A 256,574-nucleotide genomic window follows, 5' to 3' on the forward strand; every position below is an offset into this window, starting at 1 on the left:
ACTTGGATTTTTATTTCTTACTTGTATTTTTGTTTTTCTACTTCTACATCAAAAAACGTTATCTATTAAAAGACAAACAACAACAAAAAACGCGAAAGAAGCATTATAGCAGCATAACGACCATACGATTATAATTGGTTTAAACCGTAAAAACATTTATCTTTAATAAGAGGGTGCAATTGGTGGTGGTAGTTTGATAGTGGAGCAAACAAAACCAACCTTTCTATAATAGGAGCAATAAAATTGAGAATGGAAATGGGGAATATGTCAAAGAGATAACAACCCGACCAAAGAGCAGATAACAGCCGAAGGCCACCAATGGGTCTTCAACGCAGCGAGAAAATCCCGCACCCGGAGGTGGTCCTCAGCTGGCACCTTAATAAAATAGTGTACTGGTTCAGTGAAAATGGACGTCACACTAAACTCCAAAACATATAAAGGAACTAAAATTAAAAAAACATACAAGACTAACAAAGGCCAGAGGATCCTGACTTGGGACAGGCGCAAAAATGTGGCGGGGTTAAACATGTTTTGTGAGAATCTCAACCCTCCCCCTATACCGTTTTCCTTTTCAATGGTTCCCACTCCTATGCAACTTAAAATTTAGCCAAATCAATATTTCTTCAATTATATGTTGGGGTCTGTTAGATTATATTTGTATGTTTATTTGATTATTTTAGTCAGTTGTATTGTATGTCTGTGATGTATGTTTACACAATATTTGCAGTTGGATCCCAATGATTGTCTTATTTAACTACTACGTCTGCTTGGGTTGGTCACCCAATTTTGTCAATATAACGGAACTATAAACAACTGTCATACAGGTAAGATGTTGAGCTAGCTATAAAACCAGGTATAACCCACCATTTTCTTCTGAAAATTCCTGTTCCATGTTAGGAATATGACAGTTGTTTTTCAATCGTTTCGTTGATTGATAATTTTTGATTTTGTCAGTTATTATGGACTTCCCCCTTTTTGGATTGCCTTATCACAAGACAACACAATTTGAATCACTGAACAGCAAGCTATAAAGGGCCTCAAAATGACTAGTGTAAAACAATTCAAACAGGAAAACCAACGGTTTAATCTATATAAAAAACGAGAAACACCTATGAACCATACCGACAAACAACAACCACAGAACAACAGTCTCCTGACTAATGACAGGTGCATAAAAATGCAGCGGGTTTAAACGTTTTAACAGGCGCCAGCCTTCACCCTAACCTAAGACAATAGTGTAACATTACAACATAAAAAGACACATTATGCACTTTCTAAAAGTTATATCAAATATTAAAACTGGATTACTGTAAACCGACTTATTTTCGCTGATATTTTCTTTGGCGTTAAGTTCTTTCTGGCCGACTTCGTGGCGATTTATTTTTGCGATTTTCGAACTTTCTCGATGCATTGATATAAGGAAAGATACAAGATTTACATGAACGCGACGATTTATATTCGCGTTATTTTTCTACTCCCGAAAGTATCGAAATGAATTGCAAGTGAAAAATTACAGTTTATGTAATAAAAAGGTAATCATAAGACAACAGAAATTCTCTAAGTAAGATATACTCTTGTGGAGAGTTGTCTCATTGGCAATCATACCACATCTTCTATTTATATGAAGAATTATTTGCTCTTTTTTAGTCGTATGTTTTGATGAGGACGCACAATTTTATCCCTGTAGTTGGGTTGGTAAGACATTTAAAATCAGCGTAGATACTACTACAGTTGGGAGTTGGCCCTTTGATTTCACAGGAAAAGGAAGCATGCTGGAAATGTTAGACCAAGTTCTTCAGTTAGAATGTGTGAAAATCGACGGACAGTTTATTATTTGAAGGTAATTTATCTTTTTCGTTATTAATCAAACAGCCTTTTCTAATTCATCTTTCCCAATCTCCTCTTCGACATCATTTGAAAATCCCTATATCTACCATGCTATTGGAAATAGCTGCTTTCAGAAAATTTTGTGATATATTGGTACCTACCGTTCATGTCTGATTTTTCTTACATGCAACAGTTCACTACGTGTGTAATAATGTTGATTTTGAAAATTGTATTACAGGTCCAGTTTACGGCGGTCCAAAATTAGATGATTATTGAAATATTATAATTAGCTTAAAATTAATTATGCATATGCCATTCACCTTTACTAGGGAGGGAATTTGGATTGTTTTGTCGGCTTTATTCAAAGACAAACTGTTCTTTGTCTTTATAACAAGTATCCTTTTTTTATTGTCTCTGGAATGTTGCATTTATAATTGCCCAAATTTTCAATTGAAAAGAAAATTGTTTTTCATATATCGTCTGAAACAAATAAAATGATTTCTCAAGAAATTGTGCATTCAGCTATATTTTTTTTTAACATTCCCCCTCCCCCACACATAAAAGATGTATGGTCCGTACCATAATTAGCACTAATAATTTTTCGTAACCATCCACAAGTGTTACCACTAAATTATATAATGTCTATTTACAGAAAGATAGGGACAGATATGATGAGTTGTATGTCTATATACAATATTACGGCAGATGCCTTTAGAATGTTATACAGACACCGATATGGTAAGGTAACATGTGACAAAAAGCATGCTTTATATAATTAACATCGGAGTATATGAATAAAAGAAGAGGTGAGGTTTATTTCAATCTAAACATCTGAAAGTACGATCATAACCAAATATGTGGAAACATACACACAATATATTGGATGTGAAAACCCAGTATAATATATACTTTTTAGGAAGTTTTTAATCAAACCGTGTATGATTTTGTTCAGTGGAACAAGACGGATACGATCATCAACCGCCGTTGTCCTATCGCACAAGGATGGTACTTTTGCGTTTCTCTTCTCTTTGTGTATGATTTTGTTCAGTGGAACAAGACGGATACGATCATCAACCGCCGTTGTCCTATCGCACAAGGATGGTACTTTTGCGTTTCTCTTCTCTTTTATTTCTATCACTTCTTAAAAGTATATGCAGTTGTTTGTTTTGGTTTATTAAAATTACCGAAATAACATCGCCATGATTAATGAAGAAGGGCATCTCCCCTTGTATTATACTGTTTTATTTCGGGTTTATTTCCCCTTTTAAATCCTCAATGACCGTTTAATATAATTAAAATGATAATACTAAAGAAGATAATCTATAGATAGTATATAGTATATGCAATTTTAAACATATTAAAAATTTAAATAATTGTATAGTTTTTGGAATGGCATTTTACGAGGTACCCCTTTGATGACAACGAAACATTACGGACCGTCCGTGAATTCAACGGTTCAAGATGAAGTCAAGGTCTCCATGTGGAAATAAAACATGGTTGTGTTTCTTATTAATGGGTTTCGTGTCTATCGTATGAGTCAAGGTCTTTCCAATAATTATTTTACAGTTTGCGTTTATGTTCTGCTCTTACACCACCGTCTAAGGTTAGGGAAGGGTCGAGAGCTCAAAACATGTTCAACTTCTACGTCATTAGGTCTCTGGTGGAGAGTTGTCTCATTGGCTATCATACCACATCTTCTTACTTTTATACCAACCTTGCATCATTCTCTTTATGTCAATCCCAAGTCTGTAATTCAGTTAATGTCGTTGACTGTTGTCTGTCATATTTGCTTTCTGTTTATTTATTTGGCCTGAATCAGACCGTTGATTTTCACTGTTGGATAGATTCACATTTGTTATGCCGGGGCCTTTACGGCTTTATATACGGTATATGTTAATTAATTGTTGAAGGTCGTTCACTGACCTATATAGTTGTTTCCATCCTCGACCTCGTCCTTTGGTATCTGGTGGATGTATAGTCGTTTCGTTGACGATCTTACCACATATCCTTATTTTGCTTATTACGTGCGTCGCAAACAGCAAAAGCAGGCCTAGTAACCTCTCGAAATCGTCCATCTGTCCGTTCGTCTGTCTGTCAATCCGAAAGACATTGGGAAGAAAACTTTCGTTAAAGAGTAAAATAACAAAAATACCGAATTTCGAGGAAAATCTAAACGGAAAGTCCATAAGCAAATGGCAAAATCAAAAGCTCAATCACATCAAACGAATGGATAACAACTGTCATGTTCCTGACTTGGTACAGGTATTTTCTTATGTAGAAAATAGTGGATTAAACTTGGTTTTATAGCTAGCTAAATCTCTCACTTGTATGACAGTGGCATAAAATTCCATTATATTGAAAAAAATTTCTGGTTTTCTATGAAAGGGAACGATATAATATTGATAATATTGAGTGGTAGCGTGTAAGAAATGTTTACATCCGCAGTGCAGTCCCTTTCTGTTTGCCGATAGTTTAATATTTTACAAGCATGCATTGAACAAGGAAACTTTCTTTAAACTTTTCTACGGAAGGGAATAATTTAATGTTCAAATTTAGTCTGCAGCTTGATAAAATTGAGCTACAGCGTTTATGGAATTTTTACATCTGTCGTGTAGCCACTTCCTGTTTGATGGTAGTTTGAAATTTTACTCAATGACAAAAGAAAATGTTCGTCATACTTTTATTGGCTTCTATTGAAGGGGCGATTTTAAATTTGGCCTGTAGCTTGATGATGTGTTGGCAATTTCGACATATGCCGTGCAGCCACTACCTGTTTACAAATAGTTTGAATTGAAATTTTACAACACTCGATGTAAGTTAGAAAAATGTTCATCAAAATTTCTTGGCTTCCATGATTTTAGAGAATAATAAGTTATGCTTCAATCAGTTGCATGCAGCGATGCAGGTCAAAACACGATATTAGCCCGGCTTCGTCTTAACTTGTTGTTGCATATCATAACGATTGAAAAACATATCTTTGAAATCGCTATTAACAAAAGATCACGTTATGATCAGGAAAATATGATTAAGTCGCTAAATCTGTACATTTATTCTAATTTTAAACGAACTGTAAAACATGCAGAACTCAATTCGGTAATTTAATTGTTAGGAGAAATTAAAATGAAATATAATATTATATAATATATTGACTTTATGATACCAGAGACATAAAATACGTGTATTATATGTCTCTGATAATGCGGACTTCAAGTATACAGAGATGCACGATCGTATCCGTCGGGTTGAAGTTTGTCGGTTGAACGATGTGTTTATAAAAATACCAACAAATGATAAACTAAAACCAAACTAAAAGTGTCTAGATTTGGAATACATTCTCTTGATAACATGACAATTATGTATAGCGTTCATGATATTTAGCAATATATCAATTTCATGTTTATATCCAAAGATTTTTGGAATATCACATAGAAGGTAAAAATCATCTAGTTCGATGGAAAGCACTTCATTTGCTGGTTTTAACTTTTCCTTCTCATTTTGTTGTCTGACAACGAGATCCTGAAGTTAGATTAGGGATGCAATATAATCTAGAATAATAGGCAATGTGATCCGTGAAGTTAAGGGATGGACATTAAATAAAAACATCTCTATGCTTTACAAGAAATTTGTTGAGAAACTTCTCAGACCACTATTATTATGACAATAAGGATGTGTTTAATGATTACCAATTAGACAGTTAGGCTGGTTCATAACGAAACTTTGTTGTGCACACACACATATACACACACACACACCACGTCAGTGTATCAAGGAAGCCTTTCGGTACAAGCTTGAAAGCTAAATGCATATTCTTTCATGTGCTAAGTATACCACCCTCTCTACTTCTTTTACGGTGGACAATCCAAAGGGTGTTTGTGACGTGTGTCATGACTTTAAGCCATTCATAGCTAGAGGTAACAAGTTATTACATATATCATTTATCTTCTCGTCGATAAAAGAACATTTAACTCCAAAAATAATACGACAGTTAATCATAAAATATGTAATCACCAATCTTGTCTTTCACTTTATATTGCTCATAGAAGGCGAGAAATACCAAATGGGGGTAGGGGTTTAAAACCATCATTTTTTTATTGGTAGAGGAAACCGGAGAGAACCAGCCACCTTCTGTAGGAAAACTGACAATCCCAGTCAATTAAGATAATTAGAGTCGAGCGCATCTGTCCCGTGCTGGATTCGAACTAACAACTAAGTTTTGACTAGCTAGTGATTCAGTTGTTCGACTACTTTTTTCTCTTCTGACCACTTAATGTTATATCACTCGGCCAACGAGGACCAAACAATAAATATTCACACATTTCTCACACTATCAGAACGATTTAATATTTGGTAAGTAGCTCAATAGTGATGAGTTGTAACGTGTGTGCGATTTTCGGGTACGTAAGACATGCATCTACTTCTGATATTTTGAAATACGAGAGGTACCACGGTATGCTTAGCACAATTTCCACATTCTTGTTGCTGTGTCATTTCTATGTATGTACATGTATTGTTAGGTTTCAATTATTTGAATAATTTATTGCAGTTGACAGTAAAGTGGACGGTGAGTTATCATAATTACAACTCATTTATCATAAAATCATTTTGTTACCGAAAAACCTTATGAATGCTAGAAAACAAATTGAATAACAATTATACCAAAATCCAAGGTAAATTCAAAAATGGAAAGTTTATAAAAACTGACAAAACCAAACGCTTGACTATATCAACCAACATAACGACAGGAAAACAATTCTCAAAATACTGACTCGGTACAGTCATTTTCCTAGAGAGAAAATTTGTGGATTAAACCTAACTAGCTAAACCTCTCCTTGCATGACTGTTGTGTATTGTTCCATACAAACATATGGACAAAAAAAAGAACTCCAAATGCAGAATTAGCAAAACAATAAATAAAAACAGATACGTGTATACACGAGATAACGGGTTGAAAGAGCATGGTTTTGTTGCTCATTTCCTTTATTTAAAAATACATTTCGCTAATGCATTTTAATTTCAGTCACTCATTTTCAGTCTTCAATGAACAGTACGTCTAAAATATGCTAGATTGTTTTGAATACAGTCTCTACTTTGAGGTATTCCAACACGAAGAGGGCCAATAGGGTTTGCAAATCTGCCCAAAAAAAGGGATAGATAATATTGGGTGCTAAAATAAGACGACAGTAGTTAACCGATGTTCAATCTCAAATCGGTTAATAATAGACTAATCAAGGCAATAATTCAAAACTAAAGGAATCGCATGAACTCCAAAACTAACTAAAAGCAACAGTAGTATACCGGTGTTCAAAAGTCATAAATCGATTGAGAGAAAACACATCCGGGTTACAAACCAAAACCGAGGGAAACACATCAACTATAAGAGGAAAACACCGAAGTGCAACAAAAACAAACGCCAACACACATATAAACGAACTATTTGATAACAACTGCCATATTCCTGACTTGGTACAGGACATTTTAAGAAAAAATGGTAGGTTGAACCTGGTTTCATGGCATGCCAAACCTCCCGCTTTATGACAATGTCAAAAAAAAAAATATCGCTAAAACACTACGTGACAGAAATACAGCAAAAACACACGCAAGAACATTCATAACAGAGAAACGCACAAACAAATAATATAATAGTCGACACAACATGCAAACAACAACGAACATATTTCATCGACGAAAAACATCACAGGATATCAAAAACAGTGACCTATAGAATTATTTTGAAGAACACAAAAACAAATAATACTTAAAAACTATTTAAACATTATGTTTTGAAATGTAATAATTATTATAACAATGTACCAGATGTTTAAAATGGTTGTGTACACTACATAGTCATTTATACATCTCCTTTGTTTGATCTTAAATTCCGAATTCTGTCCAACCTCAAAATTATTGTATGGCTGGTGATGCATCGCAATTTTTTAAGGTTCCTGATTTTCTGTATCGTGGGTGATGCACATCTGGTTTTAAATGCTCCTGGCTCTTTGTATGACTGATGATGCATCATTGGTTTTAAATTTTCCTGGCTTTTTGTAGGACTGGTGATGAATCACTGGTTTTCAACGTTCCTAGCTCTTTGTATGACTGGCGATGCATCGCTGGTTTTAAACTTTTCTGGCAACTGTTTACTCGCGTAGTGGCATTAACACTATGTAGATTCGAAACAAGAGTGCACGTGCTGAAATGTCTCGTCTGCTTTACTGACAATTGATTTTATGTTAATAAACCAATGAACCATGAAAATGAGGTCAAGGTCAGATGATACCTGCCAGACAGACCATTCCATACACCAAATATAGTTGATCTATTGCTTAAAGTACTTGAAAAACAGACCAAAACACAAAACTTAACATTGACCAATGAACCATGAAAATGAGGTCAAGGTCAGATGATACCTGCCAGACAGACATATACACCTTACAACCATTCAATACACCAAATATAACATGAACCCTGTATGACGGACATGTAGACATTGCAAGGCACCCATATACCAAATACAGTTATCCTATTACTCATAATAAGTGAGAGATTCACATGACAAAAAACTCAATTTTTTTTCAAGTAGTCGTTGAACCATGAAAATGAGGTCAAGAACATTGGACATATGACAGACGAAAACTCGTAACATAAGGTATCTGCATACAAGATATGAAGCATCCAGGTCTTCTACCTTCTGAAATATAAAGCTTTAAACAAATAGTTTACGCCGCCGCCGGATAGTAATACCTATGTCGCGCATGCTGCGACTTTCATAGCAGGCGAGACAAAAACTCTAAAGAACTTCTGGATGATTTTAATTCTCGATCTTGATCTTAAATTAGTTCTATCAAAACTTTTGATGTTTCAACCTTGTATACAACTATTCCCTATGTGAAATTGAAAAATCGTCTAAAAGAAATAATCCACAATGCTTTTCAAAATAAAAAATGGTAGCATACGCTATAAATGTATTACTTTGGGATACCATACGGCATATTTTGTTAATAGTGAACAAAAAGGTAAAACATGTTACACCGAGGAACAAGTGAATATCAGTATGCTGGAGTTTCTTATTGACAACATATTTGTTGAATTTCGAGGTAGACTTTTTCAACAAATTGTCGACATTCCTATGGGAACGAACTAAGGGCTTCTCCTCTTACCTATTATTTCTGTTTGTTTTGTTCACGCATTGTTGTCAATATAATGGAATTTTATGCTCCTGTCATACAAGTGAGAGGTTTACTTAGCTATCAAACCAGGTTTAATCTACCATTTTCTACATAAGGAAATGTCTGTACCAAGTCAGGAATATTACAGTTGCTTTCCATTCGTTTGATGTGTTTGAGCTTTTAATATTGTCATTTGATAAGGGACTATCCGTTTTGAATTTTCCATGGAGTTCGGTATTTTTATTATTTTACTTTTTAAATGTTTCTGACTTTTTGTATGACTGTCGATGTACCAGGCTCTTTGTAAGGCTGGCGATGCATCACTGGTTTTAAATGTTCCTGGCTCTTTGTATGACTAGCGATGCATCACTACTTTTAAATGTTTCTGACTTTTTGTATTACTGGCGATGCATCACTGGTTTTAAATGTTCCTGATTTTTTGAATGACTGCTGATGCACCACTGGCTTTAAATGTTTATGGCTTTTTGTAAGACTGATGATGCATCACTGGTTTTAAATGTTCCTGACGTTTTGTATGACTGGCGATGCATCACTGGTTTTAAATGTTCCCCACTTTTTGAATTACTGCATGTTGATTCGTCACTGGTTTTGAATGTTTCCGACTTTTTGTATGACTGGCGATTCATCACTGGTTTTTCAATGTTCCTGACGTTTTGTATGACTGGCGATGTATCACTGGTTTTAAATGTTCGTAGCTCTTTGTAAGACTGGTGATTCATCACTACTGTTAAATGTTCTTGACTTTTTGTATGACTGGCGATGCATCACTGGTTTAAAATGTTCCTGATTTTTTGAATGACTGCTGATGCACCACTGGTTTTAAATGTTTATGGCTCTTTGTAGGACTGGTGATGCATCACTGGTTTTAAATGTTCCTGACTTTTTGTATGTCTGGCGATGCATCGCTGGTTTTAAATGTTCCTAGCTCTTTTGTATTACTGGTGATGCTTTACTAGTTTTAAATAATTCTGACTCTTTGAAGGACTTATGATGCACCACTGGTTTTAAATGATCCGGACTTTTTGTATGACTGGCGATACATCACTGGTTTTAAATAATTCTGGCTCTTTGTAGGACTGGCGATGCATCACCGGTTTAAATGTTCCTGACTTTTTGCATGACTTGTGATGCACCACTGGTTTTAAATGTTCCTGACTTTTTTGTATGACTGGCGATACATCACTGGTTTAAATTGCTCCTGGCTGTTTGTATGACTGGCGATTCTTCACAAGTTTTAAACGCTCCTTGCTGTTTCTATGGGGTGATGGAACACTATATTGGTCTTTTTCCACACTTTTTGTATGGGGGTGATGCATGCATTACATTAAGAGTCCCAATGCTTACCCGGTGTAACGATTTGCCAGGAATTCGCGAGACCAGTGTTTATTTTCGTTCTTTTTCGTTTGTTATACAACTTTTTTTTATTAGTCTTTACCCTTTTATTTTAGGGCTAATTACAGTTTCATTTCCGGACTGCATTTATCCAAGGAACTGTTCTGACCTGAAGCCTAGATTGGCAATATGTGATGAAAGGAAGGAAAAGAAGATAAGAGGAAGGAACATGTGATAGGACACCTCCGCCAATGCCAATGATGCCTAGTATGAACTTGGGAGAAACCAACAGTATGTCTTTAAGAGGAATGATCAGGATCACCCAATCAAAAATGGCGCATAACAAATCCATTTCAAGACTTATGAATGGCAGGACTATGTCAATGATGATGGGAGGAAGAAAGGACATGTAAAACAGGAAGTTTACACACTAAATATATTTACAAATGTGTCTCTTTTTATTTAAAAGTGTTTACACTACAATATAATATCAATGTATTAGTGGTCATCAACTATTACAAACCTTCTCCAAAAAAAACATCTCATCTTTCATAATCTGTTACTACATTAGAATTTAGAATAAACTTGAGCCTGTAATTCAGTGGTTATCATTGGTTGCTGTCTGTCATATCTGTTCTTTGTTTATTGTTTTGTTATAAATAATGCCATTGACAATAATATCCAATCTCCTCACTTTTTATATTAAACCTGAACCCCTTAGAGAAATTTGTTTTGCAATTGGGAATGTTATTCATTATTTTTACCTATTATGTCTGCTTGTTTTGTTCACACATCGTTGTCAAAATAATGGAATTTTATGTTACTGTCATACAAGTGAGAAGTTAAGCTACCTATAAAACCAGGTTTAATCCACCAATTTCTGCATGAGCAAATGCCTGTACCAAGTCAGGAATATGACAGTTGTTATCCATTCGTTTGATGTGTTAGAGCTTTTGATTTTGCCATTTGATTAGGGACTTTCACTTTTGAATTTTCCTCGGAGTTCAGTATTTTTGTTATTTTACTTTATATCTTAAACTTAATGTGTTCCATCTCTGGAAATTTAAGTCAGTCCAAAGGTCTGAAATCTTGTCAATAATTTGCCCTGTCATTATATAATATGTTCACTTGAAGACAAAATAAAGCCAAACCATTTCACATTGTAATCTTTTATTTACATACAATACAGACAAAACAAAATATACATTAATAAAACAATTAACATAATTCTATGCAATGAAGAATTTGTAGCACTTAAAAAACAAAATGAAAAAGTTGCTCAATCATACTACATAGACAAACATCACATGACCAATGCTGCTTGTCACAGACAAACATCACATGACCAATGCTGCTTGTCACAGACAAACATCACATGACCCCTGCTATTTTTCTTAGACAAACGTCATGTGACTCCTTCTGCTCGTCACAGACAAACAACTATATATCTTCTGTCTAATTTAATTCAAAATAATTTTATTCGGCAGCCACTGAAACCTCTTTTGCTCATCAGTTTGCAATAATCCTTTGAATGCTAATCTAATTCTGTGAACACCAATAGTTGTTACCATGGACACAATGATATCAAACTTGTCATGTGATACTTGTCTGACCAATAATTGAGCAGATAACTCTATGCATTACATGATGGGACTAGACTTGAATTGTGGGAGTTTATAGGCATTCCATCTATCACTAGGCAACCGTGAGAAATAGTATATGTATGTTCACAGCAAGTTGTCTAGCTCCATGCTTTCGTACTAAATTTACATAGAAAATGGTAAACACAAAATATAGCGAGATGAATACTCACTGTGTACTGTTGCCAAGTAAAAGTTGCAATGCCTAGATTGTGAAAATTGAAAATTAAAAAAAAATAGCCAATCACTATAAAAATACAAAATCTGATGAAAAAAAGAGGGAAGACATTTTATGGTGCTAGGAGGGCTGTGTGACACTGATTAAGTAGACAACAGATCTAATGATCACAGTTTTACAGGATGATATAATGTGAAATGTAAAGTTTGTTCAATCATATATATATATACTGATGTAGTTGAAAATATATGTGAAAATTGACCTAATAGTATATTCTATAGCTTTAATGCATTATAACAATTTTGGACTTTTGAATATTCAAATTGATTCATAATTGAAAAACGTAGATTTTTTTTAATTATAATTCTGGCAACTTGGACCAACGCAATGTTAACTCCTTGGGTCTTTTTTTCTGTCTAGTATTGTAAAACAATCATTTACATATTTTTTTTCCTCAGAAATTATTTTCACCAAAAAATTCTTATGATTAAAATTGATGGTATAATGTTATGACTTAAAATGATTTTTGTGTGTGTGTAAAAATGTCTACTGGTTTAGCATTAACTTACACACTGGTTAAAAATACAATGTAGTACTTGAATAACCATAGTGATTTAGACACATGAATGGTATGTAATTTTTGTGTACCAAAGTGATTTAGACACAAGAATTGTGTACCAAAGTGATTTACACACATGAATTGTGTACCAAAGTGATTTAAACACAAGAATGGGATGTAATTTTTGTGTACCAAAGTGATTTAGACACATGAATGTTATGTAATTTAAGTGTATTTTGAGATAAAAACTAGCACAAATATAAAATGTATTTACAAAACTGTGATTACATAACAGCACCAAAATTCTATAATATAAGCTATTTAAAAAATGTCAAAATAATATGGTGGCAATGGAACTTTATATAAAAATATAGATTATTCTCAACTACTATAACAAAACTACATTTTTGTCCAAGCAAAACTTTTATTGGAAATATCACATGTAGAAATATGTGTGCAGAATTATAAACTATTAGTTAATTAAGGAGACATTAGTTTACCAATGGTCAAATCTCCTCAATCTATTATGAAGAGAAAAATAAAAGTAAGAAACAATAAAATGCTTCGCTGGGGCGCAGCTTGATACGACCGCAGAGGTCGAACCCTGAACAGTTGGGGCAAGTATGGACACAACATTCAAGCTTGATACAGCTCTGAATTTGGATTGTTATTAAATATTTGACACAGCATAGGTTTCTGACACAGAAAGAATGTGGTCTAAGAACTTGAATTTTTTTAATTTACCTATTATGGTCCAATGTCCAAAATCAAAATACATGGTTAGATTCAGCATATCAAAGAACCCCATATATTCAATTTTTGTTAAAATCAAACAAAAGTTTAATTTTGGACCCCAACTTGGACAAACTTGAAAACTGGGCCCATAATCAAAAATCTAAACACATGTTTAGATTCAGCATATCAAAGAACCCCAAGAATTCAATTTTTGCTAAAATCAAACTAAGTTTAATTTTGGACCCTTTGGACCTTAATGTAGACCAATTTAAAAAACAGGACTTAAAATTAAAAATCTAAATACACGGTTAGATTTGGAATATCAAAGAACCCCAATAATTCAATTTTTGATGAAATCAAACAAAGTTTAATTTTGGACCCTTTTGACCTCAATATGAACAAATTTGATAGGGGGGCCCACAAATAAAAATTCTAAATGCATGGTTAGATTCAGCATATCAAAGAAACCCATATATTCAATTTTTGTTGAAATCAAACCAAGTTTAATTTTGGACCCCAATTTGGACCAACTTGAAAACTGGGCCAAAAATCAAAAATCTAAATACATGTTTAGATTCAGCATATCAAAGAACCTCATATATTCAATTTTTGCTAAAATCAAACAAAGTTTAATTTTGGACCCTTTGGACATTAATGTAGACCAATTTGAAAACTGGACGCAAAATTAAAAATCTAAATACACTGTTAGATTCGGCATAACAAATAAATAAATGTGATCAAAGATTTTACAAATCTAATGTGCCATACTGTGCAATTAAAGATTACTTCTTGAAATTTTTCAATATTTGAAATTTGAAAAAAAAATAATATTTGAAGAATAATTCTTTTTAATTTCTGAAATCTGAAATGAGAAAAAATTGGCCCCCCACAATTTCTTTTTATTCCCCCCCCCCCCCCCTTTTTCCCCAAAAAAAATTCTTTCCCTCAAGATATGGTCATAATCTCAATTCAAATTTCCAATGGAGTTGGCAACCATAATTACCCATTTAAATTTACCATAGTGCTAACTTAATCTATTTTATAATAGAATTAATAAAAATATAGTGTCAAATCTTTCATATGGATTTTTTTGTAAAAAAAAAAGATGAAAACATTTGCAGATATTTTTACTGGTCTTCCTTTATAAATATGCATTTCTTTAAACATAATTTAAAAGCAGTGTAAGGGAAGTAACCAAAACGTTGTATTTGGATTACCTCCCTTACACTGTTTTAGATTATCTTTATTGTTTATTAACCATTACTTTATACATAATTTAAAAGCAGTGTAAGGGAGATAATTTCAATGATGTATTTGATTTATCTCCCTTACACTGCTTTAAATTATGTTTTGTACTAAAGTATTTGTCCATTAACCAGGACAACCTTGTTTTTCCCCCTTTTTTGCCCCTAATTCCTAAACGGTTTGAGCCATAACCCCCCAAAGCAAATCCTAACCATCCCTTTGTGGTATGGAAACTTGTAGTATAATTTCAGAGAGATCCATACACCGTTCCACAGTTATTGTCTGGAAACTAGAAAATGCTCATTTTTGGCCCCTTTTTGGCCCCTAATTCCTTAACTGTTGGTACCATAACCCCCAAAATCAATCCCAACCTTCCTTTTGTGGTATTTAACCTTATGGTCAAATTTCAAAAAGATCCATTCACTTAAACTAAAGTTAGAGTGCGAAAACCAATATGTATTCGGACGACGACGACGACGACGCCAACGTCATACCAATATACGACCACAAAATTTTTTTGCGGTCGTATAAAAAATGAGGGAATCACATGAACCCAAAAGGGTCAAGACCAGGTGTTTAACACTATAATAAAAGTTTGTTCCAGAAGATTGTACACCATTGTCTTTAGTTAATGGTTATTAGAATTCAGAAAGGGTAAGAAAGGCATTCTTAGTATATTTTGTTTATCTATTAATTGATTCTATGAAATACACTTTTATAGAATTTGTTCAACTGAGTTGAATACCGAATCATTAGACATAAAAAAAATATAGGTTGAAAAATTACTAAGTTCAACCTTAAAACCAAGGAGATTGTTAAATATTGACACTAGGTTTGCCCCTGGTAGCATTTACATGCACAGAAAAAAATCAGAAAAAAAAATCAACAAAAGTAATATGGTGAAAATTTGTTTCTCCCTCATTGTTTTTATCCATAATTAAATAAATAAATGTGTTTTGCTTGGACACAAATGAATCTGAAGATTTTGTTTCACAACCTACTTATGACTGAGTGATCTCTCCTGATTTAATTTTCATAGTTAAGCAAATCTCTTGCTTAAAATATTACCATGGATACCGCTAAGATAAGCAACTCTCTTTCTCAATATGTTACCATGGATATCCCTAAGATAAGCAACTCTCTTTCTCAATATGTTACCATGAATTCCACTAAACAACTATTTTGCTTGTTATTATAGATCTACTTCATTAAGACCTTTATTTATTAAACAGTTTTCTCTACCTAACAACATGTTAAATATTTCTTTCAAATAATAGATTGGAAATATCCTCCCTAAAAAAATATTTCATTTCTTCAAGCATGTATATTTTTTCCAATAAGTGTGATTTGTGAATTTTGACAGCCATGGGTAATTTTATTTTCCTGTACTCTTAAATTTGCTTCAATACACAATTGCGATCAATTAAATAAACATTCTTTTATGTAGAAAAATTTCAAATGTTTTGAAAAGCCAATTTTTTTTTGTACCTTCATATCATGGTACCAATTAACTAATTAAAAAGTAATTAGAAAATGTAAACAACTATCACTAGTAAAAGTGAATGAATCTCTATTGCACAATCAATTTAACAATAATAAATACATCTTTAATTACAACAACATATACACAATCAATGGGAGATAACTCTGACTATATCTGAAGAATGGGAAATTTCTGATATAAAGGAAGAAAGCTCTCCCATGCTAATGATTTTGATGAGAACAGCCAGCATTAATGTGCTAGCACCGGTCAGTATTGCAATTACATTATCTGTCAAAATAAAAATAGTGCTATCTTTTTTTAATTAAAAGCAAATCAGTTGCAAAAATACTATATAAATATGGCACTGCTCTTTATTGAACAAAGTTCTTAGAAGAAAGCATGAAATGAGAAATGACAAAATTAAAGCTATTAGTTAATGTCTTTTTACAATAAATATGGATTTAATAACAGTAACTAATGATTGAAATATACTAATCATGATTGCTACTAATTGATTACTTATAAATCATACAAAAAATGAGGTACATTGACTTGGAAATACAAATAATTTCGTTGCCTTGGTTAAAACAAACTGTCATTTCAAACCATTCATTAATCATGTTAATTGTGAATCATAAAATATCTTTGCCAATATTTTTTATCTTATATCAGCCTTATCAGTTTTTAATCAAATTTTCTCCACAAAATATTTCATGATCAACATGGTTGGCAATATTATATTCTTGCAAAATGACAGGGATATGAAGTAATGCATATTTTTTTCGGCAGGATTTTAGCAGAGCTATTTTATAAATGATGAAATTTAAATCAATTTGTACATGAAATTATGAGGAGAAAGCTTCCTCAAAAGGTTTGAACTTTTTAACATAAATTAACCAAAACATGTAAAAAAATTACCAAAAAAAAAAGCAAAAATAGTGCTTTTAATTATCAACAAGGTATTTTCATTTAAAGAGCATTTTTACACTGAGAATGAACTACATCTTAATTCAACAATTTCAGAAAATACTTTTCCATACAACATTATCCCTCCACATGTTTTTCAACAACTGAGAATGATCTATCACTTTTCTGCTGTGTATACATGTCCACAACAAAGAATTCAAGAAAATACTGTTCTCATAAAAAACATCATATTGTCTTACAATTTTCTAATAATTTTATACAACCTCATACATTTTGTAATTTATTTCTACATGCTGGGTAGCACAAGCTCTCCTTGTGTTTATCTTCTCCTAAAAGGATGGGACACCACCATCTGAACATATTTTGTTGCACTTCAACTACATTACTGCTATACTTTTCTCCTATTTGGATGGAGCACCACTTGCTTCATCATCACAGATACAATATGGATTTTTCAGGAATACTTCTACAACTAGAAGCTGTGCTAAGCAATGAAATCAATGTCTTCACAAGATCTCACTAGCACTGTATAACTATGATTAAAGCTAGCCTGGCAGTCAATTATGGTAGCCATATTGGCTAAATGTCTTCTCACAAGAAGTCTTACGGGAAATCACAGCATGTTTAATTTAACTACTTGTTGACTAGTATTTAAATGTTTCCGAATATAACTCGGTTCTCTTAGTCAACATATTGGAACTTTTAACTGATTCATTTTCTCGTCTTTAGGATTATAACCCATGTTTTTGCGCTGAAGAAACATATGAATTTCTCTAAATGTCGGTCGAGCACTTTCGCTACGGTTCCAACATTCGCACATTAAGTCATAGATTTCTTTGGGACAATTTGGTGGATGAGGCAGGTAGACCTCTTGTTTATCATTTCTATAGTAATGCCCAGCATTTTCGATCACCATTTCATCTGTAAGAGCGTCATATGGCTGATCCTTGGCAAAAGTCAGAACTTCCCATAGAGTGACTGCAAAGGACCAAACGTCACTCTTGGTTGTAAATTTTCCCTGAAAAATATTCACAAGTTAAGTATAATTCAATGAAAAATAAATTGTAAGAGACATTGATATTCAAATATAATCTCATAAAATTTGTAAAGGATAGATAAGTAATCCTCTACTTTGTATTATCCTTGAAAATATATTATTATAAATTCAAATTCAAATTCTTTATTTTCCTTATCGCAGGTCCCTTGTGGGCATTATAAAATTTGACACCATTATTCACACTTTCATACCAACCTTTCTCACCCTGCTCTCTCTGATTATGTTAATTAGATACATTTCAGCAGAACATACATACAAGTCAACATATTATAAGGTTCCACTACTTAACATATACACACTGTGTAAATTGTAAATAAACTTGAAATTGTTATGCTGTGGCCAAACCGGTTCTTGGGGTGAACACTAAATTTTCAAAAAAATCTGAAGGCCTGTGAGACGACTTAATTTGCTTAAAATTGGTATGGACAAATACTGTTACATGTTCGATATTTGTTCACCTAGATACATGAAATTAACTGAAACTCGAAAATCAATACATTTTCTGAACAAGAGTGCACACGCTGAAATGTCTCGCCTTCTTTACTAATCATCGATATTATGTTGATAGTCCTAAATATAAAGCTTTACTACAACTATCACATACACTTAACATGATCCAAGAAAATGAGGTCAAGGTCATATAAACCAAACAAGAAATACATGTACACCTTACAATCATTCAATACACTAAATATAGTTGACCTATTGTTTATAGTTTCTAAGATACAGACTTAACCAAGAAAACTAAACATTGACCAATGAACCAAGAAAATGAGGTCAAGGTCAGATGAACAATGCCAGGCAGACATGTACTACAGCTTGCAATCCTTCCATACAACAAATATAGTTGACCTATTGCTTATAGTATAAGAAAAACAGACCAAAACACAAAAACTTAACACTGAGCAATGAACCGTGAAAATGAGGTCAAGGTCAAATAAAACCTGCAAGACTGACAGGTACATCATAAAATATTTCCATACACCAAATATAGATGACCTATTGCATATAGTATTAGAAAAAAAGACCAAAACTCAAAAACTTAACTTTGACCACTGAACCATGAAAATGAGGTCAAGGTCAGATGACACCTGCCCGCTAGACATGTACAGCTTACAATCATTCCATACACCAAATATAGTAGACCTATGGCATACAGTATAAGAAAAACAGACTAAAACACAAAAACTTAACTATAACCACTGAACCATGAAAATGAGGTCAAGGTCAGATGACACCTGCCAGTTGGACATGTACACCTTACAGTCCTTCCATACACCGAATATACTAGACCTATTGCTTATAGTATCTGAGATATGGACTTGACCACCAAAACTTAACCTTGTTCATTGATCCATGAAATGAGGTCGAAGTCAAGTGAAAACTGTGTGACGGGCATGAGGACCTTGCAAGGTACGCACAAACCAAATATAGTTGAACTATTGCATATAGTATTAGAAAAAAAGACCAAAACTCAAAAACTTAACTTTGACCACTGAACCATGAAAATGAGGTCAAGGTCAGATGACACCTGCCCGCTAGACATGTACACCTTACAATCATTCCATACACCAAATATAGTAGACCTATGGCATACAGTATAAGAAAAACAGACTAAAACACAAAAACTTAACTATAACCACTGAACCATGAAAATGAGGTCAAGGTCAGATGACACCTGCCAGTTGGACATGTACACCTTACAGTCCTTCCATACACCGAATATACTAGACCTATTGCTTATAGTATCTGAGATATGGACTTGACCACCAAAACTTAACCTTGTTCACTGATCCATGAAATGAGGTCGAGGTCAAGTGAAAACTGTCTGACGGGCATGAGGACCTTGCAAGGTACGCACATACCAAATATAGTTATCCTATTACTTATAATAAGAGAGAATCTAACATTACAAAAAATCTTAACTTTTTTTTCAAGTAGTCACTGAACCATGAAAATGAGGTCAAGGACATTGGACATGTGACTGACAGAAACTTCGTAACATGAGGCATCCATATACAAAGTATGAAGCATCCAGACCTTCCACCTTCTAAAATATAAAGCTTTTAAGAAGTTAGCTAACGCCGCCGCCGCCGCCGCCGGATCACTATCCCTATGTCGAGCTTTCTGCGACAAAAGTCGCAGGCTCGACAAAAATCAACATCAGCTTGCCCTGCATTAGATAAAACAGTATTCGTCTATACCAATTTTAAACAAATTAAGTCGTCTCACAGGCCTCCAGATGTTTTTGAAATTTTAGTGTTCACCCCAAGAACCGGTTTGGCCACAACATAACAATTTCAAGTTTATTTACAATATACACAGTGTGTATATGTTAAGTATGTTTAAATGAACATATGTTCTCATAGTTTAGGACTTTACTCATTATAGGTTGAAAAATACAGACAAAGTTTAGATGTTTATGAAGTGTCCTATATTTTGACTTTAGTGGAACCTTAAACACAGTCCAGTTCATGAATGAAGAGAGATAACTCTGATTGTTATAATTTACATTTTCTTTTTTAATCAAGTGTATAATCATTATAAATCAGTATAATTATGCTGTTTTCTCTCAGCAAAATTAATATATCCAACATAACAAAAAATGTGTAATGACAAAATAAAGAAGGAAGTTTAATTATCATAATGTTAATATCAAAGAAGTTTTAAAATTATCATAATGTTAATATAAAGGAAGTTTTTAAATTATTACAATGTTAATATCAAGAAGTTTTATTATTACAATGTAAATATCAAAGAATGTTTTTAATGATTACAATGTTAATATCAAAGAATATATGTAAAGTAAATTAATATTGTAAAATTTATCAGTTTAATAAACTTGTTACTTTTGTAATATTTCAAGATCAGATTTGACTTTTAGAGGACTTGAAAATTAGCAAGCAATTATATAATTGTTATTACAAAGAACAATGCCCATACAGAAAGAGTTGATTGTAATAATGAGTGTGACAAAAATGTTTTTAGCTAAATTTTGAAACATTCTCATAGACAATTCAAATTATGAAATGAATGCAACTACAGAGCTGGCTATTTAGGCCTGATCTAGTTCAATACTTACCAGTACAATACTTTCCCAGGCCATCCATCGAATAGGTAACCTACAGAGCTGACTATTTAGGCCTGATCTAGTTCAATACTTACCAGTACAATACTTTCCCAGGCCATCCATCGAATAGGTAACCTACAGAGCTGACTATTTAGGCCTGATCTAGTTCAATACTTACCAGTAGAATACTTTCCCAGGCCATCCATAGAATAGGTAACCTACAAAGCTGATTATTTAGGCCTGATCTAGTTCAATACTTACCAGTAGTATACTTTCCCAAGCCATCCATCGAATAGGTTACCTACAGAGCTGACTATTTAGGCCTTATCTAGTTCAATACTTACCAGTAGTATACTTTCCCAAGCCATCCATCGAATAGGTAACACAGCTCGTCCTTCTATCCTATAATAATCAGCACTATACAGACTCCTACTCATTCCAAAATCCGATATTTTTATGGTATAGTTTGTGCCCACTAAACAATTACGTGTAGCCAAGTCTCTATGTACCATATTTAATGATTCTAAATATTTCATTCCAGATGCAATCTGTGACGCCATGTATATCAAACAGCCGTAACTCAATGTCTTTGCGTTTGTTGCCAGGGCAACAGGACTTTCGGGTACATGATCCAGAAGGAACTGATTAAGATCTCCATATTTCATGTATTCCACGATCATACAAAGCGGTTCCTCCCGAGTACAAACTCCCAGAACACGGACAATATTTGGATCCTTTAGCTGAGACATTATCTTTATTTCTTTATGAAAATCGGCTCTGAAATGGAAAAAATGTTACATACAGCTACCAATTGATTGGGTAAAACTAGATAAAAAACTGTGGAGTAGTAATTTTTATGTAAATTATATTTTAAATCAATTAGAATAGTGGTTATAATTTCTTGCTTATCTCATCCTAAAACTTGTTTCCATATTTTTACCAAAAAGTTTTCAATATTTCAAAAATATTCTTCTATCAGAATATGAATATGTTTATTTCAAACAGTCATTGATTATTTCAAACTGTTTATGAGGAAGGTAGGCTATAGTGACCTCTAAATGTCTTCTAGTGCTACACTTGTATTGTTAGGTTGCAGTCTTGTTGATGATTTCTCCACTAATCGTTATACTTAATAGTTTTTATTGTTATTTGTTCGTAGCTGTTTCTCATTACACTATCTTCTAGTATCATCAATGAAGCACTTACCTCGCCCTGTCATCTGCATTTCTCCGTAACATTTTCACAGCCACTAAAACAGGTCTATTACTATTTCTGTTTATGAAGTAGTCGTCATTAATGAATTCACTAACATTTAAAGCCTCACATAAATGTACCTGAAAAAAGAATATAAAACAGTAAAATACAAACAAAATAAACATTATAGGTCTGTAGGGGTGATCCAATCAGATATACAACAGTGGATCATTAAATGTCATATGAAGAAAACAGAATAAAAACAAAATAAACATTATAGGCCTGTATGGGTCATCAAATCAGATATACAACTCAACAGTGGATCATTAAATGTCATATGAAGAAAAGAAAATAAAAACAAAATTTTCCACTGGTAGTGTCTTGAACTGAATATTCATAACTAAATGATCTTAAATGAAGTTAAAGCAATGTTTCAAAGGTTATCTGCTGAATAATGTTGTCTGTATAACTTATGTTTGTGAAACGACACTTTCTAGTAATCAAAAACAGATTTACTTTAAGTTCATCTTCGTTGTATTTTTTTTGTCTGCTAGCAAACACTTTTAACAAGTTTCCAGTGTCATTTAAAAATTCACGATGTACATTTAATTTTCTGAAAAGTATTTTGCTAGTATTAAACCTTTACCTCTCCGAATTGTCCTTCTCCCAAAACTTCGATAAACTGTAGATTGTCTCTAGGAAACTGAGTCACTGAGTGCTCCAATGTTAGGAGGATTTCTGCATTAGGAACAGCATAAACATTATTACCACTGACACCTTGCAAGCTGGGAATGTTGGGTACTTGAACATTAATAACATCAGCGGCAGCATACAGGGCATCGTAAGTCGGTGGTTTGTCAAGGGAGTTAATCAGTATTGGTTGTCCTTGTGTTGGGTTTGGTGTTCCTCTCAATGGTGGCTGTGGTGGCTGAGGAGGTAGTGCCACCACCAATGCTGACTTGGTAACATCAGGAATGGCATAATCTCTTGAAACTGTTATAAAAAAACATCCACTTGTTATTATGAAATACTAAAACAAAGAAACTATAACTGAGACGATTTTTTTTTTTTTAATTTCCATCTGTCCATCCTTAGAATGCACTTGACACTTAAAACTTTTGTGTGTAAATTTTATGCAGCAGACATGTTGTTTTTCTATCAAATAAATCAATCATTATATTTTAACAGAAATTGTAACATCACATTCTTATAGCTAAAAATCATAGTTGATTGGGATGCTAAATATGTGACATCATTTTATTTTCAAACTTTCCTTATAGTTTATTTTTGCAGCTCTAAATATTGAAATGTTTTTGTTTAAAAAGATTTTAACGATGGCTCACTGTGTAGTTTTAAGTGTTTAACAAAACTTGTTAGTGTTTTTTCATTATTATTGAAGAGTTAAATCTGCTGAAGCTCTTTTCTAATAATGCTAATTGAATTTTATAAATGTATACAAATTTGACCATAATATTCCATTAATTGTGACATTCAATTCTTGGTAGCTCAGTTTTTAAAATTAATTCATGCTTGGCTAACCTTCAGAGATGAACAACTGCTAAGCTCATAAAGTAATGGTTAGATCATATTTTAAATCTGAACCTTTCTTTGCCATCAAAAAGAAAAACTTTGCAGAACAGAAAAAAAATTATTTATTCAAAACTTGATGGTCAAGTGTAAGATCTAGCTCAAATTAGAGATAAAATTGGCCTGAGTGACCTCTAATGTCACAAGATTTGACTTACATGATTTATCACCATTACAAATGTGTGCATCACATTCCACATCGTCAGTCGCCACACTGTTATAAACGTTACCATTTAAAACCTTCCCATTCCTAGTGCCGTGTAAATCGTTCATGTTGATCGGTATGTTTCTATCGACAGCTGGTTTCAGACTGTGCCTATTGTTATTCTGTTTGCTCCGTCTTTGCCGCCAGAAAATAAAACAAACTATGGCGACTAACAGAGCAATCAGTGCTGCTAAGGTTCCAACTATTATAGCAATAATATTATCATCTGGGGCCGCTTCTTTCGATGGTGGGATATCCTCCATTGGTTGACCTAAAAAACAAAATCACTACTGTACGACACAACAATTCGGTTTATTTTCATGATACAATCTATCCTTTCTTCCATACCTTATTGCAAATTTGTCCAAAATTAAAAAAAAAAAAAACATAAAAAATTCCCATTCAGCTTTCACGTTAACACATAGATAGGAAATTTCTTAATTCAAAACCTTAAGTGATTTTTCCCAAATCTCATCAGCTCAATCTTGAGATCATTTTATGATACACCAACATGTGTTATTTGTATTTTGTGAACATATGTATTGTAAATATTGTGAACATGTGTTATTTGTATATTATGACCATACATGTGTTTATGTATATTGTGAACATGTTTTATTTTTATATTGTGAAAGTGTTTAGTTTGTATATTGTGAACATTTGTAAAACAAGTGTTATTTATAAATTGTGAATATATGTTATTTTTATATTGTGAAAGTGTATTGTTTGCATATTGTGAACATTTGTAATTTATATATTGTGAACATATGTAATTCATAATTTGAGAACATGTGTAAATCATAATTTGAGAACATGTGTTATTTGTATATTTCTGTTAAGACTGTATTTGAATTAGATTTATTCAAACTAGTATTTGTCATATTTTTAATTAAAATTGACTGCTTCAGTTCTCAAATATAAATTAAAGGAGATGTTTTTGTCAATGGTTGCTATAAAAATTTGAATCCTTGCACTTTTGTTTTCCTTTAATCTAAAATCCATATGGTTTCCCTTATACTGACAAGACAACATATGTACCAAAACATATTGTACATTCTTCAACTTCTATTAAGCAGATATCCAGTTCTGTCATACAATCAAAGAAAACATATAGAATTTTAAGTCTTTTAAGAAAATAATCTCAATTCTCATCAGGCTTTATCTCGATTTTCAATTTGAATAATAATTTTTAAATATAGTTATACATACTTGGCTTATCGTAACTTATAGGAACATCAAAGAAATCTTGTTTTGGTATCGCAGGTGGTAGAGTTGAGGGCCCTTTGGTTGTAGGTGGCGCCACTTCTACAGTATAATTATCAGCTGGCTCTGTAATAAAGATAAGGTACTGTAGTCACATGGTCACAAATAAAGTGACTTTTTAGGTCATTACACTGATTTGAGGCCAGAGCCAAGTTGTGTAGTGGGTTTTCTTCCTAATAACTGTAGGGTCAATATGCTGGGATTTTTAATTCAGACACAATACAGAAAATACGTTGTTTTTGCCAAGTCAATGATCAAGATCTTATACATAACTTCATAACATCAGGGTTGGAGTTCAAAATTACGGTTAGACAAGGAAAGCCCTAACTACACACACCTTATTTGGCAATATCAACATGATTAATGTTGTCTAACACTGCAATAAATGGACAGTTTACTTTTTTTAATGGTTACAGACAGGAATTTTGAAATTAGAGATTAAAAGTGAATGTGTTACAAACCTCATTATGTCAAACTATGTAAAAAACATATCAGTTGTTGACCAAGTTATTGAACATGAAAATGGTGCTCACCTCAATATACATGTATTAAATAAGGGGATTAAATGTGAGTATAGCTGTACAAATATGAATTCTAATCAACATGGAACTCAACACTTTTGTCTCTTTTAAATATAATTAACATTGTTTCAAGCATATTATAATTGTTTTTCCTTAATCATAGCTTAATTAGACTTACTTGAGCTGAAGTCAACTTCGCTGATCATAATCCACTTATCATCGAAGTATAGATAAACTTTAACGTAACGTCCAATATTATTTGACAGGGAGACATTAACATCTCTGGCATACTCCACCCATTTGTCCTGGTATTCAGTATGAATCAGAGGTTTTTTCTGGTAAAACTTCCCGCCAACACTAAAATAAATCACAGCTTTGCTAAACACTCGCACATCTTTACTGAAGTGGTTGTTTGTGTGTATCGTCATGAAAGAAAAGTTCCGAACTTGCTCAAATTTGAAGATGATTTCCACAGGTTTATTTCTGACCATTGAGTCATTCTTCCATCCGACCCAGTCATACCCTTTTATACCAAAGTTGTGTTTGTCTGATCGGAAATTATCTCCCCCTGTTTCTCCATCTATTAACTGTCCCATGCCATTCGATAAATGGTTCTCATAGAATATACCATCATATGTAAAGTCAAAAAGATCCACTTCAGCACCACGTCTATCTCCTTGTGGCATTGAATATGCAACTACACCAGCTGAAATAGCAATATTAAAATCCTATAGAATATCATCGTTAGTAATGTTTAACTTTCTTTACATTCATTAAATTTCATGCTTGCAGTTTAATACGAGATAGTGTGTTTTCTCTGTATTTCAGTGTTTGTATTGTACCATAAAACTGCTTAGAGCACTTAGTCATTTTGTAAATGACAGAAAAGAGTTTCATATCCTTTTGTCGTGTGTAATGAACTGAAGTGAAAAAATGAAATTAAAATGTAGATATTGAACTAGAGCTTTCTCCAATTTTTGACATTTTTACCTATTATGTCGGCTAGTTTCGCTCAAACACTGTTGTCAATATAATGGAATCATATGTGACTGCCATACAAGTGAGAGGTTTAGCAAGTTTTAAAACCAGGTGTAATCCACATCCACCATTTTCCACATAAGGAAATGCCTGTACCAAGTCAGGAATATGACAGTTATTTTCAATCTTTTTTCATATGCTTGAGCTTTTGATTTTACAATTTTATAAGGGACTTTCTGTTTTAAAATTTTCCTTGGAGTTTGGTATTTTTGTCATTTAAAAGAAGTCCTAAAACTGTATGAAACATCTAGCTTTTGACAGTTGTCCAAGTGAATATAAACAAAATTAAAATCAGATAAAAACATTTTAATCTCATACTAAAATTAAATGGTGTATTTATTCAACCACTAGCTAAAACAAATAACTTCACAGAATTTATAACTTTTGAATTTGTATACAATATTGTAAAACTTACAGAGCCATTTACAGCCATACAATTCTACCCTCATACAAACAGTCCGTCTCTTCTGACTGAATGGAATAAACCGAATACGTTTACAGACTATGGGAGGATCTACCTCGCACATTTCTGTTAAATATGTGTTGGTATTTCCTTTAAAATGCTGCAAAAGAAAATGATGATCATTATTTTCATTGTCTTTTAAATATACAAATAATTTGCATAAAGATTGTGAGTTAGAATTTTACCACTTGTTGAGTGGTAAATTGGAGTTACCTCCCCTAGAACACAACTGAGAAAACTCACCTCTATATTTAAAATCAATGTATACAATGCAATAACTGTGATCAAAATAATTTAAATTCTAGAACCACTGAGATTTCATTGTCATGGACTGCCATTTTGATGTTAATCTCCTTACAACAATGGAGATTTTTCATTAAATGAAATAGCAATGACAAGTCAAGGACGTAATACAAAACATTTCCCTGGTAACAGGAGAAATCATTATTTAATATATCATAATTAGATTTGGAGTTTTTTCATTAGTTTTTTCATTTAAGCAAATTTACACATGAAAGTATTTTTTTACAATTTTATGGGATAAAGATGAAATCAATAAATGAGATATTACATTTTATTCATATAATAAATCTTGACGTCTTTATTAAAAAAAAAAACATACTATTAATGTCTTTTTGATTTCTGTGTTGTTGGGTTGCTGTTTCTGTGGAGTATATACCCCACATCTTTTTTGATGTGTAGCTTTGTTCTTCGGTACCAAATGTATAAAATGACAATGATAAACACTACATTCTCATTCATCTTTTGTTTATATAATAAATGGTCTATTGTTATCTTATTGATGAAATGGTAATTTGATCTTTCTGTTTGATAATTTTCAATCTCATACTTTTCAGTTGAGACTGGTTTTTCCAGCAGTAAGAATTCAATGAGGTCATAAGCCAAGGTCATTGACATTGCCTAGAAAATAGCAATACACATCATTGACGTTGCCTAGAAAAATAGCAATGTCTTTCAGCTCGAGGAAATTTCATGGCAACATCTCATCTCAGGCCTATCTGAGAGAAACTCTCTCTTGTTCTCAGTTCCATAGATAATCTTGTATTAACTTTACAATATAAACTTGTACCTCAATCCCTTTCCTGTTTTTAAATCTAACCCATTCACCATCATCTTCACGCTGATATTCCAGTAAAAAATATTCTGTAAATTCCTGACCCTGTAAAAAAAAAAATATTCGCTATCATGGTTAAATGTACTTGTGACCTTAACCTTGGCAATGACCCACCCCTAAGATGTTTTTTTTTTATTTTTTGTGGTTTTGTGCTTGATGTCTTATTGATGTATGAAACACATTTCCTTTTATTTATATTGATATCAGTGTTTGACATCAACATGGTAACGTTTTAAATTTGAATTATTACAAACATCTTAATTCCTTTTTTTAAATTCTTTTAATCATTCTTATTAACTTTTTTCTTCTTTTATAAAATCGAATTCTTAAAGAGTAATTTGACATGCTATTTCCTCATAAACCTCCCATTGTTTGCTAATAAAATGTTTTGTTTTTTTATTAATAACTTCTAGTTATATGATTAATATTTATATTTAGTGTTATCTTATTTGTTTCCCTTTTTTCTGTCACAAACCTAAATGAAGTATTACATGACAGTTATATATTGAATGGAATAAACTCTCAAAATTTTCATCTTTTACTTTATTAAGTTTTATACCTGTCCATTGCCAAAGCGTCCTTGAACTTCGACCTTTGTAATGACTGTTAACTCGCCAAGATCAACCTGTAAATACTCATAAGATTCCTTAGTGATCATCTGTTTAGGACACCAGGCTCCTCCATACAGCTCCTGTCTTATTCTGTAAATAAACAAGACTGTTACTCTAAAGTTACTCAATACTACTCTACCTTACTATGCATTATTCAGGTAACCAGTAATACAATGTCTCAAATTCATAGATTTTCTACATCAAAATGATCAATTTTAGTGGACTTCACCTCCACATCACAATTTTTTTCCATCTATATTAAAGTTGGATATTTCATAGATTTAATTTCCTAATGATTTAACTGTGCATTTATTTGAATAAAGTATAAAAGAAATCTCAGCAGACACACTTATTTAACCTAGATGCACTGTGAACAAATCTCAGCAGACACACTTATTAAACCTAGATGCACTGTGAACAAATCTCAGCAGACACACTTATTTAACCTAGATGCACTGTGAACAAATCACAGCAGACACTTATTTAACCTAGATGCATGGTGAACAAATCTCACAAATTTTATATCCCCAACCCTTGTACATAAAGTATTGACCTTGACCTTGCAGACACATTCCAACCTTATTTGGAACATAGTTACAGAGAAGGGCAACAAATATATACTTCAAAGCAATCTAGGGATGGGTTGACTTTGAGGATGGAAGTGGTATACAAATTCTTTGACCATGGAATCGAAATTTATGTTGAAAAATCGTGTTAATGAATTCTTTGCATCATAGTTAAATGTAGTAGAAATAGTTACACTGATTTAAAATAAATCCAACCAGAACCATAATAGTCTGGTATCAGATTCTGGTTCCCATATCTATAGACAACATGTAGTAATTACAATGTGTTCTGTCTAGTCATAAAGACTACAAACCATTATGGCCCATGTCATGTAGAGCATGTATTTTTTTATCAGGAAATTCTATTTTTTTAATACTGTAGATGGGTTGTTATTCTTGGATTATTTCATTAATTTAGCATAAAGAGGAAAACAAGAATCTTAACTATTTTACATGTTGCTTTCTTCATGGTGTCTTTTTTTGTTGTTGGTTTTTTTTACATAAGCGTTTAAGAAATTATTTAAAACATTGCTTAAATATTGATGCCATTGAATACAAAACACTATTATATTTTACTTGTGAATGTCTAAATTTAATCCAACAAAATAAAACAAATTTTCCATGTGGTAATAAACCAAATATCAAATTCAAATGGATTTGATGTACGTAAAAAATTTAATTTATTGAAAAACAAGAAATGAATGTAACAGGATGCTGTTACGAAGTCTCCCAAACGAAGCTCCCATAATTCGTAATTCCCAGGGTCGCCTGACATTGGGCAACATCCATTGAAAATTGGTTTGGTCCAGTAAAGTTATATGCATTAGTGATGCCTGGGGACTAACCTTGTATATCATTCAAATCATCTTGGCATGACAAACCAGAATATATATGGTTTAGGGGTGGGGATCTCGACCATTTACAAGATACTAGAATATTGGGGGTGGGGAGGAACCCCTGGGGACTGGCCCTATACGTCATTCAAATGTTCATTTACAAGATATTAGAACTTTCTCAAATGACAGGGGGTCGGGATGACCCCTGGGGACTAACCCTGTCTATCATTCAAACCATCTTCGCATGACAAACCAGAATATATATGGTTTAGGGGTGGGGATCTTGACCACTTAGAAGATATTAGAACTTTCTTAAATGGCAGGGGGTGGGGTGACCCCTGGAGACTAACCCTGTATTTCATTTGATGTGCTTTATCATGACAAACCAGAATATATATGGTTTAGGGGTGGGGATCTCGACCATTTACAAGATATTAGAACTTTCTCAAATGGCAGGGGGTCGGGATGACCCCTGGGGACTTACCCTGTATATCATTCAAACCATCTCAGCATGACAAACCAGAATATATATGGTTTAGGGGTGGGGATCTTGACCACTTAGAAGATATTAGAACTTTCTTAAATGGCAAGGGGTGGGGGTGACCCCTGGGGACTACCCCTGTATTTCATTTGATGTGCTTTATCATGACAAACCAGAATATATATGGTTTAGGGGTGGGGATCTCGACCATTTACAAGATATTAGAACTTTCTCAAATGGTAAGGGGTGGGGGTGACCGCTGGGGACTAACCCTGTATAACATTTGATGTGCTTTATCATGACAAACCAGAATATATATGGTTTAGGGGTGGGGATCTCGACCTTTTACAAGATATTAGAACTTTCTCAAATGGCAGGGGGTCGGGATGACCCCTGGGGACTTACCCTGTATATCATTCAAACCATCTCAGCATGACAAACCAGAATATATATGGTTTAGGGGTGGGGATCTTGACCACTTAGAAGATATTAGAACTTTCTTAAATGGCAAGGGGTGGGGGTGACCCCTGGGGACTACCCCTGTATTTCATTTGATATGCTTTATCATGACAAACCAGAATATATATGGTTTAGGGGTGGGGATCTCGACCATTTACAAGATATTAGAACTTTCTCAAATGGCAAGGGGTGGGGGTGACCGCTGGGGACTAACCCTGTATAACATTTGATGTGCTTTATCATGACAAACCAGAATATATATGGTTTAGGGGTGGGGATCTCGACCATTTACAAGATATTAGAACTTTCTAAAATGGCAGGGGGTCGGGATGACCCCTGGGGACTAACCCTGTATATCATTCAAACCATCTTAGCATGACAAACCAGAATATATATGGTTTAGGGGTGGGGATCTTGACAACTTAGAAGATATTAGAACTTTCTTAAATGGCAGGGGGTGGGGGTGACCCCTGGGGACTAACCCTGTATAACATTTGATGTGCTTTATCATGACAAACCAGAATATATATGGTTTAGGGGTGGGGATCTCGACCATTTACAAGATATTAGAACTTTCTAAAATGGCAGGGGGTCGGGATGACCCCTGGGGACTAACCCTGTATATCATTCAAACCATCTTAGCATGACAAACCAGAATATATATGGTTTAGGGGTGGGGATCTTGACAACTTAGAAGATATTAGAACTTTCTTAAATGGCAGGGGGTGGGGTGACCCCTGGGGACTAACCCTGTATAACATTTGATGTGCTTTATCATGACAAACCAGAATATATATGGTTTAGGGGTGGGGATCTCGACCATTTACAAGATATTAGAACTTTCTCAAATGACAGGGGGTGGGGATGACCCCTGGGGACTAACCCTGTATATCATTCAAACCATCTTAGCATGACAAACCAGAATATATATGGTTTAGGGGTGGGGATCTTGACCACTTACAAGGTATTAGAACTTTCTTAAATGGCAGGGGTGGGGGTGACCCCTGGGGACTAACCCTGTATTTCATTTAATGGGCTTTATCATTTAGAACATTTTCAATTAAAAAGTTTGTGTCTATCACGAACGGTTTTCAATTTATAATCATTTGAAAATTTTAAAAAATAAAATCCCATAGGGTTCTATAGTAAAACCCTCTTTTCTTTTTGCCCCTCAAAGTACCCCTTTATAAACCCCATTGCAAAAACAAAACCCTGATTGCACCACTAGACATGTTAGTCTAACATATTGTGAAACCCTAAGTTAATCCGACAAGCGGTTTTGGAGAACGGGTGCGGACAAGTTCAAATTTAAAAGCGGCGGAAGAAGAAGAAGAAGAAGAAGAAGAAGAAGAAGAAGAAGAATAATAATAATAATAAGAACTGAGCAAAAACAATAAGTCTTCCCAAACTTCGTTTGGGAGACTTAATTATCAAATAAAAATACAAATTAAGATATCGTCTGAATAATGACTACTGTTCTTGTTTCATAGATTAGAAGCTTAGCCCACTTTTTATGTCTTCATCTTTTTAATTTACTTTAAAACTCTGCACTATTTTTACTGCAAACTTCAAGAGTTTGAATAAAACAAATTCAACTATTCAACTTTCCTACAAAGAAAAATCTGTTTTCTTGTTAAAACATCAGTTTTACAAACATTCCACATAAAACATTCAACTTCACCTTTTTTTAAGGTACCAGAACATAGCATTATACTGACAAACAGCTATTTCCTGAAGTTTATTTTTAGAATTATGGCTTTCTTGATACAAATTGTCAGAACCTAATTACTTTATCTTGCTAAAGTTTTTGTCTGTTAAGTATTCTGGTAAAAGATGTGCAGAGAATTGCAAAAAATCTTGTTTTTTGGTGTTGCAATCGTTCAGTATCTAAGAACTCAATGACAGTTCCCTAAACAAACGAGAAGTTAACTTTGGCTGAGATGTTTTTCTTTCGATCATGTTTTTCTTCTAAAATCATGGGTGTATATTTTCTTTGTAACTTTTTCATCGATGCTGTGTGTTGAACTTAGAAGGTTTCTATGAAAATGAAACAAAACACATTTTTACTGACTGTAAAGTGTTCATTCTAAGTTACCCATGATCAAAACTAATTTTATTTTGTTGAGAATTAAACAAACTCCAATAGGATAGATACAGTATATATGACATTATGTTCTATATAGCCTAATAAAATAGTAAACAGCTATTAAATTGGACAATTACCTCCATCATTTGACAATCAAAACAGAGCCATGTGTTACATGTGGTGTAATCATGGCATCAACATGTGTAGTATAAATCTTTCCAGTTTTTTATTCACTGATCAAGTTTTTGATTTTTTATATGGGACAATGTAGTTGTTAATAGAACCGTGCAGTAATGGAGTCTTGCTATAGTTTACATTCGAATATTGAGCAGGTGGTAAATAAATTATCATGGAACAGATTTCCTGGTTGTTTTTTTTCTTTCTATAGCTGAACATATGTATAGAAATACAGAACACTTGATTCATTCATTCATATTTCATAAATCGGGGCTCACATGTTATTATATTCTGATAGAAAACAAACCCATCCTCCATCATTATAAGATTGTCAGATTTTGAAGAACTTTCTTATTTCATTTATTTGTTTTAAAGTCTTGAATCTGCATGACATATTTGCCACTGAACAGTAAACAATAATCAATTTATCGATCAAACAAATGGCTTTCTTACTTTTCTGTATATTTTCCTTCTTTTTAATGTTATTCTTGAAATGATAAATTTTATATTTTGTACTGCCTTTATAAACACCATTCTATAGTTAAGTAATGGAATTCAAACTTTGATATTATTGTTTATGTTTGCCATAGAAACGATTTCCTGAATGAGTTGTTTTTATCTCATAACCACTTCTATCTTGGAATGTTTCCTAGACAGTAGGCATAATAATGATTAAGTAATACATATGAATAAACAAGCAGCCATTTTCATTTTCGTCCCATATTTTGTGTAAAACGTTAAGTCTTGCCTCAAGACAACAATATACTGACTCCAGGAATACATCATCCCACATTTCCTATACAAATTTATTCGTTGCCTCAAAAAAACAATGTACTAACTCTTAGAATATAATCTACTTCTCAAACCCCAACCCAAAGATTAAAATGCAATTTACTGCAATCATTCTTGCATTGGTATTAACACTTTTACTCTCAGGGAATAAAATATAATTCTATATCCGCAATTTTATCTCCAACCTGGAGCTTCAGATGCAGTTTTCAGTAATTAAACTCTGAAAACCAGGAACTGTTCTGAGTGAATTTAAAGTACATTATGGAAATTACTTGGAAAATTCTCTGCAAGATGATAATGTCTAAATGTCAACATTTCTAATAGAGATTACAATATTTATCTACACACAAGCACTTGTTGCCCTTTAATTCCCTCACTGAAATTTTAAGGTTTTAATCTGTGGCACCAAATATTACCCAGAATGCATTAGACTCTGCGAATGGCCAATTGGTGTGCAGTATAAATGAATAACTTTATGTAATGGTTCAGGAGTTATAATACAAGACTATTAATCCCTCACTAGTTGGTATGTCATATGATCCTATGTCAGAAGTCAGAAAGTCAATACAGAGTTCGCTGCCCCTTGACATTTCCTAGGAACTTGTATTTATTGTGATGACTTGTATATCAATTAATTGATGACAAATTTTTGTTTAGCCATAGAATTTTATCAGGTACATCTCTTAGATCTCCAATCGAATGTCACATGATTTTCAATATTAACCGATTCCAAGTGAGGAAACAGTGCTGAAAATCGATGATAATTCTCTAACACAGACAAGTATGGAATAGAATTAGAATTGATTTACTATCAAATTAAAATCAATTAATACACTTTGTTACAAAAAAAAAAAGATTGAAAGATTTTTTAAATTTTTTTATGTATAAAGTTTGACCATTTATATTTAGAGGCCTAAACAAATTTTCTCCCTAATATAATTTTTCAGTATTTTTATAATAAACAAGAATTCCCTTAAAAATAAGTGATAAGATGTACAAATAAATGTACTTTGAGTACGAGAGAAACTTGACGTCTTGGAATTTCCAAGGAACAAATTCATACGAGTTTGCATGAATGGAGTAGGTACATGTATAAGGCAACTTTTTGTCTAGTTAAATTCTGAAATCAAATGTATAATACATGTATAATCAATCAAAATAATGTCCACTTGAATAGTGAGTTGTATTTATATTTTATCAAATTTTTTTTCTACATTTCAGCATATTGGGGCTTCAAACTTTTTGCTTTTATGTAAAACTGCCAAAAAAGCCTTATTTTCTTGGCCAAGTCCTCAATATTTAGATATGAACTATAGATAAATATATATTGAAGAAAATGTGTAATGTGGGTATGATATCGTTTTTGCAAGGCTTTGGCTTATACTAATATTTTAGCATGTTTATGATGTCACAGTGACATCACAACTAAAATTTCTGTTCTTCAGTGCAAAGGTTATATCATTCTTATCATTATTTGTTAAAAAAAAAAATGATTTTAAGAAAGGACTGAAGAAATATTCTATTTTTGAAAGTTCAGGGGCTATTATATATTGGTTTTTATTGTGCCTCCTCCCAAGACAAGTATATTTTGATACAATGTTGCATTAGAATGGCCAAACTAATGCATAAAACAAGTATCTTTACACTAAAATAGCCATAACACTGTATAAACTAAGTACCCCTCTTACAAAAACAGCTCAAACTTGTAATACTATTCATACGTGCAGACATAAAACTCTTTTTACTAATAGCTATTACCTCTAAAACAGAAACATCAAAGCTAGTCATTTCCCAAAAGTTCTCTATGTTATATTTAAAAACATACAGAATAATTACATAACTAAACTGTATAAATTACTGATCTTATTCCCACAAAGAAAATAAATCATTTTTCATCTTAAAAAATTTCTAATGATTTACTAGAAACTGACAAAAGATAATAAAGTAATGGATTTTGAAAAAAATCATCTCCTGAAAAAAGCATCTTGATATATCATGGATAGACACTTTGCTTAAGGGAAGTTAGGAAACTGACAAGTCGTGCTTTTTTTTGTTTTTATCAAAAATGAATAATTTCAAGTGCATTACAAGTTGAGCTAATCTGGAGAAAATTTATATTTGTAAAAAGTAAAAAATGTCTCAATAAAAAAATGATCATTCAAAGTAAGACAGCGGAAACCATGTTAAAAGAAAAGGACAAACAAGTGTGGGAGGTCGCGAACCCCAGTCTGGTCAAACCAAAGACTTTAAAATTGGTATTTGCTACTTCATCGCTAAGTACGTGGCATTAAGTAGTAAGAGCAAAGACTGGTCAACTCGGGAGTCAGGATAATGTGTCCGGGTAAGGTGATACGTTTTCCTGCCGACTGTTACCTTGTGAACTAGCTTGATAAAATCAGGCTCAGCATGTCGGTCTAGTACAAAGCAGGGTTAATATTCATATTACATTAACATGTTCTCAACCTGAATATGTATATTAAATTGGAGCTGGATGTTAAGCAGCCATCCATCATCACCTTCATCACAAAACATTAAACATGAGCCCACTGAAAGTCAACAACACATTACACATGAGTCCACAAAACATTACACATGAGTCCACAAAACTTACACAATAGTCCATGAAATCCATAAAACATTACACAACTGTCAATAAAGTCCACAAAACATCACACAGCTGTCAATAAAGTCCACAAAACATCACACAACTGTCAATAAAGTCCACAAAACATCACACACCTGTCAATAAAGTCCACAAAACATTACACAACTGTCAATAAAGTCCACAAAACATCACACAGCTGTCAATAAAGTCCACAAAACATTACACAACTGTCAATAAAGTACACAAAACATCACACAACTGTCAATAAATCCACAACACATCACACAACTGTCAATAAAGTCCACAAAACATTACACAACTTTCAATAAAGTCCACAAAACATCACACAACTGTCAATTAAGTCCACAATACATTACACAACGTGTCAATAAAGTCCACAAAACATCACACATTAATTAAAATATTGAGCAACACTTAACACCACCAAAATAATGGAGCTCAATTTTTAATTGTTCTAATATTCTTTTCGAGCTTTTTTATCTGTTTGTTTTTATAGACCCACATACATGTCTAGATAGGTAAAGCATGGGGTTTGTGCACATATTAAACTGGTTAAAAAACAAACACATCAAGATAGGCTACTTCAGAGAAGACCAGTGTTGGTGGCCGGTGTCTTCTCTTGAACAGTCTGACTTTTTATTAATGATTTATAATTGACTTACCTAGCACTTTTTGGACCAACTGACTGATCTTCATAGGAAGAACTGGCCGTTATGGCAGAATCTGGTAGCTTGAAATTCTCCATACCCAGGGATTTTTCACATAAAGCTGAAATAAAGGAAATATAAATCATTAAACAAGCCATATAGAATAAAATCATATTTAGTTTTAGGGTTCATATACAAAAGACAATGTTCTTCATCCTGTGAATTCATACTGGTCTGAAAAAGTGAGTGAAACATTATTAGTGAGGAGCAAGAGCAGAGGAATATTATATCAATTTGGTTCTGGTCCATCTAATTTTTCTATATGATTTTAATGGCATTGACATAAGATAATCATACTACTATTGTCTTTATGTATTGTTGAGTTACTGTATAATTGATGTTTAACCAAAATGTTTTTTTCTTGATGTTATTACATAACTATCAAACAAAATGAATGTCTTTGTGTGTTAAACTTTTAAACAAGGATTTTTAAGGCTACCAAAATAGAATAGGAGACAAGCAAAATGTCTGTATAATAAATATACTTGTACAAAATAAACAAGTGGACATTTATCAACCAGTCTATGGAATTATGTATAAAACTAGTGGAGTTTTTCAAGCAATTTTATGTTATAACAAATAGCATGCCTAGCTGAGTGATGAAAATCTTTCATCATAGTGATGGAAAGCCTGTCTTCACAAATTGTGTGTTCTCTCACTAAATGGCCATTTCTGGCACACTTCTGAAGAAGTCAATAATTAATAAGCTACATTATCTGTTGATAATGTCACCATTTATATTTTGCCCCTTGGCTCACAAATACCTTGTCACAACTTTGACCACCCAATCATATACATTGACAGCTCAAAATGCTCAAATACCTTTCAAAGTGACCAATCACCTGTGACCATACAGATGCCACTACTGATTAGCCAATTAAAAGGATGATAACATCTTAAGTAGTCACTAATCTTTAGATTTATGAATAAATAAACATTTGAAAAACATGGTCCCTGATATGTTTTATACAATTATATTTCTGTTGATTTTTAAAGGGATTTGTTTAATATATTCAATTAAATATAAAAATATTTAAAGTACATTTATCAAAATAATGTACATTCATCCTTATATATCTACATTGATGAGTGATTATTAAACCTCTTATGGCGCCTAATAGCCTCGCAAGGCTATAAAACAGTTAGCGAATACAAAAAAAACCTGGCAGTCTGCACAGTAAACAGAATTTTCACAGCTTCCCTTTTGTAAGCTTACACTGCTTTTTATGCATTCAACCGAACAATTTTGTTTTCATTTCATTTTTTTTTATTAGAACATCTTTCTGGTATTTATAATTTACAGTCAATGGAATGAGGTTGTCAGTTTTATCCACTTGGAAGAATTTGAAATATTTGAATGCAGTTAAGATTTGTAAAAACATTTTAATATATAAAACATCAATGGTTTTATGAATAAAACACGAAACTAGTAGAAGATTTATACTTGAATGATCTTTGTGTCCCATTGGTCACATTGGGCTCTTTTCTTATAGATAACTAAGACAGTCTTCTTCCAAACTAATTTATATAGCCCTTCCACCTCCATTTCTTCCATCTTTGCACTAAGCATACTTGATTCGACTTATAATGATACCTTTTAATTTTAAGCATCAATTAACCCTTTTTATATTAGCATCATCTAAACATGTATACATATTTAAAAGCATTATGACTCAAAGAGAAAGAAATTTTTCTTCCAATTTTTTGTTGTTGAAAATTATCATATCATCTTGTCTTTCAATGCAAAAACTGGATTATCTGTCCCTTATTCAGCTCTTTGTAATGTCTTTCATGATGAAGTAAGATAACAGAGAAGAGCTATCTGTGTAATATGTGAAGTTTATTACACATCTAGTCAGATTGTCTCAGTAAACAACCACTAATTATAACAAACCATCATTGTTTCATTGTTTTATTGTAAGAAGAATCAACAAAAAATGCCATTTGTTTCAGAAATGGAGGTCAAACTGCCAAATCGTATCTCTATAACATGGAACAGCTAGTCTTTGTGTTTCCTGTTATAATTTGGACAATAATATACAACAGCTGTTTGTAATTGTAGATGGTGGCAGAACAAGTCATAACCTCATGTCTTCTGTATGGCTTTTACATTCATCAGAAATCAGAAAATCACCAGTCTGATGAATTCAGTATCCTTTGCCACTTTCATTCATAATGGCAAGGAATAATGGCAAGGAATGAAACAGAATGTAGAGTTTACACTTTTCACAGTAACAACTTCTGGTCACATTTTAACTCTGCCAATTCTGTTCCACCACCTAATGACTGGAAGGGGAGACAAGAGTTTGACTATAATGCTGACTGAGTAACAACAATTGGCTCAGTCAATTCTGTCCTTAATCTAATGACTCGAAGCGGCCAGCATGACCATGCTTTGCTGACTGAGTTAAAGCAACATTGGATAAGAACATAGCTATTGGTTTACTGAAAGAATGTAAAATTCCTAAATATCAAGTGGAGACATTGAGATCTTACAGATCCCAATACAAAATATAAATATGTGGTATCATTGCCAATAAGACAACTATCCACCAGAGACCAGACCAAATCCATTTCCTTTAACATTTTAGCTCAAAAACATGGACAAAAACCATTAACATTCCAGATAAGCAATTTGTTTTGACCATAGAACCACTGGAGTGATCTCCCTTGGCCTCTGTATACAAATCATAAATCAAACGCTGTGTCATATCCTGTACAGGTCTATAATAGATTGTAAATTATTGATAACTTATCCCAGGTTGTTAATCACCTGATTATTAACTGACCACTGGTCATGCTTCTAATGACATTTTCACCATGGGAGCTTAGCAGATGGTCAGAGCTTAGCACTTAAATAGTGATATATTGATTGTGTATTCTGTAATTGCTATAGCCAATACACAAAGCTGAGGTGTATATTTACTGCTTACAATTCAACGGTCAGATTGTTTTGACAATAAATATGGTCACTAACATAGTTCATATATCTAAAAATTTTATCAACCAAAATTTACATTTGCTCTTCCGATTTTTTTTCAACATAATAAAACTTATAGGTAACCATGTGTATTCACCACACATGACATATGCATGTGTCAGGTGCAATAAGAAGCAATAAAAGCATGTAGTGCTTTAAAGCTAAGAATGCATGTTCTGTTTTCTAGTTAAGAATGGTACTAGTATTTTTCAGGAAATACTATGTGTAGTTTTTTCAAACCAAGTATTCCTTAAAATGTGTTGCAATATAATTCACCATTGGTTCCATTGTGAATGTTTATTTGTTATTTAACCTTAGTAAACATTATAAAATTATGATTTTTTTTTCTTCCTTAACAAATATTTATCTATTCTATTTAGAGGAATACCGATCTTTTCAATTTCAAGCTATGCTTTGAAATATTGGTTCCAATAAGAACAGATGTTATGGAGGAACTTTGATCACATTAGACATTTAAACCTAATGGTATCACACCTAACCTAATACACTAGACAACATTATATCATTATAGCTCATCAGGACCCTCAGGATATTTACCACCTTTAGGGTTTACAAAAAACATGTCTGTGTTAAAAATACAAATGTCCAGTGATTAAAGGGTGATACCATTACACTGGTCATTATATAATGTTAGGTCACTGTCCACACTTACATGTGTTATATCAGGTGTGGTCAATGATGACCAATAACCAATACATCACATTTAGACTGGTCATCTTGACCACTGGACAGTTTTACCATGATAGATCGAGTATTGACCTAGAACTACTTGTACATATATGTCACAGTAACACAGCTGGTTCTATCAGTAATATGTAAAAGGATTATATATTGAGTGTTAACAAACATATTTTTCATGGTTTCCTTTTATAGCATTTAGCCATTTCTAGCTCACTCAGTGATTTTGCAGCCATTTATTTTCACAAAATTTAAACTTTGTTGAGGTATTTAAATTAAAGACGATCCAATTTTGACATATAATCAGGTATTTTTTCTTCTTGCCCAAGTCATCTTAATAAATCACTTGTGAAAGAATTTACTATTAGCAGTATTTAATGTAAAAAATCAGAAATTTTTGTTGAAATTTTAATATTCCTTTATTTCAGTGATATATATGGCTGCATAAATATAACACATTAAATATTAATTTCTTCTTAGCTAACAATAGACAATATTTAATGTGTTAAAACTATGCAGCCATTCTTCAATTTACATTTTTAAATTATGCATAAATATATATATATATATATATATAATCCAAGTTAAAAGCGTAAATGAAAATATCATCTATTTGAAACCTTACTTTTTTCGACTGAAAACAACAAAATTTTTTTATTCTTTTTTCATTTTCTGTCATTATTATTTTTGTTATTCTAACTCCCCCTATTCAATATAAACCACAATTTTGCAGACACACATTTTTAAGGTCTTGAAATGAGCTAAAAAAATCCTTTAAAAAAAGCACAATGAAACAATGAAATATTAAAAATCCAACACATCAACAGAATAAAAAATACTGATACAAAACAAATTTGACAACTAATTATTTCTTGGAGCAGTCTGGTTTATGACCAATGAGTTTTGCCAAAAGGTTGGACAGATTGCATCAAGAAACTGTAATCGCCTAATGTATTTAATATAAAATAATACTATCTATTTCGACGAGCCTTTGCTAGAGGGTTAGATATTTCCATTTGTCGTCCCTCGATGTAAATTGATGAATCGTTATTTTGAATGATGATGAATTTTTCCACTCACAATTTCAATAATGACAAGTCTTGTGAGCAAGACAGCAATTTTTCACAGTGGGTGTTCAATTGTTACATCTCAAATACTCTTAACGTGATATGCATCTTAAATTGACATTACAAAACCTAAAGCGACCATGAAGCTACATAGTAATTATTTCTGGATTAAATCCGATACTTGTCTAGAAGACTAAACGTATTTGTTCAAACTATTTCCGCTACATTTTCTCTCTCTTTTGAAATACCGGTAGTCTATACACAAAAGCGACTGTTTCTAAAATGTAACATCATATTACCACACAAAAGTCTAGAACAAAACATGTGACATTGTAAAAATCATTTAATCTCAGTTCTTGTCATTTTATTTTTACAACTGATTAATGGGGAACAACTAAGAGGTGTATGCAATTTCTTCATTAGTGAAGGCCCTAAGATCAAAGGACTTAACAATATCTTCTCAAAATTAATAGGAGTGCATGTCTGGTTTCTATCCTTTTTTAATTGTTTTTTGGTAACTGTCTTATATTTCACTCTTGCATTTATTGCATATCAAATTATTTGTCATTTTGAGCTTTCCTAATGAAAGTTACTTAAAATCCAGAGGGTGTTTCAGACACATGGAATTTATAAAGCATTGTTTTCATTTTTTTTTTTACTTAATTAAACCTAAAATTTGTCCATTGTAAAAGCTGATAAGATATTTATAAGTATAAAATCTTAATAATTTTATTGGTACTAAATCACACAAATAAACACAAAACAATACTGAGGTATGTATCATTTTATGTTTTTGTTTTCTTTTTAAATTCTAGACAAAAATTATGCCTCTCATCAAATTACCAAAACATTTATTAGATCTAGAACAGTAATATATATAAAAAAACAACAACAAAAAAGAAGAAGAAGAAGAAATAATATATTATATGAAAACTCCTTTGAATAATAAGAATAAATGCGGTGCTTGTTATTATTTTTCTTTATAATTTTTATTTTCTTCTTTTTTTTTTGTAACATATAACTTTTTTGTGGGTGTTAAAACAATAATATTCATACTGCCAGAATTTATTTTGTTTTTGAAAGTTCCAACAATTTGAAAAGACTGCAAAGTTCATGACATTTTAATAATTGAATTTCAAATTTTCAACGATCCCCTGTGAAAAGTAACATTTACTTATCGCTACGATATACTTATCTAATATACTCCTTCGTCAATATTTACTAATTCTTAATTGCAACTAGTGTTGCTTGGAGTAGCCAAATACCATAAGAAAATTATGTAGATAAGACTCTTCTTAATAATGGGAAGGCCCAAAAGTTCCTAATAAGGAAAACCTTGGCATAATTACTGATGAATATCAATGTTATATCGTCCAAAGTTTACAAATTCTTTCACTTTGAGTGAAGTTAGAATATTTAAAGAATCATAGGAAATGTAAACAATATTATTATCAATTACAAACTGTGTATGTCAAAACATGGAGGACTGTTAAATTCATCAATATACAATCCCATGGCACTGTAGAAGTACCAATGGCATTCAGTGCAATATCACATGTAAAACAAGCACCTGTCAAAGATTTGGCAATACAAATTAATGTTTGTCTGTATTCACAGTAAGACTGACAAATTTTGTCTCCAAACTCCTGCCTGCTTTACTGAACATTGACAGAAAGTCTGACTTTGGTATGCCGTCTTTATTGACTCTAACTTCTTCTGTTTGTTCTTCCCCCCATTCTCACCAGGGATGTCAAGAATATCAGTAATTAAACACAAAATAACAGCGAACTGTCTCCTTTTCTCTCTCAATGTCTTTAATAAGATATATACATAGTGGTTGCATTAAAAAACATGTCTCCTTCTCTGTCAAATGTCTTTAATAAATTATATACTTAGTGCTTGGATATGAAATTAAGGGGATTGATAGTTTATTATGAGTTAATACTGGGTTAAGTAGATAACACCTTACAAACTTAGTAAGAATATTATGTAATGCAATTGATTTCCTCCCCTATTCTACATTTCAAAAATTCTATATGCAAGAAAATTTTCCACAGTACTAAACTTTTCCAAAAGATTAACTTCAAGTGTTAAGTAATATTAATTTCTAATTTGTGTGCAAGTTTATTACAATAGGGAACTTTTGATATGGGAGACTTAAGTTTGAGTTTTGCAACTGGGTCATAATTTAAGGTCTGCCATAGTCACGTCCATGAACATGAAAGAGTAAAATGGTGAAAAAAAAACAACCCAAGCCACCAAGAATCTGTACCAAACAAAATATTTGGGTCAAGTTGCATTCAGGATGGCTGATGGAAAGTGTATTCTTACACTCTAATGACAACCTCTAGCTACTTATACATGTCTCAACAAAGATTTCATTTCTTAAAATGTCTTAGTTTTGATATATTGTAACCAAAAGCAAACTGCTTTCTCCTTGGCATTTTACTTTTAAACGAAGTTTTAGGAGATCAATTACTTATAATCCTTTAACATATTCTGGGTCAATTTCCCAATATTTGTTAATTATTGATTTCAAAGGATTTTTCACTTTACTCTTAACCTTAAATCAAACATTAATTACCTGCACTGAGAGTTAATAAGGCAAACATGTTTATGTCTTCAAATTATGCAAATTTGGAAGTTTGTAATTTAAGATTAATCTCGCCAAAGTCAAGTATGGAATTTGAGATGTCTGATGTATCAGAACACCTTCAAAGAGTTTTCATCAAGGTGTTAGAAAACTGATTAAATTTGTAAAATAGATTGAAGGAATTTATTTATCTATACTCTGTTAAATGGGAGGTGATAAGACATGGAAATTAATCAATGCAACGGCATGAACATGTTACACAGACTGACCTCATTGGTCATTAAATATTTCCGCTGATTCACCCCATAAATTTTTCCTCAAATTTAATCATATTCAATGTAGATCCGTATTTGCATATTAAAGTAACAACTTCAAATAAGAAGAAAACCACAGATTATCAAAAATGTGATACATTATTTTGTAAAATTGGATAAGAGGCCTTTATGATTGGATAATTTGCTCGGTTTTGCAACAGGTGGCCGTTATGACAAGAAAGGCCTTATGACAAGAAAGGCGTGAAAACCACACATCTAGTCAATAAGCTTTAATCCCTACCTACATTATATTCCTTGTCACGGAATGACAAAAAAAATTCCTCCATATCATTTTCATCATGTATAATGACTAGAATCGTAGATATGTCAAAATTCATCAAACATGCCTGAACACTGGAATTCTCAAGTCATTTCCGATGATGGAAAAATTATAAACTATTTCCCCTTTAATGTAGTTAAAAGTCACAATAATTTGGTTTGCACTGTTGTATCACAAAGAGTTTAGATTTAAATAATCTTTCCTAAATAAAATATATCTTTTTATTCTCATCCACATAGGGAGGAAAAAATCCTAGTAATTGAGTGAATGAAAACCTAAAAATAACTTCATATGGCCTATTCACATCTTAACTCCTTGTCCTAAAGTGAATATAACATACTTATAGAACCATTCAAGTTTGACAATTTCAAAGTATTTCCCAAATTGAGCCTTTTTGAAATGTTAAATTATTTATAAAAAGAAACCTTTTCTTACTAATGTAAAGTTAAAAAGACCCAAATATATATTTTTTGTATACTATTCCCTATTCTCCATCAAACACATTACCGATTCGTCTATCCTGATTTTTATTTCACACAGCTTACAGACTTACAATATATCGCATGTATTGCATATTAAATAATGAAAATTGAAAATGTCATAACATTGGCAGTCCTATCAATCAAGATTATCTTCATTTAATAATTCATAAAACTGTCAATTTCATAAAAAAAATACCAATTAAAATGTCATGTTGCCTGTGTTTTGATATGTGTATACAAATAAGGAAATAATATGGAGGTATGTAGTCACAAGGCCTAGACAAACAGGAAGATAATGTAACAGATATAATTGTGTTGTTGGCTTGCTGTATAAAAAAAATCCAATAAACATATTATCTAAGGTACAAGTACAACTTCCAGCTCGGTGTTGGAACTGAAGTGTTGACTATAATGAATAAAATCCACATACTTCGTTAGAACTCCTTTCAGAAAGATTTTTTTTCTTCTCATAAGTAAAGTTTAAAGACAGTACTTAACTGTGCACTAGTTTAACACATGCTCAGTTTTAAGTACCGGTACTTTATTTATCATTTAGGATAGGATTTTGTTGCAGCGATGTAACTAAAGACCAACATTACTAAACCCTGGAGTCGGTTTCACAAAAAAACTTACGACCAAGATTGATCATAAGTGTACTGAATTGTTCATGACTTACGATCTATCTTAGTCGTAAGTTTTTTTGTGAAACCGACTCCTGAACTTGCATTATCTTACTAGTAATACCAAATACAAATGGAGTTTACGCAATCAGTAGGTAGGGTTCCTAGGACTCCCCCACCCCCTCTGACTTAAAATATGTTAATCAATGATTCATAAGATAATTTGATCAGAATCAATATTCACCTTCTGTAAGATTGACTGATCAAAGACATACTTGGTACTGGACATCTGATTGGAGGAGGAGATTAACTGGTTCTTACTTTGATCTCAAAGATTACACCAGATTATAACTGATAGTGAGTAATCCAGGGATACAGTTGTGCAACATGGTCAAGTAAACTTATAACAAATGGTCTGCCCTTGAGGAAAAAATGTTAATTTATACCAGTGGTCAAAATTTGTTTACATTTATGTTAAAAGGTGAAGATATTTTAAATAAATTTTTCTAATGTATCTGAGGTTTCCTGACCTATGGCAAACTGACCATCAGTTAAGACTTCACACTGTTAACATGGAAACAAGAACTCTGTATGATATAAACAAGTTTTAAGTTACTACAAAGTATTTGAAGTTTGTTTAGAAATAAGCAATATATCTTATGATATCTCAATCCCAGGTTTTTCTTGACTAAAACACAGCTTTCAGTAACACATTTTTCACAATTTGGTTTTAAATTAATTTAATGCATATAAGTTTCCTTCAAAATTTGATTGTGTGAATCTAAATTTTTGTTTGTAATGTCAGTGGTAACACACAACCTTTGAAGTTCCAATGAAAGAAGGTGGTACAAAAGATTTTCTGAACATTTTTTGCACAATGCACTTACGAAACTGTTCCTAAGTCTTACTGTATGATGTACAATTTAATGGTCAAAGGAAGATACAATGATGTGACAGACACAATACTCTGCATCTGTGTATGACAATAAAGAGGTGTCAGGACAAAGAAATCAGCAATTCTTGTTCCACTTGTCAATAACGCCCTCTCATCATCCAGTAAACTGTCAAAGGCAGGTCTTTGTTAGTGAGCACAGACAGACAGTAATTAGCACACAATGCCTTCGCAGACAAACTCAACAATGGGCAAAAGACTGCCGCAAGGAGGATTCTAACAAACACTTGTACCGACATGTAGTAATCATCTCTGATTAAGAGAAAAGGGGGTTGACATATTGGAGACAGAATGAACATTTACAAATTCAATTTGTCTGAATCTTTACATTGTTCCATCCAATGACCAATGCATTAACAGATTTTTATCCCATCCATCAAAATTTTCTTGTTTTCAACGCTTTTAACTTTGATAAATGAGCATAGAATATTTCATGATTTTTACCATTCTTTGTGGTGTCAATCAAGTTTTCTCTTTTGTAGATCAAAATAACACCATAGCCATCAGACTGGAAGTTAATAACTCAAATAATACAAGAAATTATGATAAAATACAATAATGTGTTGAAACAACTTCAATTAGCTCCCTCTACTTGAAGTGAGTGTTACACAGACAGAGAAATGGAACATTTAGTGAGGTGTAATCAATGTTTTAGTGAGAGAATTAATACATTCAAACTTTTATATATATATATATATATAATATAAAGTTCCTAGAAAATCGATCTGACAATGTTGAAGGCGTACTTTCACCTATTATTGATTACTTTTACAAATTGTGACTTGGATGGAGAGTTATCTCATTGGCACTCATACCTCATCTTCTTATATCTATATATCATTGAAACAACCATGCATACATAGGGCCTTTCATAGCTAATTAAGCATATAGGTTTTTCTCAATGTTGGAGGCTATATGGAGACCTGACCTTTGGTCTTTTGGTTGATAGTTTTCTCACATCTCCTGATTTCCTATTTTCATCATTAATACAGTGCATCAAAATGTTGTTAACATGGTTTTTTTTTATTCTATTTTGTTTTATTTTCGGTTGGTCCACCACTAGATGTCTACTTTTTGGGCCATTGGGTTGCTCTCAGCTTGACATTATACCCAACATCTCAATTCATTCATATACAACATGTACAATGTTAATTTTCATCAACCTGACTGCTCATGCATGTTACCATATGTATGGAAAACAATGCACCAACAATAATGATGGCATAAAGATGTGGGTCAGAGGAATTCCTGTGATTATATTTATCTGATTGGAATGTAATTTGGAATTCATCAGTATTGGGACGTTATTATAAAGTCATTACCAATGTCAAGCAGTGATTTAGTCAGAATATATTGGGAAAACCATTTATTTTCTTAGTACTCATGAGAAAATAATACATATTAATGTGAGAATATTCTGGAGTCATGTTGAGAAAGTGCTGCCTGAATACACTATAGTGACCTGACTTAGAGCTGACATTGATAGGCTGCAAAGAAAGTCACTACAGGGAGAGATATCAGAGGGGACTGAAACCCTAGGGAAAGAGGCCACTCCTGCATGTCTGAGACTGAAGCCCTAGGGAAAGAGGTCCCTCCTACATGTGCGAGACTGAAACCTAAAGGAAAGAGTCCTCTCCTGTATGTGTGAGACTGAAACCATGAGGAAAGAGGCCTCTTCTGTATGTATAAGACTGAAGTCCTAGGGAAAGAGGCCTCTCCTGTATGTGCGAGACTGAAACCCTAGGGAAAGAGGCCTCTCCTGTATGTGTGAGACTGAAGCCCTAGGGAAAGTCAGGCCCCTCCTGTATGAATGAGACTGAAGCCCTAGGGAAAGTCAGGCCCCTCCCATATGACTGTTGATCAGTCATGATGAAGACTGGTCATTATCTATTTTACTGATACACCACACACTTCACACATTACTGCACCGATAACTGCATCTTTGTCAGATAATTATAAATTTACTTTATCTTATCATTTTAATTCATTTACGATAAAAGTCTGCAACTGCAATCCTTTACTGCACCATGTGCAAGACACATGAAAGAATTGTAGGTGTATTGGGAATGGCACTCACAGTAGAGAACTATGGGAATATCAACTAATGTCCCTTCCTACTGCTACGTATCAAATATTCTTAGCTTCAAAAAATAGCTATTATATACCCGAAATATAATGTCTGGTGAAGAAAAAAAACACTTTCCCTGAATATCTCTCTGGACAATCTCTACAAAACTGAACTTGAGTTGGTCAAAATAACATCAAATTTACCAACATAAACATAATATAAACTGAGCAGAATTTAGATTTAAAAGTAAGGAGATAAAAAAAAGTTTAGAAAATAAATCACAAATCGCTTTTCTTTTTTTCTTGTTGAAATTTGTAAGATTCAGCACTTTAAGACATGTCATGTAGAAAAACAACCCAATCAAACATGGCAACACACCAGACAGTAACCTCATACATCAAACTCAGTGTATACCAAAACATTTGTCAAATTGGCATGTTCTTCACTCATTTATCTTTGCCCTTTCCACCACAACAGCCCCCATTAACACTTTTAGTTTCATTTTATAAATGATTTGTTTTTGACTTTCTTACAATACATCTATATTAACTTTTTGTATTATATCACATGGTAATTACATTTAAAGCCCAGAACAGTAAATTTGATATTGATATTAATCATATTTGTAGCCATTTAAATGTCATAAATTAATTTCTCATGAGACTTATATATTTATTGTCTATTAATTAAAACTTAAAATGTAAAACTAGACCTAAACCCATATGGTTACACTCTTTATGTGTTAATTAATAATTGTTTATATTTATGCAAATGTCAGATTTTCTGTTTTATTTTCCTTTTGCAAAAAATATCCATCCTCGCAACTTCTGCTTAATCAACTCTCTCCATGCACATGATGCAGGCAAACATTGCCTTATGCACCATACAACTACATGTCAAGTGGCTAACACCTGGGACCAATAGATAAGTGTATTAGACCCAATTTACAGATAATAAATAAGTGAAAATGGTCATGTTGAGAAGTATATGTGCCTCCTTGTCTAACTATTACATAAGAAAGGGGATAATTATTCTTATAACTGTAGTATTCATACTTGTTTATTGTAACTTACTTAGCACTTGGACCATTATTGTAACTTACTTAGCACTTGGACCATTATTGTAACTTACTTAGCACTTGGACCATAAAAAAAAAAAAAAAAAAAAAAAAAAACAGACAGACATACATACAAACATTAATTCCAGAATTCCAGAAATTATCTACACTGGAAGAACTTTATATTTTATGATAAATATAAAGAACAACCTGCTGCTTACATTTTACTCTCCACTAATTCCACTGAATAAATATTTACAAAGATTACATAATGTACCTACACCTTCTCCATCCATACTTGAAATCAGTCTTTTCTGTTAATTTCTTAAAACTTTTTATTCATATTCCATGGCTGTAATACATTATATGTTTTCAATAAAAAAATCTTTCTCATTTCGCTAAAGTTCATATTTATTTGTTTAATGATGATTTTGAATGATATCTGTTTTAACTATGTGAAAAATCAATTAAATCCTCAAACCCATGACAAATTGTATTAGCAACCATTAATGAGAATGTTCCCCATCACAGAGCATCATCAACAAAGAAGATCAATTTATTATTAATCTTCAAATATAGATTAAACATCAATAATTCCTTTGAAGAGATTACATAATATGCTGATGGTCAGTGTAACAGATTGGTCATTTTAATTGCTTCTGTCCATTTTATTAGATAAAATCTTCCTTTTATCCATCTGCAAAGCAGCATTAATGACTACACATAATCCTTCTTTTATTCTCAAACAAATATAGTGGATATTTAATCAAGTAAATGTGGATGTTAACAGATTACATTGTTATTTTCAAAAGAAACTAATGAAATAAATTACACTTTACTTATATACATTTCTGTTTCTACAGAAGCCAGGAAAATCATTTACATTATCTTTCTAGGTATAAATCAAGTGTTATATTACCAAGTGTTCAACAGAACCATTAAGGGTACAGTTTATACAAATGGAGCAAAACATTATGACATTTGAAGACTAATTGAGATGAAATATTATGGTCTGTTTGAACATAAATCAGGACATCTCAGTCTTATAAGTTGGCAGGTCAGAATTTGGTTTTCCAGACTCTCTCACTTGATGCTATTTTCCTGTATATTAAGAAGACTTCTTTGTTTATCACAAGGATAATAATTCTGCTACCCCCCTTTGATGTTCCACTTTGAGATTAAGTATTGATGATCATTGATCAATAAATTTCTTCAGAGCTTAAACTTTCTTTATAAACTCTGGGGTAATTCTGGATTATTTATGTAATCTTAATAATCATGTAATCAAAGGTTCAAAGACCACCTGCCGAGGGTGGCCTAATGGCTCCCATTAACTGCTTATCAATGCTCATAAATAAAATGAATTCCCTTCAGTCAATAAACATGGATCAACTTAGCCTTGGTCAAACTGTTGGATTAGATCATGTATGTATAAACACATAAACATGCTGTAATTCTCCAATATAAATAAACAATGCAATTAACAACACATTTATACTTTCACTTTTATCTCTTCAACTTCAAAGAGAGGTTATAGTAGAACAATGACTTTATATTAAATTTGGTAGATTGGTACAAATCTTTATTAATATAGCAATTTCCTGGACAAATTACAAAATTATGATTCTATCATCATATCTGTTGTAAGTAATGGGTATAATTTGTATCATAAATTAGATCATTATTCCGCTAATCAAACTCAGTGCCATTTTTGTATCAAAACAAGAATAATTGGCTGGTCATCAAAAAGGGGAATATAATTCAACGCTAGAAAATTATATTATAGGTATCCAACTATTTATCTGAAATGAAATATTATACAACAAGAAAAAAATACTAAACTATAAAAAAGAATAATTACGCCAACAAAACCTAAAATAAAACAAAAGTATCTATGTGTCCATTTAATTATAATACATCATCATCAACGCCATTTTCAAAAATATTTGCATTACATTTGTATTTCCTTATGAAAGTGTTATTCAGCATGTTCAGCAATACCACAGAAAAAATTAACAAAGTAATACACTTGTAACTATTCATTGACTTTAAAAAATCAATTAACATATTAGAAATTAAATTTATTTACACAATATTTACATTTACACTGTCTTTAGGGAATTTTATCACAATAATTCACAGAAGCTGAACTTATCTGTAACTTATCTCTGTTTGTCGCCCAGCGGACAATTGATGTTGTCTACTCAACTGGAAATTTATGACAAGACTCATGAGATTGCAATGCAAGCACATTACTTTAATGACAAAATATTGTATAATTTACTACGGGTTTTAATTAGCCATGCTTGACAGTCATGCATTAAATAAACAACTTGCTGCTCTCCAGGCTTCATAAAAATTTTGTAAAAAACTGAAAACTGACACCTTATAAACGAGTATGGGGCAGCATGGACACAAACTCTGAAACTCTTCCTTTGATGCTGAGGACTAATTATAGTTACTCATCTTTGAATAATTAATGATTAGCGAACAAAAGAAACGATTAGGCTGCCGCTAGCATTATCTGACTCATCCTGCCTAGAACGAAGAGTTGTCAATTTTTGTCTTGATTTTGATTTGAGAAGCGTCTTTTGTTTTGAGTTGCGTTTTAATGATCGTTATGTGATTGTAAACCTTCATTAAGAAACAGATGTAAATGGATTTTCATCATCTTGCTTTCACATAATAAGAGCAAAGAACATTTTTCAAGATCATGTTTCATGAAAAAAAGATGAATTTTGGAAAACGAATGTGAAGCATGCCATTTTTAATGGATTCGGTCTTAATTTAACGAAAACTAATGCCACAAGGAAGACAAATTAACAATATTCAGCTCTGTATAGTCAGCACAGGCTTTCTATTATAAAAATTAAACACATTAATTTTCTAGTACACAATGACCTCAGAATCAACGCAAAACATGCACACAATTTCTTCAGTTGTACAATTAATTTGAAACTTCTATTGTGTAACGTGCAAGAGACAGATGTGGCACGGCTAAATCTTAAGAAAAATTTCATTGACTAGTGAAATAGATACAGGGTGTTTCGTATTACCAAAAAGTAATGTAAGATTCTAGTTATAGAATTTTGGTGTAACAATAATTAGAGTATAATACATTAATCTATAGAGTATGAAAATATTCCCATAAATTCTCACCTGTCAAAAAACTCTTTTGAATATATTAAACCAAGACCTTTGTCATAATTGATTTAATTTATCAAAATGGCTTGTTGAACTTGACGATCGAATAAAGATACACTTATAACTACTCTACAAAATGGTAGCTATATTTTAGCCGTGTGGTCGCCTCTTTTTATACCTCTTATGTTCAAATTTCTGATCCGGATGACGTTATTAAAAACAGAAATTATGACCGCATGTCAAAGTGCTCCTATAGATTACCGACAGATAACACGCTAAAACAATTTACTTTTGACACAAAGATTTTAAACTCTGCATTTACCAAAACTAAATTCTATAGTCTTTCTACAATAATTGATCAATAAACTGATGATTCAATTTTCCGAGTGTTTTAATTGTATTATGAATGAATAAAATGGTATATTCAACAGTTCTGTCAATAAACAATATCAAATTTAATTGACTTAAATATTTACAATTTGATTAAGTAAAAATGTATTTTTATACAAATGTACTGTTGGTTATTGCATCCAATACACAGTACAGTTGTATAATGCAGTACACTTCTGATATTTTTTTTTAATCTAATAAACTTTTTCTTCCAATTAAACCATGAAGCAAGATATTTGTAAATTCTAATCAATATACAAATAAGGAGATGTGGTATGATTGCCAACTAGACACCCAAGTTCAAATGAAGTGGATGTAAGCAATAATAGGTAACAGTATGGCCTTCAACAATGAACAGTCCATTAATGAGCATCATATGAGGAGGAGGACGTGCTTACCCTTCTTGAGCACCTGAGATCACTTGTGTTAAATGATTGGTTATGTGTTGCTAGGTATTTCAGTTTGCTATATATATGTAGTGTTTTGTGAACATAAGTATTTTTTTTTAAATTTGGCCACAAAATTGAGGGTATTTTATTGACTTTTGATATTAGATTGTCCTTTTGGTGTCCTCTTGCTTATTTTTTCAAATGGAAGTTTTCTCTTATATAAGCAAGATGAGTTGCACATCAAAACATTCTGTATGATCCAAGAATGAAAAGCTATCATTCAATCAAACTAAAGTACCAGTAATTTTATTTTTTTCCTATGGACAGCAAATGCATTAAATGCAAAACAAATGAAATATATCTAGATTTCAGACAGATATACATTGTTATATACAAACTTCCAACATATTGCAGTCTGTAATCAGACATGCTTGTTTGTTTATTCAAATATGTAAACAAACCTTATAAACACACATTAATGAATATGCTTTAAATAGGTTGTGTATTCAACATTCTATCATGACATATTGTAGTCGATCAATTTTTCATTTTAATACCATTCAAATGTAGGAATTAATTTCTGATTGTATCTCCCAGTAGCTTTTTGTACCACTCCTGAAAGTTTTTACTAGTCATGCAATAAAACTATAATTTTGTCTTTCATATTGTAAGTCATTTTCAAACAATTATTTGACAGTTTAAAACAACTTTTATTCTTCCAAATACAATAATGAAAACTTGTGTGGAAAACATGAACAATTTACTCTAGGTAGTAATACAACATACTATACAGTGTTATATACAAGCAAAATCAATAACAGTATGGATTTCAGATGAACCAAAGAACAAGAAAAAGATTATAAACTGTCAAAATTATGATTCATAACTTTTTCTCTTTATCATGTTTATCACTGAACAAACTGGAAGTGTTTAAAGCCTGATTTGATTCCTAACACGCGTTATGTAGATTTCATTTGACTGCTGATCCTCTATTCACAACTAAATTTACATAAATTTGCATACTTTAGATTATATATCACTTGCATATATATATAATACTACAAATGTATCACTTTGTACATCAAGAAAAGAAATTTGAACACCTTCTTCTGCAAAATACATCACATAAATTTAAAATTAAAATTGATAACAAAGACACTGTTTGTCAAGAGACGCCAGTCTTTGCTTTGTCTTGTATGAATTGGACAATTTGTCAAAACATTTTTTTCAAACGGAAGCTTTTTTAAATTTTCAAAAAGGAGACGCCTTTTGCATTTATTCATTTTAAACTCCTAAAGTCTTAAAATAAAAAATTTTATGCATGCAATAAACCCACAAACCAACTTGAGTTCATTGGACAAGTTATACATGTAATAACAGTTAGACTGAAAATACACCTCTTTTTGTAGACATAAAGTCGGTACTTATTCGTTTGAAAAACATACCTCTACTTAAAAGTCAAATTTGACAAATTAGGACTTTTATGTACTTACATAGCAAGTCGTTGGATATAAAACAAAAACTGTAGTACTTTTAATTTTTTTTTCTTTTTTTAAGTGTAAAACTTCACACATAAATATCATCCTTTCTATGTTGAGATAAAATCTTTTCACACATTTTTGATAATAAATACAAGCATGTTTATAATATTCACAATAGCTTGAAGAGAACACATCTGAATATTTTTTCAATCTTTTTTAGTTGAACAATTATTTCATTACTAATGATTTAACCCCCTTTTCTACATCATAGTAACATAAACATCTTCCAAAAAAACTATTGTTTTACGCTTTTCCCTTTTTGATAATTCCTAAGAAGTTGAATTTGAAAGAAAACTTTGAAAAGAAGAAGATGTATAAAACAGTGAAAGGGAGGAAACATAAGTAGGAAATTGGAAAAAGAGACACAATATTGCCAATTAATATATCAGTAAACGCACAGAAATTTTAATGCTAGACTTTCAATGACCTTAATAAATGTTACCTATTGCAAGGAGGGAGGTCTACCTGCAACAGCAAGAGATGTAGTTACTGAATGTGTACACCCTGTACAACAGTATCATGCCATGAACTGTATCAATGGCTGATAAAACTACTTGTTAAAGCAAACAGAACCCACTTAGTGATATTTACTTGCAATGAAACCTCAGAGGTCAACATTTGAAGGAAACAATAATATTTTCAAACATACTTGACCCAGAACAACTAAACAACTCAAGAAAAGTCAATACATGATAATAACTGGTTAAGATGATGGTCAGCTTGACCACTGTCTAATGGTCAGTGTGGACAGTGACCAGTGGTCATCAGGTGTAAAGGAGATTAGATAACTATTGTTTGTCAAGATATATTGCTGGCACCAGTAGTTGTGAACTATAAGGTTAAAACTCATCAGTTTTTGTCTCAGCCAGATGATAAACTTGTAATTTAGCTTCCTTCCATTCAGACTTGTGTCTGGTTTCCCAGGTTCTGTGTGTGTTTTATCAAATTTTCAGGTTAAAAGTGAATTTGTTTGTCACTTAAACACTTGTTAATCTTAAACCTGTAAAGTGTCCGGCTGTGTATTGTAAATATCATTTATTAATGGTTTTCAAATTGTAATATTGGGCCTTATATAAATGTAATTGTTTTGTTACAACAGAGTTTACTTAATTACTAATAACCTTAAGATTTCTTTAAGATGTATTAATTCATAAAATGTCTCCAATAAGTCAGTTTGAAGTTTTTCAGATTTACAGGGGTTTTTTAACCAGGAAAGGAAAATTTTTGCCTCAAATTCACTGATAAGTTTTTTTTTCAGATTTTCAGGGGGTTCTAGACAATCAAGGATTTGTATAAATCCTTGAGAAAATGAAAGAAATTTTGAAAAAATTGGTAAAATTTGCAACTTTCAATACACAGATTAAATTTTTACAGATAATAATTGAAAACAATAATATATTTAATCGAAAGTGACAAGTACGTAGATAATACTAGCTTATTTGACATTGAATACAAGACCAAGGTCAGTGCTCCAGAATAACAATAGATAGAGGGCTGTGTGGTGGACTGTTCACTTCAAAAAAAAAAACTAACCAAGTAAACTGCCTCATGTATGGACATTGAAATATGAAGCTGGTGTTTATCAGGAAATCTATTATTTAGTTATAATTATAGCTTTGTCACAAAATAACTGTCACCTAACACCAAATATCATCACAAATTGATTTTTGTTGGACAATCCAGGGGTTGGTCAAACACTATTGCTGACTGCCATGTGTCAATATTCATTTCCATGGCAACAAATAAACTGCCAACATTGATAACCTTTTGACATTCAATAACTGTTAATAAAAAAAATCTCTATTTCTCATTTGAGTTACCAGGAGAAATAATAACTTTATTACAGAAAGATTGGATTTTATGTCCGTCAGACATGGTGGACATTGTGTGAGAAAATTGAAGTAGATAAAAATCATTATCAATATAATTGTGGAAACTTCAGGACGAGACATCTATCAAAACAAACTTCTTAAAAAAGTGGACAGAAAATGTCCTTTATTGTCTTGGAGGGGAGAACACCTAGTCTCCATTCTGCCGACATTATATAAATATTAATTTTTGGTACATGTAATGTCAAAGAAATAATCATTAAATAACTATATTTAACAAAAATCCAGAAGTTACAAGTAAATTAATTTATATAAACAGCAACCCAACAACACAAAAACCAAGTTATTTATAGGGTCAATATATAAACAAGTGTGACTGTGTCTTTAAACCATGTAGTAAAATATGTAAATCTTTTAAAATCACAGTGTGCCAATGACTTATCAGCAAGTTTTAAAAAGAGCCACTTGGCCTGTAGAGTGACTCACAGACAGAGGCTTATTTCATGCTAAAATGTGACGTTGAGCCCTCTTCCACATCCCTCCCTCAAATTATATTAGAAGTAACACTTAAGCTATTATCAAGTGCTGTTGCAAAAATTATGTACAAATTAATAAAATAAATCTTTCTTGCAACTGATGGGTTAAAATGCAAACATAATACATGTATATACAAGAAACATATATACAATACATGAAAAAAGTGCTAAACAAGGCAAGTTAATATTAATAATATAAATATAAATATTAATAACATACTGTAATTAAATTCACAAATTTATGACTTTTTGTTGACCTTGAACTATTTCAACATTATTATACAAATGGTGTGGCATAGATTGATTTAGATCCTATCCATCATAACATTGTGTCATTCAAGCATTAAATAAATCTCAATGACTTGTCACTCTAAGCCACAGGATATTATTTTCTTTAATTCTTAAGAGAAAACATCCAGTAAATAGATTTCAATATCAGTGTCCCCAACATAAACAATGATAGCCATCAAAATGTAAATATGGGTGACTTAAACTTAGGTCACCGTGGAGACAAGCTGTCAGCTGACCATTTATAAGATGTTGATGGTAGAAATGTGATATCAAAACAAGAGGTGAATATTAAATTGGAGTTTATTTGAAGTGGTGGATCTTGTTCATGTAAAATGTAATTCCTTTTGAATTTCACACTTGAAAAAAATTTTAATATTTAATAAAATTCAATGAAATTATTGTTTTGAAAATTTTCTAAGATTCTGAATAAATACTCAAAAATAAAACTGGAAATTGTCAAATTGAAGCTTTATTTTTTTTATTAAGATTCTACAATTTATACACATCAAGCCCAAAATGTCTACCATTATCAATTGTCTAAATTGAAATAATGTATTCCTCAGAACATAAACTATTCTGTAGTCTGCCTCTGTAAATCTTCATAATACAAATATAAAGAGATTAGTAATTTGTATCAGGCTCAGATAAACAAAGTTTATAAATATGCATGGCTATCAGGCAGATAAATGTACCAACTCATCATCTAGATCCATTTAGACTGATTAAGTGCAGCAATTATTATCATTTTCATTGTTTATTCATTTTTATTGCATCTTATGCTCAACTGAACCTGTCGTCTGCTATTGAATAATGACCTCCAGTGAGAAACTCTGGTTCTACCTGTCGTCTGCTATTGAATAATGGCCTCCAGTGAGAAACTCTGGTACTACCTGTCGTCTGCTATTGAATAATGGCCTCCAGTGAGAAGCTCTGGTACTACCTGTCGTCTGCTATTGAATAATGGCCTCCAGTGAGAAACTCTGGTACTAAATGTAGTCTGCTATTGAACAATGGCTTCCAGTGAGGAACTCTGGTACTAAATGTAGTCTGCTATTGAATAATGGCTTCCAGTGAGAAACTCTGGTACTACCTGTCGTCTGCTATTGAACAATGGCTTCCAGTGAGGAACTCTGGTACTAAATGTAGTCTGCTATTGAACAATGGCTTCCAGTGAGGAACGCTGGTACTAAATGTAGTCTACTATTGAACAATGGCTTCCAGTGAGAAACTCTGGTACTACCTGTCGTCTGCTATTGAACAATGGCTTCCAGTGAGAAACTCTGGTACTAAATGTTGTCTGCTATTGAACAATGGCTTCCAGTGAGGAATTTTGGTACTAACAATAGTGGTTTCCAATGAGAGACTATTATCTGCTATTGAATAATGGCCTCCAGTGAGAATTTCTATGGTACTAAAATCTTTACCAATATAACTTGATTTCCACTTCTACTACTAAACAAAGGCTTCCTGTGAGAAGATCTCTGCTGAGTAGTAATGCCATTATGCACTAGTATGGCTCAGCTGCTATGGCTTTTACAAACATGGACACATGGTCAATCAAATCTGTTGTGTGACTTTCTGTCATGTTCAATTAAGATCCATTTTGACAAGATATAAAATTTCCATAAACCCAATCTTTGATCTTATTGATGTATAATTTATACTATTCCATTGTACTTCATTAAAATTAGTGAAATATTTACTTAATAAATATCCAAGTGAAGAGTCATGGTGACATTAGAAATTATTAATGTGTGCTCAGAGTATAAAGAAGACCCATAAGTTTTATTTGTATTATAATTTATTTCAAATATCATGGATTGTATTGAACCTTGAAGGATGTACATCAAGTGTCCTACGAAGATCTCAGTAAAAATAACCATGCAGTTTTTAACCCTTGCTTGTAGTATTTAAATTTTCTCAGTGGTTATTATATAAACTATCTATTATAGAGCCATAACTACTATTATGATGTACTCCAAGAACAATTTTTCTTTGTAATCTTGAAAATATTTGTCTGTCCTCCTTCAACTTAACTTTTTTGATTGAACCCCTCATACTTTTTTTTTTAATCAAACAAAACATTTTTAAGAAATAAACATCTGCATTAAACTTCTGTTAAGAGGTAAACAAAATTGACCGACGCCAGGTCCACCTGAATAAACTTCAATCAATTGACCACTGGCGGTGGACTAACAATGCCCCTTCCGCTTGTCAATAGTGAGTCTTTCAACACATGTTTGTCAAGTCATCTTAAATTTTACAATATTACAATAGTCGCAAACTGTAAAGGTTTCAAGAGATTAAAAACCAATTTTGCTTCATTTCATAGTAATTAACGACCAAAAACTGTGGCTCCTTTTCAAAAAAATTCTTACAACTAAAACTGATTTGTAAGTTTAAGACTGCATTTTTTTTTTTTTTTTACAATTTTTTTTGTGAAAAGAGTCAAAGACCACATCAACCTAACAATGTTTGCAGTATTTTAAAAACAACATCATGTTTATCATGTTTAATTTCATAAACTGAACTACACAAATTTTATTACTGTATGAAGACATTATTTAATCATATAATTCTGAAATTCCCTTAAACAGAGTCAGTGTCTCGGACGTAAATCTGCTATTAAATTTTAAATGCAAGCAATATGCATGTAATTGAATTGGTACATGTTTTTCCTTAAAGTAATACCTTCTTTGTAAATGACAACTAAAAATTGTAAACACCACGCCATAGGTGTTTGAAAAACATCAAAAACCCGTCTGTTTTTTGTCAGGTGGCGTCTAAAACTCTCACAGTTAATCTTTTACAACCTCTACCTAGATATCCATCAAGACTTTTACAAGACCAAAAGATTAATTTATGAATGGCATATTGATAATGCAAATACCTGTTATTATTTACATAACAGGTAAAAACAATATACAGGTGAGAAATCTACATGGTTCTAACAGTACAATCCTATTATCGGACCAGCTGACCAAGAAAACAAACCATGGATTTTAATATCTTGTCTCTAATCCCCAGCCATAATAGAGGGATTAACTTGTCAATATCGGCTTTCTGTTACAAAGTCAGTTTCGGTGATCTACCTGCCAAATTTACCAATAGATCCAACCCTTTTTAATGATTCGGTGACAACTACCATGTCTATTGGGGATCAATTCAATGTACAGATTTTCTGATTATCTTGCTTCAATATTAGATAGGACTTTGAGGAGTCAACAGTATTTTACAGAAGATTTATTAAACCCATCTTTATCAATGATTCAAGTCATTTAGAACTACTCGTCTCCGATAGCTTTTGATGTTGGGCTCTCTTTAGACCACATTTCTATCCACTCGACTTCTTTGTTCAGATTTTCTTATTAATATCGGTAACATGTAACGTCAAAGTAATAGACCGCTGTGTGATAGATATATTCTCCATTTCTGATAACTGTAAGTGATAGAATGAAGTAAACTTTAATTCGGAGCCACTCACAACAAAAGACAAATTTTATATAGGGACAATTATGTCATCACAGTGAGACAGATATGGGTTTATAAATGACATTTAATATTTTTTCCCTTTTGTCCAATACTGAGTAGGGGACCGTCAAGTTTTCTAGTAAGCTATAATCAAAAATACATTTGTTATTTAATGAGAAAAGTAACATTTTTTACATTTTTGCTCAAACAAATAAATACTGACTTAAATTTCAATGTAAAAGAAAACTTTGCTTAATGTATTCTGTAAACTTCTCAATTATATAAATATGGTTTGGTTCATAGATGTGAGTAATAGCCAACTATGTAGATTGTATACCCCTAAAGCAAAATCACATGTTTATATTTGCATTGTTTTTGAAAATGCAAATATGTGCAGGATTTATTATCTCCTGCAGCAAACTATTTTTATTTAACATAATGAGTGTTTGTATAAACAAGCTATTGGCTGTATTGAAACTCTAAGTATCACAAGTTATATAGCCTTCACATTTGCCTAATAGACTTATGTCAAACTGATCTCTTTATTTAGCCCAACTATTCTGCAGTTGTGCATACAAGCCTGAACATATATTGTAGTTCAAATCAAAAGGTCTCAAACTACACCGTTTTGTAATGCCATGATTACACACAAAATTGTCTAACAAACATCTATATGTATACACAGTTTATACATTCATTTTATATGTACAGTATACACAGTTTGTTCAAGTTATCTATACAATTCCATTTTTTTGTAATCTAAATATTACATTAATGAATGCACATCTTCTGGATTACAACAGAGCAGAGAGAAAAATTACGTAATTTCTTTATCAGCACAATAAAGCACCACAACAATTTCAATAAAACAGAGTTCTTACAGTTTTGCACTATAAAAGAAAGTTTTAAGCCGATATTAAATCATATAAAAGCAAAGGTCTTTAACCATATCATAAGAAATCAAAACCCAATCAACTTTTCTACTATTATACTTTATTCCAAGCGATGATTCCCTACTTTCTGTAATGAGTATAGCAGATCTTCGCTACTGAGCGGATGAAAGGGGGACAATTGAAGCATGACCTGGACTGTACCTTAGTGATGACAGTTTCTCAAGTATAGGCAAAGTATTATTAGTGCATAATGATCATTCTAACAGCTTGAAAAAGTTGACTATGGGTGTTATTAAAACCTTTGTTACAGATGATTTACGAGCGCTATATTTATATATCCTTTAATGGGATTGCCAGAACTACTTCCATCATTACAAAAATTACTCCAAATCAATGACTCAACAAAAATTTGTATTTAACCACTGTAAAGAAAATGTGATGTTTCCCTTGGAATAGAAAACACATTAAAATACTTTACTTGGTAGATTTTATAATCTGTATAAAGCACAGTCATACTCAACCTCGGTTTGGGGTCAGTTGGTGTGTTCAAACAAAGGGAGATAAACCTTTCAAAGAGATGGTGTACATTTGACCCCATTATATGCAAAGATTATATTATGGTGGTTTGATAGTTTAAGGATCTCCTCAAAAATACTTCTGGATCATCTTTAAGTTGGAACCAGGAATGATGTCAAGAGACAGTTGAATTATTTCTGAACTTTTGTGGATTTACTTCAATATTTAACTTCTGTACATCATAGTGATAGCTGCAAAGAAGACTCACAGTCAAGAATCAGACATTCAAAGTACAAATCACATGACCACAATCACTCACTGTCAAAGACATTCAAAGTACAAGTCACATGACCAGAATCACTCACTGTCAAAGACATTCAAGGTACAAATCACATGACCACAAGCACTTACTCTCAAGGACATTCAAAGTACAAATCACACGACCACAAGAACTCACTGTCAAAGACATTCAAAATACAAATCACATGACCACAAGAACTCACTGTCAAAGACATTCAAAATACAAATCACATGACCACAAGAACTCACTGTCAAAGACATTCAAAATACAAATCACATGACCACAAGCACTGCACATAACTCATTGTAATAAAAATATTTACTCTGTATATGAAAGTTTCATGGAGATATGACATAGTTATATCAAAATACAAAATGTAACTCTAATTAAACACATGGCACTGTATACATAGTCTCAGTAGAAAATCTGGTTTACATTCAGGCTTAAATATAAACAAAGAGATTGAACTCATTCACTTTGGGTTTTATGTATGTGAATTTTCTGAGGAAGTAACATAAAAAAAATATAATTTGTGTTTATGAGCCTGTCCAAACGTCAGGAATCGGTAATCAGTGGTTGTTAATGTTGAATTACTTAAGGCAGATACATGTATCTAAAATGATTTTTTTTTTTTTTGTCATTGTGTTGCTGTTCCATTTACCATCCTTTATTAATATTTATTCAATTCATTCATCATGTTCATAACCTTGCTATTAAGAGTTTGCCCTCTATTATAATGGATATATATATATATATATGTACATTGAATGTGAGGGAACATGTCAAACATTAGACTACATGTAACCTCTAGATGTCTTCAGTCAAAGTATCGTTGGTTTGCTGTCACGTTCAAGCTTAACAAAATATTTCAACTGATTAAAGTAATAACATCTCTAAGCAGAAAATGGCTATACTCTAAAGAGAAAAAAGAGAAAATAAGTAAATCGAAATGCATAATTAGGACCACTGGAAGACATCAATACCCATGATATACCAATACACCATCGATTGAACTGAAAAAGTCAAGTTGAATCATGAAGAACTGTCAGACAGCGGTTGATCATTTCACTGAGCCTCAAAATGATCATATATTTACTCATTGATAAAGGATATCTAAAACAGCTTTCACTTTTCAATCTTCTGGCTCTGCATGTTTCCTTGGGCTTCATTTCCAGAAAAAAAAATTAGTAAATATATATATATGGCAAGTTCAATTATAATTAGTAATATTGAAGGATTCAGCGTTTTAAATTTTTGACCATGTTTTGTTATTTATAAAGCTAATCATCGTATTTCTAAAAATATATCTTGAACTTCATTTCAACTTGTACAGTTGTTCTGTATTTCAGCACTCAAAACAAAAGTGCTGACATATTTCATTGCAATTAAACTGGTTATGAGAAATTACAACAAACCAAGACAAAACAACTTGAAGATTCTCTTTTCTCTAAAAGAATTCCATGATTTTTCTGATTCCCATGTATCTTGTGGACAAACCAGTACTATCCTGATACAATCATTACAGTGAAATAGACAGAAAACTTCCAGAAATTTGATCCTCCGGCCATCAGATGAATATAGCTCTCACTGTTGGAATTATGTTGCATGTATCCTTCAATCAATAAACTATATGTTACCCCCTGTCTATGTAGAAAATTACTTTCTCTAAAGGAAGCTGAACCCTCAAGCAGATTTGTAAGATAAATAAACGTGACATGGGTTAGATCAACTACACTCCTCAAGAAGTAAAATAAACATCTCAGACATTCACTAAGCTACATGTACATAATGTTTAGTTATTTAATCTTTTGTCATGGTTGTTCGGTGGGATCAGAGCAGTACACAATGTTCAGATATCTACTCTTCTGTCATGGTAGTTTAGTGGGATCAGGGCAGTATTTTACTCTTCTGTCATGGTAGTTTAGTGGGATCAGGGCAGTATTTTACTCTTTTGTCATGGTTGTTTGGTGGGATCAGGGCACTCTCAATGAAGTAAATCATCTATTTGTTTTCAACCTTTTCGCTCTGATTGATGGTTGAATTTCGTAAAAAATTTTGGAGACAATTCAGCATTACCCTATTATTTTTAGATCATAATGGACAAAACTATAAATTCTACAAACTGGATCATTCCCCCATAAGTTCTCTATTGGAATCTGCATGTACATGTATCTTACACTAGATTTACAAATACAGAAAAAAACTCAAACCTCTGACTATTAAATAGTAAATGACATATGCAATCACCAAAGGGATTGGATTAGTATAGTACACTCCTCAAATAGCAAACCAAACAATAATATCATAGTAATTATTATCCCTTGTGAAAAATTGGATAAAAGGGCAATACAGTTAAAATATATACACTGTATATGGAAACTCTTGTCTGAATTAAATATGTACCGATAGAAAGTATGCAACCTTATAGATAAAATCAACCACCATCCTTCATAAAAAGTGAATTTAAATCCCTTTCATATTATAAACAATATTTATTTCTCTCTCTTTTCCAATTTTTGCATCATAACATGTACATATGATATTTAAGGGTAGGCATAGCAAGAAAAAAAAAGTAATATATATTTACATTATTCTAATAGAAATTCTAATATAAATGTGATCCGTTTGGTAAATGTCATTTTCTACATAGTCAGAGGTCAGTGTTGTACTTTGAATTTCATTATATGTTGAGTATAAAATTTTTGTGGATTTCATGACTAAAGCAAACAATGAATTTGAGTGTTCAACAAAATACAATTTTTTTCATAGGCGTTGATGCAGATGAAACCACAAAATTATTAGACTATATCCACCTATTTAATGAAAATGGGTACCTCCAAATAATTTAGTGAATCCAAAGAAAAAGAATTTGTTTATTTAGTATCAAACTCAGAATATATGTGTGGTTTGGAATACATTCATGTAATTAATTTCCTGGATCTGTACATTTGGACCAATGAAACAAGACCTACAAATTTATTTATTTATGTTTAAATCACATTTAATGTCAAAAGTGGCAATTTACCGACTTAAATGTGTCAGTCATACAGTTCAGAATGATAGGATGATATATTTGCCTGTCAAATTTTATTTCAACTACTCATATTTTTAAAATAAGATTGAAATTTTAATTCAATATTTTTTATGTATACAGGAATAAGCATGTACATTATCTAAAACAATTATTACACTTATGTGCCATAATAAATACAAAATAAAATCTTTATAGCAAATTAAATTGTTGATTAGGTATATTAGTGAATGCCTTGTCTGGGTACATACATTGTATAACAACAGTAATGTCAAATATAGATAGGTTATTGCTCTGAAGTATCTATCTACATGTCTGTACAGTTATATTGATGATTAGACAGTAAATATTGACTTAGATTGTTATTCAATACCACAATACTATCATTGCCAGACAAAATACAAATTATTTTCATGATGAAAGCTCTATAGAGACTTCTTATAGGCACATATCATTTATCATGTGGGTATTTTTTCTCAGGACATACAATTTTTCCCCACTTTATTCAAAGGCAAACCTTTTTTTTAATACAATAGACATGATAGAGGAACATGAGTTTTTGGGGGGAAATTTCAAAGTTGTTTTTATTGTTTTTTTTTTTTTTATAATTTTCAATAGTAAAAAAGGAATTTTTTTCACTTCCCTGTTAGAGCAATTCTTTGTTTTTGCTAGAACTTTAGAATCAAACAATTTATCTTAAAAATGTTGATGCTTTATAAGAGTGCAATCACTCTATCAATTATAGACACAAAGTTCAATCTAACTTTTTACATCATTACTCTCATTCTCAACTCCACCGATAACTGGACCAGACAATCCATCATCTGGAGTATGGTCACAATTTCTTTTATCTTCCAGCCTGACGTCTTAATCATGGAGAAGATAAAAATAAGTGATTATCCCCCTCTATCAAGCTTAAGTAAGACAGGCAGATGATTTTTCATCAATAATATTTCATTGGCTTGACCATTCATTTCTTGTTACAATTCTCAGCTACATTTGTTCCAAATAACATATACAAACAGCTTTCACTTCTTCTATGTACAGAGAAAATAAGAGCTTCTTTTCTCTTAATAACAATCAATTTAGATATATTGGAAGTCCTATCGATTTCCTTACATCTTTACAGATGAAGTTATTCTAAGAATGTAGAAATGTTTTGAATGGAAACAAAAACAAGAAATCCGATTTATTTCTTGATGAAATGAACCTATCAAATGGCTGCTTTAATCAATACCTAAAAAATTTAAATTAAATGAGTACTGAGAAATTTACTATGCATTGTGGGGATGGTGCACTTTTATATATGCATATTTCCTTTCTATGAAATTAGGTATTCCACATAAAATAGTTTGAAGATTAGTAAAGGCAGTCACATTTTATTGCGTGTTTCTAAATGAAGTATTTTGCATACAATTTTATGAAATTCAATAAAATTGCTGTAAAAGCATGACAGAATTTTAATTTCACTTCTCTTCGAATTGCAAATGAAGACACATAAATTGTTTAAGTTTATGTTTTTTGCATATTAGAATTGCACAGGGATGAAAGTATAACATACTCATTTGCAAGAACTTCACATTAAAATTTAAATTATCAACCAATAAAATTTTAAATTTCACAATTTTTATGGTATAAAAGTTGTATTGGTCATATTTCATTTTTATTTTATCGGACTCGATGACATTTAACGCACAAATATGGACATTAATTCTCAATGTGACCTGTACCTTGAGTGTTTAACTGTCAATTGGTCTCCCTGGTCTTTTTATAAACAACATTAAACTGTTTTTCTAATCCCCTCAACTGTCAGACAAAAATCTTGTTATTGGTAAATTTTAAAATTGTTGACCACAACTAAATAATGAAAGTAGAAACTTTTGTCTTGGGTGAATAGTTGAAAACTTTATAAATGCACTTTGAGTAGCATTATTCAAACTTTAGATAAAATAATGTACACAGCAAATTTCCTATTTTCTTTTTCGATGAATGATTTTCAAGGGTTTTCATAAGTAATTTGGAAATCAAAATTTGGCGAATTAAAATGTTTTTAAACTGTAATACTTACAAAAGATATCAGGAGGTCTAAACATGCTAATTGTATTAATTTATGATATTTGAATAAAATGTCCTTTCCCATGTTTAACAGGCAAACATTTCAAGACCTAAAATTACGCTGTCCACCTGTGTTTTTCTTTTTAAACATGTCAAACGAAGGATAATTTACACAGTGTTATAAAACCAATAAAGACCTTGATCTTTCAATTTACTCTACAAAGTAGCCTCTAATTTACCGATTTAAAATTCGTAATGATTTATTCAAACTGTATACTTAATAAATTCGTTAAATGAAGTTCAATTCCGCTGATTATAATCATGTAAACATCAGACAATATCTTATATACATATAAACATCGTAACAGTCATTATAGCTGGACAATGGTCAATTTATGGTCAGATGGCCAGGTAGAAAGAATTGTCAACAAAGGTTGAAAATCTTATTATGAAGTGTCCCTAGCATGCCTAAGGGTTTGACGACACACATTGTCCGTTTTTGATAACTGTATCATCTATAAACTCCCTAAGATAATGTTCGAATAAGTACAAATTTTATCATAATAATCTCACGATAGTGTCATTTTCCTTACCTCTGATCATATACCGGACAATAAAATCAATTGGGAAGATTTTGAAAATTTTATTATGAGACTGAATCTCAAACCATTTCTAATAATTTTTTCTAGATCTATTTTTTAAGAGTAAAACTAATTTTTAATTTTGTAAATCCTTTTGGAAAATCAATAGGACACTCTCGAGTTGAGGACCTCATGTAATTTATAAAATCTCCTTTTCTTTTTTATTTGCCTTGTTAAATAAGAACCATGAAATGTAGTGTTATTCAAAGGAATCTTTTTTTTTTCTCTTTTTTTTTCTCCAATGAAAATCATGGCCATTATAATTTGCAGTGTTAATTCTTTCATAATTTGCAAATTTTAAAGATTGTACATGTATCTAATGCTTTGATAAATAAGTGCTTCCAACCTTAAATCACACCTTGTACAAAACTTATTATTAATAACAAAAATATCTTTTAAGGACAAAATTAATTCTTTTGATGAACACTTATAGCTTTTAAATTGCACAAAAAATTATAACGATTTTCCAAGTCATTTATTTTCTTTCTTAATTTCTTTGTATGATAATGCAGATATATTATGTAATTTTTCTTGACAAATTTTTACAGCAATAAATCAAAATTTTTTGAAAGTAAATCTATCTTCCTGTACAAATATTTTGGTGTCAGATTAGTATGAAACATGTGTTATTTTTCTTAAAATTAAGAAAAAAAAATATATCCTCAAGCCCTCCGACAAATTTTGTTTCATTAATCATATACATGTATATACTTTGAGACTCATTAAAATTATTTCAGACACGTTTAGTTACATGATGAAAAGTTTCATGAATTTAAAATTTTTCGAGAAATTTGAAATTACTGTGCACAGCCTACAGTTGAACAATCATGCATTATCTTTCTACTGCTTTTTAAATTTTTTTATTTCATAAAAAAATGGTATTCATTCTTTCACGAGAACCTGTCCAATATAATTTTTTTTTCAGTCTTTTTTTCAATTTAATTAATGTTCTATTTTCATTGTTCACAAAATAAATAAACTGCTAATAAAAAAGACTTTAAAACCTATAATATTTTTTGACAGAATCTTACAAAAATAAACAACATGATTTATATGATAGAAACAAAGAAATTTGTTTTATATTTACATAATGAACAGTAAATTATGATAAAAGGTTGAGTAATAATTATGATAAAAGGTTGAGTAATAATTATGAATTATGAGTAAACAGATCTCATGAGAAAAAATATCAAATTCATATAAAATTATATCAATTTATTACTGTCATAAAATTAAAAGGTCAGTCTATTTCCTGTGAAATATTACTCACAGTTATTACAATCCAGAGAAAAACTTAAGCTTTATGTATCTTTATTTCATGGGTTATTTGAGACAAGATCTTAATCCCCTTTTACAGGCTTTTTTAAACAACTTCCATTGTGTAGAAGTTACAAATTCTATGTAAATTGAACTGAAAATAGTAGATAATTTACACTTGAATTACATTGGTAAATCGCTTGATAAAATACACACAAACCATTGGTAAACAATGAAATTTACATCCATGTGTAAAAGACATTGCTACATCCCTTGAGAAATGGATGAAGTCTATGAATAAATCACTTACAGAGATCCACTGAATTTACTCTTCCCAATCCACAGCAAAGTATAATTCCAATCATATATATCCACTTCATTTTGCCAGGGTGGAATAAAAACTCCATGTTATATATTCAATTTAAATCCATTAAAATATTCAGCACTGTTGGTAAAAATCCTCACATCTTTCATTACAGTATCAACACACTGGCTACCACTGAAATAGCAACAATAGAATAGCTGTACACTAATCATTATGTGAAGTAGTGGATCAGTCCACTATACCTTTAGGGTAAGACAGGAATGAAATGGATTAGTAGCAATGTAGTGTATTCAAAATCAGATGTAATCAAAAGTAATTTTGTGATTTATGAGATAACCTTTACAAACCAGTAAAATCATTTTTTCTTTTTACTTTCTGAAGTATTTGACATATTCAATTTATCAGAAACAAAAACTAATGTGAATTTTTTGTTGAAAAGTTAATTGCGGATTACACTGTTCAAATGTTTGGCCTTTACAAGTCAAATTGACCATAACCAAAAACTGGTCATAAATTTTCTCAAACATGTAATTTTTGTATGGCCAGATGATAAAGCTCTTCATTTCCATTGAGTTATTATAGTGGAGTGCAATCTTGCGTAATTAGGAGGAAATATGAGCTATTTTTCTGACCCAATTTAAAAAGAGATAAGAAATTGATTTGTGAATTTCTTTCACCTATAAACAAATGATAAGATAAAAAGGCTACAATTGATAAAAGACTAGCTGTTAAAAAAAATCATAAAATAAAATTTTAATTGGTGGCATAAAAAATAAATAATCTGATTTAAAAATGTGTGTAGGATCGTTTAGAGTTTGAATTTCGGTGCCTTCTTCTTTAAATACCAGAATCTGAATTTTTAGGTTTTATTTTCTCAAGCCAGACTTCCTCTTTTACTTTTACTACTGATGTGGCAGGATATAGGTTTGTTGTTAGGCTATTAAATTTGTGAGAAGGTGTATGTTTTTGAGCTATTTGTGAATTTAAATGCATATTCATACTTCAATAAATTCAGTTTCAATTAGAGTTAGCATTTTAGGGAGAATCCAGGAACATTTACATATAGTATCATAACTTGAAGATGAGCAATGCCAAAGAAAGAATTTCGAATATATGTTATTGTCCAGATAAAGAGAAAAAAGGAAAGAAAACAAGGATTTTAAATATAATATCTGACCTTATAACACCTATCAAATATTTATCAATAAATCAATGACCTTGGAAGATAGCCCTAACATCTTAACATCTTTTTTATGACATTTTACACATAACTTGGCACCAACATGTATCTAACCATCTCATTATCAAGGGAACAATAATCACATTGGGGATACCTGTAACACTATACTGTAGATAAGATACCTATTAATGAGGAATTAAGACATTTTAATGGTTGAGGATAAATTTAATTACTGGGGAGGGGAGATAACTCACTAATCCTAATGGGAAACACTACACAGGCAAATTTTGTTCACGTGAATTTCACGTGAGTCTCATTTCACGTGAAAGTCACGTAAAATTCACGTGAGTTTCACATGAATTTCACGTGAATTTTTGCTCACGTGAATATCACGTGAATTTTTCATGTGAATTTCACGTGAACAGTTTTCACGTGAAATTCACATGAAATTCACGTGAAACTCACATGATCTGACTTACGTGAATTTAACGTGAACTTGTTAACGTGAAACTCATGTGAAATTCATGTGAATTTCACATAAACTTTTTTTCACGTGAAATTCACGTGATCTCACTCACATGAAATTCACATGATTTGACTCACGTGAATTTCACATGATTTGACTCAGGTGAATTTCACATGATCTGACTAACGTGAAATTCACGTGAAATTCATTTGATCTGACCAAGGCTAATTTTTTATATAATGTGCTTACGTGGTTGGTTTTGCACAAGATAAAATCACTGTTTAAAATAATTAAGTGTGTGCACTAATTATTGCCATTTTGACATAATCGCCAAAATGTAAAAATAATTATTGAAGAAGAATTAGAATAAGAATATAGATATTTTATTTGTTTGAAATACAAAAATTTAACAAATTCTAACAAAATTTCACAATAAACATTTTAAAAACATACTCAGGAGAACATTTTTACTAGCACTTTAATATAATTTACATAAAAGGGGGACATATAACCATCAAATGATTAATATTTATCTTTTTATTTCGCATGAATTATCTCCCTTGATAGTGGATAAGATGCAACTACAAAAAGATCAGTGTTGGTTTTGAGTTGTATTTTCTATCACTGTTTATATTTATCTCTAGTAGAGCAATAATGGTAGAATTTGTATCTTTGATTTCAAATTCCTAAGATACTTAGAATATATTGATGGGCTAATATTGATTTATCAGTAATATTTCTATTTTCATTTATCAGTAAACTCAATTTCTTTCACACATTTAAAGTTTCCTTTATTTGTGTACTCTTATAAAATATGGGAGGTAACTCCAGCTTTTGAAATAGATTCCTGTTACTGTAATTAAGATCCTTTACTTTCCATAATTGCAAAGAAAAAAATTGATAATGAATATCACTTCAAAACCTGAGTTATCTCCCTTTTTTGCTGTGTATTAAACTTTTCCTCAACCTTATAAGTCAAGTGCAATTTTGAGCTTTGAACCACACATAAGATTAACAATAGGACATATGAATAAAAATAAGTAAGTGTGCTGAAAAGAATTTTATTGGGCTAAATGTTGTCAATAAATGTTAAATTGAATGTTTATCAAACATGTCAAAGTATACATATTGGAAGTGCAGTATATTTTTAAAACTGCTTTGCCTAGAAATATGAAAATTGTTTGATTTAATATGATTATACAAAAGCGGTAAATGCTAACTACTCCCTCATCTAAAAAAAAAAAAAGAAAAAAGAAAATATCTTCTTTCAGGGATTGTATGTGTATCAACTGGATTGCAATTTATGTGTTGGTACACTTCAAAATATTTTATAAACCTTTTTATAATGATCAAGATTTCTCAATTTTTCCTTTTGAGTTAATGAGTTGTCAGGGTTTGTCAATCAATGGGAAAAATTTTAAACTAAATATTAATTTTATAATTTCAGTAGTAACTAGGTAGGGATTTATTTAAATTTTATGTTGTGTTTTTTTTTTACATTCAATGAGTCTATGGGAGTAACATTCTGACTTAATAGTGCTTAATGAAAAATGACAAAAAAATCTTTCGGGTAGGCTATTATTTAGACTAAAAAGTAGGGTAGTTAGGGTAACTACATATATCATCTGCCCCCCCCCCCCCCCCCTTTTGTGGGAAAATTTTTGGTTGATTATATAGGGAATCACTGAAGCATGACTGGAGCCCCCCCCCCCCCCCCCCCCCCCCATGTTTTAGGTCAGTTAGTGATCCCACCCTATGAAAAGTTCTAAATCCGCCAATGTATATTTTTATTTGGCTTATTAATAAGTATGTTTTAAGGAGAAAATTAAGGATTGTCTGAAATAATTTGTTAATTTATAGCGAATGGTTGGTTAAATTTACAACTTTGATAGATCTGATATTTATTAAAAAAAAAACTACAGTCTTGAAACATGAAAAACCAGGAATTTTACACCTAAAAATGCTGTATAATTTTCAAATATTTTTAATTATCTTTTAAAATTTATAGACAATAAATATATTTTAAGTCCTATATAGTGTCCCAGGCAAATGCATTAATGTGCTATGTATGTTATCGAAAATTATTGATTGACATTAAATTATTACCAGAGGCATATATACTAATTTAAATAATGTCTCTAATATTATTTAGCTGTAATATATGTGAGGATATGATTGCCAATTAGACAGGCTGTTAATTGGATTAAACATATATATTCTTCAACTAAATGAAATAACTTCATTGAAATTCTATCTAACTATATAGTTTATATTATATTAAAATATATCAAATAGTTTTAAGGGTTAAACTTTATGCTCTACTAAAGGGGTGCTCCTATGTAGCTTGTAAACAAACGAATTTGTTATTTGTTCATTTATATGTCTTACTTAGTCAGGACTTTAAGCAGTAAATATCATTTTAAAAATGAATTGAGTCAGTTAAGTCGGGATGCTGATTATGCTAAGAAACACTGGATATTGGTCTATAATAGACTATTGAATGGGGAAACCAGCATGTACTATTTACACATGGATAACTATTCTTCGTGACGATATCCGGGACCGGAGGTCGGTTTTTAAAACGCTTGAATGATTCAGATGAATGATGCAAATTGAAGACGCCGGTAGCCAACTGACAACAACTTGAACTTGTTTCTGTTTATTTAACGAGACAAACACAATCAAGGAGTTATGAACGCATAGAAACTCGAGGAAATAAAACAGGTAACTCAAATAAATGATTTAATAGTGCAGAAATAAACAGAAATAGTGAGAATATTTTTCAACTTTTGACCTGATCAGTTCACAGTTGTAAAACTCCGTTTAAAATAAACACTCATTAGACACACACACATGTATACTCAAAAGTTGATACAAAACAAGAAAACTCGAAGAAAAAATTCCATCTTCGTCATCCAACTCATGGTTTGAAAAAATAATGTATGATTCTATGAAATGACCTCAGCTCCGGGCTCCTGTAGCCCTAGCTCTGGTTGATTATGTCTTTGTTCAGAGTCATTTAACCATATTGTAAGGGATCATAGATTTATTCTTACGAGGAAGCTCCGAGCATGCTCGGAGGATGCTCGGAGCTTTTTCAGGAGGCTCTTCTCTGCAGTTTATGTGAAAATAATTATCATGATCCATTAAGATGTCAATCAAATCTACACCACTTCTATAATAAGGAAAGTTGAGCATTATAGAGGAAGCTCAATTAACACCTGTGTAAACAACTGATCTATTCAAATACATTTTGCATGACATTTTACAAATTATAGAAAAGATAAGAAATTCTTCAACAGTACTGTGTAATGCTTGGAAAGAAATCTCAAGTCTCCACAAAAAAGTGAAAGTCATTTAACAAAAAATATTCAATTATTATATTTATTAATCATTTCTTTTTTTATAATAAAAAAAATTCTCAAATCTTATAATTAGATGATATGATTTAAATATAGTTTATATTATATAATATGCTACATAAAAGTTATCAAGACACAAACAACAGTCAGGGGGCAATAGTAAACGAGTTATTTTTTTTAGTTACTTAATATATATTAATAGGTATTTTTGTTTTTTTAAATTATTTGATATAAACTCAATAGTTATTTTAAATGTCAAAAGTGGACTAAATGTAGTTTTTAAGAATTTTTTCATCATTTCATTAAGTAAAATTAAGTATTTATCCAACTTGAGATGAGTATAGAGAGAGATTACTTTAAAAATAATGACAAAAATATTACTTTTATAAATTATTTTATACATCTTCGAAAAACGAAGCATACTTACAATTATTTAAGGAATATATGTAATTGTTTTTGATAAAGATTTCAAATTATAAATAACTTCAAGTCTTAATTAAATCACAAAGTTCCATCCATTTATATTTGTTCATCTCTAAGATTTTAAAGGAAAATGTTATTTTAATAGCCCCAAGAGACCAATCTATGACCAAGAAGTGTGGCATCAGAAAGGCAATTAGTGTTTCAGGAGGATTTAAATAGTTTTATACTGCATGGGGAAAATAACCAGATGTGAAAATTTGGTAAAGCATGTAAAACCTGTATGAATGGACACCTATAGAAATAATATTAACAGAAGTTACTTATTCATGATATATAAGTAATATTTGAAACAACCTTGTTTTCAATATAACTTGTATAAGTAATTTTGAAAATTACTTGTTTAAGTAATGCCCCTAACTATTAAAACAATGATAATTTTTTTTTTTTTATAAAATAGCAAAGTTAGTTTTTTATAAAAAAAATTATGGCTACTCTAAGAAAAGTTGAGGAGGTAATACCACCATTGTTTTCCCTCTAGTACGTCTCACTTTAATTGTCATTTTTTTTTTATAATTGTGCAGATTTGGTTTTATTTTAAATAAAGAAATACTTGGCATAATTATATAAGTGAAGTTTTATCCTGACCTGTACTTGAATGAAAATCTAATATAAAATTGTTTCCCCCTATCAGTCTTTGTTTAATTGGTATTTTTCCAAAAATATGTGCAGAATTTATCTATGTTTTAAATAAAGAAATACTTGACATGAGTAAAGTTTTTTCTTGTCCTGTACTATAGTAATAAAACAACATAATTTTCAGTGCATATAAGAAAGAAGACATCACCAGAATTAACCAACTAAATTCTATCCCCCTTTTTTTTTCTCTGTTTACAAGCTTTAGTAGCCATGTCCTCTAAAATTGCAAAAATATTTTATATAAAAAACTAACTTTGCTATTTTATAAAAAAAAAATACCATTGTTTAGTTAAGGGCATTACTTAAACTAGTAATTTTCAAAATAACCTATACAAGTTATATTGAAAACAAGGTTGTTTCAAATATTACTTATATATCATGAATAAGTAACTTCTGTTAATATTATTTCTATAGGTGTCCATTCATACAGGTTTTACAAGCTTAAACAAATTTTCACATCTGGTTATTTTCCCCATGCAGTATAAAACTATTTAAATCCTCCTGAAACACTAATTGCCTTTCTGATGCCACACTTCTTGGTCATAGATTGGTCTCTTGGGGCTATTAAAATAACATTTTCTTTTAAAATCTTAGAGATGAACAAATGTAAATGGATGGAATCTTGTGATTTAATTAAGACTTGAAGTTATTTATAATTTGAAATATTTATCAAAAACAATTACATATGTTCCTTAAATAATTGTAAGTAGGCTTAGTTTTTCGAAGATGTATAAAATAATTTATAAAAGTAATATTTTTGTCATTATTTTTAAAGTAATCTCTCTCTATACTCATCTCAAGTTGGATAAATACTTAATTTTACTTAATGAAATGATATAAAAATTCTTAAAAACTACATTTAGTCCACTTTTGACATTTAAAATAACAATTGAGATTATATCAAATAATTTAAAAAAACAAAAAATACCTATTAATATAAGTAACTAAAAAAATAACTCGTTTAGTATTGCCCCCTGACTGTTGTTTGTGTCTTGATAACTTTTATGTAGCATATTATATAATATAAACTATATTTAAATCATATCATCTAATTATAAGATTTGAGAATTTTTTTTATTATAAAAAAAGAAATGATTATTTTAAAAATATAATAATTGTATATTTTTTGTTAAATAACTTTCACTTTTTGTGGAGACATGAGATTTCTTTCCAAGCATTACACAGTACTGTTGAAGAATTTCTAATCTATTCTATACTTTTGTAAAATTTCAGGCAAAATGTATTTGAATAGATTAGATGTTTACACAGGTGTTAATTGAGCTTCCTCTATAATGCTCTACTTTCCTTATTATTGAAGTGGTGTAGATTTGATTGACATCTTAATGGATCATGATAATTATTTTCACATAAACTGCAGAGAAGAGCCTACTGAAAAAGCTCTGAGCATCCTCCGAGCATGCTCGGAGCTTCCTCGTAAGAATAAATCTATGATCCCTAATCAGGTTACTAGGGCAAATAGAGGTATAAAAAAGAGAAATACCTGTAGAGAAGGAGTTACGATTTTGTGTACGAGAGAAATGTACTTCAGAGATTTAAGATTATGCCACTGTTTTGTTGAGCCTGCAGTTTTAATAGATGTTGTAAACTTAATATATTACTGTTACTTTGGATTTTGAATAATTCAGTAATGAGAATTGAACTTTTAATCAACTTTGTGTTTATGTTCACTGGCAAGACTTCGTTCAGACTACACCAGGATTCCATCAATCACGCTACCAGTTCTTTTCTAGGGTAATCCTGTAACACTGTAATCAGTGACACTGTGTACGAGTGAAAGGCACGACCTGAAACTAATACACTCAACAACACAGCACAAACACAAGGATATAGTTGAAGTTGTATAACCAACTTTTCGTCACAGGTTATACTTTGAGAATTTACATGCAACTTTAAAAAAAACAATTATTTCTGAAAATTGAAAAACATACATGTACATGCATGATTGAAATAGATAAAACCATGATAACAAATATTAAAATGTTTATTAGTCCCTTACCAGCAAAGCCAAAGGGACTTTAAGTAATGCTTGAAAATATTGATTTGATATTTATACATTGTATATAGTTTTACCATGACAAATTTACAGATCAAGTTCAATATTTATTCTGTTAAGATGTTTTTCTTTGCATAGCTATGGTCCTTGGACTTAGAAAATTCAGGCAAATAATCTGTTTTTCACTTTCTTTGTTTGTTATACTTGGAGATATTGATTTGGTAATTGTCATGAATCATGATTGTTGTATAGTTTTACCATGACAAGTTGCATATACAATAATGAATTTAGGGCCCAAAAACAAGGATTTTCTGGTTTCCATACATTAATTTGAATATAATATAAAAATAAGAAGATGTGGTATAATTGCCAATTAGACAACTCTCCATCCGAGATCAAATGACATAGAAGTAAATAACTACAGGTCACGGTACGGCCTTCAATAATGAGCAAATCCCATACATTTCTAAGGATCTCTATGAAATTGAACCTCAAGGTTCATACCAAAAAAAGGAAGGTTGGGATTGATTTTGGAGGGTTATGGCCTTAACCATTCAGGAGTTAGCATGGTAAGGCCAGGGTTTTTTTACACATGAAAAAGTCGAGTCGGTCGGTCGAGAATAAAAAGAAAAAAAATATCTTTCAAGACAGAAAAAATATATTTCACCTTACTAACAAAATGTTTGGTTTGCTATCTTGTCATCGCTTAAATTCTAGTTCCATGAATTATTATTGCTCAGCTGTTATAAACATAAATATACAATATATGTACATTATCGGAAAATATATAATTTATTTGTATAAGCTTTAGAAACAGGACGAAAAGCAGAGCCCTCATGAAATATGAATATTCTTGGGTGAACAAATCTTCATATCTCCCTCTGTCACTGGAAATAAATGTATATTGTGTTAAATATATTAAGTTTAAGTTCCCTATATACTAAACTAAAGATGCTAAAGAGTGTCTCAACATCATGAACTTTGAAATAAACCATAAAAATTTTTGCCAAAAGTATTGAATTATATTACTCCATTTTAACTGAAACTTGATTTTACCATAGTGCCTAAGTTATATGCTAATTAATTATGAGGCTTAATCAATTGCCCTTCTTTCAATGAAAATTACACGTTAAATTGCCCTTTTTTCAATGACATTTACGTGTAAAATTGCCATTTTCCTGACTAGCACCCTGCCCTTTTCAAATCCTGGCTAGAACACTGAGTTATGCCCCTTTATAAATGGAAAAATTGCATAATTTTTAGTTTCAGTTCTCTTACTTTAAGTTTGCCTCAACCAAATGTTATGAAACTTATACACAATGCTTATTACCACAAAACACAGATCAAGTTTGAAATTTGGGGGCGTCACTTTACCCGTTCTAGAGTTATGCCCCTTTATAAATGGAAAAATTGCAAAATTTTAAGTTTCTGTTCTCTTACTTAAGTTTGTCTCAACCAAATGTTATGAAACTTATACACAATGCTTATTACCACAAAACACAGATCAAGTTTGAATTTTGGTGGCGTCACTTTAACCGTTCTAGAGTTATGCCCTTTTATAAATGGAAAAATTGCAAAGGGTCAGCGGGAATAAAAAAGCATGAATGGTCAATTTTATTTTTATTCTGCAAATCAGAAAAATAGGGTCAGCGGATCCGTAAACCAACAAATAAAAAAACCCTGGCCTAAGGGGCCTTAACAGTACTTTTCTAATACACTGTACAAGTTACCTTATTCTTGACCAATTTCAATGAAGTTTAATGCAAAGTCTTGGATTTTTCGGGTACTTCAATATGCTGAATTAAACTTATCTTGTATTTTTGGATCTGTTTTTAATCTTTCAGGGGACTTACTTAAATGAGTGATTATCTAAATCACTGATTCAAATGACATTGTGTCCACAAATGTTGGAAGTAAGAGTTGTCATTCTTCAATAATCACCAATTTAAGTAGTACATGTACAAATAAATCACTAGACTGAGTGATTTAATTTTATTGTAGCTTTAAATGTATAATACATGGACTAATTATGTTGCTAAAATTACCAGAACCGACATCTGTGTTTATAGCATGTCCAGTCATGTCAAATGATAACCTTGTACTGAATCTGGGATATTGACATGAAAATCACTTGTTTAAGTATCATACCGCCATGACCTCTATTTATTTTTAAAAATCACTTCTTTAAGTATTATTATTTTAATCCCCCCCCCCCTAATTTCAACACCCACGAACAGTAAAATTTTGATGGTGAACAGTAAAATTTTATTATCTGTTAAGAAAGGAAAGTTCATTATTTAGAGCCTTTATTTTAGCATTTTTTCAACAAAAATCAAATTGATAGCTGAATTATTGCATCAAAGGCAAAAACCATGCTATTTAAATAAAACAAAAGGTTCATTTATTTCGATTTTACTAATAATTAGATATAAACTAAAACTGTATGTTTAAAATGTTGGTAAAACTACAAATTGACAAAATTTCTTATTTGCAACATTTTTATACGACCGCAAACAATTTTTGCAGTCGTATATTGGTATGACGTTGGCGTTGTTGTTGTCTGAAGACACGTTGGTTTTTGCACAATAACTTTAGTTTAAGTGAATGGATCTCTATGAAATTTTACCATAACGTTCAATACCACAAAAGAAAGGTTGGGATTGATTTTGGGGGTTATGGTACCAAAAGTTAAGGAATTAGGGGCCAAAAATGGGCCAAAAATAAGCCTTTTTTTTGACATTGTACCACAAGGTTCCATATCACAAAGGGAATGCTGGGATTGAATTTGGGAGTAATTGCCTCAAAATTTTAGGAATTAGGGGCCAAAAAAGGGGCAAAAACAAGCATTTTTCTAATTTCATGACAATAACTTGTGTGTAAGTGTATGGATCTTTCTGAAATTGTATTACAAGGTTCCATATCACTATGGGAAAGCTGGAATTGAGTTTGGGGGTAACTGCCCTAAACGTTTAGGAATAAGGGCCAAAAATAAGCATTTTCTAGTTTCCAGATAATAACTTGTGTTCAAGTGTATGGATCTCTCTGAAATTGTACTGCAAGGTACCATACCAGAAAGGGAAGGCTGGGATTGAGTTTGGGGGTGATGAATCATAAGGGGGTTCAAAAAATTTGGGGGGGGGGGGGATATTTTTTCGGTCCAAAATTAAACTTAGTTTGATTTTAACAAAAATTGAATTCTTGGGGTTCATTGATATGCTGAATCTAAACATGTATTTAGAGTTTTGATTTTGGGCCCAGTTTTCAAGTTGGTCCAAGTTGGGGTCCAAAATTAAACTTAGTTTGATTTAAAAAAAAAATTGAATGTATGGGTGTTCTTTGATATGCTGAATCTAACCATGTATTTAGATTTTTGATTTTTGGGCCCCGTTATCAAATTGGTCCACATTGAGGTCAAAAGGGTCCAAAATTAAACTTTGATTGATTTCATCAAAAACTGAATTCTTTGGATTCTTTGATATGCTGAATCTAACCATGTATTTAGATTTTTGATATTCGACCATAATAAAGGTCCAAAGGGTAAAAAATTTAACTTTAATTTTTCTTTGTTGTTCTTAATCATGTTAATAGCAACTTCAATCCATTGCTTTTTGGTGTTTGATAATACGTGTTTAATATTAGTAAACAATAAATATATAAGCTAATTGTTTGCAAAACTCTTTGAATACTTTTTATAGTCTTGCATCTACATGCTGTTAATAAAGTACTGTTTTCTCCCTTTCAGCAGTACATTGTATTACAACAAATGGTCAGAGGAGTTGACTGATAATGGACTGGAGTAACCTAGGGTCCAATGACTCTGAAAATGCATGACAGTACTGGCATGTGTACATGTATGTCGACAGCCAATTCTAAGTAACCTTAAACGTATACATTGTATATACAAAAGACCTGCAATAATGGTATGTGCATCTATGGGTGACTTATATTTCACTGTTGTCACACAGTGTTGTGTGGCTTTATTACTGGTCAGACTATCTATCCTTTACTATTATAAAGTTCAAATATCATGTACATGATTATGACTTGCATTGTATAAATTATGATGCAGCATGATATCTTTTTGACCTACATTTTATGTCTCACTGATTTATTAAGTACATTGTATATGTACATGTATGTGGGTATATCATGTACATGTGCAGTACTTTTGGGTCTTGCACAAATACATTGCCATTGGAGTTAAAATAAATTTGATCGCTGACAATGACAGAGTGTTTTGAACATTGCCTCATAGTGTTGATCAGAATACCTTTATATTAAATCAATAAAATTTTATTGTCACAGATAGAAAATATTAAGTATTTTAAAAATAAGGAGATGGGTAGGATTGCCAATGAGAAAACTTTCTGCCAGTCGAAATGAAGGGGATGTAAGAAATTTTCGGTCACTGTATGACCTACAACAATGAACAAAACCATACTGTAGTGTCAGCTGTACAAGATCCTGAAAAAATGAATAACAATAAATGTCAATTCAAATCAGAAAACTAGTGACATTCTAATTACCAGTATTGGTAATATAAAATTTTAAAAAACTGACACTTATTTTCTCTCTCGTTAAATTTTTTTTTTGAAATATTCTCCAACATGACCAAGAGAGAACTGTATTGCCAATTTATTTTTTATCAGAAAGCAGTGCATCAATTTCAGGTGTTTTACGTGATAATCACAGGAATTTAAATTTTCAGAATTAACTCCTCAGATGTCAGTGGAATGGAAGTAATACACATCATATGTTTCAATGAAATTAATATGATTAATGATGGGATAAGACGTAGAGGAGATCCTATATCTACAATACATGTATATGTAACTGGTATGTATATTTGTTACAGTATTAATAGTCCAAATGGTATAACAATAACAAAAATACTGAAGGCAATTTCAAAAAAGGGAAGTTCATGCATATGGTAGTGGCTGCTGGGTTTTACTATTTGTATTATTAAGCTTTACAATGTATATTTCATAGGGTAGTAGACTTGGATGTTTCATAAATTGTATACAGATGCCTTTTTTTACAATGTTTCTGTCCATCATATGTTGGTTGGCCATGTTGGATCACATTTTAATGGTTCAGCGACTGCTTGAAAAAAAGTTTAGGCTTTTTTGCTTTGTGAATTTCTTTTTTTTTTACATTATGAGTAAATTAGGATATCTGTATTTGGAATATTGGTTCCTTGCAATGTTTATATGTACACGTACATGTCTGTGAGACAGGATCACCTGACCTAACTTCATGGAGCTGTCAAAGTAAAAGTTACGTGATTAACACATGTCGGTCCTTTTCTCAGATATAGTAAGCAGAACTTGAGTAGATCAACTGTATTTGGTGTTTAGAATGAACAATGACCTCATTTCCATGGTTCATTGGTCAATGTTAACTTTTATTTCTTGTAGGCAATATGTCAAGTATATATGATGTATGGAATGATTGTAAGTTGTACATGTCCATGATGTCTGTCTGGACAGAGTTCATCTGACCATGCATGATCTGATTTGGATGGTTCATTGGTCAATATTAAGATTTAATAATTTAGTCTGTTTAGTGTATACTATACATGCTACATGTATAATCAATTAAAAGATCAGCTTTTTATACATCCATCAAAGTTTTGACGGGATGTACATTTTTTGTATTATGGTATACAAATGTCGTCTGTCTGTCTGGCGTAAACATGTCGCACCGTAACTTGAGAACGACTTATCCAAATTTCATGAAAAATAACATAGTTGTTTCTTATGATGGTCAAACAATCTGTATACTTTTTGGTGAAAATAAGATTAAAACTTTTTGAGTTACAGGACTTAGTAACTAAAACAGGTGTGTGGTTTTTTTTCACATGTCGCGCCGTATCTCAAAAACAATTGATGATTATTGCTTAAAACTTTACACACTTCTTCGTTATACTAATCTTAAGATCTGTATACTTTTTGGTTTTGATTCAAAATTTTATTTTAGAGATATTGATTTTTTTTTAAAAAGGGGGGTTTTCACATGTCGCTCCGTACCTCAAAAACGATTTATGATTATTGCTTGAAATTTTACACACTTCTTAGTTATATAAATCTAAAGATCTGTATACCTTTTGGTTTTGATTCAAAATTTTATTTTAGAGATATTGAGTTTTTTGTAAAAAAAAAAGGGGGGGGCTTTTCTCATCACTTGGCGTCGTCGTCTGTTAACTTTTTCAAAAATCTTCTCCTCTGGAACTACTTGGCCAAATTTAACCAAACTTTGCCACAATCATCATTAGGGTATCTTGTGTAAAAAGTGTGTCTGATGACCCCGCCTACCAGACATTGCTTAAAATGGAACATAGTGGTAAAATGCAGTTTTTGGATTATATCTCTGAAAGTAAAGCATTTAGAGACAATTTGACATTGGGTAAAATATGTTCATCAGATTATGATATATAATATATCTGTCTGTTGTTGGGTTGCTGCCTTTGAATTAGTAATTTTAAGGAAATTTTGTAGTTTTTGGTTATTATCTTGAATATTATTATAGATAGAGATAAACTGTAAATGGCAATAATGTTCAGCAAAGCAAGATGTACAAATAAGTCATCATGACCAAAATAGTCAATTGACCTGATAAGGAGTTATTGTCCTTTAAAGTAAAATTTAACAATTTTTCGTAATTTTTTTTAATTCACAACAGTCTTCTCCTGAAACAACAGAGACAAATAAACTAAACTTGGCCACAATCATCATTAGGGGATCTAGTTTTTAAAGACATGGCTAAAAATAGAACATAAAGGGAAAATGCAGTTTTTGACTTGTATCTCTGAAACTAAAGCAAAAGTATAACAGTTACATTATTTCATGCATCAATTGTAAATAAAATATCAGGTGAGCGACACAGGGTCCTTGGAGCCTCTAGTTTGGTGTATGCAATAATTGTACATGTTGTAAGGTGCACATGTCTGTCTGGCTTGGTTTATCTGAACTTGACCTTAATATGAATTGCTTGATAGTATATTTTCATGAATCATTGGTAATGTTAAGTATATTTGGTCCTTATCGTAAACTTATAATTATTCTTGTATCTTTAGGACAAGCACCATAAAACAGAGGGGACATAAAAATACATGGAGTCTGTCTATCCCTTTGGCCTTAAAAGCGCTCTCACTTGCATGTCTTGTACAATTCTTGTCAAATTTTTAGGAAACTTATTTTGATAGGTTATATCAACAATGTCTGACAAGATTTAAAATCAGTGCCAATCATTCATTTTTAAAAGAGTTATGCCCCTTGGAAACATTAATTATTTGGAAAATTGCATTGTTATGGCTCTTGTGTACAATTCTTGCTAGAATTTTATGAAATTAGTATTAAATAGGTTTATATCATCAGAATGATCAGAGCATTTTGATTTCCATCTGTAATGTTTACAAATTCCAGATTTCATGGCAAATTTCAACCATTACAAACCTCCACAAGCTCCATAGCAGAGGTAATCAAAAAGTAGTGCAGCAACAAACAACAACTATTAATATTCCACTTCAGTTAATCCGACACACAATATACATGTATGATTATATACATAGATATAAGAAGATGTTGTATGAGTGCCAATGAGACAACTCTCCATCCAAGTCTCAATTTATAAAAGTATATACATATATGTACCCGGTAAGTTTAAATATTAAATTGATGTTATCATTTTTGCTTGAATAGTAAGGCAATATTTAATTTGATGTATATTTTACAAAATAATATATGCTGTTTTTTTTTTTTATTACAGCAAATGTATTCCAAGAGTTTATGGCTGATTATGCAACTACAGGATTTTATCATGGAAGCAACATCTTAGAAGGATAAGTGCAAATGTATGAAGGAAGCCTTGTGTATAAATACATGTAGCAATTACATATGCAGGAGAGAACACTTAAACATTACTAACATGTAGTCATGATATTGGCGTGGTGCATTCTAGAAATCTAAACACCAGGAATTAAATATTGTATATATTTTTTTTCAACTACAAGTACTTTCAGTATATCATACAATTCTAATTCAAATTATTGTGTCAACATGACAGTTACTGTCTAAAAATGGAAAATGCTTGTTTTAAAATGAATTTTTTATAAATATATAAATAACAAGAATTTTTAGCTTATTGTGAAGCCAAACTTTGAGATCTATCTTTTAATGGTATATGCCTGTTGTTTGTAACCATTTTTTTTTTTTGACTTAACCTTAAGATCAGTGGTAAAATGAAAAACTGAAAACCATATATGAAATAAGAAAGAAATGGTTGTAAATAACAGCAAGACTTTCAATATGGTATATCAAATATATTTCACAGAACTTTCTATTTCAGTTTATTAATACAATGAGGTTTGAGGTATAAATCAATCAGACAGTAACACAACAACAAAAACACCTGAAAAGTCCTCAACAATAGACAGGTGTCTAAACAATATGTCATGATCTGTTTTAATTGACCAGAGTACATGAGTATGTGGCAGGGTGAACTACCTTTTTTCTTCAAAACTCTCATAAGAAGAATTGGCATCTTTTGCAAGTAATACTTGTCCATAATGTGATTGGAATGTCTCAAAACTGATGAACACAAAAAGACTTATACATACATATTAAAAATGAAATATACATCAGTGCATACATCTTCTATAAATAAATCACCTTCCATACATCAAATTAACAAAAATATTGAGACTTGAACACAACCAAAAATGTTCTAGGAGTGAACTATGGTGCCCTGGATATTTGCTTGCCTTCTTGGTTTTATTGAATCTATCTGCTGCATTGAAGATATTGTGAGTTGGAGTTGATGAATAAATATTATTTGTATTGTTTAGGACCAAGAAATTTAAGATACAAAGAGAAAGTAAAATAGAATGGAAGTATGAATTCATCCTCAAGACCAAGAAGAATATTTATATATATCAAAATAGAATGTGTACTAGATTAGCATTTACTTATCTAAAATATGCTCAAATACTGTGAAATTTGTGTGATTGAGACTCAATTCACCTTAATTTCATTTAAAAATTATAATGTGAAAGCTCGATTCACATTAATTTCACGTGAAAAATTTAACGTGAATTTCACGTGAAAGCTCGATTCACGTTAATTTCATGTGAAAAATTTCACGTGAATATCACGTGAAAGCTTGATTCACGTGAAATTCATGTAAATTTAACGTGAGTTTCACGTGAAAAATTTCACGTGAGTTTCATGTATAAGCTCGTTTGAGGTGAATCTCACGTGAAAAATTTCATGTGAAATTCACGTGATTTTCACGTGAAATTTACGTGAAAAAAATTTGCCTGTGTAGGTGGCCATTTTGAATAATTGACAAAATAATTAGATTTTAGAGAAAGCAAGCAGGGGTCTAAATAGAACAAATTAAAATATGGGATTAATAGAAATGTGATTTAGATTGTTCTGAAATGAGGGTTAGTTTACATCTGGTATTGATTTAGATAGTGATTTGGGAGTCTGTGATGTGGAGTAAATACAAGTGACAACAATGGTCAAAATGCCAAATGTTACAAAGTCTTTTTGGAATCACTTGGTGTGTGAAATAAAGCATGAAACTTTTGTTAATCTCAAATACCCTGTTGTTAGATCTCTTTCCATCTTTGAGAGTTTAAAAGTTCATTTAAATGTAACAGCAGGTCAAAACTGCATAGAAGTCTCAAGCTTTGAAAACATTCATTTAAATTTCATTAGCCTTACGACTTTACATATTTTTTTCATATAAATATGGCCAAGTGTAATCATAATTTCAACTGAAGACCCTTTGCATGAATAAAACCAAGCAGATTTATTTCCAAGTATTTCTATGAAATGTGATGGAGGTATCATTCTTTGTGTGTGTAGTAAAATCTAAATCACTACACTGAATAACTGTAACATTAGAAAGGATCACACTGACAATGCAAGGTCAAACTAATTGCTTCATAACTTTATATAAAGTACATTAGGAAAATCAGAATAAGAAAACAATTTTCATATATTTGAATATCAATTCAAAGACCAGAGTAAACATGAAATTATTTAATTAAAGTGAAAATCTACACAAATATATTTTCATAAAATAAGAATCAATTATTATCCCAAAATCAACGTTATTGGTTGTTTAACATCAGTCCATGCAAGTTTCAAATAAAATTCAGAGTGAATACCAATTTCAATTGTATCTACTGTAACGAAGACAGAGGTCAAAGGAGGAGGTATGATATAGCAAATTTTTGGACCCTTGAATTAAAAAATCAATAATTTTGATATATCTTTCTAATAACATCTTTAGATGTTTGCAAGACATTAAGTTTGTCAGATATCAGTATTTAAAGTTTTGAATTTTGCCTTACTTATTTGCATTAGGACTTCAAACTTGTTGCTTTTAATCCAAAACTGCTAAAAATGTGAGCCTCACTTTTAGAGTTTGTCATTAATATACAAGTTAAGGCCTTACCTTAAAAGATATTTTGTTACAAAGATGTCTTTAATACAAAGAATTGTTAAAGTGGTTAAAATATCTTTTTGTGCAATGATTTGGCTCATATTCAATTTTGCCCAAAAACTATTTTGGGTCAACTGTGTTAAATAATGTCATAGTGACATCAGAACTGGAATTTCTGTACAAAAACAGATTATATATAAAAAAAAGATGTGGTATGATTGCAAATGAGACAACTCTCTACAAGAGACCAAATAACACAGAAATTAACAACTATAGGTCACCGTACAGCTTTCAACAATGAGCACAGCCCATACCGCATAGTCAGCTATAAAAGGCCCCGAAATGACAAATGTAAAACAATTCAAACAAGAAAACTAAAGGCCTAATTTATGTACAAAATAATGAACGAAAAAAACAAATATGTTACACAGAAAAAAACGACAACCACTGAATTACAGGCTCCCTACGCAGGACAGGCACATAGAGAATTTGGCGGGGTTAAACTCGTTTGAAGGCGCCAACCCTCCCCTAACCTGGGACAGTGGTGTAACAGCACAACATAAGAACAAACTATAAAAATCAGTTGAAAAAGGCTAACATACTTTTCCTTTATCATTAAAACTAACTTTATTTTGAAATGATTGAAGAAATTTTACTTGTATTGCAGTTTTAGGAAGCAAATAATGGGTCTTTTCATACCTCTTCTCATTGTCAGACAATCTGTTATCAGTTTTCATGACACCTTTAATCCTTACTCTAAAAAGATTCATAAAAGTTACTGAGGTAGATGTTTTAATCTTAAAGAATGGTTCCAGAGTCATCATCAGGGAACCATTGATGTAGGTCTTTAAGTGTCTGTGACCTTTTCTTTGGACAAGTTGATCTTATAAAATATAGGGATTTTACTATTATTACATATGTAACCATATGTGCAAGTTTGATTTTATTACATATGTAACCATATGTGCAAGTTTGATTTTATTACATATGTAATCATATGTGCAAGTTTGATTTAATTACATATGTAACCATATGTGCAAGTTTGATTTTATTACATATGTAACCAAATGTGCAAGTTTGATTTTATTGCATATGTAGCCATATGTGCAAGTTTGATTTTATTACATATGTAACCAAATGTGCAAGTTTGATTTTATTGCATATGTAACCATATGTGCAAGTTTGATTTTATTACATATGTAACCAAATGTGCAAGTTTGATTTTATTGCACATTTACATTTAGCGGGGCTTAAAATTTTTGTTTACCACTCAACCCCCCCCCCCTTTTTATTATTTAGATCAGTGGAATACGTAGAAATACATTAAGATATTTACAATAATAATCAGTTGAGAAAAAGCACTTAACGAGTATTTAGTTCAGTATGTTTAAGGGTTAAATTATTCTTGCCTAGTTCTTATGTATGGTCAATTGACTCTGCATTATATTTGGTTAACATCTATATGTTAGATCTGGTGGCGACATCTGGTGACACATATATTTCACAACGCAACATACAGCTGTTACATAAAGATATAAAATGAAACTTGTCAAAAAGGTCAAACTCATAAAAAAACAAACTCCATTTATATCTATTAAAAATAAAAAAATATGGATTTACTACAAAAGAAAAAAGAAAAGAAACAAAAAATGAAAACTTAAGTGTTGGTTTCTCAATAGCTAAGCCAAGATTGATATTACTTAGGATTTCTAAAGACTATTAAAACTAAGTGATATGTTCTTTGTTATGCAACAAAAACTATAAAAAAGGAGGCCCCAAGGAGGCTGTTTTGCTCAACTTATAAGTTATCAATTGCTTAATAGGTGTGTTAGTATGTTATCTATCTGCTATCATCAATATTCTGTAAAAACAAAGAGGCGGGGATATTAAGGGGACATACAAAATACATAATTCAAAAGAATAAACGAAAGACATCAGAAAGACAAACAAGTCAACATAACAATTCATTCAAAAGTAAAAAATGAACATAACAACAAAAAAAAAAACCTTGGGAGATCTCTGTTGCTCCAGAAGGTAAACAGATCCTGCTCCACTAGAGGCACCTGTGATGTTGCTCATGGTATGTACAATTTCAGTGATAAGTCTCATTTGGTGATGTCAGAATCAAGGAAAAGACCTTCCTTTATTGAGGTTATAACAATTGGAACATATCAGTGGTCATGTGACACATTATGCCATAAGGGTCTACCAACTTGCAATAGAGTTCACAAAACTTTTGAAGGGATGACTCCGACTTAAACCCTTAGAATCTTTGGTTCAATAGCTCCCCTTTAAACAGCAATCCTCTATCAAGGAAAAGCAAGCTCTGGAATATAGCATCAACTGGGAGATGTATACTCCATATGCAGGCGCTGATGAAATGTTGCTACATAGAAAGTTCACAATTAGGAAACTGAAACCATCGCTTTTGTTGTACAGATTTGTCCTCAACTGACCCTTGTCAATTTCTAGATGTAAGCCAAGATATGAGGCAGACATAACTGTAATTCATGCAGTGTGGTGACCATCTTGAATATTTGATTACTATATTAACTTAAGCAATACATAACAAGAGTATTAACTCACAGAAGAGTCAGAGTTGAGTTGGAGAACTAAATTGTTGTTGTGTGTCAATATCATACACCCCCCTTTTTTCTCCTGGTGCACCTACATTGCAGATACCTATAGACATATTGCTGACAACTTCTCTTGTGGGTGTGAATAAAATATTTTCAACTGAATATCTAGCAACTTACAATCAAGTTTGTCTGAAATTGCTGTTCAAGATGGCTGCCAGACATCAGAGCTATCTAAGATAATAGTCGTGTATGATTTACCTTAAAAATACCATTCAATCACTCAAAAGGCATAGACTATTTAAGTTTGTAAACCAAATTTTAGGTCAGTATCTGTCTTTTTACTTTCATCTAAAAATGAAAAAAATAAACTCACTTCAAAAAGTGTTTGAAATTAATATAAATATAAACAGTTAGTCAATCTGATCAAACTACTAGTCCTGTGTCCACATTTTGCTAACAAGGATCTGACAACACTCTGCTCTACTTTGGTAATTTCTTTTTTGCGGTTATTATTATATGGGCTAATGAAATATCTGTCTTCAAATTTTTGAAGGTTTGTTACCATGAAAGACAGCGAGGTAGCATGGTGTTTGAAGATTTTGATTATTTTCATGCTGGGGCCTTTTATAGCTGACTATAAGGTATTGACCAACAATCATACCACATAGTCATATCTTTTATATATAATCATTTATAAAAACCAACAATCATACCACACAGTCATATCTTTTATATATAATCATTTATAAAAACCAACAATCATACCACATAGTCATATCTTTTATATATAATCATTTATAAAAACCAACAATCATACCACATAGTCATATCTTTTATATATAATCATTTATAAAAACCAACAATCATACCACACAGTCATATCTTTTATATATAATCATTTACAAAAAAAAAAAGGAAACGCATCAAGCAAAGGTATCAACATTTGAATAAAAGGAGATATAGTGTATATCTTGTACATCAACAAGACGACAACCCAACAACATTAAAAAACCCAAAAGACATCTGGTGGTGGAGTCTTCAACAATAGATGAGTGTTTGTACAATATGTCTAGCTTTTTATATATATCCCTGTTCACTATCCAGCAAAATGAGAGCATATTTTGTGATTTGTATATAGTGGGCGCTGATTTCTCCTAAAGAATATAAAATTCCCTTTAAACAGAGAGGAACAAGACAATGAAACGTGTATTTTGTAGGTGGAAAGAACATTTAAGAGGTCATCAGTCAATAGGTTTCAACATTTTAAGTGTCCTAAAATATCCTATTAATATCAAAATAGCAGAAATTTATTGTCTTTAAACAGTTATTTTGTCGTCCAGTGAAAGGTCAGATGCTGCTGAGGATGCACTTTTCTCCTTGGAAATTGGACAATAAACGAAAGCCATACATCATTAAATCGAAAACAAGTCGCCCTGTGACAACTGATGTGATAAAAGTACATTAAGACAGAAATGATAATTCTCCGGAGATTACAAAAACGCCATACCACATTCCATAGACTTACACCTTATTCTCAACAGGGGTATTTTACGTAATATTACAGCAAGAATATTGTTAATTTATATTGCAATTCGTTAATTCAATACGTTTTCTAGTACAGTTGTTTACTACTTCTAGCATGAAGTTATTGAGAATGATTTCAGCCAAATAGGACTTCATTATCGCAATATTTGATGGGATCACTGTAACTAAAATGGTACATAAATCTATATCTGGATAAAAATTAGTCTGGATTCCAAAAAACCATAAGTGATCATTCATGCATGAGAGAGGCCCAGTATCATATATATGCTTGACAGAGCCCAGTATTTCCTAAAGGTAAAACATATTAAAGATCAATATTATCTTCTCACACTGTTCACTCTCTAAATGATAATACTACCAACATCCATTATTGATTCCAAAAATACCAATAGATGGAAAACTATTTCTTATGTGTCGGAATGATGCCTTGTTGTCAAGAGCAACCAAAGTTTTATTTTCAACATCCAGGTGAATTCTGATAAAAGTCCTGTTTTTAGTAGAGAGTTTGGACTGAAATCTAGCAAGTGTGAAATAAAGGCTGCAATGTATGTAGACAAACAATAGACCATTCAATCTTTCACAATGGCGATCGATTCTGTCCTAGAATGGCGCAGGTTGTTTGATTATTCAATCACTGTGAACATAATTATTTTCCAAAGCCGATCTCATCGCCAGTATTAACCTAGATTAATTAAGTCCGACAAGAGGCAACCATTTATAATACTTTCCCCATATTGATTTGCCATTTACCCTAATTGATGAATTTTACAAATGAAAAATCCAATTTGTTATGCTGAAGTTTACAATATAAATCTTAATTAGTGATAAATTCAAAAGAATCCTTATATGGATCACTCTATTTGTAAACGCTGAGATTTTCTCCATAAAACTAATCTTTTACAACTTTCTTAAAAGGGTTTCCTGTCCATTCCTAGAATTTCAATTAACTTGGACAGGAATATAATCTGACGAGGTGTAAAAAACACAATAAATATTTCCAAGAATTCCCTTATCTTGTGTAACATATTGTATCACACATCATTTAATTTAGGGGAGGACAATAATGAGTGTCAAGTGAGAAGGGGTTAAAATTTGGATGACAAAATAGGTCTGTACAAACAAAGCTGGGTCTTTCAAGTTCTCCATGAAACTTCTTTCTAAATTTTTAAAATCAATTTTATCATCAATCAAAGCTGAACATTAAAGTTATTGTGCAACTACCTATTCTAGAGGTGGCGTGAATCAGATGTGGATACTAAAAAAATTCAAAAGATCTTTTAGATAACATACAATCTAACAAACTCTCTCATCTTGCAATAGTATTAAAACATTTGACTTTTCTACACTTTACACATGTCCCTTGAGAAAAAAAAAACTTGGGTAACATTCTATTTCAAGATAAAATAAATGGGGAATGTGTCAATGGGACACAGATGATGCCCCTGCTTGCATATAATGTTATAAAGGGATATAACTCAAGAACTGTAAAAGCGACGCAACCCAAATTTGTACTTGATCCGAGTTTTGTGGTAATAAGCATTTTGTATATGTTTCATAACATTTGGTTGAGGCAAACTGAAGTTAGAAAAGAAACAAAAAATTTATCAATTTTTCCCTTTGTAAAGGGGCACAACTCTAGAAATGTTAAAGTGATGCCACCAAAATTCAAACTCGATCTGTGTTTTGTGGTAATAAGCATTGTGTATATGTTTCATAACATTTGGTTGAGGCAAACAGAATTTAGAGAACGGAAACAAAAAATTTAGCAATTTTTCCATTTGTAAAGGGGCATAACTCTAGAACGGTTAAAGTGATGCCACCAAAATTCAAACTCGATCTGTGTTTTGTGGTAATAAGCATTGTGTATAAGTTTCATAACAATTGGTTGAGGCAAACTAAAGTTAGAGAACGGAAACCAATTTTGGGAAGTATGTACGGACATAGACGATAGACGTACAAGGGTAAAACTTAATGCCCCCTCCGCTACGGCGGGGGCATAAAAAAAAATTACTTAATATTGTTAAAATTAACATCAGCGATAACCAAGCCCTTGTAAAACGCACAGACAAATAGAAAATTCAGTTTACTGTTTAACAATTTCTGAAATTTCAAACTGGTGAAATTTCCCATGAATGCTATCTGAAATGGCTAGTATACAAGTACCAGGCAAGGACTGATCCAAAGATGATTCCCGTATAGATATCATCTGCATGTATACTGCGTTTTATTCATGACTACATATACTTTGAATGTTCTTTTCCATGATATTTGCTGTATTTTATTCAAAACTTTTCTTTTACATAAAGACTTGTCTAATATATGTTTATCAATATATGAAATAAACAAGATGTGGTATGATCGCCAATTTATGTTCAAAACAATAATCGAAAAACAAATTACAGGTAAAAAAAAACTCAGGTAAACTACAGGTAAATTCGCGCAAATGTAATGCGTGTCATTTTAAAATCCGTGCAAATGTAGGTCGCCCTTATTAGTATGCATATAGTTTATTATAGTAACAAAAAAAAAATAATTTTCAAATTAACTAATTAAAACCCCCAGCCCTGTTGGACCTACAGGTATATGGTAGTACATTTATTGAAAACAAAATAAGTGTAAAGCTTACTTAAAATCGCAGTCTACTGCAAAATATTGGGAGTGTCAAAAAATTTGATCCAATTTCATAAATATTACATCAATTTGAGGATAAAAGAGAATAATTTGATAACTTTATACATATTTCATGTTGTTTTATTCTTCCCAAAACCTCATAATGTATGGATAAAACTCTTTAATGACTTGTCTAAAAACATATTTAGTGGTGCCCCCTACTAGGCTCACATTAACTGGTATCCAAGGAGAAGGAATCAATTACAGAGTTTCATGTTGATTTTATCCTCAAATCAAAATAAAAACCAAATAGAATGCAACATGCCCACTTTGGTGCATTAGAGACAAATGTAAACAATCATATATCTGTGTTATTAAGTAATGTACCATGTTTACATTCAGACTGATACTGTTGAACTGCTTAACTAAATGAGTGGACACAGGTCACTTTCAATATTGGTTTGTCATGACCTTTGATGAGAAGCCAAAGACATTTTTCATTTTATACAAGAAAAACATTTGAGGCATTTTCATGTAGTAATAACTTTTTCACTTTGGAATCAGTCATGTTCCCTCCCAAAGCAAATACACTTCTTAAAGACTTTTTTGTCACTATGTCTTGCTGTCATAGCCTTTACATACTGTGGAGCCATTTATTTTTGTAGCTACTGTGTCAATTTTCCTAGTTATTTTGAGAGTACTTTATTTTAATGTTTCAATATTTGCTCCAATCGCCTATTAAGTAACTTAAAATTCATTGAGTACTTGGATCATCGTTTAAGAGCATCATATTTTTTTGTATTTTTTTTGGAATGATAGACTATGGTTAGGTGAGTGCACTGTAACATCAGGAAAAATCGTAAACTATCTTCGTGAAGTACAATTCTAGCATGTTTACATGCCAAGTTGAGAAATCATCAATTCATTATTCCAGACAGGTCTTCACAAATCTTCAATCATGATTAAACCATTTTTCTTCCAGCTTTGTTTACTTAGCCAAGACATCCTGATAAAAGGTCTCTGAAATGTTTATTTCTATAGGGAATATTAACAGTTATAGAATACTTCTTACTGACTTTGGTTACTACAAATTTCATTTTGATGGCTTTTTCACCTGCTCCAAATATTCATCAGAAATATTTTGATAGGATGTACAATGATTAAAATACTACAGGTTTCCATACCTATTCTATTCTATGCTTGCTTATTTAATGTTTTTATAGACATGTCAATCAAAACAGTCATAGAAATTGGGGTTTGGCTTTTACAGGACTGAATTCATGAATCTTCAAATTTTTCTTAAGATTGTGTTACAAAATTCACAAAAATCAACAGAACCAACCAGATTTTCACAGGCAAGGGGCTGGCGGTCCTATGCTAAATTCGAAGACTGTCAAAACAGGACTTTTCATGTACATTTTATGTAATAAAATATCCTCCTACCCAAGGCTTTATAAAGAGGCTTTATAAAGAGGCAGTATGCTGCGGCTTTTTACCCACAAGTCAATTTCAGCATTGGCCTATTTTAGTAATTGTATTTGTAACCAACAAGCAAAAAGAGGCTTTAACATGGTGCAATCTACTTTTCTCTGCCAAAAAAACTAATCTTATTAGTGATGAATTTTATTAATTATAAAGTCAGGTGCATCCTGCCATTCCAAGACTAAAATTATGACTTAACCCTCTACCCCATCTTAAGGATGACACGACTAGTGCACTTGCTTAGTAATCTGTACGTGCAGATGTCACCCTGGCATTAAGAGTCAGCCTTAGTCTATTAATCTATTATCAAAGCATAGCACAATTCAGTTCTTCAGTTGATTTCCACATCTTGGTATTGAGTTCCAGTGAATGTTTTGACTGTCGCCTTATCACTGAAATGATACATTTTTCTGTTATTCTGGTATTTCAGTTTGGAAACTTTGAAAAGACAATCATTTCCCATGTAAATCTGATCAAAAACAGCATGGGTTAAAAAAAGCTTTACATGCTCCAAGTAATTATCATCAAAATAAACAAAGAGATGACCATGATAAATTTCTCACCAGTATCCAATCACAAAACAGCTGCTGGTCACATGCAGTCAACCAAAGGTCAAAAGCCAGATCATCAGTATCTAAAAAAGAGGAAAATATTTCCATATGAACATTTCACATCTCAAAAATAAACAAAAATAAGCATTACCTGTCAGCCTTCATTTTCATTGTAAGAAAAAAAAGTATTTTATTTTGTTTAAAGATCATGGGAAATGATTTGGATTTCAACAGTAAAAATATTCTGAACTTAATATTGTTTGAAAATTATAATAATAATTTTTACTTCAAGAGGTTAAGTTCAATCAATTTAAGTTTCAAAAAATTAATTACCAAGGACCAAACAAACAAGTCAACCATCATCTACTAACCAAATTCAATGAAGGTTTTACTGAGCTTATTACTGTGAGCTTTATCCACTGGACTCTGTATTTAATTAGAGATCTGCTTAATTCCATGTGTCTTAAAAAGTGTTTATTTGAAGGATCTTCTGAAAAATCTTCTGGAGTTTTAAACCTCATAACATTAGGACACTGAGTATGCAGCTGATGTTTTGTCTAATTCACATTTTGATAATTTCTTAGTTGATTATTCTGATCACAATGGTATACATCATTGAATAAATGTCAACTGATCATTCAATCAAAGTAAAACCCAAAAGTCTTAATCTATTTGAAGCAAATTTAATTTTTCAAATCCAAGTTTTGCTTATGTAATAATAAGATTATTGTTATATGCCAAGATTAGAATGACATCACAAAGTCAAGATTTTACACTCGATAAAACACAGACCAATAGCAACTATACAGTTGAATTAATCCTGAATTAGGAAAGTGTTAAGTAAACCCACTTGCCTTTCAAAAACAAACGAGAGAGATTAGGAACTTACAAATACTTCAACAGATTTCGATATTATTAAATATCCAAAAGTTACATAATCCTCGTAATTTAAAATAACCTCTATGGCTTTGATTAACTGGGACAATTGTATTAAATATTGAATTGTATTAAATCATAAGTATTTACTCAAAATGGAACAGTCTAAATCAATATACTAATGTTATTCTTCTTGTAAAAGATTATTCAATTTTATAAAGGATTTAATGAAATAAGGTTTAAAGTATATAGAATGCATTGACAAGTAAAGATGTTGTTAAATTTATAAATCTATATGAATTTAATCAAAAAAGATTGAATAAAAAAACAAGAGGCTCTCAAGAGCCTGAATCGCTCACCTGTATTTCAGAGGAGAAGACTTTTAATGTTAGCAAACTTGATGAACAAATTGTGTAAAATTGTCTTTAAAGGGCAATAACTCCTGAAGGGGTCAATTGACAATTTTGGTCATATTAACTTTTTTGTAGATCTTACTTTGCCGAACATTATTGCTGCTTACAGTTTATATATATCTATAGTAATATTCAAAATAATAACAAAAAGCTGCAAAATTTTGTTAAAACTACCAATTCGGTGGCAGCCACCCAACAATGGGTTGTTCGATTCGTCTCAAAATTTCAGGGCCGATAGATCTTGACCAATTAAACAATTTTACCCCATGTCACATTTGCTCTAAAAGATTGAGTTTTTGAGATATAAGCCAAAAACTGCATTTGACCCTTATGTTCTATTTTTAGCCATGGCGGCCATGTTTGTCAATGGATACAAACTTCTGATACAATTTATAAACGAGATACCCTAAGGAACATTTAGTTTAAGTTTGAAGGTAATTGGCCCAGTAGTTTCAGAGGAGAAGATTTTTAAATGTTAGCAAACTTGAACAAATTGTGTAAAATTGTCTTTAAAGGGCAATAACTCCTTAAGGGGTCATTTGACAATTATGGTCATATTAACTTTTTTGTAGATCTTACTTTGCTGAACATTATTGCTGCTTACAGTTTATATATATCTATAATAATATTCAAAATAATAACAAAAAACTGCAAAATTTTGTTAAAACTACCAATTCGGTAGCAGGAACCCAACAATGGGTTGTTCGATTCATCTGAAAATTTCAGAGCTGATAGATCTTGACCAATTGAACAATTTTACCCCCGTGTCAGATTTGCTCTAAAAGCTTTAGATTTTGAGATATAAGCCAAAAACTGCATTTGACCCCTATGTTCTATTTTTAGCCATGGTGGCCATGTTTGTCAATGGATCAAAACTTCGGATACAATTTATAAACTAGATACCCTAAGGAACATTTAGTTAAAGTTTGAAGGTATTTGGCACAGTAGTTTCAGAGGAGAAGATTTTTTAAATAGTTTACGACGACAGACGACGGACGCCAAGTGATGGCATTAGCTCACATGGGGCCCTTCGGGCCCCGGTGAGCTAAAATGGATTTTCTGGTTGAGATAAAAACTTTGGTTTCTTTTAGTTTCTGCATCATCTGATTGGCTGTCAAACTAAACCAAGAATATAACATCTTATCCCATTGGGTATCAAATGTAGTATCAATTGTTAAACCTCACTTCATTGGATATCAAACTGCATGTTACAATTTTTAATTGGATGTCAAATGGCATCTTCAAATATTATACTGATATCATTGGATGTCAACCTGCATTTAATCTTAAAACTGATTGTCTTGATTTTGGTCTGACTGTGCACCAACATTCATAATGAAACAATTAACACAATATAATGACACCTATATGAATTTAAATGAAAAATACAAATGATCAAAATAGAAGTGTGGTGATGTTTGTCAAGAGACTGCAGCAATCCAACAACAACAAAAAACCAAAAGACATCTAGAAGTCAACCTTTATTTTTCACCAAAATACAATGGTATGAATGAAGGTACATAAATAGGGATAAGTCCATTACTATATATTTCTACTATTGCTATGAAAACACCTTTGTCATTATATGTGCTCACTATTGAGAGAATAAACTACTTTTCAAATTAAATAAATTCTCCACTATAAAGTTTCACATGACAAGAAAGTAATACAGTAGATTTAATTGTTGGCTGCAATTTCAAGTAAAAACTTCGTGCAAAGTATTGAATGTTTAGATATTAATTTTATTCACTTCATAATGTATTAACACAATATATATAAAAATACCCCAAAACCTACAAGAAATCCTTAATATGGACATGATGTTAATAGAAGGATGAGCATCAAATTGCAATTTATTACACCCCAGACTGCTTTAAATTACAACTCCCATGCAAAACTTTTTACAAAATACACCATTGTAAATCTATTTTAATATTTGTAAAAATATCTGTTCATATAACAAAGGAGTCTATGGCACGATGTATCCCTCTATAGTTATTTAGATACATTAACAAATATACGATTACAAGATCCTGTTATGTAACAATTCTCTAGACTTTTAACATCATCATAATCTGTTTTAGGTTTAATGATTTTATTTTAAAATGCTAGTCAAAATGGGAGGAGAACATCTGAAGACCTTTTGGATTGGATTTTGTTCAGGCTTCTGTTTGTCTATCAACTATGTCAGCTTATGTTAGTTATTATGTCGACTTATGTTAGTTATTATGTCAGCTTATATTAGTTATTATGTCGGCTTATGTTAGTTATTATGTCGGCTTATGTTAGTTATTATGTCAGCTTATGTTAATTATTATGACAGCTTATGTCAGCTTGTTAGTTATTATGTCAGCTTATGTAAGTTATTATGTCGGCTTATGTTAGTTATTATGTCAGCTTGTTAGTTATTATGTCAGCTTATGTTAGTTATTATGTCAGCTTATGTTAGTTATTATGTCAGCTTATGTCAGCTTGTTAGTTATTATGTCAGTTTATGTTAGTTATTATGTCAGCTTATGTTAGTTATTATGTCAGCTTATGTTAGTTATTATGTCAGCTTATGTTAGTTACATACTGCATGTAGAACCAAAACTTTTATTCTAACCTCACAAAATATATGATGATGTCTAAATCAAAATAGTGATTAGAAATAAATTGCATTTGAATGTTTTATATTAAAGAGGTTGACATTTAGTTGTTGATATTTATTTAAAGAGGTTGACATTCGGTTGTTGATATCTATTTTAAGAGGTTGACATTTAGTTGTTGGTATTTATTTTAAGAGGTTGACATTTAGTTGTTGATATTTATTTTAAGAGGTTGCCATTTTGTTGGTGATATTCATCTAAAGAGGCTGACATTTGGTTGTTGATATTTATTTAAAGAGGTTGACATTTAGTTGTTGATATTTATTTAAAGAAGTTGACATTAGGTTGTTGATATTTATCTAAAGAGGTTGACATTTGGTTGTTGATATTTATTTTAAGAGGTTGATATTTGGTTGTTGGTATTTTATTCAAAGAGGTTGACATTTAGTTGTTGATATTTTTTTTGTTTTTTAGAGTTGCCATTTGGTTGTTGGGTTTTTATTTTCAGAAGCTGCCATTTGGTTGTTGATATTTTATTTTTAGAGTTGCCATTAGGTTGTTTGGCTTTTATTTTCAGAAGCTGCCATTTGGTTGTTGATATTTTATTTTTAGAGTTGCCATTTGGTTGTTTGGTTTTTATTTTCAGAAGCTGCCATTTGGTTGTTGATATTTTATTTTTAGAGTTGCCATTTGGTTGTTTGGTTTTTATTTTCAGAAGCTGCCATTTGGTTGTTGATATTTTATTTTTAGAGTTGCCATTTGGTTGTTTGGTTTTTATTTTCAGAAGCTGCCATTTGGTTGTTGATATTTTATTTTTAGAGTTGCCATTTGGTTGTAGATATCTAATTTTAAGAGAGTGATTTTATGTTGTTGATATTCCATTTTTAGAGATTGGTTGTTAGTTTTTCATATTAAGCAGTTACCATTTAGTTGACATTCAATTTTAGAGGTTGTTATTTGGTTGATATTTCTATGTTTTTTATTATCATTATCTGAGACATAAAGTAATGGTTTAATGGATATAGTCATAGCACCTGTTTCATATATTGTTCTCACAACTCCATCAACGCCTTAAAATGTTTGATTTTTTCAACAGATACATTGATTTTTTAATTTTAGATTTCAAATTCTGCCAATTTTAGGTGAAAAACAATATGCAATAACATAAAAAGGACTTTCGATTATATTCCCCTTGAATGGTTTCACATCTGTTTCATGGGTCTCTGTGACTTTTTCTTTGATATTACTTTGTTCTCTAACAACACCTGTAGTTGTTCAATAATCAATGGATTTCCTTACAAAAATACAAAGTCCAATATTGTATCTGAAATCTAACTGCATGCAACTACAGGTTCCAAGAAACCTCAATCACTCACCTGTCAAAACTACACTTTCAAAGCTAAAGAGAGCATTAATTCAAATGAAACAAGATAAGTTTCAGAATGATAACTCCCATCTTCATTTTACCGGTTCTTGAACAAACACATTTAAGTTTAAGAAGGATATCCCCAGCATTCATTTTACCGGTTCTTGAACAAACACATTTAAGTTTAAGAAGGATATCCCCAGCATTCATTTTACCGGTTCTTGAACAAGCACAAAATCTTTTCTACCATAAGGCTTCAATGAAAATTTTGACCTCTGCTGGTGGCAATTTCTAATAATCAATTGGCACCAAAGTAAAAATTGAGAATGTGTCCATGGGACACAGATGATGCCTCTGCTTGCATATAACATTATAAAGGAACATAATTAGAGGACTGTAAAAGTGATGCCACCCAAATTCGAAGTTGATCATTGTTTTATGGTAATAAGCATTGTGTATATGTTTCATAACATTTGGTTTTAACAGATTGGAAACCAATTTTGGGACATACAGACGGACATAAGATGGATATATGGACAGGGGTAAATCTTAATGCCCCTTCTGCTACGGTAGTGGCATAAAAATTGTTTTGTTAAGAACCTCCAGAGGAACACATCTTGTCAATTTAATTTTCTAACAATCTTACTCCCCACTCCACTGGAGGCAAGTCAGAATTTCCAGTCGTCATCAATTGATAAGGACAATCAAAATGAAAGAACCTTAGTGAGCGCACTCAGATACCCCACGTCCCCACATTGTCATTGGAGAAATAAAATAAGTGTAAGAAAAAAAAGTTGTACAGAAAAAAAAAATTGAATCATAATTTCCTGTCAATATGCACATCTACATAGTATGTCCTTATTATCTACACAGTTTCATGAAATTCTGTTGTGTGGTTTGAGAGGAGTTGCAATGACAAAAGGTTGCAGTAGTATATTGGGCAAATAAGTTCAAAGGGGCGTAACTCCTGGAAAAAAAATTGAATCATAATTTCCTGTCGATATGCACATCTACGTAGTATGTCCTTATTATCTGAAAAGGTTTCATGAAATTCTGTCGTGTGGTTTGAGAGGAGTTGCGATGACAAAAGGTTGCAGTAATATATTGGGCAAATAAGTTCAAAGGGGCGTAACTCCTGGAAAAAATTTGAATCGTAATTTCCTGTCGATATGCACATCTACGTAGTATGTCCTTATTACCTGAAAAGGTTTCATGAAATTCTGTTGTGTGGTTTGAGAGGAGTTGCGATGACAAAAGGTTGCAGTAGTATATTGGGCAAATAAGTTCAAAGGGGCGTAACTCCTGCAAAAAAAATTGAATCGTAAATTTCCTGTCAATATGCACATCTACGTAGTATGTCCTTATTATCTGAAAAGGTTTCATGTAATTCTGTTGTGTGGTTTGAGAGGAGTTGCGATGACAAACTGTTGCAGTAGTACATTAAAGTAAATAAGTTCAAAGGGGTGTAACTCCTAGAAAAAGAATTGAATCGTAATTTCCTGTCGATATGCACAACTACATAGTATGTCCTTATTATCTAAAAAGGTTTCGTGAAATTCTGTTGTGTGGTTTGAGAGGAGTTGTGATGACAAGAAACAGGACTGACGGACTGACGGACTGACAGACGGGTCAAAAACATTATACCCTCTGCAACTCGTTGCGTGGGGTATAATAACATATCTATAGAGCTTGGTTTAAATTGTTTCCATGGTTCTCAAGTACATGTCCAGCCAATCTTACACTACAATAGTCCAAGACAGTTCTCTTGTGGAAAATCTTAATTGGGTGAACGATGATAGATCATGGATGTCAAGTCACGTCCCAATAGCTTACCTCAATTTCAGCCATATTGATAAAAAAAAACTTTACAAGTGTTGTAAAAACCATAAACAGGATGTTTACTATGTGCAACACTTTATGTTACATCACGTCTCCTTGATGTGTTGCTATATCTTTCTAATAGGTCAAGAGGTCTTTTCTTTCAATCAACCACTATATGATAATTAGTTATGAAACCATCCTGTTACTGATACAATTATTCATACCCAAGTAGTTGATATTTATTGTCCTCAGACTAAAACCAACTTCTACTTAACTTTAATTTTCAGTTGTAAAGCAAAACGAAAATTTTGACTTAAATTCTCAAATAATACAAAAAAAAGACTTTCTTTAGATCATAGTGAAATTTGATAGAGCTATACATCTAATCGAAATCGACAGCAATAAAATATGAACTGAACAGTACCCCACCTTTATTTATTAAAATCAAATGTTTCTGTACTTTACTTTTTCACATTTTATCATCAGTATATCATAAATTTTATTGTTCTTCAGTTTTATGACTACTATTAAAGCAAGTATCTGACAACTAATCACACATATACATTGTCAAATTTCAAACAATTTTGATTGGTTGTTTAAAACATATATTATTACGTTTTCCAACAGATGCATTAATGTGACATATTCTAAATTTTAGGAAAGAGTTTTGATGTCCACAAAGACTATTTATTAATAGGAAATTGCCAAAAACATATTAAAATGACTTTCCTGGCTATGAAATACTACAATTAAGGACACTAAAGGACATAACAAACACCATCATTAAAAATTTTCCAATTTCAATTCATAAATTGCTTTTTTAGAGAATGAAATTTGAGAATGAAAATCTGGAATAAAAATCACGCTTAATAAAGTCAATTTTTTAGGTAAAAGAATGTAATTGCAAATTTATAACCATGTTAGGTATGTGCTGAGACCATAAAACTGTCTATTGAAACACCTGCATAACATTAAACACTATTCAGAATATAAATTTTTATGTAATACATAAAGCGATTTGTTTATAATATAACCCCATGACCTTAGGATCCCACTAAATTAAAGATATGTTGGAAGATTTCAAAATATCAGCAGATCTAAAAAAAAAAAAATCAAGAAAATATTCTTACAAAAAGTCATTGAAGATATAAATTTGAATTATTAGAATATATCCAATGGTTAAAGTTTGTAATGACTATTCTATGTAAGCTTGTAAGCACTAAGTGTTAAATTTCAATATCTTTTAAGAACTAATAAAATTTTGCAATAAAATTTAGAGTTATAGGTGTTTTATAATATCTAGCAGTTATTCAATTCACTTTTATTACTTTAAAGCATAATAAATGCTGAGGGATATTTATATGACCGTTTTAAATATGTGCATAAATTATATTTTACACAATCATTTGCTTCAGTCTCATTTAGAAAAATTCCAAATTGCTTTATTGTCAATTTTGCTGTCCTTTAAATTTTAAAAAAAATCTCTCAACCCACTGATTTGTTCCTCATTTATGAAGAAATAAAAATTATTTTTAATTTCAGTGAATAAAAATTTTGCACATCTACTAAAATTTAAACTTGTGCTTCAAGTACAGCCTTACAAAATCCAAGGTAAATTATAAAAGGGGAAATGGTTACAAGTTTAGGTGTGTTTATATGAGACAGCAAAAAGATAATATCCAACTAATTAAATTCATGAGGCCACATATGACCATGGTGCTCATATTCGCATTCTCTGAGAAAAATCTAAAGCATTCTGGGAAATATTTCAACCAAGTATGAAACATTCAATAAATTCTGTACAAATATTTTTTTTATTTTTCATGTGAAAATTGTTAAATTACATTGTGAAATTGGTAACATTATTTACAGAAAACTTTTTTAATTTTGAATGACAATTTTTTTTCAATCCAGACATTACATGCTTCAGAAAAAATGAACCTAATTTTGAAAGGTGATGAAATTATTGTAATACAATGCAGTGTAACTGGACCAAATCAACAGCTCTGTGGGCTACTGATAAAAATAAGGCACTGACATATGTTCAATAGATTAGTTAACTAAGCTAATTAGGATACCTGTAATTAATGCACCTGTAAAATTACTTTGTGCTAATGCCTACTAATAGTTTAATATTAGCCATTCAACTGGTGATTTTCCAATGGCTAAGCAGATGGCCCATACTTGTGAACGATTTTCCAGTGGCTAAGCAGATTTTAAGGACTTGACCATTACATCTGAATGTCTTTTTAATGAGATTCACACCTCATAAAATTAAATGACCCATAAGTGATTCCCATTTAATATCTCACAAATCTATTAACAGTATAGGTCAAAGGTCACATCATCACATTTGATCTCCAACTGTTGTGTGTATCCTGTTGTATTTACAATGTTGCTAAATAAAAAAAATTTTGAAAGTGAAAAAGGTCCAAATACACCAACAAAGGTCCTAAGGTATAAAACACTGTGGAATAAGTTCATTACAAAGTTTTGCTACTGTTTTGGATATACAGTAAATTTACTTGTAATGTTGTTATAAATACAAAACATTTGAGGGGGCTTAAGACCTGGTATGTATATCAATTTCATGTAGACTTATACATATTGCTTTAACTGTAATCTTTAATATTCATGACTTCATGTTTCCAAAATTAAGCAGCAAAAAACTTTTTTGAAATTACCAAAAATTCGAATTGCATCAGATTTTATACAAAATGCAAAATCTTTGTTTGACATTTTTTACTGACCATATTTTTTGTTAGGGGGGTAATTCTATACCATGTTACCTTAATAAACACTTCTCAAGAAAATCGTGACATTTTAGCAACAGTAAACTTTATATTATCGTCTGAAAAAACGCTAAAAGGCAAAAGTGTTAATTTGTTTAATTCAATCTTTTAACCTCATTCTTGACAAATTTCTTTAAACAGAAAATTTATGATTCCACCCCCTTATGAATTATTCATTCTATGTAATCATAACACATAAAGGGGGCTAAATCATTTGTAACCTCTGACAAATTTATTGACATTGCACCTATCAACTTTGTACAATATCAGTAATTATGCAGATGTGCAATTTACATGTACTTGGAGCTGAAAGAGTGATCATTTGTTCGGTTTCCTGCAATTTTCAGCAGATCTTATCATATGTTGGTTTTAATGTGCAGTGCAGCTGGGAATTCAACTTTATTTATATATATATCGAAACAAAATAGTTCTCATGATAAATGTAAAAAAAAATTTATTTCTATAACAATAATCTCTGGTGTTTTTCATGTTAAACATATATAAACTTGTATGAAAATTTCATGCATTAGTTCATAATTTAAAACTAGATGTTCTAAAGAGCCTGTGTCGCTCACCAAGGTCTATTTTATTGTGCATCTTCAACAATGGATACTCTCCATCTTTGTAGGCTAGAATAGAATTCATGACAAAAATCTCTTCTTTGTTGATCTAGCCATGCTGATCATTTTTGCTTATTATAGTCTGTCAGATAGTAGGCAACAACACAAAAAAAATGATAAAAATTGTTATTAAAGAGAATGAGGGGTCATCAGATGATTTAAACCATGTTGACTAATTTGTAGATCTTGTCTTACTGATCATATTTGATTATTTAAGTTTCTATCTACCTATTATAGTTTTTCAGATAAAAGGCAAAAATGCAAAAATTGGTCGAAACCATCATTAATGGCAATAATTCCAATAAGGTGTCGTCATCGATTTCAACTATTCGACTCATTTGTAGATCTTGTCTTGTCTTGCTGATCATTTTTGCTGTATAAAGTTTCTCTCTATATATTATTATTTTCAAGATAACAGGCAAAAATTTAAAAAGTTGGTAAAATTTGTCATGTAAGGGCAATAACTCCTACAAAAAATCCTCTGACAGTTTGGAAGTAAATGGACAATAGGTAGATGTCATCATTCAAAACATTTCTGCGCTAGTCAAATTATCTCTTTTTATAGTAGTTTTCAAGATAATAGACAAAACTTGCATTTTATCCCTATGCTCTATTTTTAGCTATGTAGGCCATCTTGGTTGGCGGACGGGGTAATCAGACACAATTTTTTAACTAGATTCCGTAATAATCATTGTGGCAAAGTTTGGTTAAATTTGGATCAGTAGTTTCAGAGAAGAAGATTTTTGTAAAACATATCAACGAAGGACGACAACGCCAAGTGATTAGAAAAGCTGACACTTGGTCATTCGGGCCAGGTGAGCTAAAAAGCTTTGTAAAATGGGTTCCTGGTATTGTTTAAAAAGAACACAAATGGTAACTCAGAAAAGACAGAATAATTGATTTGCAAAAAACAGGAAAAAAATGTCAGAGAATGAAAAATGTATCAGTTTATAACATTGTTATTTTACATATATTTGACTCCTCATTTATATTTTGTTCAGAACGCAAACCTAATATATTAATAAATACCCATAATTTCTACTTTTACCCATCGCCATGGCAGATATAATTATCTGAAAGGGGAGATAACTCCATAATCTGCAGTACATTCGATTGTAATATTAGGTAAATTATCTTTTTAGATGAGGCAGTATGGGAAGAATTATTATCCATTTGATGGTGTACACCGATTAGTTAGAAAAATGCAAAATTTAAAATATATAGCTTTTTTCTTCTTAAATCACATTTTTCATAAATTTTAAGATTTGTACATGGAGATAACTTAAAAGGTCATTTTACAGTTGGTATTTTTGTGTTGCCAAAACACCAGCCACAGTTCTGCCCAAAAAGATATTTTACCCGTCATCAATATCTTTATAAAGACATCATATATATTTCTGTTTAAGGCTCATAACTGAATTTCAAAATTGTGCCATTTTTGCAAAACCTACCGTTAAATTAAATGCAGTAATCTCTGTTAAGGGTTGGAGATATCAAGATCCCTACAATAAATCTGAAGAAAGAATTTAAACCTCCAACTGTCAGAAGCTCTAAGGAATTCATGAAGGACCAATTCAAGCTGATATCTGACTGCACTTTGTTGACATAAAGGTGTTGACAGGTAACATATAAGATCTGTGAACAAAGTCGAGGACCCAAAAGTACTTCATTTATCTATTTCAACAATTGTCTCATATAGGTAAAAACAATATCTTAAAGAGTGGATTTTGTCAACATTCTGACCTCCCACATATCAACAAGTAAACCCACTATGTAAGAGTTGTTCTGACCTACTGTTAAATGGGGCAACAACAAAAAATCTTGGAAGAAATTAATCTATTTGGAATTCTCAAAACAAATTTAGAAAAAAAGGACATTTTTTAAAAAGTATTTGAAATTTGGTTTTTGCTCAAATTTTGACTGCCTTTACAGAAACAAAAATAAAACTATTGAAATGATTTATTTTTAGAATTAACATGTTATTTATTTCATAACTTTGTATGTAAAGAAAAGATAAACTACAATATAATTACATACTTATTCAGAACTGGACTGTTTTTATAATACAGAAAAATTTCTGACTTTTCTCTATTATATCAATTTATAAGCTTTCGGATCAATTCTGACCTCAGTGATACCATTTAAGTTAATCACATTTTGTCTAAAAGCAGAAATAATGTTTCATTTGAACTTTTTTCCCTCCATTTCTTCTGAAAACCAACGGATGTCCTAAAGGTTTATATTAATCAAGACTCGGACAATGAAAGTTGCTAACTATTGACCATTGTGGTGTAACCTAACAATGGGGCAGCTGTCAGATCGTGATGGAGGGCATCGTGGTTGTTTCCGACAGGAATAACAGCGTAAAAAGCTTACGATTAATAAAACCTCATCAAACCAACACAAAAGTTGTGAAATATTGTATGATTCGTTTGTCACAGTCCAGACTAACTATTTCTCCAGGTGCACTCAGATGTAAATATGTTAAAACTTATCAAGACATTTCTTCGTCACAAGAGACGACCAGACTTAATCAAAACGACTAAAGAACTCTTTAAGATATATATTGGTTTTAAATTGAAATTAAATTTACCAATGGTTGAAATTCAAAGGTGTGGAAGTTCAGATAAATTACTTCGTCATAAATGAAGAAATATTGAATAAGTCACACGCCTTCACCTCCCAAGGTGTCAAGTGGACCATAAATTTTTGAAGATTCTTGAAAAGTTTTTAAAATATGCTTGAAACAATATTGCCTGCTGTAATTCTATTTCAATTATGAAGTCTTAAAAGGGATATTCCCACATTTAGGTACATAAACTAACGTGTGAAAATTTCAATTGATATATTAAAGGCATTTGAAAAATGTCAGGATTAGTAATATACATGAATATCTCTGCAGTGGGGGTGTAGATATTGTTTCCATTTATTTCAAAGTTTAGCTCCAAAACCCTTACTTCACCTATGAATTATGAATGGGAATTTTCAAAATATATTGGTATCCAAGTTTGAAATAATCATAATTAAAAACGTTAAATAAATCTACTTTCATCCAATTTACCGTTTCATTATATAATTGGTTAATAACTTCCTGCAAGAAATTATTGCTATTTTTTTATTAATGCGAAAAATGCAACAGTAAATCAGATGCAGAATAGTAAAGCTCACATCCATAATTTCAGTAGTGACTTTCCTTCTCAAATGTTTGCAATCTCATAAATTAAATCTTACATTTTTACCAGGAATCAGTGATTTGCAATAATATATGCATGCATTAATTTCTTAATTTACAGTAATTCACCTACATGGCATCATTTTTTTTTTCATTTTACCAACAATCTTTCAGTTTCTGAAACATCAGATTTCCCTAAAGGCATCTGACTTTTTACTTTTTTCATATTTATTGTTTTCCATCAGTTACAGAATATTGTACATAACAAAACAATCTGATTCCAGTGTCCTAGCTTGATTGGACCTAATAATGCTCTGTTCTACCCCTCTGTTTTAGAGACCTATTCAGGATACCCATAATAAAATAAGGAGATGTGGTAATGATTGCCAATGAGACACACTATCCACCCTAGTTCACCGGGTTTAGAATAGCCAGGTTTTGTTGTAATTTTATACACATCTAAAACTATTGAGGCAGAAATTTCATTGGATTACATAATAATTATCAGAAAGTAGATTGGAGCGGTGGTCATAACCTTCCTCATCAGGAATTTAGTACTACAAGATCCATATTTCAATCAGATTACAAGAGAAAAAAAAACAGAAGGCAAGACATGAATGCAAGTGCAACTTTTTGTTACATTTTTTCCCAGTAGCCAGCGTTTTCAATGCATGAAGATACAAGAATCATAACTTACTGCTTCATTTTTTTTTACCATATTAACCCACCATTTTTTTTATGAGTATATAAAATGATTCAGACACAGATTTTCTTTTTATGATATCATCAAAGGCCTATAATATCTTTTTTTATTATTGTAACACAGTAGACACAAGTCATATATTCAATTTAAGTAAATAAATAATAAAATATCAAGATGTTACAATAAAGAATTTCTGTATGAGTCCTCTGTGATAATTATCAATCAACTGTCAATAAAATGTATCTTGACCCGATTCACTGAGTATCTATTCTAAAAACTCATTGTACTTTTCTTTCAAATGAATATATTAATTTTATCATTAAAACTAATCACACGTGGCTTTGGGTTTTTTTAACATTCAACCACGAACTCATGATGTATTTTATTACAAATAATCATCTATTTTATGGGTTTTTACATACATTAGCTAACTTACCCAATTATGAAAATATTAAAAAACATATTAGGAAAGTAATTTTTGTAAAATATTTCAATTTCCCCTATTTCATCTGATATTATCTGATGAAGGATCTAACCTAGTTGCTTTTATAAAATTATTTCATTAATTTTATTACTTACAAAAAGTGCAGATGTATTTTAGGATGCCTTCAATTATTTTTTCCAGAAAAAATTGTTAATCAAATGACATTTTTTTTGTAATACAGTCATGTGAAATAAATAATACCATAATATCCTCAATTAAATTACCTTTTTAACTGCATTTATTATCAGAAAAAGATTCAATTCAAATTAAAATGGTTCATCATTAAAATAGCTAATTAAAATAGAAATTTATAAGTATTTAGGGGAACCATCCACTAAAATACAGGGAATACTGGTAGTTTTTCTCAAATGTTGTAAGATTAACAGTTTACAGATTACGGCCCAAAATGGTACAAACCATAATTACATATATTTTCTGATCTAAAAGATTCTCCTTTAATTTTTCTCAGAAAACACATATCAAATAGACCAAGGTTGATAAAACTTTGGTAAATAATTAATTAAAATGAATTATGCTGTATTCTCAATCAGACTAATAATACTTTAATAAATTGTCTAAGAATTTGATAAAAAAAAGATTTTTCTTTTATATTGGATAAAATAAAAATATTCTAAAAATGTATGCTACATTCTAAATAAGATTTTGATAAAACTTATGTCATTCTTTTTATTTTACTTATATTTTTGACACATAACAGAACTTCTTTTTTTTTATAAAAAGCCTCCCTGTCGTGACCTCCCCTCTTTCATATCAGTGACTAATTAATAAGGCCTGATTTCTGTTGAATAATAACCTTCCAATTCTTATCAGAAACACTATTCAATAAACTTTGTTTTACTTTTTTCTATATGTTTAATTATGAAAAAGCATATCTTACGATCGACAAGTTCATTACGATTGATTACACTCACAAAATTATCCTTTCAGCAGAATGCACCTTTCGTCTGATTTAGAATTCTGCGACCTTTTCTGTTTGATAGTATCACTTCCCTTACAAACTGGTCTATGGTTTGCAATGCAGGGTTGAACAAATTCATGATTATCTTTACGCAAAATCTTACAAATTTGTACAAACAAAAATTTTGGTTTAAATCATGACACGAGCATTTTTTCTCTTTTTAAATTTTCAAGTATTTCTATGAAGTTTTATCTCTAGCAAATATTAAAAATCTTTTATAATTTCAAAGACTTAATCGCATTTAAGGCCATTTTACATGAAGTAAACAACAGATGAAAAGACAATTAATACATTGTATGCTTTTATATAATATATTTGAAAAAGTTAAAGCTTAACAAAATCAAATTAAATTTTCCACAAGAACAAAAAAAAGATTTTTAACACAAAAATCAGTAAGATCAAATAAGAAAATCTTTGAATATTTAGATAAGGATTTCCAGCTAGTTGACAGTAAACTTACATTGTCAAAACATTGTTTTTGCTGCATTAAATTTGAAAGAAACATGTTTAAAGATATTTTCTTTATTTCTTTTCTGATTATTTTCTATATCAAGCGACTCAACTGAGAATGCTTTTTCTCAGTCAAGTAGAAAGTACATTTGACGTAATATGCCAATGTCACTGATGTTGCCTAGGAAAATGGCAATAAACAGATTATCTATAAGACTATCGCCCTTCGATGAGATTTAAGCTGAGAAACTCCATCTCGTTTTCAAAACTGTATATAATTTGTAAAAAACATTGGTCTTTGAAGAATTATCAATCAAAATAACATAAGCAGTGCAGTGTGAAAGTAAGGCATTGAACTTTATAAATCAGGATTAAAGCAAAGAAATTCAGAATCTCCTTAGTGACTTTTGTGAGTAAGTTACAAGTTGTTATTTCAGGAAATTCGTTAAACAAATTATGTTACCAAAATTGAAAATGTGAGATTTAATTTTTGGGTAACCACTATCCTGTCCCAACTTTCACAATAGCATCGAATGAAACAATGAATCTTTAAAACACATGAATTTATAAGGACTGATGAAGCACTTTTTAAGAACCCCTGCCCATGACTATAATGTCTGTAACAGTACAAAGTCAGTCATGATAAGTCAAGCTGTTAGGATGAGATCTATGCCAATGTCCTAATTAAGAGTTGAATGCTTTAGATGGCAGAATCTCCAACACCTATCTATCTAATTTAATAAATATTCTGATATGTTATCCCCCTTTATCACAGAATGATGATGATCTATTGTTGTGTAGAGAGAAAAGGTGATTGACCAATCAAACTTATCTTTACTAAATCATAATTGACCAATAATAACAGGGTTAACATATTCTGTAACAAACTGTCTGTCAGAGATACAGGGAATGATTTACGTGATAAAAACTGGAGACTTTAATGAGTGGTTTATTCATAGTCACAAAATTAAAGGTTGAATGTCTATGTAATATAGGATTGTACTTTAGAAGAATTACATTAAGGTTTCTATTCTAAAGGGATCTTTTCATCACAGTCCATCTAAATCTAATAATGCCTTGGAATGCTCATTCTGTATCATCATAAAAATTTTCTATATGTCATGCAGCATCTGAATTTCAAATTAAAGGAAATTAACCAACAACTGGTTAGCTTGTTACGATTTTAGTCATTTGTTGAAGAAACCATTGTTGACCTATCTGTGCCTTTTGCTTTTTGTCCAGCCTGCGACTTTTGTCGCAAAAGCGAGACATAGCGATCCTACATTCCTTCTGCATCGTCTTCATACGGCGGCGTCGTCCACAAATATTCCCTCTGTGGTTAAAGTTTTTCAAATTTTGATAACTTTCTTAAACTATCCTAGATTTCTACCAAACTTGGACAGAAGCTTGTTTATAATCATAAGATAGTATCCAGAAGAAAATTTGGTAAAAAAAAAAATCCTGTTTATCCGTTTTTTACTCATATATGGACTTACTTTTTCTGCCAGTTATCATAACATTCACTCTGTGGTTAAAGTTTTTCAAATTTTAATAACTTTCTTAAACTATCCTGGATTTGTACCACACTTGGACAGAAGCTTGTTTGTGATCATAAGATAGTATTCAGAAGTAAATTTTGTTAAAAAAAAATCCTGTTTATCCGTATTTTACTTAGAAATGGACTTAGTTTTTCTGCCAGTTAACATTACATTCACTCTGTGGTTAAAGCTTTCAAAATTTTAATAACTTTCTTAAACTATCCTGGATTTGTACCAAACTTGGACAGAAGCTTGTTTATGATCAATAGCTAGTATCTAGAAGGAAATTTTGTAAAAATTTATTTCCTGTTTTTCCCTTTATTACTTATAAATGGACTTAGTTTTATTCCAGTTAACATTACGTACAGTCTGCAGTTAAAGTTTTTAAAATATTTATCACAGATTCATAAACCTTCTTGGATTTTTACCAAACTTGAACAGAACTTCTTACAATCAAAAGATAGTATCTAGAGGAAAATTTTTAATAATTTTTTCCCCATTTTTGTTGAGCCTGCGACTAACAACAAAAGTAGGCGAGACACTGGGTTCTGCAGAACCCTTATGAATTTTTTGTTATTGTTATGTTGATGTCTCATTTGTTTTTACCCCCTAAGCTTCACCTTAATCATAAGTTAAACCATAATTATCCAAAATTTTCTATTTGTACCTTCAAAAGTATATATCTGGAATCTAATTAATTAATTGCTTCAGTCTAGGCTGTCTGAATATGGCTCAATCAATAAGATAATGTCATTAGTCTGAACAATCTCCATTTTTCATTATCTTAGTGGATAAGTCAATGCTGGACATTATTGAACTCTGAACTTTTAATATGCAGCTGACAGTAAACTTACTGTAAGACACTGATATCCATTTACTGCTTAAAATAGGTAAAACAAAAATAATAAGTCCCTTATATCATTGACAAGTAGCCTTAATATTAATACCTGTTTAATCCATTCTTCTGTGCTCATCTTTGTCTAGGTATCAATGCCCTGAAAATAGACAATAACATTTTTATTTACTTCACAATTAACGAAATTCCACTAATGGCCAGATACCAATCTTCTTCAGGTAGAGTATAAAGCAGCTCCTGTTAACACACACATTTCTATGAAATACCACTTTGCAGACACCATCAGTTTTCATGTTTGAATTGTTTTGCATTTGTCATGTCAGAGCCTTTTATAGATTGCTATACAGTAAATTGGGTTCAGCTCATTGTTGACGGCTGTATAGTGACATATAGTTGCTAACTTTTTAAAGGGGCACTAGCTGTCAAATTCATGTTCACCGATTTGACTCAAATTCTCATATTTGATTTATAACAATGTAAAACATTTATCCAAACTTTTAAAAGTCTAAAAATAACATTTAACAGGACATGGGCATGATAACACATAGCTTCGTTTCATGTGTATTTTAGTCTAGACACCATCTAATTAACTATCGAGTTGACCTCCAAAGTCATCCGATGACCATATAAGCGATGTAAACATAAATAAAGATATAAATAGATTAAGCGAACTCATGCTATTGGATTTTTCTAGGTCTGTTTAATTTCATATTATAGATTAAAAATATATGTTTATCATCGTTTTTACCTGTATAAGAATGATTTTTTGTGGATCGGATCAGTCAATCAAATGATTTACCTTTGTTTCACGTTCAATGTTGACATTTTTTTCCTTTAAATAACTTTACACATACAATTCACGTGTTATCCATCTCTAGCTAAGGGGTTAAATTGAAGTTCACATGAATATGGATTCAATGAGGTCGAATTATTCACTTGCAAGTGAATAATTCATCATCAATGTTTCTTAGCTTATTTTGACAAAATTGAACCATACTCGACAGGCGGCTAAAAGCGAATAATTATTTCACTATTTCACTTTCATTAATGATTGAACAAAAAAAAATCATATATTAGATTTTTTATGTATCTCGTAGCTAGTGCCCCTTTAAGTCCTTTTTGTCTCTGGTGGAAAGTTGTCTCATTGGTAATATTATACCACATCTTCTTATTCTTATATAGACAAACAGTGGGTTTTCATGCACTATAACTAATGTGACCTTGAATATATCTATAGAGTGTTTTGTTTTTAGAAGTCTTTGACCTGCTTGTTGATCAAAATCTTTTTTAATCAAGCTCATAAGAAACTGACAAATGAACTTTGGTAAAAGAATATATAATTACCCAAATTCCTTATTTGTTATGCATCTATTGTCAATTAATGTACACTTAACATCATCTGACATTAACTTTGTAATATATTTCTTATATATCATATTACAAAGTCAATGTGCCTTAAATTCAAATAAATCTGCTTCTAACTCACAATTTTTCAACTAATTGAAACTTTCAAATTCACATTAACAATAGATAATTAAACGACTTAAAAATGGTAAAATTGATCTTTTGTAATTACTATACAGAGGAATTGGAATACTTAATGTTAATAAGTCCTTTTTTATGTAAAATTCAAACCTTTTTTAAAATTCATATCTTGTTTTGTAGCTTGCAGACAAGGTTGTTTAGTGACCTTGATAAATTTGTTTTGCTGTGCGGGTTTCCTTGACGTTCATCGCACAACTCTTTTTCTATATTGAGCATCACAAATTTAAGTAATAGAAATTCAAAATGCCTGTATGATGCATTTAAAATTATATTCAGCATCTTAAGGCCTTTAGTTTTCTCTTTGAATTGTTTTACACTTGTCATTTCAGGGCCTTTTATACCTGACTATGCGGTATGGGTTTTACTCAATGTAGAAAGCCATACGGTGACTTAAAGTTGTTAATTTCCGTGTCTTTTGGTCTCTTGTGGAGATTTGTCTCATTGGCAAACATACCACATCTTCTTATTTTATATTTTGATTGATTGATTTCGAGGGTTAACACCACTTTCCATACATTCCATAGTGGTTAAGTCACAGTGGTGGAAGAAACTGGACTGCCCATCAAAACAAAATGACCTTGTACAAGAAAGGGAAAATCTTAATAAAATGATGGTAGAAAAAAGAAGCAAAATGAAAAAAAAATGATATGGCTCCATGCATTCACCAAGGGTTCCTGTTATGCTGGTGACCAAATCTTTGGAAGAAAAAAGAGCAACTTTAAGAGCCTATGAACTGAATCGCCTTGAACAGAGGTCAACATTGCCTGGTGAGTGGCAATCTTACTTTTTACCTATAAGATCTGTCATACATACTCAGCCCACAAGCCAGAGAACACTAGTTACTGGGGAGGAGAATTATTTTATAATAATAAATGCAAACTAGAAAATTCTAAATTATTTGAGTGTACTCACTGCTTTTGACAAAAATCACTCAAATTAAAGAAAAATCTACCAACTGTGTTACCTCAAAATATGAACAATCATTTTTTATTGGGGTATTTAATTTAATTTAGTTTCAACAGCTTTAGAGTACGTGGTTTCAACTTGGCCAAGCCACTACTGTAATCTTTCTATTATGTAATTTCTGTTCCCTACTTGCGTGAAATAATTAATTGAAGAAATAAGTTGGAAAGAGGGACGAAAACAAACTATGGAAAGAAATGTATGATGACCAACACTAGGGTTTATATGTGTAGACAACGAAAATGAACGTGGAATAAATAAACTCCGTTTAACCCCGCCGCATTTTCAAGCCTGTCCCAAGTCAGGAGCCTCTGGCCTTTGTTAGTCTTGTCTCATTTTTAATTTTAGTTTCTTGTGTATAATTTGGAGTTTAGTATGACGTCCAATATCACTGAAGTAGTATACATATTTGTTTAGGGGCCAGCTGAAGGAGGCCTCCGGGTGCGGGAGTTTCTCGCTGCATTGGCTGTTGTCTGCTCTATGGTCGGGTTGTTTTCTCTTGACACATTCCCCATTTCCATTCTCAGTTTTATCATCATAGATACCAGGATTGAAATTTTGTATTTGCGCCAGGCGCGCTTTTCGTTTACAAAAGACTCATCAGTGACACTCGAATAAAAAAAGGCTAAAAAGGCCAAATAAAGTAATTGAAGAGCCTTGAGGACCAAAATTCCTAAAAGTTTTGTCAAATACAGCTAAGGTAATCTATCCTGTGTTTCACCAAAAACTTATGGAACAAGCTGAAGTAGCTTTACACTTTACCCATTTGGATGAAAAGAAATCACAATTTGCTGGTAACTTGTTACAAGTATCCTGCCTTGTATTTATTTAACCACAAATTGACTTTCTGGTCAGATTGTAAAATTTTACACTATAAAACTAATTATGATAAAGAAAACATCTATTACTTTTCTAAGATTTTATCATGTGTCAAAGTTAATAGCAACTTTCATTTTCTCAAATTTACATCTTCTCACTGAATGGTTTGAATGGCTAAAAGGTTGTTTTAAGAAATATAAATTTCTACAGAAATTGTAAACATTAGAATCTTAAAGTGTTGAATAAGGTCCTTTGTATCAGCATTTTCAAATTAAATTTTAGTTTTCAAGGTCATGAACAACTTTATGATTTGTAAAATAATAAAATGTTTAGAATAATGCCTTGTTGAATATAGTCTATGTAACAAGTTTTTTGTAACATGCTAAGCAAAGTGACAAATTTTGAAGAATCACTAATTTTTAAATGTTTTGTGAAAACTACAAAACACAAGTTTTAAGTATGTTGTGTTGTTACACCACTGTCCCAGGTTAGGGGAGGGTTGAGAGCTCACAAACACATTTAACCCCGCCACATTCTTTATGTGCCTGTCCCAAGTCAGTTATTTTTCATGTCGAGCCTTTTATAGCTCACTATACGGTATGGGTTTTTCTCAATGTTGAAGGCCATACGGTTGCCTATAATTGCTTACATCCACTTCATTTTAACTTTGTAGGATAGTTGTCTCATTGGCAATCATACCACATCTCCTTATTTTTATAAAAATAGAAGATGTGTTATGATTACAAATGGGATTACAATCGATCCACCGAAAACTAAAGAATAAGGATATCAACATCTGAAGGTCATCGTACACAATGAGCAAAACCATTCCATTAAAGTAAAGCTATAAAAGGCACAGGGATGACAAACCCAAACCAAACTGCATACTTGAAGAATACTCATCACTTAAGCTTGCTGCATGCATACTGCAAGAAAGCATCATTATTTTTTTTATTGCAAGATGCACACTGCATGCTTACAATTAATGCCTGTAGTTTAGGTTTGGGAATGCAAAACAATTCAAAAGAGAAAACAGCCGGATTTAAGCTATGCATCTTTAGAGTTTTTATCACCAAATTACAAGTGAGTTGTTAGATTGAAACTAAAAATAAATGAAATAGACATAATAATAAAGTCTGAAATGTAATCAGTAAAAAACACTCAAAAAACTTAAACCTCATCTAATAAACCAATAGAAAACAATAGAAAACATTAATCATTTCATTACCGAATTATTATGTCCTTATAATTCAAGTTGTAAAATAAATAAGATATATTAACTAGCCTATTACTGTACCATTTAGATGCATACAATACAATTTAACACTACATCTCTTTCTAAATCTAATTTACCCTCTGTACTTATTGCCTATGTAATTACACAATTTTATGCAGCGCTGCCAAACAAATTAAATTTACTTTAATTATATAACAATCTTGCCTCAATTCTGTCTTTGCTGACCCAAAGTATTAAGTTTTATATAGAAATAGAACTTTTCTACCAAATTTCATTGAAGTCAGCTGATTAGTAAAACAACAGGTGCCAAACAGTATTGAAAGCCACTTCATAACGCAAAATACAACAGTGACGTTTTTTAATCAGTTCAGCTCCCCGTCACAGAAAAATAAATAGTTCTTTGGTGAAGGGAAGGAATTTTTTTTTTGCATGATTTAACAAGAGTTTTAGCTGTGTTATTTCCCTAAAGAAAAGTCAACAAGTTTTACATCTGAAAGTCCCGTCAGATCTATTTACAAATCTGATTTTACATTAATGATGAAAATATCAAAAGCCAATAGCAGGGTGATGGAATCTGGATTTTTGTATGATTACTTTAACAATTGGCGTCATTAAAAAGCCATCCATCTATGTTATAATCTGCTAACTGATTCAGCCGTTACATTACTTGACATTGCTGAGGAAATCGTTGGACCCATGATACTCCCTACCAATATCTTTAAATAGTCATTTAGATGGGAATTCATTTTTGATCGTTGAGCATAGTCCGAGAATGCCAGAGATCACACTATGCAGCTGGCTGTGGTTTATATACAAATGGGAAAAACATTTGTGTTGTGCACTGAGGAGATGACCTTTCAAATGTTTCATTTTTCCGCAATACACAAATTTACATAAAACTGACATTTCTTCAGAAGTTAAAACCTCAATAATTTATTGTTTAGACATTTAAATTTCCGGATTAAAAATTTATTTCCTATAGAATTTGGTTACATCATTCTTAGCAATTTAGTTTTAGTTTCCTCTCTGTGAAAACAATTTCCAGGTAATCACCCTGCTATTATCATCAATTTTATTATTGGAACAATTTGCTTCTTGCAATCTTTATAAGTTGCATTTTATCAAATAAATAGATAGGATATTTCCACTTTTTCTTTCTCTTTTTTGGGGGGGCATGGGGGGTTCGGGTGATATGGCTAAGGATGTCACAATTTTAAGAAAAATTATATTCTCAAGTTTGGCTATTTTTTAATGTATGATTATTTTCATGAAGAAGATATGAATAAGAAGATATATGTATAGACTGATAAATCTGTCTCAAATATGGTCGGTAGGTATCAAGACACTGGGACTCTAGATATATATACATTGTATACTCAAATGTGTAAGAATATATAAGTATTGGGTAAACAGGAAGTTGATGAGCTATTAAACATGAAAACACATCCAAAGCTTGATACAAAATGTTAGGAAGGTGATCTGTAGTCTCTAAGAAAAATGTAATGAAAATGTTTTGGAACAAGACAATTGTAAAGATATATCCCCCCTTTTAATATATATATATACTGAAAGGTCGAAATGAAAACTTAGAAAAGAGAAATGCTAAAATAAAACAGCAGGAAAATTTATTCGCTAAAAATGTAGTAATTGATGTCTACATGACTATTTGTGGTCGTTGGGTTGTTGTCTCATTAATGCATGTCATACATCAACTTTTGTTCTTTTTTATTTAAAAAACTTGAAGTGAGATAATGAGTGCAAGTGCTATAGGCTGTCAAAAAAACACCAAGCTGGTGTACATAATCAATTTCAATACTTATTTTATCATCCATTTTAAGTGAACTTAGTTCAAATCAAAACAGATTACAATAAGTTAAGTTATAAATGTATTTAAAATTCAAATTACAGAAAGAAAGTTAGTTTAAGTGCAGATGCATTACATTAGAATCCATTTACAAGAGGCTTCATCTATAAAATAAATAAATACAGAAGTTAAAATACACCATTGTTATATCTATTGCCTAACACAGAGTCACGGAGTACAAATTTATTTAATATCGGATAAAATTTTGTAATGTCCTGTACCCAATACATAGATAATTATTTATCAATTTCTCTGCCATTTCTATTGTGTTTTTGTTATTGCTGCCTGCCATTGACAGAATATACCTGTGAAAGATGTCACGCTGAGAGGACAATAATATGTGTTTTGATGATAACGTGAGCCATTAGACATGAAATGACATCAGCTCGACCTATTATTTATTAACATTGCGTGTTGTATATTTCAAATCTACCCTTATTTAACATAAGCCATTAGACGCCTTGATGCCATGCATCAGCAGCTACTATTAGATTAACCTGAGCGATTACGATAAAAATAGGCTGCAGCGTTGGGTACTAATTAAACAAACTTATTGATTCCTTACATGTTTGATTATTTTTTCCTGCTGATTTCCTTTCCTGTAGAAAATAGGATCAACAACTATTTAAATGAACATCCTAATTGAAATACAGCGTCAGCAAATAATGAAAGCCTCATTTGAATACAGATTAAGTCAACCGTATGAAAGTCCTGCAGTTAACTATTCCATTTCATAATTTCCCTTTACCCTTGAGAATATAACAGTTTCAATATACGTCCCAATGAGACATATAGGTACAAGTCAATCTTTTGTCTATTTTCTAAACTTAGTCCCAAAACACCAATTTAAAAGTTTAATCTATGTATATTTTCTATACTTACTCCCTATAGCATCTATTAAAAATCAATATAGAAATGAAAAATATGAGGTAAATAGAAATAAAATAAAATAGAAATGAAACAGTTAATATCTCAAATAGTTAAAACCCTAATCTTAAATTTTAGCCTTCAAGATATGAGCATTTACCATTAATTCTCTGTACATTTTCTATTACTTGTATGATGAATGTCAACGAGGTTGTGATTAAACTTTGTGTTGTATTCACTAACAGTAAAAGCCAGTGGCAGGCCTAGGGGGGAAGGGGGGTTCTGAGGGTTGGAACCCCCCTTTTTTTTATGATCAATGCTTTAGAATGGAGACATAATGGTTGGAACACCCGTTTTAAAAATGGCTGGATCTGCCCGTGAAAGCTATATCAATAACTCACTGTAGACAAACTTCCAAAAAATTTTCAGGTTTCTATATGTGGGGTATATAACTTAAATGAGACAGAAAAAAAACAAAAAACAAATTCTGATTTTTAATTTTAGGTTAAATTTTCTATTTACATTTCAACCTTAAATCGAACGCTTCATCTTAAAATCTATTGGTTCAACTTTCTATATTATTCATATTCATAAAGGGATATGTCATTGTTATGAGGTGACTGAAAGAGAAAATATATGCAAAGTATCTACAATTCAAAAAAGATAAAAAACTGATGATTTTTTGCCTTTTGCAGCATGAGCAAAGGTATTATATTTAGTGTATAAGTTAAACATACAAAGTAGATTTTTTTCACCATTTTGAATTTTTCAATATAATAAAATTAGAGTTTAACTTTTGATCATTTAGAGACAAACCTCTGCACAAAAATTAAGGTTGTGAACACCAACTGACCACCCAGTTTAAATCAAGGTAATACAGGTAACACCAATCTTGCATGCTCATTTCAATAAAAAAACAAACATTAACACACAAATGAATTTTCAATCATTACGACTTCCAATGAGAATTAACAAGAAATAAAGATTATTACTTGGCCAAGGTCAGTATAAAATTCATTAATTAAATTCTGTTTAAACTACAGTTGGCATTGTGGAAACTGATTCAAATCCATTAAAAACTTCAGCAGTTTAACAAATATCAATTATTAAAACTAATTAGACAAGTTTAAAACCTCCTTTGTGAACCTTACACACGAAAAATCTTAATTACCGACTTATTCTTCCATAAAACCAACATCCGTTTTTTTTCCTAATTTACCTAGCTTACGGCTTTGGTAATGATCATACGATTAGTTACAAACAACGAAAAACTCATTTCCATGACAACCTGGTGGTAATTAATTGACGATGACATTAGGCAGCTTTGTATAAAGGATTTTTCATTTCTTGAATATTAGATAAAACGATTAGTCCCCCGTTTTGACACATTGACTACAAAATGATTCATTCTTCTTTTACTAGCCAAGATAGTATGCTTTTATCAATATGACATCATTTTTTTTATACAATTTTGTTTCTAAATGAACCCATCTAAGTTTCCAGGTAATGATTTTCTTCAACATTCTCACAAATGAAATCAATGTTTAAAAAAAAAATACATGTGGTTATGTATGCATAGTCAGGAACCTAACTATTAATGGTCATCTTTGTGTCTTAAGATTTTCTGGTATCAATATACCTTTAATGCCTTTCCATTAAACACAAACTTCCAAAATTAATTTATTCTCTGGAAATAAGGAATAAAGTATGGATGTTCACAAGTTGAATTTCTTCAGATATATTAAAAATCAAATCAATGGAACATCTTACAGTAACATGGTCCCTAAGAAAAACTTTAAGGCTTTGGTTCTATGACTGACTGATTACCAAAGAATCATTTTGAAGGTACTGTTTGGATTTATTGAATATTACACATTTTCACTTCAGCAGAAAAAAAAGGTTAAATCGAGGCAATGCCACTGCTTGGATTGATTGCTGTCTGCTGAACATCTAGCAGTAAAATATTTCGTGCATATTCAGGACCAGAATGACACTGTACTGTACAAGTGATAGGCTGAATAGTACTATCTACTAAATTAAAAAGTAGTTTTCAGCCATTAAAGTTTTTCCAAAGCAGCTACTAGCATGAAATATTTTTGTTTAATCAATTTTTTTTAAGTATCTCCAGTATAGGATGTCTAGATCAGGGACTGAGGTGAAAATACTGTGCTGTTTATATCAATGACATTAAATAAACAAAGTACAAAATTCGTGCTACTGTGGTTAAGACATACTGGCCTCATGTAGACTAAAAACTCGCCTCTGATCAATCATCATGACACAAAATGTTTAAAGCCTATATATCTTCCTAAATCTTTGGTCAGTTTAACTGACAGCAGTTATTTAACTCAATGAAATCTAAAACTCTCAATTTATAACAAAAATATCCCGTTAATTGAAAATGGTGATTCAGCAAATTTAAAGTGATCTAAAAAATAAACACAAAAAACTTGGATCTTTTCTTCATGGAATTCAGCACAACATGCAATGTCAAAGATGACAGCCTCAGTTTAAAGTATGATGAATGGTGTTAATACAACTGAATAACAAAAGATTCAGTTTGACTTTGAACTTCCAGACACTGATTTACAGTAAATAAATTGATCTTATTTTAAAAATAATATTGTCTTTGATATAACACCAATGAATAAAATGTTTAATGTATATATATATATATATATAAAATGTTTAATGTATATATATATATATATATATATATATATATATATATATATATAGTACCAAATATAGAAATTTCCTGAGAATTGGATGTAAAGTTCTAGGATAAAGTGAGGACAATATAAAAATAAGATGGTATGATTGCAGCCAATGAGACAACTCTCCACCAGAGACCAAAATGATGTAGAAGGTTAGCAACTATAGTTCACTGTACAGCCTTCAATAATGAGTAAAAGTTAATAAACTGTTAACACAGAGACATGTCTCGCCTTTTAGTTATTTTGATAATGCAAATGTTGAAATTAAAATAGCAATACTTTAACATGTAAGTTATGCAAATATTCAAAGTCAATGAACCATGACTGAAGGTGCATGGCTAAACAATCTCCATGGAAATGAGATGTGCCAATGCTAATACAACTGCATATCAAATACCATTGACTTATCATAAGTCGTTCCCTTTAAACAAACCTAAACACAAACATTAACTTGTAAACTATGTAAAAGTTTTCAAGTCAATGAACCATGAGGGGGTGGGGCTATATAATCTCCATGGAAACAAGACTTGCAAATGCCAATAAATTTACATACCAAATATCATTGACTTGACATTAGCGGTTCATCTTAAACTTATCTAATCACAAACTAATACATGTAAACCAAGCAAAAGTTTCAAAGTCAATAGACCATGACTGAGGGGGCAGGGCCAAATAATCTCAAAGGAAATGAGATGTTCTTATGCTTAACATTGGCCTACCACTAGTGGTTCCCTATAAGCTGACCTAATCACAAACTAATACATGTAAACTAAGCAAAAGTTTCAAAGTCAATAGACCATGACTGAGGGGGCAGGGCCAAATACTCTCCATGAAAATGAGATGTGCCAATTCTAATACAACTGCATACTAAATATCATTGACCTACCACTAGTTGTTCACCATAAACTAGACCTAATCACAAACTAATACATTGTTGACAGCACCACCGCCGGAAACAGCCTACCTATTTTGCTTTTTGACTCTGTCAAGGTAATTATCGCATAGCAAGCTATAAAAGGCCCCAAATTGACAAATGTAAAAAAAAAAAATCATACAAGAAAAATAACTTTAGGCATTTAACTGCCCTACATTATTGACATGTAGAAGAAATTATTATTAATCCCTAAAAACTATATTCATGTCTGTCATATTTGTTTTTCATAAATTGTTTTGTTAGAAATTAGGCTGTCAGTTTTCTCAATTGAATTGTTTCATATTTTTCATGTCTGGGCCTTTTATAGCCAACTATACGGTATGGATTTTTCTCATTGCTGAAGGCCGTACGGTTGCCTATAATTGCTTACATCCACTTTATTTGAACCTTGGTGGATAGTTGTCTCATTGGCAATCATAAAAATTTCGATTACATGTAATCGAAAATGTCTTCGATTACAGATTACTGTCGATTACTGGAAAAATGTAATCAATTACAATCGATTACGATTACAGATTACAATTAACCCATCCCTGCATAAAACATCTCCTTATTTTTATATATATGAATATCCTTTTTTTTAGCATTGAATCTTTAAGTGTAATGCCTAATAAGGATAACATTAAATAACAAAAATATTTGCTGAGACAACAGACCATATATATATATAAAAATTTAGAATTTTTAATTGTTTCATAAAAGTCTGATAAATTATTTAAAAGTTTTTTACAATTTACTTTAACAGAAAAAGTAAAAGTATACAAGAATTTCACATAATACAAGATTCACTCCTGTAAATGGGAGATAACTCTTTAAAAAAAAATAATCTTTTAGTTATGACATAATCATAGCAGTCCACATTAGTTACTGCACATGTGTCAATAACCTAAAAAAAATATACATCAACAGCATCATTAATTATTGTTGATTAACGACTTCAATCAATAAGGTTTGCTTATTATATATATGTATATATAGACTTTAAATCTATATTGGTATCTATTATGCATCATTTCTGAAATAATTCGTCAACAGATTTGCTGCAAACTAAATGTATGTACTAAGGAATGAATGCTATCCAACAATGTATCATTTTACATCCAACCTATTCATCTGACACTACTGTTTAGCAGTGAGCCAGGATTCCATAATAACTAAGATTGAAAAGAATATCAGAAACTGCTCTATAAACAACAATATACATTTAATTTCAAACAAATGAAACATATAAAGAATATGATAGGAATATAAGGTTTTTATAAGGATTGAAGAAATTCAAGGTCACATGTAAATCATTTTTATAAGGACTGAATAAATTCCAGATCACATGTATTCATTTTTATAAGTATCAAATGAATTCTAGATCACATGTCATTCATTTTTTATAGGGATTGAAAAAATTCCAGATCACATGTATTTCATTCTTATAAGGATTGAATAAATTCTAGATCACATGTATTTCATTCTTATAAGGATTGAATAAATTTCAGATCACATGTAATTTATTTTTTGATACTTTCCTTGTGCATACTTAAGATTATACCTCTATTTCTTAGCAGTCTGTGGTATTTAAAAAAATGTCTTTGATGTTTAGAGGATTCAAAATATATACATTAATACAATAGATATAGGCCGTTATAATTATTACAAGACATTAAAGGAATAAAAGAGAATGGATAAATAAAAATAATACATAAAAAAGACACAAGTATTCTTTCACATGGTTAGAAATAAAATTTCCAATACTGCAAAGCAGATTCAATACCTCAATGTTTGATATGAAAATCAATAAACACTCTTCAAACATCTAAACATGTGCAAAGGTCGATAGATCATGTTGAAAACAAACTCAAAAGTTTTAATATTACATCTGAAGAAATGGCCTCATGACCCCACTTTTTCAATAACGTCATTTTGTCACGCATATTGTCTCTTTAGAGTTAACACATCAAACGACAGTTTCGTCAAAAAGTGGATGACCTCTGAACTTTAAAATCTCCACTTCACACAGTTTTCACAATATCACCTCTGCATAAAATCAATTTAAGCAAACATAATTCACATCAGAAAGCTTGTTATATTTATCAATGTAACAAAAGTTTGCACTGATGACTTACCGCTTTTGCAATTCACCGAACAGGAAGTGTGTACAATGAATCTCCCTGTCGATCTATCGGAATTTCATTAGAGTGATCTGGCACCTTCCTAGACATCAAATAATGTGAAGAAATCAATAACAATCATTTCAAATAACAAATTATTGATCACTGATACGTTTTATAAGACATCAAAACATAATAAAAGCAGCAAACATCTGTATGACCTTTACAAATAATTCCTTTCATGCTTTTACCAATTTTAGAGGGAAAATTTTCATGAATTTATAATAGAAGCTGTCACAATATGCATTTAATTTTTCCAACAAAACCATAAATGTTTTACCCAGGGGATTCCATACAAATGCATTTTTATTGTCTTATGTATAAAGAACTAGTACTGTCACAATCAGTTTATATGAAACCATTATATCAAAATCTAGTCCAATGTCTTTACAAAAAGAAAAATTACTGAATAAAAAAAGTCTAAAATTATGTAAATAGCATCTGATATAGTTGGTGTTACCACGGAAGTAATATTGAAAGGAATAACAACGTCGTCACTTCAAAGGTTTCAACTGCGTTACTGCCCATCTTTCGATAACTCGTTAATTGGTTTAATATATGGCATGGTAATTGACTCTCGGCATGTGATAGATCAAATCACTGACACTTTTCGGTCCTTTTTGTGTTCCTGGAAAATTACGAATAGACCAGTTGTTGTGGTATATACGTACGAAGTAACCCGAATAGTTCACTTGTTACATTCCGCTGCTGTATGCTACCGAATAGAGTCAGTTGTTCAATGCTGATTTTAGTCTATTTTTCCTATTTATGTCTTTTTTTATCTTAATAGTTTAGGCCAACAGTTATCACATATGGAATTTAAGAAAAAGGGTGGATCATTTTCAATTTTAATATTTAAAACCAGTTAATTAAGAAGCCATTTCTGAAAGTTAAGAAGATGATTGTACAAAAAATATGTTTCGACCCCCTTTAATTAAATACGAATAATCCAAGTCTTTCGTGTATACCAGGCAATTTAAATATTCACAATTTTAAACGTTTCTATTCTTTAATTTGTACATAAACTAATTCATATAAAATAAATTTGCGGTTAGACAGATAGCGTTAAGCTCATTTTGTTTGGTTGATTTTCTTTTTGCTGTAACGTGCTACATTAATATTAGTATTCAATTGTAAACACTTTTTTAAAATAGATATAAATTTAACATGTTTACGAACTTATCATCCCGATTTTAGTTGTCCAGTTTCAATAATGTAATCAATTACTTGAAAGTAAATATTTTTATAAATCTCATAAACTTGGCACATTTCTACAGTAAAATATTCTATGTCTACATTTGTCTACATTATTTTGTTCAACATCATGTGAAACCTGATTGCTTCATCGTTATTACCTGTTTTACTCGTGATCCGCTTTTAATCGGAAAACACTTTTATATCAGTTTAAAACAAACAGTTAAAAGCAAAAATATGCAAAAATAAATATAATTGTCCATGTTAAACTGTTGTAGTTTAAACAATTCTAGTCCGTTCTTTACATCATTCAATTTCTTTCTGAAGGTAGAAGTTTTATATGATACAGCGCATCCTTGTTATTAATAAACTAGGATTTCCCACAGGTGATTTATAATTATCGGACTCGATAAAATCACGTGACTGATAAGAAATTCCAGATGCCATTTTACAACCGGGGTATCACAGATAGTAACCAAAGGGGTCTTACCGCTGAGACTATAATTGGATAAAATCATATAACTTTAATACAGAGCTCTGCATGCTATAAATATATACTAATTAGTCGTTGTTATTCGTTTTAAATATTACTTCCATGGTGTTACCATGGTGAGAGAAAATACAAATGAAGGACGAGGTGGCAAGAAAAGAACATTGCATATTATCAAATTCATAATACCAACATTTCTTAAACAAAAAGATACCACTATATCATGATATCCATATCACAACATGCTTGTATACAAGAGTGTCTTGAAAATGGTTTATAACTATGCTGACAAAAAATACATTATAAAACAGGCAATTATTCAGTGGTTGAAAGTCCTCAACTTCCTTGTCCAGAAAAAATGTATTAAGGTGAATAACATAATTGTTATGGGACCAAAAGCTTAAACAACTGACCAGACTCCTTAAACCTTGCACATTAACAGCTACAACAACTAACCAGACAGATAACCTGGGACATTAACAGCTTCAACAACTCAACAGAAAGCTAACTTGGGACATTAACAGCTTCAACAACTCACCAAACCACTAACCTGGGACATTAACAGCTTCAACAACTCACCAGACAGCTAACCTTGGACATTAAAAGCTTCAACAACTCACCAAACAGCTAGCCTGGGATATTAACAACTTCAACAACTCACCAGACAGCTAACCTGTGACATTAACAGCTTCAACAACTCTACAGACAGCTAACCTTGGACTTTAACAGCTTCAACAACTCACAAGACTGCTAAACTTGTACATAACAGCTTCAACAACTCACCAAACAGCTAACCTTGGACATTAACAGCTTCAATAACTGAGGTTCCCGACCTGAACCATTAACAATAAGAACACTTACAACCATTGACAATTAAGGCTACTGACCTGGGACAATAACAACACTTACAACCATTGACAATTAAGGCTACTGACCTGGGACAATAAGAACACTTACAACCATTGACAATTAAGGCTACTGACCAGGGACAATAACAACACTTACAACCATTGACAGTTTAGGCTCCTGACCAGGGACAATAAGAACACTTACAACCATTGACAGTTTAGGCTCCTGACCAGGGACAATAAGAACACTTACAACCATTGAAAATTAAGGCTACTGACCAGGGACAATGAACACTTACAACCATTGACAATTAAGGCTACTGACCAGGGACAATAAGAACACTTACAACCATTGACAATTAAGGCTACTGACCTGGGACAATAAGAACACTTTCAACCATTGACAATTAAGGCTACTGGCCAGGGACAATGAATACTTACAACCATTGACAATTAAGGCTCCTAACATGGGACAATAAGAACACTTACAACCATTGACAATTTAGGCTCCTGACCTTGGACAATAAGAACACTTACAACCATTGACAAGTAAGGCTACTAACCTGGGACAATAAGAACATTTACAACCATTGACATTTAAGTCTCCTGACCTGGGACATTAAGAACACTTACTACCATTGACAATTAAGGCTACTGACCTGGGACAATAAGAACATTTACAACCATTGACATTTAAGTCTCCTGACCTAGGACATTAAGAACACTTACTACCATTGACATTAAGGCTACTGACCTGGGACAATAAAAACACTTACAACCATTGACAATTAAGGTTCCTGACCTGGGAAAATAAGAACACTTACAACCATTGACAGTCAAGGCTACTGACCCGGTACAATAAGAACATTTACAACCATTGACAATTAAGGCTACTGACCAGGGACAATAAGAACACTTACAACCATTAACAATTAAGGCTCCTTACCTGGGACAATAAGAACACTTTCAACCATTGACAATTAAGGCTACTGAGCCCCTGCATACAGAGTATATATCTCCCAATTGATACCATATTCCAGGGCTTGTATTTCCTCTCATGATTTCCTTGCTCACAAGGAAGCTATTAAACCAAGAGTTCCAAATGGTGAAGTTGAAATCATCACTTAGTAAATTTTATGGACGCCATCACAAGTTGGTTGACCATTATGGAATATCTGTTTCACAGATGATAGCGGATATGTTCCTAATGTTGTAACTACAATCCTGTTCCCTTTTCATGAATTTGACCTGCTGAATTAGACTATTTACCAGGTTTGTACTAACATGAGCAACACGACGGGTACCACATGTGGAGTAGGATCTGCTTACTCTTCCTGAGCACCTGATATCACCCCCAGTTTTTGGTGGGGTTCGTGTTGCTTAGTCTTTAGTTTTCTATGTTGTGTTTTGTGTACTGTCGGTGTAGTGTGTCTGTTTGTCTTTTTCTTTTTTAGCCATGGTGTTCTCAGTTTATTTTCGATTTTTCGAGTTTGAATGTCCCTCTGGTATCTTTCGCCCCTCTTTTAAGGCTTCTGACCTGGGACAATAAGAACACTTACAACTATTGACAATTAAGGCTCCTAACCTGGGACAAAAACAACACTTACAACCATTGACAATTAAGGATCCTGACCTGGGACAATAAAAACACTTACAACCATTGACAGTCAAAGCTACTGACCTGGGACAATAACAACACTTACAACCATTGACATTTAAGTCTCCTGACCTTGGACATTAAGAACACTTACTACCATTGACATTAAGGCTACTGACCTGGGACAATAAAAACACTTACAACCATTGACAATTAAGGTTCCTGACCTGGGAAAATAAGAACACTTACAACCATTGAAAGTTAAGGCTCCTGACCCGGTACAATAAGAACATTTACAACCATTGACAATTAAGGCTACTGACCAGGGACAATAAGAACACTTACAACCATTAACAATTAAGGCTCCTTACCTGGGACAATAAGAACACTTTCAACCATTGACAATTAAGGCTACTGAGCCCCTGCATACAGAGTATATATCTCCCAATTGATACCATATTCCAGGGCTTGTATTTCCTCTCATGATTTCCTTGCTCACAAGGAAGCTATTAAACCAAGAGTTCCAAATGGTGAAGTTGAAATCATCACTTAGTAAATTTTATGGACGCCATCACAAGTTGGTTGACCATTATGGAATATCTGTTTCACAGATGATAGCGGATATGTTCCTAATGTTGTAACTACAATCCTGTTCCCTTTTCATGAATTTGACCTGCTGAATTAGACTATTTACCAGGTTTGTACTAACATGAGCAACACGACGGGTACCACATGTGGAGTAGGATCTGCTTACTCTTCCTGAGCACCTGATATCACCCCCAGTTTTTGGTGGGGTTCGTGTTGCTTAGTCTTTAGTTTTCTATGTTGTGTTTTGTGTACTGTCGGTGTAGTGTGTCTGTTTGTCTTTTTCTTTTTTAGCCATGGTGTTCTCAGTTTATTTTCGATTTTTCGAGTTTGAATGTCCCTCTGGTATCTTTCGCCCCTCTTTTAAGGCTTCTGACCTGGGACAATAAGAACACTTACAACTATTGACAATTAAGGCTCCTAACCTGGGACAAAAACAACACTTACAACCATTGACAATTAAGGATCCTGACCTGGGACAATAAAAACACTTACAACCATTGACAGTCAAAGCTACTGACCTGGGACAATAACAACACTTACAACCATTGACATTTAAGTCTCCTGACCTTGGACATTAAGAACACTTACTACCATTGACATTAAGGCTACTGACCTGGGACAATAAAAACACTTACAACCATTGACAATTAAGGTTCCTGACCTGGGAAAATAAGAACACTTACAACCATTGAAAGTTAAGGCTCCTGACCAGGGACAATAAGAACACTTACAACCATTGACATTAAGGCTCCTGACCAGGGACAATAAGAACACTTACAACCATTGACATTAAGGCTCCTGACCAGGGACAATAAGAACACTTACAACCATTGACATTAAGGCTCCTGACCAGGGACAATAAGAACACTTACAACCATTGAAAGTTAAGGCTCCTGACCAGGGACAATAAGAACACTTACAACCATTGACATTAAGGCTACTGACCTGGGACAATAACAACACTTACAACCATTGACAATTAAGGCTACTGACTAGGGACAATAACAACACTTACAACCATTGACAATTAAGGCTCCTGACCTGGGACAATAACAACACTTACAACCATTGACAATTAAGTCTCCTGACCTGGGACAATAACAACACTTTCAACCATTGACAATTAAGTCTCCTGAGGCAGGACAATAAGAACCCTTTAATCTATTGACAATTAAGTCTCCTGACCCAGGACAATTAAAACACTTACAACCATTGACAATTAAGGATCCTGACCTGGGACAATAAAAACACTTACAACCATTGACAGTCAAAGCTACTGACCTGGGACAATAACAACACTTACAACCATTGACAGTTTAGGCTCCTGACGCAGGACAATAAGAACACTTAAATCTATTGACAATTAAGTCTCCTGACCCAGGACAATTAAAACACTTACAACCATTGACAGTCAAAGCTACTGACCTGGGACAATAACAACACTTACAACCATTGACAGTTTAGGCTCCTGACGCAGGACAATAAGAACACTTAAATCTATTGACAATTTAGTCTGAACCAGGACAATTAAAACACTTACAACCATTGATTGACAAGGCTACTTACAAGAAAGGTCATAATAACTTTGAAGATTTCTGAAAATGAACATCTGGATTCAATTGCTCTAGTGGTCAGTAGAATAAACTAATAGCTTGAGAAATTCAAATATAATATGTTATTTTTGAAAACATCAAATGTGATAAGCTAGTACTTATCTACAAAAGAAAAATAAGTGTAAATAGTGATACCATTTTTTCTTAACAGATGGAATAGTTATTTTTCTATTTCCCCCAGACTCTTTCAAGATATTGGGAGAACTTTCAATGTGTTCAGTGAATTAAGCCATGCACCAATGTGCCTCATATACAAATAAAAAGTCTATGACAGAAGATAAAATTGTTAGCACAGATAAAAATGCCCCAAAAAATCAACTCCAAGGTCATATGAAGGTTGAGATGATATGCATATCATTTCTTTTGGCATTAATATATGGAACTCTAAACTTTCTTCCACATATTTCAGGAAAGTACAAATTAAGTCTTGTCCATCCAACAGTTTAAACAAGAGTGCACACACACAAGTCTTGCCTGCTTTACTGGTCATGATTTAATTTTAAACATATGTTTTACTACAGCACCACAACAGGCAACTAAGAAGGCTCAATGTTGACCAATGAACCATGAAATTGATATCAAGGTTAGAAGAACTCTGCCAGAATAACATTTACACCTTACAGTCATTCCATATACCAAATATGATTGACCTATTGCTTCTAGTATCTGAGATACTGACTTTACCACAAAATCTTAACACTGAATTGAGGTAAAAGGTCAAATGAACTGTGTCCAACAGACATGTAGACTTTTCAATGATTCTATGTACCAAAAATCACTCTTATTACTCAAAGTTAGCAAGAAAAACCTGTTATAAAAATCTACAGTTTTGTTATCCATGGAAATAAGGTCAAGGACAATCCACTAAGGTTAATAATGCCTGAATCATTTTTGATCATGTCAAAAATCTCCAAACACTGGAAAAAGACTATTATAGTTATAAATTTTAAGGATTTCAATTAAACAACAATCAATAAAACATTCACATGTGGTATATTTTCTAATTTTATACAAAATGACATAGACCAATACAAAAATTAATAATCTAGATACTTTAATAATTCTTCTTTTATTGAGGAAAAAAAAGATGTGGATCATTTAGGTAATTAAGAACTTTTTTTTTTAAATTACAATTGTAATACTGTAAATTCAGAAATTATGCAAGGTTTTTATTAATGTGAAAAATGCGACTGGGTGAGTATCGCAATAAAAAGAACTCACATTCTGATATCCGATACATATATCTGTATGCAGCTTTTCCTTAAAAATTTATCTCGCATTTTTGTGCATTCTTCAAAAATCACGAGAATAAATGCACACAATCATTTCTGAATTTACAGTAATTAAGACCTTTTCTATTTAACCAAAGAAATTCTTTAGAATTGACAGTTTTTTATTACAAGTTGCAATGACCAATATGATTAATTGGAATAATAACTCTGCCATTTCTGCACTTATGTAAATAAGAACATCGCACCATCTGTAATGTGTCGATTTTCTCACAGGAAATTCGTTGGAACATTCACAACACTTTATTGGCTGTTTTATTGATTCTATTAATTCCCTTCTTCTAAAAATAAATACAATTGTAAAAGAAAAAGCCTTATGAAAACTGGCATGTCAATTATTTAGAATTGGATGGTACTCATGGAGACAACACATCTGTATTGAAATAATAGTCAAATAATTAACAAAGTCATATAATATCGTCAGAAATATAACATTTGCTTCAACAAAAACATGGCTATTAAGTACTTAAAGGTACAGTTCTAATCAAAATTATGGAAGTCAGAAAAATTTATAGATTTGTCAAATTTCTAAACAAAAAACAGTTTTGAGTAAAAGACTGTGCCAGGAGTACAATTGCTTGACAAGTCAGTGAGAAAATACAATGTTTAAAGATTTAACATATGTTCTTCCTGATGAACAAAGCAATGTTTAAAAAGGTCATCTGAGATTAACTCATGAACAAAAATCACCATTCTGGCTATTAGTGCCAACTTGTCTTTGCTTTGTGTAATAAGCAGAGAAGCAATTTTAAAGTGTTTAGTTATAACCATCAAGTGAACAAACCAACAACCTTTTGCACTTAAGGATGTAGTTTAGGTGAAATTAAAAAATCTAGAATTTAAAATTGATATTATGAGTCAGAAGAGTATTAGTTAAGGAACAAAATAAGCTAAAAATATTGATAGGTTATGGAATCCTTTTTGAGATATTTGATTTAAAAAAAATGGCAGGAAAGGCTGACTCACGACTTTTACCTTATATTTAGCATTGGCATTATTTGGGTCTCAAATCGTAAGATAAAAAACCTAGAATCTGCTTAAATCTAGATAATGACCTTTTTATGAGCTATTGAAGTTTTCTATGATAAGAAAAGTGTGTGATGCGGAGCAAAATATTTTACCCTGTATCGTAGGAAAAAAACCAAGGAGTCCGAACATCTGACAAAAATTTCTAAACCTGACCGGACTACAACCTTAAGGCAAGCAAGTTATCTTGAAACTTTCTGAATCTGTCAGATTGACAGAATTACAATAGGGGTACGACTGCATACATTTTTCTGAAGAATAGTACTATATATATTTAAAGCCGAATATTTGAAAGCCAAAGATGTGAAAGAACCGAAACAATTGAAAAGTTATATCAACAAATGGGACCTAAAAATAATAGAGCCAATACATCTAAGGTCGACTTTGCTTGAGGAAGTTGAAACTTTAGTTTCTTGATAATTTATAAATTCATAAACAGACAATTTAACAAAGGTTTGTTATAAATCATGTACCTAAGTACTGACTACTGAGCTGATGATACTCTTGGGTACTGATAGTCCACCACCAGCAGTATCCACCCAGTGCTGTAAAAAATGAAAACAACGATTTATAAATTTCATGCTTCTGAAGTGCTTTTCTGAATTCAACTTCATCATTAAATGTTATGTGTAATTAAAACCAAGAGACAAAATGATAATGTTTTCTAGAGTATCTATAAGTTCAAGCTTAAAACTATCCTGTTCTCTGTATTTAAGTTGAAATTGTCTTGGAATTACTATACTTACAAACCTTAAAATGTTCATCTAATATAATGGAAACAAAATTAATACTCAAGATGTAATTTGTGTGTCTCAAACCACATCAAAGACCTAATATTGTTCAAAACTCATTACAATATAAGCCCATAGCAATAGAAAATATTATGGATTTGAAAAAACCAAAATGAAACAAAGTCTGTTTGCTAATAAAATTCTTCTTAAACCTAAGAACATTGTGGCATGGTTTTATCTTTCATATTAGCAATGAATATTTCATAGAAAAGTCAATAAAAGCTAAAATTGTACTCCAGTTTCTTAAAACTGACATCAAATATCTTGTCTCATAAATCATTCATTAACAAAAATCAGAAATCAACAAAAAACAACAAAGAGACTTTCTCCATTTACTAACCTGGTAAAATTTATAGCTTTACTTTGCTGCAGTTCTTAAACATAACCTTCTGCATCCACTAATGTTATTTTGATTAAATCCGTAATAAAGAGCACCAATAAAATCCTCAGAAACAGGGATTTTTAAGCCATCAACTATTTATTGGCTAATAAAATGTGCATTTGTTGGTTATCATGTTACATTTCTAATTATTTCAAGGGATATATTCAATGCATTTTATATAATTTTGTAAATTTCTAATTTCCTACAGTTTACCACATCAAAGGTTTGTGGAGAATTGATACAGACTGTCAATACCAGGACGTGCTGTATTTCCTGTACTGCCCCAGTGATAAAGCATAGCTTCTGTACAAAAGAGAGACTTGAGGAATGCAGTTTTGTCATCCATATTGTATAGGACTTGAATTAGTGATATTTCTTTATTACGACTAATATGTACATTAAGGTCATATGCAATATAAGACACTCAATTTTTGACAAAAGCCATCAATTTTCTTTTATCAGTGTGCATTGTCAAATTGACTGAATTTATTTTCTTTTAGCTCCAGACATTACAGCCTTTACATGAAAAACCTTAAACACTTCTTCTCTTGTGAATAACAACAGACCAGCAGAGTTGGTCTTACTATAATAGATGTACACTGACAGATAGAAATAGAGAGACTGTGTGAGCCATAGACTGATGGATACACCGAAAGACAGAGATGAAGGAAGGACAGCTGAAAAGACAGAGATGAAGGAAGGACAGATGAAAAGACAGAGTTGAAGGAAGGAGATGTAAAGACAGAGATGAAGGAAGGACAGATGAATTAATTAAAAAAATAATGCAAATTGTCCTACATGTATGTCCTTTTAATTTTCAACATTTTTTTTGTCTTAGATGCATTGGGGCTGTGTTTTTTGCCAATACGACTAAATACAAAACTTCATGATTCCTGTTTTAAATTTTTAACTTATCGTGGTAGATTTATGATTTGATTTAGTATTTTAATATCTACCAAAATTTCTTTCAAGTGAAACAAAGAGGTTGGCTTCTCTGAGTTCAAAGATATTTTTTACATAATTTAGAACATTAGGATACAGTTTTATGCTAATCTTATCACAGGAATTGCTAATCCAGGTGTAGAATTATGAAACATTATTTACATATTTCTTGCAGAAGGGATAACCTTTAATTTTCAACAAACTTCAAAAATATTCCGATCAATAATCTTAAGAAGATAATGAAATTGACTTCATAAACGGCAATTAAGTTTGGTAATTATTGTAATGTACAACGTTAATTGGCGGTAATAACTGAACAAATTTCATATATTGTTTTGGTAAGCGTCCAAAACCTCTATAAAAATGTCTCCCATTTTGATCTGTTAATAACTCTATGCTTCCAATCAGACCAAGGCAGGCATGTAAAAACAAAAGTCCAGTGTTATGCAGCGTCTGACATATTTTCTAATTCTATACTTTATGAGCCTATTTAAGATAACTTTCATAACACATACGATAATAATCGAAATTAGTGCAGCTATTAAATTTTCCGACTTAATGCATGTTTCTCAAACAAAGAGTTTTCTACTTTATTACACAATTAGTTAGTGAACTACGGATATTTTATTGAAAAACATGAGAGAAATAACTTCTAATAAATTTCCCTTATAATATTTTAAATAAAATATTCTAATAAATTTACTTTTGAATATCTAAATAAAACATATGTTTGGTAATTATAATAGAAAACGTTGATTTATATTGTGTATAATGGACAACTCCTCTCTCATAAAGGAAGCAAATAGATTGGCGGACATTTATTATTTAAGGTTTCCATGTAAAATTCTAACATGAACAATGTGACACACAGGTGTAAACATTACTATAGAAATGTCACTTTTAGCAGCTTAACTTCAAGCAAAGTGATATCTGAGCAGGTTGCAACTTGTTGTATAAAAATTGGATAACATAAAATAATTTAATTAACAGTAATTTATGCACATGAATATGTATGATCTACTTTATAAGGGTATTCATCAACCATCAATATTTCAGGACAAGTCAAGCATGTTTCAGTAACTTGTTAATTGACTTCTAAGTGTTAGATAAATGTTCAGGACAAGTCAAGCACATTTCAATGATTGGTTTTGTTAGTTAAATGTCCAATACTATCTTGATAGCAATGGAAAGTACCAATAATCAGCTGAGATAAGTTACACTTTACAGAAAAGCTACAAAATCAAAGGACTCTGCTTGTATCAAAGGCCCACTACGCTCTTTGAAAAATTTTCTGCAGATAAAATCATGAAAATGGACCATCAAATATTCATTCAAATCTGGACAAAGCCTTTTATGTTTTACCATGAACTTCTATTATTAGAAATGGTTGCCCTGATGCTTGGTTAATTGAGGAAATATAAGATACAATATTTATTGAAACAAGACACCTTATGAACACATATGGCCAATTTATATTAAGTCAGCTTTGAGAAAACCAGCAATAGGACTATAACAATAAACTGTAAACTTAAGAAGAAGCAGAAAAACCTTGTTCCCGTAAAAGAGATCATTATATTCTAACTACACTCCAATGGCTATGAAAAATACTTAATTACAATGAATTAATGTTATAAGGGCTATTAAATATTAAAAGGAGATGTGCAATTAAAATAAGGAATATGAGGAGAAATTATTCCCTCCCTTGTAAAACATTTTCTTTCCTGGTTGATTTTAGCTATAGGATCCCTACTGAATTTAGGTGCTTATACAGACTGGGCACCCTGGTTCTACCACCAAAAGACGTCCCCTCCCAAAAAAAAAAGTAATAAGGGTAAAATTACAGCCAACTCTTTTATTCTCTGCACATCATGATAGAATCCTAAATCCATATGTCATTCAGCTTCCTGTGTCCATCTAACATCAGTCTGGGTTAATTGAAAGTTTGTATTAGTGTCCATCCCAGTAATGAAGCTGACTTCCTTAATGACCATGAAGTCTTGATAGCCTGTAGCCATAGCAATGACATTTGGAATAAACATTGGAAATCTAAGAAACTGCTAATAACAGCTTTATTTGGAAAAACTCTCAACTAATAGTGATCTTGAAAGATAAAAAAACAGAATCAATTAAGGAAAAGACCACATACTCCAAATTTTGTCACATCTTAATGAACCTGACAAGCTTCTGATGACAGAATTAGCAAATTTAAAATCTCCTTTTGGATTTTTACCCAAGAAAGAATGTTAATAATCATGTAAAGACTAGATAAAATTTATCTGTTCCTTTTATGGGATTTCGTATTTTTATTTCAAATGTCTTAGCAGTCTATAAAACTCTTCCATGTTTTTGTGGGAAAATATGAGAATCAAACACTTATTTATGTGTCCTAATTGTATGAATGTATATGTTTTTCTCCTTTCCTTAGTTTCCCTATGTACAAACAATCTTCTTTTTATTTAGTATTTAGCTGCATCTTCCCTGGCACCTAACACAATAGTTAAAAGTGAATAAGGACAACTTCGATTGAAGGAGTGTCAATCTTAGTTTTAGTGTATTGCCTAATTCATTCATTAAAATTTATGATCAAAATTTAAAATTCATGCAAAAAATGTGCCATTTAAAACATGCTGCCTTTTGCTGATGTAAAATAGATGAGAAGCTGCACACATTGTGCATATCCTCACTTGCAATTTAAAGTTTCAAATTGCCAGAAGTTAGTAGATGTCTGACAGATCACAAAAGCATCCACACGTAACAACTAACAACTCGTCAAGGTTCAGCTGCATGCTGACCAAATATAAGGTCATTTAGTTTAGTAGTACTGAAGAAATGTTTGAGAAAAACTTAAGTTCCTTCAGCATATTGATAGATTTTAAGTATCAGCAAACAGAAAGTGGGTGTCCGACAGATCCTAAAAATTACAACTCATCACTTTCAAGCTGCTGACAAAATATGAAGTTGTTCTGTTTAAGAGTAGTTGAGAAAAATGTCACAAAATCAAAACATTTGTTGAAAAAACAGACATACATACAAACAGACAGACTGCACAGACTAAAAAACAGAACTCCCTCTTATGATAGTAGATGGGGCATATAAAACAATTTTCAGTCTGACAACCAAGTTGCTGGATGATGTCTACACTGATCAAGGGCACATAACTGAAGATTAGACAGAAACAAAGTAAATAAGGACATAAAGCTCTGTTTCTCTTGATTTATACTCTCTTTCTCCTAAACTGTGCTCTCTTTCTTTTGATTTATACTCTCTTTCTCCTTATTTGTGCTCTCTTTCTCCTTATTTGTGCTCTCTTTCTATTGATTTATACTCTCTTTCTCCTTATTTGTGCTCTCTTTCTCCTGATTTGTGCTCTCTTTCTCCTGATTTGTGCTCTCTTTCTTCTGAATTATACTCTCTTTTTCCTGATTTATACTCTCTTTCTCCTGATTTGTGCTCTCTTTCTCCTGATTTATGCTCTCTTTCTTCTGAATTGTGCTCTCTTTCTTCTGATTTGTGCTCTCTTTCTCCTGATTTGTGCTCTCTTTCTCTTGATTTATACCGGTACTCTCTTTCTCCTGATTTGTGCTCTCTTTCATCTGAATTGTGCAATCCTTCTCCTGATTTGTGCTCTCTTTCTCCTAATGTATACCTTCTTTCTCCTAATTTATACTCCCTTTCTTCTGATTTGTGCTTTCTCCTGATTTACATTCTCTTTCTCCTGATTTATGCTCTCTTTCTTCTGAATTATACTCTCTTTCTCCTGATTTGTACTCTCTTTCTCCTAATTTATACTCTCCTTCTGATTTGTACTCTTTTTCTCCTGATTTGTGCTCTCTTATTCCTGATTTATACTCTTTGTCTCCTGATTTGTGCTCTCTTTCTCCTAATTTATACTCTCTTTCTCCTGATTTGTGCTCTCTTTCTCCTGATTTATGCTCTCTTTCTTCTGAATTGTGATCTTTTTCTTCTGATTTGTGCTCTCTTTCTCCTGATTTGTGCTCACTTTCTCTTGATTTATACCGGTATTCTCTTTCTCCTGATTTGTGCTCTCTTTCATCTGAATTGTGCACTCCTTCTCCTGATTTGTGCTCTCTTTCTTCTGAATTATGTGATCCTTCTCCTGATTTGTGCTCTCTTTCTCCTAATTTATACCCTCTTTCTCCTAATTTATACTCCCTTTCTACTGATTTGTGCTCTCTTTCACCTGATTTGTGTTCTCTTCCTCCTGATTTGTGCTTTCTCCTGATTTGTGCTCTCTTTCTCCTGATTTGTGCTGTCTTTCTCCTATTTGTGCTCTCTTTCTTCTGAATTATACTCTCTTTCTCCTGATTTGTACTCTCTTTCTCCTAATTTATACTCTCCTTCTCCTGATTTGTACTCTTTTTCTCCTGATTTGTGTTCTCTTTCTCCTAATTTTTACTCTCTTTCTCCTGATTTGTGCTCTCTTTCTCCTATTTGTGCTCTCTTTCTCCTAATTTATACTCTCTTTCTCCTGATTTGTGCTCTCTTTCTCCTGATTTGTGCTCTCTTTTTCCTGATTTATATTCTCTTTCTCCTGATTTGTGCTCTCTTTCTCCTAATTTGTGCTTCTGATTCTGACACAGCAAGTTATAATTGTTCTCAGAAATTAGATAAAACATTTTTTTTTATTGTGGCAAACTTTCCTGATGGACATTTATAAATCAAATCAAATCAAATAACTTTATTGGTGTAAATTCAAATACAGGAATGATACCAGCTGACATTTACAAAATACAAATACAAAAAATAGACAAAAATAAACAAAAGCAAATATACAGAGACATATTTTCTCAATGATAAGAGACACATATTTTATATCTACATTGCATGGAGGTGTTATTCACTACATTATTAATTCAAGCTTTTATAATAAGATTTAATACTACAACAGTTCTTAACATTCTGTTTGCTTAAAATGAATATCACTTATTCCAGCTACACATACAGTACAAATGTCAGTGTCATTACTTTTCAAAATGAAACTAAATTTATCTTGTTCAGAGTTTCAGACATATTAACAAAAGATGGAACTATATCATTTAAATTACAAAACAAAAGAGTATATTTCTATTAAATTCTAACGCTTTACATTTAATGAGGGAATGGAATTCATCTTCAATTCCATCCTTGCAAAGTGGACAAATTCTCTGTTCTAAAGGCGTTCTAGTATATCTACCAACTTCTATTAGTAATTTGCTATTAATAATTCTAATTTTTACCATTTTAGAAATAACACTTTTGTTAAGGTCCAGTAGGAGATATTTTTCTAATTCGAAATTATTTTTAACTTTGCGATACGTTCTTAGTTTATTACCATGACTATCTTTATTAGAGTCATTAAAAAGAGCTTGTTTCCAGGATTTTATGAATTCCTCCTCTAATTTCTTTTGAAATGAAAAAAGTAATTTTGTCTTTGACATAGTATTTTGATTTTCACAAACATGCTGAAAACCAATTTTACCTAATAACACTATTATTTTACTACAAAAACCATTAGACATGTTAAAGTTTTCACTGTATGCTTTCTTTACCATACCCTCTCTATTCATATTAATGATATGCATCAAGGGGACATAACTGTAAACTTAAACAAGACTGGATGAGTAAGCGCAATGCTCTTTTTCTACTGACTGACAACACAGAGAAATAGCCAAATCTCAGCAATCAAATACAAAAATTTTCCCAGCATGGCAAACAAGTTGTTTGAAGACTTTTATACTCATCAAGGGCACATAAATGCAGATAAGAGACTGAATGAGCAAGGGCAATGTTTTTTTTTCTACTGACTGCTACACATAGAAATGTGCAAATCTCAGCAATCAAATGAAACAATTTTCCCAGTGTGGCAAACAAGTTGTTAAAAGACTTTTATACTCATCAAGGGCACATAACTGTCATTCATATGTATATAAGATGATGTAATTGTATTCCATCGCTATCAAGATAACTTGATAATGATGTAACTCAAATCTGCATTGCAGTTGTGCAAGTGCTACTCTATAGAAAAAAAGTGGTAATTTAAAGATTCAGCAGTCAAAAATTGTTCCATATAGAACACCTGATGACATTTTCTTTGATAATTCGTGATTTTTTATAAGAAATGTATACCAAGAAGTAAGAATAAATTTTTTGTGAATTGAAATTCATTCCACATTAAATATTTAAGTGAAAACTTTGATAATAAAGAGCACGATGTTTAGTCTCGGTTCAGCTGACATTTTGATCAGACTAAGTAAATAGTTACTGTTGGTGTTTTTTTCATCCTGAATGACACATTCTTGGCAAATTATATCACAGTATCAAAATTGATCTGTCTATATCACTGTGTGTTGTATAAAAATGTTGTTGCTTTAGTCAAGATCAAAACTTTTTGTGAAGGAAAATAAAAATCTCACAGGAATTAAGTGTTCTCTTAAGACTCATTATTCTGGAATGAACACAAAAATTCTATATTTGGTCAACATTTAAAGTTTCTTTCAGCAAGGTCATTTGAATAATGAGTATACAGTCAAACCTGAATATATAAATGTCATCCTTGAGACCAGAGAAAAAGTGACCTTACAAGAGAAGTGACCTTTGAATTAAGGTTAATAAAAGAACAGAGTTCCAATGTCCCCCAGGTTGCACATAGTTTATCTGTCCAAGGGCAAAAAACTTGTTGTTTTGTTTTCTTTAATTTTTATGAATATCGTAGAGAAATGAAGGCTTAAGAGCAAATGCAATGCAATTTCCAATATAGTTAATATTACCTAGGGGCATAACCCTTTTAAAAATAATTAATCAGCACTGATTTTCGAAGTTGTCATAGACATTGCTGATATAAATCTTTGATATAAATTTGGTAAAAATCTGGCAAAAATTGTACACTTGGAAGCACTTATAATGCAATTTTCCATATAACTAATGTGTCCAAGGGGCATAACTCTTTTAAAACTATTTGATTGGCATTGATTTTCCAACTTGTCTGATACATTGCTGATATAAACCTACGATATAAGTTTCATGAAAATCTGGTAAGAATTGTACATATGAGAGCACTAACAATACAATTTTCCATTTTATTAATATTTCCAAGGGGCATAACTCTAAAATTTGTAGATTAGCACTGATTTTCGAAATTGTCCAAGACATTGGTGATATAAACCTATGATATAAGTTTTATAAAAATCTGGCAAGAATTATACACATGAGAGCACTAAGAAGACTGGACATACAGAGAGACAGATGAATGGACACCCATTATTTCTAAGTCCCCTGCAAGTCGTCAGGCAGGGGAAAAAAATGAATTGGTATTACTACAGCGAAAAAAGAAAAGGGTGACAGATTTCACTGTATAAACATTGAACATTGTGATATGCTGAGCAATTTTACATGAATAAATAATCAGGCAAATTAAGTTGAAGGGACTTAAAATTAATTAATGGCACAGAAGTCCTATATCCATTTAACAAAACCAAATGCAGTCAGGATCAGTGGTTTTATTGCTGTTCTCCATCTTAAAGACTAAGGCAGTGGAACATTCAACACAAAGTACATAATCTGTTAACACAGAGATATGTCTCATGTTTTGTAATTTTGATGGTATAATGCAAATGTTGAAATCAAAATATGATGAGAGACAAAAATGATCAAACCTCACTGCAAAGTTAAGTTGGTCTCTTAGCTGCTGGTTTATTTCTTTGCTATATTTTTATAAGTTTACATCTGTCAATGGGTATAGTCTGAAATTGAAATTGCAGATTTACTAAAATACTTATGAATGACCTAAAATACCTATATACATTACCTAAAATACCTATCAATGACCTAAAATACCCATATACATGACCTAAAATACCTATGCATATGCATGACATAAAATATATATATGCATGACCTCAAATACCTATGCATGACCTAAAATACCTATATGCATGACCTAAATTACATATATGAATGACCTAAAATACCTATGCATATGCATGACCTAAAAAACGTATGCATATGTATGACCTAAAATACCTATGAATGACCTTAAATACCTGTAATCATGACCTAAAATGCCTATGAATGACCTAAAATACCTATATGCATGACCTAAAAATACCTATGCATATGCATGACCTTAAATACCTATGAATGACCTTAAATACCTGTAATCATGACCTAAAATGCCTATGAATGACCTAAAATACTTATATGCATGACCTGAAAATACCTATGCATATGCATGACCTAAAATACCTATGAATGACCTAAAATATATATGCATGACATAAAATACCTATGCATATGCATGTCTTAAAATACCTATGAATGACCTAAAATACCTATGAATGACCTAAAATACCAATATGAATGACCTAAAATACATATGAATGACCTAAAATATATATGATTGACATAAAATACCTATGCATATGCATGACTTAAAATACCTATGAATGACCTAAAATACCTATGAATGACCTAAAATACCAATATGAATGACCTAAAATATCTATATGAATAATAGAATACATCCAGTTTATAGATTTTTACATGATGATAACTATTTCTTTTTACACTGTAATGAAAATGCAGATTTATGAAATCTTCTGTTTTAACAGTTTTCATTAATGAACAACCTCTGAAACAAGATGTAGGGTAAGGCCAAAAAAAATAATACATGTGTTTCTGCTAACCCTACCTACCCTAATTTTTAGTGCCTACCCTAACACTTTTTATGCCATTACGGAACAAGCATTGTTAAAGTCAGACTGATTCCCAAGTAGTAATCAGCTAAAAAATGTTTGTAAAATAAAATGATATAGCCTACCTACCTACCCTATTTTTTTTCAGAACGTTAGTGGAAACACATGTATTATTCTTTTGGCCTAAATGTCAATGAGACAACAACCCAATGACACAAATAATCACCATAATACAGTCTTCAACAAAAGACACTTTACAATACAGTCTTCAACACAAGACACTTTACAATACAGTCTTCAACACAAGACACTTTACAATACAGTCTTCAACACAAGACACTTTACAATACAGTCTTCAACACAAGACACTTTACAATACAGTCTTCAACAAAAGACACTTTACAATAGTCTTCAACAAAAGACACTTTACAATACAGTCTTCAACACAAGACACTTTACAATACAGTCTTCAACACAAGACACTTTACAATACAGTCTTTACAATACAGTCTTCAACAAAAGACACTTTACAATACAGTTTTCAACACAAGACACTTTACAATACAGTCTTCAACAAAAGACACTTTACAATACAGCTCTAAATCACCCTGAATGTACCATTACTGCTTACACTTCATTGATAAATTCAATAATGATGTAAGTGCAAAATAACAACTGTATGTTCCTAGACATCTATGTATCCTTACTATTTCTTAGGCTTCTTACTGTAGATTGTAACTTTTAATACCAGACTTAATTCTCTACATGCAATAAAAGATAAAATGCAATAGAGAAATTAATAATAACATTTTCAACTTAATGTAGCATATTAAAACGGCACCACTAGGCTGGGTATAAAAGAACCTGAGAGATTTTATACAACTATTGAATGTCTTCATATGAATAATTTAACAAGTATTTTATGTTTCAGGTTTTGTTACATTAAAACAATTACTTGATGTTTGTCGTATAAATGAAGAAAAAGAATATAAATGAGCAGCTTTAGGAAGAAATATAAATGTTATTGTTTTTTTTTATTACTGACATAGACTTGTCACCATGGTTACTTATAAATACAAGATAAATATAGCGTCTTCCACTGCATCTAATGTGATACAATATTTCTCCACTTGAGATCAATTTTAAAATGCGATGATCGCTGAACCATCAAAATTTTTAAATTTAATTGTGGAAAGTTGAGAAATATCATTTTGCATGGAACTTCATGGTGGAATCTATTTCTCTAATGATTTTTAGATGCTATACAGACAGACTTAATCCTTCTATTCCATTAATCTGCAAAAATATGTGTTCTTTCTATAGATCTCTGTGACGTCATCAGACACAACTGCCTTTTTTAGTGATGTCACAATAGAAAATTCAGAGGAAAGCAAAAGAAGTTGACGTCATAATATAATTTTGTCCAATGAAAAACTGAGATCAAAGGAACCACCCATTGATTAAAAAAATAAATGGAGAATGTATCTATGGGACACAAATGATGTATCCATAGGACACAAATGATGTATCCATAGGACACAAATGATGTATCCATAGGACACAAGTGATGTATCCATAGGACACAAATGATGTATCCATAGGACACAAGTGATGTATCCATAGGACACAAGTGATGTATCCATAGGACACAAATGATGTATCTATGGGACACAAATGATGTATCTATGGGACACAAATGATGTATCTATAGGACACAAATGATGTATCCATAGGACACAAATGATGTATCCATAGGACACAAATGATGTATCTATAGGACACAAATGATGTATCTATGGGACACAAATGATGTACCTATGGGACACAAATGATGTATCTATGGGACACAAATGATGTATCCATAGGACACAAATGATGTATCCATAGGACACAAATGATGTATCCATAGGACACAAATGATGTATCCATAGGACACAAATGATGTATCCATAGGACACAAATGATGTATCTATAGGACACAAATGATGTATCCATAGGACACAAGTGATGTATCCATAGGACACAAATGATGTATCCATAGGACACAAATGATGTATCCATAGGACACAAGTGATGTATCCATAGGACACAAATGATGTATCTATAGGACACAAATGATGTATCTATAGGACACAAATGATGTATCCATAGGACACAAGTGATGTATCCATAGGACACAAATGATGTATCCATAGGACACAAGTGATGTATCCATAGGACACAAATGATGTATCCATAGGACACAAGTGATGTATCCATAGGACACAAATGATGTATCCATAGGACACAAGTGATGTATCCATAGGACACAAATGATGTATCCATAGGACAGTATCTATAGGACACAAATGATGTATCTATAGGACACAAATGATGTATCCATAGGACACAAGTGATGTATCCATAGGACACAAATGATGTCCCCACTTGCATATAACGTTATAAAGAGGCATATCTCCAGAACCGTAAAATTGACACCACCCAAATTGGAACTTGATCCGAGTTTTGTGGTAATAAGCATTGCGTTTAAGTTTCATAACATTTGGTCGAGGCAAACTAAAGTTAGAGAACGGAAACAAAAAATTCAACAATTTTTCCATTTGTAAAGGGGCAAAACTCTAGAACTGCAGAAAGTGCTGTGATTGTCTACTAGCATGCAGTAGGCATCTTGCAATAAAAAATTATGATGTTTGCATGCAGCACATACAGAATGTGGGGGAAGGGTAAACATGTTTGCATGCAGCACATACAGAATGTGGGGGAAGGGTAAACATGTTTGCATGCACCACATACAGAATGTGGGGGAAGGGTAAACATGTTTGCATGCACCACATACAGAATGTGGGGGGAAGGGTAAACATGTTTGCATGCAGCACATACAGAATGTGTGTGTGTGTGTGTGTGTGTGGGGGGGGGGGGGGGGGGGGGGGGGGGGTAAACATGTTTGCATGCACCACATACAGAATGTGGGGGGGGGGGGATGGGTATACATGTTTGCATGCAGCACATACAGAATGTGGGGGGAAGGGTAAACATGTTTGCATGCAGTACATACAGAATGTGGGGGATGGGTAAACATGTTTCCATGCAGCAAATACAGAATGTGGGGGGATGGGTATACATGTTTGCATGCAGCACATACAGAATGTGGGGGGAAGGGTAAACATGTTTGCATGCAGTACATACAGAATGTGGGGGATGGGTAAACATGTTTCCATGCAGCAAATACAGAATGTGGGTGGATGGGTATACATGTTTGCATGCAGCACATACAGAATGTGGGGGGATGGGTAAACATGTTTGCATGCAGCACATACAGAATGTGGGGGCAAGGGTAAACATGTTTGCGTGCAGCACATACAGAATGAGGGGGGAAGGGTAAACATGTTTGCATGCACCACATACAGAATGTGGGGGAAGGGTAAACATGTTTGCATGCACCACATACAGAATGTGGGGGAAGGGTAAACATGTTTGCATGCACCACATACAGAATGTGGGGGGAAGGGTAAACATGTTTGCATGCAGCACATACAGAATGTGTGTGTGTGTGGGGGGGGGGGGTAAACATGTTTGCATGCACCACATACAGAATGTGGGGGGATGGGTATACATGTTTGCATGCAGCACATACAGAATGTGGGGGGATGGGTAAACATGTTTGCATGCAGCACATACAGAATGTGGGGGGAAGGGTAAATATATTTGCATGCAGCACATACAGAATGTGGGGGGAAGGGTAAACATGTTTGCATGCACCACATACAGAATGTGGGGGGAAGGGTAAATATGTTTGCATGCAGCACATACAGAATGTGGCGGGAAGAGTAAACATGTTTGCGTGCAGCACATACAGAATGAGGGGGGATGGGTAAACATGTTTGCATGCAGCACATACAGAATGTGGGGGGAAGGGTAAACATGTTTGCGTGCAGCACATACAGAATGTGGGGGGAAGGGTAAACATGTTTGCATGCACCACATACAGAATGTGGGGGGAAGGGTAAATATGTTTGCATGCAGCACATACAGAATGTGGCGGGAAGAGTAAACATGTTTGCGTGCAGCACATACAGAATGAGGGGGGATGGGTAAACATGTTTGCATGCAGCACATACAGAATGTGGGGGGAAGGGTAAACATGTTTGCGTGCAGCACATACAGAATGTGGGGGGGGGGGGGGGGGGGGGGGGGGGTTAAACATGTTTGCATGCAGCACATACAGAATGTGGGGGGAAGGGTAAATATGTTTGCATGCAGCACATACAGAACGTGGGGGATGGACAAACATGTTTGCATGCAGCACATACAGAACGTGGGGGGATGGGTAAATATGTTTGCATGCACCACATACAGAATGTGGGGGGAAGGGTAAATATGTTTGCATGCAGCACATACAGAATGTGGGGGATGTGTAAACATGTTTGCAACCTTTTAATTATTTTTCGTCATCATCATAGCACAGTTTCAAATAAGGCATTCAAGGCTATAGAATTAATGACTTGAAACATTCTTAATAGAAAACAATTGATTGATTTATTTGTGTTTAATGCCACTTTCAGCACTGTGAGCTATTTCGTAATGGCCAGTTTTTATTGGTTGAGGGCTCAGCTGGAGTGTCTTGAGAGAACATACTGACCTTTGGTAGGAAAACTAATAAATTTGTCTCTTAAAGAATTTATGAATGAATAATAAACACATTTAGCCACAAGTTGTTCATTGTTTTGGGCAGGAAGACAAAAAACTGAGGAAAGAAAAGACAAAAGACCGTATATTTAGGAGATAACTGTGTTGTATTGAAAGCTTAGTTTACTTAAAACCAAGTTTTACTTAGGCAAAGCTTAAATTACGATTCAATTGAGTCTCCATTCAAATGCAAAATAGTCAAGGCATTCAAGTTTTAAGACATCATCGTCAATTGAAAAAATTCTGCAAAAGTTGCTCTCCTCTTTGGAACCTTAAAACAGTAAGATTTCATAGATAGGCTTCCAGTGTCAAACATAAACACCTGCAGACATTTATTGGCTATTTGGAAGCTTCAGAATGAAATAAAATTGAGAATAAGTAGACTTTATAGGTGAGACTTCTAATTATTTAGTTAATCATTGAAGGAATAACATACCAATAAATTCCAGAATTAAAAACGGTGGCTTCCATTAGTTAGACAGGTAAACAGTAGATTTAACCCCTCAAAATATATGATGCTGTCCAATCAAAATCATTATTACAAACAAATTGCATTAGAATTGATAGTCGTTACCTTCCTAATGATGTAATTCATAGGTTTTATACATCTAAATTTTATCTGAAAACAAGGAAATTGATCAGAAACAATATTGTATGTAAATAATGACAGCTTTTCTATTATTTAAATTGCATAATATCTGATTTGAAATACAGCCTAGACTTAAAGGTGTTTTATTTCAGTGTCCTAATATATTACAATAAGACTGTTCGTGCAAGAAATATATTCCATTAATAATACTACAGAGTTATTGGTATATATCACAGGATCAATACACAAACTTAAGTTGATGGCCCCATTAACAGCACAGAAAAAACACATCTACAGCCAAGTAATGTACCAATTTGACATTTACTTAAGTTAAAAGTGGTTTATTAACGGATATCTTAATTTGGTGTTAATTGGCGTAACCACACAGTAATAATTGATAGAAATATGATGGAACAGAATTCTGCAATCTACATACTATCTAAAAAAGATATTAAACAGTTTGCAAACTCAAAAGAAAGCAATATGAATAATGCCAAAATTGAGAAAACAATTTTTGCAGGATTCTGACTATAAAGGCTACAGTATATAATATTTCGTCTTTTATATATCATACTTTGGATTTCAGTTCTTGGCATAACTGACCATCCAAACTCTAAATCTAGTTGAAAACTAGATGTGGACAATGCCATGCACACCTCCATTATGTGTATGAACATCCTACAAAATATTAAAGCTGTATCTCCAAAACTGTAGGAGGAGATACCCGTACAAACCCTGATCTTTTTATGCAGCTAGTATTAAAAAAATGACTCAGTCTAACTACCTGTCATTTTCAGAATATTTGAAAAAAATCAAAATCCTGTGGCCATGCACACCTTCACTATGTGTATGAACATACTAAAAATATTAAAGCTGTATCTCCAAAACTGTAGGAGGAGATACCCGTACAAACCCTGATCTTTTTATGCAGCTAGTATTAAAAAAATGACTCAGTCTAACTACCTGTCATTTTCAGAATATTTGAAAAAAATCAAAATCCTGTGGCCATGCACACCTTCACTATGTGTATGAACATACTAAAAAATATTAAAGTTGTACCTCCAAAACTGTAGGAGGAAATAGCCGGACAAACAATGTATCCTAATCTGGACGGACGGACGGACGGACGAACGAACGAACGAACGGACGGACAGGGGTAAATTAATATGCCCCTCAACATTTTTTTACGAGGGCATAAAAACTTACTTTGATAGAAAATTAGGTTACTGAGGACGGGACAGGGTGGTTAGGGCAGGGATGGAGGTAGAAAGGTTGAAGCCTGATACAAAACAGCCTTACTTGGAAGGTAGGAAATCATTTTTGAACGTGTGTCAGGCTTAAAGAAGGCTCTCACAGTCTTGCTCTGTTCTAAGGCTTCACTGTGAGAGGAAGAACAACAAGAAAAGCCCTGTTATTTTCCTTTTTTATTTTTTCAAATACAAGTAGTGATTTTCTGACATGAATGAATACACCATATCATTTCTTTTTCATCATATAAAAGGTCTTTTTAATTCAGTATATAGAGCATAATGATCATTAATACATTTCATCAATCACCTTTATCCGATTTTACCACAGACACATCATTAGGATAAGCAGCGTGGTTTTGTGATGGTTTCCTGTACAGACATGTTATATTACGACTGACATGCAATCAAATACTACGGTCATTTACAAGGTCTGCATCCTTAAACAGTTTCTTCCTCGAGATTAACATAGTCATACAATATCTGTAGGAATCAGACATTGTATAAGGGGTCAAAACCATGTTTATCCACTGGTCTTTTAAAAGCCCTTTAATTCAAGAGTTCCGTAACTGCTGACCTGAACCCTTACATCCATCTAAATACAGTTAACCTTCTTGAAATCGTCTGCCCATGGGACCAAAGAAAATGGTAGTACGATTCCCTTACAAAAATAATAGACATACGAAGACATTCTATTCTGACTAAACCCTGAACATTATGATGGCTGGATAAGGGGGATTAGGTTTACGAAAAAATCCTTTTATAGATATAAGAAGATGCGGTATGAGTGCCAATGAGACAACTCTCCATCCAAGTCACAATTTATAAAAGTAAACCATTTTAGGTCAAAGTTCGGTCTTCATTAATTAATTGTTAATTGCTACACAGTCCAGTGAAAAATATTTCATGCATATTCAGGACAAGAATTAAGAAAAAGAATATGTTAACAATTGGATCAACAGTTAATCATAGGCACTTGTATATGCAATACTTATAATAAAAATACTTTGTTCAAGCTGACTTTAGTTTAACTTAATTACATGAAATTTAACTTCGCTCTATTTTTAAATGCATGTTTGCATCATTTCTTCTTCACTCAGGTTCTGAAGATAGTCCTCCTTAGTGTTACAAGGTATCACTTCTTTTGAACATGACAGAATAGATTTATAAAGTGTTCAACAAGAAAACAAACTTAGAGCCACAGAGTCTGCAGGTTTCCATCAACGACAGCACACCTCTGACACCTTACAGACAAAAAGATACCAGTTTATATATACATATTTGCAGGATCTGGCACCTGGGAATAGGACAAACCCATCAAACATACAGAGTACTTTTAACTGGTTCCACTGTTTACTTAAAGCCATCTGAAATGAAGGCCAGGTAACATACCGCCATGGTTTGTATAAACAAATCATGTAACATTATGAGATATCACTAGCAACTTTGTTTATTAATAAATGGCAATTCAAAAAGACAGAAGAATTTTATGATGTTATTTTGAGTATGATTTACTGTTTTATGACATTTCTATCTTTTCTGAAAGAGAACAAACCGACTTTTCAAGTAGAAGGACTGGCGTTTTATGATTTTCTTGTCTCCAAAAAAACTTGTATCTCACCGCAACTTAAAATGACTGTTAATATTTATCTGATAAATAACCAGTAGAACCTGGCACTTTATAGTCCATAACAATTATAGTATTTAGCATTTCAAAAGTGCATCACGTCCATATAAATATAACATAATATTTCTGAATCAATAGTTAGTCAATTCAATAATTTAAGATGAATCTGATTTTGTATATAAGTTAAAACAAAGGTTTTTGTCAGTGACAGCTCTTGTGTATAAAGCATATACTGTTTCCATTATTTCTTCTATAATACTTCTGAATTCAGATGAACAGCTTTAATTACAGGCTTATATATATTACAGGCTATTTTGTTTGGACTCTAAAATATTTTCATCAATTTGATCTAAAAAGCGTGAACACTTTGCTTACAAGAGAAACCTCAGCCGACAAAAGATCTGCATGATTTTAATCAGATTGATTCTACATATAAAGTACATTGTGCATAAGATTTAAAATTGGGTGGACATATCAGTATACTATAGTCTAGACATGAAATCCAGCATCCTTTAAAATCCTGTCTTCTGCAAATATAGTCTTTGTCATTAAAATGTTTTACTACAAGGATTAGAAGCAGTGAATATGGAGAAAACAATAGAAGTTTGTACTTTCAGTTGAAGAAATCCTGTCATAAATATCCTATCAGGATACTGCTGTCTGTATTGTGTGATAGGGTTTGGGTGAGCTGTACTTGTGTATAAGATAGACCGGAGTTAGCTCCCCTAGTAACTGTGAATTATAGGGCCTAGGGTTGTCTGTATGATATGTACTTATATTTCAAATAGGGTCAAGTGGTAAATTCTCACGATCAGTTTACTTTGGATTATTTTCAAATTTTCAAATTAAGATTGCAAGAAATATTCCCATGTATAAATTTGATCCTTAATGAAGAACAAAATGAGAAACTGTAGAAATCAGAAACAGTGGCGGGCAGTGAGTTTTGGCATAGAAATAGTGAAATTCAAACTCTGTAAAAATATACAACTTTACAATAATCCTTGAATTTACTTCAATTTTATGAATAGACTAAAAAAAAAGTAATTTCCATATTTTCATATTTCTGATAATTGATAATATTTTTATCTTTAGTATTATTTTATATCAATTTTAATATCTTAACATCTGGCATAAAATATTCTGCAATTCTTTATTTAAAAAAACCAAACATTTTGTCCTGGAAGATTCCATAATTAAGAGTTTTTTTAAATGAGTTCCTTCTGATAGGTTTTATAACAATGAAAAGCAGCTGTGTTCCGACATTCAATGCTTACCGACCCCCAGGCTATTATTCTCGTCTTCACATGTGTATAACTTCTAACAATGGTAAAAACTCTTAAAAAATCTCACAAAAAGGTTTTCAGGAATGGAATGGCAAAAGTGCCCCAGGGTACCTTCATAAAGTGTGCTCATTTTCAACAATGAGTCACGTACAAAAAAATGAAGTTCCTAATAAGAGGCTCCAAAAATGAGGATTTTGCATGTCTAAGATGTTTGTAATTAGCCGAAGAGCCACTGGCTACGATACATCTAATTAACTTCATGCAGAATCAAAACCAATTAAAATAACTAAGTGAAAATGAAACCTGCAATTGTCATTTTATTTTACATTGTCCTAGAGGGTCCAAAACAATTACAAATCTGACTAATTCAAGTATCATGCATGTAGGAACTCATCACACTTTTAACAGGATTTTTAACTTGACAAGGCACTTAAATCAAATATTTCCTTAGACACAAAGATGTGAATGTAAAAAAATGCAAATGCATATTTTTTCATCATCAATCCCCCCCAAAAAAAATCACACCGCACAGAAGATAAAATCAAAAGCAAAGAGACTATCCTTTTATGCTGTTCTTCATCTCAAAGAGCACTTTTCTTGTTTTCACAAATACTTCATTAATATAATTTTCTTGTTTTCACAAATACTTCATTAATATATTAAGGCTTAAAATTGATATAGACTTTGAAATATGATTCAGAAATCAAATATTAAAAGGCTGGAAAAAAAGCATCCAAATCTAGACAAATAGAGATGATGAAAACATCAATACAAAAATCTAACAAAAAGCATTTACATAAAATTTAAACATATAAAGGTTAACATAATGTCTAGGAAATAGTGTGTGTGACCAAATGCTGATAAGATTTGGCCTCATCATCAGTCCATCCTTGGACTTGATGTATGATAGCTATAGGCTACCAAAAAAACATAAGACTTGGTCTCATCATCAGCCCATTGGACTTGGAAGTATTACAGTTATAGGCTACTAAAAAAACCATTAGATTTGGCCTCATCATCAGCCCATTGGACTTGAAGTATTACAGTTATAGGCTACCAACAAAAACATTAGATTTGGCCTCATCATCAGTCCATCCTTGGACTTGAAGTATTACAGTTATAGGCTACCAACAAAAACATAAGATTTGGCCTCATCATCAGCCCATTGGACTTGAAGTATTACAGTTATAGGCTACCAACAAAAACATTAGATTTGGCCTCATCATCAGCCCATTGGACTTGAAGTATTACAGTTATAGGCTACCAACAAAAACATTAGATTTGGCCTCATCATCAGCCCATTGGACTTGAAGTATTACAGTTATAGGCTACCAACAAAAACATTAGATTTGGCCTCATCATCAGTCCACCCTTGGACTTGAAGTATTACAGTTATAGGCTACCAACAAAAACATAAGATTTGGCCTCATCATCAGCCCATTGGACTTGAAGTATTACAGTTATAGGCTACCAACAAAAACATAAGATTTGGCCTCATCATCAGCCCATTGGACTTGAAGTATCACAGTTATAGGCTACCAACAAAAACATTAGATTTGGCCTCATCATCAGCCCATTGGACTTGAAGTATTACAGTTATAGGCTACCAACAAAAACATAAGATTTGGCCTCATCATCAGCCCATTGGACTTGAAGTATCACAGTTATAGGCTACCAACAAAAACATTAGATTTGGCCTCATCATCAGCCCATTGGACTTGAAGTATTACAGTTATAGGCTACCAACAAAAACATAAGATTTGGCCTCATCATCAGCCCATTGGACTTGAAGTATCACAGTTATAGGCTACCAACAAAAACATTAGATTTGGCCTCATCATCAGCCCATTGGACTTGAAGTATTACAGTTATAGGCTACCAACAAAAACATAAGATTTGGCCTCATCATCAGCCCATTGGACTTGAAGTATCACAGTTATAGGCTACCAACAAAAACATTAGATTTGGCCTCATCATCAGTCCATTGGACTTGAAGTATTACAGTTATAGGCTACCAACAAAAACATTAGATTTGGCCTCATCATCAGCCCATTGGACTTGAAGTATTACAGTTATAGGCTACCAACAAAAACATAAGATTTGGCCTCATCATCAGCCCATTGGACTTGAAGTATCACAGTTATAGGCTACCAACAAAAACATTAGATTTGGCCTCATCATCAGCCCATTGGACTTGAAGTATTACAGTTATAGGCTACCAACAAAAACATAAGATTTGGCCTCATCATCAGCCCATTGGACTTGAAGTATCACAGTTATAGGCTACCAACAAAAACATTAGATTTGGCCTCATCATCAGCCCATTGGACTTGAAGTATTACAGTTATAGGCTACCAACAAAAACATAAGATTTGGCCTCATCATCAGCCCATTGGACTTGAAGTATCACAGTTATAGGCTACCAACAAAAACATTAGATTTGGCCTCATCATCAGTCCATTGGACTTGAAGTATTACAGTTATAGGCTACCAACAAAAACATTAGATTTGGCCTCATCATCAGCCCATTGGACTTGAAGTATTACAGTTATACTCTGAGGCTACCAAAAAAGAACAGAGGGCTAGTAAATGTTATTTCACAGGGGAACAAATTTGTTCCATATTTGTGCCCTTCAGCCAGTATGAAAATTATAAAGGATCTGATGTGTGTCATTATGAGGCCTCCAACATGGGCCTCCATCAAGGAAGAAAACCCATAACCTTATAGTAAGCTATAAAAGCTCACATAGCATGTGTCAAACAAACCAACAACTTAATTTATGATATTTGTTTTTATTCATTTTCAGTTTTAGTCAACTATTATTATGTGAGAACACCAGTCTTACATTTTTAAATAAAGAGAGGACATATAAAAAAATCTATTAAATATATTGGCAGGGAAGGCAAAAATACTTCCTGTTCTAGTCAACTATCTACACCCATAAACAACCAATCATAATCAGACTTTATGATCAAAGGCTTTTACAAAACAATATATATAATGTATACTACGGCTTTATGAGGCTATTCAGCTATCTTTAGAACAAATTGTCTATAAAATGGTATTTAGATACCAAAATAACCTTAAACCAACAATTACATCATGTGAGAGAAGCACGATTTAAGTATAAACTTGTAAGTTTACAAAAGAATCCAAAGGGATTTAGCTGCATGCCAGAAATATCAGAAACAATGTCCAAAGTATTACCAGTAATCAATATAAAGGAAACAATCTGTTCATGGTTCGTGTTAAGCTATCTGAATATTAAAAAGATGATGAAAAGATTAAGCTTCTTTCATTTAAGTTAAAAATCAATTTTTGTATAAATAGGAGGCGATATGGTGTTAACATCAAACTCAACAATAAATGATATTTAACAAATGATTCAAAGAAGATGTAAGGGTAACATCCATCAGGTAAGGGTAACATCAATGACTAAGGGTAACATCAATGAGGTAAGGGTAACATCAATGAGGTACGGGTAGCATCAATGAGACGAGGGTAGCATCAATGAGATAAGGGTAACATCAATGAAACAGGCATCTAAGATTCATTCTACAACTATTTATCCAACAACTGATTAATCATTAAGCAATATAAACACAACTGGACAAACAAGAAAGTCAAAGATCCAAGTTTAAAAAAATCCATTTATTTAGAATTGTCAGAAAGGATATAATGTGTTCAATATCAGGAATTATTTCCTTTATAAATGTAACAAATTAATACAAAAATAACTTGTGATGTTTGCGTTGGGGATTTGTTCTGAAAGGTAACCAATCTATTGATAAATAAATTGATCAGTAAAATAAAGACAGATCCTGAAAAATCAAATCTATTTGGTATTTATCTCAACTATCTAAAATGTCAAATCAATCCAAAGTTATCTATTCTAGGACTTAATTTTGAAAATTTTCTCCAATGGTTCTTTCTATCTGACTACAATCATCATCATTGAAAGGTTTTAAGGTATATCTGTTAACCACAAAAAGGTTTGGTATTGAACGAATACTGAAGATTTTCAGATAAAATGACAAAGTTTTCAATTAACACAGTAACTTATTGTGATAGTACAGCGCAAGGGAAATCACTGTCTGCGCCAATTATGACATCCAAGTTACTGGCCGATTATCAATTATCTTTCCAATAATGGGATCATGCTGACGTTCTCCAGCTATGAAATTGGGAATGAGAAAGTATATTGTCTATTTAATGTTTGTTTGTAAACATATACACCGCTGAACAACGATGGAAAAACTAAGAAATTACAACAAAATTGCATTACTTTCATCAATACGTTTGACCTTCCTAGGACATTAAAACGTGACACTTGCTAAATGATAAAACAATTTTCTCAATTGAATTCATGTCTTTGAATGACTTGGAATAAGGAACAGTAAAGCTATTTTATCAACAAAAGTTCAAATTACAGATCCAATCATTTTTCATATATTTCAGCTTCTCATTATCAATATAGTTAATATTTCATTATATACAGTGTAATATCAATAATATACTATATTCTTGTAAAAGGATGAAAACTAAAGGCTATTAACAGCTTGTGTCGATCACCTGGATCTATGTGAATGTTCTTCTTTAAAGACTAAAATATTAAATCATCTCCTTTTTGTGAATCTTGTTTATTGGTGATCTTTTTTGCTAAAAGAAGTTTCTCTCTATATATATATCTAGTTTTAAAAATAAGAGGCAAAAATGAAAAAAAATGGCAAAATTGTTCTTTAAGGGCAATAACTCCTGGAAGGAGTCAACTGACAGCACTGGTGATATAAGACAGTAAAAGAAGATCTCAATATTCGGAAAATTTCTGCTGATGTCAGATTTTTTCGACCTATATTGGTTTTAAAGATTGTACACAAAACATTATAAACTATATAACCAAATGATGTGGCCAAGTTTGATTCCGATTGGCCAGGTAGTTTCAGAGAAGATGTATGAAAAAGCTAACAGGAGACAGACGATGACAGATGAAGATGACGGAGGGATGAGAATAGTTAAGGTCAAGTGAGCTAAAAATATGCAGTTTCATATTTAAACTACAACATTTAAAAATATTTTCTTTATATTCCTATTTAAGCAACCTGACTTGGATGATTTTAATAATCAGGAAAACAAGAAAACTTGTTCTTCTCACACTATCACTTTTGCATGTTCTGTGAACACCCAAATCTTGGTCAAAACCCTAATTTGGCATATATTTTTAAAAGTTTACATCATAATTAACCTTACATTTAAAGTACTAAGTTTCAAGTTGATGTGACCACAATGTGACCATGATAAACAACCTTGAAACTAATGCAGGAAAGGATACCCCCTCCCTCCTAGACTCTCATAGGCAGGACATAAATAAAATGTACAGAATAACATATTTATTTTTTGTGACATTGGTTTAATGTTTAATTGACATTGGGTTAATGTGTAATTGACATTGGGTGATGACTGTGTCATTGCCATTGTGTCATTGACATTATGCTGACTGTGTCATTGACATTGAGTGACTGTGTCATTACTATTGTGTTATTGACATTATGGTGACTGTATTGCCATTATGGTTACTGTGTCATTGCCATTGTGTCATTGACATTGGGTGACTGTGTGATTGCCATTGTGTCACTGACATTCGGTGACTATGTCATTGACATTGGGTGACTGTGTCATTGACATTGGGTGACTGTGTCATTGACATTGAGTGACTGTATCATTGACATTGGGTGACTGTGTCATTGACATTGGGTGACTGTGTCATTGACATTGGGTGACTGTGTCATTGTGTAATTGTCATTGGGAGACTGTGTCATTGACATTGAGTGACTGTGTCATTGCCATTGGGAGACTGTGTCATTGACATTGGGTGACTGTGTCATTGACATTGGGAGACTGTGTCATTGTCATTGGATGACTGTGTCATTGACATTAAGTGACTGTGTCATTGACATTGAGTTAATGTGTCACTGACATTGGGTGACTGTGTAATTGCCATTGGGTTGATGTGTCATTGACATTGGGTGACTGTGTCATTGACATATACCAAGTATCTCTTTTTATCCATAACAAATCTTCTACTGTTGAAAAATTTTCAGACTATATGAGGCAACTCTCCACCAGAGACCAAATGACATAGAAGTTAACAATTATAGGTTACTGTATGCCCTTTAACAATGAGCAAAAGCCATACCACATAGTCATTTTGATAAACAAAAGACATTAATTTTTTTTTTTAAATTGAAAATCATAAGAGTCCTCAACACAAATGCTTTTACATTTATGATTCAGACTCAATGCTCTCAAATCATCAAATGATTGTTGATTTCTTTTTTTTCCACACAAATTTAGTCTCCCGACGAAATAGTTTTAGAAGTTGGGTCTTAATCATTTCTTTAGCATTCTAAAAACGTTACATTTTGATGACACTTTTCCTACAAGGTTATTAAAGACTGACATCATGACTAGGACCACACAAGAACATCAATCTTATCTTGATTAGGTAACAGATAGTCTTACTATTGATACGGCACTGTAACAGAACTTATTCTACCAGTAACGCATTCCTAAAAGATACCTCTTTTTCATACTTGAATTAACTATTGGAATCATATTGTTTTTATGTAATTTACAGTTATCTCAATACTGCACTTCAATACCTTATTTCAGCATATTTTTTTTTTTGATTTTGGCTGCTTTATCTTATAAATTTTGTTACATAATGAGTGACAATAATAGAAACTTAAAATAACAGAAAAACACAAAGTTTATTATTAGATTCAAGTTCGTTTATTCAAATGAGTTCAAATAGTTCATGATACATGTTTAAAATTAGGTGGGGTGGAGGGGGGGGGGGGGGGGGGGGGGATGGAGGATAATTTATCAATGAATTTTTAAATTATCAGTATCATAATCAATATTTATCATTATTGTAATTATTTATATATAGCAGTTTTAACAGTCACATTACAGAAATTTTACAAATTATTCGTGTTTATATAGTAGGAAAAAAATACATATGTTCAAAACATTTAAACTTCTAACAAAAATAATATATTATTTATTTCTCACTTTTGCACTTGGTAACATCTACCAAATGGAAACTATAGATTCCTAACAGCTGAAATTTCACAATGCACTTAAATTGTTTCATTTTTTATGCATTAGCGCAAGTCATATTTCACACAAGTTATAACAATTCTATCAATGCTTTACATCATATTTATAGTCAGGGTTGTGTAATTAAAGTGTTACTTTTAGTGTCCCATAAAAAATAGAACATTATTTGTACATATCTCATTCTGTAATATTGTACATATTTAATCTTTTCACAGAAATAAGTCATTAGCATAAAAAAGATTAAAATCAACAATATAAAATGCTGGCGGGTCATAAAATGTTCAAAATTTGACACCCATGTTAAAAGATAAATACTGAAAAACCATCCTCTTTGTTTCACCTCCTTTTAAGCCTATAAAAAAAATAAAATCAACATTTTCTGACATTTTAATGTTTTATTTATTGTCACCGAGTACCTTAAAAATACTTTACACAATTAAAACAAGTTTCATTTCATTATAACTAATTCATAATTTAATGTTTAGTCCTGTGATCTCCTTGATATTTTTTCCATTTTATTCCATTTTTATGATGGAAATGCCATATGCTACTTTTTCTCTGATCTGATATACAATTTCCTTGAAATTATCACAATTCACATAATGTTTTGAATGATAATCTTAATATGCATCTTGTGTTACAACTAAGTTTTGTTTTTATCATGTAAAATTTATGTTTATAGGTAAAATATAACTTTTCAAAATATAATTGTGAAAAGCCAAACGAGGAAGAAGAATTTTCCTCAAAACACAAAAAGCTATTTCCTATAAACATCAACAGCTTTTGATGATTGTGTAATAATTCACGCTTTAATTTTCTATTTTGACTTATTTTACCTAGCAAACAGTCCTATTGCATCTAACATAAAAACACATTTTTACAATCATTCATAATCTAGAAAGAAAACAACCAAGCAACTTTACACCCTCCGAAAAAAAAAAAAATGGCTCTGAGATGTTTATGTAATAAATCATTTTTTACCTACAAACATGGCCCTAATTTAAATCCTTCAACAGACCCAGCCCAAAGTTTTAAGATGTTCAATTATTTTCAATTTTAAATCTTCTAATTTAAATTTACTTACCTTTGATTAAACATGAAAAGATTTTATAATTTCATCGCTTCAAACATCCCAATAAATTACAAAGGCGCTATTCACCATCAAGGAGGTGATTTTTTTAATAGATCAATTGAACTAATACTAATGTTATTGAGGGCCTAATGATGAATTTATTTGCTGAGGATTATATCAATATACAGTTGTAATCTAGATCAGGGCGAACTAGTAACTCGATCGGCTCTCCGCTACGCTGACACCTGTCAAACTTATTCAGAACCTCAGTAGTCTGAATTATTTAAATTCTCTTTCTTTTTAAATTTGTGAAAATTATAAATAGTTCTTTGATTGTGTACTTGAAAAATTAAACGGTAGCTACTTGAACAAGCGTCAATTCCTGTACAAACATTAATCTGTTAATCAGCCACTTAATTTGTAAAAGACCACAGAAATTCAAAATAGTTTTTGATAAGTTTTTAACTATATACATTTATTAAAATGTTTGTTGATCATTAATATAAATCTAACTTATCTCAAACAAAATGACAAGTGAGAATAACATTTGAACAAATATTTTCAAATACATGTATTGATTTCAAAACTTCTGATATGGCTTTTTTGTTGTTGTTTTATTTAAAAGAAATATAATTACTTGAGAATTCATAATAGCAATTTTTTTTAAAATGGACAAAAATGTTAGATTATATTGTGATATCTGAATAATAAAAACATTGGAAAAATTTCTGGATTTCCAGTATTTTTGATACCTTATTTTAATTTCATAATACATTTACAATGTAAGACACCAGTTTTTTTCCAACAAACAATTTGACTGATTGTTGCTTGTTTAATGTCCAGTGGCAAATAGTTCATGCAAATTTAGGACAAGGGGGAAGAAAAAGAAAAAAAAAGAATAAATTTAATGCTCTCTACCTCTTGATGATTTCTAACTCAGGAAATAAAACACTTGTCAGAGTACCTTTTTGCTAATGTTTCTGTACGTTCTGTTACTTCCAGTACCCCTATACTATGACACAGCTAGATTATCCAACAAAACATAGGGAGATAACTCATATTAGTCAAGTTAGTATATTATACTTTTTAACAATACATTGTATATATAATATTTTCCATGTATTTATAAAAATAAAAGTTTTAAATCCAAACAACTTTCTTGTCAGTCTAAAAAAAATATTCGTTTTATTTCTATTAAAATAATTTTTCTATTTCTGTTAAAATAATTTTCTTTCTTATGAGGGACGGTAGGAGGAGGTGTCATCCCGAATTCCCCAAAAAATAAAACATTCTTTACCAGATCACGAAAAATTAAACATTAATTCCAGAGTCCTGATAAGTGTAAATCCCAAATTCCCGTAAAAATAAAGGCCCAGTCCCGAATTCCCACAAAACTAAAGGCCCAATCCAAATATCCTAATAAGTTTCTTCCACCCCTCTCTTATCTTTTGCTTTGAGTAATGTATACTGTAGTTTTCTGTACTAGAAATATATTTTCAGAATAGTTTAAGCCTACAGCTCTAACAAACAAGCTTTCAATTTATTTGAAATCTGAACAGAGTAAACCATTTCCTTAGGAATAAAGTAGTTATTGATTTCATGTAAAAAGCATCCTTTTATTTGAAACCTGAGAGAGAAAAAAAGTTAGATTGCTAATCATGAAAAATTTTACAATAAAGGTATTGGCAATTATATATCATTAAAACTGATCCATCGAAAGTCAATTAGGTGAAAAATCCATCAAAATTGTGTCAGTTCTTCTTGACGGCTAAAGATACTGTAAAGACTTCAGAGGAGCCAAGCTCATGCTGATCTGAGAGATGAAAACTCTGTGATGGGTAGCCAAACCGAACCAGGGTTGTTGTGTTACCCAGGAGATACCACTTCAGCAGAAGATAGTCAAAATCACTGAAATGTTTGATAGGCATACCAACACCAAGTCCAATTAAATATATCCAAGCTTTTCTTGAATAGTGAAAAACTTGATTTGTACCTTCTGCAAATATCTATAATTTGAACAGAAAAGAACGTAATTAAGATTATTGGAGAGAATTTCTACTGATTGATTTTAGATTGTGAGGAAACTCTGATTAAATTTATTTTAACCTCGTTGTTATATTCAACGAATGGTTTGATTATCCTCTGGTCTCTAGAGAAACGCTACTAATAAGAAATCTATCGGAGGCTATACAATTAATCGTAGACTTATTGTGACTCTCGTCTGAGATTTAACATATAGTATTCAATATAAATCGTGCACTTTTTCTGATTTACGTTCAATATCAATATCAATTCTCGCCTTTTTGTGCTTTGCTGGTCTTCAACAACAAATATGTAGTATAGCACATTGATAATATATTGACTACAACATTTAAATATTCATTAAGTCTGAAAGCCTTTGGGAAGTGAAAAAACTAAATCAGTCTGTCAAAGGTAATGTTATGGAACACTAAAAAACTTTTACTGAAAGTATTCCTACATATTACTGCATGAATTACCACCATCTAATGTGTTTTTATCTGGTATCTTGTGCCATTCTGATAGAAAAGGAGGAGAGGGTAACCAGTGGATTTTAATTGGACCTAAAATCAACTGTTACTCATAATGTCTCAAATTTGCCTAATTTTGAAAAAATGTTATCTATGCAATATTGCTTTTATTCAAACGATTTTTATTTTTCTAATATTATAAAATCAAGTCAGTAACAAGATGCAAATCATGCAAAGTTTTGACCACATGACTTGCACAGACAGAGAAGGAATTCTAGTACAACAGAACCACCTAACCCTCTCTAATACATCCACATGTAACCTATTTTGTGCTTCTTTTTTAATTTTAAACAAACTTGCATAAAATATGCCTTAAGGGAATGAAAATCTGACAAATTTCATTTACAAAATTGCAGTCAAATTGTGTCATCAAGAACATGACAATATATAAGGGATAAAGAAGATCTGAAACTCTTCTTCATGCAGTATCCACAAAAGCTACTTTCCTTGCTTTTAATTTAGGCAATGGGGTTTAGAAATTTAGACAATGGAGTTTAGAGAGCCTTGTTGTTTATCTTTGATTTTATAGCATCTATTAAATGGACAACAAATGCCAAATGGTTACAAAGGACTTAACTCTGTTTATGGAAGCACCTGTTTAAATTCATGCCTTTGCAACAAATCATCCATTCAAAATAAATAATTATACCAGAACATCTCATCTATAAACAGAAACAGAAAACAGAAGTGGGAAAAGAGACAAATCACATTTAATGTTCATACACATAATATCACATAACAAACAAACAAATTACACTTTTAATGTTCCAACCCTAAGATTGACATAACACTATTTCATGTTCCAACCCAATAATTTTCTTTTTCAAACAGAATCATTCAACTTTATATATAAACTATTCAACAGAATCAATTTCTATTCTCCAAGCAGAGATAAAATTTTCTTACAACAGCTGATCAAAGAGGAGAAATAATTTCAAAGCATAATTAACAAAAGATAAAATACGTAATCATATCCCTATAGACAGGACTATATAGTAATTAAGATGGTAATCTCTAATCATTTTACAAAGTCCTAACTTGTCATACACTCCAACCGGTAAATCAGTTTTTTTGTCAGAAAAAAACATAACATAAAAAAATAAGAACTATAATTAGTGGACGATAAGATTGTAATCAGGAGAAATAACCAAAAAGAATTAGCCATCCTGAGAAACACAATTAGGTAAATTTTGATTAAGCTTAAACTTTTCAGTTGGTTTTATTCATTGCAATGAGACAGTCTTTATCTCATTTTAGTAGGTTTTAATGACTGGGCCTAGTTATAAAACTCTTCTTAGGATGACAAGAAGATGGTTTATGGCAACAAGGGGGCAATAACTGCATGCAGCTTTTTCTTTGGACAAGCTCTTCTGGGAGGGAGGCTGAAATGGTCCAGTCATAAAATGTCACATGCATGATTAACCATCAACTCAAATTTGCATTAGTGATAAAACATTTTTATTGCTGCTCATAGGTTTTCCAAATGAATTTCCAAATGAATAAATCACTTAAAAGATAACTCCTTGCAAATAGTCCTTTGCAGGAATAAATTGTATTAGTTTCCTCATTACTGGAACATAAAGTCAGCCAAGAAATGACTTTTACACATTAAGGAAATATGAACTTTTTTATCTTTTACCAACCATTGTTATTATTTGAACATTAAATCTGGGTCACACTCTAGTGTAATACTTAAACCACATCTGGTAACTACAGATGACATTAATCAAGGACACTAAACATATTTAGTTTGTTGAATCTTTAGGTTCCTTTCCTAAGTCCAAACCTCATCCAAGTTAGTTTTAGGTCATGGGTTTTTTTTGTCATTTCCGGAATTAAGTACTGATGGTTTATTCACAACTTTTGTAGATTTGGATAGACACTCCACATGTAACTCACTAATACACTAATGAAACGAAAATCATCTCTCGATATGTACAGGCATAAAGAAATATGTCTGGACAACTGTTAGATTTTGTAGGGACAGAGTTATGGAAAGACAAGACATTGTTAACACTTTGTTCCATTCAGACGCTGGGACATAAAAAGACAGTTAAACCATTTATGAGATTCCTGTCTGGGTACAAGATCATAAGCATCTTGTAGAGTTTAACTTACCCAATAGTTTTGTTCACACAAAATGAAAGAACCAAACACATTGTCACAGGCAAATTCCAACTCAGTGTTTCAGCTGGTCAAAGACCTGTAAGGGTAAAGTACAATTGTATAATCTGATGTACAAAGACAAAGTACATGTACTATACCTGACTGAATATATAATTATAGTATGCCTCTCTGTCTGATCAAGAGAAGGATATAGCACCATTTTACAAAAAGAAAAGCATCTCAACGAGGAACAATCTAGTATTACAAAGCCAAAGACATATCAATGTTGACAAAGATTAAGCTTAACTACCTATAACGAGGAACAATCTCGTATTACAAAGCCAAAGACCTACCAATGTTGACAAAGATTAAGCTTAACTACCTATATCGGTAATATAAGTAAAACTGAGTAGGATCAATGCAGTACAAGATGAATCATTAGAGATCTGATAAGAAATCTCTCTGTTGTTTTAAGCCTTCGTTAATCTTGGTGATTAATGGCAAATCTTATAACATATTCACTTCCATTCATAAAATCTACATTTCATACAGGAAATTAACAATGGTTTACAGTACTGTACTTGGAATACTGACTTAATTACTTAATTGTTATAGTTCTGAACACTGTAGAATGTCTATATAATGTTTTGTAAACAGCCTCCTGGTCGCATGCATATGGAGTTCTAAATATCAGTTTTTCTTATAATAACTGCTTTTCTTATAATAATTAAACAAAACTTTGACCTACAGAACATTTTGTTTTCTCTACTTTGTAAACTGAGGAAGTACTTTCTTCATGGAAATCAATTATCGTAGCTTAAGAAAATATTTTTTTATATTGTAAGATTTTAAATTCATGGTTTAAAGATTACAACATATTTGGACTGATTAGAAAACATGAAATTTTTTAGGAGCTGAATTTCCAATGTTTGAGGGAACCATAAAACCCATTGGTAACCTCCAAAACAATCATGCTTTTACAGCATAAAATAATCCCTATAGAAGCATTATTCTGTAAGTAGTTCATTGGTGTAGTGAATTCACGTAATCATCTGTCTTTGTCTGTGTTAGCTTTCTACGAGTTGGTTTTGTAGTCCAATATATTTCTTACTTCCTGTTGTACTAAAACATGTAGCTTTATTTAAATAGTAGTAAAGACAGATCTCAATACCAACAGAACATCATTTTAATGCAAAGGATGATATTGGCTTGATATTCATTTTAGATTTGAATTGATAACATTTCATAAAAAGATTGATGAACGTCAAAAGAAAACATGTTGTGGAGTGCCATCTTATATTTTTGTTGCACAGTTAGAATCGGAGCCATCAGCAGAAAGATAGAAATAATACCCATTCTACAGTTGTGCTGTCATGTCAGCATCAGAAAAGCTGTAAAAAGCTTACGATATGTCAAAAATCTGATGTTTTGATCAGAAACATTAATGCATTCCTAAAGGCCTAAAATTAGATTTTTGAGCCAGGTTAATCCTACAGGCAGATGGGTTGACGGATAAAAATCTCCCCCAAAGCTGTAAATTAGCTTGGTCAGTCGTATCTGTGTTGAAAAGGAAACAATACTGTTATTTGTAATCTCATGGCTTTAAAGTGGTCAACAAAGCAAAATTTCAACTTCTGGATATTTAACAAAATAATATGTATCTCATAAGCAACTGACTGGACACCCTGTTGTGCTCAATTCAATGATGTACTGGATACATTAACTTGACTCTGTAAATATACATAAATATAGGGATATTCCTACAATCAGGAAATATAAATGATTAAGAGAAGAATTTCGAAGTTGTGATGTCATTATTGTGTCAAAATATGCCAATTATTTCATGAAAATGATGAAAAATGCTAATCTTATGCAGTACATCAATATTTCCTTTGAAGCCCTTGTATAGCCTTGTACATAATCTCACAAAATTTAAAGTTGTTACTTCAGTGTGCACACACTTTTTCAAAATATACTTATTTTGTGATGGTTTGCTGGCATGGTCATGTGATTAACTTGTCAATTGTGAAAATTTTCATATTTTCTGAATTTCCTTTTCTTCAGTAAAGAATGAATAAATCTAAGATCATGTAAAGTAACTTTTAAATTTGCACATAATAATGGGCCAAATCCCCTGCTCCACTGGTAGAGATCTATATATGGAAGATTTTTAACGACTTTGACTGGCTATACAGCCCTTGCACGGTCGGCCCCGGCTTGTGCCTTTTTGGGCATTTAAATAATTTAGTTTTTACCATATGGTAATTGATATAATATAGAATGACGAGGGGAAAAAAAAAAACAAAAAAACAATGAGTAAAAATTTGAACAATTAAATAAATAAATAAATAAATTTGGTAGAGATCTGATCAGTTTAACTGAATTTATTGTAAAAAAAATTATGTGCCTACACACAAACAACAGATTTCACAGACCTATAGGCTGTCCTATAAAATTGCAAATATTTGCTGTTGTACAAATAAAGTGCCAACCATGAGAAATTTCATTCATTTATCATTTATTTTTTGTGAGTACCAATTTTTGTGGACTAGGAAAAAAATGTATATTTGTACATATTTGATTTCATGGAAATGCCAAAGTCTGTATACAAGCCTATGGAAATCGGCAATTTGTTCAACATTTAAATTTGGCGTTTACCTTTAAAAACAAAATCCATGAAAATTGGTCCTCCACAAATAATAATGAATCAACAAAACAATTGTTATTTTTCACTGTATTGAGGATTAAGGGATGCATCATTCAAATTAAATACTATTCTGAAGTAAATAAGTTCAAGGCATTTTTCTGTGTCCACCCTTTTATATAAATACATCAACAAATGTTAATGAATCGTTCATGTGTCAACAATGTGCTACTAGGAAATGTATCTTTCTTAATTTCCTAAAATCTTCTAGACAGTAAAGCAAAATATATATGATCTGACAATTTTCAAACCATTAAATTTGGCATTTAGTTTATTTATGAAGAATTTGATATAGATTTGAAATTAATTTTATGAGATAAAGAGAATTTTTTTATACCCTACAAAGATATACTGAAAATAAATCAATTATTTTTGAAATGGGCTGACAGGTTTAACATTCTTTCCTCCCCAAAATGATAAAAAATACAGATTTTTCTTCCCACAGATAATTTTCCATGAAATAGCTGTAATCTGACTTTATTGAATACCTTAGTATAAGACAAAAATATATGCTGACTGATTTACGCAACATTTATACATTTTTATTGTGAAAACAATTTTTGTTCATTCAAGCAGAACCATACACAAATACCAACATGAAGCTTGCCTCACACACAGCTACATAAACAAAGAAGACAAATCACCAATTAATGCCAAATGTTTGTTATAAATTGTTACCTAAACCTTGTGTTTAATTTCAATCAATTTTTATGTTATCTTCATTTTTGTCTTTGAAGTTGTAAAATTTATTGCCTATTAGCCCAACACATCATTCTTCCTTTGTAATATTTTCCATCTTGAAACCTTCATCAAGTTGATAATGTTCCTTTCAATATGTCTATCAAGTTACCTCATCTCTCACCATAAACTATGGTCAGCAAGAGCGGCCATAAATCTGTACCATTGAAAGAATACATTTATACTGAGAGTTTGGGGAATAGAAGAGTAGTTTACAAAATGACTTATGATCTAGTAACAGACTTTTAAGACTTGTTTTCTTATCATGATTTCCCATTCAGTTATTTTGACTGTCAGACACGGTATTAAATAACAGGCAAAGGGAGGTAATTTATTGTCCTACCATCTCTTGTCTTAGTAGTACTATTTACAGCTACAACTTTTAATAATACTTAGGGGTGTTATTTGTCAATTCTATGAAACTCAAATGTATTCAAAACATTTCATTTACCAAACATACTATAAGTTTATTCCAATTAAAGTCCCTCAGGTGGGGACAATGACAAAGATACAATCATAAATCATTTATATCAACATATACAAACACTACAGAACAAATTAGAGATATTCAACATATATGTACCCATACATGTATATGAAAATAAATAAGAGAATGTGGCCATGGGACACAGATGATGCCCCCGCTTGCATATAACGTTATATAGGAATATAACTCAGGGGAGGTACAAAGTGACGCCACCCAAATTTGAACTTGATCTGAGTTTTGTGGTAATAAGCATTGTGTATAAGTTTCATAACATTTGGTTGAGGCAAACTTAAGTTACAGAGCGGAAACGAAAAATTCAAAAACCTTTTAAATGTAAAGTTCTCGGCAGTTGGTTGTATGCAGAAGTGTGACCCAAGGGGAGGGAACAGTTAGGTTGGGTTGATTGACTAGAGGAGACACAAGGAGACTGAACTTCAGAGTCATACAAGTACCTTTATCCCAAGGTCTATTTAAAGTGATGCTGATAATGATAAGAAAATATAAGGTCTTGCTAGTATTACTTCCCCCTCTTCTCATCTCTGACAGAGGTTAAGTGGTGTGGAAGTTAATCCCATTAAACTTCTGACATACAGAAAGAGATTGAAGTGCATTTACTTAGCCCAATTTTACTTCTGATTGAAATTTTTAGCTAACAAACTTTTGGGTTCAATAAATCTCATATACAGCAGTGTTTAACCAACATTATTCGTCATACACAGACATGATTCCTTGGTATGAGAGAAAAAAAGGATAGACAGACTGACAGAGTTAAAAATTGCAGATCACCTTTCTTCAGACAGACAGACAGACAGAGGTAAAAAATTGAAGAGATAGACAGACACATAGGTAAAGCAATTAAAAATTAATTCATTTGGACAAGACAAATAATAGACAGATAGACAAACTTTAACATGAGATTTACCCTAAATTCACCTCATGACGTTATTTAAAACTGATATACCTTCAATAATATTCTTGTAATGTAAGAAGTAATATCACTTACTAGCAAAAACAACAAACATAAAATTAATTTGTATGTAAACATAAAATATACACTATACAATGTTCCATATGGTTTTGGAGGGTCTGTTTATGACAACAGTAATTGTTCACTCTCTCCCACAGAAATATTAACCAATGTTATATACTTATGGTTCATAAAATAAAAGCCTCTGCTTCTACTTAGTGAGGGTGTGTTTTATAGTAAGTGTTCAGTATTTTTAACTGACATTGCAAGATGGAAAAGGTGTGAGGTCTAACAATTACATTTACAGGGAAAAAAATGGTACAAGGGTCCTACGCCTGGAATCCTCGTTATCTGAGGAAAACCATGCTTGTTATCACAAAACCCACTCAATTTCATAAAAATTAAAGTCTTTAAATTACAGTTGTTTTCTTTTTGGTAAACAAGGGAGCGCAAGAGAACAACATGCACAACTTCTCATTCAAAGCTACTAAATAAATCCATAATCTTACACAGCATTTATGAGGTTTAATATAACTTTTAATTTATTTTTGGCACTGAGCGATACCCTCTTGTAGACTGTAAACATCAATTATATTTGCAAGCATTGCACATAAAATGAAGAAAATATTCATAATTTGTTAGAAATTACTACTGCACTGAGCATTTTCAATTTTAACAAGCCCCGACACCTAAATTTACCAACGCATTATAATATATAGATTATGATACTTACTTTACATGATGCACTTGACTATAAGACTCCAGAGTTGTCTGAAGCAGTCTTAGATAATAACAACTAAACACTTTATGGAGCTGAAATTACAAAAAAAATTATTTTGACATATTATATTAATATCAATTATGTATTTAATTTGTTAATAGTTTAGGCTGATGTAAAGTATAAATACTAATCTTGTGGATAACATACTGTTGCTGAATATCATATTTGTTTTTTGTTTATTGTTTTGTACATAAATCAGGCAGTTAGTTTTCTTGTTTTAATTGTTTTGCATTTGCTATTTCGGGGCCTTTTATAGCTTACTATGCGGTATGGGTTTTGCTCATTGTTGAATGCCTTATGATGACCTATAGTTGTTAACTTCTACATCATTTGATCTCTGTTGGAGAGTTGTCTCATTGGCAATCATACCACATTTTCTTATTTTTATATGTATATATAGGGTTTAACCCCTCAACTTTGTTTATGTGCCTGTCCCAAGTCAAGAGCCTGTAGTTAAGTGGTTGTCATATGGTTGCTGTCTGTCATATTTGCTTTTCATTTATTGTTTTGTTAAAATCAGGCTGTTGTTTTTTGTGTTTGAATGATTTCACATTTTGTCCTGTCTAAGCCTTTTATAGCAGACTACATAGTATGGGTTTTGTTCATTGTTGAATACCATTGCTTACCTCTAAGTCACTCAGACCCTTATGGATGGTTGTCTCATGATCACAGACTGGCTCTTAGAAGGGACAGTTAAATCTTCCCCCTATTTAGTTTTCCCATTGCACAGTCTTGTATGGGCAGTGATTATCAAATATAGGAAACATCAAACGTACCAGAACATTTCCTAATATATATAATATGCTTGACAATGACAAAAGACAGTATCATGTTACCGAGATAACTAAGTTTCAATCAAAATTAAAAAAAAGACAAATAGAGTAAAGCTCTTTTGAGTTGGATGGATTGATATTTAGATTATGAGGTTTGAGATATAATAACTAGTCAATCCATGCACATGTGCCTGTCCCAAGTCAGAAATCTGGTCTTAAGTTAACAATTAGGTATTCCATCCATTAGGGAACTTAGTGTTAATGTCAAATTTCCTAATATTTCATGTTACTGGAAATTGCAACTCTCCTCCTAGTCTTTAGCCCTCCCAAATAAGTTAAAATGGTTCTTAATATTGATTGGTTGATTGATTGGTGTTTAACACCACTTTCAGCACTATTTTTTTATTGGTGGAGGAAACCGGAAAGCCCCGTTCGAACCACAGACCTTTTGTAAGACAAGAGTGCAAATGCTGAAATGTCTTGCCTGCTTTACTGACCATTGATTTTATGTCGAGTCTTAAAGATAAAGGTTTTACTTAAAGCATTACAGAAACTTAAAGATCTATGACAATGAGGTATAGGTCAGATAAATCGTGTCAGACAGACATATACACCTTACAGTTTTTTTATACACCAAATATAGTTGACCTATTGAAAAAATTGAAAAAGACCAAAACACAAAAACTTAACATTGACCAATGAACCATGAAAATGAGGTCATGGTCAGATGATACCTGCCAGACAGACATGTGCACCTTGCAAATATTCCATACACCAAATATAGCTGACCTATTGCTATAAGTATTTGAAAAAACAGACCATAACACAAAAACTTAAGATTGACCATTGAACCATAAAAATGAGGTCAAGGTCAAATGATACCTGCCAGACAGACATGTACATCTAATCATTCCATACACCAAATATAGTTGACCTATTGCTTATAGTACTTGAAAATCAGACGAAAAAAAAAACTAAACATTGACCAATAAACTTACCCTTTTACTATGTGTACCAAGGAAACCTCGGGTGTGTTCTAATGTATTTATATTTAAAGCTCACCCTTTTACTATATGTACCAAGGATGTTGCGGTTGTGTTCTAGTGTATTTATATTTAAAGCATACCCTTTTACTATATGTACCAAGGATGTCGTGGGTGAGTTCTAGTGTATTTATATTTAAAGCTTACCCTTTTACTATATGTACCAAGGATACCGCGGGTGTGTTCTAGTGTATTTATATTTAAAGCTTACCCTTTTACTATATGTACCAAGGATGTCGCGGGTGTGTTCTAGTGTATTTATATTTAAAGCTTACCCTTTTACTAGATGTACCAAGGATGTCACGGGTGTGTTCTAGTGTATTTATATTTAACGTTTACCCTTTTATTATATGTACCAAGAATGTCGCTGGTGTGTTCTAGTATATTTACATTTAAAGCTTACCCTTTTAATATATGTACCAAGGATGTCGCTGGTGTGTTCTAGTATATTTATATTTAAAGCTTACCCTTTTACTATATGTACCAAGGATGTCGCGGGTGTGTTCTAGTGTATTTATATTTAAAGCTTATTCTTTTACTATATGTACCAAGACGTATATTCAACAGCAAAATTCTGACCAATAAATCATTGGAGGGAAAAGGTAGGCTTATGTATAAAATCACATCTGTGGTAGTTTTAAGTATTAATAAATTGCTTCGCCGAGCACAGCTGGATACGACCGCAGAGGTCCAACCCTGAACAGTTGGGGCAAAAATGGACACAATATTCGCGCTTGATACAGGTCTGAATTTGGATTGTAATTAAATATTTGACACAGAATAACTAGTCAAAGAACTTAGAATTGGTTATATGATTTGAATATATATTCAATTTTTTGCTTTTGTGCAATACACTATGCTGTTGCAAATTGACCCCCCCAAAAAAAATTTACCCCCCCTTTTTTTTTTTACCCCTTTTGCAAAAAAAAATTGCCCCCCCTCACAATTTCATTTTTACCCCCCCCCCCCCCCCCTAGTTTTTTTTCACCTCCCCCCTTTTTCCCCAAAAAAAATTCTTTCCCTCAAGATATGGTCATTATCTCAATTCAAATTTTCAATGGAGTTTGCAACCATAATTACCCATTTAAATACAGTCATACAAGTCTTAAAATAGAAAATGACATACATAATCATGGCTAAAATTAATATTCCTTAATCAGCATTTTTAAATAGTAACTTCTAAAAATAAATAGACAGCTAATCACCTCAAGACAATACAACATTTCTTTATACATAATTTAAAAGCAGCGTAAGGGAGGTAATCCAAACATAACATTGTACTTTTATTCAATTGTCCATTAACCAGGAAACCCTTGTTTTCCCCCTTTTTTGCCCCTTATTCCTAAACAGTTTGAGCCATAACCCCCCCCCCCCCCCCCAAAGCCAATCATAACCATCCTTTTGTGGTATGGAAACTTGTGGTATAATTTCAGAGAGATCCATACACCGTTCCACAAGTTATAGTCTGGAAACTAGAAAAATGCTTATTTGGGCCCCTTTTTGGCACCTAATTCCTAATCTGTTAGGACTATAACCCCTAAAATCAATCCCATCCTTCCTTTTGTGGTTATAAACCTTGTGTTTAAATTTCATAGATTTCTATTTACATTTACTAAAGTTATTGTCCGGAAACCAAATGTCTTCGGACAATGCTGACGATGCCGACGACGACGTGATACCAATATACGGCCGCAAAATTTTTTGCGGTCGTATAAAAAGTGTTGATAAATAAGCATTGCAAAGTTTAGCCTAAAACATTATACAGGTTAAAATATTAATTAATGTTGTAATATACTGAAAGTTTTGTCTGCCACTTCTGATAAATATGGCATCAGTCTATGGAGTGCCTCACAGGGATGGCCGATTACTCATATCTCTTGTCAACTGTAATTAAAATTCTAATAAGAAATTTCTAAACTACTGATATTAAATGGATTCATTTTCAAAACACATTTTTATTTGTCAAATTTCTGACAATTTTAATTACTGTTTTGGTGAAAGGTAGCTTACTTAATGCATTAATTCAACAGGCTCATCTTAACGTGAGATTTAATGATCCAACATCCTTCCAAGAAATGACCTTGATAGAGATTGATACCAAAGGCAAAGTATTGTAAAGGAGTAGGTTTGACAAGGCCCAAAAATGGCCCCTAATTCTAGCTTAAATTTTAAATTGGATTTATTGACCAAAGTCACAATGAATCATAGCTAATACAACGACTAGACAGGAAATACGCCTTTTTGTTGAAAATTTACGTTTTTGCATTCTATTCATGACATCACAAGTAGAACTCATTTTAATTATTTGCAAAAATTCGACGATAAACGGACAGGAAACATAGAGCGCATGCATCAACAAAAAAGATCTTTTAACCTAATGTTTGTTAAGACATTTTACATAACTAGCTTGAATATTTAGTTTGTCAATGCCTGCACTCTATGTTTCCCATGCCTTAATTTGGTAAAAATCTGGATGATTTTTTCCAATATGCAAAAATCACTGTTTTTAAACTATTTGGGATGTAAAAATCAATGCTTTAAAATCAAACTTTGACAAATATAGTTCTATATAACTTTCTCACATGTCTTTTCATCAACTTCAAACATTTTTTATCTTGAAACATTGAACTTAATAATCGGGGCCAAATATGGCCCATTTTTAACTTACTCCTTTATATGAATTGAAGGAAATTGTGGGGTAAATGTCAAGTAGACGGCAACCCAAAAGCACAAAATAATCAACCAATATCTACTTGAAAATGTTTGTCCAAGAAGTTCCAACTTAATGTTGACACAATCTCAATAATTTATAAAACTTTCTGTCTAGCAACTTATAATGAAAATGAAAACGTTTAAATCCTCCAAGAGAAAAATATAGGTCGTGTTAACCTGGTTTTAAAGTATTCCCAACTACCATATATAGACAAGACAAATATACTTGATAACAATGATATCTCTATTGATTCCTGGGATGTTGGATTTAATAATAAAATTGTTTCAACTTTTCAAAAATTGACTTCCTTAATTGGGTTAGTTTTCATCATACATTTTTTATCAATTTTCCAGAATCCAAAATTATTCCAGATTCAAATAATTCCTAGTTTTCTGGTCTTTTTCTTGTCTTGCTATGGCCTTGTCAGTTTAATTTCGACTTACGAGTTTGAATGTCCCTTTGGTAACTTTCACCTCATTTGTTTTACATGGGGTAACAAAACAGAGTCATCCTGATTGTAGTAGGATGTCATTGTATTACATATAGGGTAACAAAACAGAGTCATCCTGATTGTAGTAGGATGTCATTGTATTACATATAGGGTAACAAAACAGAGTCATCCTGATTGTAGTAGGATGTCATTGTATTACATGGGGTAACAAAACAGAGTCATCCTGATTGTAGTAGGATGTCATTGTATTACATGGGGGGACAAAACAGGGTCATCCTGATTGTAGTAGGATGTCATGGTATTACATGGGGTAACAAAACAGAGTCATCCTGATTGTAGTAGGATGTCATTGTATTACATGGGGTAACAAAACAGAGTCATCCTGATGTAGTAGGATGTCATTGTATTACATGGGGTAACAAAACAGAGTCATCCTGATTGTAGTAGGATGTCATTGTATTACATGGGGTAACAAAACAGAGTCATCCTGATTGTAGTAGGATGTCATTGTATTACATGGGGGGGACAACACTGGGTCATCCTGATTGTAGTAGGATGTCATTGTATTACATGGGGGGACAACACTGGGTCATCCTGATTGTAGTAGGATATCACTGTACCACATGGGGGTAACAACACTGGGTTATCCTGATTGTAGTAGGATATCACTGTACCACATGGGGGTAACAACACTGGGTTATCCTGATTGTAGTAGGATATCACTGTACCACATGGTGGTAACAACACTGGGTTATCCTGATTGTAGTAGGATATCACTGTACCACATGGGGGTTACAAAGCAGGGTCATCCTGATTGTAGTAGGATATCTTTGTATCACATGGAGGGACAACACAAGGTCATCCTGATTGTAGTAAGATATCATTGTATTACATGAGGGTTATAACACAAGGTCATCCTGATTTTAGTAGGATAGCATTGTATGACATGGGGGTATCAACACAAAGGCTTCCTCATCTTAGTAGGATATCATTGTATTACATGGGGTTAATAACACAGAGTCATCCTGATTGTACTAGGATATCATTGTATGACATGGGGGTAACAACACTGGGTCATATGGAAAAACATATGGAAACATATGTTGCAATTTTTTCTATGTACTAAGATCAGGAAGCCTGTGTGTGTTGTAACACATATGGTATTGTATAACAATCATTTAATGATTTAATTCCAGATATTGCTTTGAACCTTAATTTATTGATATAGAAATAAATGTGGATAGTGTCCACATGTGGACACTGATGATGCCCCTGCTTGCATATTATATAGTTATAAAGGGACATAACTGAAGAACGGTAAAAGTGACGCTACCCAAATTTGAGCTTGATCTGAGTTTTGTGGTAATAAGCATTGTGTGTAAGTCTCATAACATTTGGTTGAGGCTAACTTAAGTAGAGAACAGAAACTAAAAATTCAGCAATTTTTCTATTTGTAAACACACATAACTCTAGAACGGTTGTGTATAAGTTTTATAACATTTGGTTGAGACAAACTAAAGTTAGAGAACAGAAACGAAAAATTCAGCAATTTTTATGTTTATAAAGGGACATAACTCAAGAATAGTAAAAGTGTCACCACAAATTTCGTATTTAATCTGTATTATGTAGTAATAAGCATTGTGTATAAGTTTCATAACATTTGGTTGAGGCAAACTAAAGTTAGAAAACGGAAACAAAAAATTTGTACTTGATCTTAGTTTTGTGGTAATGAATATTGTGTATAGGTTTCATATTGTTTGGTTGGGGCAAACTTAAGTTACAGAATGGAAACTAAAAATTTTGCAATCTTTCTATTTATAAAGGGGCATAACTCAATAATGGTTAAAGTGACACTACCCAAATTCAACTTGATCTGTGTTTTTTCAGTGGAGGTCAAAATTAAACATTGCATTGTATAAAGCATTGATTGTAGTTGATTCAACTATAATCATGGACAAAGGAAGATAACTCCAATTTTTAAAATTACTTGATATTTAGAAGAAAATAAAAATTTTGCAAGTTTTTCATTTATAAAGGGGCATAACTCTAGAACGGTTATAGTGACGCCACAAAAATTCAAATTTGATCTGTGTTTTGTGGTAATAAGCATTGTGTATAAGTTTCATAACATTTGGTTGAGGCAAACTTAAGTTAGAGAACGGAAACTAGAAATTTTGCAATTTTTCCATTTATAAAGAGGCATAACTCTGGAACAGTTAAAGTGACACCACCAAAATTCAAACTTGATCTGTGTTTTGTGGTAATAAGCACTGTGTAAAAGTTTCATATATTTGGTTGAGGCAAACTCAAGTTAGAGAACAGAAACCAATTTTCGGACGTACGTACGTACAGACGGAAAAAGGTAAAACTTAATGCCCCCCCCGCTTCGGCGGGGGCATAAAAAGTGCACTTCCTACCTGCAATCTGCCTGAACTAGAAAATTCAATGTCATCCTAAGTTATATCTCACACTATAGAAATTCAATGTAATCCTAAGTTATATCTCACACTATAGAAAATTCAATGTCATCCTAAGTTATATCTCAGACTGTAGAACATGCAATGTCATCCTAAGTTATATCTCACATTATAGAAAATTCAATGTCATCCTAAGTTATATCTCACACTATAGAACATTCAATGTCATCCTAAGTTATATCTCAGACTATAGAAAATTCAATGCCATCCTAAGTTATATCTCAGACTATAGAAAATTCTGTCATCCTAAGTTATGTCTCAGACTATAGAAAATTTAATGTCATCCTAGGTCATATCTCTCACTATAGAAATTCAATGTCATCCTAAGTTATATCTCACACTATAAAAATTCAATGTCGTCCCAATTTAGATCTCAGACTATAGAACATTCTGTCATCCTATTTTAGATCTCAGACTATAGAAAATTCTGTCATCCTAATTTAGATCTCAGACTATAGAAAATTCAATGTTATCCTAAGTTATATCTCAGACTATAAAAAAATTCAATGTCATCCTGAGTTATATCCAAGACTATAGAAAATTCAATGTCACCCTAAGTTATATCTCACATTATAGAAAATTCAGTGTCATCCTAGGTTATATTCTCAGTCTATAGAAATTCAATGTCATCCTAAATTGTATCTCAGACTATAGAAAATTCAATATCATCCTAAGTTACATCTTAGACTATAGAAAACTCAATGTCATCCTAAGTTACATCTTAGACTATAGAAAATTCAATGTCATCATAAGTTACATCTCAGACTATAGAAAATTCAATGTCATCCTAACTTATATCTCAGACTATAGAACATTCAATATCATCCTAACTTATATCTCAGACTATAGAAAATTCAATGTCATCCTAAGTTAGATCTCATGCTATAGAAAATTAATTTCATCCTAAGTTATATCTCACATTATAGAAAATTCAATGTCATCCTAGATTATATCTCAGACTATAGAAATTCAATGTCATCCTAAGTTAAGATCTCAGACTATAGAAAATTCAATGTCATCCTAAGTTAGATATTAGACTATAGAAAATTCAATGTCATCCTTAGTTATATCTCAGACTATAGAAAATTCAATGTCATCCTAAGTTATATCCCAGACTATAGAAAATTCAATGTCATCCCAAGTTATATCTCACATTATAGAAATTCAATGTAATCCTAAGTTATATCTCACACTATAGAAAATTCAATGTCATCCTAAGTTATATCTCAGACTGTAGAACATGCAATGTCATCCTAAGTTATATCTCACATTATAGAAAATTCAATGTCATCCTAAGTTATATCTCACACTATAGAACATTCAATGTCATCCTAAGTTATATCTCAGACTATAGAAAATTCAATGCCATCCTAAGTTATATCTCAGACTATAGAAAATTCTGTCATCCTAAGTTATGTCTCAGACTATAGAAAATTTAATGTCATCCTAGGTCATATCTCTCACGATAGAAATTCAATGTCATCCTAAGTTATATCTCACACTATAAAAATTCAATGTCGTCCCAATTTAGATCTCAGACTATAGAACATTCTGTCATCCTATTTTAGATCTCAGACTATAGAAAATTCTGTCATCCTAATTTAGATCTCAGACTATAGAAAATTCAATGTTATCCTAAGTTATATCTCAGACTATAAAAAAATTCAATGTCATCCTGAGTTATATCCAAGACTATAGAAAATTCAATGTCACCCTAAGTTATATCTCACATTATAGAAAATTCAGTGTCATCCTAGGTTATATTCTCAGTCTATAGAAATTCAATGTCATCCTAAATTGTATCTCAGACTATAGAAAATTCAATATCATCCTAAGTTACATCTTAGACTATAGAAAACTCAATGTCATCCTAAGTTACATCTTAGACTATAGAAAATTCAATGTCATCATAAGTTACATCTCAGACTATAGAAAATTCAATGTCATCCTAACTTATATCTCAGACTATAGAACATTCAATATCATCCTAACTTATATCTCAGACTATAGAAAATTCAATGTCATCCTAAGTTAGATCTCATGCTATAGAAAATTAATTTCATCCTAAGTTATATCTCACATTATAGAAAATTCAATGTCATCCTAGATTATATCTCAGACTATAGAAATTCAATGTCATCCTAAGTTAAGATCTCAGACTATAGAAAATTCAATGTCATCCTAAGTTAGATATTAGACTATAGAAAATTCAATGTCATCCTTAGTTATATCTCAGACTATAGAAAATTCAATGTCATCCTAAGTTATATCCCAGACTATAGAAAATTCAATGTCATCCCAAGTTATATCTCACATTATAGAAAATTCAATGTCATCCTAGGTTATATCTCAGACTATAGAAATTCAATGTCATCCCAAGTTATATCTCAGACTATAGAAAATTCAATGTCATCCTAAGTTATATATCAGACTATAGAAAATTCAATGTCATCCTAAGTTAGATCTCAGACTATAGAAAATTAAATGTCATCCTAAGTTAAATCTTGCACTATAGAAAATTCAATGTCATCCTATGTTAGATCTCAGACTATAGAACATTCATTGTCATCCTAAGTTAAGATCTCAGACTATAGAAAATTTAATGTCATCCTAGGTCATATCTCTCACTATAGAAATTCAATGTCATCCTTAGTTATATCTCACACTATAAAAATTCAATGTCGTCCCAATTTAGATCTCAGACTATAGAACATTCTGTCATCCTATTTTAGATCTCAGACCATAGAAAATTCTGTCATCCTAATTTAGATCTCAGACTATAGAAAATTCAATGTTATCCTAAGTTATATCTCAGACTATAAAAAAATTCAATGTCATCCTGAGTTATATCCAAGACTATAGAAAATTCAATGTCACCCTAAGTTATATCTCACATTGTAGAAAATTCAATGTCATCCTAGGTTATATTCTCAGACTATAGAAATTCAATGTCATCCTAAGTTAAGATCTCAGACTATAGAAAATTCAATGTTATCCTAAGTTATATCTCAGACTATAAAAAAATTCAATGTCATCCTGAGTTATATCCAAGACTATAGAAAATTCAATGTCACCCTAAGTTATATCTCACATTATAGAAAATTCAGTGTCATCCTAGGTTATATTCTCAGTCTATAGAAATTCAATGTCATCCTAAATTGTATCTCAGACTATAGAAAATTCAATATCATCCTAAGTTACATCTTAGACTATAGAAAACTCAATGTCATCCTAAGTTACATCTTAGACTATAGAAAATTCAATGTCATCATAAGTTACATCTCAGACTATAGAAAATTCAATGTCATCCTAACTTATATCTCAGACTATAGAACATTCAATATCATCCTAACTTATATCTCAGACTATAGAAAATTCAATGTCATCCTAAGTTAGATCTCATGCTATAGAAAATTTAATGTCATCCTAGGTCATATCTCTCACTATAGAAATTCAATGTCATCCTTAGTTATATCTCACACTATAGAAAATTAAATGTCATCCTAAGTTAAATCTTGCACTATAGAAAATTCAATGTCATCCTATGTTAGATCTCAGACTATAGAACATTCAATGTCATCCTAAGTTAAGATCTCAGACTATAGAAAATTTAATGTCATCCTAGGTCATATCTCTCACTATAGAAATTCAATGTCATCCTTAGTTATATCTCACACTATAAAAATTCAATGTCGTCCCAATTTAGATCTCAGACTATAGAACATTCTGTCATCCTATTTTAGATCTCAGACCATAGAAAATTCTGTCATCCTAATTTAGATCTCAGACTATAGAAAATTCAATGTTATCCTAAGTTATATCTCAGACTATAAAAAAATTCAATGTCATCCTGAGTTATATCCAAGACTATAGAAAATTCAATGTCACCCTAAGTTATATCTCACATTGTAGAAAATTCAATGTCATCCTAGGTTATATTCTCAGACTATAGAAATTCAATGTCATCCTAAGTTGTATCTCAGACTATAGAAAATTCAATGTCATCCTTAGTTACATCTTAGACTATAGAAAACTCAATGTCATCCTAAGTTACATCTTAGACTATAGAAAATTCAATGTCATCATAAGTTACATCTCAGACTATAGAAAATTCAATGTCATCCTAACTTATATCTCAGACTATAGAACATTCAATATCATCCTAACTTATATCTCAGACTATAGAAAATTAAATGTCATCCTAAGTTAGATCTCATGCTATAGAAAATTAATTTCATCCTAAGTTATATCTCACATTATAGAAAATTCAATGTCATCCTAGATTATATCTCAGACTATAGAAATTCAATGTCATCCTAAGTTAAGATCTCAGACTATAGAAAATTCAATGTCATCCTAAGTTAGATATTAGACTATAGAAAATTCAATGTCATCCTAAGTTATATCTCAGACTATAGAAAATTCAATGTCATCCTAAGTTATATCCCAGACTATAGAAAATTCAATGTCATCCCAAGTTATATCTCACATTATAGAAAATTCAATGTCATCCTAGGTTATATCTCAGACTGTAGAAATTCAATGTCATCCTAAGTTATATCTCAGACTATAGAAAATTCAATGTCATCTTAAGTTATATATCAGACTATAGAAAATTCAATGTCATCCTAAGTTAGATCTCAGACTATAGAAAATTAAATGTCATCCTAAGTTAAATCTTGCACTATAGAAAATTCAATGTCATCCTATGTTAGATCTCAGACTATAGAACATTCAATGTCATCCTAAGTTAAGATCTCAGACTATAGAAAATTCAATGTCATCCTAAGTTATATCTCACATTATAGAAAATTCAATGTCATCCTAAGTTAGATCTCATGCTATAGAAAATTAATGTCATCCTAAGTTATATCTCACATTATAGAAAATTCAATGTCATCCTAATTTATATAGAAAATTAAATGTCATCCTAAGTTATATCTCACATTATATAAAATTCAATGTCAACCTAAGTTATATCTCAGACCATAGAAAATTCAATGTCATCCTAAGTTATATCTCAGACTATATTTTGTTATATATTATTAGATACTATTAGATAAAGTAGATCTATGTTTTACTATTCACAGCTGGGAAGGATTTATTAACAGAAACAGATATTTTCCAACTATTACATATACAATAGCAGTACAACTTACTATTATATCACTGCTATGTTTGAGGCCCTAGAGCATTTTTTCCCATTTCCCATTCTAATTATTGTTCTCTGTTTTTTTTACTAATAATTTATAGTTTGTCCCAATCAATTGATAATTCTGAAATATTTGAAGAAATTTGATGCAAATTGGAAAAGTTAAACCCATCAGCAAAAAATCTATATCCAAATTTGTTTTTTGTTGATGTTTATTTAAAATGGTTTGTTATAGGGTGTAAGGAATTTGAATCAAAGTAGGGACCTCCTTCAGTCCTTGGTATGAGGTGTGGACTCAGGTATGAGGTCTTTAAACTCCATTTATTGTTTTGCATTTCTCAGGTATGAGGTCTGTTAACTCCACTTTTTTAGCATTTCTCAGATATGAAGTCTTTTAACTCCACATTTGTTTAGCTCTTCATAGAACAAATGACCAGATATTCTAACTGCCTTCCCCATGAATGGGCAAACACTTTCACCAGAAGGGAAATGTAAAAGGCACCATCTACAAACATTAATACAAATTACCACACATTGGAGTGTTATGCCCTCAAGTAACCTCAACGCTTTGGATAATCAGCTGAAATTTTCAAGACTTTCAAAGAGTGTCGACTTGGCACCCTCATTTTTTGTATCAAAAGATAGATATCTGGATAAATAATTTGGATTCTGACAAGTTAAAACTGGTGTATTAATATTTAAAACATGTGTTTTATCAAGTTTTGAAGTGGGCTCTGATGACATATTACACCAAACATCAAATGGTTTGTTACATGCCAGTGATAACTTATCCAAAATAAAAAGAAATATAAGGTTTGTCACAAAGTCTACTTCTATACACCTAATTACATGATTACTGATCCATTTGGGGAAAACAATATTCTTACACCCACTCTTGTTCAGGTGTCAACTTACTTTCATGTGCCTGTGTAGCCAGTTTAATTTGAAATTCCCAAACGCTACAGAAACTTTTGTTAAGTTTTTAAACCAATATTGCATTCATTTTGATTTTCCATGAAAATGCGATGAAAACTGGTAAATTTCAATTGATCGTTTGGACAAGAAACATAGAGCCATGTGTAGACAACAAAGATTTTTTTCACATAAAGTTGATTATAATATTTTACATATCTGATTTGAATATTTACCGTTAGTTTGTCGGCGCCTTCACTCTATGTTTCTAGGCCTTCATTATATTGAAATCATAAAAAATTTGTCAAAATTCGCAAAAATCTCTATTTCTAATGTAAAAATCAACGCCTTAAATCAAAACTTGGACAAAATAAGTTCTATTTAACTTTCTCACATGTCTTTTCGTCATATTTAAACATTTTTATCTTGAAACATTGAACTTTTTTTTTTTTTTTTTTTTTTTTTTAACGATAACAAATATTTTTATTCAATCATTTCCTGATATATAAATACCTAAGTAGCCCAGGTCGCATACTTAGGGGCCCCTGTATTTTAACAGCCTCACTTGACCAGGGAAAAAATCAAATGAATTTAAACTTACAATAGTTTTACATACATAATGAAACATTGAACTTAATAATCAGGGCCAAATATGGCCCTTACCGAACTTACTCCTTTATCTAAGTTTGATAATCATTAAAAGATGAGTCTTATCATCATTTCTATGTTCATATAAAAAAAAAGGTTTGCCCAATAGAGGCTAAAGTAGAAGTGGACTAATGAACTTATGATAATTTAGTCTTAGATGCATGATTTTTTTTATTAGTTGTTAGTGGCTTTGAACTAGCTGTCAGTAACTGCGAGTACTCTCAGATCTGTACTTAGTGTCTTTTTGTAGTTTGGATGCACAAGTACCCCACCACGTCCACTTGTATTTTTAGTATTTGTATTTTTATCCATCTGATGAGTTAAGCCTCTTTCAACTGATTTTTATAGTTCGTTCTTATGTTGTACTGTTACACCACTGTCCCAGGTTAGGGTAGGGTTGGGATCCCGCTAACATGTTTAACCCCGCCACATTCTGTATGTATGTGCCTGTCCCAAGTCAGGAGCCTGTATTTCAGTGGTTGTCGTTTGTTTATGTGTTACATATTTGTTTTTCATTCATTTTTTGTACATAAATTAGGCCGTTAGTTTTCTTGTTTGAATTGTTTTACATTGTCATTTCGGGGTCTTTTATAGCTGACTGTGGGGTATGGGCTTTGCTCATTGTTGAAGGCCGTACAGTGACCTACAGTTGTTAATTTCTGTGTCATTTGGTCTCTTGCGGAGAGTTGTCTCATTGGCAATCATACCACATCTTCTTTTTTATATTATGAGTTTAAATGACATTTTTATGGACTATATCAATGTCCTGTGGTAATCTATTACATATGGGCTGTGTCAATTTCTTAGATATATGTTAAAAGTTTAAAATGAAAATAATTCATATTTATTATTCTGCATCAGTACATTGTAGAAATGATGAAGTGAAGACAAAGAGTTTTGAACATTAAAGAAAATGATGAGAAACGTATGGAAGACAAAGGCAAAAACGCCTTGTCAAAGATGATTATTTTAAAAATGCACTTAACAAGCTTTAGAATCCTAAATTTGTTCCCTCTTAATTAAGTTAAAAAGCTTTTTGACATAAAAAATGCCTGCTTAAAATAAAGTCAAATATTTAAGAAGAGAATTACTTGAGAACAATTTTTGAAGATTTTTTTCTCCAGGGATGACACTTAACCAAGAATGTGCCTTTTTTCACATAAATGTTGTTAATTTGCTTTAAAACTTGACTCATCCCTGTTAAACTATTTTGAAGTTCTCCTGGGGCTAATAAAAAAATAATCAGACTTATGCAGAAGATGGTTGAATTTAAAATTGAAGATTTCACCACTGATGCATTTCTTTCATTGTGATTAACTTAGAAGGTTTTATTGGATTTATATTTAACTAAAGATTGAAGTAAAGTTTAATGAGAGAATGAGGAATTCAACTGTACAGTTTCCAGCAGTTCTAAGTATATAAGGGATGCCTTTTTTCTTCAAATGTCTTTAGAGGCCAATTTGGTTCTAAAACTATCTTAAGGTGACCCTTTGTTTAAACAACTATCTTAAGTAATTACCCTTTAATTAAAGAATATGGGAGGTATATTTTTGATTTGTTCTTAGAAAAATCTGAAGTTGAGGTCCTTTGTTAAAAGAAATAGCCTGAGTAGTAGCCAATTGTTATGAAAAAAAAACAATGAAGTATTCTACTACCCCCCCCCCCCCCCCTTTTCCCAAAAAGACAAGTGAAACTGCAAGCTACTGCTCACTGATGATACCCCCTCCCAAATGTAAGTGTTTGGTAAACAGGAAGATGTTGAGTGATGAATGTGAAAACGCATCACACGGTATAGCTGACTTATATAAACCGTGAAACCAAGTTTCAGAAATCCTTGTAATGTAGTTCCTGAGAAAAATGTGACCGAAAATTTTCAACTTGGATGTTATGTGTAAAATGATGTAAGTGTTCGGTAAACAGGAAGTTGTTGAGTGATGAATCTGAAAACGCATCACACAGTATAGCTGACTTATATAAACCCTGAAACCAAATTTCAGAAATACTTATGATGTAGTTCCTGAGAAAGATGCGTCGAAAAATTTTCATGGGACAGATGGAACGACTGACGGATGGACGGATGGATGGACGGACAGACAGAGGTAAAACAGTATACCCCCACTTTTTTAAAGTGGGGGGTATAATAGATCTAAGGTTGTTGATATCCCTTACTTGCCATACACAATATATTGCCATAGCGTTTTGTCTAAGGTAGCTAGGTAATCTGTAAATGATTGAAAAAATACATTTATCTACTTCTCTCATAAATCAGACTCTTACATAAAACAGAACACATGTGTCAACCACATTTAGAAAAGACATAAAGTGCCACCTTAGTAAACATTTACTGACTTTAGAAAGGGATATAGTTTACTCCACAAGTACCACTTCTCAGGTTCTCTTTCTCATACAACCTAACTTAAAACATTGCACTAGAAAACAAATCTATTCCCAAAGTATTTTGACATAAATTTCACTGATTGTTTCATCACCCACTATAATGACAATCAGCCTTAATTAACTGGTATGACAAACATGAAGTTTATACACACAACAACTGTGCAACACATCAAATAATTGTCAGGTTAGATAACTCACAAGCAAGTTTTGGTAAAGAACCTGATCATAAACTTATTTAGTAAGAATTTCATCTGCTTGATCTTTCATGGTAAGGTATGTGTGTCACTGACTAGTCAAACAGATCTTACAGGGTATTAATCAAACACACCTTTTCTCCTTATTAACCTAGTAAATTGGTGACAACATTTATATATGTAAATTTCATGTCAATATTTTTTTTATTGGTTCTAAGCTTGGATAATATGTATTTCTTAAGTAAAGATATTTGAATGTTCCCTTTTAAAATCAATCTACAATACAATGAAAACTATATGTGACCCAAAACTTAGGGTTAAGCAGAAACCTACCTCAAATAAACTTTTATAACTAGACATAGTTATTTAACCTGTGTTTTAGCAAACACCAGTTTAATATGAAAAAACCTTTATTCCTGTAAAGGTTCATAGGTTAAATATATTACAGTTAAATTCTGAGAAATAATGTAAATTGAGCATTCTAACTGCACACACATGGATTGTCCTCAATATATATATGTATACCCATAGATTTTTGGGGAAGTATAATGGAAAACAAGAGTGATTTTTTTTCAAAATTCTATTATTATATTATTGATTGAAATATCTGAAGACAATGGCTGAAGTTAAATGAAAATGTTCAAAGTTTACTTTTAACCAAAAATTTATAAAATATAACATTGTACCCCCCAAATCTCCAAAATTCCATTTAAAAATATTGCAGAATCTCTTAGAATTACATCATAAGTTTATTGACTGAAGATTACAACCCTGAAATTGTGTAAATCTAATCTACAGATTTATATCAAATCATTCTACAATTTATGTGAAAGGTTTCTTTCACTCTTGCCTCCCAATGGTTAAAACTTAATTTGAACTTATTAGAAAATGAACAATTAAAATGATTTTTATGACGGAAACACTCCTTATCTTGCGATAAAATGTTCATAACAATATGGAGGGAAAATGTAAAACATATTCCAATCATAAACCATACAGTGGGAATTATGTAAGCTTTAATAGATAGCCATCTCAGTTTTAACGAGGGCTAATTTATATCACATGTTCTATCCTCGTTCTCTTTGAAACTTTGTCAGTTTTGATACAAAGATACATAAAATCAATTTCCAAAAGAACTTTTAACATATTATTGTAAATTAGGGTTTGTAACATACAACAAAACAATAGTCCTTTGAAATCTGTACAGATAGTTAACTGTTAATTGCTGTTTATTTTATTTCATCCCTTTTCTTTAGTATTTTAGCTCTGTCTAGACGTGGAAAATACTCAAGAGAACTAAAATAGAAAAGCCAATTTATCAAAATTACATTCATATTTCATATTAAATATACATTTTCCAAGTATTTTTCATGTAGAATTACTCCTCTTGACCTCATTTTAGCAAGTTTTTGGCCAGTTTAATAGCAAAGTCTGAGCTTTGGAATATGTACACAAATATAAGACATTGAACAATATGTACAAAAAGATAAGACATTGAACAATTACTTCTGTCTAAGGAAGATTAGGGTGTGATCTGAGCATGTTCAGGCAAGTCCTTACAGAAGAAAATTAGGGTGTTTTTTACTTATTTTTTATTTTTTTAACATTTTCTTATTTTTGTCTGCATGACCACCCCTTATTTTCAGTTGCTCCTAAGGCAGGGCCTTACTTAATCTTATAATTCAGTCATTAAATATGAAAGCATGTAAGCAAGGAACAAACAGTAATCTATGGAGCAAGGGTTACCATTATCATCTTCAAAGATAATACAAATAACAGTTTATGGTTCTTCAAGTGTCCAATTTAACCAACAAAACACAGAAACGCACCTACAAAAAAACATAAGCAGCTGAAAACAGACTTTTAATCCTACTCTTAGACTTGAAATGGAAAAGAGAAGATTAATATAGATGAATAAAATAATATAGTGTGTATACCTCAATGAAACAGCAACCCAACAACCAAAAGATCATAAGAATTCATATGCTTCAAAATTTTTGAAAATTTTAATGATTTTTCATGACTCCTCGCACCTGCAACACGCTGCACAAAGATATTCATGCATGATTCAAAGCCATGGTAACGTATCTACATATAAATGTTTTTATTAATGTATACATTACATTTATTACCAAAATATACAATGATTTAATTAATGGCTGTTGTCTCCCAGATGTGGTGGTATTAAAATCAGTAATTGTCTCCCTGTGAAGTTCTCCTATTTAAAGTCTTATGGAGCTGCCATTTGATTTTTATGGGGGGGCTAGGATGAAAAATTTTGTCCTGCATTTTTTTTTAGTTGTAATCTCTGTCCTGCCTTTTTATTTTTCACTCTATTCGGTCCTGCCTTTCTTTTTTAGTTTATTCTGACTTTTTTTTACATAAATTGTCATCCTGCCTTTTGTTTTTGCAAAGTGTCTCATCCTGCCTTTTTTTTTTTAACTCAAATCTCCTGTCCTGCTTATTTTTTTCAAATTTCATCCTAGCCCCCCCATAAAATTTAAAAATCAAATGGTAGCTCCCTTATTACAAATCATAATGGTTACACTTTAAGATTAGAGATTACAATTTCTAAAAATGTTTTTTTTTTTTAAGTTTGTAATTCAAATTTGACAAAGCATCAATGATATATACTTTAGTTGAAAAACATATAGATGAATTTTAGACGTTGTAGTTTGTTCATAAGATATTGGTAAGCTATCAGAACAGAGAGAAATTCAAAAAAAAAAAGGAAAAGATACGTTTGTAGGAAAGTGTGTTTTGAAAAAGTTTCAAAGCTGTGATATTGAAACATTTCAAAATATAAGTATAAGGTTGTGCAAATTAATGTGATGCTTCATAAGGGCAGTTTTACCATCTTCACTATCCAATGCCCCTCATCTTCACCCTTGGTAGATTAAGTCAGAATTTGTGTATATTTATACATCCTTGTGCCATATAATGACATATAGAAATCATGCCCACTACGACTACATCATTCAGCAACTACTTATACACATCAATGTACATATATTTTTTTTTTCAAATCTTAAAATTTGCTATTTGTAGTAAATCTAATATTTTGTTAATATTTAGATCTGCTTACACAGATTTATTATGCCACAATGGTGGTATGCTTTTGATTGCCCCCCCCCCCCCCCCACCCCTATTTTTTTGTAGTACTACTTCCACAACATTGAATCTTGAATATTTGAAATAAATTTATAATCCTGGTGTACTTTTGAACAAGATGTTTTGATGACTGAGTTTTTGCTGCCTATATGTTTCACATTACGTTTTTGTCATATAATTTTTTGCAGGTATTACTGTCTAGCACCTGACACAAATTACTGAACAATTTATAGCCATATAATTCTCAGAATGGTTCTGCCCACTTCTGATAACCATCAGGTGTCATGTTGTAAATTAGTAATAATATTCCAAATAATAATTTGATATCTTTACATCACAAGCTATGAGATATTCCCAGTATATTTTAAGACCAAATCATCAAAGAGATAGTGTAGCAGTACAAAACTATAAACAAGCACTAAAACAAACAATATTGTGAAATTTTAATATTTTTTTGCTGCTTTTATGACACAAGTTCAGTGATTTAATCAGAATGCAGGACTTTTCAAAACATGTTAAGATAAAGTTGAAGTTTTTAGTTGATTATTTTATGTTTTAAATGTGTTTTTAACAGGATTCCACACAAAGACCATCCTTTTCTTATTACATTGTAATGCGATAGCTGAATCAGAGAGCGAGAGAGAGAGAGAGAGTTATGACCTTACTGTACTGAAATGCAATCAATTCAAGCAATGACAGTAACTTCAGTAATCTATATCATGTGTTAGCCAGTTATACCTCAGTAACCTGCAAAAAAAAATTACATGAAGAACATATTGACTTTCCTGTAAATGGAGAAGGTTCAATAAATGCGATCATAATTCACAATATCGAATTTTAAAGGACTTTGTGTGATATTTTCAAAGTAATACAACAAAAGGGTCTGGTCATTTGGAAAAACCTTTAGCAATAAGTATTCAGTCGATTGTTGAAACATGTTGGCTATCTCATTTGAATCTTTTCATATTTTGTCACCCTAGGGCCCTCTATAGTTTATCTATTGGTATGTATGGGTTTTGTTGTTGTTAAGGCCATACAGTGACCTGTAACTGTTCACATCTTTGATCTTGGGTCTTTGATGGAATTGTCACACTGGCAAACATTCAACATCTCACTATTTTTACCTATCTAAGAAGTTTTGAATACATTTAGCTGAAAATGAGATACCCAAGAAAAAACAAAAAAACCAGCCATCAATTGAACATCTTGACATTCAGCTTACAGCATGTCAGAAAGATTTTTAGATATGACATTTGCTGTGGGTTAAAATTAAGAGTGCAGCGCTGCAAAAAAGCTGAAGTATAACTCTATCATTGCTGCACTTAAGAACATGCAGTCCTATCAATCACACATTATCAGTTGCTAAAACTCACAAAGATAATATTCCCTGCTTTATGAATGACTATCAGTTACTATGTATCCATCCCTCAAGAGATCATTATCTCCAACTTTCCTCTCACCTTTCTAAGCTTTTATCTGACAAAATCTGCATCATCAGAATGCTTTTGTTCCCCTCCTAGATGCAGTATGAGGATCCAAAAGAGTACCACCATATGCTAGATGTCTTTTGGGTTTTTGTACCGTTGGGTTTTGTCTAAATAATGTACTACCCAAAATTTTCTATCTTTTGGTAGAAACTCTTCATTAGATAAGTTGAACTCTGTAGACTTCCTGTTTTATGTAGTTTAGGAGGGAAAGGTTACAAATTACCTCTTGTTCTAGTAACAGTCCCTCCAAATAAAAGAACGAAACAAAAATGTTGCCAAGGTCAAATGAAGGAGAACATGCTGTTTTTGTAGAAAGGGCAACAATCAGTTTCTTGACAAAAAATTCTATGATAAGTTTCTTATAAAAGATTTCTATTATCTAGCCACTTCAAAATTATGTAAATTCTGAATGAAAAAAAAAGTTATCTGAATGAATCTTTTGAAAAAAATGTGGAAAAGATTTTTAATCATGATTTAGAGATCCCCTTTGCATTTCTTAATGAGATTTTAAATTCTTAAACTGCTATAAACAGATAATATTTACATAAAACTCAAACTTGATGATTGATTTGACCAGATTTATTTTGAGAGCCTAACTGATTTATCTATAAAGGATTTTGCTGTTAGTTTAACCTATTTGATTGCATTGGATGTCAGAACTGCTCTCATGAAGACATACCATTGCTTTCTCTCTTCTGGGAAATTCATAGTCAGATGAGACAAAGGTTCAGGCTACCGTAAATTCAGAAATAATTGCAGAGGTTTTAATTAATTCCAATAACGTGACTGTGTGAGTAACGCAATACATGTAATAAGAACTCACATTCTGATATCGGATACATATAACTGTATGCATGTTTTTATGAAATCGCAATAATTTATCTCGCATTTTTGTTTTTTCTCCAAAAATTGCAATAATAAATGCACACAATGATTTCTGAATTTACAAAAATTTTCACAAATGATGGACTGGAGGTCTTTGGAGAAAAATTATCTCTTCCCAGGACTAAGTCCATGCTTCATATTTCAGTCACATCCATTTTTTGGCAAAACAAGTATAGATAGACATTTACCTTTTAAAGCGCTCAATACTAGAGGTATGCATCCTTAAACTTGAAGAAGCTTTGTTTTCTTCTAAAACCCCTATTATTGGTATCTGAAATATATACAAATATTTAACCAGTAGTTCAATGACCTCAATGACTACAAGAATGTAAGCTTAAATTAAAGATGGCAAGGGACACAGAGAGGTAGGCTATAAAAATTAGGATTATGAAAGCACAAAAAAAAAAGATTCCAGAGAGCTGACATGGCAAATCGTTGATATGACCCTCATGGAGTTAATAATATGTTACTGAATTCTGAATGAAGTCTTTATAATCCATTAATAACCTTTATGTCTAACATTCATTCTTGCTACTTACAAGTATTATAAAATATAATGGATTCCTAGAAAGGTGACATTAAAACACATACCACAAGCCAAGTTAATCACAACTGATCTTAAGCTCCTTATATCATCAACATTTGTTGGATATTTTATAAGAGTTAACAGATTTTGATGATCAGGAATTAGTCTATCTTTACTTATAATAATACCAAAGTTATAGAGTTATTGCATATAAACCTATAATAATTTCTTATTTTTCTCTTTGTCCCAGTAGTAGGTGTTGGCAAGAAGACAGCATTTATCTTCTAAACGTTTTACTGATCTGCCAAAATCTAATTGAAATATCACAAGTACACAGCACGACACACAGTCATTGTCGAGTCTGAAAATCTATAAACAACGTAAAAAACCGGAAGATGTGCAATCATAAGTTCATTTTCTCCTTTTAATTATCTGATTTTTTGATAAATTTGAAAAAAAGTTGAAACTTTTATAAAATAGAGAGTTTTTATCTAACTGTATCTTACTGATTATCAAAGTCCAGGGGAGATAATTTGATAAGTTGATAACACCAAGGTAAAAATAGTGTACTTTTCAGATTTATGAATTTCTTTGAATTATTGTTCAAAACTCTAAAATCAATCACTAACCTCATTCAGTAAAATCAACAGATAATTACTGTTAACCAACAAAATTTTGGGAAAGATTTTTTTACCAGATTTTCAACCCATGCACAATCCTTTTTTAAAATGGCACAACATCAGAACTGTTACATAATGCATTTTTCTGTTTGTTAGGTTTTTGTCATTGCCCTGAACCACTGCAGAATGTTTGATGAAAACTGTATATGCTCTGTGTTGCTTTAATCACCTCGTCATGTGTTAACTTGAACTTCAAATTCAAAATTAAAATGAGTTCACACCATTCTAAAAGGAACAAAATACTGTCCGTAAAGATTAGATGCAAATCCAGGCCTCTCTGACACACCAAAAAGTTTTAAACACGTGGGAAGACAGACATTGTAATAACTCTATCCATTTTAACCTTAATCAGTGCTTTAATTTTGAACTTGCAGAAACTGCAACAGAAAATAATGCGATATTGTGTTTGACAAACATAGTTCCAAAATACATTTTTTTAAGAAAAGACAACACAAGTCGATGCATTTCTTTTGATGTCTCACACACATAATACAGCACCCCTTCTGGAGCCACTTAAATATTTTTTGGTAGTAGGAAACCCTTTTAGAACCACTCTAACAACTCTGGTAGTCAGCCTCCTCTCTAGAGCCCTCCCCCAAAATTATAGTAACTTTGATAGTCAGCACCTCTTCAATATATAGCCCTTTAATAACTTTGGTACTGAACCTCTTCTAGAGCCCCTTTGATAACTTTGGTAGTCCCCATCTTTCTAGCACCTCTTTAAAACTTTGGTAATGAACACCCTTCTGGAAATTCTTAAAACAACTTCAATTGTCTGCACCCTTTCTAGACCCCTTTTATAACTTTTGTCGTCAGCACTCCTTCTTAAGCCCCTTCAATATTTGTGGTAGTAGGAAACCCTCTTAGAGCCTCTTTAATAACAAAACTACAGCACAAATTATTTTCATCCAAGTTAGAACTGCTTCTGATATTGATGATGAACATCAAACAAGATCACACAGGAACAAAATGAAATTTAAATTCCCATTAGTATTGCATGCTCAGCAAATTCACATTTAATCAACTTTAATTCTTTGAAAATTCAATAAAACAAAATTACACCAACCTTTTTTAAATTTTCAAATTTCACTGATGAAATAAGTTGTATCTGATTGAGCCGACCTATGGTAGATTGCTACGACAACGATGGCAAGGGAAATGAGACAGAAAATTCAATGAAGGCCTGTATCTAAATGAAAATAACAAAGTTTAACCATAAAGTGTAATATTCTCTGACACTTTACATCATCTGGGATCTGCCATTATGTAATAGATGAATTGCTTACCATTTTCATTTCACTGGTACAATATGTAGAAAACAAAAAACACCAAATGTAATCACTCATCTGTTAAATATAGGTCAAGTATTTATATTAAACTCTTGATTATTTGTAAAGACTTTATTATCTTTCTAAAAAAATTTATAAATAACAAAATGTTTCATTTATTATTACTTTAATTCTCAGCTAGAGTTTGCTTCTTTCTGTAAATACCTCATCATGAGTTGCTTTCCTGGCAAATTCTTACAAGTGATATAGCTTTTGTTTTTCAAGACATAAGCAGCAAATAAGTTTAACCTTTTGAAGCACCTGAGATAACCCCAGGTTTTTGCTGGGGTCCATGTTGCTCTGTCTTTAATATGTAGTGTTTTGTAAACTTTATCTTTTTGTTGTTTGTTTTTTTTTTTTTTACCATGGTATTCTCTATTAATCTCTTTTTTTTACCATGGTATTCTCTATTCATCTCTTTTTTTTTACCATGGCATTCTCTATTCTATATTAAACATATTTATTCTAAAACCAGTTGTTGGCATGACACGGGTTGTGTTCTTCTCATATATTTTATGACGGTATAATACTAAACCCCTAACAGGAGGGATTGTGCCTGATATTCATATGATGAAGACATAATCTTTCAATCAGTTTAATTGAGGTCTGGAGCTGGCATGTCAGTAACTGCTAGTAGTCTGTTGTTATTTATGTATTATTGTCATTTTGTTTATTTTCTTTTGTTTCCTATTCTGACATCGGACTCGGACTTCTCTTAAACTGAGTTTTACTGTGCGTACTGTTGTACGTTTGTTTTTTCTACATTGGCTAGAGGTATAGGGGGAGGGTTGAGATCTCAAAAAACATGTTTAACCCCGCCGCATTTTTGCGCCTGTCCCAAGTCAGGAGCCTCTGGCCTTTGTTAGTCTTGTATCATTTTTAATTTTAGTTTCTTGTGTATAATTTGGAGTTTAGTATGACGTCCATTATCACTGAACTAGTATACATATTTGTTTAGGGGCCAGCTGAAGGACGCCTCCGGGTGCAGGAGTTTCTCGCTGCATTGAAGACCCATTGGTGGCCTCGGCTGTTGTCTGCTCTATGGTCGGGTTGTTGTCTCTTAGACACATTCCCCATTTCCATTCTCAATTTTATCTATTCGTCTCTGACTTTACCATGGCATTCTCTATTTGTCTCTGACTTTACCATGGTATTCTCTATTCGTCTCTGACTTTACCATGGTATTCTCTATTCATCTCTTTTTTTTTACCATGGTATTCTCTATTCGTCTCTGACTTTACCATGGCATTCTCTATTCGTCTCTGACTTTACCATGGTATTCTCTATTCATCTCTGACTTTACCATGGTATTCTCTATTTGTCTCTGACTTATGATTATTTATTGTCCCTTCGGTATCTTATTTCCTTCTTCTTCAAATGATACTTTAGCATATAGTTTTTTTTCTTTCTTACATATGTAATCATTAATCATTATTATATCAAATTATCTATGCTTTACATACTGTAAGTATCTTTAATTCACAAAATTGGAATTTCGAAAAATAATTTTTTAACAATATCTAGGCTGCAATCGGTACTTTTCTCAAAATTATGTCATACTTTTCAAAATATATTAGCTAAGCTTCACACGGTATTTTCTCACAACTTTATTTTCTCATAAAATAATCAATCCTTTTCATGACTTCTTTTAACAAAAGACTGTTAGTCCCACAATGACCTGTTAATAAATTCCTATAGATATGGTCGAGCATGGGCTTTCATGTAGTTCTGATTGTACAAGACATTTACATCCAACTATCCTCTACAGACATTAACATAAAAATAGTTTCCTTATTTCACAGAAAAAAATATATGTCCTGTCAATTAAGTTCTAAGAGACAAATGCACATCAAAATTGTTTTCTTTTTTTAAACAAAAAATTGAACAGCATGTCAATGTATCTCAGTGATAAATTTTCTCACATCAAAGGGGAGATAATTCCAATGTATTACAGAAAAGTTTGCTTATTTGTTCTACTAGGTTATGTAAGAGAACGCAAGACCAATTATTTTTCCTATCACATTTTTAGCATTTTCGTCTGCATGCTTAGCAAATTAGTATAATCAGTTTGTTATTTATGTAAGAAAACAAAACATATTAATAGATGCACCCAATGGCTTGTTGAATGCTATAGAGAAATATAAAATGTACTAATTTCACAGTAGAACTGTCACAAGTCCCATTAATTTAATTTTTAACAAAATATCATAAATTCTAAGACTGTGCATTGAATCATAGTATTATTCCAAAATGAACGGAAAAATGATCTACTTTTTCCAGATCAAGTATTCATACTATCAGCATGATCAGGTGATAAAAGTTGGCAAAAAATTATCTCTTCTAGTTGACCTTTCTGGAACTTATTTCTCTTATCACAAAAGGAACTAATGGATCTGTAGATAGCCTGTTGCAAAACTAAATTTATTCCTCATCCAAAGTACCCTCATTTACCGACAGCAGTTCACATTTCCAACCTTTTATCCCAGTCAACCATTTTATTATATTTATTGTTAATTTGTTCTCACTCTGAATATACATGAAATGTTTACCACTGGACATTAAGCAAACAAACACTTATTCCATCAATCCCAGAAAGGAAGAAGTAAGCTAGAACTGATTATAAGTCTACTGCTGTATGTATTAGATACACATTGAGGGTGTTAGCCTGAATGGGTGTATCTAATTTACACCAAGATATTATTTTCAATACAGAATGATACATGTAGTTTTCAATAATTTAGGAGGGATCGAGGTCTTTCAGCGATTTGATCATAGTTATCCAATTTCATTTGACGACATTTTGGTGTAATCATTAAAAGAGAAGTTATGTTTGGTGCTTAATTATTTTACCTTATATAAAAAATAAAATAATGTGGTTTGATTGCCAATGAGACAACTCTCCAACAGAGACCAAATTATGTAGACGTTACTAAATTTGTAAAAAAAAAATATTATATGATACAACTTTTGGGAACATTTTAAACCTGCCAAAAATAGGTATTTGTGAAAATATTAACATAGGGTTTGTCTTGATGACCTTAAAATGATTTGATTATGAGTCCATTGAGGTCATCAGTAAGCTAAGTAGAATTTTAAGCCCAGTCTGTCAGTTAAAATTTAAGAAGTTATTGTACTTATTACTATACAAAATATTTTATTGGTGAATGGATGACCCTCGATCTTCATTTTTGCAGTTTTCGTTATTTATCTCTTACTGCAATTTTCACAAACACTTGGGAGAAAAAAAAACTTTCATGAACAATACAGTATACAAGTAACAATTAAGTCTATTGACGGAAGTTTTTATATGATAAAAGATTTTTAGTTTCGCATCTAACTTATAAAATCTCTTATAGCTTTCATATAAAATTAATTATTTTGTTTCAGAGAATTAATAAAACAAAAAACTGGGAAATTCTTCACTTCTAATATTGATAACTTTGGAACAGAGGCATGAGCTTAAATTCAATTTTCTTAGTTGGGTCAAAGAAAACTTCATCAAAACTCTATCAACACAAGGAAAATCTTTAATTTCAAACCTAAATACTGACCCCTAGTGTCCAGTAATTAGATTATATTTAGTTCTCTGTGGAACATCAGACAAAGTTTTAATTATTTCCTGGAGCCAAACTGACCAGAGCAGGTTACCAATGATTGGAGGATGAGTGAAGCTGTCACTCAAACCAGGTGAAATGAACATGGCTAACAGACATGGGGGATCATGTCCATTTCACCTCCATACTTGAGATACTTAGAATGTTGACATGATGAGATTCACACATACTGGTTCTCATTACTGCCAGATAAGATATCAATAATACAGTCATTAAAATCAGATTTCTTTTTCATCATTTAATACAGTTTTCTCAGTGTGAAGTATTGCAATATTCATATAAATTATCTGTAATGAAAAATGAAATCAAGCTATACTAGCCTGTATTAACGGGAAAACAATGGCTTAAAATTATCTGTAATGAAAAATTGATCAAATTATACTACATGTTGTCTTTTATTCTGTATAAGCAAAAGGTTCAACAGAATGTTGCTACCAATTTCAATCAAATAATTTTTAAAAATATATTCCAAAATGTTTTTGCTCAAAAGAAATGGAGTAGTATATTACACAATACTTATTGCTTACTTCACATTTCAAATTGAGAAGAGTTTTTACTGTTTTATGCCTGAAATAATTTGTGTCTTAGTAGACAAATACCCCATTTACACTTGTACAAAATTGAACCGATCTTTATTTGAATTGTTCTTAAAAAGACCAGTTCGTGTTTACATTTGCACAAGCAAGATCAATTGAGAACGATCTTATTTAATCTAGTGCGATTACACTGCAACATAAAAAGAACCAGTCTGACCTGATTACTTTACATTTCGTAAACAAATAATCATAAAAATAGAATAGTATGATAACGTCTGCATCTCTCACGGACAAACACACACTGCAAAATCATGGATAAATTAGTTGGATCATTGGAATTTCGTATGCAGTTATCAATTATCTTTTTGGTTCGAACGTCACAAGTCATTAAACAAAGACATGTAAGAAGACTATCACTTACAAATGAAAGGTCAATGCATTTGAAGGTAGAGGATTTGCATCAAAGAAATATAATTTATCGAATCAGAAGAATGATCCAAAAACAGCGGAATCTATATTTACTGTTTTATCCCATCCATCGTTTATAAACACGCGTGTTTTTGCCACCGAACATGTTCAGATTTATTTTCATATCTAAATATAACATTCACTTGAAGAAAGATCGATCATGATCGATCTAAGCCTTTACACTTGAAGAAAGATTGATTCAAATAAGATCGATCTTTTTAAAACCACCTCTGAAGGTGGACTTTTTAAGTCCGATTGATGATCAATCTTTCCCGTTTACATTAGACTAAAGATTAGTCAATTTAAGATCAATCTCAGGAAAGATCGATTTTTTTACAAGTGTAAACAGGGTCTATTTCATGGTGTGATTAGTATAGCCATATTTATATCACTGATGTTGACCTTAATTAAGCAGTACTAGCTATACAGTTGTTCTGTATATAATTAGCACAGAGTATGTTGATAGTCCATGTTTAATATGGTAATTAATGCCACTGATGCCACAAATCATGTCAATTTATCTCAAAACCCTTTTTTATACCATTTGGTTATGATTTCAATAAAATGAAAGACTTTTTTGTTTCAGTTGGTCTCTATCAATAGAGCAGTGTTTGGGACATGGTTACTGTATTACCTCTTAAAACTAACTTCATTTAATATTGTTAAAACATTTTATTTTGTGAACATTTGAGTCCGTAAACAGGAATTCTTCCCTTAAATTACTTAATGTCATTTGGTAACTTAATTCATTAAAGCATATAAATTGGTAATTTAGGTATTTAATATGCTGGACCAGAATTTTTATCAATTTAGTGTCAGAAAATAAACAAATAACAAAATTCCACAAATTTTGGCTCTACATTAATCCTCCATAATCACAACTTACAATTACAAATCTGACAGCTGAAGTCAAAATTCATAACCTCTTCATCAACACTGACAGATGTTTAGCCAAATGATAATTAGTAACCAATGGTCAGATGCTGGAGGGGATACATCAACACTTAAACTGACCACAATGATAAGACATGGAAACACATTATTGTACTTTTACTTTCAGATAGGGATCTAGCTGTCAATGACAAAATCAGCTGATTATCTATTTTCACTTTTGATAAGGATCAACTTGTCAGTGCAATCAACATCCCACACCTCAGCTGATCACATGACCATGTTGACCTAAGATGTCTATCTACCCATTCATTCACAAAGTCAATTATTACATATTCTGGGTAACTATTTGTCTAAGATCTTATTATAAACATCCTAGTACAAGTTTTATCAATGGTTAAAAGCTTTCATTATTAACTCAGATTTTGTAATATAGAAAAAACAATTTTCCATTACCATTAGAATGCTTCCTGTTTATTTCTTGGCATGCAGGTTTTATGATCAAAGTTCAAATCAAAACTAGTCAGTATTGCCAACAACAAAAATTGGTAAAAAAAACAAAGAAAAAATGATTAAAACAATTATACAAAAACAATTTTCCATTATAGTTGTTATTGCTTGGCTTGCTGCTTAAAGATAAGATTTGAGAGTGAATGATATACTCCCATAACAACTCTTGTATTGTACACTCATAATGCCACCAAAATTCCCATATTACTTCTTGTATGGTACACTCCCAATGCCACCAAAATTCTCATAACAAGTCTTGTATGGTACACTCCCAATGCCACCAAAATTCCCATAACACGTCTTGTATTGTAAATTCCCAATGCCACCCAAATTCCCATAACAACTCTTGTAATGTACACTCCCAATGCCACCCAAATTACCATAAAAACTCTTATATTGTACACTCCCAATGCCACCCAAATTCCCATAACAACTCTTGTATTATACACTCCCAATGCCACCCAAATTCCCATAACAACTCTTGTATTGGATAGTGCCACACATGAGCTCTGATGGTTGAAAAATAGACATTGCATTTTGAAGAATCTTTGTTAAATGTTTTGGAGGTTTACGCAAGTGACCTCAGCAGGATTAAGCAATTACCTTTGTTTCCAGTTGAAATCCAAATTTCACCATCCTTTATCCTGGTCAATAAACTTTAAAATGGAAATGACTAGCCAAGACCAGCAGATTACAGAGGGGACTAGTCAAGATCTGCAGATTATCGAGGGTACAAGCCAAGACCTGCAGATTACAGAGGGGACTGGTCAAGATCAAAAGATTACAGAAGGCACTAGTTAACAGCATCAGAGAACAGAAGGGACTAGCCAAGATCAGCAGATTACAGAGGGGACTAGTCTAGACAAGAAGATTACAGAAGGGTATAGCTAAGATCAGCAGATTACAGAAGGGACTAGTCAAGACCAGCAGATTACAGAAGGGTCTAGTCAAGACCAGTATATTACAGAAGGGACTAGTCTAGATCAGCAGATTAAAGAAAGGGACTAGGCAAGATCAGCAGATTACAGAAAGGACTGGCTAAGATCAGCAGATTACATAAGGGACTAGTCAAGACCAGCAGATTACAGTAAGGACTAGTCAAGACCAGCAGATTACAGTAAGGACTAGTCAAGATCAGCAGATTACAGAAGGGACTAGGCAATGTCAGCAGATTACAGAAAGGACTAGATAAGATCAGTAGATTACAGAAGGGACTAGTCAAGACCAGCAGATTACAGTAAGGACTAGTCAAGACCAGCAGATTACAGAAGAAACAAGTCAAGACCAGGAAAGTAAAGACATGACTAGTCAAGACCAGCAGATTACAAGAGGGACTAGTCTAGACCAGCAGAGTACAAAAGGGACTAGTCTAGACCAGTGAATTACAGAGGGGACTATTCCAGAGCAGCAGATTACAGAGGGGACTAGTCTAGACCAGGAGATTACAGTGGGGACTAGTAAAGACCAGCATAGTATAGAAGGGACTATCCTAGACCAGCAGATTGCAGAGGGGACAAGTCAAGATCAGCAGATTTAAGTGGGGACTAGTAAAGACCAGCATAGTATAGAAGGGACTAGTCCAGACCAGAAGATTACAGGAAGGACTAGTCAAGACCAGCAAAGTACAGAAGGGACTAGTCCAGATTAGCAAAGTACAGAAGGGACTAGGTATTCCAGATCAGCAGAGTACAGATTGGATTAGTCAAGACCAGCAGAGTATAGAAGAGAATAGTCCAGACCAGCAGATTACTGAAGGAACAAGTGGACACCAATATATCACAGATAGGTCTTGTCAAGACCAGTATAGTAGGGAAGCAAGTTCCAGATAGAAGATGAGGGCAGAGGGGCTCATTCATATCCCCAGGGACTAGACAAGCATAGTACAGAAGAGACTAGTCCTAACCAGCAGAGTATAGAATGAACTTTGTCAAGAACGAGGCCTGTTTAGTACAGGAACGACTTATCAAGACAAATATAGAATAGATGGGACTCACAAAAATTTAAGATTTCAAAAACCTAATACAGTGAAAGTGAAACCGGTCTGAACTGAACAAGGTATTTGAGTTAATTACACAGTTGAATTACTAAACAACATGCATTTGTCATTTTGCTTAGTTTCTTTTGTTACCTATTCTGACATCGGACTTGGACTTCTTTTGAACTGAGTTTTACTGTGCGTATTGCTATGTGTTTCTTTATTCTACATTGGTTAGTTGTATAGGGGGAGGGTTGAGATCTCACAAAACATGTTTAACCCTGCCGCATTTTTGCGCCTGTCCCAAGTCAGGAGCCTCTGGCCTTTGTTAGTCTTGTATGTTTTTTTTTAATTTTAGTTCATTTATATGTTTTGGAGTTTAGTGTGGCGTCCATTTTCATTGAACTAGTACACAATTTTATTTAGGGGCCAGCTGAGGACCACCTCCGGGTGTGGGATTTTCTCGCTGCGTTGAAGACCCATTGGTGGCCTTTGGCTATTGTCTGCTCTTTGGTCGGGTTGTTGTCTCTTTGACATATTCCCCATTTCCATTCTCAATTTTATGCATTTAAACCCTGAGGCATGAGTTTGGTGTACATTAGTTTTTTGTTAACACATTGGTCTGTTGAGATTGGTGTTATTGTATAGAATATTTCCTGTTTCAATTTATACTTCAGAAAAAAACCTTCAGTTGCATCAATGTATTTTTTCAAAAGAAGAAAAAAGAAAAAGATTTATTTCTAAATTATGTACATAAAATTTTGCATAGTAATATAATTGATCATTCTTGGGTATCCATTTAAATTGCCTATTCTAATATTTCAACTAGATATATTTCAATAATGGTGTTACTGTATCAAGTCTTTATAACTAAAAAAATCCACAGCTCATGATTGAAACAATCTTGATTTTCAATTATCGTAATTATATATGTAATCCATGTTTGACAATAACTTTATAATGGTTTGTCATATAAAATTCCAAATTAATATTTGTTAAAAGAATTAACAGAAAAAAACACTCATAGAACCTTGCTAAATGTCATAAAAATTCCATCCTTTGAGAGTTGAATCATTGTAAGATGATGAGTCTTATAAATCAAGTTCCAAAAAAGTTTTTCGCAGACCATAAATGCAGTCATTTGTCCAAGCTTCCCATTGATTAAAGTCAACAAACTCCCATTAAAACCAATATTATTATCCCAGAACAATTCCCTAAATTTCTTAAATCTGCATAATTGATGCTTTCTCAAGGATGTGTTCTCTGTTAATTTCAAATTCCATTGGAAAAAACATTTTTGGAACCCTGATTATCACATGATCATGTGTCCAGATTAAGATTGTAGTAATTACGGCATGACTCAGCAAATTAGAGTTCCTAGTGGAAAGCATTTTAGTTAATTGAAATTTGAATGAACTGTCAGCCATGGGCAAAATTTATCACAAAACAGTTCTGTTATAATGACATGGCTATCAAAGTGAAACTCGGGGCCACTAGAATCCAATCCCTGTGGATTTCCCCTCATGTCTTAGGAATAACCACAAACCATTCCTTTCACAGAATGACATCACATTCCGACATCCACAGAATAAAAACTGACACCTGTAATTGTCGCCAAACGGTTTTATGGTCAGCTGACTCATTATCAACATGTGAGAGGATATTTGTCTTCTGGATGCTGAACGGATGCCTTGTCACATAAAGGAAATGGGACATTCTTATAAAAAAATTCCTGATTTTTACTGTTAATTAAAACAATATGATTTAAATATAACCATGTCACAAGAAGGGAATAAATACTCAAAGAGAGATCTAATACAAAGCCCACACCTTTTTCCTATGTCATGTAAACCCTACAACATAACCTTTAGGTGGTCATATCAGTATCCAACTCAAGTTTTCTCATGTAACAGTAAGGTTCGGTCTTGTATAATTTTTAGTTGTTTCGTGTTGTTTTTCTGATGGTTGTTAATTGTCTTCTGTCTATTTGCATTCATTTAAACAATATTTTCTAGAAAGTCTGGTTTGTTATCTAGGATAGGTCAAGGAGAGAGGTTTGCGAGTATGATAAACTAGTTTTACTAAACCTAATTTTTAACCTGTACAAAGTCATGCTATCTGGTCCATGTGTTGTTTGTCTATAGTTGGTGGTTGGCACAAGTATATATATATGTGGTATGATCCACCGGAGTTCAAATGCAATTAGATAGTTTTAATGTCCAAAATTTTTGGTGATTGACGTTATCCCTTTAATATATTACAATTTACTGGTTGACAATTTTCTGGCATTTGGTCGATTCTATTCTTTCTATATTACTGTGTTGCATAAGAATCCATCATACATTTTGGAATTCTATGAAAAGCAGAGAAGCTAGTGCCATTCAAATGTGTAAACCTATAATGGTTTACTTTTACAAATTGAGACTTGGGTGGAGAGTTGTCTCATTGGCACTCATACCACATCTTCTTATATCTACCACAATGAAAATTACTCTTTAAAATCTAAATAGAAGTGACAGCCTGATAAACAAAAAGTTAAATGGTTTGGAAATAACAAATTAGAACTAACATTCAATATATACTGTAAATTTAGAAATCTTTGTGTGCACTCATTATAACAATTACTGAACAACAGACAAACATACTAAACACTGTGGATTTATTATTATTCGTGGGATAAAAATGTTCGTGGATTTTGTGGATATAGTTTCAACAAAGTAAAATTTTCTATCGGCTTATATAGCAGACTTTAGCAAAACCAAGAAATCAAAAATCCACAAAAAATACAATTTTTTTTCATTCAATGTAATTTGAAACAAAAATAAATGAATACACAGTAAATTATTGCAATTACAGGAAATGCTGCTTACAAAAAAGCAATAAAAATTGATAAAGAAGTTTTTATTTTTGCACAACCTATCAGAATAAAAATATTTCAAACTTTTTGAATTGACAGTACTTGATATAAACTATTTTGAAGTGAAAAAATATCATGGGATGTAGATCAATCACCAAATGAACAACACCAATAAGCCTCATATAAATCTTTCTATTGTTGTCTAGGGAGTTGGACATTTCCTTTGGTTGTACTTGTTATCATAGAATAATTCCATAATAGGCTATAGCTGTTTGCATTATATCACAAAGTTACCAGTACTGTTATGACCAAACAAGTACAATTAGGGCTTCTACCTCCCCGTTTCAAATCAACTTAGACCAAATATGTCACCAGCTTAGTCTCACATAACATTAAATTGGAAAATAATAGCCGACATATATTCCCATCACTTAGAACTTATAAGTAGCAATAGAGACATTTATATCAATTACAGAGATTTTTTCCGATGGAATTTCTCCAATTTCATTGCTAAAATAAATCTTATGTCTCGTTAGATAAGTAATAACCACAAGCCAACCTAAATCCATCCCATGTTTTCCAATTTGCTACAAAATTGAACAAATTTTCTTCTTTTATTGAAGTAATTTTGTCTTATTTGATTCCTCCCAGCATGGTAAATCTATCAGATTTTGATTTATAATTAGAGATATTAATTTTATTTAAGTAGTTCATGTAATCTGAAACATTATTCTTTCCATACAGAAATGATTGGTAATAATTAGGAAGTCCAAAGTCTACACATTCTGAACATATAGAAATGAAAGTTAATATATGAGGTCTGTAGGGTTTATTGCAGGTTAAAAAATTAACATATCAATCTTCGAATGATAAATTTACTAAGAAAAAAAAAAGTCCCTTTAGAAGACTTCTAATAAATCACTTTGGTCTTCAAATTGCATTTACATTTTCTGTTTTTCTGAATTATTTAGGTTGACATGTAGGTACAGTTTTTCTATTTGTAACTTCACATAGACATTACCTAAGGATACCACAATTTGATTGGCATACAATGATCATGTGGTGTTTTAAAGTGATGTTTTATGTCCCAATACAATGTAATATTAATGACTGCACATGCTCTCTATGATAATGTAACAACAATCTACAGAGATATGCATAACAACAATCTACAGAGATATGCATAACAACAATCTACAGATATTCAAAACAACAATCTACAGAGATATTCGTAACAACAATCTAGAGATATTCGTAACAACAATCTATAGAGATATTCGTAACAACAATCTACAGAGATATTCAAAACAAAAACAAACTTATGGATTGATTTACTGTAGATTTTTTTTAATGGATTGAGGGAAAATTTCTGTGGAAAACTGCTTTCCTGGTTGTAAAATATTCTGTAAACCTATTTTAGATGAAGAACAGCAATAAGAGTGCTGTTTCTTTGTTTTAGGTTTCATGTGAGCAAACAGTTTCGTGCCATGAATTGATACACCATATATCCTTTCCTCTCCATTATATAGGAAATAATACTCAGAAAGGATAACTACTAAGAATTAGTAAAACTATTGGACAGACAGTAAAACAGATCAAACCAACTACCAACACCTGACTTCTCTGAAAAAATAGTCATACACACAACAACAAACAACACATGGTCAAGACAGGTTAATCCGATTAAAATCAGATCTTTTACTTTGCTTTGTTAGCTTTCTGTCTCTTGTATGGAGCAAAGGGAAAATTAGATTTTAATTACATGTAGATTGCAGACAGCCTGATTTGATACAGGCAAAACTGTTAGGGCCTGAGAAACAGCATGTCCAAGTCTCACTACAAAATGATGCACTCAATTCTTTAGTATCCTAGTTCAGCATTAAATCATCCTAAACTTTTAAGGAATGTATGGGTTGGCAGTTAGAATTGAGAACACTGGAAAAATGTTTATTTTTTTATCGCTTGATATCATTTACTCTTCAAAAGCAAATATCTTTTGCCTTTCTTTATTTTAATCAGATGCATTTGATTTGAAATGGAAAAGATGAAACAATATTCATTCACGACACAAAATCCATATATCCACTTGACAACACAAAAAACAAAAGAACAGTGATTTTATTGCTGTTCTTCATCTCAAAGTCAGAGTGAGGCATTAAGTCAGCTTGAAAAATGGCTCATGTCCAACTTGAAATTGAAGAAATCTAATGGTACTGGTTCATTAAGAATTTTTTGCTAGGATTGGTTGCCCTATTTGTGTACACATGATAGCATTAATTTGTTATTTTGTATGGTTTACAATGGAAGAACAATCATACCATAGCAGAATTTATATTGCTTTAAACAAAAATTAACATTTAATCAGGTTATCATTAAAATGACTCAACAATCTACAGAAAACTATCCTAACTGAAGCCGATAAATATAGCTCTGATTACAAACAAATATGGATACAAATCAACAATAGTAAACTATGTCATGTAAATAAAGTCAAATACCAACTGTCAATGATCTGATTCCCAATGGCCTGTCACCATTGTCACAACCCTAGACAAAATGGCACCAATTCAACTGATACTTTTTATACAATTAACACAGAGAATCTTTAATAGAGAAGACTTTGTGACAAGGAGTAGATTAAATTATAGCCTTATTGATTCTGTATTCCAGTCCCATAACAACAAAGATGTTCTGTAGGTAGAAACTGATGGGAATAGAATGCATGATTTAAGCGCCTTAATGGAGATCTGAGTACGAACGATGATTTATCTAGCGGAAAAAAAAAATCCTTGTATGTCAGCAAAAAGTTACTTGAAAATGATTCTTATTTAGAAAATATTTTCAAACTGAGTGATTGCATTGCAAACTTAATGAAAGAATAGCATGGATAAAGGATTCAAATAACAGAAATTTCCATAGATATGCGTCAAACACTTCCTTATGGAGCGTCTGATTGATGAGGATTTTACACAGTTCTATAATGTGATAGTATTTCTATTTTAATTTACAGATGTTGGGTAACTGCGAAAAAAAATGAGGACACACACAAATGTCTGATTGATTGATGTTTGCTTAATGTTCAGTGGCAAATATTTCATGCTTACGCAGGACAAGAACAAATTATTGATAACAAAAAATCCAACAGATAAAGTAGGTCAACTGGGATGAAGGTCAGAAAATATAGACTGCCACTAGCAGAAGTCTTTAAGACAGTATGTTAGATAGGGCTAGAAATTTGACTTTGAAACAGGACACTGAGATGTTGCAAGAGTTTTTTAACTTGTAGAACTTGTGGCAATAAAGCAAATGTACATAGTTCAACATAGAAGTTATTGCAAACATGCAAATTCAATTAAAAAAAAGAATTAACAAATTTCCTCAATTCAATTTCAACTGACAACGCTAAAGTTAGAAATTAAATTAAAAATTGCTCAATTTGTCAATGTAATTAAATTAAACATGTAAATAAAATTCTACCTTTGGTAACAGTAGATTCTAATTAACACTAAAATCAATATAAAGATAACAGTTGGATGCTTTTCTCAAGAAAATTAACTCTGAGTTAAGTTGAAATCTGATTACAGAATTCTATAATAGGCTGCATCTTAATAAAACTTTCTTTAAAGGTCATGAACTATTTAAAAAAGTCATCAACTGACTCTAATCAGTTTGTATATATAATTTATATTGGCTTAGATATCTTGAACCATTTTCAAACTTTTTATTATTCCATCAATTGAGGATAGAACATTTTCTCATAAAATAATCAGGTCAAGAAATGAGAAATTCACGAGAATTTGAATTGCTCACCTGGAAAAAATATATGCAAAAAAAAAAAATATTTTCACCTATAGTAGGATTAATTCTTTTTTTTTTTGTTATAACAATATTTTTCTTTTTTAATGCACAGCTTTCCAAGTGAATTCCACTTAATCAAGCCATTACATTTTCTGTCTTCTGTGCCAGGATAACATAAGCAGATCTCCAAAGTGAGTGTACACCTTATTCCCCACATCATAGAAGAGGCATATTTTAATTCTTTAAGTTTTTCCACGTTTCTGGCTTTTCAAAAGCTGTTGTGTATACAAAATGTGTATCCTCTTTATAAATCAAAGGCAAAGTCTATGATTTGCTAAGGGAAAGTAAATAGAAATGTGTATTGGAATGTGCAGATATGACAAAGCAGGGGCGGATTCAGGCGGGGTGTGGCGGGGGTGCGCCCTCCCCCCCCTAAAATTTGCAAAGCACGGATTGTCCTCAGCTTAATAAAGAATATTTCGATAATTTTACCTCAATGAAAAAATTTTAGTTTGCGCCCCTTACCTAAAATCCTGGATCCGCCCCTGCAAAGTTCATGTCATGACAAAGTAAACCCCAAAAATCTTTAAAATGAAGAAATGAAATAAGAAAGTATGTAGTGAGTAAGATTCTACTCACAATTCTAAAATGGTCCTCCACTAAGCATTGATGGTTATATTGCCATTTTTCTATATCCTGTGTTGCTGATTGATGTTATAGTTTCTGTCTACCAATAACAGTTTTCAGGAACTACTTTAAAATTGATTAAAGCAAAATTTCATTCAAGGGCAATAACTCATAAAAGAAGTTAATTGATGATATTGTAATGTTTATAGATGTTGGTCATTTTGCTATTCATTGTTCCTGTCGTGAATAGATAAAAATGTGATTTGATTTTGATTTTTGGTGTTTTAACGCCACTTTTAAGCACCGCTTTTGGGCTATTTCGTGGCGGCAAGTTTTTATTGGTGGAGGAAGCCGGAGTGCCTGGAGAAAACCATGACCTTCGATAGGAAAACTGACAATCCTAGTCAATTAAGATTGGAGTCGAGTGCACCCGCACAAGCGGGGTGATAAAAATGTGAAAAGTGCTCAAAAGCATATATAAATCCCAGACAAAGTTGTCTGCTGATTTACTTACTTTAACATTTAGCTATTGATCTACTGATAAGTTTTGCTGCCTACACATTCTTTCTTTCCATTATATGTTTTAGGTTAATAGGCAAAAAAAGCTAAAATTACGGTAGTCAAAAATCATCATTTAAGGATGATAAATCCTAGAGGGAGGTATCTTATGGTTTTTGTTTAATGAACTTTTTTTGTAGATATCATTATACCCACTACAAATATAGTTTTGGGAGTGTATAGTAATTACATTGTCCTTTTGTTTGTCTGTCCTTGTAGGTTGTAAATGCAACTTCTAAAGTGCTGAACAGATATTGATGACATTTTACAGTTGTAGAAAACTAACTGAGGATGTATATATTTTAGCAATATTATCCTGATGTAACATGCTAAAGGGGAGACAATTGATTTTATGGGGCAGGGTAACCTTTCGTGAAGACACTCTTAGTTCTATTTTTTGCTGTTTACATTTTCTTTCTTTCAACTCAAGTTTTTCACGATAATAGGCAAAATCATGAAAAAAATTAACGGCAATATCTCCTATCAGAAGTTGTATGTTACTGTTGGTGGAGAGAGATTAGATGGATCTTGACATTTTGAACATTTTAGCCCAATCAGATTTTCTGTATTATGGTTTTCAAGACATTACAGCCGACCATGTGATATAGGTTTTTCTCATTGTTGAAGGCTGTACGGTTGCCTGTAATTACTTACATCCACTTCATTTGAATTTTGGTGGATAGTTGTCTCATTGGCAATCATACCACATCTCCTTATTTTTATATTAGACAATAAATTACATTCTATTTTACCCTTTTGTTCTTTTTTGACCCATGGCACCCATGTTGGTTGATTGGAAGTAACAAAATACATAAACTTATTCTAAATACCCTAAGAAACATTCAGCCAAGGTTGATTAAAGTTGGTCCAGTTGTTTCAAAGATGATTTTTAAAAGTTTAATATGATGGACAACAACCATGGACGCCAAGTGATGGCATAAGGCCAGGTGAGTTAAAAATAGAATCCCTTTCTTGCTTAAATTGATATGGTTGGTCGGTCAAGAACTTTTTAAATTATTTACAAACAACAAATGTACTGCTAATTATTTAATATAAAAAGTAATGAGGTAACAAAACTAGAGGCTCTCAAGAGCCTGTGTCGCTCACCTGTATTTACTGATGCTTTGGAAATCATGTAAAATAAGGTTAAAATCATAATTAATAGTATTAGATATTAGATATTATAATGATATCTAAGATAATAACAAAAAACTGCAAAATTTTTGTAAAATTACTAACTCAGGGGCAGCAACCCAACAACGGGTTGTCGGATTCGTCTGAAAATTTCAGGGCAGATAAATCTAAATATGATGAACATTTTTGCCACCTGTCAGATTTGCTCTAAATTCTTTAGTTTCAGAGATATAAACCAAAAACTGCATTTTACCCCTATGTTCTATTTTTAACCAAGTCGGCCATGATGGTTGGAAGGCGGGGTCATCGGACAAATTTCTTAAACTAGATACCCTAATAATGATTATGGCCTAGTATGGTTAAATTTGTCTCAGTAGTTTCAGAGAAGAAGATTTTTGTAAAAGATTACAAAAATTTACAAAAAATTGTTAAAAATTGACTATTAAGGGCAATAACTCCTAAAGGGGTCGACTGACAATTTTAGTCATGACAACTTATTTGTAGATTTTACTTTGCTGAACATTATTGCTGTTTACAGTTTATCTCTATCTATAATAATTTTCAAGATAATAACCAAAAACTGCAAAATTTCCTTAAAATTACCAATTCAGGGGCAGATAGATCTTGACCTGATAATCAGTTTTACCGATGTCAGATTTACTCTTAATGCTTTGGTTTCAGAGATATAAGCCAAAATCTACATTTTACCCCTATGTTCTATTTTTAGCCATGGCGGCCATCTTTGTTGGTTGGCGGGGTCATCGGACACATTTTTTAAACTAGATACCCTAATGATGATTGTGGCCAAGTTTGGTTAAATTTGGCCCAGTGGTTTCAGAGGAGAAGATTTTTGTAAAAAGCTAACGACGACGGATGACGGACGACGGACGCCAAGTGATGAGAAAAGCTCACTTGGCCCTTCGGGCCAGGTGAGCTAAAAAATAGGAAAGGGTATCTGTAGTTAGTCCATCTTAGTCAATTTGAAAATTAACTGAGCATCTGTTATTGTTGCTTCTTTATTAATTATTAACTTTGAATTATGCATAAAAAAGATCAAAGGAATGACCAAAAAACTTTAATTGAATTAAATCTGAACATAGGATTTACCAGAAACCTGACAAAGAACCGTTTTGTAAATTTTAATTTAAGAAAACAGAATTCAATTACAACTTAATTACAAATTAATTTCTATACAACATAAATCATGTCATCAAGTTTCCAGTTTTCCATTAGTTCTGCTGATCCCAGCAAAGAAATGAAGTGACCTTTGGTCATTCTCAAGTACCCATCATATTAGTCCAGGGTAGGTCCTCAGTCCAGCTGCCTATCTCATGAATGAGTCACAGATGGTCAATCACTTATTAGCAACAATTGATTGTAATTGGAACATAAAAGAAATTTAGTTAATGTCAAATTAATAGCACCTTGGATAAACATGTGTTGAAAGGTCATCAAAGACTTAATCATACAGCCCTTTAATTCCCTATTGCAGAGAACACTTCAATATCTTTACTTTCCTTTTAAATAACCCAATACTTAAATACCCCACTGGAAATTATGATGTTATATATACACCCAGTCCAGCGTAAATTGTCATGATACAAAGACATTTAATACACCCAGTCCAGCGGAAAATGTGGTCAAATTAGAAAATGATAATAATTCTTCATATATTTATGATAATTCTCTTGGGAACTATTTACTATTAAAAATTCTTTTGTAACAAAATTTTGTCAATAAACCGATTCTTTTAATATTAAATGAAACAAAAATTAATTTGGGTAAAAGGTAGAAAATAGATTCTGTGGAAATTAATGAAATAGAAAAATACATTATTATCATAATTCTTTGATGTTTTTCTACAGATTTATTTGATCTTTAAATCATGTCAAATGTTATTAAGTACAAAGGGGTCAAAATAGTAATATTTTTTTTTATATTTTATGTTGTGGAAGTTTTAAACAAAGAATTATCCCACATGTTGTATTAAATAATATGCATAACAATCACTAATGGCTATTCAATCTATTTAAAGAATCATCAATTTTAACAAAGAAAATTTTATGATTTTTTTTGTATACAGACTACTTTTCAGTTTTTAACATGAGCTGTATTAAGACTATGCTAATCTAAAGATAGAAATATATTGGGCAATTTTTAAAAGATTGTTTAATGCATTATAGACATATATTGGCATGGATATGGACTTTCAAAGTGTCTATCTGAAATTTGCCACAAAAACAGAATTAGCACCAAAGATCATAGACTGTGTTAGGGCAATAGCTAACATACTTTTTGTATTTTGCCCTCAGATTTTATAAGCCAGTGGTTAATTGTTGGGGGTTGTATTTTGCCCTCAGATTTTATAGCCAGTGGTACATTGTTGGGGGTTGTATTTTGGCCTAAGATTTTATAAGCCAGTGGTACATTGTTGGGGGTTGTATTTTGCCCTAAGATTTTATAAGCCAGTGAAACATTGTTGGGGGTTGTATTTTGGCCTAAGATTTTAAAAGCCAGTGGTACATTGTTGGGGGTTGTATTTTGCCCTAAGATTTTATAAGCCAGTGAAACATTGTTGGGGGTTGTATTTTGGCCTAAGATTTTAAAAGCCAGTGAAACATTGTTGGGGTTTGTATTTTGCCCTAAGATTTTATAAGCCAGTGAAACATTGTTGGGGTTTGTATTTTGCCCTCAGATTTTATAAGCCAGTGGTACATTGTTGGGGGTTGTATTTTGCCCTAAGATTTTATAAGCCAGTGAAACATTGTTGGGGGTTGTATTTTGGCCTAAGATTTTAAAAGCCAGTGGTACATTGTTGGGGGTTGTATTTTGCCCTCAAATTTTATAAGCCAGTGGTACATTGTTGGGGGTTGTATTTTGCCCTCAGATTTTATAAGCCAGTGATACATTGTTGGGGGTTGTATTTTGGCCTAAGATTTTAAAAGCCAGTGGTACATTGTTGGGGGTTGTATTTTGGCCTAAGATTTATAAGCCAGTGGTGCATTGTTGGGGGTTGTATTTTGGCCTAAGATTTTATAAGCCAGTGGTACATTGTTGGGGGTTGTATTTTGGCCTAAGATTTTATAAGCCAGTGGTACATTGTTGGGGGTTGTATTTTGGCCTAAGATTTTATAAGCCAGTGGTACATTGTTGGGGGTTGTATTTTGCCCTCAGATTTTATAAGCAAGTGGTACATTGTTGGGGGTTGTATTTTGCCCTCAGATTTTATAAGCCAGTGGTACATTGGTTGGGGTAGAGAAGCACCAAAAACTGTTAATGCAATAAGCAAAAACATAATTCTTTATTTGGCCTAAGATTTTGTATGCAAGAGGTACATCAGTAGGGGATAGGACATAATATTAGAGGAGAATCAGAGGGGGTTTAACAAGCTCAAATCCCTCTAATGATAAAGGTAATTTCTCATAACAAAAAGCCAGTACTGTTGTTATTGAAAAATAAGTAAGAAAAATCAATTAAATAAAAAAGCTTACTCTATTTACTTAAATTGATTTCGTTTTTAAATAGAAAAATATTTTATCTAAATATATAAAATTGAGAATGGAAAGGGGAATGTGTCAAAGAGACAACAACCCGACCAAAGAGCAGAAAACAGAAGGCCACCAATAGGTCTTCAACACAGCGAGAAAATCCCGCACCTGGAGGCAGGCTTCAGCTGGCCCCTAACCATAAATGTGTACTAGTTCAATGAAAATGGACGTCACACTAATCTCCAAAACATATAAATGAACTAAAATTAAAAAACATACAAGACTAACAAAGGCCAGAGGCTCCTCACTTGGGACAGGCACACAATTGTGGTGGGGTTAAACATGTTTTGTGATATCTCAACCCTCCCCCTATACCTCTAGCCAATGTAGAATAACCAAACACACAGAAAAACTCAGTTTAAAAGAAGTCCCGAGTCCAATGTCAGAAAAGGTAACAGAAGAAACTAAGCAAATTGACAATGATACATAAATTAACAAAGGACTACTAGCAGTTACTGACATGCCAGCTCCAGACATCACCTAAACTGATTGATAGGTTATGTCTTCATCATATGAAAATCAAGCACATCCCTCCCATTAGGGGTTTAGTATTAACTAGTATACTTCATATGATGAAGACATAATCTTTCAATCAGTTTAATTGAAGTCTGGAGCTGGCATGTCAGTTAACTGCTAGTAGTTTTTTGTTATTTATGTATTATTGTCATTTTGTTTATTTTCTTTGGTTACATCTTCTGACATCAGACTCGGACTTCTCTTGAACTGAATTTTAATGTGCGTATTGTTATGCGTTTACTTTTCTACATTGGCTAGAGGTATAGGGGGAGGGTTGAGATCTCATAAACATGTTTAACCCCACCGCATTTTTGCGCCTGTCCCAAGTCAGGAGCCTCTAGCCTTTGTTAGTCTTGTATTATTTTTAATTTTATTTTCTTGTGTACAATTTGGAGTTTAGTATGGCGTTCATTATCACTGAACTAGTATATATATTTGTTTAGGGGCCAGCTGAAGGACGCCTCCGGGTGCGGGTATTTCTCGCTGCATTGAAGACCTGTTGGTGACCTTCTGCTGTTGTCTGTTCTATGGTCGGGTTGTTGTCTCTTTGACACATTCCCCATTTCCATTCTCAATTTTATCTGATTACTTTCAAAGTAAATATCTTAATTATTATTATAAAAATTGCTACAGGATAGGTTTTGTGAATATTAAAACTTGCATTTTATTTTATGTAAGTCTGATAGCATTATTTGTATGCTGTATTTCATGAAATCACAATAAAAAAAAATAGTTTTTTGTCCATTGTTCAAAAGTCAGAATAATAAATGCACACAAAATTTTCTGAATTAACAGTAGATTAATTAATTTGCATTTATGCATGTTTCATAAAAAATATGTCTCAGTGTTTTGAATCATGGTCAAATGAGCAAAAATATTTCTTATATTTAACAAATTAGTGAACATCTTATAGAAAAGGAAGTTGCATTTCCCAGCCCCTGTGCTGTGATGTGTCAAACTCAACTATCCCTCTGCGACAATCGTGACAATAATTTACACTGGGTCAGTTTTACATTTATCCTTCCGTTATCTTTCCTCTTTGACCATTTGAGTGGAAGTGATAGCTACCATTTGAATATTAATCCACGATAAATTAAGACATCTGAACGGTTAATTTTGTCTGTAATTCTCTATTTCTTCCGAGTAGCATGCTTAGGGGGCATAAAGCACATTATCTTAACAATAGACAAAATACTCCTTCACAAAACTAACGACAGATGGCAAATTTATTTATTGGTCAATTAGAATGTTCTACTTAAAGTATCATCCAATCAATGAGTTTATAAATTGATTAATTAGTCACACCTCAATGACTGCCTCATTGTAATTCAGGATAATAAGTGCATTCAGTAGCATGGAATACATAACCCTGAGCACATAACAGCGGTAACCCTTTAAAGAATTCAAAATGTAATTAATGACATTTAAAATGATGAAAACAGTCACTTTGTTCATTTATTCCACAAATATCAAAGTACAGTTTTAATTTTGAGCATTTTACCATGTAACGGAAAAAGAAACCAACTAGAGATTTAGTTCAAACAAATCTGCATCATCAAAGCACTTGGGACTTTTCAAATACAAATAATAAGGTACTTTCTTTAGTACATCACGGCCTCAGGCTGGATCTAACAACTTCAATCAGTAATTACTTATAAAACTTATTTCCAATATCATTTAATGTAATCCAGCACAATTTGTACAGGTTAAAGAACTTTCAAGATTATCATTAAAATGCACTTGAAATGGTTGTGTATCTTAATTAGTTTTCAATATTTACATAATTTTAAACTGTTTTATAACCCTATACAGTTTGCTGTAAATCAATTAAGTATCAACATCTGTATAGTTCAATGTTGATTATACAAAAAACTTTTTTGTTCTTTTTTACCTTTTGTTACCTTCTATCAACATTTCATTTATAATAAATTGCTTCGCCTTTTTATTTGCTTTTGTGCAATACACTATTCTGTTGCGAATTGACCACTCCCCCCCCCCCCCCCCCCCCCCCCCAAAAAAAAAAAGAAATGGAGAATGTGTCCCCATGGACACGGATGATGCCCCCACTTGTATACAACATTATAAAGGGACATAACTCAAGAACAATGAAAGTGACACTACCCAAATTTGTACTTGATATGATCGAGTTTTGTGGTAATAAGTATTGTGCAAAGGTTTCATAATGTTTCGTTGAGGCAAACTAAAGTAACAGAGAACGGAAACTAAAAATTTTGTAATTTTTCCATTTATAAAGGAGCATAACTCTAGAACGGTTAAAGTGACGCTACCAAAATTCAAAGTTGATCTGTATTTTGTGGTAATAAGCATTGTGTATAAGTTTCATAACATTTGGTTGAGGCAAACTCAAGTTAGAGAACTGAAACCAATTTTGGGACGTACCGTGGTACGTACATGTGTACGTACAGAGGGACAAGGGTAAACCCCTCCCCCCTTTTTTTTCCAAAAAAAAATAATATTTGAAGAAATTTTCTTTTTAATTTCTGAAATCTGAAATGAGAAAAAATTGTCCCCCCTCACAATTTCTTTTTCAACCCCCCCCCCCCCCCCCCCCCACCCAATTTTTTTTTCACCTCCCCCCCTTTTTCCCCCAAAAAAAATTCTTTCCCTCAAGATATGGTCATATTTCGAATGGAGTTTGCAACCATAATTACCCATTTAAATACATTATAAAAGTCTTAAAATTGAAAATGACATACATAATCATGGCTAAAATTAATATTCCTTAATCAGCATTTTTAAATAGTAACTTCTAAAAAATAAATTGACAACTGATCACCTCAAGACCATACAACATTTCTTTATACATAATTTAAAAGCAGTGTAAGGGAGGTAATCCAAACATAACATTGTACTTTTTTTTAATTGTCCATTAACCAGGAAACCCTTGTTTTCCCCCTTTTTTGCCCCTAATTCCTAAATGGTTTGAGCCATAACCCCCAAAGCCAATCCTAACCATCCCTTTGTGGTATGGAAACTTGTAGTATAATTTCAGAGAGATCCATAAACCGTTCCACAAGTTATTGTCTGGAAACTAGAAAAATGCTTATTTGGGCCCCATTTTGGCCCCCAATTCCTAAACTGTTAGGACTATAACCCCCAAAATCTATCCCAACCTTCCTTTTGTGATTATAAACCTTGTGTTAAAATTTCATAGATTTCTATTTACATTTACTAAAGTTATTGTCCGGAAACCAACTGTCTTCAGAAGACGCTGACGACAAAGTGATACCAATATACGACCGCAAATTTTTTTGCGGTCGTATAAAAACGTTATTTCAATTATAAGGCAAAACAAAACTAATTTGTCTCTTAGGCTTATGACAAATTTTTCTGCAAGGCATAAATTATTACTTTAATATATGCTGATAAACAAAATTGAATCTCACACTTCCCGAGTTTTGATCTAGAAAGGAGAATTATTTGGGAGTTTTTATGTAGCCCTAGTTCAATCTTAACTCAGATTATCTGTTTATGAATTAATTAATAAGAAATAAAATGAACAAAAAAGACTTAATTGAACCTATCAAATATGTATCAATTGTAAACAGTCATGTGGTTTGGAAAACAATCATGTGATTTCCCAGAGGACTTTAAACTGTCAACAAATCACAAAGGTGAAAATTATTCTCATTAATAGAACAAAAGAATTTGATATTTCACCGTTCTATTATCGACAATCACTTTGCAAATAAATCTTTAATAATAAAAATTACTGCAATTTGTTTCTTGAAAATTAACACTGATAAATTATTAATAAATAAATTAAAAATTGTAAAATAGATCTATCAATTTCTATTCAATAGTATTTTGACAGATTCCCCAGCTTAATTGTTATGTTTCTAACTCAGACCAATGTCCAAGAGTTTGGGTCATCAATCAAGAAGACAAGGAAATGGACTATGACAGAATTCCCTCCATATGGTCAAGTATTTTCATCCAAAAATAAGTGTAAAAACAATACAAACCTTTCATGATGTTGATTGGATAATTAATGAACCAATAAATAAAAACATCTTCATTCTAAAAACATCTTCAGTCTGTGCATGACCTTATGTCTTTTCTGCTGACATTTTCTTTCATCAAGTGACCTTTTATTCTTTCTATGACCTTTGATAATAAAAAATAATTTAATGAAATTATTTTCTAATTCAGTGGCATTTTTAAACTGGAGGGAAAAGAAAAATGTCAGATGATAATAGATGTCAAAAAAACTAATACTGGGAATATTTCTTGAAATCAGGGACCAATGTATTAGACCCAGTTGAAATATGAGAAATAACTTTCATGACATTTCCCAGCATATCGTTTTTTTGTAGAATATTATAAAATCAAACAAGTTTCTCGAAAACCTTCGATACATATGCTCAAGACCATAAGTTTGGAGAGCAAAACATAGAACACATTAGAGCATAAAAAATAAATCAAACACTAAAATGGCCAGGTTGCGCAGTATGTTTCTTAACCAATGGACAATGCTCTATACTGAACATTTAAATATTTGCAATATGAAATGTAAAATTTCCTCAAACAGTTCAATTACTTGAACATATGTGCAGTTTTGTGGATCTGGGTTGAAAACTGTAGGAAGGGTTTATTACACAAAACTTATTCACTCTCTCATAAATTTTGCAAAAAAAACATTTCCAAAATCTTGAAAAAAGAGAAACAAGAATGTGTTCATAGTATACGGATGCCCCACTCGCACTATCATTTTCTATGTTCAGTGGACCGTGAAATTGAGGTAAAAACTCTTCATTTGGCATTAAAATTAGAAACATCATATCATAGGGAACATGTGTACTAAGTTTCAAGTTGATTGGACTTCAACTTCATCAAAACCTATCTTGACCAAAAACTTTAACCTGAAGTGGGACAGACAGATGAACAGACGCACAGACCGAAAAACATAATACCCCTCTACTATCGTAGGTGGGGAATAAAATTTCCTGAAACAATTCCATAATAGCAGGTGCACAACTTCAATGTATGTGCAATCTCCCTGCGAAGTTTCAGGGATCTGGGTTGAAAACTGTAGAAGTTGATTACACAAATTAGGTACCCTCTTTTCCCCGTCCACCCACACATCCATCTACCAGCCAACATGCCATACATCACCATACTTAAAGCTGATTTTGTTATACTTCGTCCAACCCGGCCAAAAACATTTCCAACAAAATAACCAAAAACTGTCAAAGGTGATTTTTACCTGAGGAAGTTACAACCTTGAGCTAAAGTACCATTTATATAGGAAATGTATCATTCAAATTATGTCAATACTTTCACCATACTTTCATATTTTGATAAAAATGTTGTTGTCTTGTAAAAGTTGATTGATTGATTAATGCTTGCTTAAATCAATAATATGTTTCAGGAAGTAAAAGTTAACAAATTTACACAATAACTTTGCGTTTCTTATTCTTAACTACATCTGATTCTAAAAACATCTATTATCACTTTCAAAATGTCAAATAAATATCCTTAAAGATGATGTAAAATAAATCCTATAGTAAATTTACCACTAAAAACTTTTGAGGTTTGAACAGTTAGCACCTATATTAAAGCCATTTCACTGTCTCCATGTTTTGAAAGTAATATGATATTTCAAGTGTAATATAAATCAGCTCACGACAAATAAATCCAATCATAGCACATATCTTAAAAGGAAATGTCGACAAGGAAATACAGACACCAAATTTTACAAAAGGCTATGGCAATAATTTTATTACGTTGACTGTTTATATTATTAACTGAAACAGCCAAATGTTGTGTGAATTCATTTGGTAATTTCATACGATTTTTCACACCAACTGTATGGTTATCAATATAACTATTATGCTGGTTTACTACAGAACAATAAAGGAAAAGAAATAATACTATCAAATCTGAAATTTTTACAATGTTTGTCCAACTTGATCATGACAATGCAGCGAAATTAAACAACGACAGACAGACTTATTGATTTTTAAAATGACCAGTGTCAAAACAGATAAAAAATACAATCTTCTGCCTTCTGCCGGATTTATCTGATTCAAGACAACGGTTCTAAAAATATCGTCAGACACATTTCTTAGAAAAATATAGCGCGAGACGATCATCCATCTTTATAATCTGGCCAGACAAGATAAAGAGAGAACTGTACCTTTAAAAGTTCATTGGTAGACAAAGTATAAGGTTGGATAGGACAAACATGATTGATTGATCGTTAGTCTTTTCTGATGTTTTGATTGTGATGAAAAATATTGAAATCAGTCTTAAAATTGGTTTGTTTGTAACAAATACCTCTTATTTAATTTGCTCTGACTGGCAGTGACATTCAATAAGAAACTTGAAGTTATGATTGACAAGAGCGTAACCAAACAAAATATGATAACAAGATTTACATAAGCAAGGGTCCTGGAAATTTATTCACATGCAACACAATACTAAAACCTTTCAAGACAAAAAGAAATAAAAGAACAGAGTTCCAATGTCCGTCTCATTGCACATATTTTATCTAACCAAGGTACAAGGGCAATAACTAAAAAAAACAACTTTTTTTTTTCTTTCAAACTTTTAATAAATATCTTAGAAAAATGAAAGCTTCAGGGCAAATGCAATGCATTTTCCGTTATAATTAATATTTCCAAGGGGCATAACTCTTTTAAATATAATTGATCAGCACTGATTTAATTTTCAAACTCATCAAAGACATTGCTGATATAATCCTATTTATATAAGTTTCACAAAATTCTGGTAAGAATTGTACACATGAGAGCACTTACAATGCAATTTTCTATATGATATAATTAATTTTTCCAAGAGGCATAACTCTTTTAAAAATAATTGGTCATCACTGATTTTCGAACTTGTCTAAGACATTGCTGATATAAACCTATGATATATAAGTTTCATAAAACTCTGGCAAGAATTGAACACGTGAGAACGTTAATGATGCAATTTTCAATATAATTAATATTTCCAAGGGGCATAACTCTTTTACAAATAATTGATCAGCTCTGATTTTCGAACTAGTCAAAGACATTGCTGATATAAACCTATGATATAAGTTTCATAAAAATCTGGCAGGAATTGTACAAATGAGAGTGATAATGATGCAATTTTCCATATAATTAATGTTTCCAAGGGTATTACTCTTTTAAAAATAATTGATTGGCATTAATTTTCGAACTCGTCCAAGACATTGCTCATATAAACCTATGATATAAGTTTCATAAAAATCTGGCAAGAATTGTACACCTGAGGGCGCTAACAAGACTGAACAGACGCACGATTGGACAGACGGATGGACAGACAGATGCCCAGTATTTCCATATCTCCCGCAACGTGTTGCATGGGAGACAATAATGAGCTGTGCCATGAGCGCATCATATGCCCATCATCCTTTTATCTCATCTTTTTGCTTTAAATGAATTTATATGATCAACTAGAAAATACTGTGAGCACTACTCAAATAGACCCCCCCCCCCCCCCAAAAAAAAACAAAAAAAACAAGAGTGCACACGCTGAAAAGTCTCGCCTTCTTTACTGACCATTGACTTTATGTTGATAGTCCTAAATATAAAGCTTTACTAGTAGCTTTAAGTAGCTCTAAGTATCACATAAACTTAACATGATCCAAGATAATGAGTCAAGGTCAGATAAACCAAACCAGAAATACATGTACACCTTACAATCATTACATACACCAAATATAGTTGACCTATTCAGGCTATTGCTTATAGTTTATAAGAAACAAACTTAACCATGAAAACTTAACATTGACCAATGAACCATGAAAATGAGGTCAAGGTCAGATGAACTATGACAGACAGACGTGTTCACCTTAAATCAATCTATGCATTAAATATAGTTGACCTATTGCTTATAGTATCTAAGAAACAAACTTAACCATGAAAACTTAACATTGACCAATGAACCATGAACATGAGGTCAAGGTCAGATCATACCTGCTAGATCGACATATACACCTTACAATCATTCCACACTCCAAATATAGTTGACCTATTACCTATAGTATCTAAGAAACAAACTTAACCATGGAAACTTAACATTGACCAATCAACCATGATAATGAGGTCAGGGTCAGGTGATGCCTGCCAGACAGACATGTACAACTCAAACATTCCATACACCAAATATAGTTGACCGATTGCTTATAGTTTAAGAAAAACAGACCAAAACACAAAAACTTAACACTGAGTAATGAACTGTGAAAATGACAAGAGTCACAGGCTCGACAAAAAAAGACATGCACACACATTGGTACCCAATGACACAAAACATGAACAATTTGCCACTATCAAGGCTACCTCAAGTTGTTTAACTAAGATTGTGGCCTTGAAAAATAAACTACAATGTCGTATCAGAAATTTATAAAAAATAAAAACAAAAGGGAGCTATTTCAATAGATATTAACAAGTCACCAGAGTTTTATTAAAACTGCTCCGAAAACTGGAAAATCCCCCTTTTTTGTAAATAAAGTCCAAATACTCCAAAACGTTATATCAGAAATTTAAAAAATTGAAATGGAACTTATGTCAATATTTATCAACAATTCACATAAGTTTCATGAAAATTGTTCAAAGTCCTTTTGATTTATAATCAGAAAACTGGAAAATCGCCCATTTTTTTATGAAAATAGTCCTATAACTCGGAAACATAAAATCTTAAATTTATAATAATCGAAAGGGAGCTTACATTAATAGATATAAACAATTCACCAAAGTTTCATGAAAATTGGTGAGTGTTTTTGGGTTATTGTGCGAAATATTGACGACAGATGGACGGATGGACAACGGTATACCATGATACATCCCGTCTTTAAAGACAAGCATATAAAAATTTAATTCACTAGGTTATAATGCTAGGTTTCATCACCTGATATTGTTGTAAATAGCTCTTGGTAAAATTTGAAATAGAATCAACTTTCTGCAAGGAAACTGATTAAGATGAGAAAGCTTTGTGATGTAATTTTCTCAAAGTTTTAGTTTTTCAGCACGAAGGTACAAGAAAAAAGGATTCCCTTTGATCTTAACAAGATATTACACAAGCTTTTACAAAAGTAAATTACTGTTATAATGAACATATAATTGTATTTTTTTGGTTTTGACTGTTTTTCATGTTGTTGTCTCATTTTATACCCAATATCTCCTTAAGTTCATAGACATTTAGGAAGAATGCATTTTTAAGTGAAATTCTAGCGAAATTTACTGCTGTATATCTAAGATTTTATAATCACAATTTTTGAAATTGTGATTTGGCTTACAAGTTCTATTGGAACTCAGATAACTAAATTTATCCTTTTCAAAGATTCATATGACTCAAGTAAAATACAATTTTGATGCAATTCAGGGTAAATCCTTTAACAGTTAATATAGAAACAACAATGGGCTTTCATACCAGTATTTCTTCAACTAAAACTAAATGAAGTTAGGAAATTATTAGGTTTCCAGTCTAAACATTGAAATCAAGCAAATCATCTCTTTAATAACGACTGAAACCTTTCATCCTTATAAACTGATTTTATTAGGCCTAAAAGTCTTCTTTCTAACATCTTATTTCACCCTGAGGTAAAGAAAACTTGTAAGATGCCTAACTAGATCTAATTATAGAAATCTGTTTCTTCATAACCATGGATACCAAATATTAGACAATGATTAAGAGCTGAGTCAACAATAGCCCTCAGTGTTGACTGCTTTGAAAAAATATGTCATTTGATGCCGTAATGATGAGATCTTGTATTAAGAAATATTATTAATCATGATGGTGCACAAAGAGAAATTTGTAAGACATTTTGAAATTGCTCTAAGGATACATAAATTTCTTCTTTCAATTATAACACATTAATGCATTATAATCAAAGTCAGACCAATTTAAAGTTGTGAGAAGACAAAATTATCAGATTACATAACACTTAAATTCATGTCCAAATATTGATGCTAAATTAAAAAAGGGGGATATAGGGTTGGGTTTGTATGTGGTAATAAACACATGAAAAACTGGAGAAATAACCAGTGTGTTAAAAGGGCTAATGTTTTAATTGCTGTTCCTCATCTTCAAAGATTCTGGATTATTTTTTCAGTTACTGAATCTTGAATTCCATACAAATCTAATGTTTGGCTTTAATTACAGTTTTTAATATAAGAATAAAATAACGTTGAGTTTGATAGGAGTTTGGCTAATTTTTCTATTATCTCCTAAAAAAAAAAAAATTTTGTTGACTTTACTTTTTTGGGTTTTTATTTATTAATTTTGCAATTGTGCTTTCTGCCCAACTAATGATTGTTATGTCTCCTTGGAATCCTCTAAGTATCTTTTGATTTTATTTTCTTGATTTTTTTAAATGAAATATTTTCTTTCCGGGACATAATACACTCTTCTTGAAAGGAATTTTTTTTCAAATAATGACCTTTTACTTTCAAGTGAACTCAGTTGCAGCAATGAGTACCACACAGACATCTAACTTTTTTGATTAAAACCAACCAGTACTGTGAACTTTATAGATCTATATAAATTAAATAATTTTACATAAGACAACCATATTTTGATGAATCAAATCCACGCCACAGATTGTCAGATTGTATATTTACATGTCTGTCTTGTCTATCAATCTTTCCATTACTTTAACATCAATTCTTGGAACAAATTCATTTCCATTGTTTTCTTTTCCCATCATACATTTGGTTTATAACTGTATATGTCGATACATCTCACCATAAGTAATGGATGGCTTCCTTGAACATGTTCTCTGACATATCATGTTTACCATAGATTTACAATATGTCTTCTAAACTTCTAAAAAATGTCTAAAATATAATACATGATAAATTTGATTTAATTTGCTAGTTCAGCGATTGATGAAAAAGCTTGTATATAGATCAATTTTATTTTGGTCTGTTGGTTCAAACTGAAACATGAGATGTTTTAAGCCCTAATCGTCCTCAATAAAATGAAATTATATAACAGAAATCCGCACATTGCCTTAATTATTTTTCCATCCTGCATTTTCTTAAATTGTAAAAAAATTTATACATTATTTTCATATTACAAGGGATTACTTACTATATGGAGGACTCAACAGCTAACTGCACTAATGTACCAGACAAGAAGTCTGCAGAAGCCCAACAATAAAAAAGAGCAAAAAAGCATATTCTGTTGCAGTTTTTGGTGTAATAAATTAGTTTCGGCATGCCACCTCATCACTCAGGATGAGCTTGACATATTGTATAGACACTTGTCTATTGTTGAGGACTTTAGGTTGCCATCTAGATGTCATTTGGTTCTATGTGTTGTTGGGTTGCTATCTCATTGATGTATAAACCTCACATCCTTTTATTCATATCTTCCATCCATGCCCTAAATATGTGTTCATTAATATCCACTGGACATTAAACAAGCAACAAACAATCGTTCAATCCATCCCCCCCATTCTATACAGAACATATGAAGTAAAACATTTGAAAAAGAGGGTGGGGCAAAGCTTATTTCCGTATTTCTTTCATGGAGACGGTACTGTTATATAAATTACATGAAGCTGATATACTAAGAATGGAGATGGTACTGTTTTATAAATTACATGAAGCCGATATACTAAGAATGCACATTAAATATGTGAGTAAATGAAGTGAATTTTACCTGCAGATTTAATACTATCAAAATGAGGACAAACAGAAAATCTTAAGCATCAATTCTTGGAACAGATTCATTTCCATTGTTTTCTTTCCCTATCATACATTTGGTTTGTATCTGTATATTTTGATACATCTCACCTGTAATGTCTTCTAAAGGTCTAAAAAAAAAATCAATGAAAACGTTTGTATTTTCATCAATTTTATATTGGTCTGTTGGTTCAAACTGAAACATAAGATATTTTCAGCCCTAATCATCCTATGTATAAATAAAAATTTAATAGCAGAAATCTGCACACAGCCTTAATTAATTTTCAATTGTGTATATATATATTTTCTCAAAACGTAAAATTCATTATACATGATTTTCTTATGATCAGGACTGTAACAGTTAACTGCACTAATGTACAAGACAGAGAGTCTGAAGAAGACAAATAATAAAAGAGCTAAACAGAAGGACCTCCTTCAAGTGTGCAGGTTTCTTGTGGAATCAAGATGATTAAAGGCCTGTTGTCTCTATCAAAGTTCTCTTTGACCGAGCTTGACATATTTTAAAGACACCTGACTATTGTTGAAGACTGTATGAGCTTGACATATTTTAAAGACACCTGACTATTGTTGAAGACTGTATGAGCTTGACATATTTTAAAGACACCTGACTATTGTTGAAGACTGTATGAGCTGGACATATTTTAAAGACACCTGACTATTGTAGAAGACTGTATGTTTCCCTCAATATGTCTTTGGTTACCGGTATATTTTGGTTATATATGTTGTTGTATTGATGACTCATTGATGTATACCACACACATCCTTTATACACTACCTTCCATCCCTGCCCTGAATATTGCATGCAAGACTTTCCACTAGACATCAGGCAAGCAACAAACAATCAATAAACCCATCCCCTTCCCAATTCTATACAAGCACAGGAAGTAAAGCATATAAAAAAGGGGGAGGGTGCAAAACTTATTTCTATGTTTCTTTCAAGGAGATCATACTAACGGAATTATAATGTTTTATAAATTACATGAAAGCCGATAATGATTCTAAGGATGCACATTAAATATCATGTGAGTAAATGAAGAGAATTTTACCTGCAGATTTTACTATCAAAATGAAGACAAGCATAAAATCGTCAACAAAAGAGTTCCGAGTACTGGTAATGAAGTCAATCATACCTGAAAGGAAAACATAAATCTATTGCATACATTGCATCATTAAATTTAAGATAAAATATTAGTCATTCATTACAGAAAATCTAAGGTATCAAATGACTATCGTAAAAAGAGGCATCAATATTACAATGGTCTTTTAACGATTCCTGATCTTTCCTGTATAAAAAGTAAAAAAAGGTTAAATGGGATAGGACAAAACAAATTCAGATTAGAATTCCAATGGGTCTTGGTGTTAAACCAGGTTTCCAGTCAAAAAATGTCTTTTTAGGTCCAATAAGCCAAAATGTTGACATGTTTATGTAGTCAAATTTGACATCACAAGTGAGATTTAGGCATCTGGTCTTTTTATTAATTAACATACTTGAAAGACTTGAATAAGTATACTACTTTTACTCCTCCTTTGGCAGCTTACTAATCCTTAACCTTCAAGGATTTTATACTTTGACCTCCTGGTTCTTCTGAGTTAGTAACTGTGACCAAATTAATTGGTAGCTGTATAATCATATTAATTCTAAAACCCTAGACCAAAAAAATGCCTGTTAATAAAGATTCAAGGAGGATAACATTTTTGAAAATGGAAAATTTCCTTTAAGTAGGCCAGGTCGACTTTAATTTTACTAGACTGTCTTTGTCAAAACAACTTTATCAATATAGGATTTGAGCTAATACAGAGCACATGTTATTAGGTAAACTTAAAGATGTCCATAACAAACAAAAACTAGAACTGTCCACTAAACTGGACTAATATTCCCAACATCCTGTATTGGGTTGACGTTTGAGTATGCTAGTGCATATCATGATCAATTAGTCAATAAAATTTGAAATGTATCAAACAAAGAATGAGAAGGTCAGTGCCAAAATTTCCAAGTTAAAAGGACCATTAAACTCTAGAAAAACTAAATGGTCTGGAACACCCTACCCATATGCACATCTGTATATTAGAATCTATCAATGTGCTAAGTTTCATGTAGATACACTTAACCTTTTAGGAGGAGTTATGAAGACAATTCGGGTCTGAAAAGGGTCAAAATTTTTTAAGTGAAAGGGTCATAATTCTGGATAAACTCAAAAGAATACAAAATTCTTCCCTTTGTCAATTTTGCATACCATGATCAATTATTATACAAGTTTTATGTGAATCAAACAAAGGATAAAGAACTTTTAAGAAGTTGGTCCTTACAGAAGGACAGACAGGTCGATTCCTATATATCCCCAATACTTTGTTTGCAAGGGGTATAATAAAGAATTTGTAATATTTTGATCGTTATTTGATCTCAATAATTATTTACCTTCAAAGGGACACCTATTTAAACAATAATAACATTCATTTGAATCTCTGTCAATTCATATTTCAAAGGTATAATCATAATCGGGAGTTACTAAATCATTTTCAAATAAGAAAAAACATTTTGAGTGACAATTATTGAATTTTGATAAAAGAGGAATCATTTAACAAATAATTTTCATCTGGAGATTGAAATGTATCCTCTGATCAATGGAGATTAATCAACAACGATGAAAAGAAATAACGGATATTGACCGCTACTCCTGTCCTCTCATTCAATGTAGCTTACTAAATAACCTACAGCACTTCTGATTGAAAAGTCAAACTGTTTAAATATCATCAAACAAAGGCTGATATTCTCATGACACTAATAATATAGCAAATGATATTTCATATAGCCAGTGGTACAGAAAATTAAATCATTTTGTAAAGTGACGATTTCACAGTCAACGGTAAATGAATACCAAACAATTCCATCACCATCCAAGCATTTGAAATTGGATACCATTTTATTCTAGAAGAAAATGACCAGATAGATAATTGAATACACAAGAGATTATGGTTTATTGTACTTGATCAGGAGAACTAATAAATTTAATCTACATAGCAATTTTCAATATTACCTCCCCTTGAAATACAGAGATAAGAACACTTTGTAACCACATCTTTTCTTCAATTATTAGCTTTAGCCAACACATATCTGAAAGAATACAAAAATCAGTTAAGCATTCATTGCACAGTATAGAATGGTAAACAATGCAAGCTAAGCACAGATCAACACAGTGTGCTGTTGACTGCTAGTCCATTATAAGCATACAGGTGGTTTGAGACACTTCTTTAAATCACCATCACTTTTAATATAAAATTCCAAATTTAACAAAGTTTCAAAAAATTACAAACACCATCAAATATTTACTTTAAGAGTATATTTACCACCATTTCTTTCAGTACAATTATTTCTGTAAATTGGAACCCCTGAAATGTTCAAGAGACTATGAATCATCACTGTTCATATTTTGTTCGGTGAAAAAATTTTACTTGTTAAAATGTTCCTTCCCTTACTTTGGGGCGAGTTATCCATTCTTTTCATTTGATTTGAGATTTTTTAGTCTAAATGCAGAAAAACAAATTTATAAATATATATTTTTTCATAAACCTTAGAGTGCTCACACTAAGATGTCTTGCTAGCTTAACTGATCATAATGGAATTTTATGTTGAAAGCCTTTAAGATATGGGTACAGTTGTCTACATATGTTTGTTCCCCGGAAACTTTGTTATAGACAATGCCTTAATATCTCTCTTTATTTCGATAGGAACAAATACTGTAATATTTGTTCCAGTGGAAATTATATAACATAATCTTTCGTCCATTTGAAACTTTTATTATGAAGGAACTAATATTTCATGACATTACTACAGGTATCAATAAACTTATCATTGTTGATGTACTATGAAAATGAGACCAGGGTAAGATTGACCCTGCCAGACAAACAGGGGTACGATCCTGCACATGGTCATATAAAAGTCAGCAATTAACCAACTAATTGTCCACTATGTGCTTTTGAAAGGATTTTAAAATATTTCTAATACTCTGACAGTTAAGAATATATATATCTACTGTGTTTTTTTGTGTAGTCCTGCAGGTTGTTGATTTTAAAGTGCCATACATCATTTGTACATGTTCTTTGACAACACGAGCTGGGCATGATATTTTAGTAAAGAATCTAGAAATGTACTGAATATTGATATAAGAACTTAAGATAAAAGTATTGAGAATTGAACCATATATCGTTAGGTAGGCACATCACTAAAACCAATAACTGGAACAGAACCAATCTTACAATTTCTTAAAGGTTAAATTTCTTTGTTAATCAACAAATTTCTATCTGATTTTCATAGCTAAATAATCACAGTGGTTTTTATTTTATTTCACAGCCATAAAATTAAACTCCCATCCTTAGTCACATTAAAGTCAATTTTCAAAGAATCAAAACCTCATCAAATTGATATTTAATTAATAACAGATGAAATACTCAAATAAAATCGGAATAAATTTCAATAATAAAATTTCAAACTATCAATTTAACTCTATTAATGGAGACCAGATAATTCATTTAAAAAAATGGTAATGAGAAAAAGAAAATTATTAGGGTATACAAAAGGTGGACAGTTGCTGCTAACTTATCTGGCTTGCATGTATCATGTTTAATTTGTGTAATTATTTCTTTCTGTGTAGTGTATCTAAAAAAATAAACTATTTACATAACAAAATAAAAGATAACCACAACTTATATCTAATTTCTCGGTGAAGAATTTTAATAAAGGGTTTGTTGGATAATGAACTTCCTATATCCATTCAAAAATCTGTTTTTATATATATTCCATGTAATAAATCCGCTTGTTACTTTTAATCTCTGAGAGAAAGATAAATGAGGCTAAAGAATTGTATTGACTTGATTAATGCCCAAAGCTGTCATCAATTCAGAGTTAAACTTCTAAAGTTTTGTTTATGTTTTTGTGTTACAATTGTATAAATTACAACAATGTTCACCCATCTTTATGTAATTGAACCTGATGTAATCTATGATATTACACAATGAGTATTATTATGACAATTTAGTTTTATGTGGAAGGGGATTGTTTAACCTAGAATGTTAAACAGGATTTTATTCATTCTCTTCATCAGCATTGATCTCTGGGACATTTTTGCATCAGGATTCAATGATGCTCTGATCCTAACGGAAATCGTCAAAGGTTTAATTTTATAATTTGGTTCACACTAATGGAATAAAACAATATGTCAGGAAAAACATGTGAACGAGACGAAAACCTGAAAATTTTCAAAACAAGTTTTCAGGTTCATCAGAAGATAAAATACACAGTAACACTGTGTCAAAGTCTTAATTGCCTGGATTTTTGTTCATAGAATATCTTAAAGACAAGATGTGGAAATGAAGCAATTTATGCAGCTTTTCATTTCCAGAATGAAGATTGAAGCTCTAAGTAATTTAGACATGTTAGAATTGTAGTAAAATTTTGAACAAATTCTGTATTGGTTCTTACATTGATTTTACTTTCAATAGTTTATACATAAACAATATTGATATCCAGTTATTCTTTATTAAGGTCCGAAAACCTGTTGATTCTTAGTTATAAGCACTACACAAGGGCTACTTCTCACACTACTTATTACATATTTATAACTAAATCAGTTGGATGACTGATATCTTAGTCTAGAAAAGCATGAACTTTTGTTATTAGTTGTAATTGGCTTTGAACTAGCTTTTAATGAATTTTTCTCGTACTCTTTACATGTTTAACTAGATCTATCAACATTCTTTATAGTCCTGTCTCAAGCTAGGAGCCAGCAATCAAGTGGTTGTCTGTTTTTGATGTGTTGCTGTCTGTCATAATTGTTTTGCTTTCTTGTTGTAATACAATTCAGGCTGTAGGTTTTTTCTAATGTGTGGAGAATGTTTTCAGATACTGTAGATTTTGTATTCTTGTCTTTCATTTTTGCTTTTGTGCTTTGTTTATATGCCATTTTGTTTTCCTTTGTTGACATAATTGTTTGTTTTATAGTGATTAAGATGATAACACAATGTTGATTGCTGTGCCCCTATTTTAGACTTTTTTGCCTTTTGATAAGTGACTTTCTGTTTTGAATTTTCCTTGGAGTTCAGCATTTTTGTCATTTTACTTTTATTTTCATGGGTACCAATTTTTGTGGATTGAGAAACAATGGCATTTTCATGGATATTTGATTTCATGATTTGGCCAAAAGTCTGCATACAAGCCTATAGAAAATTTGTACTTCGTGGAACATTTAAATTCGTGGTTCACCTGTACCCACGAAATTTAGTATCCTATGAATAATAAATGAGTTCACAGTAGTTTCTTTTTTTAATTCGGGAGGCCAAACCAATAGATTTATCATCTTTATAGTACTTATTACATAATGTTCTTTTCTTTGTCAATTTTCACTTGTTCAACCTTTTTACATTACATGCACTTTAAAACCTCAGGTGAAATAGCAGAATCACAGATAAATTACTAAAACAAATTAAAGTACAAATGCATGTCATTTTTGATTAACACAAACCTGTAGGGGGGTAGGGGAGGTATAAATGGTGTTTGCTGATTTTTGAAACAGCTCATAAAAACATCCTGATCTTTTCCCTTTATTCTGAAAAGTTCTTAATTTTGTGTTCACTTAGAAATAGCAAATAACCTCCATACAAAGGGGAATAATTCAATTTTATAATTTTATCCCTACTAGTTTTGTACCTTACTAGCTTCTAGTATAAATGATAAAATTTTGACCCTGCTTTTCAAATTATGTACTGTCTTTTTTTCTATTTCTTTATTCAAATTAGTGGTCATCCTGTTGGTAGTGAGGCTGATTAGGTTTTTTATTGAGTGTTTTTTTTAAAAATTTTATGACATTAAATTTAGATATATAATGCACAGGTAAGGCAGCAAGACTTAACCAGAATAAACAGTGTTTCCATGACGTCATTTCTGGAATCATGTCTTTCACCGGAAAAGATCGTCAATTTCGCACGCCTTTATGACGTCATTTACCAGATAGAAGGCGCGCCTGTATCCCTGCTCTATTAAAAGTTTCCAGCACTTTCATAATCGTCATTCTGTAGGGTAGTATGGAAATAACTTATGTTCCGTAAGTATGTAATCTTGATTCCCGTACAACTGAGTGAGGTAGGGTGATCATCTTATTAGATTTTAATTTCCCAAATATCTTGTGCAGAATAAAATCAAATTTTTCACCCGTTTGCTCAACGTGTTGGAAGTGACGATGCCTACATTTTTGTCACGTGGTGATGGAAGTCACATGACAGATTCAACTAAAATCCGTATCCCGGAACGCAGCCTTATTGGGAAAAACTAAAGTCTCCAATACTGTAATTTCAGAAATTATTGCCAAGGTTTTTATTTATATTTGGAATTATGGGGACTGGTCAAGTAACCCAATGATGAGAACTCACATTCTGATATATCTAATACATATATCTGTATGCAGCTTTTCCTGCAAGTGCAATAATTATTATAAACTCAAATTTTGTTTTGACATGTCAAAATTGTAATAATAAATGTTGACAATAATTTCTAACTTCACAGTATTTCAAAATATATATATATGAATGTATTTTCAGTCTAATTATAACTATATGAATTTATATTTTATACATAAATTTAAAATAAATTATAATAATAAGGGATTTTGTCCTTGTTTCTTGGACTATTAGCATAAAGCAAATCTGATAACAATTTTCTTTTACTTTAATGGTTGGAAAACTTGAGGTAGAATTAGAGATGTTTAAATCTGTAGGAAATTTTTGTTTCTGTTCATAACTGTTTATTTGTTTTAGATAAACATCTGATTAATGCTAACTTAATTAAGGAATGACCATAATAATATTTTTTCTGTCTATGAAGAAATAAAATTAAAAATGTGGTGCACACTGAATAATGTTATTTAAAAGTGTGCACCACATTTTTTAGGTCATTTCGAATAGAAAAAATATTACACTCATTCCTTATAATTTAATTCTAAATTCCATTCTTAAGAAGTAAATCATGAAAAAAACGTTGAACGGGCACATGACAAAATTAGGTCTATGAGCTGATAGACAAAAAAATTTCAACCAATTAGAAGATGTGTTACATCCAAAATTAAATTATTGGATAATATAAACAGGCAATAATATAAATTCAGTCTGAAGACACATACATATTGACCTAAAATTCCTGCAATGAAAGGAACACTCTTACAATCAGAGCACATATTTCAATAAAACACAACTTCAACAGAATTTCCATTACCTTTATTCTGGATATTTTTTATCAAATCTTCATTATGAAATGTTATGATTTTTTAAAACTTAAATCTGCTAAAATTTTATATAAAATGATGGAGGACTAAAATTTTGCTAAAATGTTAATCTATCAAATGTTTTGACCAGGTGACTTCATCATCAATTAGTGTCTTTTACATCCATCAATGACTTGAAATGGCTCAAAAAGACAATGTCCCACAAATCTATTTATAGGTACTGTGACTTTGACCTTTTACAAACAGACCCAAAAATTAATAGTGGTCTTGTTCTTTCTATTTGTCATTTTTGGTGTAGGTTGGACATATGGTTTAAAGATATCATTAGGGAACCCCCCCCCCCCCCCCCCCCCAAAAAAAATAAAATTACAGTATATCAATTGCTGTTGTGACCTTGACCTTTGATCTATTGTGACTTCAAAATCTTTTTTCCCCATAAGCCAAGACCACAAGGCACATCATCTAAAACAATTGTAAAGATTTGAAGGTATTACCTGGAATGAACTTTTAATTAATTTTCAATTAATTAGGAAACATTGAGAATTTGACCTTAGACCTGCTAACCTTACAAATCAACAAGGCGGCGGTCTGGATCTTCCCATAAGATATATTCAAGTAAAGTTCGATGAATGTTGAACATTAAAGATCCACCAGAAAACCATAAATGGACATTTAACAACTAAAAATCAATCAACTCTCGGTTTTATGTATATGTCATATATTTACTTATTGTCAGTCTAAAAATATGCAGTGTAGGTTTGATTATCAGTGCCCCCGGTGTATTACTCAATTAAATCACTTCTTCTCAAAGAGTCTGGCAGTCTAGAATAATACAGATAATGAAAGATAGCTATATACACACAAAAAACTTACAAACACACTGACTCTACTCTTGACAAACACACACGTGCGAATTACCCGCGTTTTTTTTCTTCTAATTATTGAATGCATGACGGGACAATATCGATGACACCTTGTGTCAATCTATGAAACTGTGTAGTGCATTTAATTTGCGAAACTGCTCACACAGGGAGTGTGTGAGGGTATGATCATTTTTTTTGGTCATTGTATATTGTTTTACAGGACACATTATTACAAATCTTGACGCTAACGTTATTAAAGATTATGTACCCTTTTGTTGTTTCAAAAGGGGGGGTGTCTTTCAATGCTAAATATATGTGAATCTTATAGAAAATCCACAGCCTTTCCCTTTGTTCTCTCATATTTGACAATTCGGTGCTTAGCAGATAGAGGATTATTGCATGCAATGCTAGCAAAGACTTTCCTAAAACATGTTTATAAATAAAGATATTGGATAAAACAAGTATAAATGGACCGTCCTATTCAAGTACACCTTCTAGGGTGTGCGCTCGACTTTAGTGACTCAGCACGAGGTGTTTTGGATTGTAAAGGTTGTTTAGGAATTTTTGTAAACAATAAACGCTAGCACATCATGGACAAACAAGGGAGTAATCTATGTTTAAAATTTTAAAACGAAAATTTCTGTAATAAAGTCTGGATTTTCTGCAAAAATCTTGGTTTTCTTTGCCACAAAATTCCCTTTTTCTATCAAATGCAATGAAACAATATATAGCATTGCTTTGAACGACTTTTCCCATTGGTATATGTACAAAATGGCACGTCACTTTTATTCTGTATTTTTGCTGTTTTGCCGATATCATAGCACTTTAAAAGTTTCGGAACATACAGGCCTACAGAAGGGGTCATACACCTTAAAGATGAATGAAAGAAAAAATAAGAAACTGTACTGACTATTTCATTAATCGAGAACATCTGAGACTACTATTCCACATTGTGACATGAAGTTCAAATACAAATTTTTAGGTGTCCATTGCAAAGCACTTAATGCTGCTTGTATAGCTGAACTTGGCAGTTTAATCTCATTTTCTCGTCTTAAATTTTTTTAATATATTTTATAGTCTGAAAACACCCTTGTATCTTAAATTTATCGGGCAACTGAAAAAAATAACTCCTGGACAAAGAAACGTTATTCTATTCTAAACAATCTAGGATTTTCAAGCCTAGCTAGGAAACAATGTTCTATCAAACATTATCTACCAAGTATTAAACAACGAGTGATTGATCAGTGCACACAGGATCAATCATCAAAAATTTACAATTCATCCAAACAAAAATGTTATCAAAAAATCTATAATTCAAATCAGCGTAGTTCTTACGTTGAAATTCTAAGGAACAAATCAGAAAGGTAATTTCTGTGTAAAATAAGATTGAGTGCACGCAATGTTGCCATAGAAAAGGAATGGCATTTAGGCATACCCACCAATGAGCGAGTTTGCAATGTATGTAAATCGGGTGAGGTAGAAGATGACAATCATTTTTTACTAATGTTTGAAAATATTCTAACTATAGAATAAGCTTTAAAAATATTAGATTAGATATATTTCCTACATGTCATAGTGAGAATCAAGTACATATGAAATATTGTATTGATAGCAATTATTTAAATGTCCTGTGACTAGTTCTTATATACGTAAATGTCTAGATTATAGAAATGCGATTGTATCTTCCTAATTATAACATATTATTTCATCATGCTTTATTCATTGTAAATATGAATTACTGAAATATGGGCCATTGCCAATTATTGTAAGTGTGTTTGTGTCCATTATCTGACATTTTCAAAGAATGGGTAATAGAAAAAAGTCGGTTAATTTAAAATAATGTTGGTGTCAACGTATATTTGTTCCGCCTAACAGAAGTTCCACTGGAAACCTTGTTATAAACAATGTCATAATATCTGTTCCTGTTGGAACAAATATTCTTTACCATTTATTCCGTTAGGAACATTTACAGTAATATTTATTCCAGTGGAAATAATATTCCAGAATATTGTTTCAATTTGGAACTTATATTATGTAGGAACTTCTATTCCGTGACATTGTTACTATTTTTTGTTTCCCTTCAGAACTTCCGATATACACATTATATATAGACTTCTTAAAGTAAGTATGTTTTGGACTTGTATAGACTTAACTCGCGGAACTCCTGTTGTTCAGAGCTTACAATGAATATAAAATGTAAATTCTCATCAGAAACAACCAGCCAAATAATTCATGATACTCAAATATATGATACGTTTTTACAGTAAAAACTGGATATTTACATACTAGTATCTCTTTGCAAAAACGTAGTAAAATACATTTAAATTCTATTTGAAGCAATGTCTCGAAAAGAACTCTCTTAAGACATGGCTAGATATAAGAAATCATTATTTACAAGATACTGGAAATCTCACTCGGCATATATTTCAAATTCTTTAAATTACGAAAGTCACTTAAATATGAACAATTCTTAGCAACTTACTGAAGAATCTTTAAGTTAACTAAGCTTACACTAAGTAACCATAGTTTGGGAATGGAGTAGCTGGGAGACATGTACGAAAATTAATTAGAGCCTCAGGAAAGTTTGACTTCTTTTTAGATAAATGACAAGTAACTAATAATCCCAAGTTTGGGAGATTTTGTTGAACACATCTATCACATCGAACTTAAAATAAAGGATACCACAGAAACAGTTTAATTCATATCATGAATTGGATCTAGAAATTGACAATAAGGGTCGGTTTAGAACTAAACTTCTCGACAAAAGAGATGATTTCAGTTTCCCAGTTGTGAACTTTCCATTAATATTTAGCAACATTACAGCATCGCCTTCATATATAGAATATATATCTCCCAGTTGATACCATATTCCAGAGTTTGAGTTTTATATCATGATTTCCTTGATAGAGGGTTGCTGCTTACCAAGGGTTCCAAATGGTGAAGTTGAAATCATCCCTTCGAAAGTTGAACGGACGCCATCAAGAGTTGGTGGTCATCTGTGACACAGATAATCCGATTATGGGCCATACCACGGATATGTTCCAATTGTCGTAAACATAATCCCGTCCTCTTTTCCTCGATTGTGACATTAACGAATGAGACTTTTCAACAGATTTGTACTTGCATTAGCAACACGACGGATATCACATGTGGGTCAAGAACTCCTTACCCTTCCGCACCCAGAGTTCACCCCCGGTTTTGGTGGGATTCGTGTTGCTCAATCTTTAGTTTTCTATGCAGTGTTTTGTTGAATTGTTAGTCCTTTATATTTGTTGCCATGGCGTTGTCTGGTTTTCATCGACTTATGAGTTTTGAATGTCCCCCTGGTACTACGGTGGTGTCTTCTGCCTCTTTATTAACAGAAAATGGACGACTTTTTGTACTAGAGGGCCCCCTTGTAAGTCATTAAGATTAGAGATATTACACAATTTATTTCAAAAGATTCCAAATCTGAGAAATATTAATTTGAAAATATCTCTTTCTGGATAAAGACAAAAGCAGATTTAGATGGTAATACATTATTTAGTTTGTATCTAAATAAAATTTTCGAGAAGAGAAGAAAAAAAAAGAGATAAAAGTTAGATTTAACAAATGGAGTTATCCCTCTTTGTAATGATTCTCTCCTCCCGTACTGTATTTGTTCTCATAATTAATCAGTGTATACACGTATGAAAGATTGCATGTGATATATGCTTGAATAATGTGTGATTTGTGATGAATTATATGCTATAAAAAAAAAATTTAATTAGGAAAAACGCATTTTGTTCAAATCTTAGCATGGTCCTTCAGGTGATTGTATCATTGCCATTGCCCTCCTGATGGATCATAATTTGAATAAACAATTATTGTATTGTATTGTATTGAATTGCATAGTATCTAATTGAAAAGATCAAGTGTGTGCAAAAAATATCAATCGGTCAAAGGAATTCAAATGGGAACAAACTGTCCTCACGCTCATGAAACTGGAATGTTCAACTTGTCGTTAGGGAATCCACACGTTGGTTATCAGATATAAAAGTACGCTCTTCAGACATAAAAGTTGTTTTACTCGTACATTCCTGATTTCTAGCAATAAAAAATAATGGTTCGTTTTAGTTTTAGTTTTAGTGTGCTGTAAAAGAGTGTGTACCTTTTCAGTATGAAGCGCTTCTGTTAACAAAAACAGAATCGAATCGTTGTCCAGACCCATCTACACTTACTTTTAATGAATCGCAACACAACGACACAAATAACCTAAATACATTTAGAGGGATATCAGATGATACAACAAGCTACGCTAATGTTTTTCGTTGTTCAAGTTAATAAAAGACACGTTTGATTCATTTTTTTAGGAACATAAACTGAGAGCATTTGTAATTTCAAACTGAAACTAATTTATTAAGTTATAAGTTCAAACAAGTCAACTTGGGAACAAAGTAGATAAAAAGTCATGATATAAATGGTTTATTTCTGTGTATTCCTTCTCATATTCTCTCTCGCTATAACCATAGCAGTGCCTTTTAATTTTGAATCGTATTCCAAATTTCCAAATATCTTTTTATGTTCAGAAATATCATCTTTTCCAGTTACGAATTTCGGCGTTATGATATTCATGCCACTGGCTCTGTTAGCGACGACCTCGTGTTTGTCATCAAAATCAAGCTGTGCTTGACATATCTGTGCGTGATTATGGACGCCTGCGTTTTGTAGAAGTTTTTCTATTTCATCAAACTTTTGCATCATTGGATGATAGACTGACTCGTAATCATCGTGGTACTGGTCTTCGCGTTCTTTCTGGCGTAGACATTCGTCTTTCATATGGTCTCGGAGTCTTTCGATATTAGTGACAAGATGAGTCGCACGTGCGTCTATAGCAGATATTAAAGCATTGTAGTCCCTGTGCATTGTACCCCTCCTTTGAAAAATAGATATCAAAGATTTCAGATCGTCTTCATTTATTTTCATATTCTTCTCAATTTCTCGAACAGCATTCTTTAATGATTTGAACTCATGTTGTTTGTGCTTTCCTTCCACACACGTGTCACAGATAAGGCGATGGCAGTCTTTACATGCAAACGACACCTTCTCATCCGGGTGGTCGATACATAAAATTTGCTTCCTTGGACCTACTACTGGAATGTTGAGCAAAGTAGAAGCCATACCACATCTGTAAAGAATGAACATTATACTATTATATATTGATGGATTATTGTTTACTTAACGTGAGTGCTTCGTGCATATTCAGGACGATAAAATATTAAGAAGTGTATCTACATCTTGTTTTTCTTAAATTATTAATTGCAGTTCTTCTGCATTACCCGTCATTGTTTTACTAATTCAGACTATGCCAAAAAAAACTTTAAAACGCTTGATTTATCCCTTGCCTTAAAAATAAGTTCCAGATAGTTAAATGTTTATCAGAAACATTAATTTTTTCTTATAAACAATTCCAGTACAACATCTCTAAGTATATCATTTGGGGAAATTTGTGTTGAATATAGAACTTGGATTGTCTCCGTTTTTTTTATAGACCCGGGAATATGTAGACGGGTTATCCGGCTTCATCCACCAATAAAAACTGGCAGCCGCCATATCATGATAGTCAATGATCAAGGTCGACGTTAGGGAACGACAATTTCATTCTGAATGGGGGCTGGCAGATTAAGGAAATAAATAATCTGTACCCCCATTTAGTTGGAAATATTGTCTCATCACAAATGAAAATAAAGATTCTGACACCAAAATGTTCAAAATGTCAAAAATATTTTGGCTCGCTTTGTTCGCCAAATTTATAAAGGTATACGATTGTTACAGAAGTATTGTTAAGCGATTATATTTTCATGTTTCAAAGTTTATTCTCACTTCCTTGTTTGTCGGATTTATAACTTGAATTATGAGCAAGACATGCTTTCTTTACATTTAACAGAAGTAATAGTATATAGATTATGCATCAACCATCTCATCCATTACTCTTTTGTATTGACATCACTGAATGCGACTTGTCATCAAATTTTGTTTGAATGCAACTCATCACCGGATTATTTCTTAGCATCAACAACCACAACGGGTGCTACAAACGAACAGGAACCGCTTACCCTTCCGGAACACATGAAATCATCCAGTTTTCATGGAGGTCGTGTTGCTCAAATTCAATAAAAAAAAGAGAATATAGGGATATGATTGTCAAATTTTCTGTGTTTTAGACTGTTGTAACCGTCAATTCTTTTATCTGTCATATATATGATATTTGGTTGGCCCTTCGTGTTTCTTCACTTCTCATTTCTTACATAAACTTTTATCTGAGTTGTATGAAATGTACGCTTATGTAACGGTAACAAGAATTATGCAAAGTGCCATTTGATTATGAAAAAAATATTTAAAATAAGACATTTTTTGTAAAAATTGTAAAATGATGCTATAAAAACAAACCATGATGGCATAATTAATGAGCTGGTGATTTTTTTCTGTGTAACCAACCACTTGTTTAACTGTAAATCGGCCAAACATGGTGACATTTTTTCTTTCTTTTCGCAGTACAAAGAGATATTAGAAACATATGTTTAACTTGATAAGATTTAATAATCATAAAAATGACAAGACTAAAATATCAACAATAAAACATAACAAAAGAAAAATATATGGAATAAAAGTAATTAATTGGAATAAATACTGTACTTACATGAACAATATTAGTATACAGTATATCAATATTGCACGATTGGACAAAACGTGAAATGATTTTTTAAACAAATGATTTCAACCGAATCATTGGAGATCTATAGAGTTATATTGACATACAGATATTAACAATAAAATATTTAGAAGAGATTTATATCTTTTTCTACTATTGATCCTTATTTTCAATTTGAATATATAAGAATTATTACAAAATGGAAAGTCTTGTCACCATTATAAACACAGTGTACATAAAGCAGGTACATCCAATTGTTGATAAAGCAGCTGTATAAAACATTTTAAATATAATATGATGGAAGAACTTAAAAATAAATGAGTTGGTATTAGTATGTGACAAAATGAAACAGGAAATCGGTAAATAGGATTTTTTTTTATCGGTTTCAATATTTATAAGGACCCCCCCCCCCCTCCCCCGCCCCCCCCCCAAAAAAAAATGATAAAAAAAATAAAAAAATAACAATAACAATTAAATAAAATAAGAAATAAAATTAAAAAAAGAATCATGATAAGAAGTTGCTTCATATGATACAGATTTACATGATGCACACGACACCCTGACTAATCTTCATCAAACAACGATACAGATTTACATGATGCACACGACACCCTGACAAACCTTCATCAGCAACGATACAGATTTCCACGATGCACACGACACCCTGACTAACCTTCATCAAACAACGATACAGATTTCCATGATGCAAACGACACCCTGACTAACCTTCTTCAAACAACGATACAGATTTCTATGATGCACACGACACTCTGACTAACCTTCATCAAACAACGATACAGATGTCCATGATCCACACGACACCCTGACTAACCTTCATCAACCAACGATACAGATTTCCATGATGCACACGACACCCTGACTAACCTCCATCAAACAACGATACAGATTTCCATGATGCACACGACACCCTGACTAACCATCATCAACGACGATACAGATTTCCATGATGCACACGACATCCTGACTAACCTTCATCAAACAACGATACAGATTTCCATGATGCACACGACACCCTGACTAACCTTCATCAACGACGATACAGATTTCCATGATGCAAACGACACCCTGACTAACCTTCACCAAACAACGATACAGATTTCCATGATGCACACGACATCCTGAATAACCAATACCAACAACGATACAGATTTCTATGATGCACACGACACCCTGACTAACCTTCATCAAACAACGATACAGATTCCCATGATGCACACGACACCCTGACAAACCTTCATCAAACAACGATACAGATTTCCATGATGCACACGACACCCTGAATAACCTTTACCAACAACGAATGAGACAATGTTTGGAAAGCCTGAGATATATAACGTTTGAATAGACATAAACCATGATGGCATAATTAATGTTTTGTTTTTCAAATTGACACAAATTAAATTTAATTAAGAAAATTTATTCACATATTTTGTGTAGATAACAGATATAAATCGTTCAGGTTTAGAGGCAAGATTTTTATTTTTCAGAATAGTTTAATACTATATATAGGTACGTGCATGCTAGGATCTATATTAGGTCCCAGCAGCATGGTATGTTTCTCTGTAAAATTATCTAGAATGTAATGCAATGTGTCAATCACAAAAAAAAATGTACGAGAATAACCAATGGCAAATATAAAGGATGTGAATGTCGTTGGGTTGTTGTTTCATTGACCTATACCACACATCTCCTTTTATTTAGAGTCAGCTTGAATGCTCCATGCTAAACTGAAAAATCAAAAACAAACAATAATTGTACGAGTTCCCCTGAAGGCAAATAAATTGTATCTACCCGGCTGAGTCAAATTGTAAATGATGAGAAGAACGAAAGAAAGAGTTCATAAACAGTACAGCTGACCCTGCCCAGTGAAACTGTTGGAGGCATTTTTACAATCTATTCACATAGACTTGGTTAGCTAGATCTAGATTGGGTTAAATACGTCAATTAAGAAATTATTTGGATCATTTATTATATTATAAAGTTTTCTTTGCTCATTTTTGGATTATTGTAGTACAATTTGGAGTGGAACATTCATTCTAAAGTTTGAAAAGACATACAAACTACAAAAAGGAGCTGAAAGAATTAGTCTTAATGCAAAGTATGGTGTTTTGTCTTTTCAACTATTTAAACAACTTGGTGTGCATTCTTTGAAGAACAGAGTTTATTATAATGAAGTTGTGATTATGTGTAAATATAATAACAAATATTTTCCTTATTATTGTTTTTATATATTTTTAAATCATCCTATCAAAACAATTATTCTCGTAGATCAAATACTAATGGAAATATTTTTGTGCCTCGAATAAAATCCAACTGTATGAAGAAAACATTTCAATAATTCATTCAGGTATATCTTAATGGAACCATCTACCCCCAGCTTTACGCTCAATTTCAACTAAGGGTTATATTTTAGTTATTTCTTTATGAATGGAAATGCAAGCTAGTATATAATTTTTATGTAAATAAGAAGATGTCGTATGGTTGCCAATGAGACAACTCTCCACCAGAGACCAAAATGACGTAGAATTTAACAAATATAGCTCACCGTACAGCCTTTACTGTGACAATTAGCATAACTAATACCGCATATAAGTAAGCTATAAAAAGCACGAGACCTCAGGGGCTCTTTTCACAAAAAATCTTACGACAAAAAAAAATCTTAATTTTACTGAAATGTTCATAACTTACGCGTATTTTTTTTTTCTCGCAAGATTTCAGTTTTGTGAAATTAGTCGCAGGCTCGTAAGAACTTCGGCAACCATACAGCGCTAGTGCAATGGGGAAAATGATGAAAGAAAAGGTAAACAAACGTGCACTGGAAGGTAAATAGTGTTAATTGATTCTGAAAGAAAAACAAAAATAATACAACAACTCATTTAAAAAATGTTTAATTAATGCATATAATAGATATATATATATATATATATATATATATATATATATATATATATATATATATATATATAAAAATACCTCGCACTATCAACTCACTTATTTTTCACGTACTCCATGATTCTGTGTTTATACAGTTCACGATCGGTAAACTTCGTCAACAAAAGCCCAAAAGTTAGTTAAATTATCAGCTAAAGTTTACGATCTTGAAAAAATCACTGAATGAATATGTTTTGTTGATTTAACGTTAAGGGCATACGATACAGTTACAGGGGAGGTAATGACGTCGCTAACGTAACTGTGACATATCGAGAAAAGATGCATTTTCCGACTGATTTTTATCATTCAGACTGATCTAAGTTGAAAACGAGTCCATGGACCCCTCTTTTTAAAAATGACATTAGGCTTGATTATGTATGTATGAAGATTATTTGTGCCAATTTTAATGAATAAATCACCGATGATTTTTTTTTGAATTAGATAAATATACAGCCAAAGAGCTGTTTTTTTACTAAAATCATGAAAATATGATAAAAATGAATTATTTCCAAAGAATTGTTACACAAACTCAAAACACACTTATGTAGAGAAGATATTCCAGATGTTTTACAAAACTCCGCTTGCGTTTATCTTTTGAAACCAAAAAGTTAAGTATGTCTTTCTATTGGACAGAAATGTCCAAAAAAAACTGAAATGTCCAAAAAATGTCTAAATTTCGACCCCATTTATCTCTAAAAGTAGCACATGAAGGTATATTTTTTATTACATATTTGAATTGACTATATATATAGGTGATAATTAGCTTGTATGAACACTTTTGTCAAAAATTCACTGTGGGATCAAAACTGTATCGTATGCCCTTAAGGATTCGTAAAAAATGAAGAACTTGAAAAAAAAACGTGCATAGAGGACTTAGTTCAGTGTATGACATATATGTGATCGAAGATGAAAACCACTTTTTGCTTTTGTGTGACCGTTACACCTTAGAAGAAACGAAATCATGCGTGAACTAACATCTATTAACTTTAACTCCCCAGAAGAAGCACTAAAAGAACTGTTAACGAGCAACTCGAAAACGGTGGCAAATTTTGTCAAGTAAGTGGATGTAAGCAATTATAGGCAACCGTAAGGCCTTCAATAATGAAAAAAACCCATACCGTATAGTCGGCTTTAAAAGGCCCCGACATGAAAAATATGAAACAATTCAATTCAGGAAAATAACGGCCTAATTTATATAAAAACAATTAACGAAAAACAAATAGTATGACAGACACGAACCTACCACAACGATTGAGCTACAGGTTCCTGTCTTTGGACAGGCACATAAAGAATGTGGCGGGCGTGTTAAACATGTTTGTTTGCGCTCAACCCTCCCCTAACCTGGGACAGTGGGTAATAGAACAACATAAGAACAAACGATAAAATCAGCTGAAAAAGACTTAACTCATCAGATCGATACAAAGCAGAAAAAACATCAAACAAAAACAGACCGGACGTGGCAGGGTATTTATCCATCCATCATCCTTAACAACAAAAAAGACACTAAGTACAGATCTGAGAGTACTCGCAGTTACTGACAGCTAATTTAAAGACAATAACAACTAATAAAAAAATCATGTATGTAAGACTAAAATATCAATCAGAATACATTCAACATCAAATGGATTTAGTATAAAGACGTCATTAACTGTCAGAGAAAAACATGACCTTGTGCAATGCCAAAATATAGCGGGTATCGATAGATTGTAGTACCTTGAAAGTACGTATGTACAATGATGTATATAACAATAATATTTAGTATGGTTTTAATTTACTGAAAACAAAATCAATATTTATACCAATAAAAACAATATTCAAAGATGTATAATTATGTTTTAAAATGACAGTGCTTCGTAAGCCTATATGGCTGGCTGAAAATATAAATGAGCATAACTTTTGTATATTATGTCAATTCAGCCGGTTGCACTTTAATAAATTATGTATTCATCCATATATGCGTTGGGCATAGTGCAAGGCGATTTGGTGCCACGATATCAGTAGCATGAGTTCGAATCCCGGCCAGCCTGTTTTTTCTGCAAATTTACAGATCTAACATTTTTGGGCTGTTAT

At 31.9% G+C, this 256,574-nt stretch overlaps 2 protein-coding genes and 1 long non-coding RNA gene across 6 annotated transcripts; 1 reads left to right on the forward strand and 2 right to left on the reverse strand.

Annotated features, from left to right (window-relative positions):
• Positions 1–17,680: 17,680 nt before the first annotated feature.
• On the reverse strand, positions 17,681–168,052 carry LOC127729435 (discoidin domain-containing receptor 2-like). 4 transcript variants are annotated; one of them, XM_052237265.1, is made up of 16 exons: positions 167,925–168,052; positions 117,822–117,869; positions 99,085–99,155; positions 93,143–93,232; positions 71,695–71,883; positions 37,943–38,048; positions 29,206–29,347; positions 28,602–28,691; positions 27,464–27,611; positions 26,189–26,716; positions 25,436–25,555; positions 24,180–24,497; positions 23,081–23,427; positions 22,447–22,574; positions 21,585–22,017; positions 17,681–18,131 (listed from the first exon to the last, which is right to left on the reverse strand). In XM_052237265.1, the coding sequence occupies exons 5-16, from the start codon at positions 71,789–71,791 to the stop codon at positions 17,799–17,801; spliced, it is 2,790 nt and encodes a 929-aa protein (XP_052093225.1). In that variant the 5' UTR covers positions 71,792–71,883; positions 93,143–93,232; positions 99,085–99,155; positions 117,822–117,869; positions 167,925–168,052; the 3' UTR covers positions 17,681–17,798. The 4 variants fall into 4 exon arrangements, with proteins under 4 accessions (XP_052093225.1, XP_052093223.1, XP_052093224.1 ...); XM_052237263.1 differs by lacking the exon at positions 167,925–168,052 and adding an exon at positions 149,251–149,315; XM_052237264.1 differs by lacking the exon at positions 167,925–168,052 and adding an exon at positions 130,794–130,862.
• LOC127729445 (uncharacterized) lies at positions 75,918–87,981 on the forward strand. The gene is made up of 4 exons (XR_007994630.1): positions 75,918–76,079; positions 83,593–83,770; positions 84,559–84,686; positions 87,618–87,981. It is a non-coding gene; the product is annotated as an uncharacterized LOC127729445 (long non-coding RNA).
• Positions 145,255–146,327, reverse strand: LOC127728920 (transcription initiation factor TFIID subunit 1-like). Its single transcript, XM_052236500.1, is given in 3 exon segments — positions 145,255–145,879; positions 146,016–146,055; positions 146,058–146,327. Coding segments are annotated over 3 exon segments (843 nt in total). The 5' UTR covers positions 146,236–146,327.
• Positions 168,053–256,574: the final 88,522 nt, after the last annotated feature.

This window comes from Mytilus californianus, unplaced genomic scaffold (genome assembly GCF_021869535.1).
Source record: "Mytilus californianus isolate M0D057914Y unplaced genomic scaffold, xbMytCali1.0.p SCAF_2, whole genome shotgun sequence".
Taxonomy (NCBI): Eukaryota; Metazoa; Mollusca; class Bivalvia; order Mytilida; family Mytilidae; genus Mytilus; species Mytilus californianus.

Coding starts and splice junctions, on each gene's coding strand:
- LOC127729435 (XM_052237265.1), bottom strand. CDS start 71,791: ATGGAGTTTTTATTCCACCCTGGCAAAATGAAGTGGATATATATGATT. Junction 25,556..26,188: donor CGAAGTTGACTTCAGCTCAA/GTAAGTCTAATT, acceptor TCTTTATTACAG/AGCCAGCTGATAATTATACT. Junction 24,498..25,435: donor TATAAGTTACGATAAGCCAA/GTATGTATAACT, acceptor TTTGTTTTTTAG/GTCAACCAATGGAGGATATC.